This window comes from Seriola aureovittata, chromosome 2, assembly GCF_021018895.1.
Source record: "Seriola aureovittata isolate HTS-2021-v1 ecotype China chromosome 2, ASM2101889v1, whole genome shotgun sequence".
NCBI classification, from domain to species: Eukaryota; Metazoa; Chordata; class Actinopteri; order Carangiformes; family Carangidae; genus Seriola; species Seriola aureovittata.
The window spans coordinates 20,949,941-21,221,446 of NC_079365.1; the positions used below are offsets into that span (position 1 = coordinate 20,949,941).

General features: G+C 39.4%; 12 protein-coding genes across 19 annotated transcripts; 8 read left to right on the plus strand and 4 right to left on the minus strand.

Moving 5' to 3' along the window:
• The first annotated feature begins 13,526 nt into the window (after nucleotides 1-13,526).
• LOC130185767 (rho GTPase-activating protein 40) lies at nucleotides 13,527-39,268 on the plus strand. Of its 6 annotated transcripts, XM_056402432.1 has the most exons (16): nucleotides 13,527-13,722; nucleotides 16,001-16,135; nucleotides 24,508-24,731; nucleotides 25,578-25,798; nucleotides 26,573-26,651; nucleotides 27,637-27,785; nucleotides 29,097-29,262; nucleotides 29,765-29,856; nucleotides 30,219-30,296; nucleotides 31,324-31,483; nucleotides 32,377-32,459; nucleotides 33,682-33,888; nucleotides 34,203-34,346; nucleotides 34,590-34,741; nucleotides 35,313-35,371; nucleotides 36,030-39,268. In XM_056402432.1, exons 3-16 carry the CDS (start codon nucleotides 24,527-24,529, stop codon nucleotides 36,134-36,136), a joined length of 1,902 nt encoding a protein of 633 aa, XP_056258407.1. In that variant the 5' UTR covers nucleotides 13,527-13,722; nucleotides 16,001-16,135; nucleotides 24,508-24,526; the 3' UTR covers nucleotides 36,137-39,268. The 6 variants fall into 6 exon arrangements, with proteins under 6 accessions (XP_056258407.1, XP_056258416.1, XP_056258398.1 ...); XM_056402441.1 differs by lacking the exon at nucleotides 16,001-16,135; XM_056402423.1 differs by lacking the exons at nucleotides 13,527-13,722; nucleotides 16,001-16,135 and adding an exon at nucleotides 18,943-19,675.
• A 22,987-nt stretch (nucleotides 39,269-62,255) lies between these two features.
• On the plus strand, nucleotides 62,256-66,960 carry slc32a1 (solute carrier family 32 member 1). The gene is made up of 2 exons (XM_056386883.1): nucleotides 62,256-63,130; nucleotides 64,338-66,960. The coding sequence occupies exons 1-2, from the start codon at nucleotides 62,738-62,740 to the stop codon at nucleotides 65,523-65,525; spliced, it is 1,581 nt and encodes a 526-aa protein (XP_056242858.1). The 5' UTR covers nucleotides 62,256-62,737; the 3' UTR covers nucleotides 65,526-66,960.
• Nucleotides 66,961-70,255: 3,295 nt separating this feature from the next.
• aurka (aurora kinase A) lies at nucleotides 70,256-80,944 on the minus strand. 2 transcript variants are annotated; one of them, XM_056397603.1, is made up of 10 exons: nucleotides 79,895-80,944; nucleotides 75,633-79,797; nucleotides 75,111-75,170; nucleotides 74,362-74,707; nucleotides 74,197-74,239; nucleotides 73,896-74,087; nucleotides 72,806-72,944; nucleotides 72,523-72,671; nucleotides 71,888-72,062; nucleotides 70,256-70,872 (listed from the first exon to the last, which is right to left on the minus strand). In XM_056397603.1, the coding sequence occupies exons 3-10, from the start codon at nucleotides 75,165-75,167 to the stop codon at nucleotides 70,690-70,692; spliced, it is 1,284 nt and encodes a 427-aa protein (XP_056253578.1). In that variant the 5' UTR covers nucleotides 75,168-75,170; nucleotides 75,633-79,797; nucleotides 79,895-80,944; the 3' UTR covers nucleotides 70,256-70,689. The 2 variants fall into 2 exon arrangements, with proteins under 2 accessions (XP_056253578.1, XP_056253587.1); XM_056397612.1 differs by lacking the exon at nucleotides 79,895-80,944 and having other exon boundaries at nucleotides 75,633-79,832.
• A 3,466-nt stretch (nucleotides 80,945-84,410) lies between these two features.
• On the minus strand, nucleotides 84,411-92,462 carry prelid3b (PRELI domain containing 3). Its single transcript, XM_056397625.1, has 6 exons — nucleotides 91,804-92,462; nucleotides 90,167-90,335; nucleotides 88,528-88,617; nucleotides 87,907-87,977; nucleotides 87,671-87,773; nucleotides 84,411-86,701 (listed from the first exon to the last, which is right to left on the minus strand). Exons 1-6 carry the CDS (start codon nucleotides 91,833-91,835, stop codon nucleotides 86,585-86,587), a joined length of 582 nt encoding a protein of 193 aa, XP_056253600.1. The 5' UTR covers nucleotides 91,836-92,462; the 3' UTR covers nucleotides 84,411-86,584.
• A 1,485-nt stretch (nucleotides 92,463-93,947) lies between these two features.
• Nucleotides 93,948-97,400, minus strand: tubb1 (tubulin, beta 1 class VI). The gene is made up of 4 exons (XM_056364261.1): nucleotides 97,306-97,400; nucleotides 96,154-96,262; nucleotides 95,853-95,963; nucleotides 93,948-95,519 (listed from the first exon to the last, which is right to left on the minus strand). Exons 1-4 carry the CDS (start codon nucleotides 97,381-97,383, stop codon nucleotides 94,369-94,371), a joined length of 1,449 nt encoding a protein of 482 aa, XP_056220236.1. The 5' UTR covers nucleotides 97,384-97,400; the 3' UTR covers nucleotides 93,948-94,368.
• A 6,307-nt stretch (nucleotides 97,401-103,707) lies between these two features.
• Nucleotides 103,708-137,780, plus strand: LOC130177456 (guanine nucleotide-binding protein G(s) subunit alpha-like). The gene is made up of 12 exons (XM_056389227.1): nucleotides 103,708-105,376; nucleotides 107,550-107,622; nucleotides 110,741-110,795; nucleotides 111,319-111,438; nucleotides 118,608-118,705; nucleotides 130,667-130,721; nucleotides 131,850-131,923; nucleotides 132,081-132,139; nucleotides 132,403-132,523; nucleotides 133,175-133,305; nucleotides 133,802-133,869; nucleotides 135,308-137,780. Exons 1-12 carry the CDS (start codon nucleotides 105,238-105,240, stop codon nucleotides 135,452-135,454), a joined length of 1,140 nt encoding a protein of 379 aa, XP_056245202.1. The 5' UTR covers nucleotides 103,708-105,237; the 3' UTR covers nucleotides 135,455-137,780.
• Nucleotides 137,781-140,949: 3,169 nt separating this feature from the next.
• On the plus strand, nucleotides 140,950-158,963 carry ipo9 (importin 9). Its single transcript, XM_056389215.1, has 24 exons — nucleotides 140,950-141,436; nucleotides 144,649-144,710; nucleotides 144,825-144,911; nucleotides 145,024-145,225; nucleotides 146,060-146,148; nucleotides 146,336-146,422; nucleotides 146,744-146,863; nucleotides 147,220-147,320; nucleotides 148,133-148,191; nucleotides 148,371-148,522; nucleotides 148,596-148,694; nucleotides 148,964-149,070; nucleotides 149,410-149,549; nucleotides 149,880-150,042; nucleotides 150,902-151,128; nucleotides 151,453-151,601; nucleotides 152,678-152,806; nucleotides 153,427-153,702; nucleotides 154,693-154,859; nucleotides 155,422-155,555; nucleotides 155,767-155,886; nucleotides 156,205-156,318; nucleotides 156,496-156,572; nucleotides 158,088-158,963. The coding sequence occupies exons 1-24, from the start codon at nucleotides 141,277-141,279 to the stop codon at nucleotides 158,196-158,198; spliced, it is 3,132 nt and encodes a 1,043-aa protein (XP_056245190.1). The 5' UTR covers nucleotides 140,950-141,276; the 3' UTR covers nucleotides 158,199-158,963.
• A 1,448-nt stretch (nucleotides 158,964-160,411) lies between these two features.
• shisa4 (shisa family member 4) lies at nucleotides 160,412-169,164 on the plus strand. The gene is made up of 5 exons (XM_056395693.1): nucleotides 160,412-160,859; nucleotides 163,410-163,587; nucleotides 165,040-165,176; nucleotides 165,388-165,579; nucleotides 165,897-169,164. The coding sequence occupies exons 1-5, from the start codon at nucleotides 160,775-160,777 to the stop codon at nucleotides 165,935-165,937; spliced, it is 633 nt and encodes a 210-aa protein (XP_056251668.1). The 5' UTR covers nucleotides 160,412-160,774; the 3' UTR covers nucleotides 165,938-169,164.
• A 1,141-nt stretch (nucleotides 169,165-170,305) lies between these two features.
• Nucleotides 170,306-175,171, plus strand: lmod1b (leiomodin 1b (smooth muscle)). The gene is made up of 4 exons (XM_056395680.1): nucleotides 170,306-170,436; nucleotides 170,614-170,931; nucleotides 172,213-173,934; nucleotides 174,014-175,171. The coding sequence occupies exons 2-4, from the start codon at nucleotides 170,644-170,646 to the stop codon at nucleotides 174,038-174,040; spliced, it is 2,037 nt and encodes a 678-aa protein (XP_056251655.1). The 5' UTR covers nucleotides 170,306-170,436; nucleotides 170,614-170,643; the 3' UTR covers nucleotides 174,041-175,171.
• A 2,405-nt stretch (nucleotides 175,172-177,576) lies between these two features.
• On the plus strand, nucleotides 177,577-181,617 carry timm17a (translocase of inner mitochondrial membrane 17 homolog A (yeast)). The gene is made up of 6 exons (XM_056385453.1): nucleotides 177,577-177,659; nucleotides 178,472-178,571; nucleotides 178,824-178,887; nucleotides 179,546-179,674; nucleotides 180,415-180,525; nucleotides 180,678-181,617. The coding sequence occupies exons 1-6, from the start codon at nucleotides 177,634-177,636 to the stop codon at nucleotides 180,752-180,754; spliced, it is 507 nt and encodes a 168-aa protein (XP_056241428.1). The 5' UTR covers nucleotides 177,577-177,633; the 3' UTR covers nucleotides 180,755-181,617.
• A 1,408-nt stretch (nucleotides 181,618-183,025) lies between these two features.
• On the plus strand, nucleotides 183,026-206,216 carry LOC130185415 (ras-related protein Rap-1A-like). Of its 2 annotated transcripts, none has more exons than XM_056401889.1 (8): nucleotides 183,026-183,173; nucleotides 190,520-190,608; nucleotides 191,600-191,668; nucleotides 192,182-192,238; nucleotides 193,142-193,282; nucleotides 197,866-198,009; nucleotides 198,183-198,311; nucleotides 205,198-206,216. In XM_056401889.1, exons 2-7 carry the CDS (start codon nucleotides 190,552-190,554, stop codon nucleotides 198,270-198,272), a joined length of 558 nt encoding a protein of 185 aa, XP_056257864.1. In that variant the 5' UTR covers nucleotides 183,026-183,173; nucleotides 190,520-190,551; the 3' UTR covers nucleotides 198,273-198,311; nucleotides 205,198-206,216. The 2 variants fall into 2 exon arrangements, with proteins under 2 accessions (XP_056257864.1, XP_056257873.1); XM_056401898.1 differs by lacking the exon at nucleotides 183,026-183,173 and adding an exon at nucleotides 186,789-186,807.
• Nucleotides 206,217-238,931: 32,715 nt separating this feature from the next.
• On the minus strand, nucleotides 238,932-254,195 carry inka2 (inka box actin regulator 2). Its single transcript, XM_056363401.1, has 2 exons — nucleotides 253,719-254,195; nucleotides 238,932-243,220 (listed from the first exon to the last, which is right to left on the minus strand). Exons 1-2 carry the CDS (start codon nucleotides 253,785-253,787, stop codon nucleotides 241,970-241,972), a joined length of 1,320 nt encoding a protein of 439 aa, XP_056219376.1. The 5' UTR covers nucleotides 253,788-254,195; the 3' UTR covers nucleotides 238,932-241,969.
• Between the last annotated feature and the right edge of the window lie 17,311 nt (nucleotides 254,196-271,506).

Sequence of the window (271,506 nt, forward strand, 5' to 3'; positions counted from 1 at the left end):
GCAGGGAACAGTTTCTAAAGTAGGAGACACTCAAACTTAAAAAAAAAGTTTTGCGTGGATTCAGACTCCAGACACAGTCACAGACTACACTGGATGTCTGCACAGATGGCTGGTCATAAATCTTAGGCTGCAAGCAGACGGTCAACAGATGACAAAGTTTACATCACACGGACCCTCACAACCACATGGACATGAAAACTATAAATTAAGCTTCAATAGTCCTTGTGATCCAAGAAGCAGATCCTGGCAGTCTGCACTGTGTCTGAGCCCGCCCAGACTTAATAAACGCATGTAAAACTTCCTGTTTAAGCTGGAATTGAGTATCTGTGAAGATATACAGTTAGTAAATGTCTCAGTGTAGTTTTACAGACAAGTAGAAACACAGCCACCTGAATACAGTCCTTGCACATTCACCTAAATGCAGCCAAGAGAATAATCCTATTAATGATAGTGTCCACACCCCTGGTCACCCTTAGTCAGTGTGTCAGGTTCTTGTACGCCAATATACCAGCTTGCAGGTATATAGAGGTCCTCACTAAATATGACCTTTGGAAATCCATAGCCCAAATCTGAACTGCATAAATGCATTTTCAAATGAATAGACCCAGTCCCAAAGCGACCCAATACAGTGAGACAGGCTCCAAAAATAGACCTGAAGATAATCAGACCCAAACCAGTAGCAGTCAACCTGAAAAGACCCTAACAGAGAGCAAACACCGATACTAGCAGAAGCTTGATACCACCACCAGCTAATGAGCAGTGAGGGTCAAGAAGAGGGGCAAATTCTGTGTCGTGCCTCATAAAAGACATTTTTTCTCCTACCACACTGGTGGCAAGTTTGCATGAGAATAGAACAAGCCACAAATTAGACAAAATATATGTTGGACCCGACCTGAGTCAGATCATCCAGGTCAGATCTCAGCTACTGGAAATTGATAGGACCCATCTTGCACCACTTGTGTAGCCCATTAACCTGCCTCTGAATTGTAGCCAGATATTTGTTTGGCTGTGCTTTTTTTTATCAGAACTGTGAGCAATCACTGACAACTTGTGTATATCAACATACTTAGCTGATAAAGTTGATTATAATTCTGTGCTGTTCTACATTCATGAAAAAATTTTGCACACTTAAAGACTGGCTTAAATAAATATGGATGTTGCTGCCTCAAGACTATTAAAACAATAGTTTTGGGTAGTAGTTAATGATTCAATGACTAATTCTTTTTTTGTAGCACTAGATTTACTGTTCCAACAAGTCATCCTGATAAAACAATAGTTTTCCACAGACTTTCAATTTAATTTATTATTTAGCAGTATTTTTACTTGTCTTAAAGCTCATGAGGTGTCAGAAATACACAGAAGTTGAACATAAAATTAGTGCCTTATCTGCGCCACCTCTCTGGTGAGACAGTAGACCATGAAAGAGTCTAATGCATATGAAAAATTAACGCAGTCTCTGAGATTTCTCTCCCACTCTTTGGGATTTCCCTTATTTATTTCTGTATCTTTTGTGTCTTCTTTACTTTCTAATTTCCTCTCCTTCTTGTCTTGCAGAGATCTGCCTCTTGGTACATGAGAGTGGTGCTGTTTCATAAAAAAAATTCCTCAAATGCAGCAAAATGTACGAGATTTCACCCACTGACTGATTTGTTGAAAATAAATAATTTATGCCGCAATTGAAAAATTTATAATTAAATGACTCTTTAGGAATGGAGAACACTGAAGATTCAGATTCAAATGTTTTATTTATCTCATTCTCAAACAATATGCATAGTGAAAAAGCAGGGTGGTGCGGTTTTGAGGTTGTGTCAAAAGGCTAGTGTTCAATGAAGAATGTAATTAATAGACAATAATAATTAGAAAAAGAGTATAAATAAGAAGTACAGAAAGAAATAAAAAGGATAAGAATTAAAAAAAAATGATTTGATTTATGTGTTAAAAGTTGTTTTTATAAGTACAAAAAATAAATATGTCACAGGCAAATTATGAAATAATATTTTATACACGTGACAGGCACAAAGGTGTAGAAGTTTCACTGAGGAGAATGTGCTCCACCCTGTCTCCTAGAAATGACTTTATATACTATTTGCAACAGTACGTACACTTGGTATGTTTTGAAAAAAATGCAATCCCACCCAGATTGTATTTACTGATAAAATAATGATTTTCATGTCAGACAAAGCAGAGAATACACAGAGGTTCACCATCCTGATGGCCTGAGCTGTGGTGTACACAGATAAGTCCTGCAGAGGCAGATCCTAGATCAGTTCATGATGCTCCCCCTGTTAAGATGCTTTTCACAGCATCTGAGCAGAAGAAGATCTTCAGGATCCCTGGAGAGACTCTGAGTTTCCTAAGCTGTTTGAAGTAGTAAATATGCTGCCCCACCTGTGTTTTCTCTTTTAAATTATTAATCATTCAATGATTCAGTTATTACTGTTGCCCAGTGGAGAAAAACGCTGTCTACTCTGTGGGCTTCTTGAGATTCCTCAGGGATGGAAGACTTGTGATTGTTAAGAGCTTTCAAGTATCAGCTACAGTCCCTGTGAGTCAAAGCAAAATGACCTAAATATAAAGACATTTCCAAGCTTGAGAGGTAAGAAAAACTGCCACAACATTACAGATCTACAATACTAATAAGAAATGGGAAACATAATGATGATAACATTTTATCAAAATATAACAATATCTAAACTCGACCAAAACACACATATGCACAAATGGTCTTTGATAAAATGGGGGAAATAAAAGTTCTAACATTGAAACACTCTGATCTGAGAATGTGGGTCAGCAGTAATGGTTGATGGAGTAAAGTATTTGTTCATACACCCCCCCCCCCTTTCTCCTCTTAACCCCAATCTTCCTGGTCCCATGGCAGCTGGAAATGGCAGACAGGCTTGAGACTTTGCCCTTTACATATTTCATGGATTTGCACTTGCCCCACTTCTCCCAAGGAGCAGACAGAGGTGGTTTGTGTTGCGTTGGGAGTGGCACCACAAAACAAAGCCCACAAGTAACAAGCTAAGAATGAAGATTGGGTCTTTGCCTGTGTCACTCAAGTTGGCACTTGAGCTTATTTTGGAGCAATTTAACTTTGTAGAGTCTGGAGTGCTTGAAATGATTAATCGGATCATTAAGCACTGCATTTGAAAGTGAGTGTGGAAGTCAGAGGCTTTCCATCACCAGATTTTATGGTTTGAATAAACAGGCAGACAAAGAGACACAATGTTGGTGACTAATGCTCCTCCTGATGGAGCGGTTCAGTAAAGATCATCTTTCTTTGAGTTATGCAATTAAAAAAATCGAAAATTATAAATCAGTCCCACAATAAACGGTACATCTTTCTGGCCTGCATTGATCCACCCCTTCCTTTATGTATCTGTCTCTTTCTTCTCTCTGTGGTGAGGAGTGGATAAGTGCCAAGTAGCTGCCACGAGCAATGAGTCCATGTTGTCAAATCCTGCAATTAAGATATTAGCACATCAGCGAGGATGGAGTATGCTCTTATTATCAACCACTTTCAGCTTTTTTGCAATCGATTGTATATCAATCAGACTGTTATCACAGTGCAATTGAAGCATTCATGCACTGGCCTTTTCTTTTAAGAGCTCTGCGGTTTTTTTTATTTTATTGACCTGTGTCCTGTGGTTAACAACAATGAGTGAACAGAAAGGCCTGTCAACACCAGGATGGGCTTTACACTAAAGATTTTGACGTGGATGTAATTTTTCTCCGCTTTTAGAGCGTACACAATGTCTCTCTGTTTGAAGTAGTTACATGCTTAGCACATATGTGTTCATTTTTAATCATATGGAAGACAGCAGTGGTGGAGCTGTATCTAATTACATTCATTCACATATACTTAATCAAAGACACATTAGTATTGAGTATTTTCAATATTATGGTACTTTTTTACTTCCACTTTGATGCACTTCAGAGGGAAATATTGCATTTTTTAATACATACAATATATCTGACAGCTATTGTTATTAATTACTTTGCAGATACAGCTTTTCATATAAAATGTGATCAGTTTATGAATATGATGAATTGTTATAGATTAAACTGCCTAATAGAATATAAAGTAGTATTAATGAAAATCCAATACTATGATAGATACTATTAGAACACAGGGGGAGCCATCCTTCCCAATGATGAGTACTTTTACTTTTGACACCTTAAGTACATTTTGCTGTTGATGCCACATTTGTTTACTTAAGTAAGATTTTGAATGCTTCTTGTAACTTTAGTGATTTAGTGACATTTACTTAAGTAAAAGATGAGAATGCAGATGTTTACAAAGTTGTCATGAAATGGAGATTCTTAACCTAGCTCATTCATTTCATTTGACGGTGCTGCCTTGCTGAGCCTACAAGTAGTTACTGTACTGTTTTCTCAACTAAAACAATTCTTTTCTGTGATACATGTATTTTAGAGGTAAACTCATTTCAAAAAACAGCAGACTCGCTCTACTATCCTGGTATAATCATTTTCAGTTTCACTGAAGAAAATAAAAGGGTGTCTGCATGGAAAAGAGATGTTGTTTCCATAAACTGGTCCAATTAACTAGTTAAAAACTCTGAAAGCCCGCCAAACTTTGCTTTAAATTATAATGTTTCTCATTAACATTAACTGAATCAAAGCTTAAAAAAAAAAAAAAAAAAACGGTTAAAAAAATTAGAAAACTCTTTCATGTAGAATCCCATCACTCACAGTGACACGCTGACTGTGAAAATTAATTTTCATGCTTTTAAAATTACATTTCAAAATCCCAAATCTATGAATATGCAAATCTGTTTCTTTTCAGAAGTTAAAATGCCAGACACAAGATGTCTCCCAGTTCACTGAGAAGTTGATTCTCAGAGTCTGTGCGCTGGCACATCACACATCGGGCCAAGATTGGCTCCAAATTTGTTGCGATGTTTCCAAAATCTTCTTTTAAAATCAAATTTAAGGTGAGCACTGACAAACCTTCCTCTTTATTTAAGCAGAAACAGCCTTCTGACGTTGAGCTCTGCACGTACATGATTCTACACAGTGAAGGTCAGCCACCTCAATGAAGTGACAATAAGCAAAACACATTTTTGAGTGGAGGGTGGGCTTTAAAATGTCTGCAGATGCTCCAAACTATGCACTTGGAGAGAGAATACTTCATAGAGATGCAAATGTGACAGTTGCAAATGACACATGCGGTCCCTTAGTTCATTCAACTAGCAAATAAGAACACTTTACTGGCATGGAAAATTGAAATATTGTCTTCGGTTGAATTGCCGCTAAGGGGGTCCAAAGGGGAGCGTATCTCCTGCAGACAGAGCCTTTTTCAATAGCAGGCGGACTGGGAGATTTGAATTAACTGTGAAAGCAACAACCTGAAAGTGGAGGAAGATGAATGAAAGAGGAGGTAATTGTATACATCTGATCTCTCACAGACTATCTGCAAAAACCCAGTGATAGAGAGTATGTTTTATTACCTTCATAGAATGTGAGAGAATTTCCATATGTTCAGGTGTGAAAATAAATCTCCATGTTCACTTTACCCACACTGCTCAAACTCTTTTTGCATTAAAGTAGCAAATAATTTTCCCTGCACAGGCTGTATTTTCTACTACTCCACTCAGAAAGAATATATTACATCAGCCCCTGCACTGAAATCCTGAACCCCCTAATGACAGTTTTTGCAGTCTCAAAAATCCAAAAGGGGTAGATTTTTTCTTTTCTTGCAATAGTCCTGCTGTGCAAGCAATTCCTCTGAGAGCTGAAAAGATAGTGTCGTCATTACGGCCCAAGGAAAGAGAATTCACAAACAAGTGTTTCCTGGGAGCACTTACTCTAAGGTTATTTGCATATTGCTGACGTCTCAGTTGCAGGGAGGAATCATGAATATAGAAGATGGAACAAAGCCATATAAGTGGGAAAAAGTGAGCTGACTTTGGCTCTGGACAGTAAGATTTACTTCTGATTATTTTTTAAATTCACTCTAATCTGTTTGATTTGTTATCATTTAGTGATTTATAGTGAATCCACAGTGGCCCTGTAACATTAGAATATGTTTATAGAGAGTTTCTGTTTGATAGTGAAACATTTTAAACACTTTACTTATGTCAAAGCAGCAATACAAAAATGTAATAAAAATACTGTGTCATTCATTCAAAATCATACAAACAGTAATTAAAACTACCAGTATAATCAGCAAAATATTATGATAAAATGTTAAATGATATTAGTAGGAGCTACTTCTGTATATACAGTTAGGTAGCTCATGATTCATGACCAGTGGTTCCCAACCTGGGAGCTGGGCCCCTCCAGTGGGACTAATGATAAATCTGAGGGGTTGTAAGACGATTAATGGGGTGTGAAAAAAGAGGGAGCAATGTTCTGCTATGAAATTCATATTTACTTTATTTTACTCTTGGCACCACTTTTTCATAAGGGGTCACAAGCTCAACAGGTCAGGTATATGAGGGTATTTCTTTATGTAGCTTATCATATGTTTATAAAAGGTAAAATCTGAAAAGTGAGTGCAGTGCAAAGATCAGTGCAGTGGAGTAAAAAGTTCCCTTTAAAATGTAATGGAGTAGAAATAAAGTAAAGTAGCACAAATCAGTAAAGCACAAGAACCTTAAAAACTGTACTTAACTACAGCGGTTGAGTAACTGTACTTAGTTGCTTCAGGCAGCTTATTCAGTCTGCGTCAGTCACTCAGACAGAGCACTGAGCTCCTCTGCATCCTGCCATCGCAGCCAATGATTACAACACATGTCATGCTGAGAGGAACAATATTGCAGCTCTGTAGAAAGACCTGAAGGTCTGAGTGTTCTTTTGGAGGATTTGACAATAAACCAGATTATGCTCTGCCTCCTCTTTGGCAACACACTGACATTCTCTTTCATCTGCATTGGCAATAATAAAACGAATTTCCCCTCTAGTCTTTTTTTTTCTTCTTGGCATTGTGTTGCTGTCCCTCGTGCCAGTGAGTGTGAATGTTTAAAATGTAAATCTAGGCATAGATCGTGACCAAGAACTCTTCACAGTTCTGGCAGTTACTGTATAAAAGTTGGTGTTCTTGTTTTAGAGTGTGCAACAACAACAAAAAAAATGACACAGCAGCTTTCCAAAATTTTGAAAACACCCAGAACAATAACAGCAGAGGGGTGTTTCACTCTCTGCTGGAGGCATGCTTCGCTCTGACTCTGCAGCAGAGCTTCTGTGGGAGGTCCACGGAGGTTTAGGCTGGAGTGCAGACACTGACAGTGCAGTTTTTGTCAAGCTTTGAAAACTCTGTTAACTCCGATAGACCACTGAAATGTGAAGGAAGGATACTTGCTAAAACAGGGGGATACGTAAGATGAAAGGAGGAGTCCCTATGTATTCCCCACTCATAGCAACCAAACTCTTTAAGTTCCCTCAAGCAAAGCAGTTAACTGCTCCAAAAAGCCACATCTCCTGCAACACTCAGCACCTCAGCTATTCCTACAAGCCACAGCTGCACCTAAAAGAAATGTGTTTGTAGTCGAGTCCCTAAGATAGGATTCAGAATTGAGCATTTCACAAATGAATCTGCAGGAGACTCAAGAGTGTAAACTGCTGCACTTAGAGCAAGTAAAGAGCAAACATAGAGAAGCTTTAACACTGAAATCTCTCCAGAATACCGCGCTATTTGAAAGCAAATGTACTAAAAATCACAGCATTCATTTAGATTGAATAATGATTTATGCAGAACCTTGTTATCGCAAAGATTTTTAAGGAATCCTCTCCGGTATTAGTACATTCTGATAACAAAAGAATGAATGCCACTCCCCTTCATTTTACCTCTGATCACTCTCTGCAGCTTTCCCAACAGAAAGCAAAGAGTGTCCTCTAGTGGCTAAATTAGGCAATTACACATACATAAATACATTTTTGATCGTCCCAGAGACTACAAAGAGCTGAGTCTTCTGTAGTAGTACACACATTATGACACAGAGGGGTGCTGGTGTGGTATTACACCATGGTCCCTCCACATCTGAACAACAGAGTGGCACAGAGGTATATTAATGCCCTCTCATACAGTTTCTACTTGCCTTAGCAACAACTGAGCAACAGCCTTTGTAGTGCGGCTGAATATGTGAGATGAGGCTTGGCACTGCAGCACTGCTTTTGACTGCACCATGCTGATTAAATACACACACAGTATGAAGTGAATGCTGAAAATGAACCAGACATTCATAAACATCAGGAACAAGCACACTGATGAGGTTATGAGTTATGAGTCAACCTTTATTGAATCAATTGAATACAAAACGGAGTACATGTTGACACACAGATGTGTACACAGTATATATTGTTGTTTTTATTGTGTACACAAAGCGCCATGGACTGCCACATTTTAAAGTGCACATTGTATCTGTCTCAGGCATTTGTTATTTTTCCTGCAATGGCCAAGGTGAGCATTTATTAATTTGGTATAATAGGGTTTGGATTCAAATGAAATGGTCTAAAACTCGCAAAACATGCAAAAAAACTATCAGTTTGGTGTTTGGTATTTGGTAATATGGTGTCCCTCTTCACATCACTCTACTCACTCATTAAATGTAGTGATACAATTACCAAAAGTAATATCTTTATGCATGGGAAAGTGCACTGCATGGGAGTATAGGAAATGAAGTGGCCACAGGCTGATGGACTATTACAATTTGCATATTATAAAACAAAACTGTGCACAGGTTTTATGTTTGTTTTATCATTTGATATGATTGTAGTTATGTTGTAAAGGAATTAGTATTCTGAGTTATGCATTCTGAGAAATTAGTTATTGCTCTGATCACAGTTTTAAATTATTGTTGTTTGTTTTCAGTTGAACAAGTTGTCATTGTCTTTCTTTTTTATTTTTTTGGTTCTTTTCTCTCTCGTCATTTAATTCCCCCATCAAACGTCATCACAACTCGTGCTGCTGAGCTCACATCCTACCACTCATAGTCTGTTGCCCAGTTCCAATAGGGGTTAATCCCAAAGCAGGATATTGCTACAAATGATGGAGAGCTGGATAAATATAGAAAGTGATTTTAGCCCTGTTTGAATGGTGTCCATTGTCTAGGAATTTATGTAATCACCCCACTCATTTTAAACCTCTTCTTTGTAAACTTACCACTGCCAATATAAATAGACATTGATGAATGCTTCTTAACAATATAATGTAATATTTTACTGCATGAGATTTCTTATTGTTTTCAACAATTGTTGTCATTTTTGCTGCTTGGTGACATTTTCCTGTCATCTGCAGCACACACACTGAAGGAGACTCTGCAACCAGACATGTTAACATCAGTCAGGAAAGACACAATTTGCCTTCTTGCAATATTAATGTGAGACAGGTGCACCAAGCTCCTCATAATGACTGGATGTACTTGGAGGGAAAAAATGCTGCAAAGCATTCACTCAGTCTTTGGCCTTGGTAATGATTAGACTCCATTACAGACCACATAAGCAGAGCAGGTTTCACGTGCTGCTCTGACGTGAGATACAGTGAGCAACACAGCAGATGTCTGGCCCCTTTCCAAGGTTTACAGCTGAGGGCCTTAAGGAACTTAGCAATCCAGCTTAATGCCCACATGTCAGTGTGTAAGCCAAAGAAAAACCTAAGTATCAGCATTTCTTTCTGATCAGTGCAAATGTTTGTGAGTTTCCGTGTTTCTGTCTGACTTAAATGCAACAAGTCTGTTGATAGGCTGTAACTCAGTGGAGGAAATTCGGCCGGGATGAAGGAAGCTAACCTCATCATCGGCACAGATAAGGTTCCTTGCTCCAGATAGAATTTCAATCAGTCGCTTGTCACGGTAGTCATGTGGCCACGCATGCATGAGCAGACACACCCATGTGCGGTTGCAAATATGCATGCCGAAGACATTAAAACACACATTAAAAAAGTTATGTAAAAGGAGTTGGAGTTTTGACATGCAAATACGATCATAAACGAACACACCCACACACACACACCCCCACACACACACACACACACACCACATGTTTTGCACTTTCACATAACTCACACAGTCGTTTTCCTCTGAAAAACTGTGCATCCCCATATTTGGTTATTTTATGTTTTCAGATAAACTGGAGGATTAAATGCTCAATGGTGGGTTCAAACAGCTCACCCACGTCCAAGGCTAATGTGCTTTCTAACAAGAATAAAATGACAGTCATGCTATGAGGCTGTACTGGTGTTATGAGTTAAATGTTATCATGCACACAATGACAATGCTAACATGCTGATCTTTAGCAGGCATAAAGCACAGGCATAGCACTAAACACAAAGTGCAGCTGGGACAGGTGTTCAGTCATAAACAGTATGAGACAAATTTACATTTTGACCTGATCGTGGCACCAGATAAAATTTCACAGGAACAAAGTTAATGCCAGTCATCCCACGGTGGAAAAGAATATCTGAACCAGTGTTCGTGGTAATCCATCCTATAGTTGCTGAGATATTTCACTCAAAACCACAAAAGGTGGCATAAGAGGATAAGTGAGGGGATCACCAGAGTCAGTAGGATTCATCCTCTGGGGGCCAGGAATATCTGTACAAAATTTCATGCAATCCATCATTTGAAATGTTGTTTAGATATTTCAGTCCAGCGGAAAGTGCTGGAACAACACTACCATGTCTAAAAACTCATAAAGTTATCTCATAAAATGCACAAATCTCACAAACTTTAAAACAATGCTCTTGGAAATACATTTCTTTCTACTGGACAGAAACAATATGTAATTCCACAAGAGGTAATAAATGAAGACACAATTGCTAGCACAGTTCTCTTGTGACTCCACACGTGAATTGTGTTCATGATGCTCGTTTAATGGTCAGAATTTCAGGTTGTGCTGCATTATTGTCTCCATGAAAGGCTTTCAGCAGGGAATGCAATCATCAGCAGGCATATTCCCCGTCTCCATGGAAACGCAGAGCAGCCGTAGGTAGGAGGCGTGGGCCAACAGAGTGGGGGCGGGGAGGTTGAGCTGATGTCCAGGACGCGTAGCCTAGCTGAGCCTCATGTGGGTCCCTGAGATGAAACAATGGCAGGAAGAGAGTGGGCTGCTTTACTGGCCCTCTGTGCTCCGTCTCTCTGTCTCATTTTTTCTGTCTCTTTCTGTCTATCTGAGTGTGTTTCTCCCACACAGCCACCCACACATACACACGCTTACACAGACACACACCCCGACACACTGCCCTGAAATGAAACGGACTGTCTGCAAGAAAGCGGTGAGGCCAATGAAAACAAAAACAGGATGCTAGAGAGAATTTATCTGTCCAAGAGGAGTGATCTTTCCTCCTACAAGCTGCAACTAGACAAAATGCAGGGGTGGAGCGAGTGAGTCAGGCTGGGTTTACAGTATGTTAGGAATGGGATAATGACAAATAAATTACTCCTGCTGCATTACTTTGTCTACAGAGAAAATTATTTATTTTTTCCAGAGAGGGTTATGAGAGCTGTCAGAAGGCAGAAGTGAACATGATAGGTTGACTAAGTGTCCAATAGATACTCATATTAACATGGATTAAATGAATAAAGATTAGATTTAAATAATTCAATTTCAATTAGTCATTCGGAGATCCAATCTAATAAAACCAAACAAATGAAAACCAGCGTTTAACCCACACACTAACCGTAGTAAAACAAGACTAAGAGTCTACAGAGGCTGCTATCTATCAGATGTTGAGATATTTCACAGCATAAGTGAAAACTTAGACCCTGGCACTACAGGAAAAGTCAGCGGACCACCAAAATCAATAGAATCCATCCTCTGGGGACCATGAATGCCTGCACTAAATTTCATCTCAATCCGTTGAGTGGGTGTTTAGATATTTTAGTTCGGACCATTGTGGTGGAACCACAGCCTGACTGACATTACCATCCTTGGTGCATGTACCATTTTAAAGTGCTGATAGATTGATGAACATGAGCTTGAAGGTTCATTATTGACTTTGGAAATGGCAGTCTGACGAAAAATTCCTAGCACAAGGTGCACTTACTGGAGTTTTCTGACTTCTGAGTGCATTTTTTGGCTTTCATCAGTGGATGGAGTTAATAATTTCTATCTCCTGGCAAAGGCCATGAAATGTGGCTGAAATTTCCAGTAAGTGGAGTTTGTGCCGATAATTATTTACTCACTCAGATTCAAGTGCCATTCATTTTAAATTTATGACATTTAATCCTGTGTCCAGGGGACATGTCCTGACTCATGCCTTGAAAGTCAGAGGCCAGTGAGCACAGATCCAATTGCCCAATCAGTGATCCATCCTTCGCTCCTCCACTTTTTGAGAGCTCATAGTCACACTAGCTGCCCACTACAATGTCCAATTAAAACCACAGCTACTGTATATACTGTAATTGGTAACAAATTGATGCTTTGAGTCTCCTAAGAACTTTGCTTTTTTGGACCTGCAGTATCTGCATGGATTTATCAAATAACGATGAGGGGTAAATATTTTTGTAAACTGATGTTTTAAATGAGAAAGACCTTATCCCAGCATGGTTAGTATATATTCACACAACCTTCCTGTTATACTATCCGTCGGGCCAGTGTGGTCCTGTATTACTTCTTTGTGGTTTACCTCATACCCCAGAAACTAAAGCTATTAGAAGTCCGGCTGCTCTCCAACTATGTCATTGTATCATTAAATGTTATGCAAATAGTTTCATTTTATAGTAAGACGCTTTAGCCTAGCAGTGAGAGAGTAAAATCTGCCTTTGCTTCAGCCATAAATGCCCTTTATAAAGGCATTGAACTTCAAAATTTACCAGTGTTCAGGCATCAACCGTATAAAATATAGTAGCTACTTAAACTCATCGAAACTGCTGATCTGAGAGAAGTGAGAGGAGAATTAATTATTAGAGGAGAAATATTATTTAACATTACACGCTTATACTAAGTCCAGTCAATTAGTTTGAGAGTGCAATCCTATGATCCTGTGTTTGTATATATTTAGATTGTGACTTTAAGTCTCTAAAGTTTTATTATTCTACTTCTATACTGCAACAACCAAGGGCTATAGTACTTGTTGGACATTAATTTACTTTAATTCTGAAAATAAAACATGATTCTACTGAGGTTTTATTCCATTGCCTGTAATACAGATATCATTTCTCAGGGTAGAGGCCAGAGGAAGATTACTGTCCTAGGCGTAATGAAAACCTAAAAACTGTTCTGTAATGTTGTAAAACCAAAACTCCACATTGTAGGATAATTACAGTATGTTGAGAGAAGATTATACAGACTTTTTAAAATGTGCTACAAACCCTTCATTGCTGATAATCCTAATAACCACTACATATTGATACTGTTGTCAGATTTTTGTGCTGCACCACTGATATTATTATTATTATTATTCCAATGCTGCATAGTGATAAATATTTAAATTACAATGCAATGGTCGCATTTGTGTTTTTGATAACCCTAACCCAATAAAAAACCAAACACAAATAACAGTGTGGTAGTGGGGCCGGGCGTGGTGACGTCAGCCGCAAGGTGAGAAGGATAACGTGGACGGTTAACGGAGGAGGGAAGCCTCTCTCCTCTCACTCATCCACTGGCAGGGCGGGTAGGGCGAGAGCTTCCCTTCTGCCATCTGTTTGTTGTCACCGTGCACAGCTAGACACGTCGATGTTGTTACTGTACCACATGCAAATATCTTCTGTTCACGCTCATTGGCGCCTTCTCTCACCGGGGCTATCGGCGGTGTTTTCTCAGGTAACGACAAACTGGCTCAGTTATTGGATCTCTTTGTTTTCAGTGAGCTAGCTTACATTTGCATCAATGTGTTAGACTTCTCAGGTTAAAACCTCAGCTGTTATTTTGCACTAGATGTTCTGTGTATTTGTAACATAGGCTAGATAATGCAGTTTTGTGCAATTATATGTTTATTGTGTCATTTCTCCGTTTTGCTTTGTGTTTCGCCTCTCCGGTCGAGAAGCGTTTCTGGTTGCTAAGGTGTCAGGACATGTTGCTATGGGCGTTTGTTTCTTGTGCCTGCATGTGCAGCTGCAGCACAGAGCTGTCTGCTGAATGTTAACACCAATCTAGTTGAAAATCAAGTTTTTCAAAAGATGAACTGCAGTTTAGTCCAATAATATTATGCATAATTAACTGTTTTAACAGTCCCCACACTTTGGCCCAACAGTGATACTGATATTTAAGAAAAAATGTAGAGATGTATTGCATCTCATGCAAACATCTTGATGGGGATCCTTTAAATTTGAACATTAACAGTTTGTGACCAAGATACAATTAGTGAGCTCTCACCCAGTCCATGCCCCTCCTGTATTGGCATATTGACTGATAAAAATAGATTAAACTTGTTGCCCAAGTTACACCTGTGTTTCCAAATCAAAACTTAAAGATGGCAGCTAGTTGCAACTTGAGAAACAAGTTAAAAACAGTTGTCATTGTGCAGCTGATGAACAATTTTCTCATCGAGATGGTTAATAAAATATGGAAAATATTGTTATAACTGATACATATTTTTAAACTACCTTTTGGGTTTCTCTTTTGAGTGACACAAACTGGGGCTAGTACTGGGCAGGACATTTTTACAGCTGAATAATAAACATGTAAGTGCTCTCTGACAAACTACTGTTTGTAATGGAGACAGTGTTTCTAAAATTTGAAAAAAAAAGGTGGCACAGCAGCGCAGCAAACTGTGTCAGAGTTTTAATTTTTATCAAAATATCATTGTTGACATGTTTTTGACAAAGGCCTTTCCTTGGAGCATTATCAGAAAACTATATGCTAACCTGTTATACTACTATAACTATAAACTAATATAAGAGAAAAGCGAGGCCGACAGGTCCATTATGCCAAGTTTAAAAGGTAAGAGTCAGTGCAAAGTAGTGCTGTTCTTGTAATCCACTTTTGCTCCATATGGCAAGAGTAGAGAAGGTGATGCAGCTTTCATTGCTTAAGCCTTTTACAGCTCAGGAGGCCAGCTGCTGTGAGCGACTTCACGTGAGGACACATTTGTGTTTGTTTTGATTGACGCAATGTGAAATCTGTTTTCAAAAGAGCAAACATGGACTCACACATAATAAGATAAAATAACTTCAGAAAATAAATAACAGAATGATCTCATTCTGAGTAATGCAGCTGCTGCCATTAGCAAGTTTCTGGAAAGACAGTGTTTGTGAAATTGGTCAGTGGAAGGAATATGGTGAAGCAAGTTATTTTAACCTCATCATTAGGAGAGATATGGTTACATCAGATCATGTTTCAATGACTCTGTCATAGTTGTTATGATCATATGTATAGGGTTTCAAGTTTAAGTCAGACATTGATTTATAGCTCTTCTGTGGAGAGCATGCTCACAGTCTGCTTTATTGCCAGCTTTTCATTCTCAGTAAGTGATAAAATTATGAAGCACTTAAAAGTTCTAGTGAGATTACAGGTCAACAACAGAAGGGCTTGACAGTGATGTATTGTAGGGTCATACAGAAACAGCGAGGAATTAATTGCCATGCATCATATGGTCTTTTTATAGAGTATGAGCTGTTGCCACCAGAGCGAAGGTGGTTATGATCTTTCTAAACTCACCAGGCCTGCGTATCTTTCATACCAGACATAGTCTTTTAAACAAATGTGAAATACAATAACTTCATCTGTGCATGTGTGGAGGCAGCAGTTGACAGCTGGTGTTATAGTGTACGCTGAGCAGTGAGCACTTATGTTGAATGTTATATTTTTTCTCAAACAATTAAATGAAAATTTCCAATAGTCCTCAGTGTGCTAATTTGGTAAAGATTTATGAATTCAGCTTCCTGAGAACAATTTAAGGAAACCATAGTTTGGGTGAAATAATACCATTACCATAGCATTTATAACAGAAAAGGCTGAGGCTGATTTTGCTCCTTTTTTTTTTCTTTTTACATTTTCTTTTAGTGCCCTGCACAGGGACAAGGACATACTTTGAATGATGCATGTTTACATGACCAGATAATTAAAGCTTTCTCCAACTCACTCCCTGTCTGTCCTTCAGAACAAGTTCAGCTACAGCACCCGGATTCATAAATTTGCCAAACTTTGCAGCCATAAATAATGATGAGCAGAAAAATCCACATCACTGTGGGCATGATACAGGAATTTGATTGCTGCAGCACTGTTCTCTCTATGTGTATGTATACAGAAGAAAATCACATGTGCATGATTCATTTTTTCATAAAAATCTTTTCACTGGTTTGTGTGGATTAGTGCTGTGGTCGTTTGATTGTAAACGAACTTGCCTCAGTTGCCTCAAATGAACATTAGCATCACAGTACATATGCCTGCTTTGTTTCTGTGTGCTTTTGTGTTTATACACCAGTGAGCGTTTACAGTACAGTGTGCTGGCATGCTGGTCTTTAATTGTGTGTGGAGCTGTTGGTATGAGTGACGTGCTTCATCATTCTGGCTCTGTGTCACCATTTGATTCTAAGTCAAACCATCTGGAAGTCTGTTGTTGAGCCTGGCCTCAGCCTGGGGCCATTCGCTGTTTTTATCCTAATTTCTAATTCATCCTATTGAACATTGATCAGATTCTCCTATTAGACATTTTTGGGAGTTAATTGTGGTTTTTGCCCATTTTTCTCCATTCTTCCGACCCCCAGTCCTGCAAGTATCTCTTATTCTCCGCTGTCATTATATGCCCTCTTTTCTTTCTCATCTTTTTTCCCTCTCTTGTAGTATACCCTGCTCCATTTTCCTGTCCTCTCATCCCTTCCTCTCCCCTCTGCACAGGCTCTATGCCCTGCTTGCCAAGAGGTGGATGAGTGCTGCACGTGGCTGAGCTAACTGTCACATGACATTTGCAGGGTCACACAGTGACATACCATCACGTTCTCCACTCCTTTTCCTCCAGGCATATCTGGGAGCTAAGGAGGATTGTCAGCGAAGGCGAGAAAAGGGCTTGTCTTGCCAAGAATGACAGTCAGAGGTGATTTGAGAGAAAGGAAAGAAACATTTGAACATTTTGAAGAAGGATGGGGCAAGAGGGGCTTTAGTTTACTGTAAGAGAAATGTATTATACAAAGAGTATGGTTTTACCAGCAGTTTCAGGGGAGGAGTTATCGTGGTTTTACAAAGGAGGTAAATCAAGATAAGAGGGTCGCACACAACATGGGAGACCTCAGAGAGGTCTGGTTGTCATGCTAGTCTAAAACAATGGAGAAAAGAGGAGTAAGTAATAAGTTAGTGTGAGCAGAGGGAGCTGGTGCGGAAAGCAAAATCCCAAGAGGCATCCCTGAGTTCTCCCTAATCTGTGTTGATCAGATTGAAGTGACTGGGAAAACTGCCAAAGAGCTGAGACACAAGCATAGACTATACTGATACCACCAAATACTGTACAACAGAGTGGGGTCAAATTAGATTTTATCCACACCAAATGGAAATGTTAATTGGTTGCGTATTTAGTTATACACTGTGTGACTCGATCCTTTTACAAATTTTTAATTTGAATTGGGAGTATTTTTATGGAGGAACATTTTTGAGAAGATTAACTCCAACAGTGACTGATAGGCACAAAGATGATTTTCATTTCAGTGGGAAGTAAAATTAAGTCGGCGTGTGTTTTCAATTATGTAAATTGTAATGAGGAAGCTTCACTGGGCATACATACAGTATGAAGTGGACACAGGGTACACCTGAACTGAAAAGAACATTACTGAAAAACACACAAAGGACAGTGGATATACTTTGAACACACACACATACAGTATATATAACATATATCACTCTGTACCTCCAAAAAACCTAAAATCATGCTATTAGTGACAAATACATAAGTCAAAGCAGTGGGCGAACCAGTTGTGGGATAAATAAAGTTAATCTAATCTAATCTAATCTAATCCATGACCAATTTTTTGTAGGCTTAATGAAGATACCCATTGTGGGAATTCAATGAGGATTAGTAGTAATTAGTCCTACAATTCTACAGAATAAATAAACACTTACTATACTATTCACATAATTTTTCATCTGTGTGTATAGAGCACAGTGTGCAAGGGCAGCAAATTTGCTCAATGCCCTGGTGGTTTTAAAAGGTTTTTGCTGTGAACAAAGTCTGAGATGTCACATTATCACATGATCTAGCTCACATATGTTCCTAGAAACACTGTATAGATTTCCTTGTATTTAAAGCTTACCTAACACTGCTGTGGTACAAAGTCCAATACTTACTACTGAGCTCTCAAAGCTATCTCTCATAATGAGACAAATTTAGTAAATCTTTACTTTGATGTTGATTTTAACGTCATAATAAAGCCACCAAGTAACAGTTTGTATAACTAAAGAACAGGACAGTCACAGGGCAGAGTGAACTAGGCCCCTGTCTTCTTAGGTGTTAAAAGTTCCCCTTTCATATGGCATATCAAAAGTATTTTTCCTCACACATTTACAGTGTCTGTCAAGTGTTGCCAAAAAAGGCAAGAAGGCACAAGACTAATTTCTTTGTAAAAAGCATTTCATACACAAAAGTGGGTTAATGCATTTTACCTAAGGCACACAAAGGCATACTTACAACAGTACATTTAAAAGTGCAGTTTTAAGTAGGTTATAACTACAATAAATGTTAGTGATTTAATGTTAATAACAGACAGCAGAAAACATGGAATTAAAAGTCATCATTTCAGCAGTTGCAGCAAGACAACTGGCAGTTGGTTTCTATCTATGCATAGCATAATTACTTAACAGTGTGTTTACCCTGGTACAGCTCTTGAAACACACGCAGACTGGTCCCAAATCACATTTATTATCCGGAGGCAGAATTATAGCAAGTCAGATATGAATTTTGCTTTAAACCAGGTCATGCCCAAACATATGTAAGGGAAGACAGACAGAGGACACAGTATTTATTGTGTGTTGTTCATGCCGCCCTATCTCATCAATCCACTGTCCCCTGTGTTCCTCTCTCCTGTAGGCCTGATCCAAAGTCTAAGAGCCACTGTTTTTTCATTCCTCCCTGTCGAACTAACACCTTGCTGCTATTCATTGATATTCAACCAAGCTGTAAATAAGTGACAGTAGACTGGATCATCACTCCAGTTACCGTCGAAAACTGTACAGATTAAAGACCAGAGGTCAAGTTAAAGGGAACATTGCAGATTCTTGCATTTGGGTTTGAGTAAACCAGTAAATGAATGAGTGAACATGATGCCACTAGGATAAAGGATGTTTTCCACTTTTCTTTGTCCCAGTGGGGGAAATGATACAGGCCCTAAGTAACTTTATCCAAACACTTAGTCAAACCATCCAGCCAGCCGTCCAGTCAGTCAGGCACAGTCAGGCATGCAGCTGTCTGCCCTTGTCCATTCAACTCCCAGCTCCAGCCCTGACCATCCTACCAGATTCAGACAATCTCTTCGCTCTGTCTGTGTCTCAGCCCTGGTTAGCTAGTCAACCACTCAGCTTCTCTCCCTCTCCGCCCTCCCATGCAGACCTCCTTTCCTGCCCCAGGATGCAGTGTAGTGACGTGCCTGCCAGCGCACTGAAATTGTCCTTGTCCTAATGTGTTTGTGCACTGAAGAGGTTACAAGGAAGCAGCTTGCCAGGGGCAGGCAGCTGCTGTTTCCTACAGCTCGCGGCAGTATTGGGGGGACAACAGCAGGATGCCGTGGGGAAGAAGTGGCTCTGCGGTCCTGCTGCTGTTGTCGGGCAGAGCCAGCGGGCGCGCCAAGGCCAGGTAGGATCAGGCCTTTGCTGCTGCTGTGGACTCAGGCTCCGCTCGAGCTTGAGGTTCTTGTATGGATTAAGCTACTCTACTGTTTAACTAAACTGGGATTGTTAAAACACAGTTCTTCTATGATTCATAGTCTAACTTGACTGACTGAGATGGACTGAGAAATCTTTGATGGGAAGCTGTCTTTATTGGTTAGTTAGTGCAACAGTTTTATGGTCTAATTGTTGAATTTTTAATATCTCTGTTTTGCTGTTTGGTGCTTTTTTGTGTTTTGAACTACTTGGATTTTCCATATCACATGACAGATCTTACATGCTGTGACAGACCTTGAGAAGAAGCACTTTCTCATGGCTGTATGAGCTAACTGTTGCATTCTCTGCAAGCTAAGAGGCTTGCAGTGGAATTCAGCCACGAGGATTTAACAGTGTGTTGCTTTCAACACAAGCAGCTTTTTCAAGTGGATTACTGTATTCCTTGACCTGAGTTGTTGGTCAGGGTTACTTTGTGTTATTTCCCTTAGTGCTGAGTATAAACATAAGTCAACCGTTTGACATTTTGTCCATTCTTCTCTCAGAGTGGACGCTTTCCTGTTGATTCTCTGCATTAATGGGAAGTCCATTCAACAAGAAACAATCCCAACACCTTGACATTTGCAGTAAAACTTTCTTTAATTGTCTAGCATGGACTAGCATGGAGCATTTGCTTTGTTTTGTAGTTGAGCTTTGGCTAAGAGTATTATTAGCAGGTTTAAAAATAAGACTGCTGTTTTTCCTCTTGATTCTTGAGGCAAAAGAAAGTCAGCAAAAAACATTCTTATTTATAATTTGTCCTCTGAGGATATTTAATACAGAGGTTGATGGCTTTTTGGTCATTTGAGAAGTCATGATTTCAGTTGTTATGAGTCTGGCTCAAGACCTTGAAATCTTTATACTGGGTATATTTTCAGATATAAAGTCATATGATAAACTGCAGAGGTTGAGGTAACTGTTTAGGCTCTTGTAAGCTGCACAACAGGTTTCAGTTGAATTTTCATGGACATACATTCCATAACTTGTTCCATGTAGCTTTTATTAAACACATCAAAAACACACCTGTTTTTAGGCAGGAGTGTGTGAAAATAGTATCAGTAATCGTCACCAAAATGACACGTGTGTCAAACCACTGGCATGTTTTTCTCACTTTTCTCCTCACCTCACCAGGCGTCTGCTTCTGTCTGTTTACATCCTCAGCTGATATATTGGTTGTCATCAGCTCGACAAAAGAGAATGAAGATGAGGCAGTGATTTGCTGAGGGGCTGGGGGGTTAGAGTGCTGCTCACAGGCGATGTTGACAGACCTGTTGCACTTTCTCTGATCGGTTTCTCTCACACTGCTTCATGCTCACATACCCACATACACACACACACACACACACACACACACACACACACACACACACAGACACACACACACCCACACATCATCTCCACACCTGATGGTTATTTATATCAACTGTTTAGTCATGCTCAGGTTGAACTAGGATGTTTGTTACATATTTTTGAATGGCGCAATAGGTGTCTGTCTCCTGCATATAAGGCATGACACCAAAACACTGGCTGTCACATCACTAGTATGTGATAGCTGATGTGAGATTGCCTGTTTGCAATGCAAGCTCAACAACAGAGTTTGAGTAAGAGGAAAACATCTTTATCCTTTGATCCATTTGATTAATTTATTTCTGGACTCGTGCATTAACATTAAAGCAAAGAGGCGATAACATGTCTCGTCTTTCCAACAAAGAATCCTTGATTAATTAGCTCAAGTAGAGTTGTGTGGCTTTCACTAAAAGGACAACAAAGTGCCTGAGGAGCACATGTGAGTGGACACTGAAGTTAGTCAGCTTTTACTCGTGTGGCTCGAGGCGTCATTGTTTATGCCCATTAGACTTAAGCAACACAGAAACAAGGAATTTCAGTTCAAGTATTTTTAAGTGGGGTTTTGAGAAGTGTAGCAGGGAATAGATTCCTGTTAGAACCAAAGAGGAAGTTGATGGCCATCAGGAATGCAGGCAGGGCGTGTCACCTCAGAGTGGCGAGGGAGGGGACAGGTGTAAATGATGTGCCGACGTTCAGAGATTCGTCACTCCCTCTTGCATTCCAGCTCTAGCTCCACTCAGCTCACAAACACGCCACACAGCCTCGAGCCCCAGTAAAGACTTGCAACGTCCCTTCCTGTCACCGCACAGAGAAACCGGAGCAGCGGACAGATTTACATCGCACTCACATGGTGTTCAACCACCAAGACTGGATAAAGCTGGGTTTTGTGCTGGACTGTGATTCCTTTATTCCTTTTGCACGGTGGATATGGGAGGCAGAGAGGAGGTTGTGTGGAGCATGCCCGGGTCCAACATGCAGTTCACACACACCAGATTGAACCGTTTCAGGTTCCGTCCTGTCCGAAGCCCAGTGATGGGCAAGCGTGTGAAGCCATCCTCCCACAGCAAAAAAGCCAGGTATGTGGGATGAGACAGTAGCATTTGAGCTGGACTGGCAAGACCGAAGTCAAAAATGTTTTGATGAAAGCTTGAATGCTGTCAGCTCTTGAACAGAAGTTGTGTAGATGGTACAATGTGTTTTAAAGTCAGAAAATAACCTGACAGTGAACTGCAACATCATAACATAAACATGTCATTCAAAACCATGCAGTTGTGGTTCGTGTACTTTATGACAAAGTCTTGGTTTCCCAAACTTTTTTAGATGTTGACTCTATTTTTATATTGGTCCTAACATTTAAAACATATGATTAAAGTTTTGATTGTATGACAGTTTGCAGAAAAACCTCCATTTGTGAGAGAGAAACAAGGTGAATTTGATTTTGAATTGTGGTAGCCTTTAAAGTGGCTGCTGAGCATGAGCGCTCTGTTGAGTCAGCTGTCTCTGAGGCTTGATGTAGTTTATGCATATGATGACAGACAGGGTATGAGCACATGTTGTGGTTTTGGACAACTGTCTGTCTTTATTATGTCCATATTTCGTATTAAGAATGCATCTATACTGCATTTTTGTATCCAAATACTGACTCCCTACACAAACTCAGAGTATCAACTGATGTTCTGGTCAGATGCTGGATTATATATTTTCTTGGTCATGTTCTGTCATGGTCATATAACTTCTTTTTTTTAGGTTTGTGCAAATTTTAACTGCACTGTTATAAAGGTTGTGTAAAGATTTGCTGATGTTCTCTGATTTATTTTATTGTTAGTAGAATATCTTTGGGTCGTGGTCTGCTGGTTGGACTTAAACCAGCAATTCCAAGAGTTGTGGAGTGATTTTCCTACTGTTTGCTGACATAACACTTCAATGATTGATTGGAAAAATAATTGATAGATCTGTCTTGTCTGGCTAATTAGTAATGTCATCATTGCTGATACCAATGCATTATTTTGGATCTGTGCATAATTTTTTGACATTGCAATCAATGACTCATTTAGTTAAGTAATTTCATGGTCATGTTGAGGGAGGACTTTTCTTTTTTAAACCACTGAAATGTTTGAAGTTTCTCGAATGACATGCGTGATTAAATTGAGTGGCACTCACATTACATAGTATACCACTGTGCTGTATGTTAGAATGTGACCTTACTGGTTTAGAACAGTAAAACAATACTATGACCCATTTTATTTAAACATTTACAAGTTTTACTGTGATAAAAAAGTACTTATAGTTTTATGGGATAGTGTCAGAACTGCATTTTGGTTTAGGATCCAGTCTGTTTTGGTTCACCCAACTGTTGGCAGTTACCATCACATTCACAATTCAGTTGTGTATGAGAAATAGTCCCTGGTGTAGGATGTGACGTAACATAGAAATCAGATTCTGTTTCTTTATTTTCTTTTGCTAATACTTGCTAGTATCTGTTGAAACTCAACCCCCCACCCCACTTTGAGAAACTGGTTTAACACACCAAACACTGATCTGGAACAAACCTGATCTGATCTGACTTCAGCTGACTTGTAATTGATGTGGTCATTCACTGAACGAGGAACATAAGCTCATCGATTCACAGCTGAAAGTATGATTGGTATTTTGGCTCTGATACATCAGGAGCTATCATTTCATTCTCTCTCTTCAATCATGCTGGCACGATGAGCCATCCGCCGTTCCTCAGAAATGGGCTAGTGTTATTCGGTATGTATCTTGAGATATGCTGACTACAAGAATGTGACTGAACTGCACACCGACTGAATGAGTCAGCTGACCACTTCCTGTGCCTGAGATCACTAGGTCACATTTTAGTGCTTGAGGGTGCGAGCTTGTCTGCCAGCTGAGTGTGTCTCATTGTTTGTTAGAGAACAGTATCCTCTGTTGTTGAGTGCTACACAGGAAAAAGCAGACTGTATTTCCCTTGCTTGTGTTTGGAAAGGAAACTGGGAGCAGATGTAGATGAGTTTCTTTTTTTTATTGTTCATTGCATGTTTCATCTTCCACTGGTAGTGTTTTAAATTCATGTGCCTGTTTCAGTTGATAGAGGGGTGTAACCCTCATGAAAACAGAATTCACATCGTTACAGTGACATCTAGTGGATCTACAGGGTACTTTGCCTCCAGGCCACATTTTGCAAGAACAATAGAGACCCCCCTTTGTGTCCGCTCTCGCCGTCTCTCTCCTCACTGCGGCCCTTCCTCCATCCCACTCCTTTTGTTTCTCCATCTCTCTGGACTGTCCTGGCTGATTTATCCTCCACGGAGCACCTCATTCTTCACCATTCCTCCTGTGTTTGTATGTGTCTCAGTGTTTCTGCTCGTTTGTTTGCATGCATGCGTGTGATTTCCTTACGTGTGTGTATGTCTGCACCAGAGATCCCAGCCCCACCGAGATGAGCGTGGAGCCCTGGGCCAGCCCGCAGGACCAGGCAGCCGCTGAACACGCACACAGCACGCACGCGCTTCCCGCCCAGGATCAGGAGCAGCACCCCGACAAACTCTGTCTGGACTCCTTTTGGAGTGAGGTGGAGACCATCCGACAGGGGAGTGGCTACACAGACGTCGACTGCACCAGGAGAGACTCCAGACAATCAGAAGGTAAATACTGCAAATCCTGCGCTGATAGATTAAGAACAGATACAAAGAAGTCATTATTACTTTATATAATAGAATTACAAGCTTTTAATCTGCAGCACAGCTGCTACGGAGATCCACCATGAAATGATGCATTTGCCATGGCAACATATCAGGTTTCTCTCATGCAGCAAAGTAAAGCTCATCACCATGACAACACTATCAAACACTCTGTGTCAGGAAGTGGTGTATATGCAAAAGCCAAATAGCCATTCATGAATGCTGACTCAGTGGGAATGCCGTTTTAGGTTGTCCATTCAAAGGATCTGATTGTGTTAATTCTACCTTTAACAGATCCTTTTGATGTTATGCTAAACAGAGGCACTGATTTAGATGTATTTTTTACGAGTAATTAAACCCTCTGTCTAGATTTTGGTGTGTATGTGTGTTTGTGTCTATGTGTAATCATTGCTCATTATTATTTTGAGAGGGTAAACAATTTTATGTTGTGGCTTATTAACTTTAAACATCTTACTAATGACTGTATTTAGTGACCATAAAGAGCTCTTTGCACCAGCTCTTCATCACTTCAAACTTAGCCTGGTTATAATGTTATGTGTTTACAAAGTGGAGATTAGCAGATCACTAAAACAGGTTGCACCACACAAACTAGTTCTTATGGTCAGAAATTCACACACTAACTGTCAGGTGTAACTGTTGGATAGCTGGTGCATTCATTATATTACATCAAAAATATACTTTAGTGTTGTAACATTCAGTATTTTATCCACTTCTTGTTGCTGTTGTCAGTGTATATTTACATGTGGCCCGTTTGGATCCATTCATGCTTGTTGTCTGTGTGTCTCTTAGAGGGTGAACAGGAGGAGCAGTGGTTGGCTGATGCTGGTTTGTCGACCCTCATCAGCGAGGACAGTGGAGATGTAGAAAACGTGGTGCTGCTGTCCACTCTGACTCGGACCCAGGCCGAGGCCGTCCAGCGTCGACTGGATTCCTATACGCTGTCCCTCCGCAAGAGGAACAAACCGGCGCCGCGCGACGTTCGCGACATCTTCAACTCCCCCATCACTCAGGTTAGGACTTTGAAATACTTTGTTAACTATTTGAATCCCAGAATCCCTGCCAGTGTGAGGGAGGAAACAAAGTCAGACATCCTGGTGGAGGAGGAAAAGCCAGAAAAAGCAATAAAAGGAAAAAAAGGCTAGCCTTCCACGTTTTCAAATGATCTACAAATGAAAGTTAAATTAAGAAGGAAATGTAAGAGGGACTTGTAAATGCAGTTCATAATGCAGAGTAATATGCATACATATAGTATACACATTAAAAATTGTATATGTATTGTACATACACAGACTTGACTTTCCTGGATACACACAAATTCATCAGTTTCGAGGGTTTCAAGTTGCAGTATTACTGTTACACTGTTATACAAGTTTACAGCAACAGAGCGCGTCTGGGTCACAGCTGTAATAAAATGCAATAAAATATAAAATACCCATGGGGACTGTCAGGACTCAGCGAGAGACCTCAAATCATTCCAGTGAATTGTGCTGTCTTGTTCTATGCAGAGGGGTTGACCTGTGACAATAAAGGAAAATCACATGTAAAGGCCATGCTTTGTCCTCCCTGTCTGCCTGAGAAGCCCTGAGAGGGGAATAGGGACAGTGTTTTTCTGATCTATATCAGTCCTTTATCAAAAGAAACACTCTTTGTATCCATGTTCATCTGCTCCATTGACAAAATGAAACACTACTACTATTCCCAGTGATGGAGAAAATATGACAGGGCTGATGGTTTATTAAATTTACAGAAAGTGTTGTATTTGTGTCAATGTTCTCTCTCACCAGACCCTTCTGCCTGAGTCTCAGCATAGTGAAGACCTTGGCCAAAACAGCATGGCTTCAGTTGCCAAAACACCTCTATCAGGTAAGAGCTACACAATATACTTAAAAAATTAAAACTAGAAAGTTACTAAAGGGAATAACACAGAAGTAAAAGTACACTCATAGGCATTCAAGAGCAAGTATGTAGCTCTTTAAAAGTGCTAAAAGCAACAGCTGCAGTTATTTTGATATTCAGACTGAGTCTGGAAGGACTTAAGGACTTCAGCCCATGACCAGGCCTACTACATCTGAATAAAGTAACTGGGAACTTCCATGGCTGTGTCATCTTACAAATTACTCATAGGCTTAACTACACATCAGCTGCCTTATCTTTAAAAATAAACTTTCCTGAAGAAGTCGGGTGAGCAGCAGCTTTGAGGGATTGTCTGTCTGGATCTTTTAATTGGTTCAGATTAATCCCGAGGTAACTCCTGGTCTTTACACACTGCCACTGGAGAAAGTCCCTGTCCACACCGTGCTGAGGTCACTTGACAAATCTCAGTGTTTCATACTGAGAAAAAATTAGCATGAAAAACAGTCCTTTCAGAAAATGCCTCATGCCTGATTTTGTAATGTCCACTGCCGATACTTTAAGAGTGAAAACATACAACAGGTTCAAATCTGGAGACGTGAACCTTATAAACATCTCAGATAGTGTTCTATATAATGACATATATGATGATAACATAACTAAAATCAAAAGGGATGCTACGGATCAATTTTGCCACAATAAATAGTGACAATTGTAGTATTGCTCAACAGTTAAAAGAGCCCGAGTAGACACTTCTGCCAAATATTTTTTTACGATTTTTTTTGTTCCTTGATAAGAGATAAAGCGAGTGTGTGGGTACAAACGTTTCCTCATATTTGTTGACCTTTTTGTTGTGTTTCCTCCTCTTGCTCCCTCATGTAGCATGCATTCAAATTTTATCTTAATTACATCTCTATAGTGGACTTCCTTATATGAACTAAAACATTGGTGTATGTGTGCGTGTTTGTGTGTATTCATGGGTGTGTTTCCTGCTCAGCTGTGACACCAGAGCATCAGCGTGGTGCTCCGAAAGAGGAATTCTTCATCACCGATGTGGCTTACTGCGAACAAGCTGTCATCTTCCTCAAACAGGCCAAACTGCCGCAGAACAACAGCCAACGCAGGAAAGAGGACGGCACTCTGCCTGTAAGCACCCAAACACATTTTAAAATGTTCTTTCAAATGAGGAATTTTGTAAATGTTCCAGTGACATCATGTAGTGGGAAGAGAAGTTCTGCAAATGGGGCATAAAAGGGAAATATTTTTCAGTGCTTCTATTTCCTACGTTCATGTCATTTGGTGGGTGTGAAAGGACACTTGTTTACAGATGAAGAGGAAATAAGAACCACATAGTTTTGGAAAAAGGCAATGGACATTCATGATGAATAATAACCCCTATTAAAAGTTTGGCTTGTGTATCAGGATGGAAATTCATCTTTAGTAAAAGGGGTTTCAAGTTACTGTCAGTAAAAGTCATAACAAAGTTAAGATTAAAAGTATGTACAAGGTGAGAACTCAGTTTTTGAATTTAATTTTAATCCTTTAAAGATATGAAATGCAAAACTAAAAAGTTTTTTTTAATGTCAGAACTACCTTAAACACTGTTTTCTGATGTGTGTTCATCTTCACCTTTTGCTCTGCAGCTCAAGCTGCATCCAAAGCTTCTGGTTTTCACATACTTTAAACGTCTTAGATACAACCTCAGGGTCTTACACTTTCACTTTGCTTCATTTTCAATCAACCTACAATTATTTTAAAAAGGTTTTCTGTGTTTGTGGTTCTGATTATGATAAGCTTCTGTGAAAAATAAAAGTAGTTGCAACTGATAAGGGAAAATCAATCTTAGTAATTCATAGCTTTAGGGCTTGAGACAATACAATACATATACATGGAAGTCCCTGTACATTTCAGTCTGTGTTTGGACCAAAGTGTTTTGGATTTTGGGTCAGACTGAGTTCAAATTACTCACACTCACACATGTTATTGCAAGCCAGTTGTATTCAGCACCACTGTTGGTTTGATAACAGGGTTAAACAGAGTAAAGGAATGAAGGAATTAGCTCAAAACAAAAGGAGAGTTGTTGTGTAACATCAGATTTATTTTCTTATGTCAGGCTGAATATGTTTCTTCAGCTAAAGGGAAGAATTAGTGGGTTTTTAAATGTGTTAACTGTATATGTATTGATACAGTTACCACATTTACTTGAAGACACTTCATGGAGTACTAAGCAAGTGAATGATATAAACTTACGGTATGTACAGTACATACATTGGAATTTGAATGTCGCCATCATTTTTCTTCTACCCCACTCACCTCTGCCTACTACCTCTTCTATTTATTTATTTATTTTTCTTCAAATATTTTTTGTTTTTCTTTACCACTTGATCTCCTCTTTCCTCCTCTCAACTCCAATTCCCCTCTCCTCACTTTTCTCTCCATCCACTCTCACCTCCTCAGCGGGTGATCTGCCCCAAGTGCCGTCTAGGAGTGACTCGTATCCAAGATCTCTCCCACACTGACATGAAGAAGGTGCGTCAGTTGGCTCTCATCGACATGACGGCGCTGTGCGACCTCTTAGAGCTCGAGGTCAAAAGACACAAAACCTGCAAGAGAAAAATCCCAGGTATGACGACATTCAGCGGCACGTGCACACAAGAAAGAAAAACATGTACAGACAATAAAGCTCAGAGACAATAACATTTTAACTATGTGCAATGTTTATTTTGTGTCTGTGATTGTCATACTTTGTCTCTGAGTGTGAGCCACTCAAATCATATCAAAACAATGACTCAAACCAGAACTGAACTGCAGTGGGTCTACAGATACTGTTGATTAGTTGCTCATTATATTGGTTTCAAGAAGACTTACAAACTGAGCATTTTGCTCCAGCCTCTTTACTAAATATTTTATATAGCACCTGTTTCTCTTTAGGAATGTATGATTCATAAATAATCCTTGCAGTTTTTGGTTTGCAGCCATAGTTTGACACACTGCAATTACTGTATGTAGGAACACTCACCTACAGACAATTACACTAGCAATAACTTGGCAGTATGAACGTGTTCACACATGCACGATGCTGTTTTGGCTGATGAACAACTGAATGACACTTGGGTCTTTCACAGAGAGCACACTCTTTGGGGTGCAGCTGGCCACGCTGATGGAGAACGATCAGAAAATGAAGCCCACCACCGCGACTCCTCTCTTCCTGCAGGCGGTGAGAGACCAAAATACATATGACGTCAACAGACCTTTTTTTCTTAACTTACAATAAATAAACTAAGTGTTTGAAGAAGTTAGAACAATGCAAAAACTCTTTTATCACATCTGCTTTCACCCCTGGTGTGACATAAAATGAGTTGTTTTTCTTTTTGCCTTTGTTAAGTTCACATCGTCAGATAGAGCACATAACACGATGTCATTGTCCTCTCAATGTGAAATGCTTTGACCACACCCTGTATGTAGCAGCAGTTACTGAAAATAACCAGCAGAGGTGAGCAAGAGATTCTTATCCAGCCGTGCCTGACTCTCTGCTAATGTCTCTTTCTCGCCTCGCTCTCACTCTCTCTCTCTCTGCAGTTGTTGTCGTTTTTGGAAAAGAAAGGAGTCGATTCGGAGGGGATCCTGCGGGTTCCAGGGTCTCAGTCCAGAATTAAGGTACAAAATCTGGATCTACACTTATGTCTGTTACACAACACTGGCACCAGATTATTTTATCACAGAATTTGCCCTTTTTTCTGTCTGATGTTTAAAGCAAAGCAAAGAAAAAATGTTTCATGACCTAAAGAGCAGGTAAAATATTGACACTGTAAAATGTCAAAAGTGCTGCAATAGCAGAGAGAAAAATCAGCCAGAGTACTGAGTTTAACTACAGGTGACATTTAGAAATACAAGGTCCAATAAGACAAAATCAATAAGGTTTTTTCAACTGCTGCTGCCAGATACCCGTTATGATACTGTATTTAATTCACCACACGTTCAGTAGATGGTGATGCTATTACATCCAAACTACCAGAAGAGGGCGCCATGTAGCACTGAGGGATAAAAACATGTAAGACAAATTGTTCTTACATCAATGTGCTTTCATCAATCATGTAATTGCTAATGGATCATGGATGCGACAGAATTGACCAAATTCCTTTTTTTATCTTTATTTTATGGTGTTGATAGTGAACCAAAGTATTACAATATTATTGTGTATTTAATGTGATTTTACAGGAACAAGCATACAACATGAACCAGTGCCACATACCACAGCATTATAGGCTAAGCTAGTTTTTATTGCCCGTTCCTAGATGAGTCAAATGATAAGAATAAATAACAGGTAACACAAGTTTATAACCAACATAGGTACCAAATGTGCTTACATAGTCTTACATATGCTTGAGGCACAAATAGAGACTAATGGCTCTGCCAGCTAGTTAGTTATGAACTGCAGTTACCTTTTTATATAGCTGCTCCAAAGCCATATCATCTTTGTGAGCAACAAACAACTCTCCAATCAAAGACTGAGGGTGACATAGAGATTCACATAAGCTGTCACTCATCAGTGATGACTTACCCTCAAGATGAGATTTTTTACTGTCTTAATAAATAGACATTTTTAGAAATAAGCAACCATAAAATAATTAAGAACTGTAAATTAGCTAATAACGATCATTTTTAAAAAAATTTCTGTCTGCAGATGCTGCAGCAGAATCTGGAGACCAACTTCTACTCAGGGCAGGTCAGCTGGGACGAAGTGAGTCCAAACGATGCTGCTGCACTGCTGAAGAAGTTCATCCGGGAGCTTCCCGCTCCTTTGCTCACCGCTGAGTACCTCAACACCTTCAGCGCCGTCAGAGGTCAGTGGACACAAGTTGAAGATTTGTGCTGGTTTTACCCTCAGCTTTTAACACCAGCAGCTGTAGCTCCACTTCCCAAATGTAAATGTAGTGCTTCTTAGATTTATACTGTGCAAGGACTGAACGAAATGTATAAAGTGTTGCGTCACATTTACACAACCATTATATTTTAGTCATTGGAAGCTGTTATCCAGAGACACAGGACAAATGTCTGTTTGGATTAAAGCTCTTCCACACCTGTGATTGATCACACAGTACATCAGTATGTAGATGGGTGTGTTGCTGAAGTGACTGCCTGTGTTATGTGTGTGTTTCCATATCAGGCAAGTTGCATATTCACAGTCTGATAACAGTCTGCAGCCCACTTTTCCAGACAGCTCAGCAGGGTTCACATGATAACTACCTGAGTCTCTTTACCATGATGGCAGCACAGCGTGACGCTTGTCTTCTCTGCTTCGGCTCAGAAGTCAACATCAACATGAACAAGTTCATAGACTTTTAAGAAGCCTCTCTACACTGCCACAAATACACACACAGTGTCAGAGAGGAGTGAAAGATCAGCTGTTCTCTCATTAGTTTCACCTTAATAAAACAATGGATTGATATTAATATAATCTGATTGATGACTCACTGATGTGTAGTTTGTGAGGAGACTCAGTGCAATTTGATAAATGACGTGTGACCACTGAGACATAAACTAACAAACTTAATGACCACCTGTCACAATGCCATTAATCTTTAGACATCCCATTACTCTTAGCCAAACACAGAGGAAATGAAGAGTGTGTGTGCGTGTGTATGTGTGTGTGTGTATGTGTGTGTGTGTGTGTGTATGTGTGTGTGTGTGTGTTGGGTGTGACCTGTCTTACCTTTGCTCCTCCCTCCTCTGTCAGACATCACAGAGCTGAAGCAGAAACTCCACATGTTGAACCTGCTCATCCTGCTGCTGCCTGAGCCCAACAGGAACACCCTCAAGGTACAGAACACACACACACACACACACAGACACACACACTTAAACAACACATCTGGAATCGACTGAACACCTACCATTGCTCTCTTCTTATATAATCTCAATCACTGTGTTTTCATGCACTCAGTAATCAGACTCTTTGGTTTCTGGCAGTCGCCTGATTTGTAAAACATCATTTAAACATGAAATGTTTCTGGTTTAAAGAAACATTGGATTTTTTTGCCCACTATATTTATTGGACAGCTATAGCGTTAGTAGTAGTTACTGTATGAATTTAGATTTTATACACTAAACATACAATGAGCTTTTTTGAATATAATTCATTGTTGTAAATTAAAGTACATAGCAAATTATAAAATATTTAAAATGAGCTCCACCATGACTGAATGCATGTAAATCAGAATGTTCCTTGTGCATTAATACATCAGTATTAATAACCAAATAATACATTTTATATTATTATAACACTAGCAGGGGACATTTTTACTTTTGGTACTTTAGGTAATACTTAATACGTGCTGTTTCTGAACTAATATCTTCATGTAACTGATTATTTTTTGGTGTTTGCTACTTTTACTTAAGTAAAGGATGTGACTGTGTCCTTGACAAATTTTGGAGAAAAAATATTTCATGGTGAAGTGTAAAAACACTACAGGAATTTTACAAAATCCATAAATGATTATGAAAATGTTAAATGGGGTTTTTGAACAACAACCTCTGCTGTAAAGCTGTGTTTAGGATTCCTCACCACACCCTTCAGACTCTTCTTAGGGTTGTCAGGAATTGATTCCAGTTTAAGCCTTCGTGAAATACGACAGACCAAAGCACTGTTTCATAACACATATATGCATATACACTGTATTGTGCTGCTCTTAATCCACAGTTTAAACACTCTGCTCTGTTATATAATAAACATGACTCACTTTCACTGACACAAGTGTGCAGTCATCTCTGCTTATAGCATCCAGAAGCATAAAACCCACCTGAACTAATTACTTTGACTCCGGTGGAGGCAGCTGAAACTTACTGTGCATTAACATACTTCTCAGCAGAGGTGTTACAGATGATTCAGTCATTGTGATCATTCACTTCACTCCATTTTGTGCTTGTGTTTAAGTGGCCTTTCTCTCTTTTGAAAGACAATTACAGATCACTGAGTTGAAAGTGAGAGAATGTCTTTTAACTCTATACAAACTATCCGTGTCTCCATCTGTGTGTCCTGCAGGCCCTCCTCGAGTTCCTCAGTAAGGTGGTTTCCAGAGAGAAGAGGAACAGGATGAATCTGTGGGCCGTAGCGACCATCATGGCTCCCAACCTCTTCCTCCATAAGGCCGTCCCCAGCAGACTGACAGAGGGGGCAGAGAAAGGACAGGCGGAGAAGGCAGCTGATGTTATGAGGCTCCTCATCCGCTACCAGGACCTGCTTTGGACGGTAGGTGATGGAGGGTCAGACAACAAGAAACAACAAAAATCCAATAGTTCAATTATTTAGAGGCTTTTCTATATGTACTTTTTTAATATGCTGGTTGGGGAATGAAATATCAGCCAAAGCTTTAATTGAACTTGAAACATCCCTGACTTAAAGAAAGAACAGTTTGACAAAAGAAATTTTTTATCACAAGGTTCCCTTTATTCTGCTTTTCCAGCTGAAAGTTCCATAAAAAAGTAAGAATTTTTGTCAAACTGTAATCAAAATGCACACACATTTGTTGCATAAAAATATAACCATAACCAATTTTTTTTCAGATCCCCAATTTCCTCATGAGCCAGGTGCGTAAGCTGAATGAGAACAGTAACCGGCGTTACCAGTTCTACGATCGCCGCATCAAGAACCTGCTGAGGAAGATCCACACAGACAGCCGGGAAAAACCTGATAAAAACACCTCAGAGGTGAGCACTGCTCTATACACTCTGCTGACTGGACCTCTGGGCAAAAGCAACTGTGGAACCGATAAAAGATTCAGTGTAAATTACCACATCAAATCTCAATTCATGTGGTCATTTTGTCCGTGGAACAAATACAAATGTTGATCCGTGAACAGCAAATAGTGGGTAACTGTCACAGTGGAGTCAGAATAAGAGCCACAGTACACACTTAAAAACATACTACTCTTCCCCTGTTTGTTTCTGAAGCCGTGCCGTACGGTGAAGGTCCAGGTCGGGGATCTGCTGAGCGGCACCATGGAGTTCCAGCTCAACATCAACTCACGAACCTCAGACCTGCTCGCCCAGTTTCACCGCCAGTTCCTCCGCAGCCCTGAAAATGGAAAGGGCAAAATGCGAAGGTATTATATCACAGAGTTTCAAAGAATACATGCTAACCTCCGCCTTCTATTCATTTTAATGCTGTGTGCACTTTTTGTATTTAGTCAGGAGTTTAATTCATTTTACTGTGTTTAAACAAATAAGTACCAAGGCTCAGATTTCATTTAAATGCACAAAGTAAAGTTAGCAGATTATGACTAAAGACTAGTTTGAATCTGACTTCGAAAAAGGCATAGCACAAACTGTATATCAAAACGCAAAGATGCCTTTAACATGAAACCCGAGAACAATAATTGGATGTATCCTGAGAAATATGAAACCAACAAGATGATGTGGGATGAAAAAGGAAAAAAATCATTACGCTTCATTTTCAAAAAAAAAAAACCAAATGATTTCAATCTACTCAAGCAAAAGTCTGATGTCAGCCGGTAACTTCAATGTGCGTAGCTGTCTAGTTTAAGCATTTTGTCAAGTAACAGTGTTGGTTTGTCACCTGATGGATTTTACCTCTAAGAATAAAATATTATGTGTGTGTTATATCTCCTTTATGGAATAACAGACGATGATACATGTGTGTTGTATGTCTCTCAGCAGAAACGGCGCTGTGGCATGTCCAGACTGTGCCCTGTACGAAGTGGGAGGGAATATTGGTAAGTGGAAGCGGCTGCACTGCAGCGCTGACATTTGCGTGTCTTTCTGTTCATTGAACTGATGAGGATAGGAAGGTCTTATGTAATGAACTGTGCGAGCGCCAAAGAGACGAGCAGTGCGTCTGCAGTTATCAGAGCAGACAAATGCTTATTACACACGTGTCTGTGCTCTCACAGGAGAGCTGACACAGTGAACAGTGAAACTTGTTCACTTCAACTTTGTGATGGAAAACTTTTGAATCTGCACATTAGCACCTAGATTACTGACTTATGCAAATTGCATTGATACAAACACAAATCCTGGATTGATACTACAGCTGAAACAAACAGGTAATTCACAGAAACTATTTTGATAATTGGTTTAAATCGGTATTTAAATCCGTAGTTACAGATTCACAATTGTGAATATTTGCTGCTTCTTTCTGTTTTATGTAATTGTAAACTTGAATATTTTGGGGTATTGGACTGATGATTGAATAAAACCAGACATTTGAAGATGTCAAATAATCAACTAATCAGCAGATTAACTGATAGTGAAAATAAATGTTAATTGCAACCCTGATTGATACATAAAATAAGCCCTAAACTTTTTATAACTCACCAGTAAACAATTCCAACCACTAGAGCTTTAAGTCAATTTTTTTGTGTGTGTTTGCAGGTGAGCACTGTCTGGATCCCGACACACATCTCCTGGATTTGTACAACAGTAACCCTGGAGGGGAGTGGGTCATCAAGCTGAAACCCAACGCAAGCAGAGGGCTGTGACATGGAGGCTGTGGACGGATTGAAGGATGGACAGATCTGGGAACAGGTTGCTGAAGATGACAAATGCAGAGCCTAAAAAAAGGATCAAATCCACACAGCCCTCTCTCCACTTCCTGTCCTGCTTAACCTTCGAGCGACATGGGAGAGGGAGACAGATGGAGGAAGCAGAAACACTAAAAATGCAGAATCTGCCAGGAGCAGGGCCTAAAAACTGTCTATGATCAGATGATCACACACACTGCGCTCTTTCTCTTTCTCCTCTAGCTCTCTACATTTTCTTCTCCCTTAACTCCATAATTTCTCTCCGGGCTACGACGCTGAAAGCAAAAAGCTGCTGACGTGACTCATTATTTCCGACAGAGAACCTGCTGCATAGAAAAGAGAGGAGGGAGAGCGGCTGGGCAGTTGGGTTCACCATCTTTTCCTCTCAAACAATCATGTCCAACCATTAGTGAGCAGATGGGGATGCAGAGCACCTCTGGCTATAGAGAGCCCCTCCCCTTTTCTCCGGCCAGTCAGACAGTGTGTTTTTTCCTACTGTGGGATTCATTCATGAGCCGTTTTTAGAAAAGGTGAAACATCATACAGGAGTTTTCTGTGCATATTCTTTGCTAAATTGGTTTCTAATTCTGCACCAGTCGGTAAATGTTAAACATGTTGTTATTTTATACAGAAGAAAACAGCGTTTATTTTTCATTCTTGTCTTTGGAAACAACAGCTGTCGAGATTTTGTGATCGAAACACACGTACAGACTGTTTCTGAATTTAGGAGTCAAATGTTCAACAGTAGAAACCTGCTTATTTAGACTTCTAGAGGAAAATATAATTTTCAAATTCAGTTGGACTTTACACATAACTCCGTGTAATGGTCTCAGCTTTCACTTTCCCTGTCTGCAGAATTTTGTCCTGCACGTGTGTTTGTAAAAAGCCAGTTAGAAACTTGGTTACCTGTATACATGTGTTCTCTAGGAGATTTCTAATCAGGTTTAATTAATCTGCTACCCTGATTACAGAAACCAGTTTTCTTGCTTTAACATTAAAGAAATCAATTTACTGGAGACAGCCGACTGCATACACACTGACTGCAGTAGAAACCCGTCCCACCCCAGCCTAGAATATGGACAGAAAACCTTTGCATCCCAGTTTCTATGAATTACTAATAATAATAAAAACAGCAGTGAGAGAAAATACATTGAAACCCAAAAGCTAGTGGAACAGAAGTCAACCTGGAAATGGAGCAGGAACTTACTTACTGGTGGGGACAATTACTGACTGATCAATCAACTAATCAACTGGCTGATCTTTCTCGCTCACGCTTTCTCTCCCTCTCCTGCCGGCATGTCCACTCTGCAGTGCAGACATTTTGATCACAAAGTAAACAAAGACGGAAGATTCCTCTGTATCGACTCCTTTCATCGTCTGTGCCATTCAAAGAGGGAAAGAGACCCCGGTGAACTGATATCCCCTTTATCTGTGAAACCCTGCGATCTCCTGGGCCTTATAAAAAAAAAAAAAAAAATCCATGGACTTCCAAGGACCCCTGACCTGTACAGAACAGTCCTCAAAGAGACTTTCTGTTTTTTTTTTTATACCAAGGGATTTGGTGTCACAACCTCAAGGACAGTTATTGTACCTCTAAAGGGAGTTGTTAATGACACACAGTGAAGCTGGTCTTCAGTTTTCATTTTTAAACACATGAATGGAGCCAAAAGTGCTGAAGTGACTCCTTGGGTATACTGGGATTATTATTATTTATATGAATGTAATGCCATTGTTGCTTCTGTACTTGATGAGTATTCTGTAGGCTAGAGAGACTTTAGGATAAATGTGGACTTGCTGCACTAAGTGTAACAGTATGTTGTGTTAAGTCGCCCATACTCAGTGTGGGAATTTGCAGTGTTCTTGTACATATATCTTCATGCTCAGTTGTTTTCTTTTTTTCCCGATGGATCTCTTTACATCTGCTTCTCCTGAACAGTACAGTAAGATAGATCTCCTGTGTAGATATTGCTCAGTCATGCACTCTGCTGTGAAGAGGCACTAAAATCACCGCAGTACGAAGGTTTGTTGTGATCGTGCTGCTACTCAAAGTCAGTTAAGTTATTCCAAACACACGCAAGCAGCAAATGAATGTGTTTAACATTTTGTACCGATCATCAGATGTGAATCATTTACTCCTCGCAATCGCAGCCATGTTGGTGCTCCGCGGCCATTTTGTGGGAAGTATCTCGCACACACTCCACTCGATAGACGGAGTAATGACAGCCGGCCCGGCACCAACATCTATCAACACCCTCTGCTCCATCTCTGTCACCTCCCCATAATGGACTATAATGGCAGTGTGGTGCATGCATCTGAAACGCACCGAGGAATCACATTTCTTTGATAAAGGAGAAGGTAATAAATGGCTGTTATAAATTCTGCGGTCCTGGACCTGACGACAGCAGCAGGAGTGTGCATATGTGTGTGTGTGTGTGTGTGTGTGTGCATGTGTGTGATGAGCTTCATTACACAAGTCCAATTGGCCTGTCCCAGGGTCCCAGGCACAGTTCAGTGCCCCGGCACAAAGCGAGCTGATGAAACTGCCTTCTGCTGACAATCAGGAGAACTAGGTCACCTCTGAAGCAGCATCCCAGAGGGCAAGCAGTGTGAGTCCAAACACCCCGAGGAGTAGAGCACATGGACACGTATTGTCTAAACACACGACACACACACACGGACAAACTAAAACAGGGGCCGCGAGTTCACACACTACACCAGTTTACTGTTGACTGTTTGTGTTTGTATATATGTGAATGTGTTTGTGTGTGAGAGAAGGGGTAGATATCTCTGAAACAGTGTTATCTATATACGTAATTACCCAAGACTAAATGATGGACATTTATGAGGGACACTTGTCCCTTGTCTTGATCAAAGTGTGGCTGTGGACCTCTTATTGTCTTCAACAGCGTCCAACTTTTATTGTGGTGAAGAGTTTAGACGTCAGTCAGCAGACATCAGAATGTATATTTATGCCCTTTACACAAGTCGTTGTTTTTAATACTTCTGTGAAAATACCTTAGGCTTTGTTGTAGAGAGAAAACAAATGTTCTTTTTTTATGTCAATAAATGTGAATCTAATGTTGTGCTAAACATGATTTATTTTTTTCAATATGGGGTAATGGGTGTGGTGGAAAGATGGTATCAACAAGAGCACCATTCATCACATCTACAGTTGTATCTGCTCCTGCTTCCCACCACATTCATGCATCCACAGAATGAAGCGAACATACACACATTTGTGAAAACAGAGAAAATCTGTAGTGAAGTATTGGTTTATTCTGCAGAAATAATCAATGGAGAGATTAACCTTGTAATGAGTGTGGGTGGAGAGGCCACTGCTGCTCAGTTCTTTGATTAATCATCGCCATGCTCCTCGAAAAACCATTCGCAACTAACTGCCTCATCAGCTTCGATTATTCAAGGTTCCAGCGGGTCCAAACGGACGACAGGGAAGACAAAAGGAACTAAAACTGATGTATCACATTACATTCATTGCTTTTTTTTATTTCACGAAATGAGAGTTTGGAGATATGGATTTTATATTTTTGGACATGCTCCGTGTGGGGAATTAATTATGGTTGTAAATTAAGCATTAAAATCCAAAATTAGATATTCTTTTATTTGTTTGTTTGAATATAGAATTACAAAATGATTTGTGATGGGATGGATCAGTATCATTACTTAAAGAGGTCATTTTTTTAAAGATGTAATAATCTGCTTTTATTGATCATCTTCAGCATCGTTTCCGGAATGGCCTTCAAATATTCTCCGTCTATAAAAGCAGATATTTGTGTTTTTGTCTGCACTTTCACCTTCATCATACCTCTCAGACTTTCAGTTCAGAGAACATGAATCACTCACATGCCTTTCTGAGTAAATACTGTGTTTGGTTCCTTTTCCAGCCTGATTCACTCATTTCTGACAACAAAAAAATCCCTAAGCAGACCGAACTGCACCCCCCAGACAGAGCAGCAGCAGCATCCACCCTGCCAGACGCAGGCCCCTTTGGCCTGCTGCAGGTCTAAATTACTGTAATCAGAGGATGAATAGCAATCAGCAGCCTTGTACGAGCTGCTGGCAGAACGCCTGACCCCCGGCTCTCTCCACCAATCAGACCGCCGCGTCCCATTCACAGCTAATCACGATGTGCACTCAGAGCTCACCACTTCCCTCACATTTGATGGAGGAAGCACTCCTCTCCTCCTTTTGTCTTTTTGTGTCGGGCTGACCGGAGTCGACCGGATTGATGAGGGATGACGTTGTGAGATGAAGCTCTTTCCTGTGCTTACATGGTGGCAGCCATGGCTTCCCTCCTGGCTCCAGATATAGAGGCTCACCACTGATGAGACACTTTACACAAAAGTAAAGTTTCACATAAAAATTTAGACTATAATTTCTGCTGCTAATGATGTGTTCAAGTGAGGCAGGAAACGGGGGGTGGGGGTGTGTGTGCAATTAATTTAACAGACTTACAGGACTGTACTGAAGTGATCACTCAGAGGCTTGATGACCAGTTCAAACTGGGTATGATTTTACTCCTGTCAAAGTATAACTGAGGCAGGGCCATAACTGTGTTGTCTCTGGTAATGTGGGGACTTTAATGAGCTGAGGAGGACTAATTACAGTAATTTTACACATGGTCGATTCTTGAAGGTAATTCTGATATTTTTAAGCTCAACTTTGATTTTTGGTAAACACCTTTTTTTGTGATCAATTCCTTATTGTGTAAAACAAACTCACAGAACAAAGCAAAATCAAACATACAAAAAACAAAAGAAAAGGATATGACAGATCCAAACTAACTACTACTGAACATCCACACTTTTTGAAAGTTGTTTAATGCTACTTGCCTCAGGGGTTCAGGTGCAAGGGAAACATTTATGAACATGAATAGATAAACCATGTATGTATCCATACACATGTATTTATATAAATACATACAGTGTATTTTTAAAAACATCACAGCTTTTCCTGGTGTTTTTCCAGTAATTCATTCTTTCATTGATGAAGAAAGTAATGAGACTGAATTGTCATTTTGTTTCACTTCACCAATCATGGTTCAATATAACTTCAAGTTCAAGTATGATGTGGAAACTTTAAACCTCCAACAAACAAACACTAAGAAGAATCGACTTTTCAGTGAATCAAGATTCATCTTGTGTCCAGCAGTTATGAAAATTTACATTTTCACAGATTCTGAATTTTTATGTTTTTGTTTGACTATTTTGTTTTTAGTGACACAGATTCAAGGCATCAGGTTTTTAAAAAAAATAACGACACATTCTTAAGTGGCTGAATGAGTTAAAAGGTGTAAAAGTGAACGTGTGAAGGTTGGAAATCACACAGGCCCCTGATCAACTTTCACTTTTGTGAATAACTGATGAGAAAGAAGGGGAAAAAAGGGGGTGATGGAGGGAGAAAAGGAAAAGCTCATCTACCATGAAGGAGGATGTCTCTGTCACATGACTCACCCCCTCCCCCCCATCTTCCTTTCTTACCCTTTGCCCCCCCCCCCCCCCACACACACACTCTTCCCTACCCTCTGCTTGCTGCCAGGGGTGGATCCCAGCATTTATCTCCACCATCCAGCCCTGGTGTCTCCTAGCAACAGAGTATGGATCATTTAACTGCCCCTGCATCCACTGTTTTATTCCTCCAGTTGTTACACAGTATGCCAACTGCAGTTATTTACATTTTCTGTGCTTATTTTCAACACTCAGGCCCCGAAACTACCCAGACTCAGATTGTTGGTGTTTCGTTTTTTGTGTGTGTGTGTGTTTTTTTTTTTTTTTTTAGTACTTGTCTCTCTGGCTTGGAGCACTCAAACCATATCAGTGCCACACTTGAGGCAGACAGACAGGCAGGAGAGGCTGTTCTGTCAGGACGTGTCACTCCAGGATCCAGCAGGTGCACAAAACACACACTAACACGAGCACAAACACACACACACACACACACACAATCAATGGGGGAAGACAGGACTTGGCCCTCGGTCTGAAAGGCCCTCGCAGAATCAATTAGCATTTAAATTAATGAAGCGCGTAATGAAGAGAGCGCTATCTCTCCTGCAGAAAGCCGACAGACAGGCAGAGAGCTGATTGTGAATCTGCATCAGGAAGACACACTGAAAGGAACATCAAAGATATTCAAATATTCGCCCCCCACTCCCCCCCCCCTTTAAGGAAAAGGGCCAAATTAAAAGCAGAGCAGCTTTAAATAAACCTACAATTTGTATGTAGTGTTAATATAATCACATTTCCATATAAAAAGTGCCATTAATAAAACACATAATTAAAGATAAAATGATTGCATGGAAAAGGCCGTCTTTATCTTTCAATATCCATCAGTGCAAATATGCTTAAAGGAGGCTGCTTCCGGTGCAGATAACCCTAACTGATCCATTCACGCTGATGGGAATTTCATTCTCATTTTAACTATTCAGAAAATATTTTTCCATTAAAACACACTATATATACATTTTTAATAAAAACATTTTTTTTTTTAATCAGATGTATAATTAATTAAGTGTAAAAATACATGCTTTAATACCTTTCCTCCACCAGCAACAGTGCCCAACCAAGGCAAGTAGAAGGGTTGTAATGCTTTCATTCAGTCTCTTTTAGGATTAAATATTTTTACCCCCGCAAAAAACTATTGCTGTAAAACCCACACAATACCTAAAAAATGCCTTCTTCGCAGACTTCTCAGAGAAATGTCAGCGGGCTGTATCTACCAACAGACTGTGTTTCTGAAAATGAACTTTAGTTTATGGTTATTTATGCTCCATGGCTTGTAGGTATAAAGTGTTTCTGTATTCGTTACTGGGTGTGGGTTTCTACATGTCCTGGTGCTATTAATATTTTTACATACAGTCTGTGATCAATATTCATACTGTAATCAATACAATAACTTATTTTGTAATTGAGTACATAAGTAAGTGGTTTAAGGTTTAAACTCAACCACACCAAACTGAGTAAAATTCACATCATAAACTGAATTATGAGGAAGACTTCATCATAAGAATATTTATAAAACAACCAGGGGGAACTTTAGAGTTTGGCGTTATCTCACAAACTAGTTTTCACTGGATGCCATTTTGCCAACATTTTCTTAACACTCATGTTTCTTTCAAGAGGGAGTTATCGTTGGTATCAAAAATGACCAATATCTCCAGTTAGGAGGCTGACATGAACCATTTCTCCAACTTGATTGCTTGTTATTACTTTTTAAACGAGACTAGCTCAAAACCTATTATATGACTGGAGCGACCATTGTGCGAAACTGAGGCCATAGTTGAAAACTGTTATGAAACTGATGTCATTGTGTTGTATGTGCCATGTGAAGAGTAACATTTTTAATTTATTTTATCAACAGATAAATTCAGTCAACTGCCTGAAAGTTAAAGGACAAGCATATTTATTTGTTTATTTATTTATTGTTATAATTTTAATTTTAACTGCACTATTTATTGTTGTATTGTTTTTGAGTCTGATAACCTTTTACTTTCTTTTGTTGGAGTGTGAGGCACTGGGTTGTGGCAGAAAAATGCTGTTAGTGTGTTTGTGTCTGCAGTGGCTTTTGTGTTTGTGGCAGGATTCAAACAGCTGATGTTGACGGTAAGCATGCAAACACACACACACACACACACACACACACACACACACAGAAACAGTGACACTTCAGACTGACAGCATGTCTCACACTGAACAAATCTGACTGTATGTTTGCACAAGCTGATTCTTTCACACTTCAAAGAAGAAAAAGAGGGAGGTGTCTGTGTCTCTGTGTGACTGCATGCCTGTGCACACACGCTGACAGCAGCTACTGAGTGGCACATAAACCTTATCGCCTCAACACAGTGACAATAGGGAGCTTTTTTGCCCGGAGCGTTATGTTGCTGCTGTGTCCCTCATTTCAAAAAAACCCACTGAGGACAGGAGGGGGGAGGAGGAGGAGGAGGAGGAGGAGGGCTGTGCTTCCCCTCCTCAACATGACTCATGTTGCCCCCCACACATGCAGCACTGCCATACAGACCCTCACCCCGTTACACATAAACACAAATCAAATGCATCTTCGCTTACAAAAAAAACTGTGTTGCATTATATAAGTTAAAACTTGGTTTCTTTGATTTGTTTTATATTCTGTTCCAGTGTCTTTATTTGTCACCTCTACCCTGACCTACAGGAGAGGAGAGAAAAAAAAAGACAGAAAACAAGAAGAGAGGAAGAAGAAGAAAGAGGAGGAAAGTAGAGGAAACTAAGAAAGGTGCGGGAAGGGAACAAGAAGAGAGGAAGAGAAGGAAGGAGAGGGAGAGAGGACAGGAGAGGGGGAAAGGAAAGGATAGAGATGAAAGGACAAAAGGAAAGGAATTGAAGAAAGGAGAGGTGATGAGGGGAAACAAGGAGAGAGGAATAAACATAAGAGGAGGAAAAGAGAGGGTAGGAGAGGAGACGAAGATGAAAAAGGAAGGAAAGAAGAGAAGAAGAGAAAAGAGAAGAGAAGAAAAGCTGAACGTGCAGCCCTGTCCTTCAGGTGTACCCTCAGATGTCAAACAGCTCCTTTGCACCACAATCGTGACCATGCACACGCAAATCCAACATCCAATGAAGAACCACAAACTCGGCACACACCCACCGACACACCAACGTCATCACCGCATTGTCCCCACTGGTGACTGCTTCACTTTATGCCATGCGTAATGTGGAGAAACACCCGCGCTGCACCACTCCCTCCAGGGGGCTTTTCCTAACCACAGCATGAGGAAGGAGGAGAGAGGGAGAGGGATGTGGGTGGACAGTAGTAATGATGACTGTGGGACGCCGGAGGTTGGCAAGCCAGTCACATATCTATGTGTGTGTGTGTGTGTGTCTCAGTCAGTCAGGGTGGGGGAGACCCCTGCCCCTGTGATCTCAGTGTGTCAGGGGGTGATGATGCTGCTGCTGTGTTGTGACAGAGAGACGGGACGGAGCGCTTCATTCAGCCGCAGACAGACTGAGACATGGGCCGACAGCGGACGTACAGAGAGGGTCACACACAGCTAGACACAGAGATATAGTGAGCAGGGAGAAAACACACTGTCAGCTACAGTGCTTTTTTTTTAATACTTACATTTTAATTCATATTTATTAATAAGTCTGATGATATTCTTTATTTTTTTTTAAATGATCTATAAATCCCACGAAAAGACCAAAAACAACAAGGAATTGATCCTTCTAACAAGTATTTGTGTTTCTCTGAAGTTGATTCTACATGCAACATCCTGATGCTGCATGCTAGTGTCCCAAATGTGTTTTAATCCGCAGCTGAAAATAGCCCACAACAAATACAAAACGGCGTATATCAAATTTCCATTACAGAATTAGGAAAGTTTAGAAAAGCTGTATCATTTAATTATTTTATGTAATTTCATTTTATTCCATTCATGTGTGGAGGCAGTCTTACTCTCCACCATCTTGGCTGTAGAAGGACTATATTGCACGTGCTCTATTAACCCAAAAGACTTTTTGTGCATATGCCCCCAGTGACCAGTTTTCACTGCAATGAATGGGGCACCATCGTAGAACGTCGTATCCAGATTTTAGCCATTCTAGTGGTATTTTTCTACAGCAGGCAATGTCGTTCCACCACTTTAGTCCTGACTCAAATATATCAATATTGGATGGATTGCCATGACATTTTGTACAGACATTCATGGTCCCGAGATAAAGCATTGTACTGCCTTCGATGACCCATTAACTTTTCATCTAAAGCCATCATCAGGTCAGAATTTCAATTTGTCCAGTTCATTGGTTTGAAACACTATTGGCATTCCCATCAGCCTCAGCTGTACTTTGTGTTTTGTGCTAATCAGCAAATGTGAGTATGCTGACACAATAAACTAAGTTTGTCCCTACCACAGGATACGACCTATGAGAGCATACAAGCAGCAGGCATATGGGACCTTCGCCATGGTAACAGTAATAAACATGTGGTTAAGCTTATGTGACTGCTGGTTAGGTTTAGGCAGAACAACTACTTGGTTGGGTTTAAGAAGAGATTGTGGGGGTTAAAATAAGTCATTTGTTAAGATTAGGGGACCTTTGTCGTTATGGTTACAACAATAAACACGTGACTAAGGATATGAAATGGTCATAGTTAAAACATTGACTCTTGGGTATGGCATGAGAAACAAAAAGCGGTAACGTCTGTGTTTGGACGAACTCATTTGTCCACACCATCTTCCTCCTTACATGCGCTTTATCACTCTATATACATCACTTGACTTCCTCCATTGCTCCAGTCATAATTACTACAATCACTACAGGTCGCCTGACAATAGAACGTAACCAAAGGTCGTAACTGTATAAAATGACCGAGGAGGACAGACTCAACTAATATGGTGAACATGGTGGACATTAGTTGACTTTTATTCTTGTAAAACATCCACAATGCAGCTGTTAGAGTGACATCGATCTGCTCATCAAAGTTTAAGCAAGAAAGCAAGTAAGTTTCTTTCCCAAAATGTCAGACAAACTAACACAAACACATAAACACTTGTCAGTTAATAACAAGCCAATATATTTACAATATACTTTAATAAATATTACTTTGTTGTACTACTTTGTTGTCTCTGTCAGAGGTAGAGAAACTGTGTAGTTTGCTCTCCTGTAGATCTCTACTGCGTTACAATACAGCAAGGTGTTCGTATTATTTTGTCCATCCTTTGTTCAATGTGTCTTTGTGAACAGTGAGCACCTGTCAGGAGCTGGTAATGTAGTACCACTTCATGCTGCTAGTCTGCAGTGTTGCCTCAAGCCTTTTCTCAAAGTCAATCATTCTCTCTCTCTCTTTCTTTGTCTCTCTGTCTCTAAGTCTGTCTGTGGACTTGAGACACCATCACACACACACACACACACACACACACACACACACACACACGGTCGCTCCTCCTCTCCTCTTTCTCTCTGCTCTGCCTCCCAATTATTGTGACCATGGCAACTATCTTGGAGTATGGCCTGTGGATACATTCACTATTACCAGGTCACTGCCTTGCAGCCTATCTGTCCCCCCACTGACACACACACACACACACACACACACACACACACACACACACACACACACACACACACTAACACACACACACAACACACACACACACACACACACACACTAACACACAGTCTCCCCACACCCCAGACTCTTTCTAGCTGCTGTCGGCTCCAATCATTGGCCACAGAGGAGGCACAAAGCTTAAAAAAGAGAGGAGAGAAAAATAACCATGGCAACAAATTTGAGGCAATTTCAGTAATAATATGAATTAGACGCCAAGCTGAATTATGTTGGGCAGAAAAGAAAAAGCTCTCAGCTCTGCTTTTGAAGTGAAAGGAATAAGAAATGCTGCATCGCCTGCGTTCAACATTTACAGTTTTACAAACAAAAAGTGAGTTTTAGTCTGTTTTCGAAGAGGTTCTGGTGATCATGTTTTGTTATGGCACTGTTTCTATTTCAATCTGGATGCCACAGTATACTGGCCAAAATAGGACACACACACACACACACACACACACACACACACACACACAGAGTTACTCGTAGAGAATGGATGTCTGAGCATAAATGGCAGCTGGCAAAACAGACTTAGCCAAGCATGAAAATCAACATGAATTCCCACTCGGCTGGAGCTCGATGCCCTGATGTGGCGCTGCCTGCGACCCGTGTCCACGTCCCCAGACACCCCTTCACTCCGTGGAGTGGGGAGCCATGCCACTCCACGAGGTGGAAATAATGTGAGAGGTAGTTCGAGAACAGAACAGATCTCAGATCATCTAAAGTTCAACACAGCAGTATACTGGAGACAATGAGATACACTGAGATAATCTCGGACACGTCAACTGTCAGTTGCAACGTATCATTTTTCAAACTTTTTTTTTTATTTTTTAGGAATTTGATCTTGACTATTTTTGATTACAACACATAATTTCCTCTAAAATCGAACTTTTTTATCAGCAAAGGTCAGCTCGTAATTCAGTTAAATTCATTGTGTGCTGTACTTTGATATTTGAAATCATTTTAAAAAGGTCACAATTTTTCAGTAAATGGAAACTCAAGAACCAACAATATGCACAATATGACATAAACACAGTCCCTAAACAAAATATAATGACAATAGCTGCATGAAAATAGAGACGTTTTACTTTATACAACCCAAAATGTACATGAAATTAAATGTAACTTTTCAGATCTCATGTTTTACTTCTTCACTTGATTGATTTGTTAAGTTTCTAAAAATTGTTGTATTTCCAAATATCTTCACCTATTAAAAATGTATGATCCAAGGTTCTGACCAAATTATAGAAAATGTTTTGTAAAGTGTCATTATATGAACCCAAAAAAAATCAACCACGTCTTCTCAGTTAGGACACAACACATGGTGATATGGGACATGTGCACGTTTCTACATGATGCTGCACGCTTCAACCAGAACTCATTCACTATTTTTTCTGCTCTTTTGTTAAATTATGCAGCTGTGTTTTGGGAGATGGGGTGGGGGGTACTAACTGGAAACACTGATTCCCTTGAGCGAGAATTCTGCCATCATAACACACTTTTCCTCAGTTAGGAGCAGAAGAAAATGACAACAGTTGCGTAATCAGTTCACATCTGTTGCTGGCTGCTACACTGTCCACAAACTGATTGCATGTTCTGTGATTAGATCAAACTGTTACTGTGATTCTTTGAGAGTTAGGTGTCGAGGTATCTGCTGTACTGACTGACTGACTTATAGCATTTTGAAATCATGGCAAAGTGGGTGTTTATGCATGAAAACATTATTCATGCTTGAATATAAATATAAAGTTACACATTACACGCATGGAGAGATTGACCTCCTGTGGAGCCCTGGGGTAAGTATGAGCTATAGCCCTCTATTGACTGCCCAGTCTTTCCGTGCAACATGCAGGTTACAGTGTTTCTGCTTTAAAACACTGCCTGGCTTCAGGTTTGCTGTATGTCAGCGAGCTACAGTAAATACAAGTAAAAAGTTACAGTCTGTGTTAACTAGATTAACTGTGTATTGTAGTAGCTGCTCTGTTTCTATGGTGAAAGGTATCAAGAGCTATGATGCTAACTTTGCTCATTACACAATAATAGGCCCATGTCATGGAAATCTGGAGTGTGTCTTGTAAGAGTGAAATAAGCAAATGAGTCTCCACTGCTACTCTGTGTTTTTGATGATGAAATATTGTATTGGCACACTTTTGAACAGACACACTCAGACAACTGTTATGATATTATATCGTTGTAAACAGTTAATAAAAAAGACACATACACAAACACAGTCTCACCGGTCACCATGAATATTGTACCAGTTGCAGAATATTGTTGCTATCTAAAGTGTAGACAGGAAGTTAAAGGACAAAACAACAGAGTCAGAGCACTTCCTTGGTGCTGAAACTCATGATGTCAATAAGACAGGGCCTGAAGATCAGGTAAAAATGGTGGTAAATTATTGTACCTTACAGGTACAAATAACAAATTTGCAATTATTTACCTGACCTTTACCTGGGACCTTTGATCATATGCTATGTGAAAGCTAAATTGAATAAAAACAGAAAAAAAACTCACTTTCGCACGCACATGGGCGATATTTAAGAAATAGCCAGCTCAATAATGTAAATGCTGCACAAAACATACAGTCAAGCGTTGTGCGCACAGTACTCTCTCAGGCCACAACAAATGTTTCAGTGGGATGAATTTTATATTAGTTTATATCAGTGTTTTTTTTATATCAGAGCTCAGTAGCTATTAGAAGAAAAAGAAATCATAAGAATGGTTCCTGTTTGATGTTTGCACAAAAGGAGAGGGAGTCAGTATAGTCTTAATCCTGGTCCAAGGAAAAGTGTTGTTGTTCTACCTACCAGTGTGCCATTTACACAGAGTGCTGCAAACCACTGCTCCCCTCTGCCATTCACCTCACGCTGCGAGCTGTGCTGCCTTGAAGTCAAAATAATAAAGACAAAAATAAATGGCTCTTTTTAATAGCATCTCACTTCCCTCGCCATCCTTTAAAGTGGCTTTAAATAAAAAATAAAAATAAGTTCTTTTTTTTTGTCCTTAAACAAAATTTCTGTAAGTAGTTTTACAGATTAATGTCAGCCATAGTAGCACTCTGAAGTCCATTTTAGGACCTTAGAAATTTGAAAAAAAAAAAATCAAAGAGGGGCATTTCTTGAGTAAAATCCAGTGTGCAACATCATCTGGAATATGATCATCTTCTTAAAGACAGCCCATAATTTAATGCTGCTGTTCAGCAAATTCAAAATGGAGCATTCAAATTGAGATGGGTCTTTTCACTCCAGAAAACAGCAGCTGTAGGAGGCAGCACTGACAGAAAGTGGAGGATAGGGGTGGGGGTGGGGGGGAGTCAAGGGGGGTGCTATTAATCTCTCCCCTTCATTCACCACTCTACAATGAATTGCAGCTGTGGCTGTAGATAAAAACTGAGCGTTTTTTTTTTTTTTTTTTTCCTTTCTTTCTTCTGGGGTGATTATCTGCAGTCAGGTGCCTGGGTGGAGGTATGATCACAACAGAGCAGAGGGAGAGAGGACACAGCAAGGAGGGTAAAGGAAGATGAGGACATAGGGGGAAGAGTAGAGAGGGAAAGAAAGGGGGAAACGGGAGCACAGAGAGGATGGGAGAAGAAGGTATGGTGGGAGGTATGAGGAGATATCAAAGAGACAATGAGAACATGTGGAAAGGAGGATAATGGGAAAGGACACTGGAGGCAGAAACATTAATGAATGACGATGATAATGAGGACACCTGAAAGAGAAAAATAAAACTACTGAAAGGAAGGGGAGGTCGCTACACTAAGTAGGGCGGCAACTAGCCATTACTTTCATTGTCGATTCATCTGCTGATTGTTTTCTTGATTAATTGTTGAATCGTTTTGGTCCATAAAACAGTGAAATATGTCCATTTCCTCCGGAAGATATCAAATGTACTATAATGCAAACAACTCATCTATTATAAAAAATTTGCCATTTATTTTGTATCAATCAAGCTCCAAAATTAATTTAATAAAAGAGCAGACTATCAAAGCTATTTCATCCTGGTGCACATGAATATAAATAGGTGTAAGAGTTATGCTAGCAGCCACGAGAGGCTGTACTTAGACACAGTGGTGCGTTGAGCTACATGCTAGCTTCACAATGACAGTGCTAACATGCTGATATTACAATATTTACAATGGTCACTGTTTTATTTTGGTGTGTTAGCATGCTAACATTTACCATTCAGCACTGAACACAAACTACATCCGAGCATGGTGGAAGCCATAATCCAAAGTAATGGATAGCTTGATGGTTTCAACCTAATGGTGGCACTAAGAAAAGTCAGGAGATCACCAAAGTCATTAAGATTCATCCTCTGGGGACCAAGAATGTCTGTACAAAATTTCATGGGAATCCATAATATTTCGGTCTGCACCAAAAGGGGTGGGCCGACCAGCCAACTGGGCAACACTGGTCCCATCACCATGCTGCCAAACTACAAACTACACTGACACCGTTGGGAGATACCACTAAACATTACAGGAGCGTACAGAGAGCTGCGATATGAAAATGCAATAAGGCAGCAGTGAGAGTGAGAGGCGGACCGTGCAAGGAGAGAGGAGGGGTGAGGCACAGATACGGAGGTGTTTAATATTGTTTGCTGTTTATCTCGACTAAACAGAAGCGCACAATAGAGATGTTATCTCGCCCACCTAAGGGTGAGAAACATTTCAGATCATGGTGGAAACGTGATAAGCTACATTCAAGATTGAATTAGGGAGAGGTGTGATCTGATAGCTTGACTTCTGTTACTGCAGATATTACCAGAAGAATATTTAGTTGTTTTCATGGGAATGCCCAAGATAGGATGAAGTGAGTGGGTGATGGGCAATATTTTGAACAGCGAATTTAAATGCTATACAAATGTGCTAGAGGATTCAAGCATTGAAATCAATTTTTCAAACATGGACACAACCTTAGAGGCCTGTTTCTATTCTTAAAGACACATCATTGACACTGAAAAGAGATTTTGGGGTAAATGTGAGGGATTTTTAAAAGGCAGATTAGAGAAGTTGTTCAGAGTATATTGTGTGCCTCTCATCAGTTTCTGTGTTGTGTTTTTTTCTCATTCAGCTGATTCAACCACAATCTGGTGTACACTTTTAATTACTAGCTACCATTTTCTAAAGTACATCATCAGTTGTCTGACAGCCACTGGTTTCAGTATGTTGTTGGTGCATTCAGGTGTTTCTGGGAAACTCAGAAACAAGAGAGTTAAAAGTGATCTTCAAACTAGCAACTTTTTAATAGAAGAAACAACAGAGTTAATTTATTCCCTCTCCATGTCTGTGTTTGCGTGCTCTTTTTCTTCTGGGATCGATGTTCCAATAGCTCATGAATATAACACCTCTTGGCAGCCAACACTGAAATCTCTGATCTCAGTTTGTCCTTGAACACAACAGCAAGGAGCTTTGATATCAGTCCCTGCTTGCCTTCACATGAAGATATTAGAACTAAAAAATAAAAAAATAAAGGCCATGACATGTTCACTGTGATGAACTGCCTTCCTAGAGATAATGTAACTTGATACTCATACTATACTGGCATGAGCTTTACTCGATTTGAACTCTTTACACTTTACATATGGAGCCCTTGGAATACAACACAGTTGATCCAAGGATCAAGAGAGGAAAACAAAACAGGTATACTTTCTTTTTTTTTCTTTTTTTTAAATCACAGTTTTCTTTTGTCTCTTTGAATTTGGCCCACAACACTCACATGGTGAATAAACCTAAACCAGTTCTACCACTAACACACTGAAAGGAAGATGTGGGTGCAGACAGGGAGGCTGCTGACAGGACCTGATTTGTGCTTCTGTCAAAACCCAAAGATAGAAGGGGCGAAGAAAAATGAGAGTGGAAATGGAGACGTCCTGCTTTGCATATCACAGGTTGCAGTTATTTTGAGCCCTTGAAACAAAGTAATCACCAACATCAGCCTTTTCTATACATATATCTAACATTCCCCTATGGTCATTTTACCATTAATTTAATCTGGGAGTGGCTGCAATAGGCTTTAACATGTTGGCAACCGAAAGTGAATACAGAAAATGTTGCTGTAATAATCCAGCAGACCTAAGGCCTTGGAATACAGATTCTTCTGAGATGTAGAAATGCCCTGAATATCTGAAAACACGTGGCTGCGTGTGTGTGTGTGTGTGTGTGTGTGTGTGTGTGTGTGTGTGTGTGTGTGTGTGCGTGTGTGTGTTTTCTGCCTGGTCAGCTTGCCCTCTGCAGCTGTGCATGTGTTCTTCAATGTTCTGCTTAAACAGTACAAGAGGGAGATCAGAAAGCAATCAGGGGTGAATTGTAGACACACTGGGAAAGAGCCTGAGGGCCGGTGTCAAGAGGAGTGAGAGAAGTTGAGTATATTGACAGGTTTGTATGAGATGTGTTGCTGCCCTCGGGGACGCTGCTCACTATAGCACAAGTCAGGCAGAAACCAATAGGCAACATTAACCTCTAGGGAAAGTGTATGAAAGATACATTCAAGAGAAAAACGGAAACACAAGTGTGTGGGACATTGATCAGTAGGCTCCTGTTTTGGAAGGTTGTACTAACAATTGGACGAAACAGGAAACTACACAGAGGACCCAGACCTCAAGGGGCCCAAAACCCCCAGGTTTACTCCATAGGCCTATCAATTGGGTCTAAATAATTGTAACAATGGAAAATTTCTGTTGCGTGAATAAAACAAAAATAGTATAAAACAACATAGGCCCATGAACATATTCAAATTGTTTGCTCTGTCAGCTAAAAACAGGTGGGGTACAAAATCAGTGATGTTAAATGACTGATATCAATGACAAGACAGTAAATACAAAGTACATTAAGTCGTTTTGTGGCTCCTATAAATAAAAACGGATGAAATTTGTGTCAGTGATCGAATACACAATCATTTCAGGAGGTGTGTCCTGTGCAAACAGCTTATTGCCACCAATAGTTACATTTAATTGTTAAGCTACCTCTAGCAGCCATAGTAGCCTAATTATGACGAAAGCAAAGGAGGAAGTCAGATGTCAAACTACATAGAGCGACACTGGAAGTAGGTTGGGGCGGTCACAACATTGATGACAAAGGTCCTCTAACCTTAATAAAGTAGGCTCATTATTGTAACCCAAACCATGATCTTTCACTAAACCTTACCACCTAGTTTTTGAGACAAACGTAATCAAACTGCGACTGTTCCGTAAGCCTAATTGCTGTTTAATAATGTAACCATGACGATGAAAGTCTGGTACACCTGTTGCCGTAAGGGCGCTATTTCAGGAGACGCTCCTATGGCTCGCTGCAGGGGGTAGGGACAAGCGGCCCAAATGTCTGTTTAGGTTTTAGGACTTGTTGCATTTCAGAATATTGTTTTCCTCATATTACTTATTGTTCACCTATCGTAGGCTCTCTCTCTTCAAAGCGTCTGAGGAGTGGCCCAGATCAAACTGAAGATTGTAGCGATGCTGCATTTCTGTCTGTCCCATTGCTGTATCGACCTTCTGTCTAAATATAGAGCCAGTCATTGGTCTGGTGTTGCAGAACGATTATAGCTCTTGAAAGACAAAAACACCTTTTGTACCCAGTTCTTCTGTACTTGCGCAATGTCTCGTACATCAGCACAGAAATCAATAGTAACATCTATTCTCCTGGTGTGAGTGTGTTGTGCATTTTTGTGTGTTCCTTCTTGTGGCTGAGCTCATGATAAGTGCTGGAGTATGTTTTTTCCCCCCCTGCTCTTGATTGTGCTGCTGACAATAGCAGTTAATGACAGACCAGAGTGGCTGTGGGGGATGGGACGTTGTGGAGGTAAAAAAAAAAAACATTTTCAAAGGCATACACGCTTTTTATTCATAAACCTGTATGCAACATGGCCAGCGGTTGCCTTTATTAAGCTCAGAGCACTATCCATGAGCGCTGTGCGTTTCAATTAAATCAAAGCTGTTTGAAGGCTTGCCGACATCACAGGGACAGAACAAAAAGCTTTCAGCAGGTTGTGAATGTAGTCAATTGCAAACAAGATGTGCAATTCAATGAATCATTGAGACTGGATGGGGAGAGGAAATGGATGGGTTATACTAATAAAAACAAATGGATGCGTTAGAATAAACAAAGCATCAATGCTAATTTTAAATAGGGATTCCCTGTATTGCCGGGCTATATTTGTTTCATCTCATCTTTTGATTCAGCATCTAGTTAAAAGAAACATAACAAATTTATGCCAGCAGAAGAAACACTTGTTAAGCAAATAAAATGTATTTTTAGAAACATGAAAGCTACTCAATACAAGCAACTCAAGGAGGTTACATTGAGGCTTTTGAAAAGTGTCCTCAAAGATGTTCTTGCTGATATATAGCTGGAATTAATATACTGCTATGTTTTGTCTGATTATACTTAAATATCTAAAGAGTTGCAGTTTTAACTGATTGAAAGACATTTTGATAATGAACATGACCATAACCTGTGAGACAAGTTGAGAAATTCAGCCCCCACCTGAACCCATCTCTGTTCACTGTGGTAAGGTAAACGTTTTATCCTTATATTGTGATATTGTAACCGAAATAATCTAAATCCTAACATATGTGGGTTGAAAACATAATAGGCTAAAACTACATGATACAGCTACACGGCTACAAACTAAGCTTATCAGGAAGGTTGTCCTGGTGACAAACTCCCAGTCACCATATGTCAAGTGCTCCAGGGTGAAACACTGTGAACCCTTCAGCTCACTCAGTCAAAGTGCAGCGTGATTCAAACGTGGGAATCCCTGAGAGCCGACAAGGCTTTCGCTGCTCGCATGACATAAAACTTTAATGAGAACAAAACTATTACACATCAGTTAACCAGCCACTGAGGTCTGCTCCTGTATTGACTTTGCTCAGGGTGACAAGACCACACACACATACGCACGCGCACGCGCACACGCACACGCGCACACACACACACCACATAGTCACACCCTTAACAGTTACACATTTTCACATTATGCAAACACAGACACACACACTGTTGTACAAGTGTTGGGTGAGACAACCACAACCGCACACATATACAACTAAATATGTGTTTAACACACACACACACATACACACACACACACACACACACACACACACACACACACACACACACACACACACACACACACACACACACACACACACACACACACACACACACACACACAAACATCAATAGAAGGAGTTCTTACTACAGTAGATTAGGTGTGATAGATATTGATGATTTTCTATCACCTTAGGATTGATCAATACAGGAGGCATGTTCCTTGCCTACTCACTTACACATTATGTCTGACAATATAGGCCAATAACAACAACTAATATAGGCTAATAATGTTTTAAGTCATTAGTAGACCATTTATTCAATCCATTCATCATTAGCTGTAACTGCATAATGTGGCCTGAGGCAAGTGTCAGATGGACACCAGATACCCCACATCATCTGCAGAAATTCAGCATAACAGAAAAACATGCATGCTATTGATGGCAGAGATTTTTTTTTTTTTTTTGACAGAGTGAAAAATCGATGGCATAGCTTTGTGCCAGCCCCGGGCCTTGCAGGTCCCCACGGACTGGCTCCGTTTATTGTGCTCAAAAAAAGGCAATTACAATGTTAATGTGTCGCAGCAGGAGAGTGAACCTGGGAAGAGGACGTCAAAGGTTGATGGAGAGAGGCAAGTCACCGTGGGTTAACAGCAAAACAGCGTCTGGGGAGCGTTTTATATAAAAGCACACTGGGAGGCAGAGAGGAATGAACCCACCTATGGACACAGATTACACTCTTTTTGTGGCTAAAACAAATCATTTGAGCTACATTTTCTGCCTACAGCAGGGTAGGTCGGGTAGGTCGGTGGGTAGATAGATAGATAGATAGATAGATAGATAGATAGATAGATAGATAGATAGATAGATAGATAGATAGATAGATAGATAGATAGATAGATAGATAGATAGAGTAGAAGAATTTCTCATGCTATTTATCACAGCTCTCAGACAGGAGCCATCATGCAGGACTAATACAAACCCCTCTCTGAGGAAGTCTCTCGGGAGCCCATAATAAGCCATTAAACAGGCGCATTAGGAGTAATGAAAAGGCTCTTAGTGGTTTACCACTGTGGGCCACCTGGATTTCTCTCTGTGGAAGTGGGCGGCGGCTGTGATCGTCTGATGGCTGCAGGACGAGGGGAGGAAAAACAGTGGAGATAAATATGATGATGTTTGCATATCACCCGCTATTTTCAGTTAGACCTTACGAACACGATTCTCTTTGTTCCATTATAAACTTGACCATAGCTGATTATATGTTTAATACGACTTTAAATGGAGGTTTAAGTGAAAGTTTTGTACCTGATTTGCTTTAAACGTTTTTATAAGGCATGGGGTTATTCTTATTTAACCTAATGTCATGTGAAGACGGTAAGAACCAGAAAATCTTAAATTTCTTTAAATCAAACTCAATTGAATTTCATCACTTTGATAAAAATATATGGCTATACCGTTTTTAAACATCTCAACTAGCTTACATGAGTCCAAAGCGTCAGTCATTCTGTGTCAAAGACGTGTCATCTCATTATATCAGAAGCTCAAGTCTTGCCTTTTCGATTTCCTGCTTCAGTGGACACTCCTCTGTTTTGGTAGATTTTCCCTTTACTGCCAAAATCACTGGAACGAATCGGTCAAATCATCAACAACTGAGCAAGTCACACAGCCGATGAAGGCCACGAGATTTGGCTGAAAACAAAAAAAAAAACAAGTTAGTGGAGGATTTTTTTTGTGTGTGTCCAATATCAAAAGAACCTTCAAATGCAATTTAAAAAAAAGAAAAGATTAATGTCGCTTTGATAAGAATAGAAATGTCTTTTTTGGGGTGGATTGTCACGCTATCCATGGTGCTGAAATCAAGAACAGGCTCTGAAGTGTTTGGCTGCAAAACCATTTGCACAAAAGTGTTGAACGCAGACATAACCTAGTCCATAACGAAGGCAGCGCGCTATACCTGCGATTGTGATGCAAATGTTAATGGACTCTGAGGTCCTCTGATTAGCCTGATGTGGGCTAATTTCCCTCCTCTGCAGTCCCCAGAGAGCCCAGAGTGCCTTTTCACTGTCCCTTATTAATCGAGGAGCGTTGGGTGGGATTTTCTGCCTCGCTGGTTTGGCAGATAGACACAGCAGACAGACAATCATGGCTTAAACGACAGGATGAATGCCTCGGTTTTCTGTACTCAGACGTATGACATCTCTTGAGCTGTGAAATCTTCTCAGCATATACGTGATAGTTTGGAGAGTTCGCACCTCTTCTCTCTCTCTCACACACTTGGCTCAATCTGGGTCGTGCGTCAAACGATTCATGTATCTCTCTCTCTCTCTCTCTCTCTCTCTCTCTCTCTCTCTCTCTCTCTCTCTCTCTCTCTCTCTCTCTCTCTCTCTCTCTCTCTCTCTCTCTCTCTCTCTCTCTCTCTCTCTCTCTCTCTCTCTCTCTCTCTCTCTCTCTCTCTCTCTCTCTCTCTCTCTCTCTCTCTCTCTCTCTCTCTCTCTCTCTCTCTCTCTCTCTCTCTCACACAATCATTACCACAGAAAACATTTAATGGATGAGGTAATGATAGCCTACAATGAAGGGCATTGTAGACTTACATAATTGCGGTCAACGATGCCATGGAAACATAAAAGCCAGTTTTTACTGCTTGGTATAGTGTAATATAAGTCTTTGCTTCGCATTGCAGCAGCTGTGAAAATATCAAAAGGTCGTTTCTGAACTTTATTTTTAATTTTCATATGATAACCTATATATAGGTGGTATTCACAAAAAGCAGGTCGCAGTTTCTCCGTGTGTGAGGATCTGTTCTCAAAATACTTTTTTCCCTAGGGGAAATTGCCCCCCAATAATCACGAAAATTAGGCTTTTATTTTTGTAATTCGAGGGAAAGATGGGGGGTTGGATTGGTGTCGGCGGAGGGGAGGTGGCGGTGGGGTGTTACATTGGGCGGAGAACCTTGTGCCAGCTCACCCATGTGTGTAATGTGAAAAAGGAGAGCCGCGGGTGAAATAGTGTGGAGGCAGTGGAGGAGGAGGGGGTGGGGCTGGGGTGTGTGTGTGTGTTGGGGTGGGGGGCACAGGGGGAAATGGATTTGAGGACGCAGTGAGATCACAAAGCCGTTTTTGGATTTTGATGATCGTCCCTGCCTTTTGTTGGTTGGTCGAACATGGAGTGTGTAAAGCCAGACACAAATAAAGAGCTTTGATCGGTCATATCTGTATCGACACAGATGAGGATCCTCCTGGGACACGGTACCCACCACCCCCCACATCCACCACCAACCCATCTCTCCAACGACTCTCAGGATGGGTGATAAACTGCGAAAATCCCTTTGCCCTCTCTACAGATAAAGGTAAACCATGCAGCTCCCACTGTGGTCAAACGTGCAAAATCAGTCATTAATTAATAAATACTGAGTATATATATATATATATATGGAAAGAGTCCAACGCCACTGGAACCTCCAAACGTGTGGGTTCCAGCAGTGTAAGATACCATTTCACAATAATATAGGTCGAAACGACGTGAAGAGGCCTTTCAGGAGGACGTTTAATGTCATGTGTTGTCCTCGTGCACAGGACCGCGTGCACGTGTTGGATTCATCATATGATCACAGTAGGCCCAAATCTTATAGCAAAATCAGTCTGAATACCTACACATTTATGACAAGCAAAACATTTTCCATTCTTCTTCTTACTATTATTATCTGTACAGCGGGTCGTGAGAGGGTCTGCAGCCTGTGTAACCTGCTGGCTGGTGGTGTCAGGGCTGCTCTTTTCATCTTGCTGCAGACTCCATCAGACAGCGCAGAGCGCAGATTAGAGGAGGGCTGCAGCCCGTTGATAACAGCCTCTGTCATTAACTCTTTCATTCAGGGAGGGAGAAAGCAGCCATTTTCGTTCCCACAACCGAACATTAAAACAAACACACACACACCCACTCAAGACGCACGAAGCAGGAGCGATTTGTGTGCCTCGTGCTTTACTATTCAAATGCAGCTGTTTAAATCAAGCTTGAGATCTAACAGATGCTCAGGCCCGGTAGAGCTCGGCCTGCACGCTCCATGTGAACCTGTCGGCGAAATCACCGCATCATAGTGCAGCCTGGTTTCATCCAGGATTCAGCTTCAGATCAAATTCAGTTTAAAAAAAGAGAAAAGAAATCGAAGAATGAGGCAAAAAAAAAGAATCTTTTCTCTTCTGTTCTTTGTCTGCGCTGAAGGATGAAATGCTCTTTTCGGCAACACAGGGGTTAATTGTTCGACTTTCAAAAGTCAGGATTTCTGAAAAAATATTTCTATATAAAATACAGACAGGTGGATGAAGAGGCAGCAACGTCACTAACAGATAGTGACGTCGCTGCATCTTCATCCACATTTAAATCTGTGGCGCAGATCAACACCAGGCCTCTCATTCTCATCTGAATGATACATACAACATCATGTTGTGATAAGAAGTTGGAGATGAAAGTTTACTCTTCTGTTATTCCGCTCCATCACTGCTCTCATCAGGTTACAGTCTATTCTATATTAAAGAAACCAGGTTGAGAGCATTTAATAAGAAATATTGTTTTGTTTTTCTCAGTTGTAAAGCAAATATCCTGGGTGTGTACAGCAACAGGCCGTGTTACAGTAGCCTTTACTGTATGTATGTTAGCTCAGGCTTTTGTAGTGTAGAGATCTAGGCCGCGGCTTTGTATCACGATGAACTCTGATACTGCAGCCTGTGGAAACAGAGAACATGGTGGAGGCAAAGTGCTACTGACAAGACAATGTCAACAAACTGTTTACAGCACTTTAGGCCTCGGTTGCTAAAATCCCTTCATGAAAAAAAGTGTCACTGCAATTAAAGCTTATTATGATTTTTTAACTGAGTCAACAAGGCCAATAAGCGCGATGTTACACTGTGCTACAGCCTGGGTGTTTTTTTTTTATTATTATTTTTTAAAGTTGTTTAGTTTCTATGAAGCAGGTAACTCAAGTCTACTTACTGTATATTTAGGGATTAATTTATTTGATCGGTTAAAAAAAGCTAATGTATTCTTCCAAGGAATGAAAATAAATGCATTCTCACTCCAGACCAAATTAACACATTCTCTGTCAACGTTTCTTTTCAAATTGGCTGGCTTGGATGTTTAATGAACAAATCTCGTATCATATATAGACTAGACTACATTTTTCTCAACGGAAACATCTCCATGGCTCAGGCTGTCACATCATCTTAACAGACAGTCACTGTATGAATGGATGAGTGAATGAATGAGCATCCTGAATGAAAACTTCAGCCTGAAAACGGAGCCGGTGGAATAAAAGTAGATCGAAATTTACGAATCAAATTATAAAAAATAATAATAGGCTACATTGTGCAAAAGTAGGCTACATTTGAAAAAAAAAAAAAAAAAACTATATGCGGCTTCCAACTCTAAATCTTACCATAATTTAGCAAAGACAAAATACACGATTTTTTTTTCTTCATCACCAACAAACCCATCACGTTTTTTTTTTTTAAATCCATGTAATCCCAAACAATTTGGGTTACTATTCTGATGCTCCATGTCCGCTTCTCCTTAAAAAGAATTGAAAATGGCACAAAATTTGATTAAAATAAAAATACAAATCCTAGTTTTTGTTTGTTATTAATCTGGTCCAAAGAGTTGGGATTTTCGGGCGAATTCCAGGCTCCTTTTATACGCGTAAAGTTATGCAAGAACTGAGGCCCCCGGAATGTCATTGGATGTTCGGATGAGATATTATAGATTATGGGTTTGGAAAGGGATGGTGGGGGTACTGCAAGCACCTCCCCTAGAAATGCAGCAAATCTCTCCCGTTTTCTCCTGGTGGGGCACTGGGAGGGCTGGAGACGTGCTTTGCATTGGCAGGCTGATGAGGACACGTGTCTCCTCCCTGCCTCCCCCCCCCCCCCCCCCCCTTCAACCCCCCGGGCTCCACGGTACCGCATTGGCATCAGTAAAGGCACCTGAAAACCGACAACCAACTCCTGGAAACGGTGCCTGCCACCTTATAACCCAAAAGAAAGCGATATTATAGGCCTTACAGAAACCTGTGGCTGGCCCTTCGTCGTGCGTAAAGCTCTTGCGCACACCGCTGAACTGCCTCAGAGACTGAATAGGTGCGCTACTAGTCGAGCATCAGAGCGCAGTGCCAAGATGCAGAAACGGAGCAGCGACGTCTGAAGGTGACATGAACCTGTGGATAATCAAGAGCAGCAGGCGTACACTGAGCCAGAAGTGGAGATAGCAACTGAAAACCACCGGTGTCTTGAAACAAAACTTGCGCTTTTTCCTCGTGGCTTTATCTAATGCAGAGAATCAAGAGCTGCAACCCAAAGTAGCCTCAAATTTCTAGTGACTGAAGGACAAAAACACTAATTACGCTGCAGACATTTGACGGGAGAGGAGCAAAAAATGGCGACGTTAATCAGAAGCAAGCTTTCTAATAAACTGTCAAATGCAGCCACGACTGTGTCCAACAAATCCCAGGCGAAGGTGAGCGGGATGTTCGCCAGGATGGGGTTCCAGGCCGCCACCGACGAGGAGGCTCTGGGCTTCGCCGCCTGCGATGACCTGGACTACGACCACCGGCAAGGCATGCAGATGGACATTTTGTCATCCGATGAGATAGGGGGAGAGGGGAGCGCAGACGGAGGTGCGCTGGAGGGGGACAGCCACTACCAGAGGGACGGCACCGGCCCCCCGCACTCAACCTCAAAGGACGGAGATCCGACGAACGAGTTGTCTGAAGTCAGACCAAAAATCACCGCTTGGGAGGCGGGCTGGAACGTCACGAATGCGATCCAGGTAAAAAGGCACTTCGTGGATTGTGAACGGGCGGTTCCGGTGCTCGGTTCTAATTGGCTGAGCCGCCTCCGGAGCAGCTGTGAAATTCGAGATACACGCACACCTGCGAAGGCATAAAGGGTTCATTAAAATTCGCAACAGGAACTTTGCCAAGTTATTTTTAATAATGGTAAAACAAACATGGCTGCTAAACTATTCAGACTAATTAGGCTATTTGTGGTTGGGATATAGAAGTCTCTTGAACATTCAACTCTTTCTTGGTAAAGTCATATTTTCGTGCATTTTTATATAGGAGCACTGCAGAGATGTTAGAGCAGCCAAGACATTACGATGTGCTGAAAAAGGGAGGTAGTTGGTTCCATGCCCCCCCCCCTTCCTCCCCTTCAACACACACATTCTTTGTCTGTATAGTGATGCATAGTGCCACCGATGCACGTCCCTCATAACTCTTCACCTAATAGGCATTGAATAAATGAAGGAAAATTATATTATGTCCTTTGGGTTTACAGAAAGCCAAAGCTAAATTTTTAACCATCTTGTTGGATTAATTGGGGGGGGGGGGCTCTTTAAAGGCAAATAAATTAATTGCAGCTGAAACATAGGTAGATTAATTGATGTATGAAAATGGGCAAAAATGTATGGAGATAAATGTTTAGCTATCTAACAGGCCTATGTTACAAAGTGCAATGAGTCGCATATGTTAGAATAGATAGATAGATAGAAAATATGTATTTTTTTATATACAACTACAACACGAAGAAACATGTGTGTGATCAGCTATTTGGCCCAGAAATGTAATGAGGTCTAAAGTGATGGCTAAAGTGAGGATCTAGTCCTGAGTGAAATCCGCGTGTGTAGACTATGCGACAAAAAAAAAAAAAAAAAATCCCTAGACACAATCGTTCTGTGCCTTATCACGGCCGCGGTCACGGCAGTCACCATGACGTCAGAGTGTGTCTCCTCCAGCTCGCGGTGACGTCAGAGGCGGGTGGATGCGCTCAAAGCGAAGTGGAAAACCCACAACATGAAAACGGGAGTGAAATCCATTGAAGAGTCAGGCCGACTAAAGTCACAGCCCACATCACACTAACCCAAATAAAAAAATCATTTAGGCCTATATATTCAGAGCAACATTAATGATTCACACTTCATGACTAAACCCAAACTATTTCACAATGTGTTTTTCCCTCATTTTTTATGTTTACAGGGAATGTTTGTTCTTGGGTTGCCCTACGCCATCCTGCACGGAGGATACCTCGGACTCTTTCTCATTATTTTCGCCGCCGTAGTGTGCTGTTACACGGGGAAAATCCTCATTTCCTGTCTGTACGAGGAGGACGAAGACGGGCAGCTCGTCCGTGTGAGGGACTCCTATGTGGACATTGCCAACGCCTGCTGCGCGCCCAGATTCCCGGCTTTAGGTGGCCACGTAGTGAATGTTGCCCAAATCATAGAGCTGGTGATGACTTGCATCCTGTATGTGGTGGTCAGTGGTAATCTCATGTACAACAGCTTCCCCAACATGCCAATTTCCCAGAAGTCGTGGGCCATCATCGCCACCGCCGCACTCCTCCCCTGCGCCTTCCTCAAGAACCTGAAAGCCGTCTCCAAGTTCAGCTTGCTGTGCACGATGGCCCACTTTGTCATCAACGTCCTGGTGATAGCTTACTGCCTATCCAGAGCCAGGGACTGGGCCTGGGAGAAAGTCAAGTTTTACATCGATGTCAAGAAGTTCCCCATCTCCATTGGGATTATCGTTTTCAGCTACACCTCTCAGATCTTCCTGCCGTCTCTGGAGGGGAACATGCAAAGACCGAGCGAGTTCCACTGCATGATGAACTGGACTCACATCGCTGCCTGCATCCTCAAGGGCCTGTTCGCCCTGGTGGCCTACTTGACCTGGGCTGACGAAACCAAGGAGGTCATCACAGACAACCTGCCCCCAACCATCCGAGCTGTCGTCAACCTCTTCCTTGTGGCCAAAGCTTTGCTGTCGTATCCGCTGCCGTTTTTCGCTGCCGTCGAGGTATTAGAGAAAACGTTTTTCCAGGAGGGAGCACGTTCGTACTTTCCAGATTGCTACGGAGGCGATGGACGCCTAAAATCCTGGGGACTCACTCTCCGATGTAGCCTTGTTGTGTTCACTCTGCTCATGGCGATCTATGTGCCACATTTCGCCCTCCTCATGGGTCTCACTGGTAGCCTGACAGGTGCAGGCCTTTGCTTTCTGCTTCCCAGTCTCTTCCACCTCAAGCTTTTATGGAGAAAGCTGCTATGGCACCAGGTTTTCTTTGATGTCGCCATCTTTGTAATAGGAGGTATATGCAGCATTTCTGGTTTCATCCACTCAATGGAGGGGCTCATAGAGGCTTTCAACCATAACGTAGAAGAGTAGATGCAAGTCATTGCTGGAACTAGATGTTAACTGCAAATCCCCATTTAGTGAAAAAAATAATAAATAAATAAAACACACGACTTCCCTGCAAACGCAGCCCCTCTGCTTAATCCATGCGTAAAAAGCGCGCACAAAACACGCAGACATTTTCGCACCCATACAGTCTTGCATCAATTCAGTACAGAATGCGCGCGCACACACGCACACGCGCACACACACACAGACACAGAGAAAGAGAGAGAAACAGAACCGGTGGCAGTGATGGAATCTAATGTAATGCATCAACAACACACTATATGGACAATACATGTTGTATAAATATGCGAACAGAAGTACATTTACATATTTTCCAGTGGAGTGAACGTTTACAATATTGACCTTAAACAAAATTGCAAAAAGGGCAGTTCGTCTTTTCGTCGCTCTTGTGGTGCTTCCCCACATGAGACTTCACTTCATGTAACGCTCGAGTTTGTGATGGACATTCGACAGTATAATGTGATTTACTGATGATTAAGATAAGTTTATTTAAAAAAGACACTAAAGAAAAGAAATGCCACTTTCTTCTAGGTAATTTGCAATACGATAAAGTCAAGTAACACAAAGGCAATAACCAGCAGTAGAAACACATGAATGCGTTTAGAAATATTTAAAAGAATAGCAAAGTTTCGTTAATAAATGAGGAAAATGGACCTTCCCCGAGCAGTTTAAAACACCGGAAATGCAAAATGTCAGATAGTACACAGCAGCTATACAAACTATGCATTGAATGTATGATATTTCAGACACACAAAACATAATGAAACTGGGAAGTGGAAAATTTAAAAAAAGATCATCAAAAATTTCGATTCTTCTGCGTGAAAGTCTTAGGCTAATGCTTTGGTATTTTTCCCCCAAATTTGAAATCAATTTTAATCGGCAATAACAAAATTTACCTCATCTGAAATACACATTTTGGTAAAACGTCCAAGCCCCCACATCCTGGCCCAAATTTCAGCTACAGATAGGGACCCCAAATTGAAATCCTGCACACCCAATTTTAACATAATTCTTTTCATTGCGTTTGAAAATACATGGCCTGTTCTTAAATTAATTTTAAGACTTCTGTCTCGAAAATTCGGTGTATGAAAATTTAAAAAAATAAAAAAGAGAGATCATTAAAGAGGAAAATGTGCATACAGACATTTTTCATTCTGTGCAATCCAATGGGTCCTGTGGAAATGTTATAAAACCGTATGTGTAGTGTGTTATTGTGGTTTCAAAAAGATGGAATGTATATCTCAAAGTCGTTATCATATATCGTGAAATTAATATTAAAGAATAAAGAAATAAGTGAAATTATATTGTAAAAATGTGTGTGGTTTTATGTAAAACGAAAAATGGTCAGAACATGTATTTTTTTTTCTCTATAATAAAAGACAGAAAATGGTGGAGAAAATAGTTGCATATTTATTTTTTTAAATCAAAATTGAGCTTAATTGACACCGTGTCAAGGCTGCAGAGGCCTAGTGGCTTGGTGTTTGTATGAGATGGGAGTGAGGGTCGATACAGGTTTATCTGTCAAATCAGAATCCTATTACAATTTCTACTGTGGTTTTTCTAGCCCTTTGGCCTGTGCTCAGGTTTTGTCTGTAGAGGAATTCAAAGCCATGCGTGTTTTCTACATTTACATTCGTGCATGCTCAAAGAGCACTTGGCCAGATTTTGTGCTGCAGGCATGTATCGGGCCTTATGGGCGACCTGTTCATCCACTGTGTTGATTTTCTCCTCAGACAACATCTGGACGAACCGTTTATTCTCTGACAGGGCTAATCTCCAGCTGCGGAAGCATCAAGTTAGCTGGTGCATATGAATGCGCGGATTTACCTTAAAGCCTGGAGGCCAAGGGACAGTTCACATGCAGCGCAAAATGCAGGAACATATGCTGCAATATTTCTAATGTGATCACGGGACTAACAGCTGAGATGCACAAGCAGAGGCCTCTTGGACAAACGAAAAGGCGGTGAGATAAGTCAACATCTCTTACAAAGATATAACACAGAATTTATCTTATTGGATACGCAAAACACAATAAGTACAACCTATATCTGAAATCCCGCAGCCATTTCACCTTTCTATCAGCCATTAAAAGACAGCCGACTATGTATAGGCATAAAGCAATAGCCTATATGTAAAGCAAAAAAAGGATAACAGCATTACTACATGGAAAAATATAAGCTAAATATGAGCTAAAACAAACTATTTCGGCACAAATAAACAAGTCATGAGATGACTTTCCTCCCATCATCATCTTCAAGGTAGTTTTACTAAGAATTGTAATGCCTGGGGAGCCACCTAGCGGACAGGAGAGGAAATGTTTCAAAGCAGAGAAACATCGCAACAATAGACCTAGACAATACACCATACCGATAACTAATAATTAAAATATTTCCATTCAACTGTGTAAAATATTCGTCCTATCATAACCTCAATAGGCCATTATCGGCCCCCCTGAGGTACATACTTAAGTAATGCTTAATGACTGTATGTTGTATGTATGGGGGCTGATCCAGGATTTTTCTAAATCAGGGGCCATAAAGGGACACATTTTACACAGAGGGCTCAAGCATATATGCCCAGCATCCATGTACAATTCCTGATTCAGTAAGGTGTAGATACATTTCACCAGTAGTTCCTTGTTTGCCATCGGCTCTATAGCTTTGAGCAAAGACAGACATTACTGAATATATTTTTGCAAATTGTTCCTTGTTAAAAAAAATATATAGAAAATATACATAGGACACTTTCTTTTCAAATATCACACAAACAGCAGTAAATGAAAATGTTGGCAGACAGCAAAAATGTATAACTGCAATGTTGTCTGACAAAACCACCATACACAATTTAAAGACAAAGACTGCGCTGTGATTTCAGGTATATTTACTTGTAAATTTATCACTCCGAGAGAAAGTTAAAAGTGACAGAATATCTTTCTTCTTTTGTATCACAGCATCCACAAGTTTTCAACTACTGTACTTTCTCAAAAAGTGATCAGGGCCTTTATTTACCTCAACTGCAGAAGGCGACAGGCCTTTAGGGCAGCCTTGTGTGACAGGCAAGCCTTTATTGCCAATTTGCGCTGTTTGATATGTATAACTGGTCATACCTGTTTTTTAGGAAGAAAGACTTTTTTAGATGCTCCCATCTGCAGTGTTACTACATTACACGTACTACAAAGTCAACACTTACTGTAACTGTTCCAATTGTTCCGATCTGCTAGTTACTTTAGCTTACCGATGGCTTCTCCCACTCCCTCAGGCTCTCTCTTGCTTGGTGTGTCTTATGTGCATTTATTCCTCTGCCTCCTTTTGTAATAGTGGTACATGTAACAAAATTAGTTTATTTGCCATAATGAAGTCAAAGCTCAGTTAATTGGAAGCACTTCTCTGCTTCCCTGAAGCTCCCAAGCAGCTGGGAAACCAGGGCGGCAAGGTGACTGCCTGTAACAAGAGGCGCATTCTTAAGATCACACTTGGCACCCATACATGATCTGGCCATACAACAGCTTTATACCCGTTTGGAAAACTTTAAATCTAGCAACAACTGCACTTAGTTGGCAACACTGCAGGGGGTAAACAATAGTTATAGAACCTATTAGCACCAAATAATTTTGAAAGAGCAGCAACCAATGGGGAAACTCCAACTCAGTCATCTAGCATTCAGCTGTTCAATGGTGGAAATATGATCAGTCAGGGACACTCGTGATTATATCAGCCAACAATGGTGGTAGTGTGCCTTTTTACAGAATAAATAACAGAAGGGCATTGAGACAAGCAAGATTTATCTGTGATCAGACAATCCCACTGGAAGTCTATTCAGACAGTGAGCTGATTGAGGTCCGGCTTTGACAGACAAACCCTATTTGAGCTAATAGGAGTTCTCCCCTCAACTACAGCATGCATCAGACATTCGTAAAACTTATAGTGAAATGTTTTGTTTAGAAACAAAACATGTGGACGCACGTATTACCAGTTGCAGCTATGACCTCGGTCAATAAGGCTTGGTGTGCTAAGACTGGCATAAGAGTTAAAACCTACTTTTTTCCCCCCACCCAGCTAGCGCACTCTGCCCCAGGACCATATTTTGCCATGATCACACACGCGGCAAAAATAATACCAGTCGTACTGTGCTGAACATATTTATTTATCAATTAACATTTATAAACATCAACATTAATACTCTCAAATCTGTAACGTCCTAAATTCAATGATAGTATACTGGCGCCTTCTGCTGGCCGCATTTCACTGAGCTTGATAAAACACAGTACTTTGGAGTTGATGTGAGTATTGATGGCAATCAAGTATCTCACACCAGACATTCAGTGCAAAACCTTTTACCAAGTACTTGACAATTAACTGGAAGCTTGAAATGCACGCAAGACGAACTTAAGACCACACATGTCAACATTCAGACCCATGAGTACTCAGTAGTCATTACTACATTATTACATGAGTACTCAGTACTCATGGGTCAGAACACACCCATCTTTGACCTCTGTCTTAATTTTGATGTCAACTACACACCTGTGAAACTTCTTGGCTGTACCATAAATGGCTGTTTATCACACACATGGGTATTGTTTTCTCACTGTGTGTGTGTGTGTGTGTGTGTGTGTGTGTGTGTGTGTGTGTTCATGGCAAAATGTGGTCCTGGAGACAACTCCTGTAGCAGAAACTACCGGAGATGGTTTTGAGTACTTTGGTAGGTGTTTATACATATGTCTGACTTGTCACCGTGATAGCATTACAACCATGTGAGATACATTCAGGAAACTTTTACAGGTGTGCAGTTGAGATAAAAATGAAGGCTGAGCTTAAGGATGAGTGTGGTCCGATCCAAGTAATGGCATTTTAAAAAAACCTTAATAAAATTTCATAATTAAACAAAAACAGTGAAATATTTACAGGCAATAGAATGCCATTGTAAGACAAGGGAAGTCAAAAGGATAAGAAGAAAAAGATAAAAAATAACCAAGTGGCTCAAAATACCTGCAGATTAGAACATCCACATGAAGTGGTTTGGTGGTCAATATAGTAGTACAAGCAGATTCAAATAATCAGTTGCACACTGGCATTCACGTTCCACAGCAGCCAGTCACTGTAACCCCAATACTCCAATATAATGAGGCTCATTGGCTGGGCTCTTCATTGTTCAGGGTTGTGGGCTTCTTGGTCGAGCACTCGACCACCCAGGGGTGAGACAGGACTCCTTGGATGGGCAGTCTGTGCATGGGGTTGTGCTTCAGCAGCCGGGCAACCAAGTCTTTGGCTCCAGCACTGATATTGGACTGTGCAGGGTAAGTGTACTCCACCTGGACAACAAAGACAAACAGGTGAGGTAAGTGGTGTGGCACGGCCTTACACTCACAACACATAGTGACTGACAAAACAAGTACTTTGAAGACATCACCTTGGGCTCTGGGATATTATGGAGCATTTTTCATTTTTATTCAGTATTTTATAGACTTATTCAATTCAACTACAAATAAAAAGACCTAATACATTTCTATCTTTCAACCTGACTATTGCTGTCGCTTAGATATGTGCGTCCTTTTGTAAATTTTTCCTTTCTCAACCACTTCTCTCCTCTTTTCTGCTGCATTTGCGGTTACTTCAGTGACAGCATCGCGTAGCATTGCATTATTTACAGATGCCTGTAGCACATGGACGCACAATTAAGATAGAAGTAGTAGTCAAGGCAGAGTAGTCGACGTGTAACTATCCTAGGGGCAAATGTGATATAATCGGTGCCATTCCGGACACTTGTGTGTCAAGACAGCACTGGTGTTTAAGATTTTAATAAAACAGGCAAAGGTGTTTTGACACACTGTTGGCTTAAATGCATTAGCCTCCTAAGACCCGAACTCTTGCATGGCGTGCATTTTTAATTTCTCTTTGCTATTTAGGCTGATTGGGACCTGAGAAAAATGATGTCCACATATGAGGACATTAGTTTTAAATTTCGATTACTGAGTGGCAGTATAATATCCTCATATGTGGTCACCAGGCCCTTGTTGAGAAAAAGTTAGTATTGTGGTCTAGAGAACCCAAAATGTGAGGTCCACATATGTGGACGCCAGGTCCTAGGAGGTTAAGGAGCAAATCACTCAGATCCCACAGAAAATTAATAGGGAAAAATTTCACTTTGCAACACAGTGCTCTTCAGTGGGACACCACTGCAGCTCACTTTGGACAAGGTAATGCTAGTGTTGTTTCACTATAACTGTATTTTTCAGACTGTGTAGTAAATACTCATTGAAATTGCATTTAAAAGTTGATAAAACAATATATGCCAGTTGTTGGAGTGTCTAGCTATCCTTGACTTACCCTTGATATCCTCCGGTAGGTGTCCTCATGAGTTTTTGCTTCAAAGGGGGGTTTTCCAACCAGGAACTCATAGCAGAGGACACCCAGGCTCCACAGGTCCACTTTTTCATCATGCGTTTTTCCCTCAATCATCTCTGGAGGCAAGTAGTCCAATGTTCCACACAAAGTTGACCTCCTGAAAAAGGAAAGTGTGACCGATAAAGTAAGGCGCTTTTTCATTCCTGACCTGAGTACTGATAGTCAAGCCAAACAAGTAAATAGACGATCTCCATGGAGGGAGCTGCGTCTAACCTCTCTGAAGTTTATAATGAGGAGAAACAATTGTGGAAAGTCATAATGGACATTGTTTGCAAAATACCAATCTTCCCCAGAATCCTAAGTCATACTCCCAAAGTAACATAAACCGCCCATTTCCTTCATGTACTTTATGTATTGCATAGATGCTTTGAACTACATTTTATGTTTAGCCCATTCTCTAGACCCCCCCCTTTTTTCTCTCTTCTTTCTCTTTCACCTTGTTGAAGTATCTCCTACATAAATTCCAGATTCACTAAAAATACCCAACAGATTCAATACTTAATTAAAACAGTCAAAACCAAAAGGCAACATCTATAAAAAAGGGCATATATGGATACCTGGAGGAGGGCGTGTGAACAGACCAGCCAAAATCTGCAATCTTCAGCTCCCCGTTGGCTCCAAGCAACAGGTTCTCTGGTTTGATGTCCCTGTGGATCACCTTCTTGGAGTGGCAATAGTTGAGGGCATCTGCCAGCTCCATGATGTACTAGTACAGCACATAAGGAATAGAGCATGATGAATCCAAATAAAATTCTGCATGCATGTAAGTTGGTGATGTAAACTGCTCATTTGATGGCAAAGTATACATTTTAAAAAAAGTTCTTAAACTGGCAGACTTACCGTGGCACTTCTGTCCTCAGTAAAATTTCCACACCGCTGCAGCTCACTGTATAGTTCTCCCTTGGGTGCAAACTCAAGGATGAGATACACACGAGACGCGTCATGGAAGTAGCCATAGAGACGCAAGATATTGGGGTGCCTGAAGGACGCCGATGCAGAAGAGTGTTCTGAGAAATTTTGTTGAAATACCCAACCATGGTTTCAAAAGAGCAAACATTGGTAGAACTATACAAACAGTTGCAATGGCTAATGCTTCAGCAGTTGCTTTATACACGAGGTCCACATTCTTAGTTAATTCAATGGATCTATGCAAAATGTAATCACTGAGCAAAACCTTCAAATTTGACTCATCTGTAGTGCTGAAATTTGGATTAATCAGAATTAATCCTGCAGAGACTGACATGACCCAATCAGATTTGAACTCAAGGCAGACAAAACAGAAACATGAACCAAGCATGATTCTGATGGTACACGAATTGACCAGTTACAATACAATAAATATTTAACGACAGTTACCAAGAATCACATTGTGATTCAAGATGGAGCACAACTAGTGATCACAATTGATTTTAAGAGACTTTACACATACAACACCTGTTATACACAAGACCTGTATGACATGAGGGTCTACTAAAGTTGTATTAAACTGGGATAGTTGTTCATCCAAACTGTTGCAGCTTAAATTCCTTGTCATCACATACACACCAAACCAAATTGTTCACACAATTACATTTCAGTTTGGCCAACATGCTTTTCATCACTTTTTTTTTTTTAAAGATGAGTTAGACTATTGTTTACATTGCCAAGCTCTCTAATACGAAGCAGTAGCTGCCGTTATGCTAACCGAGTTACCTTCCAGACCTTTTTCCTCTTCAGCTTAAACCCCACTGATCATTAACTTGGGTTTCACTTATCATGAAGTCAAACCTGTTTAATTTCATTTGATTTGATAACACAGGAATCAGTGGACACTCATCAGCAAACGAAGTGTCAAGCACTTTAAAGTGACATAATTTGGATGACAACTCTATCAAACAACCTCTAATTGGCCCTAATTACAAAATTTGGCACAATCTGAATGATACTTTACCTGAGGTGAGACTGGATCTCTACTTCTCTCCTCAGCTGGTGTTCCACTCCGGCCTTCTCCAGCTGCTTCTTGAAGAGCACCTTCAGGGCCAAGATGAACTTACTTTGTCGCTCTCTGGCCAGGTAGACATTTCCGAATTTGCCTTTTCCCAAGGGTCGACCAATGTCAAAATTTTCCAGGCTCCATCGCTTCCTGTGTGAGCAGAAATGTGCATAGTTACAAACAGTAACAAAATGTATAATCTTACAAAAGATGATCTAATAAAAACATAAGTACACTGAATAACACTTATCAGACATACTTGGATGAAGAAGTGGCTGCAGAATCATTCTTGGCAGGTTTGTCTAACAAAAAAAAAAACAAAAAAAAACAAAACAAAACAAAAAAAAAAAGATATGTTAGAACCAAAACACGGATTACACTCACAATATTGATTAGTTTCATTTCAATTTCATATTTTGCTTACTCTGTGGCTTCTCAAACTTTGCCAATTCTGATGGTGGTTTGGTGTTCTCAGAGTTCACCTTAGCCATGTGTGTCTTTGGCTGGATTTGCTGGGAACCAGGTTTGGGCTGAGGTGCAGGGTTTACATTCTTAGTAGCAGGGTTTACATTCTGATCAGAGGGTTGTGTGGACTTAATGGCAACAGAGACATGAGATACTGGCTTCTGATGGCTCACAGGTCGCTGAATGCGCTGAGGTCCATTTGACACACCCAGGACCCGCTGATGCTGGGTTGGTGTAACTACAGCCATCTGAGTCATCTGTGACTGTTGTAATACAGGAATCCGCTTTGGTCCTTCACTGCTTGACTGTAATCAAAGAAAATCATCAAATACTTAAACTGGCTTTTAAAGTTGTCATTTTTTTAATATCTGAAAGCAACATGAAACCTCCATCTGTTCTCCATTTGATATGGTCCTTTTTGCAGGGTCCACCAAGTTAAACTTAAGACTTAAACCTATTCAATACCACACAGAACACAATTTAACACCCGTTTCAAATTAGTATTTTTATAACTACAGCATATTTTTTCAGTACTTCCTAGCAATATATAACAATTTCCAATGACAAATTAATGTGACCTGGATAAGTGCCAGAAAATGGGCGGATGAATTAACTAATGATAATGATTACAAGTTATTTTCTTGACTTAATAATAATAATAATAATAATAATAATAATCAATAATCTTGATGTAAAATTGCGCATTACCTTCACTTCAGGCCTTTGAAGTTTCATGTCCTTTGTCAGCTTGAGTCTGGCGTCCATATTCTGGTGAAAAGGAAACTCTTGTTAAATTAAGAATCAAACAAATCATAAACAGTTGATGTATGGGAAGGACTAAAACAGGCATGAGACCATAAGATAACATTCAATTAATTTACCTATTTAAGCGCATCTAATTCCCTATGGCTAAATTGGCTCACTGCTAAAACAGATTTGCATTGGTGCTGTCATTACAAAAACTGTGTAACGCTACGTATCACCGATTCTCCCTTTTCTCATCTAGGAAATAATAAAAAGTAACTGTACAAAAACACTTAAAACTAGACACTGTCGTATAAAAAAGACATTAAACGTTAGCTATCTTCTTTGCATAGCTACCGTCCCTAACGTTACTAAGCTAACGTTAGTTCACCGCTAACGTTAGTTCACCGCTAACGTTAGCTTAGTAACGACAGCTAACCTAGATACCCAATGCAACACTCTTGTTAATGAGATAACAATACTTACCTAGAGATATTATTGCAGTGACCGAAAGCAAACACCGTCCGTCAATCTATCCACAATTTAAACGAGCTGAGAACAGCTCTCAAGCAGGTTACGCCAGCTAGCTAGCTAACAGCTACGTCGGGTACGAGAGCTGGTGTTTGTGGCTGCATACATAAAGAATTATTATTCACTGTAACGTTAAGATCACTCCTCTAACCACGCTATCAAGGGAGCAATCCTTTTAGCAGCCGGTTTGAAGTTGTTAAAATAAAAAAAATTGAAAATGAAATGTATATATGGAAAGTCAACAGCTTTAAACGTGGCTGACTAACACTTCCCCTGAACACTGCCTGTTTGATTTCAAACGTCCCTCCGTTGAAAACCTTTAAATAAACCAGTGGTTCTGATTGGCTGAGGGAATGCTGTTTAGTCGGTCCTCATTGGCTGACGACAAATCTTGCCAACGGGTGTAAGCCTCCAACACAGTAGAGGACAGCAGCGAGAGTGGGACGGACGGACGGACGGAGGAGAGGAGACACAATCAACACAACTGAAATCAATATATGTATATTTGTTGTCTGCACCGTTTATTCATGCCGAGTGTATAAATATACTCTAGTGTTTCAATACGCTATACTGTATATATTTTTTCGACATATCGTTTTATCAATGTTGTCTCGGCTTAATCAAAGCCCCTCCTCCTCTATACTTATATCTTATAACTTCCGTCTATTTCTTCTTTGGTGTTTAGTTGCAGCTTGTATCCTTCATGTGGCATTACTGCCATCTTCTGGAGTTAGTTAACCCGTACAGCAGCGGTGTCCAAACTTTTTGCAAAGAGGGCCAGATTTGGTAAGGTGAAAATGTGTGGGGGCCGACCATTCAGCCTGACATTCTTTGAACCATTAACATTAAATACAAATGAACTATTTTATGAAATTTTTATTGCAAATGGCATACTTCATTTTTTTTTCATTTTCAAGTTTTTGCCAAAATCACTCTGCCTTTCATATTTCATATAAGACCACATAAAATGAAGAAAAAGTCTGTCTGGAAAAAAAACTTTTGGGAAGGTGAAACATATCTAGGTTCATCTGAAACATTACATATTATTCACTATTAAATGCTCACTGTAAACTTCTAAATTCAAAACAGTGGTCTGTGCATACTCAAAACTGTGGTTTTGATCATCAAAAAAATCAATTCACTGAGATTTTAGAAATTAATCACCTCAGAGGACTAAACACATATCTTGCCTGCACTAAGGGTGTGTGAAGGGTGATACTTAGATCTCGACTGCAGTATGTAGTCCAGGTCTGGCTCAAAAACAGTGGTTTTGATGCGCAAGACATCACGCAGGTGAGAGTCACTTAGTCTCGTCCTCACGCGGCTCTTGTTAATGTTCATAACCGAGAATGTCTTCTCGCACAAGTACACTACCGTTCAAAAGTTTGGGGTCGACCAGACAATTTTGTGTTTTCCATGAAAACTCACACTTTTATTTATCAAATGAGTTGCAAAATGAATAGAAAATATAGTCAAGACATTGACAAGGTTAGAAATAATGATTTTTATTTGAAATAATAATTTTCTCCTTCAAACTTTGCTTTCATCAAAGAATGCTCCATTTGCAGCAATTACAGCATTGCAGACTTTTGGCATTCTAGCTGTTAATTTGTTGAGGTAATCTGGAGAAATTTCACCCCACGCTTCCAGAAGCCCCTCCCACAAGTTGGATTGGCTTGATGGGCACTTCTTGCGTACCATACGGTCAAGCTGCTCCCACAACAGCTCAATGGGGTTTAGATCTGGTGACTGCGCTGGCCACTCCATTACAGATAGAATACCAGCTGCCTGCTTCTTCCCTAAATAGTTCTTGCATAATTTGGAGGCGTGCTTTGGGTCATTGTCCTGTTGTAGGAGGAAATTGGCTCCAATCATGCGCTGTCCACAGGGTATGGCATGGTGTTGCAAAATGGAGTGATAGCCTTCCTTATTCAAAATCCCTTTTACCTTGTACAAATCTCCCACTTTACCAGCACCAAAGCAACCCCAGACCATCACATTACCTCCAACGTGCTTGACAGATGGCATCAGGCACTCTTCCAGCATCTTTTCAGTTGTTCTGCGTCTCACAAATGTTCTTCTGTGTGATCCAAACACCTAAAACTTCGATTCGTCTGTCCATAACACTTTTTTCCAATCTTCCTCTGTCCAATGTCTGTGTTCTTTTGCCCATATTAATCTTTTACTTTTATTGGCCGGTCTCAGATATGGCTTTTTCTTTGCCACTCTGCCCTGAAGGCCAGCATCCCGGAGTCGCCTCTTCACTGTAGACGTTGACACTGGCGTTTTGCGAGTACCATTTAATGAAGCTGCCAGCTGAGGACCTGTGAGGCGTCTATTTCTCAAACTAGAGACTCTAATGTACTTGTCTTCTTGCTCAGTTGTGCAGCGGGGCGTCCCACTTCTCTTTCTACTCTGGTTAGAGCCTGTTTGTGCTGTTCTCTGAAGGGAGTAGTACAGGAAATCTTCAGTTTCTTGGCAATTTCTCACATGGAATAGCCTTCATTTCTAAGAACAAGAATAGACTGTCGAGTTTCACATGAAAGTTCTCTTTTTCAGGCCATTTTGAGAGTTTAATCGAACCCACAAATGTGATACCCCAGATTCTCAACTAGCTCAAAGGAAGGTCAGTTTTATAGCTTCTCTAACCAGCAAAACTGTTTTCAGCTGTGCTAACATAATTGCACAAGGGTTTTCAAGGGTTTTCTAATCATCCATTAGCCTTCTAACGCAATTAGCAAACACAATGTACCATTAGAACACTGGAGTGATGGTTGCTGGAAATTGGCCTCTATACACCTATGTAGATATTGCATTAAAAACCAGACGTTTGCGGCTAGAATAGTCATTTACCACTGTATGAGTGTATTTCTGATTAGTTTAATGTTATCTTCATTGAAAAAACAGTGCTTTTCTTTCAAAAATAAGGAAATTTCTAAGTGACCCCAAACTTTTGAACGGTAGTGTATGTCGAGCCAAACAAGCTCAGCATTTTCTTAGCAAATGTTCCAATCTCTTGGAACCTGCCTTCATCCAGCTGGCGGTAGAAGTTGACAAGAGGGAGCTGTTGGTGTTGGTGTTGGACTGCTTCGTAATTCAGCGAAAAAATACTCCAATTTCCACTTGTCCTGGAAGCGGCGGCCCTCGCTGTCAACTTTTCTTTTTTTAGTTACAGTCGCCATGTCAGAAATGAAATGGGCTGGGCTGAAAGGATCACACAAGGGTCACGGCGGCGAGAGTGCGGCCACAGGTCTACTGCCATCTTCTGGTGAAATGTAAAATAGCTTTTTTTGTAAACATGTATTTTATACTGTGGTCAACAGTGCTGGCGGGCCGCATATTTTTGATCATGTGCTGTACCACAGCACATGATGTAAAACTCCATTTCACTCATCTTTGTATATATATATATATATATATATATATATATACACTTTTTCGGCTGTAGCCACTGTCCATGACCTCCTCAGCAGCAAACAGACACAGTTCGAGAGCAGCTGGTGAACATAGTGGAGCATTAAGAAGCTAAACAGACAGACTTCCCTCAGGAGTTGGTGGAGACCAAACACAGAGCTAAAAGAGAGGGAACACTGGACTGAGATCATCATGAGACATCAGGTGACACAAACACCACTCCAAATGCAACAAATAAAATATAATAATAATAAATAGTGTCAATTAAAAGTTATAAATGAAGATAGAAAAAGTTGTCCTCCTGTCTTCTCTTCACCTCTTTCCTCCACAGTCTTTCCACCAAGAATCACAGTGTGACACACCTGCGATGTGAATGAGGTCAGTGTCAATCTTTATGGGTTGGCCACACTTGCTACAGATGTATGATGTTGGTATGTCAGTTTTTCCTCCAGGCAGCGCCCCTGCTCTGCCACAGCAGCTTGGGGCCGCCTCCCTCTTCCTGTAGGCTTTGGTCCTGGGTACAGGTAGTGCAGGCAGAGGAGGTGGATGGACAGAAGAGGGGAGTGGCGCTGGAGCGAGGAGAGGACCAACAGCACTGGATGAGGTGCCAGGCTGCTCCTCCGGGACATTGAAGTTTAAGGGCTGTCCTTGTCCCACCTGTACCAAGGACAGACCTTTTGCTGAAGGGAGAGTGTCTGGCCAGCACCTGGAACACACAGACAAACAGACTGTTTTAGGATTTTCAGCTTTCATTAAAAGATAAATCACAGAATCACCAACACAGCTTTATGACAAACTCTTACCACTGAGTCGTCAATTCAATTCAAAGAGCTGGATGTTGGTCGGAGCCATTAACCTCGGGCTGGCCAGCACTGTCTCTCTAATGGCCACATAATCCTTGAGAACAAATGACCACCAAGTCCTCAAGGTAGCTCTGAATGACTTGGCCACTGGGTGAAGACGGTAGAGCTGGTTGCATATGGCCTCCACAAGGCGGCTAACACTGGCCCAGTTTGCAGGGCCTGAGTTCAGTCCAAGAAGACAGCTGAAAGATAATCAGAGAGCAGTGTGTGTTAATATAGATCTGATATTCATTAGAGGAAACTGATATTTGAAGTGAATCACCTCTGGAGACTCCCCTTCCCAAGACAGGAGGTGTTCTTCCCCGTCGCTGCCTCTCCTGGTATCTGGGAGGGAAGACAACTTGCTATCTGTCCTGCTCTGTCTGGCAGGTGGTTTTGGATCAAAAATTAATTTCATGTGTTGGAGCTAATTGTTAGTTTTGTTAAGTTGTAAATTTAATTGATTAATTATGAGCAACTTTGTTCATTTGCTTAACTTGTTTGCTTTATTGAAATTAGATTTTTTTTTTTTTTTAAGTTTTTTATGCCTTTATTGGATAGTATAGTAGAGAGAGACAGGAAACAGGGAGGCATAGAGAGGGGGAATGACACGCAGCAAAGGGCCGTCCGATGCGGGATTCGAACCGAGGCCGACTGCAGCGAGGACTGCAGCGAGGACTGCAGCCCCCACAAATGGGGCGCCCGCTCAGACCACTACGCCACACAACGCCCCTGAAGTTAGATTTTTGATAATATTTTTCAGATGGCATGAACTCTTATTTTGAAAGGAACCATTCTCAAAGAGCAAGTGCATTAAATCCTGATGCTGACAAGTTTGTACCACTAACCCTGGATGAAAAGGTGAATGTTACTGAAAGGCATGCCATACCTCAACCACGAGGCCTAAACAAAGCAGAGAAACACGAATGGATGAGATGTTTTTGAATGTTTGTGAACCAGTTCAAGTTACATCAACTGTTAATCAAAATCAAGCAGGACTGATTGTCAACACTTGCCTTCAGAGCTTGGATACAACAAGGCCAAAATTCTTCTGGCAGAGCATTTTGGAAATGAATACAAAGTTGCAAGTGCCTATATGGAAAAGATTCTTAACTGGACACCTGTTAAAAATGAGGATGTTAAAGCATTACAGTCATTCTCTCTGTTTCTGCGAGGATGTTCAAATCTAACAGAGCAAATGACACAAATGAAAGAGCTGGACTTACCCTCTAACATGAGAGGCATCATCATGAAACTTCCTTACAAGTTAAGGGAAATATGGAGAAATGTTGCTTGTGATCTATTTGAAAAGAATGGTCGGAGAGCAAAGTTTGTTGATCTTGTTACCTTTATTGAAAAGCAAGTCAGAATTGCAACTGATCCACTTTTTGGCAACATTCAAGACTCACAACCCACCAAATCCAAAGCCTCCAAGACCAGCCATTTCATGCAAAGGAACAAGGAAAGCAGTTTTGCTACTGATGTCACCACGATAAAGGAAGGAGACATAACTCAGTGTACAGGAAATAAAATCAAGCCCTCCTCAATTCACTGTTGTCTGTTTTGTTCACAAAGTAGTCACTCACTGGATAACTGCTCTCAGTTTAAAATGAAACTGCATCAGGATAAGATTACTTTCATCAAGGAAAAAGGAATATGTTTTGGTTGCCTGAAAGTAGGCCACACAAGCAAAGACTGTAGGAGTCGATTGGATTGCAATGTGTGTAACAAAAAAACACCCAGGAATTTTCATATCAAGTAGCAGGATAAAGGCACATCCTCCAAACAATCACAACAGTCGTGAGCCCTCCAAGTGTTTCTACTGTAATGTCACAGACCTGTGGCCATATTGGGGCCGGTTCTGAAGATTATTCTATCTTTTCTGTTGTCGCAGTTAAAGTAAAGAGCCACAAAAGTAACAAGTACATGTACAAGTACAGACATATGCTTTTTTGGACCCAGCAAGCTCAGGAACGTTTTGCACGGAGAGCCTGGCAAGAAAATTAAGCTTGAGTTGTAAAAAGACACGTTTTTTGATGAGAACAATGGGACAAAAGAAAATTGTAAATGCTCATATTCTGTCAGGTCTTGAGGTGTCTGGTGTGGACATGAATGATTTCATCCAATTGCCTGATGTTTTGACACAAAGATCTATGCCTGTCTCTCGACCCAATGTCCCTTGACAAGAGGATCTTATTCAGTGGTCTTATCTGAAGGATGTAAAGGCTCATGACATTGATTCAGATGTAGATCTCCAAATTGGAACTGATGCCCCCAAAGTAATGGAGCCTTGGGAGGTAATAAACAGCCAGTATGAAGGACCATATGCAGTAAGAACCAGGGTCGGTTGGTTTCATTAACGGTCCACTTCGCGGCACAAGCAGTAGGAGTAAGAGTGGCTGCCCTGCTGTAACAGCCAACCGAATCTCCATTGAACACCTTCAAGACATGCTGGTTCAACAATATAACCACGATTTTAATGAAAAATCATCTGAGGAGCAGACTTAAATGTCCAGAGAAGATGTTAAGTTCATGAATCTTGTAAGCAGCACAGCAGAAATGATTGAAGGTCATTATTGTATTGACTTACCTTTCCGACAGGAGAATTGTATCCTGCCAAACAATCGCTGTGTTGCAGAACAGCGCCTCCAAAGCCTGAAAAGAAAATTAAACAGGAACAGCACATTTAAGGAGGAATACACAACATTCTTAAGTGACATGATTACTCATGATTATGCTGAGGTTGTGCCTGCTGACCAACTAAAACAAAGTGATGGAAAGGTGTGGTATATTCCCCATCATGGAGTTTATCATCCCAGAAAAGGAAAGCTAAGAGTTGTTTTTGACTGTGGAGCAACATATAAAGGGACATCACTGAACTGCCAACTCTTGCAAGGACCTGATCTGACCAACACTCTCATTGGAGTCCTCATTCGATTTAGGCAAGAGCCTGTTGCAGTAATGGCAGACGTCAAAGCCATGTTTCACCATAAGCACAACAAGCTGTCACAACTGGCCAAAATAACCTCACAGATTGTTTCAAACCCAGATTTGTCCCCACAACCATAGCAAGACATGTATGCACACATGTACATGTCCTAACAGAAGCTGATCTGCAATAAAGCTATACCACTATATACCCATATAGACTAGCATAGCTTGTAAGAACCTTTATGATATACCTTACCTGTTACCTTTTTGAGACTTATTTTGAAAGCAATATGTGAGGCTACATGGGAAAGTGGTCTCAGACTTTTGGCCACCACTGTATATAAACTAACCCTATACTGAGAGATGCTCATTTTTTGTCCATCCCATTTATAAGAATTAGACTTGACAAACTATTAGGAACACTTCTCTGTACACTTAAACATTACCACAATTACAGCCTCTACACTGACCATTAAAATAAACCAACACTTTTCAAACACATTCAGCAAATACTGAACATTATAATTCTCATGAAGGAGGATTTACTGAAAGGCCTGTTCCATTATACTGCATTAGTTTCATCCAGGTTCACCTAATACATATATATGAATTCAAATTAAAAATCAAGGAGACTTACAAATGCTAAAACAAATCAGCCCTTTATTTAAAGTTTACCCAATATACAGCAACGCTTAATAAAATGCATTCCTTTGAACAGAATGGTAATGGGGTTAATGGGGCAGAAATAAGTGACTGCAGATTGCCTTAAAAGGTCCACTGTGTAAGCGTCCAGTATGTCAGATTTTCCTCAACAATCCTTTTCTCATTAGGAATCTGACCCAGCATCTTCCGCCATGTTCCTTATCACCATACCCCAGTATATTCTTTGGACCTGCTCCTGTTAACCTAAATCTTGTCATTATTTCCATTATGTCCATTTTCTCTGACGCATATTTCCTGCAATAAGTACATGCTCTACAGTTTCTGATATCTGGCAGTGATCACATAAACCGGTTGGATTCTTCCCTATAATATCAATTGTAATATGTACTGTGTTTTTTCTATTTCCATCCTGCTTCTCACGATGCTATTTTATCTATTTTGAATGGAATGCAAATCTCCTACTTCCTTGTTTCTTATTTGCAGTTGTGCTTGTTGTTAGCTTTTGACTTTGCCAAAATAAAGATTCTTGAAAAATGAATAAATAAAAAAGTTTTACATTTTTTCAGATTAGGTCAGAACATACTTTTCACTGTTGTATTCATTGGCTTGTTTACACTGGTCATGATTCAACATGATTGAATTTTAATTTAATCTGTTTACTGGCTGTACTCTGACCTTCATGATGACACAAAGGTCAGAGTACAGCCATTGCACAAGGTAATTCAAAATATGCTGAACCTGCAATATTTCCATATATTCATACAGGTGTTACACGAATCATCCCAATTTCCTAAAAAAAGAAACAGTCACAATGGACATGTAGTCATGTACCCATCACCTACATAAACATACTACACATAAAGAAGAACGAATGGCAGAGATCATAATTTAAACAACTTTATTTCTAACTATTCATTTCACACAGCCAGTAACTTAAAAACAGCAATATTTCATTAACTTTGGCCCTTACTTTTGTCAAGGTGAGACTTGGCCTTTAATTTCTAGTTGAAATTACATTACAGAATCTTTTTTGTAATACTTGTCAAGATGAAACTGGATGTCTAGCATTTGGCCACAGTGTGGCAGTATGTGGCTCTTCCATTTCAAACATCAGTCCATCCTGCCAAGTGATCAATGTAAGAAGAATGCATTTGTACTGGCCCACACCTCGGTGTTCATACAGTATGAAGAATAGCTGTTTCAGTGTTTGGACTCTGAAGATATAGAGGAAAAGCAGACCTTCACACACCTTAGTTAACAGTGTCGTATGGAATGCATACATTCGGTGAACATCTCTTGACTGAACCTCCACAGTCATTCAAACCACTATTTTAGCAGAATCATGTGCACTGGATATTTTCACACAGACCACTTTGCTAGTTGAAAACAAAATAACGATCAATTTGAATAAATATCCACTCCATGTTAAATATAGTATAACTCATAACGAATGCAAATTCAAAAAGAGAACATCTAATTTTCAAAATATATTTGATTTTCATTGTAACAGCAACCAAGCGTATTTCATTCTGAGGTATACCTAATTTGAAGAATTACTGGAAAACATCTCCTATTAAACAGGTTAAAATAATTTGTTTCATTTCCATATTCTATAGATGGTGAGACCATTTCTTTTTCAGAGGCACTCGGACAAGTTTAAGTTACAATTTCTAACTAAAGCATGTGATATCACATTTCACAATGGCAAATCCAAGCCACAACTTGCTCCATCAAAACAAACTATTTTTTCTAAATATCCCTGTCATAGGTAGAAAAAAATATATATATATTAATGAAACTTAAGCGTTCACTTTCACCACACTGCTGTCTGTTATAAAGAGAAAGACCTTCTCAAACACACAGTGTACGCACAATTAATCCCTCAAACAGTAATACCAATATATTCACAAATGATCAGATCCCTCAGCAAGTATAGCAGCTTTTCTTCGTTAAAATGTGTTATTCTGTAAGTGCAAATAAAAGTCACTGCAAAGGTCTCAGCCTTTACTCTGAAAGGACATGCTGAGGAACAATTTCTATGTGTATCAGTAAAACTGTTTTGAGTTCAGAAAACAGATTTTTACTATTACGCTTGTTTGTACAACAGTTTTTGAGAAGGTCTTCCACATTAAGTCATGTGAAAAACATAAATATGGCAAGTACCTTGATCCCTTCATTTCACTTAAATACCTTAATAACAATATCAGTTATTAGATCATAACAAAATACAGTTTATATTCAGGCTTGCATATGAACACTGCCTGGTACAGAGTGTCTTGTTATTACTGAGGTCCCACAAGAAAGCATTGTTGGAAAGATAGCTCTTACACAACTAAACCTGTCTGTGAAACATGTCATTAATGTCTCACTGCCAGTGGCTGCGTTAACCCACTGCTTACTCTGACACCTGAAACCACTTCCATGTCACCTTGACACACATTGCACTTGACCCGCCTCGACACAGCATTGTTTTCTGCCATCATATCTTAACAGGAGTAATCCTCGCCATCGCTTCTATACTGTTTATTGCACCGTAACTGTTTTTCTTGTAACTCTTTTGTTGTAAACACAGAGTTCATACCACTGGCACGACTTCCTGGCATTCTGAGGTCTTATGGCAGATGGAAACACAGCTGGCAAAGGTTTTTTTTAAGAGGCTGGACAAAAAGCATTGTGTCCCTTTTGGCACTTTTCGTATGTTTTCAGTTCATCCAATGCCTCAGATACATCTCTGCCAATGCTTCATGTTTCCAAACACACAGATAACAGTGTTGTTCAAAATATGTCCCTGAGTGCTCCACCCATGTTTCCTTCCCAACTGTCTCATCACTGCAGTCCTGCCAAGCAGCATCTCCTGAAAAAGACTTCACAGAATCCCTTTATGATACAGCCTGCTGTTACACATTTATCTAATGTAGATAGTAAAGTATATGAGATGGAGGAGTTAAATAATACAAAAACCCAGAGCACCAAAACAGCATGAGAGGATCATAAAGGGAGGCTGGTTCCACTGCTGTGCAGTTTCTCTCAGATTCTATTGGAAAATAGAAGCGGGTGTCATTTCTCAGTGACCGCAGCAGCCATCGGGCTGCGAATGGTCCCACGTGCTGTGGCTGCTAGCTCCTCAATTTCTGCATTCAGTCGTCTGATTACCCACTCCATGGCTTCACGGCCCTGATCGAGAACAAAAATAAAGCATTAGTCTGTAGGAGGAGATATAAAGAGAATTTCATCAAACTGCATAGAAGGAAGGGCAAGAATTATACTCTATTTTGCCATAGGAAATAGCAGTTATTGCTTCAGAACCCTTCCAACGGGTCCAAAGATAACGGGTAACATGATGATTAAACAGATAAAAGAAGTCAGTGTGCTTCAAATTAAGTCTTTATTGAACATATTCTGAAACTCCCTCCCCCAGACATTTCTGGTGTCAGTACTTTGGAAGCTACATACGATCATTTTTGTAATTTTCAGGACAATCCATTATCATTATCATTTTTTTTATGTACAAACAAATGTAAACTACGAATCCCTTCAAGTAAAGATTGTCCGAAAGTGTGCAACTTGATCCCTTTGAATTGAATTTAAAAACACAACAATACTATTACTTCATAATAACAAAATATAGACTATTTCATTTTTCAAGCTTGTGTACGATGCCTGGTATTGAGTCTGGCTGGACAACACATTATATAAACAATTAGTTTCCAGCATACCTTGGCCTTAAGAAATAAAAATAGATATTTCTGTTACTCAAATAGTTAATTATTTTTGGATTTTCGCTACATTTTGCTTTTTTCTTATGAGATAAAAGGATACTTTTCAGAAAATAAAAGAAAAGAAATATACTTCAAATGAAACAATCTTAAAAGGAAAAGTCACACTTTGGCTGATCTGCTCACAGCTACAATGAAGCCATAACCTGTGATCATCTAAGGGGTCACAAACAAAAAAGGTTGGGAACCACTCAAACAGTTTAAAGCAAGCACTGTTTTATTAGTTAATAGGTAAAAAAATGGTATGGGGCAGAATTATGATAAATTATGTATATAGTTTAACACCTGTTATATGTGTAACTACCTGAAATAGGCCTAACAAATGTTATGGGTCCCACTCAAGATACAGTTTTAAGGGATCTCTTACCTTTCCAGCATTAGCAGAGATGGTGCTGGCCATGACTCCCTCTAGGTAACTGCTTAGACTGACTCCTTTCACAGAGATGATAGCCTCCTGTGTTAGTATTGTTCTAAAAGGAAGGGTTTAAAAAAAAAAAAAAACATGGTCAAAAGTTGCCTTTAACAACCTCACAGCTCTGCGCACTTAAGAAATTTAGGATTAAATCGTTACAATGTTAAAATCCCTAAAAAGTAAAGACTTACTTTTCTGGATCCTCAGGGTGTGGTTTATATGTTAACTTCTCATCCACAGACACCATGTTCGTGAACGTAATCTATGGAGGAAATATTACAAGACACGTATTAGTAAATGTTAAGATATCTATCAGAGAAGTTGGAAAAACACCATTATGAATGTTCCTTGCTGGAAAGTAAGTTGTCGACCTGTGTAACAAGGAGGACTTCATTTCAGAAATGTCTCAAAATGTTCCACACACTCAGTTCACTGTGTATGTTCAATCAAATGGAAGTCACAAAGGTGGATCTAGATGGGATATGGGTGTTTATGGTTGACACATTCAAAATAGAACTTGTTCTGTAAACACCTGAAAAGGTCTGATAAGAATATGTTGCGTGAAAAAATGTCTGTCTTTAATAGTAACATCACACTGTAACTAACTGTGAGACTTATGTCTTCGTGCCAACATTATGTCCTATGGTAGTATCCCATTTCAGCTGCTAGTACATCAAGGTAAGATAGAGTCTTGTTTAGTAATGTGTGTCAGATACATAGTAGGCTATCCCTGGGTGAGATCAAATCCCACACTGAATTTATGCACCCATGAAAACCCAAATACAGGAGAACATTATTTTATAAATACTCACATTTGTGGACTGAAGTTCAAAAGATTTCTCCTTGGGATCCACAACTGAGTGCTCCTGAACATACGTGTATGTTCGTGTGTTGCCAATGATCTGAAGACAAAGAAAGGGACATGCTTTACTACAAAGTTAAGTTAACTGCAAGGACAATTTGCAATTTGTGCTGCCCCTTTCCTTGGAAATTGTACCTTTATTGATTGATTGATTTATTATTCATTTATTTTTGCCTGCTCTGTGGTTGGGCTACCCTAAAAAGTCATTAAGTACACAAAGCTTCACGTCCTGTATACAATAAATACACAGATCATCTGCTGACTTTGGCATACTTTACAAAATCTTACAACTTTGTGTGTAAAAATGTTATTTAATCAGTATTTCCAGGGGAAACACATCAGTACCAGCTCAGATTACATTTGAATTTCATGCAGTAAATCTGAATTTGTCATACTGACACTGAACCCTGAACTACTTTGCTGAATTAATTCACACACTATATATTTAATTCACTGAAACTTTTAATATTAATTTTAATATTGAAATGTGACCTACATTGAAATTAAAGGTTTTGTAATTCACATTCATCTTCTTCAGGCAGATACGTAGTTTAACCTCAGAATATTTTTTATGAACTTTAAAAAAAGTCTCTGTTCCACTATCTTGAGCTTTAAAGTGATTTTCTGTCAATATTTTATCTAATTGTCTTAAGCTGAAAGTACAGAGGTAAACTGATGTCACAGGAAGTTATCTTCACAGCACATCCAGTCCAGACACACACACTGAGGCTCAGGAGTGATTTACTTTGGCACAATCTGATTAAGGGTTATGTTAATATGCTATCAATCACTGGGACAGTCTGGGTCCTAGACTGTCCTTGGAATTAAAGGGGCTATACATAGACAGCAAAGGTCAGTGCTAAAGAACAGCAGCTGATTGCCAGATATTCACATAGGTTAAAACACGACAGTGTAACAGGATATTATCTTTCTCCAGCCTTATCATTGCTGCGCTCAAAAAGTCAAAGAAACGGGGGGAAAGTTCAAATGATATGGTGCAGAAATCCAAGAGCCTCCGTCACTGCTCTGCATTTCAGTGACCTCTAGTTTTAACCGAGCTGACACAGAGATGGAAAGTTACATCACACGCCGTCATGGGTTGTACCTCGGCAATGACAGAAATGGCACTACCGTGTCCTGTACAACACGAGCCATGGCACAAAGCCACACACTTCCCTGGCCAGGCAGCAGTCAGCAACCAGGTCTGCTGCTGATGATACCCCTGGACAGAAATAGCCTTGCAGGTTAAGGTCATGCTCACTGGCTGGAAAGCATTAACCTACCTCCGGTACTAAACTGACTGAGCCTATAACTGGATTCTCATGCTGTGTTTAATAGTCTGACTTTTAAAAAAATTTTAAGTCAATTCATCACCACAACACGAGAAGATTATGTGTTTTGTCATATATGTTATAATACTGATTAAATGACCTTAAAGAGAAGCACCCAGACCATGAGCACAAACTGACATGTTAGGTCATGTGTTTCTCCATTCAGAGTCACATGTCAACATTTTAAGTAGCTGCAGCAAGTTTTTAACTATAATGTCAGACTGCTGACCAGTTCTAATTATGGATTTGGACACTCACAGATTTCACTATAGATGGAAGGCCCCACTCTGTGCTGAGCAGTCTTTTACTGTGGAGGCGTCCCTGTTTGTCAATGCCTCTGTCCAAGACATCCACTCCAATCACACTGGGGTTCATGGGGTTGGGGTACTTCTGCATAGCAGCCTTGGTCACTGTCTCCCAAGGATGGCTGTTGAAGGAAAGACAAAAATCAAAAACAATTTTAACATTGCATTAATAAATCATACAAATACACATTCTGACTAATTGACTATTTGTTTTTTGTCTTTCCAAGGTAAAACATAAAACTCAGTGCCCTACTTTCTTATCTTTTTAACAAATAGCTTTTGTGCAGTGGTGGAATGTAACAGTACATCTACTAAATTACTGCACTGAAGTGCAAATTAGAAGTACTTTTACTCCATTGCATTTATCAGTTATAGCTACTAGTTTCTTTATACATTAAGGCTTTACAAACAAAATATATGATGACTTTATTAGATAGATACTTTGTTGTGGATTGAACTATCCAACAGTATATAAAACAGTTAAAATTACCTAAACCATGACCAACTACAACAGTAATGCATCAGAGTTAATAAACCATTAACATAATATATAATAACATACAGTTTTATGTTGTTGTTTTTTTTTTGTTGTTGTTGCAGAGAGCAGTTTTACTTTTGATATTTATGTATGCTAATAACGTTAAAGTAACATTTTAATACAGAACTTTCAACCATGTTGGAGTATTTTTACATTGTGGTATTGCTACCAGAGCTGAGACAGAAAAATAACTATTCTGGTTTTTTATAGGGGTTTTCAGTCCATTTTCTCAATACGTTTTTCACATGTCATACGCCAGAATCAAAAAAACAATCAACATATTAATAATAAAAATTAAATAATCCTTAGTTGCAAACCTGTTTGCTAAAGTTTTTACTCAAATAAAGATACTTTTCTACCACTGCTTATTTGACATTATTAACGAATTAACCTATACCTAAGGGTACCTACATTTACTTTACTGAAAAAATCTAATTGCTGTAACACAGCGAATTCATATGTAAAAATCTTATCAAGCTCTGCTTCACTGCCCGCAAATCTGATTTTTTTCACATATCTAAATAGATGAACGAAGTGGAACTAAATGTTATTCTGTCTTACTATCAGGCTACGTTTACTTTTAGAATCGCAGCGCTGAAAGGTAAAATAAATACGTAAAAAATAACCAAAAACTCTTTCGAGTGCAAATGCGAGTCGAACGTAGTAGTGGATGGTTGCCAGGGAGACGCACGGGCGATGCCTTGTGACGCAGACAGCCACTGCACAATGTAGGGGAAAGGTCGCGCGCTGGGGGTTGGACCTGACCGCCTGCTTATGCAATTCTACCGCTTTTTTTCTACAACCAGACACTGACAGCACTCGGTTCACCTTTAATGACTGTACGCTATCGGTGCTGGTGCGTACCTTCTAACAATGTGGTATGTATTTTGGAAAAAAAGGCGTCACTATTTCCATAATAAACCATGCGCATGCTGTTCACCGGAATAAAAACGAAGCCAGCTAACCTACTTTACTGCCTGAGCCTGACAGTGAACCTCTGACAGCCGGCAAAAAAAACAAGTTATCTAAGATATCTAAACAGACATACTCACTTGAATATGTGCTCTGATGTCCAGATTTTCATGATTTTAGTGAGGTGACCGGAGCTGGTGATGTCGGAGACAGACGAGTGGATAAACCGGGAGGTAGGCACTGTCACACTGACTGAAACCAGTGAACCACGTTCAAAGACAACCGCAAGTCTCCTCCCACTGTACCGGCACAGTCACATGATTGTATTACGCATTTCCGAGAGTGTGCTACATGCCGCAGGAGTTCACTGACACTGGCAGCAACTGAATGAAAAACCCTTTAAATCAAACACCAGAATTGATGAACGACAACCAAAGATAGAGAATCAAATGATTATCGCTCTGCAACTTAACGTGCAGCACATTTTCTGTTCAGCTTTGCAAACTAATAGGGCATCGTCCATTTAACCTTTGATGTTACACAACTCAGCTCAGTGAAGGTTAAGAGTTGTCCTGTGCAACCTTGGAAGAATGGCAGTAACTGGCCAGTGGTGGAAACTAACCACATACATTTGCATTTTTGCCCCACTGCATTTATTTAAAGCTTTAATTACAAGCTACTCTCCACATTATTATTAATACCAAATATAAGCAGCATTTAACCGATGATGTAACCTATTATTCTACATTGATCTACCCAGCAGTTACCCACATGAAGTAATTAAAATCAGCCTTACTTTTAACAGCTGCAAACAGATAGGCTACACACATTGTTGCATCAATAAGACAGTACTAGCCTATAATATATATTATTCTGAAATGGGACATTCTGCATAATGAGTACTTTTACTTTTAGTAGTTGAGGTATGTTTTGATACTAATACTCATATAACTTTTACATAAAATTGGGTATTTCTACACTGTTGTGTTGGTGCTTTTATTTAATTAAAAGATCTGAGTGCTTCTTCTACCAGTCTTACTGACACTGCAGCATCAACTCAGTAGTCAAATTTTAAGAACACCTTGTGTATGTCTCATTTGAATCTAGTTTGTCTCTGTGGGCTATGTAGGTGTAATATTTGATAGGATTTTTTTTTTATCTCTAGCTATCAGCATTTGCCAGAAGAGAGTATAATTTATGACATAATTTACAGAAACTAGTCTTGATGATTTTCAAGACATTGTCTAGTGTAATGGTTACCAAGCTAGGGGTCAGGACCCCTATGAGGTGTTGCAAGATAAGCTTGAGGGGTTGTGAGATGATAAACATGATAGGAAATCAGGAAAAAAAACATGTCTCTTCTCCAGAAATAATTTTTCAAATTTATAAGCTTAGTTATTTTTACTTATGAATTACTGAAGAATTTTACTTCTTCTGGAAAATCACTCTTTGTTTGAACTGGTCACAATCAGTAAACCTGTGGAAAGTGGTTGCAAAATGACATAGTTTAATTTAAGGGGTGACAAGCAAAAAATGGTCGGTACCTCTGGCCTTATGAATGATTTCTGTTGAGAGAGTGCTGGTTTCCTTATCTCTAGCAATGCTGTTAACCAGGCGCCTCCTGAGCTAAGCATGACAGCTCCTACATAACAATTTATGCCTATTCCCTACACTCGACATACAACTTTACTAATAATGTCTTTCCAGATCAAGAGAAATATGGTTTGTTAACATGCAAATTTTGCGAGTTCATATTAGATTATACACTGCTGCAATGTCCTAAGTCAAGTTAGCAAAGGTCTCGGCTCCTTCTTGGGTAACATTTAGTTCGATATTGACCCCACCTACTTAGGGGTAAAATTGAGTTTTTTTTCCCTCTTCTTGATCCCATTACTATCTTGTAACTTTAAGCAGGTTGTTCTCTGTGGTGCTATACTGCCTTAATCATCATAACCCACATTCATATGTGGGTTACATGCAGTATAATCTTCTTTACCCCTGTATATATATGAGTCTGGTCGACTTTATTGCATATTAGAGGGACATTTCCACATCATGTGTGCTTATCTCAGAGTGCAGACACTCTGGCCAAGTTACGTGTAATCTCTATGTACCAGACTTGTCCCAGTGGGAGGAAACTATGTGACAGCCAAGAATGGTATCACTGTCAATGTCCATCACAGCAAAGTTCAATTAGGTTCAGTTTAACTTCAAATGATAAAACTGAATGAAAAAGGTACATATTTTTGTCATTTTTTCAGTGTTGTAATGAATATACACTCACTTTGGTGTTACTGTTTTTTTATTACCATCATAATTTAGATACAAAACAATCAAATGCAACATTCACTGTAGGTCTGGAAACAACAAACTGGCTGGCTTTTATGGCTGTGGATTCAAGCTGGAGTGCAGCTGGTGTGACATTAAATTTTCCATATATACAAGCAAAAATTATGATTTTCAAATTTTACTACAAAAGAAAAAACTTTAATCTTCAAAAACTAAAATACAAACATAAAAATCATCTGAACAATACATAAAAGACAATAAGCACTACTGTGTAAATATGTCACAGCACATTTATGAAATAAAGGCTATCTAAATCAATAGGCATCAATTCAACTACAAAATAAGAGTCCTTTTCAGACAAACAATCCTACATTTGTTTTTTCTCAAGGTGCCAAACCTGCACACTACACTGTCTTCTACTCATCTACAGTTTCTGTGGTTGTTTCAGTCACTGTTTCCAGTTTAACTTCCGTGCGTGACGCAACCTTTGTTGCCTTTGTCACTGGTGATGAGGGTCCCTCCTCTTCTTCATCCTCTGCTTCCCATTCTAGATCAGCAGTGGCATCTTGATACTGCTGGTACTCTGACACCAGGTCGTTGAGGTTGCTCTCTGCCTCAGTGAACTCCATTTCATCCATACCTTCCCCTGTGTACCAGTGAAGAAAAGCTTTCCGTCGGAACATCAAGGAGAACTGCTCACCCACACGGCGGAATATCTCCTGAATGGCGGTGTTATTGCCGATGAAGGTGGAGGCCATTTTGAGGCCTCTTGGTGGGATGTCGCACACGGCAACCTTGACATTATGTGGGATCCAGTCCACAAAGTAGTTGCTATTTTTTTGCTGGATTGCAAGCATTTGTTCATCTACCTCTTTGGTAGACATCCTGCCACGGAAGACACCTGCAACTGTGAGGTAGCGCCCTCGCCTAGGGTCACACGCTGTCATCATGTTGCGGGAATCAAACATCTGCTGGGTGAGCTCAGGCACTGTGAGGGCTCTATACTGTTGACTGCCACGGGCAGTCAGGGGGGCAAAGCCTGGCATGAAGAAGTGGAGGCGAGGGAAAGGCACCATGTTGACAGCCAGCTTCCTCAGGTCTGCATTGAGCTGTCCGGGGAATCTCAGGGAGGTCGTGACCCCACTCATCGTCAAGGAAACCAAGTGGTTGAGGTCCCCGTAAGTCGGTGTGGTCAGTTTCAGTGTGCGGAAACAGATGTCGTAGAGGGCCTCGTTGTCGATGCAGAAGGTCTCATCTGTGTTCTCCAGGAGTTGGTGGACCGACAGGGTGGCGTTGTACGGCTCCACCACCGTATCAGAGACTTTAGGAGAGGGCATGATACTGAAGGTATTCATGATGCGGTCGGGGTACTCCTCTCGGATCTTGTTGATAATGAGGGTTCCCATTCCGGAGCCGGTGCCACCTCCCAATGAGTGAACCAGCTGGAAGCCCTGCAGGCAATCACAGCTTTCACTCTCGTTCCTCACTCTGTCAATCACCTGCTCCACCAGTTCTGCTCCCTCTGTGTAGTGGCCCTTTGCCCAGTTATTCCCAGCTCCGGAGTTCCCTATAACACCAAAATAAAAGTGTGTAGGTGCATCTAATTCTCTCACTTATCAATAGAATGAATTGAGGGAAACAAACATTATCTATTGCAAATAAGAAAACATAAAATGCAAAAACAAACAAAAGTTGTTCCACTTCTTCACAGATGAAACAAACTATTGCATTAAAACTCTCAATTCTGTATTCCCAAGAAATATTTGTATCATGCATTTGTATCCAGAGCACCAAATATGACAGTACCGCGAGTGTATGTTATTGTAGTTGTATGTTTCCTTTGCCATAACAATAATTAAAATGATTTTAAATTAACCACAAATTTTGTTATTTATCTCACCATGGATGAAATTGTCTGGCCTAAAAAGGGCCCCGATGCGGCTTCCTCTGACACTGTCCATGGTGCCGGGCTCCAGGTCAACAAGCAGGGCTCTGGGCACATATTTTCCACCTGGAAAACCATGGAAATTATTAACAATATGTCTAGAAATTAGACTTAAATGTGTTGGTCACGGTTAAAGTTCAAGAACAAAAAAATAGCACCTGAATTATGACTAATTTGTGGAAAGCTCATCAAACAAAACTAATTATAGATCAGTTTTTAGCTGTAAAATGAGCAGTCGTTATATCCTCTCTTTTACCATGTGCCTCATTGAAGTAGACGTTGAGCCTCTCTTGCTGGAGGTTGCTGTCACCCTCATAGAGGCCTGTTGCATTGATCCCATGTTCTTCACTGATCACTTCCCAAAACTAGAAAGACAAAGTCACAGAAGAATATTATTACTGTCATAATAATAATGCAACTTATTGTGTTTTCTGCAACATGTTACATTTTGAAGTTTAGACACTGAATGAGACTGAGTATTTCCCAACTCTGTCCAGTGTTTCAAACAATAACATTAATACACAGACAGACTTTAGGTCTGATGTGTATCTTCTGCTGTTTTTATACTTTTCACCTTTTACTTTTTTATCTACGTATCTGTTGAGATTTTTGTCCAGTTGTGTGGAAATGTCCTCTAACTTTACTCTTCCATTGATTGTATGACTGGCAAATATATTCTAACACTGACTCTTTCCCAGCACGGCACATTTTAAAATTCATTCCATTTATATAATTTTATGTAACCCTTTGCTGACACACACTGAACTCCCTGATGTGCACGATGATATTTTATTGAACCTTAATTCTTAGAGTACCACAATATCAATAGAACATGTATTACTTTAGCTATAACTGTATTATCTTGTAGTTCCTCTCTCTTGTTTTGTGCTAGCGATGATAAAAAAAAGGTCCCACCCATGCCAGTCTAGCTTTGGCGCTTATCTTTTCTTTTGCTTGACAGGGAACACCCAGTGTCACTCACAACTGGCAACATACAAAGGGCCAGTACATGTCAAAACATGTATCATACTCAAAAGAAAAATGTGATTATATGATATTTTTTTAACCTAATTGCTGTCACTTAAAATGAATATCTATGTTGAATATTTAAGCTCTCATTTTATATCAGCCAGTGTGAGAAAACAGAGTTCATTTTCTTATAAACAGCGACTTTTGTGAGGAACTTTTTCCCCTCACACTTTAATCATCCAGCAGATATACTTTTAGTAGTTTATATTCCAATAGATGTGTCATTAACATTCTTCTCAAAATAACATTGTAAATTTTGATGTGGGCCATGAGCATAGACAGAACTTATCAGAATCTCAAAATTTTCAACAAAGTCAGACCTAATGCATATTATAACTTTAAACAGTGGAGAAGTGCAGAAGGAATTTTATTCTGTTACCTTTGAGCCAATCTGGTTGCCACATTGTCCGATCTGCAGATGTACAATTTCACGCATGATGGCCGGGCTACAGTACATAGAGTAGAGCAGCTGGGGTCTCTGATAGGATACAGTGCTAAAACTGGTCTTATATATAGTACCAGAAATGATGATGTCATCAGGGAGTCACCCCAGCTTTTAGTCTATGAAGGACCCATAATACACTATATAATGTAGAATAATAATAAGTATAATTTATTTTTTTTACATGCAGGAGTTTGCCTTGCTTTTATACTACAGAGAGTTATACTTGAGTTTAATTAAGTTTAGTCCACTATATTGTACAATGCTAACTATTGTCTTCTATCCTGTGTTCTGCTATATTTCTATATGTATCGCTGTATCTGTACATTATATATGATGTCAAAATGCAATAGAATTAATATTTTTGCTTCACAAAACCATAGTTTAAAACTGACAAAGTCATCTGGAAGGTATTATATATAATATATAATACTATAATTAATATTGATATAATATTATAATTCCTATAGTGATTTATGTAACACTACGATGTGAAAGGACTCAATTTATAATATATGAACTATCTGCTATTTCAGAGGAAAACGGTGGTGTTTTATTTTCTCCCCATGCCCTAAACACATCTGTGAGCTGTATGACCTATATGTACAACTGAGCAAAAACAGGATAGAAGTGTTTCAAAGATGAATGGAGACAGAGTGTGTCTCTGGTGAGCATCAGAAAAAACTCACTTTATTAAATACACTGATTACACACGAACACATACATTTCAAGCATGTTGTTCCCATGTCTGACAGGAAACATTGAAAAAAATGTTTTAAAATGATAAAATTGCAGAAACATAAAAAAAAAAAAAGAAACTCAAAATGAAATTGTTCAAAAAATGGTAATATGACACTTTTCTGCCTTTTCACAGCAAGATTTTGATAACATGACCCAAAAATAATACAAAACAATCAGGATTTCCGCTTTAGTTATTAAGTCAGTGTAGGTGTAATAATAATATCATAAAATGGACAGTTGTTAAGAGATTATATATGAGGGATGCTACCATCTACAGGACTGACACAGGCATAACAGGGTATTATTATATCTATGTAGTTGATTTCATTTGTAATTTTAACAGAATGTGTTGAGAATGTGTTTCTCACCATGCTAATGTTGCTAAATCTGTTAGCAGATCCATGAAAGTAAGCAATTATGTTTTGTTTTTGGAGTTGTATGGGTTTTTTGTCTATATTTTTTCCCTCTGTGTATGTACAGAATAATGTACTTAATTATTTAATGTCATATAAAGCTCACAAGGCCACTAGTTAAACCTGACACTGTATTACTGTATAAAGTAATCCAATACTATGATGATTATGCACAGATCATGAGACAACAGGCCTCTGGGTACAGACATGTACAAGGCCCCCCAACTCTCTTACATAGGAGCCCCAGACTGAAGGATGTCTCCTTGTAGTACTTTTGTGTCTTTTTGTGGTTGTACTGTGTCTCTTTAAAGACATTTTGTGTCCTTTGTTGTAGTTTTACATCTCTTTGTGGTTATTTTGTATTGTTTTTTTGTCTCATTGTAGTCATTCTGTGTCTTTCTATAATCATTTTATGCCACTTTGTCTTAGTTTTGCATCTCTTTGTGGTCATTCTCTGTCTCTTTGTGGTTGTTTTGTGTCTCTCTGTCGCTGTAGTGTCTCTTTATGGAACTGGTACTGTCATTTTGTGTCCGTTTATGGTCAATTTCTGTCATTTTGTGCCTCTTTATTGTAGTTTTGCATATCTTTGTGCTCGTTGCGTCTCTTTGCAGTTGCTTGATTGACTTTCGAACAAGAAATGCTAACTCTCCTCAAACACACGCACAGGCCCATTCAGTGATACGGTACATGTATGATGATGATATACGAAAGGAAACTGAAAGCTCTCTATTACTGACACAGACGGGAATGCCTGCTTGTCATATGGTACTGTGGTTAATAAGTATATTTCCATTTTTCATTTTCATTTATTTATTTATTTCATTTTCATCATTTACCAGCCATTGCACCACTGTTCACAGGCAGACCAGTGAAACTGTGTGGGAATTCACCCACAAGTCATTTCTTCTTTTACAGTTTTCTGTTGGGGTTCATTAGAGAGCCACAGTAGCATTTAGTTGTCACTGATGACCTTTATGTGTTTTGCCCTGAGCTTCTTTCCCTTGTCTTTTGACGTGTTTGTGGAGGGAGGTGTTTGACTGTATATGTGTGCGTGTGGCAGTCCGTACAGTACATGTATCTGTGGGTGTATGATTTGTGATGCACACAGTTTGCATGCTTGCGTGTTAGAGCTAAAGGAGGAAAAGCCATTACAAGTTTAAGAAAAAAAACCTTTCAGATCACCATTAGGTGAGTTAAACTGACAGGACATCTGGATTTTATTCTCAATGTTTCTCAAACCGTATTTATCAATTTAAATGATGCTGTAGCTGTTTTCAGAGTTCATGGAAATTCTTCAGTGAATTAAACCCAAATGTTGATATCCACAATGTAAAATTTTGTGTATATTACACATAAAACCAAAGATTTGTAGCACTGAAAGAGATGAAGAGATTTGGTAACATTGTAATTTGGTAATAAGTAAGGTAGAAGTAAACACAAGTAGAAGTAAAGGTGATGGTAATAATATTTTGGTTTTTCATCAGATTAAGGGATTCATAAAAGGTCTAAGGATTATTAGTAAACTGTTGGTCCACCACAAGCCTCCAGAACAGCATCAGTGCTGCTCAGCATACTGTTGATAATGAGTGTCTGGATCTCTGTTGGAGGGACAAACACCATTCCTCCAAAAGATATTCCCTCATTTGGTGTTTTGATAACGTGTTTTGATGAGTAGTGGTCTGAAGTTCTCAGACCACTACTCAATTAAAAACACAAATACAACAAGGTGGTAAAGTAAGAGTGTCATGGCTGTCAGCTCAAGAACAGACCTGATGTCGACCTGCACACATATGCAATAGAGCAGGGGAAGCGTCGGCCAGAGCAGTTGACCCAGGAACAAACTTGAGAATAGGTGAGTGGTCAGCAGGGGTGGTTGACTCAGGAACAGACAGTATGTTGGCAGGAACAACCAACCCAGAGTCGGCTGAGCGTGGATTGTGGTGCAAGGCAGCAGAGGCTCATGGTTGCTGGACTGCTGAGGCTCTGTATCACTGGGCAGCTCGGGAACCTGGGTCTGAGGCTTGGGATGATAGTAGGAACCCTGGGGCTGAGGCTCGGGCTGACTCCTGGAAACCTGGGGCTGCGGCTGCTTGTGGGAATCGCCATCTCTGTGACCTTTCTTAAAGGGGCTCTGACCCTTTCGATACCTCCAAGGAAAGGCTAGTTGAGTTCTGCAGAAAGGAGACTCAGGGTAGGCCTGGGTGCAGTCTGGAGGCTAGGATGCAGTTGGCTAGTATGGTAGAGGCTAGTCGACGGGGATGAGGACTGGAGGTTAGTATGCCAGGGTGCAGACTGGAGGCTGGCAAGCAGGAGGCTAGCCGACCTGGAGGCAGGCTTGAGTGCAAGCTGGGAAGAACGTTGGGAAACAGGCTCGGAGCTAGCTAGTCTGATTCTAGCTGACTGGGAAGCTGGTTTGTGGTTAGAAGGCCAAAGGCTAACCGACTGGGGTGCTGGCTGGGGGGGATTGTCTGCTAGGCCCATACTGGTCAGTTCATGCTGTTGAGAAGTTGAGTATGTGTGGGACCCAAATGTAGACACAAAAGCTGGCTGGTTGAGTTTGAAGATTTATTTAACAAAAGAAAAACACACTCGCTTTAAAGGTGAAAAACCTGGGATCAGGCAGGAACACCACAATGGCAAAATTGTAGAAATAGTTTTAAAACAACTCATATCCACAAACTCCATCTGTAACACAGACAAAAACTAGTTTAGCCTTACCATACATACATGTGAGCAAAATATTTATTCAGATATTCAATTTTATCCAAATTTAATTTTCCAGTTTTCTATTACACTAAATTCAACATCTTTAGGTTATTGACTGTTGGTCAGACAAAACTAGCAATCTACTTGTATTAACTCGGCTTTATGGAATAATGATGGGCATTTTTCATAATTTTATGACATTTTACACTGAAACAATTGATTATTAAAGAAATGATTGTCAGATGTATTGATAATGAGAAAAATTGTTGGTTGCAGCCTTACAGTACTTCTATGATACTACCTTACCACGGTATTTTTTGTGAGTTAATCAATGGACACAGAAAAAAATGGAAGCAGTTTGACGAAACACAGTAAAGAGACTTTTGGGGGCCCTGGAGGTCTGTGGCCTCTGGACAATTTTGAACATTTGGTAATCCACCGTTGACCATGAGGTCTGGTGGGTGAGGCAGTTTCAAAAGTGATGCCACGACCACAGCTGGGACATTTCACCATTCACACATTGAACTATGTATACATCATTTAACCTGAACCCACCATTTGTTTTAGTATTTTTATTGTTGTTATTAAATGTATGTGAAACCATTCCCTGTTGTTGCTTATGTGTATGGATAATTTTTATAATTTAGTCTATGGGTTTTTAGTGTTATTGATTAATGTTTCATGGGTGGATCGGTTAATAATCATTTTGCTTCAAAGAGGGCGCCTCTCCCCTTCTGTACCTCTGCTTCATGACGCTCCGGGCAATCATGTGATTCGACCCTGCATCAAGCCACAGCAAGGAGGGAACCGGAAAGACCGTAATCTTAACTTCAAACTAAAAGCAACACATTTCTCTCGCCGATCAGAAAAGATAAAAGTAAAGATTTTGATTGTTAGTGGATTTGCCTCTTTATTTATTTTTGCCATGAAGTATAAATATCTTTTATATTAAGAAGAACAAAAATCTGAATTATAATAATCTAATGTTAATAATAATGCTGTCTTGATATACAGTGTGCTACTTTGGAGTAAGCTATTTGTATAACAAAGAAAACAAAAACAAAAGCTTTGTGAGAATTATAATTATATCAGTAATTTATGTGATTGTTTTATACTCTTTATAGTTTATAAATAATTTTTTTAAAAAAAGTATTGATGGCACACATTGTATCCACATATTAACCTAATCTACCTTGTACTTATCCAGATGTGTAGAGATTTTACACTTCACTACATTTCAGAGGGAAATATTGTATTTTGTCTCTGCTGCATTTTGCTAGCAGCTCAAGTTACAAGTTACTTTTAGTGTAAGATAAGTGTAAGTTAAGTATTTTTAAAAACTTGATAATCTTATAAAACAATAACACATTTTAGATGACTATGAGTTGTCAGCAATTCCACCAAAAAGACATTTCTCCGTATAACTTATCAGATAGTAGCTTCAACATACATTGCTGTATGTGTGTATGTGTTAACAATCTAATGATGGTATACAGTAGGTTATAATCATAACATTACAGTCACAGGAACTATTTTGCACAAGGCCTTTTAGTTTAATATTTCACATACATTGGGCTGGTAATACAGGGCTAGCTTGTAAGGAAGTCTTATTACATTGCTGTATTACTTTTACTTGAATAAAGAATTGGGGTACTTATTTTGCCACTGTCAGATCAGATGAATGAATCCTACATATTTTCTGAAAAAAAGACTTCTGTGTGTATAACAAATGTGTGTTGTTTTCATAAAATGCAAGATCGATTGACTTATTGATTGACTTACTATGTTTAGCTAGTTTATTGAGTCTCTTTGTTGTCATTTTGTGACTCAGTGACATCAGTTTGCAATCTTAGAAGTTGTTTTGTGGTCATTTTGTGTCTCATGTTGCATCTTTTTGTGGTTTTGTGTGTATTTGAGATTGTTTTGCATCTCTGTGTTTTTTGTGCTCTTCTGTGGCTGTTTTGGATCTCTTTTTGGTCATATTTCTTTTCTTTGCAGCTTTTTGTGCCTCTTCATGGTCATCTTGTGTCTCTGTTGTCATTTTGCACCTCTTTGTAGTTGTTTTCTGGTAGTTTTGCATTTTTTGTGATCTTTTGTATCTCTTAACTGAGCTCTTTGACTTTCAAACATAAATACAAACATAAACATTCACTTCATATAGAGGCTCTGGCCCTGGGGTGCCCTGACCTCATGGGTCCCTGGGCCTGTGCCCAGTAGGGCTGTTCAATAATCCATCCATCTATGCTGATCTGTAAAGCAGAGTGAATTATTCATCAACCATTCCTAAAGCCGTACAGCTTAAACAGCATTTATAAATGGTGCCTCACCAAAAACTGGTAGACTGCATTAGTTTTAGCCAGTTGTACCTAATAAATTGGCAACGGAGTGTGTATTGGGCACGAATCTTTGATTGGTGCTTTATTTTGAAAGTTGCAATCGGAAGACGAGTTTGTCGTCCCGGAAAACTTGACCACCGTTCTTCGTTCCCAGGGTTCCGTGAGAGCCGTTTGCCCCACCCCACCTCTTCAACGCTATCTATCTCAATGTACAATTCTCAGAGAAAAACGGGGGCAAAAATAATTCAGAGTTATTCTGCAAAGAAACGTTTCTCATTTCCCCGACCGGTTGATCGGAGCAGACGCGGCCTCTCGGCGGTAAAGATGAGTGTCTCGCCGCTGGATCAGTGATTGAAAACACCGCGGTATGTTCATGTATCATGCACATGTAACCATAATCTACCATACGGATTCAAAGGGAATACAAAAAGCTGAGAGACTTGACAGCGGGCTGTACCTGCGCCAAACGGGAAAATAACGGAGGATTTCCACGAATATCACCTGGATATTGCGTTATATTCAAGGACATCCAGCTGCCAAAAACCGCCTTTGCTCGCCCGGAGAAGCTTTCCGATGTGAGGAGAAATACAAATTAACGTTACGGAGAGAAAAAGGACGGAGAAGGGGCCTTTTTTTGGGTCTGGTCAAACCCTCCGAAAAGGCAAGCACCAGCATCTGTTGACGGGGAGATGAAATAATTTTGACATCGACTAAAAACAGGATATTATTGATAAGGTTGCTAACAGCCCACCGCTCCACCCTCCAAAAAAAAAAAAAAAACGGTGTATAATGTGACGGATTTGCGATAGAGAAAGAAGCCCCGGTGTAGCCTGATGATTCACATGCCGTCATTTTAAGAGGAAATATTTATTTTTTAATTTTTTTCAACCGCCCTCTCATGTGCTTTGGTTAGGTGGAGAACGTATTGCAAACAACCCCTAAAAATAATAACCTAAAATACATATTTAAAGGGGGGTAAAAAAAAAAAAAGGTCGAGAAAAAATAGGGCTTTGGTTGTGAGTGGAAATGAATTGAATGGCAGTGTGAGATATCTGCCGAAGATGGGCTCCGGAGGAGACGTTTGCTAAGAAAATTAAACATAACAGGGTGAAAATATATACGTTTTTAAAAGAGGCCAGCGTTTGAATCGAAAACACCTTTTACGGAAACAGGACCACCGACGTTCATTCATGTGCATTGCAAGGCTGGAAATTTCACATCCACTCTCATATCAATGTTGATGACTTCATTGCGGATTTACAGTGAAAAACACAGGAATCAAGCGTCTTAGAGGGCGGCATCGTTGTTCTGCTCCTTTCTGACTGATCTCTTGTTGATTAATTGCCAGTAAATAGCCACATCCATCCATACATACTGTGCCAAAGCCTGGTGGGGCCCACCGTCTACTGCCTAACAGGTTTACATCTGATCCATCTGCATCTGGCAACATAAATGTCACCCATTTTGAGCCAGGTGTTCCTCTGCTGGGCCAGTCTAGGAATTTAGGATCCATTGATTTTCTTCTGATCACCACCCTCCCTCCTTCCTCTCTCTCCCTGCACCCAACCACCCAACCACCCAACCACCCAACCAACCAACCAACCAACCAACCAACCAACCAACCACCCAACCACCCTGCCTCCCCCTGAACCTAACACTGGGTTTTTGGGAAGATGGGCTGTCTTGGCAATAGTAAGACCGAAGACCAACGAAATGAGGAGAAGGCACAGAGGGAAGCCAACAAAAAGATAGAGAAGCAGCTCCAAAAAGACAAACAGATATACCGGGCGACTCACCGGCTACTACTATTAGGTAGGTCTTGTGAAATTTATCATTAATATCAGTGTGTGTGTGTGTGTGTGTGTGTGTGTGTGTGTGTGTGTGTTCATTTTAGGCCTGAAGGTCAATTTTTTCCAATTGCTGCACCCACAAAAGCATACAAGTGTATTTTCACCTGTTTATACACATATAAAAACCATTGTTTCAGATTAAACGACAACTTCCTCAGCCTTTACCAGTGAAGCATCAACAAATGATGCAATGACATGAAGTCACTACGCCACCAGTTTGCAGCGTCTTTACACAGGACAGCCGAAAATCAGGCCTTCCTCCTGCATTCATGGGTTATTATGGAGCATGATTACAGAACATGTGAGAGACGGTGGACAGACAGACAGACAGCTGCTCAGGCACCATTCAGAGGACGAGAGGCAACCAATAGGCATTTTTGCATTGTGTCTTTTATCCACACATGTAAACTGCAAAATTTGTGAGGTGGGTGCAGGTTAGACGTCGGATGGCACCTTGAGTTATTTGGGCCAATGGACTTAAATGTGTAATACTGTTTTTCAGACTCACCTTTGCATGGTCCTCTCCACACCAGCCACTCTGGAAATGGATATTCTCTAATCAGCCCTTGAAAACTCTGCCATTTTTTTTTTATTCACAACACTATGTGTAGCTTCATCATCTAGGCCTCCATGTCATGCCACAGTGTATGGATTTAAGGCCAGGGCTAGTATCCTGCTAAGCCTCCTGGAGTACGGAGAGCAAATTAGGATTACTATTAGTATTGCTAGCTTCCCTTGAATGACTGTCCCGTTCTTTCTAATCTGAAATTGATCCTAGATTTGTACACTCACACTTAAGACTCAAAATAGCAGGCCTGTAGCCTAGCTAGCTCCTAGTGTTTGGGCTAGTGGATGTTATGGCCTGGCTCCTTTCATTTTCAGTTTGCACACATTTAGGACTTATTCTCTTCTCCTCTAAACATTGTGTCATACTGGATTTATGGAAAATGACATTTCCTGGATCCTTAAAAGTATTTATGAGGGTTTTGGTCCATCGGTCCTGGATGACATCTCACTTCTGCTCAAAGAAAAAAAACAAACAAAAACACTTAAGACAATATTCAAAGCTGATCTCGTCTGCGAGGAAGGCTGATTGTTCTTCTACTCAACCCCGATGCTGAGAGTTCTTCAGATCCGTCAGTATTTAAGTTGAAGTACCATCGCATCAGTGTAAAAACACTGAGCGCAAAAGTCTTGCATTCAACCAAGTACTGATATACAGAACTTATTATCAGCAAAATGCACTTAAAGTATTAAAAACAAAAAGAAAAAATTACTACAGTGCAGAAGTAGCATTTCACTGCCAAATATAATTGTAGTATATAATATATAACATAAGACATACATTTCTCTTGTGTTTGTGTTTTGCTAAATAATGGACAGTTTTATCTGTTAGGACTGTGAACCTTTGCAACGCATAGACAGCTGGACACTGCTTTTTTTATTTTTTATAGTGGTCATAAGCCAAAAAGGTTAGGAGCCACTGCTTTTAATCTGTAACAGTGCATTGTATATTAGGATCTTATCATGTGTTTTATATCTATATATATATATATATACATAGATATATAGATGTAAAATCTTAATCTGAAAAAAAACTAGAGTCAAATAAATGTAGTGAAGTAGAAGTATAAAGTAGCATGAAATGGTTGAAATCATACTTAGATACAGTACTTGAGTAAATACACATTGTTACGTTCCACCACTCAGAAGAACAGGCAAGCCTCACCCACCGCTTTGATTGGCTCTTTTAAGGTCTCACCATCTTGCTCGGCTCCAGCATTATTGCTTTTGTATTACATAGAGCACTGTGAAGGAACGAGGAGTTTAGATGTGGGACAGTGTGGGTGCTGTGTCGGACAGGACCTCTGTTTTGAGAAACAAAGCCCTGACATTCAAATCACTTGTGGATAAAATCTTAGGCATGAAGTTTGTAGCTCCTCGCCTTCATCTTCTATTTTTCTGATGTTCCACCAAGCCACTAAAATGCTTTTTCCTCCAGGGATCCAGTGACATGTTTTAAACCATCATCCACCATGTTCAGATGGATACTCGCCTTGGGTATTTTTTTTTTTTTTTTTTTAAAGGAGTTTTGTACGATTATAAACATCTTCCTTTCCTCTTTCTGCTTTCAGGAGCCGGTGAATCCGGGAAAAGCACGATAGTCAAACAGATGCGAATATTGCATGTTAATGGCTTCAACGCAGAGTAAGTGTTGGTTTACCTCATTCTGTATCTCCGCACACCTACAGCACATTCAGTTCACTACACACACACACACACACACACGCACACACACACACACACACACACACACACGCTGTTCTGGTTTTGACAGGATCAGGTATGAAAATATTTGTTACATCCTTCATTCAATGTGATGACGTGATTCGGGGGAGGACAATTGATGCTTTCAGAAAATACAAATGATAGGACAAGACCTTTAGTGACGCTGATGCCAAGCAGGTAGAGGCAGTCCATGTCCACTTCCCTCACTAAAAAGTTATTAAGGAAGTTTAAAATGTAAAATTGTCAAAAATGGTTGAGTGATGTCATCAGGACATCAACAAACAACGTGGCTTTTAGAAGACAGAAACACAGTCGAGACAAGTCACAAGATTTAGTCTGTGAAAGAGGCTGGATGGATTCAATATTCACATTGTATTTTGGCACGTATAACTTGTGCATCTTAATCTTTAAACTGTAATTTTACCATCATGCTACATCACACAATAGAGCTGAAATTGTTGATTAAAATAAATAGTTGCCATTGCAGTTATTTTTCATGCAAAAATGTCAATATCCTGTGGTTTCAGCTTCTCACATAGAAGCAGTCACTGTTTTTCAGTGTGTTTATATCAGATCTATTCAGCTGATGTCAAAGTAAATTAAATTTCTTTGGGGTTTGGACAGTTGAGTGGACAAAACAAGGCATATGATGAACTTGTGATGAGCTTCTTTCTTCCCTTTTTTTTTTTTTTTTACCATTTTGTCACAATACAAATTGCTTTTCCTGGTAAAGAATAATAGAGCAGCTTTGGAAATGTTTTTAGTTCTTGTTCAGACAGTAAAACAGAATTTGATCATCTTTTTGTTCTGAAATATGTTTACTTGTGTCCTGGGACAGTTTGGCCAGTGTAATGTCAATTAGCAGCTGTCGTCCTCAGTCAGGAAGTGGAGACATTTTCTTCCTTATTTTTGTAATATGACACTGATATATAATCGTGCTGGTTATTCATAGAAGAATTCACAGTGAATTTGTAGACATGAGGATGTATAACTTGCTTTGCTAGTATATTTATTTTCTTCCATTGGCAGGGAGGAGACGGACACTTGTCATTGTTTTAAGAAACTGAACAATATGGTCCAATAAAGAAAATGAAGTCAAATGTTTTGGACAGATTTTTGTAGTGTTTTGGAGTAAATAGTCAAAGTTGCGTGACGCAAGAAGAATGCATTTATCTGTTTCAGGTTTTCATGGAAACATTGCCCTGGGTGCTTTCAAGCCACCCTTTCTTGTGAATTTCCTAAAACCCAATCCCACCATGTTGATGCAATGGAAACAAAAGTCACATTTTTCTATTCTTAATCGTCTGTTTCCTAGAAAGGGGTTTTGGAGTAGGATCAGGAGGAGTTGGGCATCATCATGTGCTTATTTTTGGGTCATGTCGAACAGATGCTCCTCACAGACACAGACGTTCTGGTGTAATGACAAACCCATAGTCGGCTGTGACTCCCCGGTCGCATTTAGCCTCCGGGGTTTGTTGCTCTCTTTGGGCCAGGGGATTTAACCTTGCTGGGTTTCCCCTCCGGGTGTAGGTCGGTGCCACCAGTCTGTGCAAGGTGCTGGGAGGATGAAGAGGATGAGGGCAGGAGGAGACGATAGGGAGTGACACAGTAAAATAGGAGATGGAAGGAGTTGAGAGTTAAAGTGAGAAGAGATTTGTCATGGCAAGTGGGTGTTCTGTTCTGTTTTGTTATTTTGGTGGGGTGCTAGTTTGTCTTTGTGTCTTTGGTCGTACTGCTGTACGATTAATCAGTTATCAAAATAGTTGCTGATTTATTTATTTTTGCCTATTCTATCAATTAAGTGATGAATCGACTGATCAGGCCAAAAAAAATTATACAAGACTTCCTTCCACATGATTAATGATGATGATTCTTTAAACGTCTTGAGTATCGTCTGAAAGCACCAGTTGTCACATCTAATCCGTTTTCACATGATTGAAATTGAGGTATGAGGTGAGAAATATGGAGATATTTCACTTCGTCAGTGAAACCAAACAAAAACAGACAGTTAAAGATGTTCACTAACAAAGAGAGACTTTTCCATTTAGGAAATCTAAACAGCGTTTCCAAGCTGAAACTTGGTGTTGTCCTCTGCGATATCCTTAGTCAGGCTTACGTTTCGATTACAGCAGCATGCTGTGATGCTGATAGTGTCACTTTTTCGGCAAAGTCACTTTGGACAGAACACATTCATTATCAGAAGATACTCATCTGTGCTTTTCATTTGAAATGTGTGTGGTAGACTTTATGTCCGTCTTCTTTTCACTGCTGCTGAAATGTGAACAAAATATACTGTAACACAACTGTGCTCACATACGGGGCACGTAATGCTTAGTAGCGTGTTGCTCTGAAATATCCTGAGTTGTTTCAGATGAAGAAATCACACCATCCAGGTTCCTGATTGTGTAAACAGCTCTGAGGTTGTTTCATTTGGGGGAATTTCAGTATCAAATCCTGAGTTTCAATAGTCAAACTTGTCTTTTGTCAGGACATTTGAAAGAATTTAACACTTACACTGGCAGCGCTGGTTTCTGAAAGACCTGAGTGACGTCAGACCTTTACTACTGGTTATCAGTGAAGCCCACAGGTTGCATAACCTGAGCGCCATGCTGTGTGGTGATGCTGAAACTCAGTTTGTCTTTACAACAATAAATGGACAAAATAAGGAGCCTATCATTGTATTGGCCAATACTTTGGATTCTGCTTTGTGCTCATGGTAGGTTGAAGTTAAAAATTGCTCAGTTCTGCTGTTCTCATATGGGATCAGCAAGTGCACAAAACTCAGGACTTGCACCTGGTCAGCAAAATAAAGGTATCTGCACCTGCAGCAGCCATAACACTGATGTCTGATATAATTTACCTCCAAGCTGACAAAAAGATGCTGGAGGAGTTTGTGTTACACAGCACATTCCTACTGAACCAACTGCAAAAACAGAAGAAACAAAACATTTCTTTACCATTATTTCTGGAATAATTGGTGTTTTTTTTCAAGCTGTACAGAAATAAAATAACATGAGTTTGTCTTTGTTCTTCACAGGGAGAAAAAACAGAAAATTCATGATATTAAAAACAACATTAAAGAAGCTATAGAGGTAAGAAATTGAACTTTTGACCCATTTTAAATGATAACATCTGATGTTTGAGATTTTTTTTTTTTTTTTTTTTACTGTTTCTAGCACTTATCATGGTAGCAGCTACGATAAAGAGATCTGATAATTTGTGACACTATAAGAGAATAATAAGACAGAAAATCAAGAAAAAAGGAACAATCATGGACCACAACACAACCTGTGTCCTGTGAAAATTAATCAATTATCTATAAAAACTACTTAAAAGCATAAAAGTCAAAGTGGTTATAAATTATCACTGACGTTGTTGGGCAATAAGAGATCTTTGCTTAACAACTGACAGTTTTCAGAATGCTTTTAAAATATCGAGTAATAAACTTTTTCCTTAAAAATGATTATATACAGTAGCGCTGACATGAAGCTGCTCAAGAAACGTAGATGTGGAAGGGCTGATTGTTCACCCTGTTGTACTACAAATGTCTCACTGTCGATAAGTTTTTATATTAATTGTTGTGTCACATTTTCTTCCCCTGTCCTCTCCATGCAGACGATTGTGGCCGCCATGAATACGCTCACACCGCCCTGCCAGTTAGCCTGTCCTGCAAACCAAACCCGAATCGAATATGTCCTGAACCAAGTAAACCAGAAGGATTTTGAGTTTCCTTCGGTAAGTTGCACTTTATTTCTTTGAGATACGTTGGCTCGCTCTGATTTCTATAGCAGTTTGTCTCATTCCTTTTTCAACTCATCAACTCCGATTTAATCTTAACAGCCACTTTAGTCTCATGTCACCTGGAGGTCCATGAAAGTGCTCTGTCATCAAAGTCTTACATTTTATTACCAAAGACAGTTTATAATGAATGGACCAACAGCTGAAGCAAAACTTATTGCACATTTATATGTGATTTCACTAACTGGTGCTGCACTTTGTTCACAGTTTTTGTGTTTAGTGTTTAACCCAGCATCACTGCTGCAGGTCCTTCAATCGGTTATTTTGTATTTAACTTAATCAAAGCTGAAACAATTATTGACAAATATTAATCTGCAGCAATTTTGATAGTAAATTGATTTTTATTATTGATTTCAAAATTATTAGTTTTCACAGCCTTAAATGTGAATATTTGCTGGTTTTGTCATATTTAACTGAAAATGTTTTGGTTTTGGACTGTTGTCAAAATAAGGCATTTAAATATGTAAACTTACAGATTGTGAGGTGCATTTTTCAAAATTTTGGGATATTTATCAACCAAATGAATCATCTGTAGATGAATTGATAGTGCAAATAATTGTTAATTAGCTGCAGCAATAAACTTAATTCTATTTTTTAAAATGAAGTTGCAAATCTTCATAGCAGCCTGGTTTATACAATCCAGCTGATAATGCAAATCAGCTACGTTTATGCAGATTTATTTCATCAATAAATATTTATCAGGTGTTTTATCGTAACATTGGTATAAAAATTTTAATGTAGCTGCTGTACAATGTCTCAGAGCCTGAACTCCAGCCCGCTGAGCAGGTCTCCTGGATAGGTGTGCCGTAGGTGAGTGAGGTACCTCACACAGCAGCCTTTATGCGTCTGCCTGGCGTGTTTGCGCAGTGATTCAGTAATTAGCAGGTGTGCTCCCGCTTGGGAGGCTGTCAATTGAATGAGCCTCTCACCTGAGAGATCCACACCGCCTATTAACACTGATTGTCTGTAATAATCCTAAATGTGTCAAGAGGGACTTGTCCTCCAGAAACACAGAGACTCTGAGGGATTCCCCCTGAGCTGCCGTCTGCTCCCGGCGGCCTGTCAGGCAGCCGCTGCAGGCCCCACTGCTGGACCATATTTATCTATTAATTTACCGACGTCTTCTGGATCATTTTCAGAGTTTAAAACTGATGTTAAGGATCAGCTGATCAAATAAATTTTACCCCGTTTTAGACGGTTAAGCTGAGAGCGTCCTGATAACATCTGCGGGTGATACTGTTCAGCTCTGCAGGGACAGGGGTCTGACCTGGAGCGACAGAATGTGTGTCGTTCCTTTTGGATGTAGTTTTTGAAAATTATGTAAGGAGGTCCTGTGGACTTCACAGTAGTTCAGGTAAAACAGCATGGCCAAAAGACCCAAACTGAAGTTGTACTCCCGCACAACACCATCGTTAAAAGAAGTTATACATCAGTTCGATTAACGAGTCCATTGATCAGCTCTCACAAACGGTAATAAGACTGTCACAAAGCACTGTTAAACTGAGTGCTGTCAGTTCTCAACACAACTTAACGCTGCTCATAAAAATCTGGGGGATAAACTGTTGCATCAGTGATGAAACATTTCAATCGAGCTGAAACAATTTAGTTCATTAATTGATTAGTTGATCAACAAAAATAAATAAATAATTGATTTGTCTTTTAAGGCTTTTTTTTTTTTTTTTTTTTAACAAAAATGCGAAACATTTCCTGGGTCCAGATTGTTACATGTGAGGATTTGCTGCTTTTCTCTGTTTTATATCATTGTATGATTTAATATTTTTGGACAGCCGGTTGGACAAAACAAGACATTTCAGTATATCATGTTGTGCTTTAGGTGACAGGTGTTTTTCACTATTTTCTGACATTTTGTAGACACATGATAAAACAATTAATCGAGAAAATACTCGGCAGATTAATCGATAATGAAAATGAATTATTTGCAGCTCTGTTTTTCTGAAATAAAACATTGCCATTTTTCAGTATGTAAATGAAAGATCATGCATTTGATTTAGTCCTTGAACAAACGTAATGGAGATATTTTTAATCTCTTTCACCTCACATATCATTATAAACTCAGTTTATGTATTTTAAATTCTAGTTAAGATCAAAGGTTTTCAAAGGGGACCTGTTCAAATTTCTAAATTGGTACAAAACTTCTGATATTTCATGTTTTGTTTTGTTTTTTCAAATGAAAAGAAGTTTTAATCGAGCTGTATCTACTGATGTAATATTGTCAAACATAAGTAGAGAATGAAAGAAAGAAAATGTGTAACATTATTTAGGTCGTTAAATATCATTTTAATTGTTTTCTAATATGGGAATTGTTCTGCAGAGGAAGAAGAGCGTTGTGTCTGCCTTGTTTTTTGTTTTTTGTTTTTTACAGTATCTTAGTCTTTAGCAGCTGAATTTCCAGTGAAGTGTGTGTGTATTTGTGTGTAAGCAAAAGGAAGTCTCCTGATGCTGTCTCTGTTACGTCATGGCAAATTTATTATGCGGGCCTATCTCGAGCTGACCCTTCCCTCGGGCTGTCAGGCCGTCACTAGACTTCCACTGAAGACCTGCAGGGTCTCTGTGGAGGGGGAAGACCAGCACTCGCACTTTGATCTCACACTGAGTTTGGTCTCTTTCATGTGTGGTGCGGAGGGTTGGAGCAGGTGCAAACGAGGTGCTAATGCTGTTGAAGTTGCAGAGTCACTGCTGTTATTTGAAACAGTGGCTGGTTACTTGAAGCTAAAGTTTAAAATGAAGTATGAGGCAAAAAGTTTGGCTCTGTCTTAACTGATTCTTCCTGCTGAAGGGAATGGGTGGTTGTTTAGGAAAGAGAGTAGAGTAAAAAACTTTTAGCCTCAGCCTCTCCTCTAACTCCTCCACCATCTCCTCCTCCTCCTCCTCCTCCTCCTCCTCCTCCTCCTCCTCCTCCTCCTCCTCCTCCTCCTCCTCCTCCTCCTCCTCCTCCTCTTCCCGCTCCCCCTCGCCTGGCCTTAGGGCCTACTGGAAACCAGTTGGACTGGTTGACTCTGCCTTCAGCAGGGGAGGAAGAGACAGAGAGAATAAACACAAGGCCTGGATTGAATCTCCGAAGTCTCTTCTTGATTTCCCTTAGAGCTTTGTGTCTAATCAATAATCCTCCTAGTTATTATCCACCAAAAATATTTTTCTCCTAATATATTAATAATAGAATGGACCACATTTTTTTGCAAGTTAAAAAAAAAAAAGAAAAAAGTTTTTATTCCTTTGCAGACTGATTGCTGAGAGGCTCACCTGTCCTGCTCCCACTGCAGTACAGCGAAGACACCCTCTATCCTTAAAGAGGGATCCCTCTTCCAGGCTGTAGATGTTGTGTATATACATACAACACTCTCCTAACCCTTCACATACTGTAGCAGAGCTTCTAAAGTCTTGAATGTCTCTTAGAGTTGGTTGTAGTGAATGTGCGGAGAAATTTTAAAATGCAATTCCTAGTTCCTTGAGATACGTCCAAAATCTCACAATTGCTCAGCATCAAATTGAGGTACTCGCTCTGTGAAGGCGATTTGAACTGCAGATGGAAGACGTCAGCATGAAATAGGACTGGATCAATAAAATATATTTCCTTACAGAAAAAAAGTGTTCGCTCATTATATTCAAGTTAAAAAAAAAAACAAAAAAACAATTTTTTATTTGGATTCTTCAGAACATCCATATATTATAGATCTGCTTGGTGATCTGTGAATATTCATTTAATTGACGACTCCTCTGCGTATTGGTTGAATTGCATTTCCTGTCGTTTTCAGCTGTTTTATCAGTTTCAAACTGACATGACAATCAGCAAGTAAAACACACTCCATGCTTGACTCAGTAAAAAAAACAAAGTGACTCCCTGTGGCACATTTTACATTTAAGAATGAAGAAGTTTTGTAAGTTTTTCTTGGAAACTGATGGATATGGACGTATATATATTTACTTACCACCTATATAATTTCCTTTTTTTTCTTTCTTTTTTTTTCTTTTTTTTATGAACATGAATATAAAAATCAGGTACTTAATAACTGTAGTAGCTTTCCCTTATAATTAGTACCAAGGCCGTTCTGGGAAATATCCTTGTAATTAACAGCGAAATATCAAATAATAAAAAATAAATACCTGTTAATTATGGGACTAAAATAAGGCGTTATCTTTCAACTGTTATCTAAAAAGCTGAGATTTTTTTTTAACCAAAGTTTGACACCAGATCTGTTTAATAAGGTCAGTGTTGGGCCTATACCAATGTGGCATATGGCATCAATGTATCCCTACTTTTATTTAAATAACACAAAAACATGTATCAAATTTGTACAGAGAGTGTGAGAAATTGACAGACTTCTTTTTCTCTGTGAATCCTGGTTAACCGCAAAAAAAAACCCAACAGCCCAATATACAGTAAGTGAAATCATACCACTGATACATCACCTGGTGGAGTCCGCAAAATACATTTTCCTCAACCCAATTCTATAAATGGAATTTAATTCAAATCAAATAAATCACATGATTTCTGCATGCAGGGTGTCTGTGGACAGGCCAGCTTCTCAGATATTTCTTAATTTAAAATTCTGTCACACTCCACGAATTGAATTGGACACGTGGCTATGAATAAACTTTACGAAAGAAAAAGATTTCTTTTTCAAATGAAGCGGTTACAGAGAGAAACCGATGGAAAAGCCTGGAGTTGACCTTGTTGACCTTGTTGACCTCCGCTCTTGAAAATTCATTGTGTTTCTTTATTATTCTGTGGTGAGTCTGGTACTTGATTCCTGATTCCTTCCTCCTTAAGTAGAAAAACAAAAATCACTTTGGTTACACACTGAAATTTGTGTTGATTTTGTTTGATTTATTGACTAGTTAATTAGGTTTGTCAGTCTTTAAAGTCGTGTGTGAAACATTGACCTGTTGTTTTTTGTATCATTGACACTCCTCTGTACTAGTTTTGGCGCTCGACTACTGTGTTCAGTAGATTCATTCAGATTAAATAAAATAGTTTTTCTTGCTGCCTTTTAATTATTAGATAGCAACTGTTAAACTTAACTTGAGCTGCAACTATTGTTTATGTTAATCTGAAATTTTTTTTTTGTTCTTGATTAATTGTTTGAATGTCAGAAACTGTGTGAATGATAACTCCTACAACCCAGGGTGATGTCTTGAAATTGTTTGTTTTGTCTGAATGACATGCCAAAGATATATTAAAATAGCCTATATTATATTAATTATGAAATCGATTTATTAAAATAGTTTCTGATTCATTTTCTCTAGATCAGTTAATCAGCTCATTGTTTCTGTTCAGTTCCCACTTCATGTCACAAAGTCCTGTTTCCATTTTCTTTAGCAGAAACTGTCTGGAAAGTCCCCAGCGCAATTTTCCAGATGTCTGGATATACATCATTGATACACATTCATATATCGACACCCTCTTAAAATAATGGCCTAAGTCATTTTTTCAGGTTTTTCAGGAAACACAAAAAACTCAACAAAAGAGTCACACTTTTGACATAGGCCATTATACAACCGGGGGTAGAATTGCATGTTCCCCTCAACTGAGGATTCAGGCGATTTTACCAGAGGTGGCCAGCATCATGAGGGGGTGATTTAGGCAAAAAAAACATTTTTGTCAAAACATGACTTAGGCCATTATTTTAGGAAGGTGACTATATGGACTTTAAATTTTTAATCTGTTAGTTCATCCATTCTTTCATTCAATAATTCATCCATTCATCCATCCATTTTGTGCTGCTTACCCATGTCCAGACTCTGTTCAATAATTAATTAACAATATTATTAGTTATTGTCATTAATGCTGCAGCTAACGATTATTTTCAGTATAGATTAATGGGTAAAAAAAAAAAAGTCTTGTTTTGTCCGTCTAACATGAAACCGGTATTAGATTGCCTTCTATCTTATTACAGGCAACTACTGTGAAGAATTGACGTATCAGCGTTCCTCCTGTTTGACAACATTGTGTTGTGGTTAATGACAAGCAACACTTGTAGTTTTACATGGAAGCGTCACCTCGTCACATTCATGCATCCGTATCTGTCACTGACATTGGCATTGCTAAATCCTGCTTACCCTCAGCTGAATGAAGTATCTTTTAAGAGTATACAGTTTAACTCTCGGGCTCATAATGGCTTATTTGTGCCCGACCGCGTTGAATGTGACCAACTGAAGATCGTAGTGAGGAGATAGGCCCCTGCGTAGTGACAGCCGAGCCTTGTGTCAGTACAAAGCTCTCCGTTTCTTCATGAACTCGGTGAACTGTTCTGTTTCCTGCCTCTGTCAGAGCCCGCTCATCTGCTGCTCCTCTCCCAGCCGGCCTTAAACTCCCAAACTAAGCTAGGGAATATCACTGCCTCCTTCCATCTGTCTTGAGAAGTTTTCACCCGTCGAGATCCGGACAAGAAATAACGGCCGTAAGCCAGAGATACCAACTAGAGCTCAGCTCTTTCATTTGAAATGGATCATTTACTGCTGCGTGCAGTTTCGTTTATGTTTGATTGTGAACAACTTTTTCAGCGGTATTTTTTCTTCTCTTCCCATCTCCTGTCCTTAGGGCTGCAACCGACGGTTATTTTGATCATCGATTAATGCTTTAATTAAAACTTGAGTAATGCTGGTTGTTTTCATGATTAATTGGTTAATAGTTTTGTTCATAAAATGTCTCATGAAAGTTCCAACATTTGTTCTTGACGTCCTCAAGTGTCTTGTTTTGTCCAACCAGCAGTCTAAAACTCAAATATGTTGAGTTTGCTGTCATGTATGATAAAGAAAATGCATCACATCCTCACATTTAAGAAGTCTGAACCTTAAGGTTATTTAATTGTTGGAATACTTACTAATTAATTTTCTGTTGATTGACTAATGGATCCTCTCTTCTATGGAAAGCCCAGAAAAAGTGAAAGATCAAAATGAGAGTTTTTGGGATGGCACATTCAGACTCACAGCTGTTATTTCTGTTAAAGATTCCTGTTTTACTCGCACATACTCTGCACTTTTGCTCGACCTCTTTTCGTGATATCAAGTCTTTATTTCAGAGCCAGACTTGCAGTTATTTGTAGGTGTGGTATGTTGTTCATCCCGATCTCTCTTTCTCTTTCCAGGAGTTTTATGACCATGCAAAGATCCTCTGGCAGGACGAGGGTGTGCGGGCCTGCTGGGAAAGGTCCAATGAATATCAGCTCATCGACTGTGCACAGTAGTAAGTCTCATTCATTCACCTCGACTTATACACTAGCATTTAAACATATTTTCAACGGGCTCACAAAGGCGTGCTTCCCCTTTCTCTCTTTGGCTGTTGAGTTCACACATCTAAATATGCTCACCACAAATTTAGAGTGCACGCTGTGGGACTGTTTGGGTGTTTGGGTGTTTTGCCATGTGGTTTATGTGAATGCAAGGTGTCAAGGTTCATGAGGTGACAGTGAACGCTAGACATGGACTTCTAATCTTTCTCTAGTTTGGTTCATCAGATGTTCAAATGGGGAATAAAAATTATGTTACTATTTAAAACATAAAGCTGGGAATCTTCAGTGATCGTAAATAGTATTGTAAAAGTATCTTTTAACACCAGAACCAATAATGTGTTAGTGTATCACAATACTTCTCGACTTACCCACCCTGTGGCACATCTGGGAGACATAAATCTATAAAAGTCATGAAAAATATGGAAATATCTTGACAAATATTGAATGGATTGCCATTAGATTTGTTACAGAGGATGTACTGTAACATCTTTTGTGGTCTGAGTTATCATCTAGCGTCATCATTGGGTCAGAATTTCAAACTGTTCAATACTTTGGTTTACTTCTGTTTATCAGCTGTAATTATTTGCAAACGTTAGCATGCTAGCATGCTAAGCTAAGATGGTAGGCCCCGCTTAACATCGGTATGTTAGCATTGTCATTGTGCACATATGAACATTATGACATTATCAGTCAGCTCAAATCACTGCTGGTTTAGCCTCATAGAGCCTGACTAGAGCGGGACTGTAGACTCTTAAACAATGGAGGTCTATGGCACAGAGGAATGACTGTACCAGGCAGTGGTAACACAGGCGATGTTTGATACTTATTAGTAGGATCAGTTTATTGTTGGTGTTCGTTTTGGTCACACATCACAGAGACGAATCCTTTAAGATTTAGTGGTGCTCGTTAGCAGATTGTCCTGGTGTATATTGAGCTGCCCTCTATTGGGTTGCATGCTAGTTAGCGGTCTTGCTAATGACCTCAAGGTTGTGTGTGTATGTTGTATGTTGTTGGTGACACTCAGATTGTGTCCTAGCGCCACTGACTCCTGAATTCTTTCTTTCTTTCTTTCTTTCTTTCTTTCTTGTCCTGTATTTATATTCTTATCCGCCTTTTTATCTCAGTCAGGCCTGCCTCTGTTATAAGGCATGCATTGGTCACATGAAGCCAGGGCTGTTTGAGGGTGGAGGCTTGCTCATTCTCTTCCATGTGTACAGTGTTTTCTGTACAGTATGTGCTGGTGCGTCGACATGCATGTGTGAGGTCGTCGAGTTTTTTTGAACATGTGACTTTATACAGTGCTGGAAGAAGTGCTCAGTGTTTCTACTCAAGACATACTTACATTACCAGAGTGGTTAATACTGATGCATCAAATCATAAGTGACATTTGACTCTTGCAGCTGGTCAGGTTGGAGACAGTCTTAACTACTTTATATTGCAACTAATGCAACTAACGTTTATTTTAATTATCGGTGAATCTGCCAATTGTTTCTTCGATTAATCGTTCAGCCTGAGAAATTTTTGAAAAATAGTGAAAAAAATGCTAATTACAACTTCATAGATCATAAATGTCTTGTTTTGTCCAACCAAAACTCCAAAACCTGAAGATATTCACTCTAGTATCATACATGGCAAAGACAAGCGGCAAATCCTGCTATTTCTGAAGCTGCAACCTGAGAATATGCTGTGAATGACTCCAACAATTAATTTTATCAAAGTAGTTACCAATTCAACCGATCGATTAATCACCTAATAATTTTTGCTCCACTTTATTTAAAGTTCAGTGTTTCCCAACCTGCGGGTTGAGGCCCAACATAAGGCTCACAAGATAAATCTGAGGGGTCATGAGATACTAATGGGAGAGAGAAAAGACAAAGATCTGAAATCTTCAGATTTGAGACACTTCGACCAGTGAATATTGGAATTTTTGCTTTTTGCTTGAAAAATAATATTTGATTATAATTGATTATCAAAATATTTGCTGATTAATAATTGATTGCTAATCAACTAATTGTTGCAATTTTGACCTTTTAGTTCAACAAAACAGAGCTTTAGGAAATGTGGCCGTGAGAAATTCTTCATTGTTTTCTGAAATTTTATAAACCAAATGTTAATCAATTAACAATGGATATACTCTTCAGATTAATCGATAATGGAAATAATTGTTAGCTGCAGTGCTATACTTAAGTAAATGTACTTAGTTACGTTACACTGCTGACTTTGTGTGACCTTGTAGCTTACACTGCATGCATGGCCCCGTGCATGGCCACAGGTGTTAGCTGCTTGCTGTATGTGTCCTGCAGTATGTTTTTGGAGGGAGGGGGTTCATGCTGTCTGTAAGATGATCATGAAAAACCTTACTTGTAAAAAATGAAAAAATGTGATTGTGGACAGACAGTTGCGAGCTAATGGAGAGACAGAACGACTGAAAAACTGAAAGGACTGAAGAGACAGATTGAAATAGAGACAGAGAGGGCTTCCCTGCATTGCGGGATCTCTCCTCTCTTCTCCTCTCCTCTCCTCTCCTCTCCTCTCCTCTCCTCTCCTCTCCTCTCCTCTCCTCTCCTCTCCTCTCCTCTCCTCTCCTCTCCTCTCTCCCACACCCAGCAGCCCCAGTGTTATGGATCAGATGCTGGGCTGGGTGGCCAGACCGGAAGTGCTCCCCTCCCCCCTCTGTGTGCTTATGTAAACGGAGAAGCAGAGAAAGAGAGAGGGGAGAGCTATTTTTAACCCAGGCAGGCTGCAGAAGGAGAAAGAATGAGAGTGTGTGTTAGGAGAGAGGCAACTTCAGCATTATTGATGAAGGTTGTTAGCATTAAATGAAAATGTCAACCCTCGATCAGGGCGGGAAAAGTCAAGGCCACCCCTCTCCCTTTAAAAAAAAAAAACAAACAAATAATATCATCCGATTCATGTCATGATAAAGATTTTAAAAAAGGGGAAGAAGAAGTTGATGGGGCACTGATGCTTTTGTCGTCTTTGACGAGAGGGAAGTCACTGAAGCTTCCCTGAATGTTTTTATGCTCTGTCATACTCCTGTCTGATGGTTTTTTTTTTTTGTTGTTGCTGTTTAAACACCTCCTGACACATTTTATAGTTTTTGTTAGTAAGGACGTTTGTTGTCCTTGATCACATGTGGATGTGTTGAGTTCAGACGCTGCTGGATAGGTTGCTGTAACTGTTGGAAATTCACATAACTAAAGTCCAAACAGTGTGACTGTGTCCCCTAACAGTGTGACAGAGGCAAAGGGTTTGTTTTGTCCCAGAAGACGAGGCCTGTTTGTCAGGTTTCTATGTTTGGATATCTGTATGGATACACGGAGATCCTGAAATATTTGCGCATTCCTCTCAATTGTAAATCACGTCTGAGATCCTGAGAAGAAATCTTTCCTCACAAGGAATCATCTATAGCACATCACTATGAAAATGATTTTAAAAACCTTTAAACATTAAAGACTTGCAGACTTTTGTTTTTGTTTACAAATGAAGACACGCTGCAGATTCGTAGTTGGGAATCAGGATTTCAAAAAAACGCATGCAAGAATTGGTTAATGCATATTTAGCATTAAGAAATTGAATAAATAAAACTGTTGAATAAATCTGTCCTAAAGATGTGTTATATCAAATAAAACATCTGACACGTAAGAACTAAAGAAATGAAATACACCATGTTAGTTAATAACTTCAGTAGGTGCTGGTTGTCAGATTTTGTTACAGGCTAGCTGTTTGCCCCTGTTTCCAGTCTTAGTAAGCTAAGCTAGCCGTCTGCCAGCTGTAGCTTCATATTTGGCATCAATCTTCTCATCGGTCTCTCTGCGAAAAAGCAAACAAAGTACATTTTCCCAAAATACCAAACTATTCCTTTAAATGTGGCATATACAAAGCAAAATAAAGGCAAACACTTGGCCCAAGAGGAACTTGTGAAAAACACATCCAGTAAAAAACGTTGCACATGATTATGTTTTTGCAGACAGTGAACAAAGTTATGTGAAAGAAGCTTGATAACATGCATATGTCCTTTACAGCTTTTGAACTGTTTGCCATAATAAATACAGTGCGAAGTGACACAGTGTTTTTTTGTCTCAAAAAGTGTTGAAATTAGTTTCCTCAAAAAAGGTCGTCTTTCGAGTCTTTCGTTTCATTTACAAAGGTCTTTTTCTTGCTGTAGACAGACATATGTTATAACTTATTTTTAATGTGGCTGTGGGCTGTCAGGAGACTTTACACATCTATAAACTACAAGCAGGACTGATGCGAGAGTGCTTTGTGCGCACGGGAGGCAGTTATTACATATTGTTATAATGATATTACTATTATTATTATTACTGCTAGCCACTGTAGCTAATAAGGTCATTAACTCTTAATTGGCAAATTTCAATTTTAGAAAAAACTTTATTTTGTGTTAATTGGTTAATGTACCCATCAATCAGCCGAGAAGCACTGACAAAAAATGTGATAAACATGTCAATAAAGTCATAATTAATACATAATTATAGATCCTTATTGTCCCCACTGGTGTGAGTGTGAAAAAGTCTTCAAACAGCTTGGTGATCGCTGCAGAAAACCTATAAAGGGGAAGATGCTGTGGAATAAATGGTACGACAAAATCTATAATGGAAGACAAATTCATATCGATGGTATACTGTATATCATCTTATTGTGTTGCCCAACCGTACAGTCGATTAACTCAAAAGTCATTTATCGAGCAACAATGCCAAACATCGATTGGTTTCACCTTCTCAAATATGATTTTTTCCTTTCTCTGTTTTGTTTGGATCCAAAACCCAAAGACACAAACTGTTTTGTCGGTGACTTGTGGAGGATGTTTTGCACTATATGTCGACATTTTATATAGAGTAAAAATTAAGTTATTTGAAATAGTAATATATCATCAATAAGAAAATAACCCTTATTTTGGGGACCAGTTTTACTGTAGTAGCCTACAGGACTTGCCTTACTGGGTTAATGTATGGGGCGAATCCATTTGGTAGCCCCCTCTCTAACCAGCTCTTTAGATAAAACTGAAGTATGTGTCTGTTTTACAGAAACCTGAACCTGAGAGGAGGAACGTGACGGAACGTCTCCATACGTTCTGTATCTGTGTCTGTTTGCGTTATGTGTCGCCTGGCTGTGATATCAGCCGAGCGTTACCGCCGTGTTTATTATCTGTTGATTCTCTGAAATCTTGTCCCTGCGATAATGTGCCGTCATGTGCCGGAGTCCCCCTGATTTACTTCTCCAGCATCCTCTTCCCTCTCCTCTCCCCCTCTCCTTCCTCCCCTCTCTCTCTCTCTCTCTCTCTCTCTCTCTCTCTCTCTCTCTCTCTGTGATATGTAGTGGTGTTTCAGCAGGGACAGAAAATGGCTGGGATTGAGTCTCTGAGTCATCGCAAGGAGTGAGGGAGTGAGGGGAAGAGAGTGAGGGGAGAATAAGGGATGGCGAAGACAGACTGATTTCTTTTGGCGTGGGGGTGGGGGTAGTGTCATCTTATTGTGGTGTTATTCTGAGTATGTTCAGATGTGTTTGAAAAATGTGCAGGTGTGTGCAGGCAGCAGATGTGAAACATGCTGTGACTGTGCTGATGTGTAGCGTGAGTCAGGTACTTTCAAGTGTTTCAGTCAAGCTCATCTGTCTTTAGGAAACTTGCTGCTGCTGCTGCTGCTGCTGCTGCTGCTGCCGCTGCCATCTGACTGTATTGTGATTGTCTGAAAGCTTTGTGTATTCAGTGATTGTGCCGCTCCCAGTGTTCAGCTGCTGTTCAACAGGCCAGTGTTCCCAGTACAAGGTTTACTTTTCTTTCTTTCTCTTTCTCTATTTTGTCCTTTCTTTCCTTTCTGTCTTTGCTTATCTGTTCTTTCTTTCTTTTTTTTATCCTTCTTTTCTATTTCTTTCTTTCTTTCTTTGTCTTTCATATTTTTTGTCTTTCTTACCTTTATTTTCTTTGGTCTCTTTTTTGTTCATTCTTAATCTGTGTGTATTTTTGTCATACGCTTTCCCTTATATTATTTTTATTTTCCCTTAGTCTCTTTCATTCATTTTCTCTTTCTTTCTGACATTGGTTTTGTAATTTTTGGTTAACTCTTCATTTTGTCCTTTTTTGAATTTATTTTCTTTTTTATGTGTGTATTCTTCCCTCTATGCTCTGTCTTTATTGTTTGTCTGCCTGCCTCTTTTTTTTTGCTCTTCCTTTTTCTTTATTTCTCTCTGTATTTTCTCTTAAATTCTTTCATTGGTTCTTGACTCAGTTCTGTTCCTTATTTCTTGTTTCTTTTCTGTTTGGTGCTCTGTTATTTCTTTCTTTCTTTTTGTCTCTTTGTTCTTCTATCTCCTTTTGTCTCGCTTTCATTCTTTCTCTCTGACTTTCATTAAATCTTAGGTCCTTAATTTGTTTATTTATATGTTTAGTCTTTTGTTAATTTTTAACTTCTTTAATTTGTTCTTTGTTCCTATTTTTCTCCCTTTCTCGTCTTCCTCTGCTCTCTCTCTAACCCACTCCATTCCCTGCATTTCTCTCTCCGTATCTCTTTGTTGCTCGCTCTGATTCTCTCCCCCTCTTCTATCGTTCTTTCTTTGGTTCCTTCTCTGACTATCTGTCGTTCTCTCTTTCTGTCTCTCTTCCTTTTCTTTCTCTTTTCTCTCCCTGTCTGTCTCTCCCTCTTTCTGGCCTCACTCCAGTCGCACAAGATTTGGAGCCGATTGTCTATTTATAGCGCCTGTGGTTCTGTCGCCATGACAACCAAGCTGGAGGCCAGGGCGCCAGGGAGCTATTTTTGGAGCAGCGCTGTAATGTCAGACACAGCCTTCTCTCTCTTTTCTTTCCTCTTCTTTCTCTTTCTCCTTCTCTCTCTCTCTCTCTCTCTCTGAATGTGCAGTGTGTGTGTGTGTGTGTGTGTGTGTGTGTGGTGTGTGTGTGTGTGTTTGATTAAGGATCGGCTGGTGAAGCATTTGGTTTGGTAGGCTCACAATGTGAACGTGCAGAGGAGCAGTAATCGCTCTGCTCAGCGGGCCGTGCACGATCTTTTCCCCGTTTTGAGGAAGCGCCAAAACCATTTTCTGATCTGACTCTGTGTTTCAGAGGCTTGTGAAGCTTCAGCTTTTCTCTTGTGCACAGATTGACTTCAGTTTCCTGTAATGACAAATTAAAGTCTTTGCTCTCAGTTTTGCTTGAAAACTGGACTTTGGACCTTGAATTGTCAAGTTTTGCAATTTAGCTTAATGATCCAGCTTTAATGCTGTGTGAACCTAAAGGAAGATTTAGTAAAATGAACTCTTTGTTGCATTTCTTTTACGCATAGGTTTTGTGACACAGTCTTTTCAAGTGTCATCATTGTGAAATAAATGTATTATTTAATTCCATGTTAAGTATCCTTATTAAATAAATATTAGTATTAGAAACATAAGTAGAAAACTGTTTAATTTAATAGTGATTATTCACAGAGTGTAGTGTAAGTTTAAGGTGATACTATATTTGCTTTTTCTATTTTTTTTAACACACACTTGTTGCTTAAATTTATTTACATAACTTGAACAAATTCACTTTTTTATGCTGTTTGACCATTTTTACTGAGGGTTTGACAGAAACATGAAATTACTTTGTAAATGACCGAGGCTTTGTTTTGTCCCCTTCTTTTGAAAGGAGATAATGTGAACATAAAAATGAATTGCTTGTTGAACTTTTGAAAACCTGCTGGACATAAATGGACTTGGACAGATGTGGAAAGAGGCACTTTTTGGGGACGTGATCCTGCTGGCCAGCTTGTGTGTGTGTGTGTGTGTGTGTGTGTGTGTGTGTGTGTGTGTGTGTGTCTGTGTGTGTGTGTGTGTGTGTGTCTGTGTGTGTGTCTGTGTGTGTGTGTGTGTGTGTGTGTGTGTGTGTCTGCTCGGATGCAGGGCCCCTAGATGTTGTGTGTTTGTATCACATTAAACCATAAATCCTAATAGTTATTTACATGTCAAAAAACATACTTAAAAATTGTTGTTGGGTTTGTTGTCAAGGTAAATTGCCTGTTTAATGACCAAACAGTTTTTATGTATTCGTACAAAGTTAATATTAAATTATGATTTGAAAATTTAATCAGAAATGTTAAGGCCAGCAAGTTGGAACTCGCGTATGGTATTTTATGGAGTTTATGATGTTTTTTTCTTTTTTATATCACAGTAAATGAAGCTAATAATTCAGCATATTTTCCAGTCCAGCTGTAAGTGTGTAGCTCAGAGTTGCCTAATCCCGTGTAGAGCTGAAGTTGTATACTAGCTCATAATCTGGGTAATCCTTTGTCCTAATGCTGCTACTTTAACAAGATGAATGCATTATGGGAGTATTATCAGCTTTGTTGGGCCAGTACACCGCTGATGATGCTGCAGCCTCTTGTGTCCTTCAGCACGTGAAGACCTCAGTTAAATTTAGTTACATAAACTGTACATATAAATACTGTTGCTGTTGTAGACCATTCAGTTTTGATCTTTATACTGTGAAGCTGAAATATGCTGCCGTTTGTGGACGTGCTGGAGGTATTTTCAGATCAGCCTCTTCTAGGAAGGAGCTGCAGAGATCATAACAAATAATGAGAAGACGAGGAAGAAAATTGCAAAAGTAGTTTTTGTAGCTTCCTTATTTTTTTTTTTTTACAAAGTGTTTAGAAATTTAAAGTAGAGCACAACTTCATGTGTTTCTTGTGAATTACCAAAAAAGTAAAATCAACCCAGATAAAAAAAACTATATTATAAAATAATATAAAATATATAAATAGATCATTAAAAAAAATGCATATAATGTGTAACTTTTTTGTTATTCGCACATATATGCCCCTCACAATTGTTGAACCTGCAAACCGAAGTAAAATGCAACAAAAAGTTTTTAAAAGAAGCTCTTTATCTTTTCTTGTAAATACTGGGTTATTTTCACTCACCAGACAAGTGTCCTGTGTGTATTTCCAGAGTTTAAGTCAGCCTGTCTGCTACCCCAGAATAACCCTGACAGGTTATACATAACACCGCAGACCTCTCTGTTACTGGGGCAGCCACTATTATTTAGTTCAACTTACTAGGCACGGTTATTATTGGCACTTCTCCTATTAATAGAGAGAACTTCTAAAAATTGAGCAGTGTGCTTGTCCTGGGCGTGTCGACGCCTCAGACCAGAGCTGTAGATAAACAAGAGTTTGGCCTCGGCAGATGTCGGTGGCAGGCATGTTAACTCTATCACCATTGGAGCTATAGCTTTTACATTCTGTCACATCCTGATTATTTATGTTTTTTGGAGCTCAGCGTGGGGATGTTGTGGGAGGATGAAGTTAAACTCTTGCAGGGTCTGAGCTGTGGACACGGGGGCAGAAACGGGCAGCGCAGCTGAACAGTTGTCCACTGAGGGCTCTGGGTGTGCTGGCACAGCAGAGGCGCTGTGGTGTGGGAACAGCTGAGCCGCTCGGCCCCTGCAGAGGGCCGATGGTACCAGACTGGTTGGCTGCTTAATTGCCTCCGTGTGTGTTTTTGTATGAATATCTGTGTCAGTGTGCATTTGTGCGGAGATATGCACATGGGCGTCTCTTTGTTCCCCAAACTGTTTGTCCTTCTCTGTTTCTCTTTCAGTCTCATACCGACGCTCTCTCTCCTCCTCCCTGACTCAGTGTCTCTTTAGTCTGTCTGTTCGTCCGGTACTGTACCTTCTGCAGACCCAGCCCCCTGTTCCTCTCAGTGTGTTACCTGCAGCCCTCCTGTCACATTTCACCCCTGCCTGCCACATTCCTAGTTATCTCAGAGGAGGTTACATACCTTTGCCCCGAGAGGCAGCTGCTAAACAAGCGTCTTGCCTTTCTAGTTGTGAGAATGGCGGGCAGGCGATCAGCCGGCCGTGCAGGTATCAAACAGGATATTTGTACCTTTGTCTATGTTAGCAGCCACTTTAGCAGGCACCCAGACATCACTCTAAAACAGCGGCTCCCAGCCTTTTTAAGCTTGTGAAACTTGACATGGCTTTCCCCAGAAAATTAGTGGAAGTGGGAACTGCTACTCTGATACACCCAGTCTTAGTAGTTGACCATGTTAGCAACCACCTCACTCATTGAGCATGTGGCTTTTGCTGTGTGAATGACGCCTATGCTTGTTTTCCCTGAAACGTCATATTATATTCATAAAAAATTTTAAACTTTTTTCTGGTAGTTGTAGTACTCTTTTTTTCTGGTGAGGTGGCACACCTCCACTATACTACAATATAATACATTATAATACATACTATAAGACTATTTACAACTCCTTGGTTATTGGTTGCATACCTCTACCTGCTGTGACCAGTTAATTTGTCCTTATTCAATTTTATTAATTATCAAAGAAGAATCTAAAAAATATTCAAGCTAAGTGAAATGAATTAAATTTTAATTTATTGTTTAATGCATGATAGTAACACACATGAGGCAAAAGCACTGGCTTTAACAGACTCTCTTCTGCAGGAATTTTCTATGCAAATGTTTAAGGGCAGTAGCAAATCACTGATTGGATAATTCAAATGATATTAACTTGGCAAACGGTATATATCCTTGTGACTGAAGTTTATCATCTGCTGCACACGTCTGTGTTTTTTTTTTTGTTTTGTTTTTTGTAGCAGCTGTAGAAGTCTTGCTTGTGTTGATGATTCCTTCACTGGTAATGCGCTGTTGCTTCAACCTTCAAGACGAATTGTTGTGGGAAAACATGCGGTGCTTGGGCCTGATGGATGCAGGCTAGTGGGACACTTATAATAGTTGCCGCTGTTGCTTCAAGATAATCACCAAATTCCTCCCAGTGTCGCCCCACTCCTCTTTCCACTGCTAGAACGAAACCAGTCCTGTAGTTCTCCCCTACATAATGTTTCTACTATACGTTTGACCGCCGTCAGGAGAGCCGGGATGTTTAAACCTCTGTCTCTTTCTTGTGTGTGTGTGTGTGTGTGTGTGTGTGTGTGTGTGTGTGTGTGTGTGCGAGAGAGGGGGGAAGCCTGTCCAGCAGCTCACATTTGTTCTGTGTTTGCATGTTTAGCGACACAGCGGCCCACATGAGCGAGGAGGAGTGACTCGTCATTTGGTTTTATTCTCTGTTCTCAAACTTCTGCAGCCAGAGACACACAAAAGAGATAATAGTCTTGTTTCCTCGACTGATGCTCATGTAAAAGTATCCGTAGTCCTTTCTTTAGGCCTGTTTTGAGCACTGACTTGTTGCAGCACACGCCTCCAGCAGGTGACACTGATACAGTCATCATGAAAAAATCAGGGCAACCCGCACACCTTGAAAAGCAGCATTAATGTAGGCCAGGTCATGCGAACAATTAACATTAACACGTTTGGGTAGGTGCTCTGCTAATCTGGAGGCACTGTAAGACTGCATACCCACCCACGCACATACACACTGCCACAGCTCAGAGATGCATGCACACACACACACACACGCGCACACACAAACACACCTCTCCTCCTGTGCAAGTACTACTACAGCAGCTCCATTGACGAGGCTTCTCCCGGTCTGACAGAGCAAACGGCTGCTGGTGACTCAGACTGGCTGCCTCAGATCTCACTGTGAATTTAAAACACACGCCCCCTGGTGGCCGTTCAGGGACTGCTTTCCTCCATTTCTCCTGTTTTCACTAATGTACCGGGATGTACTGTAGTGTGTGTGTGTGTGTGTGTGTGTGTGTGTGTGTGTGTGTGTGTTGTGTGTGTGTGTGTTCTGTTTTCACCATGAACACAGCATTATGCTGTCGATTTGTCAGTGTGGCAGCCTTTTTATATTTGCTTTGATTACTAAACATGGAAAATAGAAAAAAGAAATAGACGCGCTTTCCTGCGTTATCGTGAATTTATTATACATTGCTGCTTTATTGTGTTATTAAGTGTGTAATGGGCAGCAGCTGAGATCTAACCAGTTGTATTTCTCTGTTCTTTTTGCAGCTTCTTAGACAGGATCGATGTGGTCAGGCAGAATGACTACACACCCACCGATCAGGTGAGATGTTCAGCACACACACACCTGCATCTCTGCCTACATCTGCACTCTGTAGTCTTAAAACATTACCTTGCTTAAATGTTTAGTAAGATGGACAAAGAACAATTATTAATTTTGTACAAAACTCAGTTTCCAGCTTCTCTGGTGCTTCGTTCTTTCTTATATCACACATTAAACTGTGGAGTTTTGAACTGCAGGTTGAACAAGCTGTTTTAAGGCATCACTTTGGGCTCTTGAAAATTGCCATTTTTTGCAATTTTCTCACGTTGTAACGACTAAACAACAAATTAGAGGAATTGAAGAAAAAAAACTGACAGATTAATTGATTACGAAAACAATTGAACACTTTACTTTAAGTTCTCCTTTCTAGAATTCATAAACGGTACATGAACAGTTTATAAATAGGCTCACTATACACACTATAATGTATTTGTAAGCAGATATATTTGTATTTATTGATGTATTTGTCAACGTGGGGCCCTGTAAGTGCAGGCTGCTGTATAAACAGATAGTGGATGACGATACAGTAAAACACAATTGTAAAAATATGAAACATGCCTTCATAGGAGAAGTTGTAATTGTAGACAGTTATACATCATATCATAGTGTGCTGTAACCTTATAACATAGATGCCATGAATGCTAAATACTTCAGTAAAGTGTTAATGGTTTAGATCTTCAATTAATGCTGCTATGTGCTGATTATTTTCTTACTTCTTTGGTCAATTAATTCTCAGAAGATGGTGGAAAATGCACATCACAGTTTTGCAAAAAATATTCAGTTTCCGATCACACAAGACAAAGAAAAGCAGCAAATCATCACAGCTGAAAAGCAGGAACGAGGCGCTGTTTGGAAAAATGACTTAAACAATTAGTCGATTATCAGCATAGTTGTCTATTAATATAATATAATGAACTGTAATATTCAAAATGATGCAAGTACTATTTATTTGATATTACATCTCTGATTATGTTTAAATGTGACCTAAATTACAGCATGCTCGGTCTATAGATGAACAGTGTTCAGTTTAAACATTTAAATTCACCTCTTAATCACATTTGATATCTGTTGTGTTGTGTTGAGTTTCCTTAACTTACGCTGGTCTGTTGCTCCTCCTGTTTTTTTCAGGACCTGTTGAGATGCAGAGTACTGACATCTGGGATCTTCGAGACAAGATTTCAAATAGACAAAGTCAATTTCCAGTGAGTGAAGATATCGTTTATTTCCCGTACTTTAAGATAAACTGTCCACGACCTTTCAGTATATATTGTCTACACACCTGTTCACTGTTTCAGTAAATGAAGTCCTAACGCTGGTTTTTCGGTGTAAATTAAACTTCGAACTTCCTCTTTCTCACAGTATGTTCGATGTTGGAGGTCAGAGGGATGAACGTAGAAAATGGATCCAGTGTTTTAACGGTAGGATGTTTGTCGTTTGTTGCTTTATTGTACTGATGAAACTTGCTGAAAAATAATCGATGACAGGTAGTTACTGACTCAGGATTTTTCATTGGGGATTTATTTACAGTTTTGTCAGATGCATGTCGAGTTCTTTATTTAAATTACAAAGTAAGATGGGGTGCAGGTGCGTGTATCAGAGTTTTTTGGTTAGTTTCGTTGCTGTGTTAAAACTCCTCTGTTTTGTGTGTGTGTGTGTGTGTGTGTTTTTGTGTGTGATACAGATGTGACAGCTATCATCTTTGTGGTGGCGAGTAGCAGCTACAACATGGTGATCAGAGAAGACAATCAGACCAACAGACTACAGGAAGCCCTCAACCTTTTCAAGAACATCTGGAACAACAGGTCTGCATCTTTTTTCCTCGTTCAATCACACACACAAACATTACCCCATCAATGCATACTCATGAATACTGTGTGTGTGACAGTTGCAGGAAGGTTCCTAGCATCCAACAGTACGTGCTCTCCAGCCATTTTGCATATTTGATTATAAAATGGTTTGAGCTTTGGGGTGGTATTAAGTAAACGTTTAATGGTTTCTAATTCTTCTGCTTGTGCGTTAGATAGTTGTAATGATAAGACCTCATGAATGACGGCTTCCACTGAGATGCACGGTACTAACCTTAGTACAAGCTGCCCCCTTTGTGGGACACGTGATCTTTGCTGCCGATGTAGAAACTGATGCAGCAATAAAAACGGCATCAAGTTTGTGTTTTGTGTCGTTAGTGGTTTTCATTTTTCCACACGGAAATGATTGTCTTTTCAGCACTCAGTATCATCGTTTACAAAAAAGCCAAGTGGATTTTCTGATGTCAGTATTGCACAACATGTGATGAGGAGAGCTATGGTTGCTACTCAGGCAAAGCATATTAATAATGCCACCTGAAAAGTGGGGACTCTCCGACAACAGTCCTGAAACGTTTTTTTTTTTTGGTGCTAAAAGAAAGTCCAAAGAAGAAATCTGGCACTGAAGTCTTTCTTCATTTCCCTCCACAGGTGGCTACGGACCATTTCAGTAATCCTCTTCCTGAACAAACAGGACCTGCTCGCTGAGAAGGTTTTGGCAGGGAAATCTAAAATTGAAGAGTATTTCCCGGAGTTTGCACGCTACACTACACCTGATGACGGTAAGAGGTTGACACTGATATCCGTGTGTGTCACATAACATACATACATGTCCATTTTTCTCTATGTGTAATGGATAGATTCAGTTGGTTCAGTGTAGATGATGAGTCAAGTATTTATCTCTGTCTTAACCACAGTAGAAAACCCATGGACACAGAAAGCTTTCACAGTGGTCTCAAAGGATAATTCTGGTTTGACCTGCCATTATCGCTGTAGTTTTCCTGTGTAACGAGGAATTATGACATTTATTTATTATGACAGTTATGCCATTTGGTGATGCCCAGTTTTGGTTTTACCTTCAAATGAAATGTTTAAGATGATCTGACTAAAACTCAACCTTATTTACAACCTGTCTAATTGTTCGACTGCTTAGGCTTCTTTTAATGAGGTGATGTGTCTGTTCTCCAGTAATTAGTTATTAGAAGCGGTGCTGCAGGATGTTCAATGGCTCGGGGCAAAAGTGATTTAAATGTGACCAGATTTTTTCTTGTCCAACAGCAATACCAGAGCCAGGTGAGGATCCCCGCGTCACAAGGGCAAAGTACTTCATTCGGGATGAGTTTCTGGTATGTACAAAGCTCATGTTTTGTTCAGTTTCTTTGTATATTTCATGTTGTTATAATTTTGCTTGTCTGGTCCTAACATGACATGTGCTGTTTAACGGCTTATTTGCATGACTCTCACTCCACTACATTTCTCTCCTTTATTGGAAAGAGATGTTCCTCCTTTATTTATTTATAACATCAGTTAAGATAAGATGGATGAAGTTTCGCCAGTAAAAAAAAAAAAAACAGTTATTTTAAAGTTTTACTCAACTTTAATTTACTATATGTCAGCAGCACACAGTAAAGTTTAAAAACATTGTTTACAAGAAATCTATTTTTATATTTGAATTAATATTTTTTCCATTATGCCATCTACAGTCCACCATGGACCAATTTCGTATACAATTTTTATACAACATACAATTAGGTTAATCCATGAGCTGAGTGTACTTGTAAGCTTTCACACTTGTTCTGTAAAAACGATAACAGAGGAGCAACAAAAGCAGTTAACAGAAAATCCAAAGCAAAGGACTTCATAGTGTGATCACAGTCTGCCTGGCAAATGTTTTCTTGGATGTGCCGTGTAAAACCACACCAGTGACAGCTCAGCAGCAGAGATGTCACCAAAAGTCAAAATGGAAATCTCACAGATGGCCACCTTAATGTCCCACTCAGTTACAGTGTGAAAATGATCTGTGCCTGAAAGAAATTCTCAATAGATCTCAGCATGTCCTATAACAGTGATTCCCAACTAGGGGTAGGTACGTACGTGTATCTCAGGGGGGACTAATGCATTTGCCAGGGCGTACATGAAAAGATGACTCATTTTATGAAATAAAAATTACAATATGATTAGATAAATATATATCCACATATTGAGTCAGCCGTAACAGCAGAACACTACACCTTGCCATTAAGAATGTGTGAAAACTAGTCACCAAGAGAGCAAAGAAGTCTCAATAATTTGTTAAAAGTAATGGATAATACGTTGAAATTGATCAAAGTAATGGATACATTTTAAGACAGATGGCTAAATGTAATGGTCAGTTACAGTTGTTGTAAAAATTGTCAGCTAAAAGTAACGGATAAATGGCAAATACGCTAAAAATATTGAATCAATGTTTCAACAGCTAAAAGTCCTGGATAGATTTAAGGTAAAGGTAATGGATGAACTTGAAGAAGATCGTTAAAAGTACTGGATAAATGGGGGAAATGCTGTAGTTAGTTAAAAGTGATGGACTCCACATGGTAGTAGTACAAATGCAAACTTGACCATACCGACCTAAACAATATCCACTTTAAAATCCATTAAAAACAACACATTTGGAACTTAACGGGTGGTGTTGATGATGTTTTGGTGAGTTTATCTGACGGGGGTTGTGGGGGTCCATCGGATGAAAGAGGTTGGGAATCACCGTCGTACATCACTGACTTGTCTTGTCTTCTGTGTCTCCTCCAGAGGATCAGCACAGCCAGCGGGGACGGACGGCATTACTGCTACCCCCACTTCACCTGCGCGGTCGACACAGAAAACATCCGCCGCGTCTTCAATGACTGTCGCGACATCATACAGAGGATGCACCTACGGCAGTACGAGCTCTTGTGATGGGCAGCGGCGTCCGGTCTACTTATCTACCTGCCGACCTACCTATCTACCCCCCCACGACCAGTTAGCCAATCACCCCCTCCACTTCCACCAACTTCACCAATCAACCGAGCGAACAAGCGAGCGACTGACCGCCTGCCCTCCCTTCCACCCTGATACAACGTCTCCCGGTAACAATTTCAGAAAAACAGAACAGTGGAACGACGTGTTTTTTTTGTTTTTTGTCTCTTTTTTTTTTTCAAAGGAAACACAGTTAAGGATACACCAACAACAGTTTCATCAACTATTAGCCAGGACTGATTGCTGTACTCAGTTATACTTTGACCCAGGAAAGAGGGTCAAGACTGGAATCCCTCAGTGCAGGCTCTCCTTCCTTTTAGCTCTCTTTCTCTCTCTCAGATATATGAACACACACACTCGCAGGTACATACACGCACACGCACACACACACACACACACACACACACACACACACACACACTACAGCATAAGACATTCAGAAGCCTTAAATAGGTTTTAATGTCTCATATCACAGTCATACACACACATAGACCCTTTCAAAACCGAGTCCTCCTGCTTTCAACAGTTGGCAGAGGCTGGACTGAGTAATGCATCCTGAGAGAGAGGTAGTTTATTCACCACGTGCTGCAGACGAACCAGGAGAAAGAGAAGAAGAGAAAGATGGACATGGAGGGTGGCAAACTGAAACAGAGGAGGGCTGTGAGCCTTTTTTCTTTTTCTTTTTCTTTTTTTTTTGTGCCCGAGGACGGACTAATTGACTAACGGCTGCCTGTGGACGTGAGCGTGACTCGAACATAAGACCACACGGCTCACGTGACCTGCTCTTCAACAAACCAATCGAGGAGGGATGGCAGAAAACAACAAAAACAGAAAAAAAAAAAAAAGAAAAATACCATACAATGCATAAATTCATGCATACCAGTGAACTTCATGCAGTGCAAAAAAATCCAAGCTATATATATATATAGATATTTATATATGTGTGTATATAAATATGTATATATATAAATATAAATATTATATATTCCTGTAATAACACAATTCAACTTTTAAGTTTTTGTTAGTTTTTACCCCATGTTGTGTGTTGGTGTACACTGTGTGTGTGATCTGCCTTTGTGCACCATTTAAACCCCCCCCCCCCTCCTTACCCACACACATACACATATATATACACACACACACACATATACATCCTGGTCCCCCTACCCCCCGCCCCTGCTGCTATTTGACAACTACTCAACATATGGAAAATAAAGGAGAGATTTTATTTAATAAGGAAAAAAAAAACAACGCAAAAGGAAAGCATGAAGTAAAATACATGACTTTACGAGTCTGGATGCAACATTTTTACCTGGGAACACACATACACAGACACACAGACACAGACACACACACACACACGCAGGCACACATGCGCGCCCACACACACACACACACACACACACGCTCCTGCCCTCACCAACCCCCTCCCTCTCCACCACCCCCCCACCCCCCCACCCCCCTTTCATCTTGTTCTCTCACCTCTCCCAATCCCACTTCCTCCCCCTCCCGGCTTTAAGTACGTCTGTCTTTATTTTACTGCTGGACTATTATTCTTGTACAGACTGTAAAATGTATTATTTTGTACAACTTTATTGAAGAAAAAAAAATAACTTGTAGAAGATCCCTGTGCCTTGATCACGACTGTACGTGTAAAAATGAGCTAATATGTAAGTTATGTTTCACTGCGCTGTACAGCTGGACGGGTCTGTCCCACCTCGTCCGTGCTAGCTCACCCCTCCGCTGAGGGCTGGGAGGGAGGGGCATCGGATCGGGGCGGAGGCCTTTCGTCTGTTGCTTAGTTTCCATTTTTTTCCCCCATATTTGTTTGTTCGTTGATTCATTTGTTTTGCTTTGACTCTCCTCTGGTTTATATAATAGGATTTGAAGAAAAAAAAATGAAGAAAAAAAAAAGATAATCAGACACACCACCTTAATGCTGTGTAGTGAAAGAAACTGAACCCTAACACAATTTAATATATATAAAATATATTTCAGATTTTATATTTTATATATATATATGTACTGTACACTTATATCTATCTCCCTTGTGAGCTGTCCCCCAGCTTTCCTTTGCTTTCTGTCAGTAACATCTGCATACATTTTCAGAAGGTGGCGATTCTGGGTGCAGTGGGATGGGTATTAATTTCTTTTTTTTATTTTAGCTTTAACTCTTTTGAAGGAGAGGGAAATATCCAATTGCAAAACATTGCTTGTTTCTACATAAACCAAATTCTTTTTGCTTAAACAAGAAGAAACGGTTGTATTAGTGTTTGGTTCATTCCTAGACTCAGTATACTAGATCCTCTCACCTGAGGTCCACATCACATAAACTCAGTTGCCAGTTTAATAGGTACACCTAGCTAAAACTAATGCAGTCTAATACAAAAGTCCTGCAATAAATTCTTCTTTTATGAAGGTTATAATGTCCAGCAAGAGGTGTTTCTTATACTTTGTCGTCCCTATTTGTCTATCAGTGAGGGTAGACAAAATGTTAGAAAGACCTCTCAGTAAAACAAGGTGCAATTAATGATGATAATAATGTTTATTTATATAGCACATCAAAACTGGAGATTATAAAGTGATGTACAAGGAAAAAGAAATTCCAAATATATATAAAAAATAAATATAATACAAAATCATACAACATACAAATACAACATGGTAGCAAATTATCCAATAGGGTAATAAAGAAGCCTTTTGATAGAAAAATATTTTCATAAGAGATTTTAAAACCTCCAAAGTGATCAAGTTAATTCAACACCTTTCTGAAACAAAACAAAAACTGAACATTGTAACCATCATGAAGGCAGTATGTGCTGCAGGACTGTTGCATTAAACAGCATTAGTTTTAGGTAGGTGTACCTAATAAGCTGACAACTGAGTGTAAACTAATTAGTGTTTCTGACACATATCAGTCTTGAGGAATATTATGGTTTTTTTCCTTGAAACTTTTACCAAAGTCGCATCCTACACAACTCACTTTTCATAGTACATGGAATGTATTTAATTGAGACATACAGAGCCAGTGTCAGAGTCTTGTTCCCTACACAGACTATTTTATTCTTGAAGATCTTTGTCAAAGATACAAATGTGGTCTCTGCCATGGCCTTGCTTTGAAGTAGCCTTATTTTCTCAAGTCTCTCAGAGTCAGATTGTTCCCCGTGGTCTCAAAGACAAAACTGAGATGAGTATTGTAGGTTGTGATACACTAAATGCACCAACCAAGCACAGGTGACATTATCAAAGAATTAAGAAAAAATTAGTATGTTTTCAGTCTGTTTGGCTTTGCAAAGGCCCACAGAGTATAGATGAGGTTGTCGACCAGCTCGATATTCTACACACTATCTTCCAAAACACAGTGACTGGCTTCCCTGTGGGCCTGTTGTCATTAATATACTGCAGTATATGATTATTTGATTTATTTTCAGAGCGATTTGAGTCTCCAGGTTTACATCTGTGGCTTAATCCTTCAAATCTGCAGCAGTGATAATGTGAAAGAAGAGATTACATTCACTGTTTATTTTTATGTCAACACCTCCTCACCTGTGTTCTCCTTAATGCCACACAGGCTGCAGCAGTGAGAGAGTTTTATTTTTAGCTCAAAAACAAGAAAAACCCATTTTTCTATTTTGGCATCAAGTGTTCTCAGTATTTGTTGCTTTTCCATTTCTAATTTTTCCTGTACAAAGACTGAGAGACACAGCAGATACAGGTGCATACATTTTTAGGTAGGAAGGAGTCATAGATTAGCTGAGTTCGTTTGCACATTGGGCTGGTGTGTTTAAGATCTCAAGGACACAAAAGTGTTATTGCAGCTAAACAGCCAGGCCTGTACATGCCTTGTTTATTGTTGATGGCACACAGTGAATTGCAAAAGGAGTAACCTGATGTAATGACTTTCGAAAGACAACAACCTTCTGGATCCAGAAAATTAATAAACCTTAGAAGATGGGAGCTCATCTTAGGAAGAAATTAAACTGGTAAGCATTTGCAGCACACACAGTAAGTTTGACCATCCAGAGAAGTCTTAACCGTCGAGATTCAAGAGGAGTCAAACAGCATGTCACATGCTCATCTCAATTTCATGGAAATCTTGCTGATAGCCCATCTGTTTCCTTGTTGGAGCAACAGGATTATGTGGTGAAGCTGGTAATTCATCCTCTAGTAACATGGTCCAATGCCACTTCCGGGGCTACAGAGTGTGCACACTGACAGTCACGCCTAACAAAGAATCGCACTATAGTTTCACTTTACAGTGGTTTAATGTTATTTGCCTTGCCATCTATGCAAAGTATGAAGAAGTGAAAGGTGTGAAATGAAGGTTCAAGCTCCTCTGAAAGGTCAGGTGAAGCTACACCCATCAACCAGAAGATGCAGAGAGGTTTCACGTTTTCTACTGCAGCTGGCTAGCAACTAGTTAATCTGCATGATATTGCACCACCCACAGGAGTAAAAAGGAGTAGTACAAGGAGTAACTAGGCAGATACTTGCAGCTAAATCCATTTAAGTGCTCTTAAAGGGTAGAAAACTCTGCACCGCTCTCTGTTTTCAAATGTTCACACATGGCCAAAGGCATGGTGACACCTGAGTATTACATCTATATGTGATTGTTGAACACCTCATTCCCACAACATAGGCACAAATATGCTGCTATAACAGTGTCCACTCTTCTGGGAAGGATTTCCACACAATTTTGGAACCTGGCTGCAGGACCTGTCTCCCATTTGGCTACAAAAGCATCATTGAGGTCAGACATTGATGTCAGATGATAAGACCCAGCTCGTAGACTTTGTTCTGGATCATCCCAAATGTGTTGGATTGGGTTGAGGTTAGGCCTCATCATGTTAAACCAGGAAATGCTTCCCCAAACTGATGCTACAAAGTTAGAGACACACTTTTGTGTGGTCGCATAAGGATTTCTCATAATGGAAATCCTCAGACCAAACCATGAAAAACAACACAAGTAAACAAAAGTGTAATGTCCGCACTCATGCCTTTACGTTTTAAACCACAGAGAGCAATGCAGCAGCAGATTTATCTCTCTATTGTCTTTACACAGCTGAATGTGTATACTATACATTTATTATAAGCCCTTTTTTATAAGAATTCAGAATAATGTTTTGCTAGCCTTTCACTCGAACTCAAAACAATGTGTCTCTTACAGCTTTTAAGGTTTTAGCCACAAATTGCTGCATGCATGATATCCTCTGTGGCAGTATCATCCACTTTCTTGGTATTTTATTTATAACTTTATTAGGTATGGAAGCAAATAATGTCCATAAAGACGTGGATTTTACAGGCAGGTGAATACGTCATTTTAAATTTAACCACCATGGCATACTTGATGTTGAAGTTTAAACAACACTGCATTTATAGCATTTAAATGTTTTACTTTGAAAATCATAATCTGATTTACTGTGGTCTCTTTGAAGTTTTCAATTTTCAATCTCAGTTTGAGTGTTGCGTCATTTGAAAAACTTTATAAAACTCAATTAGTATGACGGTAAAGGTTCAGACTACAGTGAAAGACATGCTTTTCCCCCGCTCCACAAGAGGGAGACAAAGTTTAAAAAACAAAGACAAACTAAAAAGAAAAAACACGTGGGCCGAACCGGACGACAAAATGTGCTTCCTCCCGCAAAACCCCGCCTCCACGTTTCCATGCATTGGCGCGCTTCCCCTCTGCTCTCTGCTCCTCCCCGGCTGCTGGTGGTGGTGGACTAACTCTGTAGCGGGCTGCGGGTGAAAACACAGCAGGCATGAGTGCGGCGGGTACTGCGCGGTCCGGTTCGGCGGCCGGCCCGGTCCAGCAGGGATTAAAAGAGGCTCTGATCGAGACGCTGACGGCCATCCTGTCCCCGGTTCAAGAAGTGCGCGCCGCCGCGGAGGAGCAGATCAAAGTGCTGGAAGTGACAGAGGGTGAGTGGTAGCCAGTTTCTAAACGGTAGTTTGAGGGAGTTAACGGTGGTTAGCTACCCGGTGTTCTCACTCATTAACGGCGTGGGCCTCTGTAGACACAAGCGCCAAGCGGACAGCTGTCTGCTGCCTTTATTGTTGCTTATTTTGAATGTGTCGGCCAGGCTGAGAAATAGCTAACAGTCAAAACGTTAACATTAGCCAGGGGACTGCCCCGGCTCCCAATAGCTAACGTTAGGCCGTATTTTCAGAAGTTAGTGATGACTAAGTTAACCTGAAAACTCATTAAAACGTGCTGTTCTTACCCAGGGTCTGAGGTGGTCTCCTTGCCTTCCTCAGCCCGACGTGATCGGACAGGTCGCAGGTAGCCGTGTCACATGGGTATTCATTAGCTAGTGAGTAAGTTATATTAAGGCACATGGGGACTGTGTGGACCCCGGCCTCAACAGCACAGCAACAGGGTGGACACCGGTTTATTCTTCCGACTCAATAAAAACGTGTATGTGACTTAGTAAGTTACGATTTCGGGTCCGTTATTCGTGGGGATATGTGGCCATAATTCTGAAACTATAGCAACGCACGCACCATTCTAGTCTCGAGCACATTAGAAAGAAATAACGTCACTTGAAATGCAGGAATGACAGCAGCAGCTCCTGCACTGTCCTCAGCCAGTAGCCACCCCAACCGTTAATACATCATTTAGAGCGACAGGAAATGAGATATTGAACAACTTCCAGTGGTCCCAAATGTAACCTTAAACCCAAAGCGATTCTTATTAATTTCCACGGTCGCTATGGCAACCGTATAATGTCCGATGATAGATTTTCCCGCGAAGATGCCTTCCAGGGGCTTCTTCCTCGGATCCCGCCTAACAAGCTGCCAGCTTCCTCCATCATCATTGGAGTTGCAACAATTAGTCATTAGTTGATTGATTTAGAGGTTGATCTACAGGAAGATAATAGGAAACTATTTTGATAATTGAATAATAACCCTTGTATAAGCAAAAATGGCAAACATTCTCTGGCCTCAGCCTCTCAAATGTGAGAAAGTTTTGTTTTTGTCATATGATAGTTCATTGGATTGGATATTTGGGGGTTTTTGTCGTTGTTCAGACAAAACAAGCCATCTAAAATCATTACTTTGGACTCTGAGAAAGTCTAACAGGCTTTTTCACTAATTTCAGACATTAGATGAAATTATTAATAGAGAAAATAAGTGAAGCGTTAAAGGATCTTGAAAATGATAATTAGTCTCAGCCCTAATCATCAGCACCATTGGGATGCACACAAGAGAAAGAAAGACAAAGAGCACTACTGCGCTACACAGTTTTTTTTGATCAGTTTTTTCTTTATTGTTACTGGAGGGCAAACCAAAAGTACCCTGAGAGACTCTCAGACATTATGTAGATTTTACAAGCTATACACTACAGAATATAAAGCATTCTTACATTGTATAGTACCATTATCTGTTTATGTACATCACTGCAGTAAAGACCCAAAAGAGCTCCTGCAATCCTCCAAGTTGTGCTGATTGGGTTAAAATAAATTTTCAAGCCTCTTTACAAGCAAGAGTATCTGTTTTATAATTACTTAAAAACAGTGAAAGTATTATGAAGGTCTTCAGTAGCTTGGTGCACAGGAGCATCAAAATGTTAGACCAGAAAAAGATCTTCCCTAAACCACTGCCACAAAGTTAAAAGCACACCTTTTGTCTAAATTACCATTGTGTGTGAAATAAAGTACACTAAAGTATGTGGACAAGAGGTGGCAGTCAGTGACAGTTGGTGTATGTGGACAGAGGTGTCCGTATACGTATTTTGGCTACAACCTGATAATAAAATATAATTGTATAAAAAACAGTGAAAGAGTTATGAAGGTGTCTGAAAGCCCTAAAATGAGTCTAAAGTTATGAGATTTCTTCTATTGAGAAATTAAACCAGTTCAGCACTCTGTCCTCTGGTAGGCAGATAAACAGCTGAATATCCAGTTTTTATTTTGCAGCAACAGAATCTGTCTGCTTTCTTTTGCAATTTATGAATGAATTAAAATATTATCATTAAAGGTCTCAAAATACCTAATGGACTTGGATATTGAAATTGGCAGTATACCCCATGTGAGTAACTGGTGACGGTTGGTGTACAGGGGAAATAATGCCCATAAAAAACCACTGCCTTTTTATTTTGCTAAAGGACTAAAACGTGACAGATGGATACACTACCTAGTGGCTGTAGCTTATACTCCACTAGACTTCCCATTGTCTGTCCAGCGATCCTCATGCCCATGGTGAAAGGCTAATTGTGCAGACTGTCTGTCGACCGTACTGCAGCGTCGCAGCGAGGCTGACCCTTTCAGCTGGCCCCTCTCTAAGGCAGCCGCTCTGCAGGATTGTCAGCATTAACATTGTCTTCTGGCGCCTGATGTCACTCTTACTAAAACCCAGTGAGAGGGACTGAGCTGGTTCAGAGCTGAGGTTGATGCTGAATCTGAACTCTGTTTTTATCTCTCACTCTCTGCATGCCTGCCAGGCCAGGTTCAAACCAGGCTGTTGTTAGCAGCCGTACAGTTACTTGATTTTTACACCACTGATAACCTAAATAAGCAAATCTTGACAGTTGTGGTGGTACCCAGGCTCCTGATAACACCTGGACATTTGAAAAGTTTTGCAATGTCACGTTTGTTTATTGACCCACATCTTTGTAAGAATTCAGCCAATTCGGTGTAGCTTTTCACTTGGCATCACACAGTGTCTTGTTGTTTTTTAATGTCAGTATCTCAGTTCCAAGGAATTAAATAGGGATGTCCTAATTGGATTCCTGGGAAAAAATGAAAAAGCACCCACATATACTTTCTTCTTTAATGTCACAAATGTTCTAAACAACTACAATTATATCAAATACTACTACTGACTTACCTTTATAAAACACAGAATCATCGTTTTGATTGAAGTCACCTTTTATCAGAGACATCTTTGGCAGCAGTTACAGCTTTGAGTTTGTGTGGATCAAATTTGTTTTAAGACAAATTTTTTTCTGTTAATCAGTGTCTGAAAATCCTCAAAAGAGTTTTTTTACCTTCATTTCTTAACTTGATATTTCTTCCTACATCTTATTGCAGTAGGCCACGCTTTGAGCCAGTTGTATGTTCAAAGCTATCTGATTTGTGTTTGCATTAATTAATTAAATTTTTGTCTGCCCTGCTGATACTTTTGTGTTGTAGAGTTTGGCGTCCACCTGGCAGAACTCACAGTTGATCCTCAGGGAGCGCTTGCCATCCGTCAGGTGAGCTGAAAAAAAACCCAAAAACTTTTTTAGAGGAGCTTTGGGACAGACAACACAAACACACATATAAAAAGGCAGTTGCTGATTACATAATTATGCCTGTGACTATTACAGTTAGCATCAGTCATCCTGAAACAGTATGTGGAGACTCACTGGTGTTCCCAATCTGAGAAATTCAGGCCTCCAGAAACCACAGATCAGGTAAACTAATCTTCAACTTAGATGAATTTCTTCTGTCTGTTCTATATTTTAAATTTCTTCCCGAGGGTATCTTTGAGCCACACTTTGTCAAACCCCTGCCGTGTTCCTCCAGGCTAAAGCTGCCATCAGGGAGCTGCTGCCAGGCGGTCTGCGGGAGTCGATCAGCAAAGTCCGCTCCAGTGTTGCATACGCCGTGTCGGCCATCGCCCACTGGGACTGGCCTGAAGCCTGGCCGCAGCTCTTCACCCTGCTGATGGAGATGCTGGTCAGCGGAGATGTCAATGCTGTGCACGGGGCCATGAGGGTCCTCACAGGTGTGTAATAAGCTCCACATACACTAACATACAGATTTTCCGAGTAGGATGTTTTTAAGATGCAGCTGTGATACCAGGTGATTTTTTCCTGAGGGCAGAAGCAGTGTTAATATTGTTGTATTATTATATATTATACTTTTTTTCAGAAATATTTTCAATTTATATGACCTATTTGTTTACATGTAAGCATCCACACATTTATATCTATCTCTATCACATTGAAACTTGATTTGAGTTAATTGCAATGTGCTGCATTCATTACTGATGCACTGATATGATATGTCAGATCTAGTGTTATCTAATGCCATTTAATCTAATCTAATAATCTCTTGTTATAAAATTGAATAAAACTTTCTAGTCCAATATGATACAATTTTTTACAGCCCAAAAACAATGTTGGTGTATTTATATCTATGCTTACAGTTAAGTGACTTTGAATTTATGGTGAATTACACATAGAGGAATCCCAATCAGTTTCACACAGGGATTTGAAATTGAAAAGTAATAAGGAGCCAGTGGTATGGGATTGGTATACAGTAATGTTTACCCAAAGAAAAAGTGGGTTCAGTGCATCCCCATTTATTATATCGTATTTCACAAATAGATGTGTCACTCAAGGGTTTTATGTTAGATTGGGAGTCATACTGTCATTTTGACTGTCATCGCTTTACTTTTTGGGGCAAAGATGTTCTCTTTCTCTTGTTTCACTTTTTGCTCCTTCAAGGATGACAAACACTTTGGATCCTCCCTTTGGAGAAGGAAAATCCGAGAAAACAAACACTTTTTTTCGGTTTCTTTTGTGTATGTATGTAACTGTTTGTCTCACATTTCCAGAGTTTACTCGGGAGGTGACAGATACACAGATGCCGCTGGTGGCTCCAGTCATCCTACCTGAAATGTACAAGATTTTCACCATGGCCGAGGTACTGCTACAGCTCTTACCTTCTCTCGTCACTGAAGGTGTAACGATATGTTGCGGCATGCTATTTGTGATTTAAAAAGAATACAAGGTGACATGGATCAGAGAGCAAAAGCAGAGAACTGCAGTTTATTCTTTGTCCTGGTGAACATGAACTTTGGGTTAATTTTAATGTTCTCTAACTGTCGCAGATTTACAGTATTCGTACCCGCTCCAGAGCAGTGGAGATATTCACCACCTGTGCCAACCTCATCTGTGCTATTGAAGAGCTTGAAAAGGTGAGACAACCACAGCAAGACGTGTGATACTTCTCTTTTAGATACATTAGGTATAATTATATAATAGATTTAGTCTGGATTAATTGTACAATGGAACATTTTTTCCTTTGATTGAACTTCTTTTACCATGGTTCATCCTGTTGATTTGCAGCTGATAAATTATGTTAAGCGATACCTTTCCAAAAAATGACAACAGATGATAGAGTGTTTTTAGATTTGTTTCAGAATCACATTTATATTTGTGTAAAGGAAGTGACATGGATGAGTAACTTGTCAATGCTCTGCAATTAATGTAACTGTACCTCGTGGGTGTTGGTTTAGGGTGCAGCCAAAGCGTTGATCTTCCCTGTGGTGCAGCAGTTCACGGAGGCATTTGTGCAGGCTCTGCAGATGCCTGATGGACCCTCGTCTGACAGCGGTCTTAAGATGGAAGTCCTCAAGGTGAGAGACTGTATAGGCCAAAGGGTCATGAAGAGTTTCTTGTCAGTAGAAACTTGTATATTTAGCATCTAATGAATTGCTGCAGTTTTGTTTTTCAGAATCTGACTGGAAAGTAAACCTTTGTTCAAATATAAATGCACGAAATACGACTTTGTAAATTTGTTAGTCATTGAACTGATTGTGTCTAATTTGTATGAGCTGTAGTGTTATAGTAGTTAAGGTTTACAACTGGTGGTAGTAGACATATCCTTTCAAGAAATAAGCACCTGGGAAGCAAATTGTAATTTGTGCTAAAAAGGAAAATGTGTTGTAGCTAAAATAAGACTTTAAATCTTCATTTGTTCTTCCTCTCCCAGGCAGTGACAGCGTTGGTAAAGAACTTCCCCAAACCCATGGTGTCGTCCATGCAGCAGATATTACCCATTGTGTGGAACACACTGACTGAAAGTGCAGCTTTATATCCTTTACAAAGCCAACTGTGTATTAGCTAGTTCCATGCTGGGTTAATCATCGCTGTGTGCTGAAAACATTGTTGCTTCCATTTTTGGGCTGAAAGAACATAATTTAACTGGAGGATTGACTTCCCTTTTATGCTTTTCCCAAAGAGCTGTTCAACACTTGTTGTGGTTTGTACTTGTGTTCTTGTGGTTACAGAGCATCCTCTCTCAACCACTAATCCACTTCACTGCAGCAGTTACATGGAAGTCACCTGCTTGGTCAGCAAAATCAAAACACTTTCACATGTTTAGAGAAAGACAGTGTTGCAATGGGCCGTGGAAAGTAATGTATTGTATTCAGAGAATAAAATCTGCTTCCCGATATAAATTGTGCGAACATTTTCATCTGATAGATTGCATAAGGATAAGAAGAAAAAGCCTGAAGTTTTTCCGTACCATGGCAGGACATTATGTCATCTTGCTGGAGTGTGTGACTCTTTAGATAATGTTCTTGTGAACGTGATAACTCAAGAACGATATATAGTAGAAAATTCATACCTACACAGAAAGCAGCCCACATTTTTGAAGCACCTTTCTGCATAAATTTACATATTAATGGAGGGAAACTGATTTCCCAGAAATTGTGGTCACTCCTAAACACTTTCAAACAACAAGTTCAAATTCGTATATTGATTCAAATGGAAACTTTTGCATATTAATGAGATTAGAGTTTTTTTTTGTTTTTACTTCTGTTATCATTCTTGATGACAAGAATGGCGGGACATGAAGCAGTCCAAGTGTTTAACTGAGTATTCCTTAACCAGATGTTCACTTATGTAAGAACAGAAGTCAACTACACGGAGGAAGTAGATGACCCGGTAGACTCGGACGGTGAGCAGAATTCACATCATCCCTCCCTTTTTTTGTTTCTACATCTGCTGCTGCACGTAACAAGGGCTAGCAAGTTTGACAGAAGTGATGATGTACTGAGTTTGTTGTAGGGACACTTCTCAACTGTCTTCTGGTGTTGATTGTTTTGTTTTTTTTTTGTTTTTGTTTTTTTTTTACAGGTGAGGTCCTGGGTTTTGAAAATCTTGTGTTCAGCATCTTTGAGTTTGTTCACACGCTGCTGGAGAACAACAAGTTCAAGAGCACAGTGAAGAAAGCCCTGCCCGAACTCATCTACTACATCATCCTGTACATGCAGATCACTGAGGACCAGGTGAGTACAGCATTTGTATTTATGTTGAAACACTGGTGTGAGGCCTGATTGTTTTGCACTGTTGTTTCTTTAGATCAAAGTGTGGACGGCTAACCCCCAGCAGTTTGTAGAGGATGAGGATGATGACACTTTCTCGTACTCTGTCAGGATCTCTGCGCAGGACCTGCTGCTGGTGAGATACTGTTAAAAAAAAAAAAAAAAAAATACAACTGTTACTTTAAACATAGGACAATGCTGCATGAATATGCGATGGACAAAATGTGGCTATTTAAAGCTCAAATTGAAATAACTCTGTGTTAAAGCATGGGGACTGAGCAATGCCCGGCTTTCCTAAGTTCCTAAGTGCAGTGGTTTCATGGCAACTCTTTGCTCACTTTGCGGCGTCTGCTCCGCCCTGACAGTGTGTGTATAATGATGGTAATCTTTGACCTGTGCTTTCAGGCTGTTGCTGCAGAGTTTCAGAATGAGAGCGCAGCGGCGTTGGCAGCGGCGGCGACCAGACACCTCCAGGAGGCAGAACAGGCCAAAAACAGTGGCAATGAGCACTGGTGAGGAGCGACTCTACACTAACACTTCTCTCTTACTCTCTGTCTTTATATGAAAACATCCCAGTGTCTGGTCTTAAAGCTTTGCTGGATCTGAGCCACATTCCTGCTGATTGACGACAATGGGTAAATGAGGAAAAAAAAAACCCTGGAGCTGCCAAGCATGACATGTAGAGACGTACCGGGCCTGTTGAAATGAAAGAAACATTGCTGGCGGTACATCATATAAGCTGCCATTAATTAATGTTAATTCTATGAACTTGATGACAGGCAGTTCACAGTTTGATTCCACCTGTGCTTTTAAGTCAGTAGTAGTTTTGTTGTTACTTTTTTTTAAACTAGGTGGAAGATCCATGAGGCTTGCATGTTGGCTCTCGGTTCAGTCAAAACCATCATCACAGAGAACGTGAAGAACGGTCGTATCCAGTTTGACATGCATGGTTTCCTGGCCAGTGTTATCCTCGCTGACCTCAACCTGGCAGGTGAGCCTGACACTGACCTTTGGAGATTTATAGAAGTGATCGCCAACATAACAGGAAGACCTCTAAAATCTACCACAAGTGCTGACTTTGTGAAGGTTATGAGGATTCTCTCAAAACTGATGATGATTTTTGAGGAACTTAACATAAGTGTTTGTTTCTTGCCCCTGTAAGTGCCACAGTTCCTCATAAAGACCACATTCTTACAATGTAAAATTGCAAATAAAAGTGATAGAATTGTTGCAAAACTGTTTTTCTTGTTTCTTGTTTGGCTTCTCTTTTCACTGCTGTCTCTTGTTGTGGTTTTTTTCTTTTTTCCTTTCTCTTGACCAGCGGCGTCTCCGTTCCTCCTCGGCCGGGCTCTGTGGGCGGCCAGTCGTTTCACAGCAGCCATGTCTCCTGAGCTCATCCAGCAGTTCCTCCAGGCCACCGTCAGTGGGCTCCACGACAGCCAACCGCCCTCCGTCCGCATCTCCGCGGTCAGGGCCATCTGGGGGTGAGCAGATCTCGGGGTTTTTTAACTCTTTTTAGTTGTTAAACTGTGCTGTGGTAATATTTTTGTAATCTAACACAGTCAGTGCGAACATCTTCATCTCACAGCAGACTCGTCATTTGTCATTTTAGCTGGCAACTGTTGATTTTGTCTGCTGAAAATAACAGCTGTCTCTTGCAGATGTTTATCCGTGTTTGTATACCAGATATCTCTATTACTACAGCTCCACACACACGGCTTTAACATCTGGATAAATCTCAAGTTGGGTGGGGCTGCCATAGACGATGACTGCTCACCAACTGTCAATGAGCATGTTGAAGAACGTTTAAGGCTGAAAAATACTGCACAGTTACAACATATTTATTTATTTTATTTTATTTTTTGGGCATTTTTGCCTTTGTTCTGATAGGACAGTGAGAGATAGACAGGAAAGTCAGGGAGAGAGAGAGGATGACATGCAGCAAAGGGCCATGGGACTCGAACCCATGGCCGCTGCGGTTAGGACTGAGCATATGTGGTACGCACTCTACCAGGTGAGCCACGAGGCGCCCTGATAACTACATATTAATGTTTTTGTTTTCTTTATACAAAGGTTATATACGAAGTGTAGATCTATGAACATGTTAATGTTGTTTATAGTAGCTACTGCATCTCGAGGAGACGGTTGACATTTTTTAATCTCACTTGTACCTTATGGAAAAAGCTGTCAGTTTGTTTCAATATGTTTTGTTTCTCAGAAAAACATGTAAACATTTCAAGACTTTGAAAAGCTCACTAAACAATCATCAACATGTAAAAATATTAAGGAGATACTGGATGCTTGTAGACACCCACGTATCCATGTCATTCTCCAATTCTGCAGCTACTGTGATCAGCTGAAGCTGTCGGAGAGCACCCATGTCCTGCAGCCCTTCCTCCCCAGCATCCTCGAGGGTCTGGTCCAACTGGCCGCCCAGTTCAGCTCGGAGGTGCTTACGCTCGTCATGGAGACGCTGTGCATCGTCTGCACCGTCGACCCGGCCTTCACCACCAGCGCCGAGAACAAGATCTGCCCACTCACCATTGCTATTTTCCTTAAATATAACAATGGTACTGACAAAGCTCCTCTAACCACATCCTCTGCCAGGCTGTTTGTGCTCTTGTCTTTTTATATTTTTTTCTCTCTTACTAAATCTGTTGTCTTTTAATGGTTAAACAGAAGATAGATTTTGCAAGATCTGGGACATTTCCCTGTTTGTCTCTAATACGTTGATATGGATTAGCTCGATGCAGTGAGGAGGGGAAAAAAACTTATTTAAGCAACAATCACAAAGTGTTTCTCAGAGAAGACATCAACATGTTAAGTTAAGAGACGCGTAGATTTGATTCGTCTCTTATCTTTTCTCAGGCTGTGTCTCCCCCTCTTCTCCTCAGACCCTGTGGTGGCGTCACTGGCTCAGGACATCTTTAAGGAACTGGCACAGATCGAAGGCTGCCAGGGCCCCATGCAGATGCGTCTTATCCCCACACTGGTCAGCATCATGCAGGCTCCCCCCGACAAGATCCCCTCTGGACTCTGTGCTGTAAGTGGTGCAAAGAGACACCAAGGTTTTCTAAAAGACAAGTAGGAGGCACATTAATGTGTCCATGTTTGTTTCCCCGCCAGCACCAGGCCCTAATGATTCTAAAGTCAGTTGTTATTTCATTCTGTCCTCCCTCTTTGGTCCAGAACAAGATACAACAACAACAACTGGCAAGATTGCCATGATTTTTGTATGTCAAATAATGGCGACCGAGAGGCCCCTGTGGCCCTCTGTTTTGTGCCATTATCAGGTAAAACATTTTCCCTTGACCAACACTTTGGTGCATAACCAAGCTTCTCAAAAGCGAATGGTCAGATTTCAATTAAATTTGCAGCGAATATTCATTGTTACCAGACAATGAATGACAAATTGTTCTCATTTATTGTTTCTCCACCAGCTGCCGTTGTCCTTTGTCCAGCTTCATATCTTTGTTGCACTCCTGACAGTGTCTCCACAAATAACCATTGATCTCCTCTCATAATGCACCAAAAAAAAAAAATGAATCCTAATTTGCAGCTGTTGGCAGACAGTTTATAGTGTGGGCATGTCTTCCATCTGGCACACACACTCAGTTCATTTCAAACTTTACAGTGTGTAGATAGTTTAATAGACTGGACACAGGGCAGGGTGTGTGCTGCTGAAATGACAAACTGGTCATGTTCCACAAGTCACAGTGTGTAAGCAGTCACCTCAGTCATCAAGCCCAGAGCAAAAGACAAATGTAATTACTGTGTAGATATAAACCTGTAATTTATACTGTAATTTTATCATTTATGCTTCTTTTGCACTTGCTCATGCAACAATACAACAATATATTCTATTGTTAACAATAATCTGACTAAATCATTCTCAGTCAGAACTCAGATCAGCAATCAACCACGCAAAAACTGGAATTGATGCGTTCCCAATTTCCTCCTCACCGTTCCCCTTTTTTTTTCCTTCTAATAGTAAACGACTCTGCTCATTGACATTGTTCATCTGAAACCTCAGTTTGTCTGGATGGGACATGTCTGAAAATGTTACAGGACCAAGCCCAAATAATTAGCTCTGCATTGTCCCTTCCTTCTGTACCACAGACGTCCATAGACATCCTGACCACAGTTGTGCGCAACACCAAAGCCCCTCTGTCGGAGATGCTGGTGTGCCAGGCGTTCCCTGTGGTGGCACAGTGCACCTTACGTACTGACGACAACACGATTATGCAGGTGAACCCAGGTTTTTTGTTTTATTCAACCTCACCTTTATTGCATTTGCACATGAACACATTGAATACAGTAGGAGAATGAGGAGAATGATGATGTTGTCCACCAACTCTCATGAGCCACTTATATAATAATAATAATAATAATAATACCCCAATTCATTAAACTTACTGTCTCCACATTTATTTTTATCTGAGGTCTTCACTGGTTTTGGACCCAATCCAAAATGTGGCTGTGGAAAACCCACCTGAACCCGACTGAATTCATTTTCATAAAAAAAGACACAGCCAGACTCAACCTGAGTAGATCAGAGGATAATTTGAGATGATCCAAAATGTGATCTCCCCGAACAGAGAGAGAACACAAACACTGGCAGCAGCATGATACAATATCAGGTGTGGGAGATATTGACCCAGATTTTACTGAATAGAAGTTGGACCCGATGACCCTGTAAAGACCTCTACTTGTTTAAGTAGAGGTCCTGTTTAAAAGAATATAAAAATATAAAGAGCAAACATTGCAAAGTCCAACATCTATGATCTGCATCACCTCTGCCTTTAATGCTACACTCCTCTCACTCTCCTTTTACTCCCACTCTCTCATCACTGTCTTCCCCTCTCCAGAACGGTGGCGAGTGCCTGCGGGCGTACGTCTCTGTCGCCCTGGAGCAGGTCGCCCAGTGGAGGGACGAGCAGGGGAACAGCGGCCTCTGGTACGTCATGCAGGTAGTCAACCAGCTGCTGGACCCCCGGACCTCTGAGTTCACGGCTGCCTTCGTGGGCAGGTTGGTGTCCACTCTGATCTCTCGGGCGGGAACCGAGCTTGGGGAACAGCTGGACCAGATCCTCCGAGCCATTCTGAGCAAGATGCAGCAAGCTGAGACTCTGAGTGTCATGCAGGTAGGAAGGGGAGGATGCAAACTATTACAGGTCATGTGATTATGTAAATACGATTTGGTTGTAAATTACTTGAGTGGCCAACCTGGGGCCTCATTTGTCATGTGAGAGAGAGAAAAAAACTATGCTCTAATAACATGTCATAGCTGAGAACCCCAGATCACTACAGTAATTAATGAAAATCTGTTAAGCTAAGCCGTTCTTTATTTGACACTTCCACAAGTGGCTTATCCAAAGATAAATAAAGATACAGACAATATGGGTGATTGGCAGATCATTCCAGTTACATGATGGTCAAATTAAGATTTGCAGAACACTGGGCACATTACTACTTCTTTAAGTAGTAACAATTCATAGGAATACAAATTTGTTTTAATTTCCTTTTTAATTGTTGTACTTTTTAATAGTTTAAGCATAACTGCAAATATCCCTGTCAATTACGATTTGTGATACTGAAACAGTTCATTATTAATACAGACTAATTCCAATTGAATGTAATTAGCAGATCAGCTGGATCTCATTATATAAAGTCACATGTGCTCAGTGTGCAGTTCTAGAGAAACAGCATGAAATATGACAATTACTCTGAAAGAAATTATCCAAATAAGATGCAAATCTTAAGGAACAATAGTTAGCGATAATAATCCATTATTACATGGCGAACAGTAGTCATACTTGTGTGTAATTTAATCAGCTTGTCCACAATTATGTCTGTGTTCCACTTGGTGTTTGTTGATACGCCTGGTCAGGAGTGGTTAAAAATGTGTTAAGCACATTTTCAAGCACAAGAAATGGTTAAGTTGTATTCTATGCATAGAAATGAGCATCCCCATTGTTAAAGCACTAATGAATGATAGGTGAGACCCTTGGCCTTAATTTTGTTATTTATTTCTGCCAACACTTTACTGTTACAGTTCCCACAGGTGCAGTTACCCCCAACCCTCACTTTTTCTCCCCCCCTGCCCTTTTCTCTCGTCCTCTCCCTCTCTGTAGTCTCTGATCATGGTGTTTGCCCACCTGGTTCACTCCCAGCTGGAGCCTCTGTTGGAGTTCTTATGTAGTCTGCCCGGACCGACGGGGAAACCTGCCCTGGAGTTTGTCATGACAGAGTGGATGAGCAGACAACACCTCTTCTACGGACAGTACGAGGGCAAAGTCAGGTGAGGCAACATTTTCATTAAGAATTTCTTATTCAAATATGATAGTTTTACCAATTTTTATTTAAGAATGAAAACAATTCACTAACATGGGTTTAATCTATAGTCAAGTGACCTTCGTTACACTTGCTGTACACTGCAACTAATTCATTTTTCTTCTTTTGGTCTTTGCACCCAGTGAAATGTATCCACACACAAATTAAAACAGCATTTATAAAGACAAAGAAATGTACAGTCATAACATTCATTGTGCGCAGGTGGCACAAGTGTTGCAGCCACTATTATTATCTGTGCCTGTAGATGGCGACATCAACATTTTTATATTTGCTGCTGTTACTTTTCCTGGAACTGAGGCTCTACAATACTAGTTAAGCCTGCGTTTTAGGTGTTTTGCATTAATGGCACTGTGGTTGTCACAGTTTTGTTTTTGTTTTTTTGTTTTTAATCATTAATTTCTTCTAGTATAGCTCTTCAACAGAGCTGCAACTGAAATGTCTCAAATGAGATGTAATACAAGGATTCTCAATTTTTGATCTGATTTTTTTTTTTTTTTTTTTCCCTGTAGCACGGTGGCGCTCTGTAAGCTGCTGCAGCACGGCCTCAACACCGACGACAAACGTCTCCAGGACATTGTGGTGAAGGGAGAGGAGATCTACAGCCCAGATGACGGCATCCGCACAAGATCCAAATCTGCCAAAAGTAAGGCACCAAACGAACTTGAGTTGTTACTTAACTTGACTACTTCGTTCTATATTGTAAAAACGCAGCTTCTGACTGGTGAGATAGTTGCGTGTGTAAATGACTGTGAATACTTAATAAATATATTTTTAAAGCGGTTTCAACAATCCCAATACATCCACGGAGTGATGTTAGGAGGTTTACCACGTTCACTTTGATGTCTCCTCCACAGACCCAGAGCGGTGGACCAACATTCCTTTGCTAGTAAAGATCTTTAAACTGATCATCAATGAGCTGTCGACAGTAGTGGAGGCGAACGCCAGCAGGGCAAACGCAGCAGACTGGAGCCAAGGTGAGGACAAATAGTACAAATGCTTCCGTTACACTCATTCAGCTGATGTTTTTCCAGTTAGTCAGACTTGAGATGTTTCCGCAGTGGGACAGATTCTCTGTGACACATCTGGGACTATTTCTTACAGTTACAGGTGATGTGATTAAAGGGTGCAACTGATTTGCTAGAAAATAGTTGCAGTGAATTTTGTCACATTTGGCAGATGACTTTGAATTGTATTAAAAAAATTAATAAATAAATAAAAAAGCTCAGTCCCATGTCTGCAACCTAAAGAATAGGACAGCAGACACTTGAGTCACCAGCTGTTTCTTGTTTCAGATTCCAGCGGCATGTGGGAGGAGCAGGAGGAGGAACAGGGGGAGGATGATGATGAGGAAGATGAAGGGCTTGCAGGGCAGCTGCTTTCTGATCTCATTGCCTCCAACAAATACGGTACGAGTATCTCCCCTGCGCATCAGCTATTCCTGTATTTTGTTTTCATTTCAACTTTCATGAATATATACCTGTTTCCTTGTTTCTTATACTTTGTTTCAGGTTACCATTGTTTTCCTCATATCCCTGTGTTTTTTCTTTTCTTATTTCTTTTTTCTTTTTTAATTTTTCTGGCAGATGATGATTATTACGAGGATGATGAGGAGGACGATCCAGATGCCTTGAAAGACCCCATATACCAGATTGATCTGCAGGTACATTCTCTAAACTTTTGATTTCACACATCTTTATCTCAAATATGACCATTGTTGGTACAGAAAGGTGGATTTATAAGTCGGGAGACTCTCGCCCGTCTGGAGGATCTGTGTTCAGGCACTGCAGGGATACTCTGTATGTGAGCTGTAACTGTTCCCATCATAACACCATGCTGCTGATTGTTTTCAGTAATTATAATGATGATTGTTATCATTAATATTGTAGTATTACTAATAAGTTTTGTAGCGCATGAAAGGTCTTCTCAATGTGACCGTGTCGGCTCTCTGGGAAGAACCTGTCATTGCTGCAAGACGCAACCATCGTCACTGGTCTAAGAGTTCTTTCTCTTCTAGAACGTCAAATCAGATCAGAAGATGCTTCAATTATGATGGAGCTTTAGGGTACAATTGTGCCCGCCTTGGCGGATTATTACATTGAAGCACGCAACTTGCCATCCCAACTGCTGATGAACAACTGTTATTTAATCATGCAATATTATTTTCCAGGACATTCCTAAATATCTTGGTGAACAAAAGGTAAACTGTCAAAGAGCTTAGGAGCAAAAAGACAATTGAGTAAACACTGCCCGCAAGAGAGGGAATGGATTCCCAGAGATATCAAGGCACAAACTGCAAGTAGAGAACGTAGGAGCCTTAATTATAGGGATGGGATTTGATTAGATTTTATTGATACCAGTGGCATTATCAATTCTGCTTATCGGGCAATTCTTTAGAGATTCCCTTTATGATTGGGGCCTATGCAGATTTTTGCCACACAGTCACACCTGACAGCTTTTGCTCTACAATATAAACATAAGCCTATAGACTATGGCTGCAGCATGATCATTGATTTTATTAAAATAATCCCACAATTCACTTTCAGGCTGTTTTTCTTTTCTTTTCTCTTTTCTTTTCGTGACCAGAAGCAAAGCTCCACTTCATCCTCTCATCAAAGTTGCATACATTGACACCCGCTTTAACAAAAGGGGGAGGCGGAGCCCTTGTGTAGTTTGCGGAGCCTTGCGCAACTCTGAAAAACGTACAGAAAAACAACAAAAGAAATTGCAAAGCTTGGGGCGTATTAGTAATGTAAATATACACTCAGTGGTCACTTTATTACGTACGTCTGTATAATCTAATGCAATCCAACACAACAACTCTGTCATAAATTCTACCTTTACAAAGCTTATAAAGTTCACTTTTTGTTGATGTTGTTGGAAACTAAATGTTTTTTTACTTAGGATTTAAATATTACAAGGACATCTGATCGAATGTAGTCCAGTACAAGAGCATCACGACATCATTGTTCATTTATTTACCACGCCTGTGAGTGTCAATAAAAACTGAACATTATAGGCATCAGAAAGGTAGACTTGATGGCAGAGCAGCTGTATTGGATGAGTGTATATACATGTTTAATTGATTTTTCTTGAAGCACTACAGTATAAACGATTCAATGAACCTCCAAAGTGTCAAAGTGAAAACCCCTGACCCGTGTAATGTGTCTTTTCCCAGGCTTACCTGACAGACTTCCTGACACAGTTCGCCCAGCAGCCCTGTTACAGTATGTTCTCAGGTCACCTCAACAACGCCGAGAGACAAACCCTGCAGTCTATAGGTCTCTAGCCCCACCCCAATCTGTCTGCCGCTCCAAGACATCATGTTCCATCTACAATGCCCTGAAACTCTCCTCAATTGCCCCATCACTTACGCTCTTATGATGAATTTACAACCTAGCAAAAGAAAAGAAGAAAAAATTTTGGGATGTTGGTCCTGGCAGAGGGAGAGGACGGGGTGCACTTACGCATAACTCTTCAGTTCTCCACACTTGTGCTGGGATGAAGAACTTTGCAGATGTTAAAGTGAGGAAGATGAAGAGGTGAAAGACTGCACAGAAGGTCAGAGGACTCGCCTTTCTGGAGTAATTTCAAACTGGACAAGAGGATTGGAAAAAAGAGCTTTGAGGCTTCACAGTCGGACAGGTGAACCATGAAATATGAGTGGACTATTTTGCCATGTCCTGTTTGTAACTTAGCCTGTTATTTTTGTGTTTCTGTATAAACAAAGTGAAATGCAACATGAAAAACACTTCCAAGAGACTTTACATTGATTGAAGGAAAGTTAAACAAAAAACAAAAAACAAACATCCCGATCTTTGGAGAGGGAGAGAAACGTTGGCGGCCTTATAGTCCAACGTAAAACGTTGACTGTTTCTGACAGGAAATGAAAAGCTCTTAGACCAGCTATCATGTCCCGGGGTACGGTGGGTATTTGGTAATTCACACTGTTGCCATGGTGATTCACAGCCCTGTCATTTCCTTGTACCCATTGAAATTTGGGATCAAGAAATTTCTAAATAAAAGTCCTGAATGGACAACATTTCCAGATTGAGTTCCAGACTCCTTTCTTGTCTCCCTGACCTCAGAAAAATATGTCATAGTGTTTTATTTTTTATTTATATAGCAAATAAAGAAGCTGTACAGTCAGTATGTTCTTGACACTGAAAAAGCATATGACATGCTGTGAAAGGAAGAGTTATTAAATTCTTCACTATATATGAAGCTGGGATAGGAGGAAGAATGGGAGTTAGTATAAAAGGACCATTGTCCTGTGGAAGGCATGATTAACACCTGAATGTGTGACTGATTGAATCATTCTTGTCAGGAGTTGGCAACTGTTCTTTTATTTGCCTAATGGTATATAAAGCAAGACACTGAAAGTCCTTTCAGACAACAACCATGCTATGGTCTTTTCTCCATGTGTCATGAATGAAAGAGATTTGATTCATCACATCAAGTATGTAATTCTTCAGAGAACTAGCAACTCTCAATATTAAAGCAGAATTTATTTTACAAGGTCAAGACAGGTGAGCGTTGGAAGTGAGCTACCTGAGGAACTTGAGGGCTGATGGCAACCTCCAGGGGAGTGTTATTATCCCTTTCCTTTTTAACATTTTAGTAAATGAAATATTGAGCAAAGTGGGAAAAGAACGTAGTCTTTCATTATCTTCAGATGATGGAGCCATCTGGAAGCGAGGAAGGAACCTCTCATATTTTCAACCAAATTCAAAGAGGTCTGGATACGGTGATTGAGTGGGCCAATGACTGGGGCTTTAAAATTTCCACATATTGATATTTTGATATAAAAAGAAATTGGCAAATCAAGTTTTTCAGAATGTGGTTAGATGAAAGGATGACATGGAAAGTTGAGAGGGTTTTACTTAAGTGTGAAAAAATACATGTTCATAGGTAATAATATGAGAGTAAACCTGGCGCTTTTGTGGCCCCTGAGAAGTATCACATTTTGCCTTTCGATAATCCTACATTGAATATAACCCTGACCCTAATTTGCTATAAACAACATCAGACCCATAGACTGTATAAAGTAAAGCTGCAACTATCAATTATTTTCACGATTAATGAAATGAAATGTCAAAAAATAGTGAAGAAATGCCAATCATGATTTTGCAGGATCCAAAATGATGTTTCGAATGCATTGTTTTGTCTTACCAAAAGTCTAATATATGACAAAGGGACGCCTACCTTTTGTGATGCTGGAACTTTTGAATGTGTAGCATTTTTTTTCCATTTCTTTTCATGGGAAATGGCTAAAGTGATTAATCAACTATTAAAATAGATGCAGATTATTTTTCTGTAGATTGATTCATCAATTCTTTGACTGATTGTTCTGGCTCTATTAAAGAGTGTATATATGCATATATCTGTAGATATAGACTGTATCCTTTCAATCTATGGTCACACCTAAATCAATTTCTTGAAAATATTAGATATAGGCTAATATTGTGTTTTTAAATGGTTTTAATTGTTTCATTTCAATTTTACATATCATCGTGTTGCCTGCATCTTTTTTGCACAAGTGTATTATCACAAATCTTGAAACACAGCTACTGCATTGGTCCTTCACGCCCACAAAACTAGCCCTCGCAGAAACGATAGCAGTTATTTCCGACGTTTCAGGCAGTCCGTGAACGCGGCACCCTGCTCATCCCGGCTGAACGGCGTCACAGCCGCGATGTGTCATTTCGACGGATAAATTGCCGACCATCAAACCCGTCCCGTCTCCTGTGCTGTTCCAGTGCCAGGATAATGACTGAGAACGACCGTTAGCCTGAATACTCTCGTTCGTTTACACCGATGAGAACAACTGCTCTTTAATTTGTTATCGCTGGGTTGATATTCAGGATGGGGATGGTCTTTCCAACGGGCAACATGTCCCTCATCTCGGTGACTTTGGCGCTGCTCGCCATCGTCCTCAGCACTTCTCAGGGTAAGATTGCGGCTCTTCATCCAGGCCGCGCCGCTAGCCGACGGCGGATGGTTTAACGGTAGATTCCTGCTAACGTTTTTCTTCTGTCTGCACGGCCGTTGTTGTAGTTCTCTCAGCCGTGAACAAGCAGTCGCTGCTGGTGCCCTGTATCATCTTACAGGCTCGCAGCAGCCAACATGATCTCGTGCTGCTTTCTGGCTGTTTACTTGTGAACCTCGATGTTTATTTAAGGCCTGGGCAACTGTAACAAACTGCTCAGTGCCCGACCACGTTTAGCATCCACTGGTTCAGTCTTCCGTGATCTAGTCTTACTGGTTTTTGTGTATTTGTTAAGTTAAATTGTTTGCTGTTTTTTTTTTTTCACTTTTTTCACAAATATTTAGCGTTAAGTTAGCTTTTCTGTTAAAGATACTATGCTAGAGCTGCAAAAAAAATAGTCGATTAATCAAGTGGTCAATCACAAAAACAAGAATCGGCAATAACTTTGATAGAAGAGTGATCATTACAATCATTGTTCTGAGAAAAAAATGCCAAGTTTTTGCAAAACCGGCAAATATTTCCAGCCTATTTCTCAAATATTAAGATCTTGTGCATATCTTTGTCATATAGCAATGTGAATATCTTTGTGTTTTGGACTGTTGGTTGGACAAAGCTTTGGGGAATGTGGTACATTATAGTGAGAAATTTACTGTAGCTGGCAAAAAAATGATTTGAGAAAAAAAATCATCAGAATAATCATTAATGAAAATAATCATTCAATCACTAATAAGTACTATTTTTTATTTGTTTTTAAGGAATGCAAAGGTTCCTTTCTTTTCCAACACATTAGGCTACGTTTGCTCAATAGCTCAGGTTTAATAATTCTTGCCTTATATATCACTGTCAAAAATAATTTGTATAGCACCTTTTGTACGGGGGGGGGGGCAGTTCAGAGTGTGACATGTAACTGACAAGCCCATAATAACTAGGGCGGCTTCATTAATCTGACGATAATGTTCTCGATTAATTGATTAATCATTTAGTATATAAAATGTCAGAAAGAGTGCAAAATATCCCTTTCTAGTTTCTCAGAGCTCAAGATGATATCTTCAGATGTCATTGTCTTTGTCCAACCAACAGTAATAAAATAATATTGTAACACTAGTTTAAATCTAATTTTATATTGTGTGCAAAGTTGCCAGTTTATTCAGTACACCTTGCTAAAACTAATGCAGCTTGTGGTACATCTGTATTACGTTATGCATAGAGGTGTTTCTATTATTTAGTACCCTCACTGATAAGAATGGAGTGGACAGAATAATAGAAACACTTGTCAATATAATTTTTCTTGATGCCAGCATTTCAAAGTCCTTGTCCAAAATTAGCTTTAAGTTTATATCAATTTTGGCTTACCACTCTACTGCACGCATCCTCTAATGTAGTTTCCATTGTTTAGTTGAAAAACGTAAATACTTCGTTCAATAAGGAAGACCAGGTTAAATGTGTTGTTTTACTTACAAAAGGGTTTTACTCAGATTTTATGGTCCAAGATACTTTATGATATGTGTCAGGCTTCAGAAAACCCGTGTTGAATGTACAAGGCCGGTGTGACTTTTAGCAGCTTGCACGCGTGGCTGTTGTGACCAAGCTGTAATTTGGTGTTGCCTTAAATTATACATTGTGGAAAACTTAATCATACATAACCTTTTCAATTCAATCATGGGCTTATGTGTTTATTCTTATGCAAGATAGTTTATGTCTCTCCGTTGGTATATGTGAGCCATTATCTTCCAAGCTTAGAGACCACAAACTGAGATTTGAGTGTTATTCCTCCACTTCTTGGCTTTTGAAAATGGTTGGTCATGTGTGCAGGAGTTGATTCAATTTTCTTTATAGTGACAAAAAATATTTCAAGCAAAATCCAAGCAAAAATGCCAAACATATGATGGTTCCAGGTTCTTTAATGTGAGAATTTGCTTTGTCTCCTTGTATTAAATCATAGTAAATTGAATAGGTTGGAGTTCTGGACTGTTGGTTGGACAAAACAAGAGTTATTGACATCATTTTGGGTTGTGGGAAACTCTAAACTCTATTTTCTGACGTTTTATAGGCCAGATGATTAATCGATTTAATAAAAAGTTAAAATGATAATGAAAATAATTGTTACTTGCAGTCCTATGATTAATAAATCGTCTCCTCTACCGTTTCAGACAAACAAATCTTAAATCTTCTGGTTACCTTACTTGAGCTCTGATCAGTTTTCAACCTCTGCCACAGGGAAGCGTTGAATAATGTATTATGACTGTGTTTGGCCTGGAATAAGAAAGACGTAGAGAAAGAAGAACCAGTACAAGTTTGAAATAAATATTTATTTTCTCCTGAAGGCAGGACAAAGCCGGATCTGTAAGTGAACATTCAGGAGTTTTCTCACTTTAAAACCGTGTGATAAAACGGAAACAACAGCATGTCGCTCCAACTGAGAGATGGGAAGTAAGGACTATTCTTTCTCTCTGCTTCCTTCTTTTCTTTACGCTTTCTGATCATCACCCCCTTGTTGCTCTTGCTTTGCAGTCAGTGGGAACGAGGACTGTTTGTGGTATGTGGATAAAAACGGCACCTGGCACAATGGCTTCGACTGCCCTCTCATCACGTTCTGCTGTGGGAACTGCCACCGGCGCTACTGCTGCCTGGACGCCTTCAAGATGATCACAGAGAGGGAGCAGAAACGATGCATGCTCTTCCAGTTCAGGTGGGGTCAGCAGCAGCAGCTGGGTTTTCATTTAATGACATATTTATAAATTTACTCGACACCAAGAGTCAGTGTTTGTGTTCACAAATCAAGGCAGGATCACGTGTCCTTCGTTTCTTGAAAGCAGACAGATACTTTGTTGTTCTTCAGGAGGTTATTTGTTGCCACAGTCTCTGCCCTGCAAGATAAGATATATATGAACATATATCCATGCTCACAAAGTATACAGTATACTGAAAATAATGATTCATTAAAGCCACCGCTGGCCCATAGAACAAACAATACAGAGGTACAGAGAAGATAAAAAGAACAGTACACATCATATGCTGTGCAGTCTTACATAGTGGGTAGTAAGGCCTGAAAATAGTTACAACTTTGTTCCCTCTCATTGAGGTCAACTCCAATCAAGCTGTAGACACAATAAAGCAAACAGGATGCACCTGACATCAATTTGTGCCACAGCAAAGGGTTTGAATAGAGATTTCAGTTTTTCATTTTTAATAAATTTGCAAAACATTTCCCAAAACATGTTTTTACTTTTTCATTATGAGTTATCGAGTGTGGATTGATGATCTACAACTCAATTAAGTGTGCAAGAAGGGAAGACTTTCCAAAGCCACTGTATGCACCATACCTCCAGTAGATAGTAATATAAAGGGTACTGAAACATAATCACAAAGTAAGTGAGGAGAAGGAAGTTGCAATTAATTATTAAATACAAAAACCTATATGTGAACATGAAACAGTTATATTAATTCATGTAGGGTAATGATAATATGTGTGCGTGGAGACTTAAGTTGGGAGAAAAATAGACTAGAATATAGAATATATGTAGAAAATATCGTCCACCATCACCATGCATTTTTCCAGCTATTCCTACTAAAAGTCTGACGTGTAGACTCTGAAACTGGCCTGTTCCTTATGTCCCATTGGCTGCATTTGACTAAATGACCCTGCTTTGGTCCCCGAAGTGAAATATCTTCTCATTAGTCTTTCAATCACATCAGCTACCTGTGCGTTCAGTGGTGTTTAATGCCCCCCACGAGGGATCGTGTTAATGCTGGACTAAGCAAGGTTGTACCTGAGAGGCTGCAACATGGCAGTTTTCCTCCTACCGCACTGGAAACCATCCATCACTTTCCAGTAGCGAGCAGGCAACTTACAGCTTATTAAGCCCAGTGGGAGATCAGATCAGTGGGTGGCAGAGGCTGTGATGAAATGGGGGGCTTTGTTGCTTTACCACGAGGTGATGGAATCTGGTAGAGAAACAAAGAGATGAAGGGTGTACGTCATTAACTGAGATATGATTTCCGTGTGTCTGAATCACATCGCAGCCACCGCTACTTTAATCCTCTCTAAAGTGAGCTGTAATTATCAAGATAGATGAGGAGGAACAACGTGAGCCTAGATGATAAAAGTAAGTGCTTTACTCTCTTCTTCCTCTCTTCTCAGCCCCACCACTTTAGCCGGCATTGCCTCCTCCATCCTGCTGTTTGTGGCCATCATTGCCACCATGGTGTGCTGCTTCATGTGCTCTTGCTGTTACCTCTACCAGAGGAGGCAGCAGCGGGGCAGGACACCTTATGATGGTAAGACACTTTGTGTCAAAGTCAAGTGGAGTCAAATTTTACTTATAATGTTGTACATTGTTAAGCCGCTTGAGGCAGATTTGTGTTTTTGAGATACGCCCTCTGTCCGTAGACCCTAGTTTCAAGTCCACTCTTCGTGTCCATGCTTTTTCAGCCGATGTTAAGTTCATGGTTTTCCTTCACCGTAGTCTGTATGTTTTCAAACCCATAGCCCAGCAGATCCCAATGGCCAGCTACCCACTGGAGCCCATGTACGATGCTTATGGAAAACCACTGGGCCCCTCTGAGTATCCGCATGCAGGTTATCCAATGGCGCCCCAGTACCCTGGCATGCCCCCCCAGTATCCAGTGATGCAGCCTGGACCGTATCCACCACACCCGATGGATCCTGCGTACAGCCAGGGTGAGATTAGCATCATTGCTTCAGAGAGGAGATAGAGAAGGTTATAAAGCCTCCTGACCATGATATGATGTCCACATTTTGTTGGCCATCATTTATCATTTGCTGTTTTGCTGAGCTCCCTGAACCTTCAAAGAAAAAATAAAGATAAAAAAATTCAACAGGATTTTGATTTTTAATCTGGACAGAAAATTGTAGCAGAACCATTGTACCAGAAAATTGTACCATAGTTAAAAGTTGCCTTGAAGAAATTACTTTTGCAGGTGATTCTATGAAGACCTGACTTTGTTTTGGTTTTTTTTGTTTTTTTCTTGTTTCAGCCCCTCCACCTTACTCTCCACCTCAGTATCCTGGTCATTGATGGGCTCGTCTACACACACACACACACACGCACGCACGCACGCACACACACACACGCACACACACACACAGCGGGGAGACAACAGCAGCTGAGAGACATGACTGTTTCGAAAGAAGACGGCAGCAACACTCTCGCACACTCAAACACAAACACACTCAAATAAACACTACAGCTCGACTAGCAGTGGTTTGCCTGTGAAGTAGAAGGAGCCACTTTAAGGTTTTTTTTTTTTCTCCATTGTTTATTTACAACGTTGTCCTACTTTACGTAGTATTTACGTTAATCAAATTCTGTTCTGCAACCTGACGCCTGATTGCTCTGGGCCAGTTTCACAGAGGGCGTCACGCCATTCCCCCGAAAGTGAGGAGGTGTCCGGCTGGCGTCTCAACTGTGTGCTGCCACCTCTGCTCTCTCACACGCTCACCTCAGTGGCAGGGTGTTACGTAAAGGCAGGGCTCATTACATTCCAGAAGAGGGTTAAAAAAGGGATTTACAACAAAGATAATGCACTCCCTTTTTATGTGTTAAAGGGGAAAAATGCTGTTAAATGTTAAATTTTAACGGATTGATAAACTGCCTAAGACGACATTCCAGGTCATCTGATCCACATTCTCCAAATATGATTACATGATGTCTTTATATCTGTATCTGTTTTGTAATGTGGTAGAGGCGAATGTGAAAAACAAATTGGAAATATGGGACGCATGATTGATTAAACAGGTGACATGTTTGGGTTAAAGGCAGATACTGATACTGCCTTAAGTTTGCTCGGATGACCTAATGGATTTCATGGTACTCCTAATCCTGCGTAAAACGCTTTTAGTCACCTGTTAGTTTCAACTTTGTCTCTTCTTGACTAATTACATCATGGTAATATATTAGCTGCATTGTTCTAATGTAACATCTCAACATCAGCATGCTACCCGGTCAAAGTTACCTGTCCCCTCCTGCTTTTTTTCTCATTTTGAATGAATTAGAAATGAGTTTTAAGATTAATCCCATAATGCCAGGTAGGATGTTTTGTGGCAATTCTTGTTTATTTTCTTCTAACATATCAGGTCAGTGGAGCTGCAGGTCATGCTGCTTGATAAAGCAAAATGTTCCTGCCTTACAATAATTAACCATGAAAAAAAAAACAAGAGATTAAATATTTAAATACATATTTTGTAAATCTGTTCTTCAGCTGAATATTTTATGATAATGTAACAAGTTATTTTAAAACAATGTATTGTTATTGTAACATAAGATATGATGTTTTGGCATTTTGGCATCTTTCCATTTGGTATTTATTATCATTGAGGTTACCTTTTACTGTGAATGGGTTCTCACCTTTTGGACTAAGCTACAAAGCCAAAAATCACTACTGTTGAAAAAGCAGATTTTGTTAACCACCTCTCTTTAAAGGTTTGACATTTTGGGTGATGTGCTTATTTTCGCTCTTGCTCGGAGTTAGAAGAGACGACTGATATTTTACATAGGTAAAAGTAGCAATACCACAATGTAGAAATACTCAGTTACAAAGGTCCTACATTCAAAATTTTACTTGAGTAGAAGTACAAATGTATTGGCAGTAAACCTGTAATTGTAACTATTGTATGTGCTGCTGGGTAGCTTAATTTATAATACAGCATGGTTTGCTTGTTGATTATGTTTTGTATTAATGTGAATATGCAAAGCAGGAGCTAGAGCTATCAAATAAGTATAGCGTCATATATTGCTGAAAGTACAGTATTTCCCCTGAAGTTAAGTAAAGTACAAGTACATCAAAACTGTACTTAAGTACCATTCTTCCCATTCTGCAACATGGCAGAATGGGAAGAATGGGGGAAAAACACCTGTTCTTCCGACTTGCTATCAGAAGATTTCATTGCTATCAGAATTTCCCAATTATTCCAACATGCAATTAAAGGTTGGGGACTAACTTTACTGTTTTTTCTGACCCGGCTGCTTATAATTACGGTTTAAACAATATAACCTGAATGCACCGGCTGCAAGGAAATGGTTTGTTTCCCAGTCAAAAAATAGTCTGGCACATAAAGCTATATAATATGCGTAACTGTCATTTATGTACTTTACATTGGGGTTGGGGGGAACTAAGAGGTGGATTTTGTTACCCTCAGAAAGAGCCATCTGTTTCCAGTTTCATTCTAAGATCTGTTCAGAGAATTCACATAATAGATTTATTTACCATTTAAAAACATGTGTTCTGTTTAATCACACATTTGATTAAGTGATTACATGAGAATAGTAAAAGGAAATGCCTCGTGTTTAGCAAATGTATTTGGTGGTAATCAAAATATATTCAGAAGTAGCCTATATAATGCATTCACCTCATAAATCGTGACATATTTCTCTCCTGTACATGATAGTACAATAGCAGCTTTTAACAATAAAAAAGTATCGGCCCTGGTTTTAACTTGGCATCAGATCAAAACCAAATTTTGTGATAAAACCCAGCTTTATGGTTCGGGCGTGAGAAAGCAGATGGGTGCATTTCCCAAAATGTCAAACTATTCTTTCAAATATTCTCTTACAGATTTGGGCTCCAGTGAGGTCAGGGCCTGGAACCTGTGAAATTAATTTATCTGTAATTGGGTCTAGTTTAGCATTTTGGTGCAGACGAAAACAGCCCTGTGCTCTTGTAAGATGTATGAACTGTAAAACACGACGTCTCTAGCATGTGTCGTATATTTAACTGACTACTAATACGTGATGCCTGGATTATCTTTATTTAGGTGTAATGTATCTCAACCTGAAAGCCAAATGAGGCACATATTTAAAAAAAACAAAAACAAAACACTGTTATATCATGCTGATTAGAGAAGCCTGGGCTTTCTCAAACTTTTCCTTGAGACTTGTTTCACCTCTAAACCATGCAATGAATCAGACAACAGTTATTCCCGCTAGTTTACAGCATAAATTCAGTGGCGACGTCCATGTGTACAGATCTGTTGAGCCTCTGTAAAGCACAAAGAAAACACTGGAGTTCTCTTTGTAAGATGCTTTACATGTAGTTTGACCTAACATTTGCTCAATGATGTTTTTGTTTATTTGTGCTTCTAAACCAACTCCATGAGTGTGTTTAATGAAACTGACATCAGTTGGCAAAGTAACTTGTCTAGATATGGCTTTTTGTCTGTCGTCATATGGATGGTATGACATTGTAATATAAAGTCAGTGAAAAGTTTTTATTTCTATTAACATAAAATTTAACTTTGGAATGTAAATGCAACAGTCTGCTGTGTCCTTTATTATATTTTTACAGGAATTCGTTTCCAAGATATATTATTATATAACATTTAAATAGGGGAATAGTGTGTGTTTACATCATTTTGACCACTAGATGTCCATATTAACTTCAAATCGATGTTATATGTCTTCAGATGTTTGGCAGATTTGATTTATTTCAGTCATTTCATCACAAGCAAGATCCGAAACATCCATTCATATACAAAAGAAAAGTGTGCCCCGAAAAACACTGATTGTTATTAACATAATTTGTCATTTGCATATTTGTATTCAAGTGTGCACAAAATGTAATTGTATAGTTTGATTTACAGCTGTGACACATATTTAGCAAGTTATATTACATATATTTATATTACTCGATCTCAATCAGAATGTATTTATTATTAATTTAGATTGAAACTTTCAATTTACTTTGTTCTGACAAACAATTGAATTATTTTCTAAACTTACAAAGTGCGCTACACATTTTCACTACTACAGCTGTTCCATAAATTCACATAATTAACCATTTGTTTTTCTTAAACATGCATGCCCCCCTCATTCCTCTCATACTGACTCTCATTTTAAACAACTTTTGGATACTCAGGTAGTAATTGGTTTTTTGACCTGATATGTGGTTTGTCCTGCACAGCCTCCAAATTCTAGAGCCTGTAATTTAATAAAAAACAGTGGGATATTTCCATTTCATTTTACTCCACATATTGAACAGAGCGTGTGAATCTAACACATAATTCATCCCCCTAAATCACGGGCTTTCTGGTGTTTTATAGAGCTCCTGCAAAAACAAAATTATATTTTTACCTGGAACTGTTTTCCAAAGATTTAGGATTATGTTGTTTTTTTGTTTTGTTTTTTTATCACAAAACAACGAATTAGGAAAGTTCCTAAAAGAAACAGGGATGCTTCTCATTATGGCAGATTAACTAATGTGACATTCACAGCTGTTCAAATTTATTATTACTAGGGAAATAATCAGGAACTGGTCTCAATATAAACATGAACTGTGTAATAGAAAGTCTCTGTTACTCTGCTCTGGCATCTATGTAAACTTCAGCCCTTCCCATTACCTTTAAAGGAGTGTGTACTCTGAACTAAATATGGACATGCACTTTCACAGGATTTCGAAGAATGTCCAGCCTCACAGTCCACTTTGATGATGCGAGCCTCTTGCAGTTCGTCACTGGTACCCCTCAGTGCAACACTGAGTCTAGCCTCTTTGCACCAGGATTGATGCCTCTGGTGGCTTTTTGGTGAGCGGGACGCAGCAGGACAGCAGGACATCAGCTTTGGCCTATGAGAATATGTGACTTCTCCCCATAGGAGAGAAATTACACGACAATCTGATTTTAAATAAAGGGATTTACTGTACTAACACCATCAGCACCTCCAAAGAAACCAAATTTCTCTGTTCTTCTCCACGGGTGTAGCCTTTACCCCTGATTTTTTTGTAGGCAACCATGTCCAGGAGAAAGGTGAGAGGCCTGACCCGTACGGGCCGCCAGGTCAGCGAGGACCCAGACCTGGACAACCTGCTGTCCACCCTCTCCCCTGAGGAAGTGGAGGAGCTGGAGAAGACCATGATGAAAGTGCCTGACATCAAACCAGAGGATGGCAAGATCATCGTCCAAGGGGAGAGCCAAGCTGCGCAGCCACCTACGAGCAACAAAGTCCGGGACGCTAAACTGGACAGCAAACGGGACAGTGACACTAAAGGGAGGCTCAGTCAGAGGGAACTGTCTCTTGAGGTTTGTGGATGCTTAAATTGATTCCTTATCTGCTTTAGTGGCAACTTGTTTTGGGTTTTACATGAAAGAAACACCTATAAGTGATTTGTGGTGAATTTAATGATTTCTATGAAGATATATTACACTCTTCAGGTGTTTATATTTGAGCTCCTTCCTGTAGTTTTCAGTAGAAATAACCTGAAAATTGGGGCGGTTAGAAGGCTTTATAAAATCCAACAACAATGTATGACTGATGGATTACCGTATTACATAACATCCAGTGTCCCAAGGTATTCTAATGATAGCTTTCATGTGCTATTTTTCATTTAGCTTGAAGCAAATCGCCAAGTGGACCTCATGCACCCTGAGTCCAGTCCATCAGCTCATAAATAGTGGTCCCCAGAGTTGGCTTCTGTGCCAGGAAAAATATTGTTTTCCCCTCTGAGGCATGCTTACATCCATTTCACATTATTAATGCTCTCCTCACAAGCAGAGAAACAGCCTCAGAAAACACATGAAACCATCTCTATTATTCCCATGTCAAGCTATAAAAGTTTTTTTTTAACACAAAGAGCCCTCCCCGGTTGAGTGTCACAAAGCCAGACTTCTAGCAGTTTCTGTGTTTAAAGGAGAGGCACTTCAGTCGATGGAGCGGCGGCCCTGCGGAGCTTCTTAATCCCGGCCTGATGGAATTCCTTGGTTGATTGCTCCTACACTCACTGCCTTTTAAGGATACATCTGCCAGGGCTGCGGCCTCGCACAGCAAAACAGATGGAGACTCACAAATCAAACACTTAGCAAGCTACTCGCTGCAAAATGTATCCCTGCACTATAAAAATGGTTCCTTGTCCTTTTGCTGACTGTAAACACACATGCCATATTGTGCCAGGGAGAATGTGAGTGTTTACATGAGCAGATGGCTGGAGGAGCTGTTTTACAGTAAAGAAATACTGTATTTACACAAGTATTTGCATGGTTAGGTGTTATGTCATACTATACATGCTATGCAGTATCTACTGTCTAACAACAAGCTCTGTACTGTAAAACGAATAAATTATTTGAATTATCAGATTTTGAAGGTGTCTTTTAATTTTGTAAAAAGACAGTCTAGTTTTGTATTTTATATGATTTAATTTGGTGTAGGGCACTACATCCTTTGACACACTCCTGCACAAGCAAGTTGGTTTGGAATAATCCTATAATTGTTTGTTTTTGGTGTTGACATACATTTAATTGCTTTACTGTCTAACCCAATTTAAAATCCTCTCTCACATCGCACTCCTAATATTTGCACTCCTGCAGGCTGAGCTGAAGAAGGAGAGCCGGAAGCAGGAATACCTGAGGAAGATGGGCCTGAGCCAGGAGGGGAACGACGACAACAAAGTAGGGTTACGAAGACAAGCTAGTTTCGCAAGCGAAAGAGATACCAAGGTGGAAGACAGAAACAGAAAAGCTCCTGAAAGTACAAAAGAGGAGCGAAGTAGGCTTTCCAGTAGGTTCAGGAAGCAGGAGACCAAAGACAGTGACGCGAAAGAGGAGGCTAGTGAGAAAGAGAAATGTGAAGACAACAGGCTAAGAGACAGAAGAGAAAACAGAGAGAGCACAGGGAGCAAAACAAAGGATATGATCTCTAAGTTACAGGATAAGAAGGAAGACAGCAGAGAGAAGGAGAAGAAAGAAGACTGCAGGAGAAGAGATGACAGCAAAACCAAAGACATTATCTCAAAGCTACGAGAAAAAAGTGAAAAGGAAGTGGGCAAAGAAAAGGAGAGGGAGAGAAAATCTGAGGGTTTCAGGACCCAAGGGCTTGTCTCTAAAATGTTGGAGAAGCAGAGCAAGGTGCAAGAAAGCCAGGAGAGTAAATCAGAAGAAAAGAAGCCAAAAGCAGAGGAGAAAAAAGCTGAAGATAAAAACAAACCTGATGTCAAACTTGCACGACAGCCGTCTGAAAAGGGTGAGGTGAAGGTGAAACATGACAAGGCAGAAAAAAGAACAGATAGAGAAGAGCTGGTCAACCACAGCGACCACGTGAAAGAAAAGGAGAAGGTGATTAGCACAGAGAAGAAAACAGAGGAGAAAAAGGAAAAAGATGTCAGTAAAGTAAAAGTTAAAAAAGCTGAGGAAAGTGAGAAACTTGGCAACTGTGTTGCCAAAACCACCCCGAACAGCAAGGCGAAGGAGGAAGAGGGGGATGAAGAGTCAAGCATGTTTGATGAGCTGATGGAGTTGGTTCGAAGCAACAACCCCTCCCTCACTGAGCTCAATGTCAACAACTCAGAGGTGATCAAGACAAAAACACTTATCGAGTTTGCAGAAGCTTTGCAGCGCAACACCCACATTAAAACATTTGCTTTGGCTAACTGCCGGGCAGATGACCATGTGGCTTACGCCATCGCTGGTACAATACGCAGCAACAAGACTATCACCTGCATCAACGTTGACTCCAACCATCTCACGGGCAAGGGCATCCTGTCTCTTATCCAGGCGCTGCAACACAACTCCACACTGACTGAGCTTCACTTTCAAAACCAGCGCCATGTCTGTGGTGGGAAGACTGAGATGGAAATGACCAAAATTCTGAAAGAAAACACCACCCTGCTCAAACTGGGCTACCACTTCGAGTTAGCTGGGCCCAGAATGACCACGACGAACATACTGAGTCGCAACATGGATCGGCAGAGACAGAAGCGCCTGCAGGAGCAGAAGCAGGCCCAGGCCAACGGGGAGAAGAAGGGGACATTGGAGGTGCCCAAGACTGGAGGTGGAGGATATCGGAGAAGCTCACCCAAAGCTTCCCCCAAACCTTCTCCCATACCCTCACCTATGCCTTCACCCAAGCTGACACCTAAAAGAGGAGCTGGAGGCCCACCACCACCTCCACCTCCACCTGGGGGTGGACCTCCACCTCCTCCTATGCTGGAGGTAAACAACCTGAGGAACTCTCTGACTCCAGGTGGTAGTAAGAACTCAAGGGACCAACTGCTTGCCTCGATCAGAGGGAGCAATATCAAACAGCTGAAGAAGGTGCGTATGGTGGGTTCATGGAAAGGGTAGCTCAGCCACAGTACATCCAGACTTACTTACATTTTATATTTCCCCACAGGTACCGGTGCCAAAGTGGTTGCAGTAACATTTCCTGTTGGAATATAAAGTGAGAAAGAAGAGAGAGGAAGAACCGACATCAAGGAGTCTTTCAAGGAGATGAACTCTACATTCACCCCGGCTGCAGTTGAAGAGCTGTGCTGTGGGACAGATGGAGGAAGTGAAACATGAGATGCCCATCGGTTGGATGAAAAGCCCTCACTATGAGTTCTCCCCTCAAAACACTGGACCAAAAGGACTCTGTGGAGAATGAGTGATGCAGGGCTCTCTATTAGCCGACTGCAGAGAGTGCCATGAGTTTGTGGTTGTTTCTCCTTAGTTCATATTGACGCTTTGCTGGTTATTTGCACTAGATTATATAAAGCCCATCATATAACATGTTGGCTTGTGTATGCATCTGAATGTGAGTGTGGTGGGAGTGTGCGTTGAGCTTAATAAGAGATTCAAATAACTCTATAAAATTCTAATATACAAAAGTTTATCAATGATATAGTGGACATTAATTTGACCATTTATTTATTTGTGGAGAGGGAAGCCACCTTATACTTGTCACTTGTAAATCTGTTCAAACTGGGAATTCTGAAATGGCGGAAATATCAGGGAATTAACAAACATGGCGGCCTGACTTAAGAAAACCTGGTTAAGAAAAAAAAGGTCAAGGTGGTCCTTGATTGTGTGTCTCATTGCCAAATCTCAAGACATCTCAGGCAGGGTTTTAACGGATTGGAAAGCAGCCCAGTGGAATCCTGGTGCATGACGAAAGAGTTTAAGCATGGAAATAATTACATAATGTATTTTTATCAGGAAGTGCAAATGGCTGTCCTTCAGTATCTGATGTTATATTTTGTACAGAATCATTCTAGCGTGGGTGTTTGAATACCTTACATACCTTTTTATGTAATACATCTACATGTCTTAACCTTTGGGGATTTGGTAAACCATTACTGGCTTATATCAACACTCCTGTTGATTTACGTCGTACTTTTAAGTGAATGTCATTTCTAAAGGAAGTTAATGTGATAAACAAAAATCAGAGTGGCACTAATACTGTATGTGTCCTGTGTAATGAAGGTTTCTCTGCCATATTTGATTACACATGCCTTTCTTACAGAGCCTGTATGTCTTCAATAAAAGATTCTGGTACATCTGCAATGACAAATCACAAGTGTAATGTTATGCCTGGCTGATATCATTAAGAGGAATATGTTCAGTATATGCAAAATGAAATTAATTGACTTTTTGCAATATTTTTCATTATCATAAATCAAGGTATGTATGTATTAACATCTGTTGAGCTCTCCTTCATTTAAATTGGTTTGTGGTCTACATGAAGTTGCACACTGTATTTCCATATGTACACTATGTACATTCAACCTCAGATCTAGGTGTTGCTAGGAAAGGAGATACACAAGATATACAAAACCATGTATAGATATGGACACAGCTATCAACCGACCTGCAGCATAAACCATGTCTCTAACTGGATTTAAAGGGCTTGCGCTCCTGTAATTACTGCATGTGAATTCTGACAGAGTTACGTAAGTTAATTTTATGAACTTCTCCATCATTATAAACATATTTACATGTCAGTATCTCAGCAACCACCAATAAAAATGTTTAGAGAATCTGTTGCTGTTTCCATAACATGCTTGAAGCTGCAGGGAAACAGTGGGAGTTGTCTAGTGTCTATTCACCAGCTGGTGAGGCAGCCATCATCCTGGGTGTTCAGAGGAAAAGAGGAGAACAGCAACAGCAGCAGCTACAGGCCAGTTTATGTCTATCGCTCTGCCTCAGCCTCAAATGCCTATATTTGGTCATTTTTCAATGAAGGCTTGCTCTGCAAGTCATTCCTTTCTCGTTCCTAATAATGGGCAGCAGGCCAGTGGTCCGTTTCTCGGCTGTAGCTGCTCCCCTGACCAACAGCACTGATCTCGGAGGAAAAAGAGGAGAAGGAATGAAAATGTTGAGATAACTGGTTGGTCAGTGAAAAGGGGGTGGGAGAAGAACATGGTCATCACTTGTGTTCAGAAAATAACTCAGTCGACATTATAATGTAGGACATTTTTTGTTTGGTGTTTACAGCAGGTATGCAGTATACTGGCAATCTGTAAACACCTTAATCTGATTTTAAACAAATTATTTTAGGAATATTCAACATGTAAGAAGAGTAATAGGTAAAATAATGAGGTCTTGAATCTAGATATTGACACACAAGATCAGGCAATAAAGTAGGACTGGCCTTTAAACCCTTACTATGTGGCTTTACATTGTGCTTTAATTGTGCATATTCACAACCAATTCACAATTAATTGTCACACAAAGAACCTGGGTCTTTTGTAGTCTCTGTGGATCTGAATGTTCTGTTGAAGTTGCTCATGTTGCCCTTTTGGTAATCCAGCCTTGCTCTGCAGAAACCAAAGCAGCTCATATAGCTGGATGTTGGTCTGAGCCTTCAACCTCAGGCTGACCAGCACTGTCTCTCTAATGGCCATGAAGTTTTTGAGGATGAGGAACTACCAAGTCTTTATAGTCCCTCTGGGCCATGTGCCCACTGAGTGAGGACGGCAGAGCTCGCTGCAAATGGCCTCCACCAGGTGGCTCACACTGGGCCAGTTTACAGGGCGAAGTTCAGTCCAAGAAGACAGTTGAAAGATAATCATCAGTGAGCAGTGTGAGTTAATATAGATCTGACATTCATTAGAGGAAATTGTGATATCTGAAGTGAATCTTACCTCTGGAGACTCTTCTTCCCAGGACTGGAAATGTTCTTCCTCTTCGCTGCCTTGAACTGTCCCCTGGGCTGCCTCTCCAGGTATCTGGGAGACAACTCACCATTTGTCCTGCTCTGGCAGGTGTTGGCAGGAGCTTGGAAGTTCTTGGCACTAGCTTTAGGAAAAAGTTTTTGGATCAAAAAGTTACATTGATTCGTGCTGTCATTTTTGGATATGTTTGAGTTTCATTTTTCCAAATGAAAGTAAAAAGGTTTGTTTTTTTATTCGCATGATGAGAACAATATTAGCTCATGTCACAAAATGTATAAATAAAGACATTTATTTTGAAAGGTCTGGTTTCTGGTAGTTATTCTAACGTTATTTCAATGTTTCAAATTCAATCATAGGCCCCTTTCAGATAATGGGTGAATAAGTGTTGATTCAGTGTCAGTCATGATTGAAAATCTGACGTAATACAACGTAATACATAACGAGCGCTTTCAATTTGGTTTCAATGTCAGGTATCAACGTAGATTCAATATTACTGCCTGACATCTATTAAATGTTGTTTCAATCTGATTTTGCAATCTGCGGTTTGTTTTAGAGCACACAAACACTGTACAGACCTGTCACCTGCCCAGCACGGTGTTGATACCTTTGCTGAGAGTGAGCTGCGCTCAATGAAACACACAATCACCAAAGTGTTTCTCTTAACTAATTTTGATTTTAGCTACACGTATAATACTTGTCTGTAGGATCAGTTCATTGTTGGTTTTAGGCTTTTTACGTGATTTGTTGACAATAAAAAAGTATATATATAACCATATTCATTTTCTTTAACACAGCACGTGACGTTGTTACGTCAGGTTATCGATAAGCGTTACGTCAGAGGGAACAGCAAAAGAACAAAATGGAGGAATATGCTAGAGAACCATGGTGAGTCCTAAAAACAGAAAAAACATTACCTTTCGGTCGCATTTTGCAAGGTCCAGTCCCTTCTTTTGTTTGAAGTGGATACCATGTTAAGTGTGTATAATTATTTTTATGGTACAAAATGTGGCTTACTCAAAACACTTCATATCCGGCTAGTTAGCTGACGTTAGCAGGAATGCTAATTTTACATTGATCTGCACTAGCAGTGTGTACGTTCTTGAGACCGCAGTTGCTAAATCACGTTGTTAGTGACCTTGTCGGTGTTTCAGTTCACTAACTCATATGTCATTACATTTCAAGAAATAATTTATGTACAATGTGATAGGGGACCTACGGTGAATGTGAAGCACCTCAGTAATAATTTTAGCTGTTTTAAAAGAAGTGAGATAAGGATATTGCCTTAGCATATGTAAGCTAGTTAAGTTAGCGACCTGAGAGCTATCTGTTGGGGCAGCATGAACATTGCACAACATTTGGAGAAATCCCACCTATTGAGAATTCAAAATTACACGTGTCTATGTCGATTTAACATGCTGTGTTTTTTGAACTGGGAATGTAGTGACATGTTTATAGCTATGTTCTCGTATCATGTAGTATACGTATCAGTCCTGGATCAGTGACAATGTTGCTGTCGGTGACACCAGAACAGGTTGTTTATCATACTTTGCCATATCACAACTGTTTTTATAGTTGTGATATGGGAGACAAAGTAATTATCAGACAAAATATGACAACTTCAGTGACTGTTTTTGTATGAATATTATCTGACAGTGAACTGGTTAGCTGGTTGGTTAATGGCTGTGTTATTCTTTTAGCCCCTGGAGGATTGTGGACGATTGTGGGGGAGCTTTCACCATGGGAGCAATTGGAGGAGGAATATTCCAGGCAGTAAAAGGTTTCAGAAATGCACCCTCAGTAAGTTCAGCCATGCAGCTTAAGACTTTACCTTACTGTATTGCCTCAGTCAAATGCAACAATGTTTTTCTTGTATAGATCACTCCTATACATATTTTGTGCAACACTTCAAGGTTACCTGATTTTGCCATGTTTCACATAAATATAATTAAGAACTCTGGCATTTTCACATCAGTAAGAAATGTTAGGTAAATGTTTCCTGAGTAGACATGGAAGTTCCATTGATCCCTGTTCTTTGTTGCTCTCTTGTAGGGGATGAGCCACAGAATGAGAGGTAGCTTGACTGCCATCAAGACCAGAGCCCCACAGCTTGGAGGTAAGAACAAATGCTAAATTTAAATATCATCTGCCTCTAAGTAATATTTTATCTTTAGTATCAAATACTCTCTTTAGGCTGGAAAGGTTACTTTGCCCTCCTTTGAGAAGAACTGGAGCTGTAGTCAGCTTTGACTCGTGTTGTTTACGATGCTTATAGTGCTTACAATTCCAGTGTTGTTAAGTCTTTTTCTGGGATCAATTATTTATTGTATACATAAGGACATACAAAACACAACGCAAAATAAGATATACCTGGAGAGATCAAACAGTTGAGGCAAGAAACCAATAGTTGATAAGTTGATCATGGCAGGAAAAATCCTCCTCAGAAACTTCTCAGACCACTGCTGCATAATCCATTTTCCCATGCCATCTGTATACTAAGTATGCTGCAAATCATCATTTCATCAGAACATGGCTAAATATACTGCTTTTGGAGCCCTTGTTGAAACTCAGACATAAACTGTATGGGAATTTTTTTTTCTTTGGTCCATTAAAATCCTTTCTAACTGCCAAAATAGATACAAATCTTAGTTGTCTGTCATTCATTTTTGAGAAGTGTTGGTGAGGATCTGATACCAAAAGAATACACTTTGTGTCAACAAAACCTAACAAAGCGCAAAGCATATCGTAACAATTTTTTTTTTTTTGTGTTGCAGGTAGCTTTGCAGTATGGGGAGGCCTCTTCTCCATGATTGACTGTGGTTTAGTAAAAGTGCGAGGGAAGGAAGATCCCTGGAACTCAATAACAAGTGGGGCCATGACAGGAGCTATCCTCGCTGCAAGAAGTGAGTAAGCTTAGAGGAAGCTGGCAGTTGAAAGTCAACAGAAAGCACATAGATGCCTCATACAAATGGCAAACAGTGAAGCTGCAACTCAGTAATTGGTATACAATGAACTCACCTTCTCAGAGAGGCAGTGTGACTTTCCAAAACTGTCTGATACCAGTGGAGAAATTGGAACTTTAAAGCTGGTCAAAGTCTTAGTTTTGCAAACTACAATCCTAAGTTCAGGAATTAGGTCAAAACAACTAGACGTGGTTCTGAACTTGTGTTGTCAAGTGTTGTATCTGTGCTCTATGTGTGATCTCATATGTCCACATTTAAACTAAGTTTTAACTCTGTTCACCTTTTGCTACCCACTTCGCTTTTTCGCCTGATTCGATCTCTTCCCAGGACTGTGAGGGCATTTACAGATCAGGCTTGATTGACATCTGACCTCAGTCACCTTGTCTTATTTCTAGCAGAGCCCCACTTAACTTTAACCTAAGCAGAGGTTTAATTAAGCAGAATAAAGGAAAACACCTTAATGGTTGTGCATGGTTTTTAAATTATCTTATACTGCAAATGTCATGAAGAACAGCATTTTTATTTTTTATTATTACCTTTATTTAAAAACAAAATAATGAAAATTGAACAATGATGGACCTTTTCACGTAAAATCTCAACTTCCAAGTTGAATCTGAAGATTTATGGGAGCTGTGGACATGAGTTGTACTAATGCATCATTATGTCCTGTTCCTCTGTAGATGGACCAGTAGCCATGGTAGGATCTGCAGCCATGGGAGGTATTTTGCTGGCATTGATAGAGGGCGCTGGAATCTTGCTCACTAGGTTTGCCTCTTCACAGTTCCCAACCGGTGAGTGGTGCTTCCAATATTGGATGTTTGTGTCATAGAACTAACTGATTGAGTAAATGAAGATTAAAGGTTATTGCCACTTTATTAACAGCTGTTAGGCCTTTAATTGGCTGTTATCGCACTCTGAGGTTTACCTTTTTTTTTCTCTCCAGGGCCTCAGTTTGCAGAGGAACCTGCCCCTGCTCCCATGCCCACCCCTTCCTTTGGAGACTACAGACAATATCAGTGAGAGGACTCCCCATGTCTTTATCCACTAGGCCTTTTTGAATTCCTTGCTGAAGTTACAAAGAAGAAATGGGGATGTAGAATACCACACATCAAAATAGAAGCTGCACCCGATTTTATGGACTGTGTCAGAAGTGAAGGACAAAATACAACTTCATTTTCCTACTCTCAAGAGCCATGTACAGATCTGCCTTTTGCCATTCTCAGCCTTGTCGTGTGCATCTGTTTCACCCAACATTTGTTAAATACAGAGATGTGGTGGGATTTATTGTTTGATGTTCATGGGCTTGTGGGGATGAGGTGTGTTTTTCTATTTTGTTCATATAAAGTATATATACTGCATGTAGCCCAACAAGGGAATTCAGGACAGACCAGCTCTGGATAATGTTGAATCTCGCAAAAACACATGTCACACATGGAACGTAATAAATTATACTTATATATAAGTATAATACTTATGTGTATATACAGTAAAAACTTTCTGCTTGTATTCAGTCATGTTAGTCTTTATTTGCCTTAAATATGTCACCTGCTTGTGCTGGCCACTGTCACTTGGCTGGCTCTTTTATTTGGTTTTATTCAGAGTTATGAAGGCAAACATCTATCAAATACAATTCTATTCCTGGAATATTAGTTTGTTTGAAAGTGATTTATTTATTTTAGATTGTAAAGAGTTGTGCCAGATTGTTGTATTCTATCAGACATTGCTTTTGCATTCAACACAGAGGTGTGGAAAAGGCTGCTAATGACAAAGGATGGCAAAGACAGTACAAATAAATGGAGAAACTCGAGCAAGGGATTGACGCATATACTGTATTAAATCTGTATGACACATTGTATTATGGTACAATAAAAAATAAGTTGTAAGATCTGTCTTGTAGCCTTATGAATACAGTTATCCTATTAGTTCTGGTCTGGATTGTGAAAAATATAGATTAAGGATGAGAGTGGGTTTAGTTTTTCTTTTTTTATTACTGTACTTCTTCCACTATTGCCCAGTGTCTGGGCAGGATTGTTTATTCCCCGCTAGAGGGAGCTCCTCCCAAAGATATCCAGACCAGTGCTGCTCTCCTTACCTGCCCAAATCTGTGTAACTGACTCTTTTAGGACACATAAGGGAGCAGTTTTCACTCACATTCTTGTAACTATGTGTCACACACCTGTTATCTGTTTGACGCCAGCTTGGTGTAGGTACAGGTGAAGGACACTGGATAAATAGGGGCCTGGGGAAGGGCCAATGATGCAGCATCTACATTTTCAGTTCAGGGTTAGGGATTGTTCATTCATGGCAGTTCTATAGACGAACATATGTCATGTAATAATAATAATTTCCAGCCTGGCTACATACGGACTTGAGCATTAGAAGAAAAAAACAAGTCTTGAGTTTTAACCTAAAAAGACATTTCCAGAAGATCTTATACTTGCCACACACCTTGGATATCCAATTATTAGGCCTAGAACTAGACTAACCATTAAGAGACTTTATTGATCAATCTGACTATAGTTATCTTGATTAATGGAAGTAATTGTTTGAGTTTAAAATGACGTCACAGTTTCCCGATTGACAATCCCATCTTGATATTTAAATGACCTGTTTTGTCCAGCCCACACTCCAAAACCCAAAAATATTCAGTGTGCTATCACAGAAGAATTAGAAGACCAGCAAATATTCACATTTGAGAATTTTTTTGGATGTTTTTACTGTAAAAAGAACTTAAACAATCAAAATTGTTTAATTTTATTTTCAGTTGAGGATTGACACACATATAGTGCTGTTTTGAGTATGGCAGCAAGATGTAACAGTGATAACAATAATAATCCAACGCCTGTCCAGGCATACCTATATAAACATATACACATAAAGGGTGAAAAAGCTTACACACGTATGAAAAAAGGGTGAAAAAGCCATAATATCTGCCCTCCTTACAAATTTGTCTCTTTTTCATATCTGACCTTTAGTGCAGATGTATTAGTCTATTTGTTTTTGCAGCCATATGGATAATTACACATTTGTGTTTTCATATGCCATATCTATATACTATATGAGGTTTTATCTACATAGAGAATACATGTTTGTAGGCTCAATTCATTGGTGGGTTTAGTCTTTTGATGGGATTTGTCGACAGTAAGAGACATACGGAATGTCACTAGACTTAAGCTTTGAATATAAGTCCTGGAAGAAATGTGCAGCTGATTAGACATGTATCACCTACAATGAATAAAAACAGTCTGCGTGTGTGTATCTCTATTGACACTCATCATTACTGTGCAGCCCGTTATCATGCAAATGGTGCGGGACGGGTGGCCCATGTGTCATGCCCTTTTAAGAAAAATGAGAAATAGTGGGGAGTGACGTCTCTTCGCACAGAGGCCGGAGGCAAACTGACACTTGCGGAGCGGCGAGAGACAGCGAGCGAGAAACGGTGAGTGCAAATACCAAACTTTACCAGCTGCTAAACGCCGTCAAATAACTCATTTACCTGGGCGCAAGTAGCGTCGACACTTGGGGGACAATAAGCAGATACGGTAGAGTGCGCAGGGTGTGTTTTATTTGTCGGATAAATGAGAAGAATTGTCCGCAAGTACAAAACGGGAGTGTGCACTCCCATTTTAGTCAAGGCCAGGCGGAAGGGCAGGTAGCGTTAGCAATCAGTTGCCTTTCCCGAGCGAATAACACCGGAATGCGGGTTGATTTAAAGCCTGCCAAGCCCGTTGGATATTTGAGCTGTAAAACGCGTTTGATTGCTGCGTATTCCTGACAGCCTAGCTATGTTTTGATCATACGCCGAGGACAGGAATGTGTCGGCTAGCTAGCTTGCTTGCTAACGAGCCGTAGCTAGCGGTTTATGAAGTGTCGGCCCGTCGCAGGCAGTTAAAGCTAGCTAGTTAGCGGCATTTTGCTAACAAGCTTGATAACGGGACTCAGAGTAGATGCTGGTATGTAACTGGATTGTTTATGGACAGATGCTGGCCTCAGTGGCCGGGATTATAGCTTATGGTATTTTAAGGATTTATCTGTAAGCGGGTTTATGATTTGAACTGATTTTGATTAATTTTAGGGAAGCTACGTTTGTAATAATCACACATCTAACGAGTGTTGGTTGGTGGCTCTCTGGTGTAGTCAGAGCCACAGATTGCAGGGACTTAGCATGACCTGGAGTGATAAACATATGCTACTGCTGTAAGCAAATTAGGTAGATTCACAGTGAGATAACCTTAGAGCTCAAATGATTTTCTCTCGTCTGGGTCCAAGCTTTTTTTGCAGCCTGTTGCAGGTTTTATCTGCTGCAGAGGAGAGTGGTGAGAAACAGGAAAGGTGTGTACTCATCATCCTTGAACTACTTGATTGATAATAGAATATTCTAACAGGGCATCTGCAGATTTTGAAAAGTCTTAAAAACACTGTATTTAGCTTCCCCAGAAGAAGGTCATAGAAAATGTGAGAGAGTCTTGAATATTTTCTGTTGCCTCATATTGGCAGTAATGTTGGTCACAAATTGTCTTTGAATCCAATTTCAGGGTGTAGGGAGGCATTACACACCTTTTAAAACAAAAAGTAGGATTCTTGTGATAATGGATTGTTCACAATTTTTCCTTTTTTTTTTGTTGTGGAGTTTCCTGTAGAAAAAACTACCACAACTGCCTACAGGAGCTAAAAAAAACTTCTTGGCCATATTGTTGATAATTGTTTTCCATCATATCTTCACACTGGGGATGGTATGGTCATGAAACATACATTAGATATGTTCTACGTGGTGTTAAAGATGGTCTTAAAAAGTTTAGAATTTATTTTGGTGAATCGCACAGAAACCATCCCCAACTGCTGTGTGAAATAGACATTTCTGCAAGGAGGTTAAGTATCTCAAAGGCGCTGTTTTACACTCTGTGTTGATAGGTACGATACTTCTGCCTCATCCTGTGCCCCCGAATCTCTTCATAACTAAAAATTTTGATAATGATATACAAGCTATTAAAACCTCTTCCCCCTTGTTCAATACAAGCCTGTTGTCTGGAGTCTTGAACAGGAACAGAGACTGGAAGACGCTATTTTAGTAGGCTGCTACTCCTTTTCCATCCTATCAGCATGAAGCCGCCTTGTGCTGTGGAAAGAGGATGTGGTTACAGGTCAAGGCCCCAGTGACACATATGCATTTGGCTGATGGTGTTTGTCAGTTACAGATCTTTGTCATAATTAAGTCACAGCAAAGTTTTCTGAGCCTAGCTGCAGTTTTTCTCTGACTCATGGGGTCATTCAAGGTTGTGGTGGGCCTGAAAGGAGACATAAGGAAAATGCAACTATATAATGGTAACATTTGGTTCTTTAATTTTTAATTTTTTTTTTTAATTTTAGGTTAGATCTAGTTGTGCAGTAAGTTTAAAAACCATCTTCAGAGAGATGAACAAATGTCTGTATTCCCTAGGTAGATATTAGACACATCTCTATTACTCAGAAGGCTTGATTTCCTGAGGCCAGTTAATGTAGGGTTAGTGCCCTAACCCTAACCCATCTATCACACATGAAGATCAGCTTTTAAAAAGTAACAATACAGTACTTGGCCCCTGTGAAAATGTACCATTTCTATTTCTTTTTTAAGCTTTGCTACTAGCATTTGTGTTTTATCATCTTTTATAGGCCCATAGGTTCCTAATTTCCTAGGAAGTTTCCTGAGAAGAACTATGTAATTTGGGACAAATTTCAGGTAAATTAGAGACAGTTCAATTGTTATACTTCCAATTAGTCACTTCCAATTAACTGCTAAACTAGCAAGTCTTTTAGGGCACAGCATGTCAGCTGAACATGCAAAAATGTGCATTTTGACCGCAGGTAATCATGTAGTTGAACATGAAGAGCAACATGAAGCTTTATTTTACAGGTCCATTATTTCCCAATAAATTCTTGAGAGTTTCCAGGGAACAACCATGTAGTTTGAGTTCAGTTTCAGTCTCTGTAATTGGTACCAAACTCAACTGTTTTTAATTTATTATTGACTTCAAGATGAATTTCTGTGAAACAAATGTAAACCCCAGTGAATATTTATTACTAATTTTTGCAAGGAAGCTCACCTGCAAAATTCTGGAGATTGTTCCAGCTTAGCGTTTAGAAATAACTGAAAGTGTACCAACTGAACGCTCTTTACTTTACCTCTAATTAATACAAAGGAAAGCCTTCCAAAGAAATCTTATTTGGAATAAGCTGGAATGTACAGACCTGTAAAATAGGCATTACCAAGTTTCAAGTAATTACCTAAAATGCATAATAAATTAAATAGAATGAATATTAAAATCATTTTAACTTGGGTTTAAGTGGAAAAGTAGTTTTGAAAGAAATTGCTCTGGAAATCCACACTTATTTCCAGGAAGTGATTAAGAAATTATCAGGATATTAGTTGGAAATAAGTTAGCTTTAAAACAAAGTCAGTTCTTCATCTTCTTTACTTAAACCCTTTCTTTGACAGGTTGTCTGCTCTCAGTAGCGTCTTGGTTATTCCCCTAAACTTTGTGGGTTTCTTATGCTAAGCTTGCTGTGAACAGTAGATGTGAACTGTGGTTGTGGTGAAGGTAATGAGTAACCAGGAGCTTATCAACATCAAAACACACTCCATCAGAACAGTTATTAGCTCACGCTGTTTTTTCCTTCCCTTAAACCTAAAGGAGATACTTTTTTTTTTTTTTTTTTTTTTACAGTGTAGATGCCATAATTGTCATGTGGGTCAACAAGCAAGCAAAAAAGATCCAACAAGAGTTGGTATCATGCTGCTAGCTTAACCAGCGGATGTGTGCATTTTTACCATCCGCACAGGGTAGAAGATAGAGAGGGCAGCTGTCAATCATACTGCCTGCTGAGTCAGTTGCTGTGACAGCTTCTTTGCTGTCGGATTAGCCTCGCTAGAACAGGAAATAGTGGATGCTGTGTGTTGTAGTTTAGCTGTGTAGCCTCCTGCTCTCAGATTGAGTTTTGTAGTTGATGCAGACTCACATTCGCTGCATATTCTTGCTAGCAGCACCACCTCATCCAGTTTCCAGCCATAGATGGATACATACCTTTGGTTGTAGAGGGTGAGTGATGCAGTGATGTCATGGTGGAGCATGTTTTCTGTGGCATGTGGCCTTCCCTCTCTCCTTATTTGCTGGGGTTACTACGAGAGCAGAGGACCGGCCATGATGTGTTTGTTTTGTTGGGAATGACAGTGTGTAGTCGAGGGCAGTGGAAATGGCGAAACGTTTGGTGTTAAAGGGAGATGTCCTTAAATGGCCTTGAGTGTGTGTGTGCCCGCGTGAGCTTTGTGAGTGTGTAGGCAGTTGGATGAGAGAGTGCAGCGTTTATTGTAGTTCCCTGGTATGAAAATTTGTATGCAGAATAGGTGTCAGAGCAAGAGCATCCTAATCAGTCACATCCCTGGTTCTGTTTTTGCCTTTTGTAGAAAAGGCTGCAGCCATGAGCGGATAGCTCGAAAAGAAAGGAGTTAAGGGAGATGGGTGTCGTTCACTAATTGAATATTAAGCAGAGTTTGTTTTGAGTCTTGATCAATAATGTTATTTAGTTTGTGGAAGGTGGTGTGTCTTGCAGGGATCAAGCACAACCACATTTCTTTTTTGAGAGCATGAATTAAGACACTAGAGCTTAGAAAGTTTGTCCTTTACTCCTACTCGCGCTCGGTTATACATACTTACAACCTTGCCTTTACAAGGGGTTTAAAGCTCAATGAAGCGTTTCAGCTTCAAAACTTGATCGTCTTTACTTCCAGGCAAAAGTTGTTTCATCTTTAAATGACCTGCCAAGCCTCATGTAGTATTATAACATACATATAAATAAAAAAAACCCAGGTGGATGACACAGTTACAGTAGGGAGATTTTTTGAACTACTAACCAAATCACCACTGGCAACGTTGCTAAAAAGATGGGTCGTATTAGGCTGTTAAACTAATCGTTTTCATGTTAGACTTAAAAAATAAAGATTTTTCATTTAAACTAAAATGCTTAGCTGGCCTTTTTTTTTTTTTTTTTTTGCTGTGCTAAGCACTTTCAGTTACATAAGGAGAAAAATTATCTTAGTTCTCTTTTTAGTAAAGTTTTTGGTTACGAAACTTGTGTACATGTCAGTAATATTCAACCAAAAGCTCATCCTCAGTATCCACATAGTGTATAAACCCTACAAACACAGTGCATACAATGGGCTCATATTCAATTTAGGTATTAAAAAGAACACGTATATGTATTTTTTATTTTGAGATATTTAAAAAGGAAAACAATTTAATTATATGTGACTTCAGGTGACTTCCTCGAATGTCTTTGTTTTGTCTACTGTTTGAGAAGCTGGAAACGGGATTTTGGGAGTTTGTGCTGTTGAGCGTGTAACCGAACAACTTTTTGATAAAATGCAGATAGACATTAAACAGATCTACCTATTAAAAAAATTCTACGTACTTTATTGGCCAAAAATTTAAACATTGGTGTGTTTTATGTGTCTCATTTTTGGCTCATCCCTCAAGGAATGAATTTAAAGATGGTACATTTGGAGGAGCAGATGTCCTTTTATAACAACCTTTTGAAGCAGTCACATACTGTAATAATCTAACAGCCACTTACAGAGTGGGCTCCTGACGTCATCTGTCTTAGCAGGGGTCAGTCCACAGTGTCCATACAAGAAACATGATGTGCAGATAGCTGACAAGTGAGGCCTAGCCTAAATCGAAGTCTGACATTGTCTGCATGACATTGTATATGGTGACACTGTGCATGCACTTGACTCTGCACTTGAATGTTTACATGAGAGTGCAGCAGAGACTGTTTGCATAGCACTTGTGCAGCCCTGTTCTTTTTCTTCTCCCTCCAATGGCTCCTCCCTAATCGTGCAAGGAGAACTTCTTTGTGTGTAGAGGATTAGTGAATATGAATTATTCACAGTCAGGGCTTCATATCCCACATGGTCACTGCTTGTGATTGAAGTTGGAGGTCCTTAGTCCTTTGTCCACCTCCCCTGAGTATTTCGATGGAGTGTGCTGTAAAAAGAACAGTGTAGGAGGGGATCATCTGCTTCCCACAGTGGCTGGCGATTAGCTTTTGATGGTTTGCAAAAAGGGTTGATTATCAAGCGAAGCTATATCGTCTTCTTTGGGACCTGATTTTAACATAAGCCACTTTCTGATTTTCAACACGGTCATGATGCCAACAAGCTGCACTTTTCAACCAGTAAGCCACAAGTATTAGTCTCTTGTTTTCAGGACCAAGGTTCATTAAAGCATAAGCTGTTAGTTCTCTGGTGTGTACAGTACAGAAACACAGTGTTAAAGAATTTCATTTTTTCCAGAGAGAAAGTGTGGAAATGGCACAGGCAGAGATCAAGCTTGTAACAATTATCGGAAAATTTGGATGGCAATATCAGCACCATTTAGTTGGATAATTGATTAGTCGATCGACAGAGAAATATCCAATTCATCCAGCAAAATATCTGGTTTCAACTTCTCCATTGTGATAAGTTTATATCATTGTAAACTAAATATCTTTGGGTTTTAGACTATTGGTCAGACAAAGCAAGACATTTAAAGATGTTACCTTGGAGTCCTTGTCATTGGCATTTTTTCACTTCTTTGTTAGACCAAATGATTAATTGATTGATAAATTATTCTCCATATTAAATCATCATATTAATAATCGTTAGCTCTTAGTCTCATCTAACTTGAGTGTGTGATGTGATTTGATTTTTAAACTATTACCATTGTGATCTGCTTTACTTTCAGTGCAGGTTGAAAAAATATCTCTAATTCAGCAGAATTGCAAAATTCATTGTATTTACAAGAAAAGAGTAATGTCAACAGAAGTTCTAAAACTGTCCAGGTGAAACCATGTATATCCAAAACTAATTATTGTGACTTTTTCATATCAATTGAAGGAAAAGTGTTGTTCGATGAGTTTAGAGAATTTCTTCTGTCTATTAGCCAAATAAAACATTTTAAACCCTTTGGATTATTAGGATTGTCTTAGAGCTCAAATGTTTGTAGTTAAAATCAGTCGTTTAAATAGTCGTTAGCCATAGACCTTTTACAGAATTATAATTTGATATGAAGTCAGGTCAGTAGACGAAGAACCAGAAATCCAACTCTTCATCCAGCTACAACTAAACTTTAGAGAGGCAGCCTCTGTTGCCCAGCTTGTAGTGACCCAGTTGGCTAACTCAACTGACTTTACGCCACAATGTGTGCCAATGATTCAAAGCCTGCATGTCTCTTAAAGGGATATTTCAGTGATTTAATAATTTCCTCCCCATTGCAGTTTCCTCTTCCCTCAGCTGTTTTCTGTCATTAGTGAAAACGACTGACACCATATTGCTGTTTTAAAATACCAAAAATATGTCAATGACTCAAAATCTGACAGCAGGGTGTGTTTTGGTGTGTGTAGGCCAGATGATTGTGTCATTAGGATGAATATCTGCCAGATCCATGTATCATCTCCCCTTCAGTTCCCCCTGCACTCATACACCTCACAGCTGGTTTGTGTTAGAGAGGGGTCACATACCCTTCACCTCCTCCACCCTGAAGCAGCTCCACTTATGGGTGTTCCCTCTATTGTTGTGCTCCGTCTTGTCCATAACCTCCAGGAATGACTAGAATCCTTCCTTACTAGAGAGGAAAAATTCAGAGACCAGACTGGGAAAATTCCTTTGTTTTGCTTGAAAAGAAGTAGAACTTGTTTTTAGTTTCGTTTCACTTTTTCTCACAACTTTCTCATTTTGTTTGTCCCATTTTGCTTCTCCCTGTTTGTCCACTACAGACTGTTGGGCTGTCCAGTGAAGCAATCCCGCCATGCGTGAATACAAGCTAGTGGTGTTAGGCTCTGGAGGTGTGGGCAAGTCCGCTCTGGTGAGTATCCAGACTCCTGACCCCCTTCCTGTCTCCCTCTGTCTCTGACTCCTGTGCAGTGTGTTTCCTAAAGACTTTGTAGGACTCTCTCAGATAGCTGTCAGTGAAACAGCAAGACATTTTGCTCGCTTTTGGAGAAAAGTATGTGGTAAAAGAAGGTAAGGCAAATCAGGGTGGGTTTTTTTTTGTTTTTGTTTTTTTCTCTTATAGGAAGCCACAAGAGAACAGACGAAAGTGTCCTTTTCCTGATTTTCTACTTGTGTTTCCTGACAAGAGTTCACGCCTACTGTCTTTTTGACCAGTTTTATGTAGTTCTTTTTAAAAAAACTAGGTATGTCTGCTGCAGCCTTGTTGATTTGTATCCGTAGTTCTCATCCATCTGTTAGTTTCTAGATGGTGTAATTGTGAACCAGTTTACTGTGATATAATTTAAATCCAAATTCCATAAAGGCAGATTAAATATATTAATCAATTTTCACTTCTTTTTTTTTTTTTTTTTTGCATGGGTTTGATGAAGAGCAGACACAAAATGTCGAACTCGTATGTATTTTATTGGCAAGGTTGTCAGGAGAACATGCATGTCTGTGAAATGTTATATGCCCAGCTTATCCAACTTCAACCAGGTGTCAAAGTCGGATTAATCCCTCGAACTGGCAGGCTGACATGTTTAGACCTTAAGACGTTATCAGGTGAACTCAGTCTACCCCGAATGTAAACCTGCCACTAAGCGCAGTGCTTTATATAGCTCAGTCCAAACTTTTCATTTGCAATATAGTCACACATGTCAATAAAATGAATGTACTGTGGTTTTAGTTTAATTCTGTCTGCTGCTCATCACCGTGATGAACATCGTCAATCTAGATGTCCGAGTTTTTATAATAAGCCAGAAGACATGGCACTCTGGCCATATTTGCCACTCCTGACATTTTGTTTTTGTGCCCGGAAGGTGACATTGATCTGATGTCGGCTTGTTCTGTGTCTTCTCTTGCAGACAGTTCAGTTTGTACAGGGAATCTTTGTGGAAAAATATGACCCTACAATAGAAGACTCATACAGAAAGGTGAGTGTCCCGTGAGGGGGAAGTGGGAGAGGCAGTGAGCGCTTGCTTGGAATGAGCTGATTGTTAGCAGCTGCTCTGCAAGTTCACGTCATGATATTGTGCTCTTGTTTTTTGTCATGTAACTCCTTTCATTTTCTCAATTCCTCTCTCTCTCTCTCTCTCTCTCTCTCTCTCTCTCTCTCTCTCTCTCTCTCTCTCTCTCTCTCTCTCTCTCTCTCTCTCTCTCTCTCTCTCTCTCTCTCTCTCTCTCTCTCTCTCTCTCTCTCTCTCTCTCTCTCTCTCTCTCTCTCTCTCTCTCTCTCTCCTGATTTTCCTTCATTTTCTTTCCTCCTGCTTTACATTTTTTTTATTCTTTCTTGCTTTCCCTTTTCTGCTGTGGGTTAATTGTCTCTCTTTGTACTTATTGTATGCAGGAATTTAAACATGGAATATAATGTGCCCAGTGACCTAAAATTAAGTTTTACATTATCTCATTCTGTTGCCATGTTTCTTTTTTTCCCTTTTTATTTACAGCAAGTGGAGGTAGACGGGCAGCAATGTATGCTTGAAATTCTCGACACAGCAGGCACAGTAAGTGAACTCCTTGCCATTAAAAGCTCTGTCAATATCCAGCTTTTCTGTATATCCGGAATGAGTCACTGTATTGAACGCTGACATTGTAGGTTATGGGAAACTCTCTGTCTTCCAGAACAGTAATTTATTTTGAGCAAAAACAGGGCTGGTGAAGATAAATGACATTTGATGGGATGTAAACGCATGGAAGGGAGGTAAAAGTACAAAGTTGCAAAGATTCTGCTGGTGAATAAATCAGCAGAAATTGCGTTAAAAGATTTTCATTTGCTGAGAAGCCATCAAGTCACAACCTTACAATTTTCCCCCACATATTGCAACCTCAAAGTAACACAGTATGGTGTGTTTTCTGGAAGAATGTGAGTAAGGTACTTGCCTATGGTATACCCAATGCTATAAGTAGGTTGCCATCATGTTGATGGTGGACAAGCAACAAGTGGAGGTCAATGGGTGCTTGACAGAGGTCAAACTTGACAGAGATCCAACAATTGTACTGCACTGTGTCCTTTCTGCGTCGACCAGGGCTGTAACTAATCATCATATTTCCTCCAATAATCATTGATGTATAAAATATCCGCAGATAATTTTAAAAATGCATGTTGTGTGTGACAAACCGGCCAAAACCCATACATATTTTTAGTTTACTATGAAGAAAGACAAGGAAAGCGAATCCTCACATTGCAGTAAACATCAAATGTTTCACACTTTGACTTGAAAAGCAACTGACTCATTTTTTGACTCAAACATCCGCTATACAGTGCATCTCGGAGCAGTTCACACCGGTGTGACTTTCTGTTAAATGCAACAGACTTTTACAATAAATCTTTAACAGGATATAAAATGCCAGAAGGCATATGACAGAGATCATGCCCGTTCTTTCTCTTCATTTTTTCCGCTGTGTAGGAGCAGTTCACAGCAATGAGGGACTTGTACATGAAGAACGGCCAAGGCTTTGCCCTGGTATACTCCATCACAGCACAGTCCACCTTCAACGACCTCCAGGACCTGAGAGAACAGATTCTACGAGTAAAGGACACAGAGGATGTAAGTATACAGTGTGCACACCGAGGCTTACAAGCATGTTTATAGCAACTCTTCCACATTTCTTCACAGAACCTTTTCTCATTTTATTTTATTCTATATAATGTCTCAATATGTTGTAGTCACCAGATTCAGTGGAAGATAGTACAGATAAGTAAGCGCCCCACTTTCATGTTCTCAGCCACCTACATTGTTCAGGGATGTGATCATGCTGTTGCTATGGATACCATTCAACAGTTTAATCACTGCATCTTATGCCAGTAATTACAAATTTGTATTACCTCGACTTAATGCTCTTGGTGTCATGATGTGGGTTCTGTGTTGTCTGTGGAGTGCAAACAATGAGAAAGCACTTAGTGGAACTTGTGTACTGAATGTAGCCTAGCATTAGCTAATGCTACCATCATGGAGGTCCCTGTGGTTTGTTTACCTCATCTGTGTTTAACATGGAATCACAACACTGGTCCCAACTTAGCTAAGAGTCCAGTAAATAGTTGGGAAATTTATCTAACTTGGAGATGTTAAACCCATAGTTTTTGCTGTATGTGAATACAATGTGGTACAGTGCAAATAAGGATGTCTCATCTAATTGTTTTCCTGCTTTGCTTTATTTGTCAGCAACACATTTCCATGTTTTTGTATCTCTGGTAAATTGTGAGGCTGTTGGAGTGAGTAAACCCTCCAACCCCTTTCTGGTGGGGCAGTGCGTCAGCAGAATCTAAGATGCCCTTTTTTGGTGATCTCTGGAGGGAATGAATGTTACCATAACCCTCTCTCGCTCACTCTTTCCTCCCCTCTCTTGCTCTCTGTTCCCCGTCAACCATCTATGAAGCTCCTTTGCAGCCTGGTGCAGAAGTTTTTCACCACTCTTTTCTGTCCCATCTTTTTATCGGTCCTTCCCTTGTTCCCCTTCCTCTATATCAGTGCCAGTGTGCTCTGCTTTTTTTTATTTATTTATTTATTTTTTGTACTTGCCTTTTCAGTGCCTGTTGCTCTGTATTTCCCCCCTCTTCTCTATGGCCTGCCTTGTGGTCTTACTGTGGTCTGGCACTCTGTGCTGGTGATTGGACTGTCAGGGATGATGTGCAAGGAAAGCCTCAGCTCATCAAAAACACACTGGATCGTGAGGCTGTGGTACTTCATTAGAGCCTCCGTGGTTAGGGAGCTGAGGTTAGCCTCAGGCTAACAGATGGATTGCAGGATCAGTGGCTCCTCAACATGCAAGAAAACAGTTGATGTCCCTTTTCTTCTCTAACTGTTCCCTCTTAATATATCCCCGGTTTAAACAGTTGTGCTTATCTGGCAATTATGTCCACTCTGTCAGCTATCAGTCCAGTGGTGGTTTAAGCCTTTACCTATGATGGCAGTGACATCTGTTTATCTTTCTTTGCCCCTTGCAGGAATGCACGACCGAAGGAAATGCTTAACTTTTTTTCATCCAAGAGGACAGATTTCTTATTCATTGAAAGCTTTCAAGCTATTGCAGAGCTAAAGCAGACACTCTAGTTGCTGCTACAGCTGTTCTCATTCTCAGCTCTGCCACGCACCATTTACTGCAAAGCTGGCAAAATGTACAGACGCACCTAATGTTGCCAAGCTCAATTAAAACAGCCTTTTAATGACTGTACATTGAACACAGTAGGGCCAAATTCCGTCTCCTTAAATAAGTCGTTAGGAGTCAAGAATAAAGTAGTCACCAGTGTATTAAAAGCTCACTTCCCTTCACTTCCTTCCACAGTTCTTATGTAAGAGAGGTCTTATGACTTTTCCGGGCCATGTCCGTCTCTGCTTGTCTGACTAGGATGGTACAAATAACTGACTCCATGCTTGTGACTCACCACGCCATTTGGAGCGACTGGCTCCATTCATTTAAACTACTCTATACTGTCCTGTTCTGTGTTCCCCGCAAGCCAATCTCTAGCATGCCATTGTGGGCGGGATAGGACCTGTCTGTAGCATGTTAACAGCGTATGAACAGATTCTCTGTGGACTGTGTGGATTCTTCAAGTAGGCTAATGCTGCCTCGTGTGCTGCTGACACTGAGCATTTTTTCTTCCCTGCATACCTTCATCCTTCCATCCCGCTCTCCATCCTTTTCATCCCAGCTTGGCTCAAAGTTTGTGTTAGGAGGGCATACCACTGCTTCTCCCAGGACCCCTGGGAGAAATGTCATTCAGCAGTCCAGTGCGAAGGCTTGTTTGGATATCAAACATCAAGCAGCAACCTCCGTGGGGTTAATCTAAACATCGTAGTTTCCTGTCGTCTGCCCCACAGCCCAGAGAGAGCAAGAGAGGGAAAAGAAAAGAAGGACCCCGGAATATTCATCCTATACCTTCAAAAAGTAGTCGGAGGAATGTGGGCATACCGCTGTCAAATACGACCTCTTAACAGTCCCCCAGACTTGTGGGTGGGAAAAGGTCTGAAGTATGAGCAAGTTAGCACATGTCAGGATACTACCATATTACGTACAAATATCCAGTTTTTTCCAGAGCCACAAGACACGTCTGGGGGCAGTTTCTGGTTCAGAAGAGGGTAGTGAAGACAGGATTTCCCATGCATAGATTTATTTGTTGCAGGCCCACCACAAATAGATTTCTCCAGCTGATAAGTTATTGGCGCCTGTTGTGCTGCATGCAAAGTTTTCCACTCGTTGATTATGTCTGTTAATTGCTAAGCTTCACCACCAACATGAATATCCTGTGAACCTTTGGAAAAATTTGTGCTCAAAGTTGAGTCTTGTGGCTTTGTCTGTTGTCCCAAGGTTTTACAGTGGGATTGTATTATAGAGCCTTGTTTAAATGTGAAATGTGAATACGAAACAAACGCGCGCACAAACAAACAGTCTGACACTATCATGTAATTCCAGGGAGCAACCAGAGCATGGAATCCAACTGAAATGTTCGAAAACATTCAGGAAGGAAAGCGATGTTATCCCGGCTGGGCGGGGCTGCCATGGCTTCCTCCGGGCCAGCGTGCTCCCTAGATAGCCGGTCAGGAAACAGCAGGCAGGATGAGACGCATCCCGACACCCTGACTGCCCCAGCGCTGCCCAGTGTGACAGTTAGGGCTGAAGTTTTGCCCAGAATATTCTCTCTTCCTCAGAGAGTTTTTGTTTTTTTGACCTTGGTTGTTAAAACATCTGGCTGAGTGCACAAAAGCAGAAGTGTTGGGTATTTGGGAGATTCCAAAACCAGCTGGACTTCATGTCAGCAGTTGTGTTTTCAGTTTTAGTTGGAAAGGATTTCCTCTTTACAGCAACAAAACAAAAATAACCTACCTTCCTTGTTCATTCATATTGATTCTTTAATCTCTTGTTGTGTAACCCAAATGATTTTCTTTGCCTTCCCAGAGGGATGGATTGATTTTCTTGATCGTCTTTGCGACCCTCCCACATTCAGGCTTCAGATTGAAATGAATAGGCTACATATTAATTAGGTTTTCTCTTTTGTACTTTGAGATTGAACAAGTAATTTAGTTTCCTTTATGTGAAAAGTTGTCCTGATATTGATCTTTCCACCTCCCAGGCCTAGTTGAAATGTTCTCCCTTTGCACTGAACCTTCACAAACTTTAATGTTGCCAGTGTCATTGTTACACTTCGGGGGTAGGCTGTATGAAGGAATTTTTCGAACATACTGATGTGACTAAAATTAGGTCTGTTTAGAGTCATTGTGATGGTTTCAGTGACGTTTGATTAATTTCATATGTGCGAGTGCAGGAGGTGATTGCTTCATGATGAATGGTACAGCACTGAACTCGCACTCTTTTTTTTTTTTTTTTTTTTTTTTTTATTCTCTCTCCTGCCTTTTTCGGCTGCAGAAGATGCTTTGTTTACAGCACAGCAGGCACTGCAACGCCAGTTTATTCAAGTCTGCTTCCATCAGTTTGTATTGTATTTTGTCTTTATACACCACCTTCTTTGCAGCATCCAAGCGTTATGTGGCCATTCCACTCTATTTTTTATGCACTGCTTCAAAATGCACATGGATTTTTATTTAAAGAAAATATTCATATTCAAATAATATTGAAATATTCATAGTTGTATCTAATAAGTATGATTTTGGAATTCACACTGAAGCTTAGATATTGTATCGGCACTAGTACCAAAAACATTAAAATTGCTACTTTGCTGTAACTCCCTGTCTCACTCACCTTGTTTTCATCACGTGAATTCCCTCCTCTATTTCATGTTCACTTTCCGCCCCTGCTTTTCTTTATTATCCTTTCTATCATCTCACGCCTCATTTTCCTCTTTTACCACATATTCCTCTCTACTTGCCTTCTCCTTCTTTCCCTCCCTTTACTCTATTTATTTTTGTAGACGTACTTAAGCACCGATGGACTTAGCACTCAAAATAAATGTCACACGTGTGTTTGATTAACATTTTTTCATTCAAATGCTGTTTTTCTTCTTCAGGTACTGATAATTTAGTATTTATTGCTGTAATCATTTTGCCTCAATGTTGTAAATATTTAACACGTTCTATTTCAGTTGCATTTATGAAGCAAGTCTATTTTATTTTTATAAGACAAAATTACAAATTTGGCTCAGGGGGATTAACTCGTACTTTCTCTTATTTGTCTTCAGGTGCCGATGATCCTGGTGGGGAACAAGTGCGACTTGGAGGATGAGCGTGTGGTGGGAAAGGAGCAGGGCCAGAACCTGGCCAGACAGTGGAACCACTGTGCCTTTTTAGAGTCCTCTGCTAAGTCAAAGATCAACGTCCTCGATGTGAGTACACACAAAAACAAACCACTGGTGACCCTGCACTGTAAACAGCCAGTCCTCAGACACCTGCCTAAATACTACATTGATTAAAGGAATTGTTTAATTGGTGGTGACTCTAATTGCAGTTGTATTTGGTGTCGTGTATCATTTCTCTTTTTGTCTGGTGTCTCTCCTAGATCTTCTATGACCTGGTCAGACAGATAAATAGGAAAACGCCAGTGGAAAAGAAGAAGGCGAAAAAGAAATCCAACTGTGTCCTGCTTTAAAGACCCCCCCTTCCAGCCCCTGCAGCAGCTCTGAGCCAGGTGTGTGTTTGTCACATAAAACACATAACGTTAGTCATAAATACTCAAGTAGCTGCTATATTCATGAGGTCATGATGCGTAGACGGGCTGTCAGGTTAATTACTTTCATGTAATAGCCCTGTTTTTCCTGTGTCATCTTAGCTACAGGCAGACAAACTCATAATAGAAACTGATGAATGATAAACTACAACTGATGAACGCAGCATCATCTAAGTCAGACAGCATGCTGAAGTCAGATTTGTTTGCTCACAGGGTATCCGTGCATCCTTAAGTCTTAAAAGATTTTGAATTAGATTTTTTTTTTAATTTAAGGCTATGAAATGTCTTATAGTCTTTTACATTCTGAAAAACCTTTTCACCTGTTGAAATTAAGAAGCAGTTGTCCTTCATCCTGATCAGATCAGTTTTATAACCTTCTGGATGTTTGGCATTGTTGAGCAGCCACCTGCCCTCCTGATGTGATGATGATGATTCTAAGCACTTAAAGAAATTGGAGAAACCTTTGGAGATGCATTTCAGAGTGATAGCCCCCCCTCCAGGCAGCTGGGGGTGCAACAGATGCTGTAGGTGGTGGGAATCAAGAGGGCAACAAATAAAGTTTCTGTAGTGGAAAGAAAGCTGACCTTAACTTAACAGGGTCAGTTTATTCCAAATAAACTCGCCTCATAGTCGCACCTGACCTGACCTGGACTCATTTAACTGGAGCCAGTATATGCTAGAAGCGTTGTTTGTGTAGTTTTTCAAGTGCAACTGACTGATGGTGAGGCGGTGTAATACTTCTATAGTCCTTTTCTGACGAAGAACTATTCCTACTATTACTCAGAACATCTTGTTCACAGTTTGTGTGTGTTGGATGTGTCTTAACTGCAGTCATCCTTTGACAACAAGTATTATTTCTGTGATACTAATGACAGATTCAGCAAATGTTTTGGGCAGGCTAACAAGTGCTTTCATTAGCTTTTTTCAATCTTTTTTTTTTTTTTTTTTTTTACTGTTAAATGAATAAGTCACTATATGATGGTTGTATTTAAATAAGAACCTCAGAAAACCGTTGCAGCTGGTTTTGTCCTAGGAAATCCGTCTGTCATCAGGTTGTTTCCCAGAAATAAGAACCGCTTCTTCTTTTCTTTTTTTTAATATTTTTCTCACAAAATATATATATATTTTTTTACAATTTGGCAGGATGCTGGTAAAGAGGATGTCTGAAAACAGTCACGCTCAGTAAACCAGACTGCTGATTCCTGTTAACCCCGCCTAAACAGAATTAGTTTATTGATTTTTTGATCGACCCTTAGTGATATTTACTGTATGATTTTGTAACAATGGAATTTTTTTTTTTCCTTTTTACTGTAATTGTAAGGAAATTTTTGTTTTGATTTAACAATCATGTGTGTGTGTGTGTGTGTGTGTGTGTGTGTGTGTGTGTGTGTTATTTTAGCTGGAGGTGGGCAATGTGAACAAGATCTTCTGTCACAGAACCTCTATTTTTATATTAGAATCCTATTATGTTTTGCAATACAGTAAATCTGCCAAAACTACCACAAAGAAGTCATGCTTATTGATTTGCAGCTCTGCCAGTAATGACCTTTTAACAGCGAAAGATAATAAAGGCACAGCTGCCTTTGTATGAACACTGTAGAAGAATCTCTGCAGGGTTATATATAACATATAAATAGATATATAATAATATAAACCCATATTGCCAACTTCTAATTTAAACTCCTAGCATTATGGGTCAGAGTTCATGTTCACTAAGAGCTCCTGATAAGATTTAACCCCAGTTAAACAATCCCTCAGTGATTTAGGAAGTCAAAGTAAAGAATGTTTTGACTCTAATGTGGAAAATTTCCCTTAGAGGATGCGTTTAGGTTCAGTCACTTGAGGAAATCTTGTGAGATCTTATGATGTGCATCCACCCTCACATGGCGATTACTGAGTTGGGCCTCAGTCTTTCCAAACATTCAAGGTTGTGAAGTCTAAAGGGTTCAGTATGCTTGAAACTTACTTGGTTGTTTTGTTGGTGGCGGTGGTGTTTATAGCTGTCTCCCATGGCCACACTCAAAGTCAGGAGGAAAAGTCTGTTGAATCACAATACTTCCTCAAAATCTATTCAACAACTTAACGTGCTTCTGTAGTCCCACTGTGATGAATCATTCAAATGGGGATAATAGAAGACACTTTTGGACTCTCTTCTTGATGATGCAATCATTATGTTGCACTCATGTGTTCATGCAAAAAGTGACAGAAGTAGTTGTGACAGACGGCTTGAGAGAGAAGTTTAAACACTGACTTACTTTTGCACCTTCACACACTTGGCCAGTGCTTGTGTAAAGTGGCTCTATGATTGTTGGGTTGTCTTTTCTTTTCCAAAATTGTAACTACGGCCTCAACACTTCTTTTGTGATACTTGGCCTGTTTGTTAACGATACAGAAGCTTCTCCGGAGACCGTTGCAGCCTAAATTTTTTGGCTGCATTCTGTTTGACCACCATTTCAGTTGGTGGGTGAGAATAATGGACAGCAGGATGGCAGAATGAGTAGGGAAGACTCTGACCTTCAACTGAAGGACTTCAGTACAAGCTGTCGTTGCTGTGGGTGTAAATCATCCTGAAGCGTCCTTGAGCAAGATGCTGTCACTTTACCATGGTTAGGGATCCTGTCCTGTAGCTGATCCTTGTCTTTGAGTGGACAAATAATGTCTTTACATGGATCAGCACATTTCCTTCAATAAGTTAGGTGTCATATAAGGTTCACATGGGGGCTGATTATATCCTCATGTAAACCTCTTCTTCTAACTCTCATATTGTTTTATAGGGGAGTTTTGAAGAGAAACCATTGCCCCACTTTAGTCGTCCCTTAAAATCAGCATCCACACAGCATGCAGGACGGCTGATATGAAAACAGATGAATAATAGATTCCATACTAGTCTGTGTGATCTTTGCGCAATGTGCTATCAATAGAATGGAGAGTAAAAGTGCAAAATGTCAAAGCTAATTATGTGCAAGAAAAAAGAGCATAAACAATTTAGTAGCACCGAAGGTTAGTGCACAAGACTGAAAAATATGCAGATGTGATATAAAAAGTGTATTTTGGCTCAGTAGTAGGACCTCTGTCTTGTGTAGAAATGAAAAAGGGTGTAGCTGAACAACCTACAGTTTACAAGTTTATTTTCTATTGTTTTGGTCTTTGTGAAGTTTCTCATTGGGCCTAACAATGCCTGTTAACACATTTTGGTTAACAGTGTTGTCAGGACAAGGCCTCAGTGCCACCAAACCAGCAAAGCACAGCCAGCTGCAGAGATTTTACATCTACCTTGTTCAGTTACTTTTAACTTGCATTGTAGGGGGAAATAAAACTTTGATATTGCCGATAACACCGGATTAGTGAAACAGACAGTACCATTGTGCCCAGCCCAGACATCAGGGTCGCTAAGCCACCCACCGCGTTCCTCGTCTGAATCCATCTGTGTTGGGCAGTTAGAGGTCCAGAGTGTGTGAGAGTGGGGCCTCTGTCAGCAGGCCCCGGGGCGGTGTCTGTCCCCACTGCCCCCGTTCACACGCTGGCCAGCCCAATGAACCAACACTAATGGGATTACAGCCCCACTGTTCCACTGCTCACAACACACTACCTCACTTTACACTGCAAGAGAGAGAGAGCGGGCTTACAGTGCCAGCCTCGGACGGGGCAGAGAGAGAAAGTTACTGGGACATTTCACTCTGTGGCCCTTTCCCAGTTTGATGACCTCATGGACTCTCTGTCTCTGATTTTACTGTATGCACTGGGGACAGAAATCGGCAGGGAGCTTCTGGCATGATACTATAATGATTGTTGAGGTGCTGAAAGTTAGTTTTTCAAGGAGTCAAAAAAGAAATAATGTGTCTTTAAAGATTGAAAGGTTTACAATGTGTTTCAGAAAAACTCTGGACAGGCATTTTAAGCCTGGTTTCAGATTCTTTTGGGCAGATAAAGCAAATTCTTTTTCCCCTCAGTTTAATTCAGCACAGTGTTGAGTCAGATGAACCCACATGTTGTTTTATCACCGCGATACAAGACTTTGCCATTAGAGTTTATAGACTTGGTAATTGAGCTCTGGGCTGTCTTTTAAACTTTGAAATCTAGAAGTTAAAGTGAATGTTTCTCCAGCTGAGAATTTTGTATGCAACTCTCTAACAGACTTGACGGTGGGCCTTTTTCACGGCAGACATTTTGACCTGTGACAATAGCAAAAGCACAGGAATAACACTACTTAACACTATAATAGCATGGCCCTGGATCTGGAAAACCTAAATGGAATACAGCCATCATTTATCTCATTGAACACCTGTGCTTTTCCTACTATGACAAGTTAAAATGTCTGCAGGGAAAAAGGTCTGTTGGTTCACCCATAGTAAACTCCACCCCTGCACCCTGAGATCAGTCAAAAGCATTTCCTGCCCAGTTGGATGCCCCATAAATGACTGGAGAACCTGCCACTCAAGGAGCCAGCTGGGCTTGGATTTGCAGGATTATGCATATGCTCACTTCTATTTAGCCTGTGCTTCACCCTCAGACGTTGCTATCGGTAAAAACTTGTTAGGGACTTGATAAGACAACACCAACCTGCTCACGAGTGGCTCTCGACATCCAACCACACAAACCTTGTTTTGATTACCAAGTTAAAAGCAGAACTGTTGTGTCAAGCTGAGCAAAGAGGGGACCAACAGCAGCTGCACTAATACCACGTTCATGTCATGTGGGGAGGAAGGTAATGATGGGAAAGATTCCCATGTTTATTACTTGTTGAGCGCTCACATCTTTGCACAATAGCTGTCTTATTCACTAAAACAAAACAAAATAGAAAAGACACACGTGTTAGCTATATTTATTTAAAGAGTGTCCTACCACCTAGCAAGCAAATTGTTTAGTGTTCAGTGTAGCTCTGTATTGAATTAATTGAGTTAAATTGACTTGTTGGCACTTTATTTGGTGGCAGGCAATTACGGTAACTCTGATGTGATGTGAATACGGCATGAGCACAGAATGAGCTGATAGCAGGAGGTGCTACTGTGTGAGCAGGCTGCAATAAAGTGATAAATGTGGAGGACCATAACAGAGCCAGACAGACATCTTCCACCATTGCTCCTGTACCCTTGTTATGCATCCCAGGAGGAGCTCGGCAGACTGCCTCATACGTGTTTTTGGAAAGTATCAGGGTGGGATCCCTGGACTGTGAGCCACGGCAGCTGGTCAGAAGTTATGAGCAAAATAAAGCAAAGTTCACTCAGAGCTTCCTTAAACTTCCATTTGTCCTGAAAGTGTCTCTGGAGAAAAGGGATTAGTTGTAAATGGACAGGGCTTCTTCGTCCCTCTGGGCTCTCTTATTCACTGCTGGCCTCAATTCCTATTCTAAGGCCTAGATTTTAAGAGGCAGTAGGTGATGCAAATGAGAAACCAGCATTCAAAATGAAATCTACATTTTTACAGTCTTTTCAGATGGAGAGAATATGTGATGTGTTTTTCAACACCCTGGGTTGTGTAAAACCTCTAAGAACTGCCAGTGATTTAGAGGGATCTTTTGGCAAAGATGGGATATAATATTCTTAATGATGTTTTCATTAGTGTATAATATGAAACTAAGAATCATTGTGGTTTTTTTTATCGTAGACAACTTCACATCCACATAGGGAGTGTATCCTCTTCCACGGAGCCATGTTGCACCGTCATGTTTCTACAGTAGCCCAGAAAAGACAAACCGAACACTGGCTCTGGAGAGGGTCGTGTTGGTGTTTTTACATTACCTAAAGGCCACTGTAGGTTCTCCTGCATGCTTAGAAAGGAAGGGGTGAGGTCAGGGGCTGGCTATCTGCAACCTCACCACTAGATGCCACTAAGTCCTACACAGAATGAGTGGTCCTGAACTTGACTTGAAAGTCATAAAAGCTTAAGAGTTGGTATAAAAAATGATAGTTTAAATCTAACATTTAAGCAATTTTTAGTGCTGACTGCAAGGTGTGTATGAGCAGGTGGTGCAGCACTGAACATAAGTGCAATGATTAAAACTATCCATCTTCATTGTGCCCAATGCTTCAGTATGCAAGTTTTCCTCTTGAAAATGCAAGAACAAAGCTTACATAAGCCCTCTTAAATAATTTTGAAGCTGAGACCAAGTCTAGACACTTGGAAATAAACATCTGCTGCAAGACACTCTGTTGGTAGATGCGGTACATCATATGAATCATGAAATAAGAATTGTTATTACATTTACCTCTCATTGAAGACCAAATTTTTCTTTTTTCTCTTTTTTTTCAGCAGTTTGATAAATATGGGCCCAGATTTCTCTTCTCTCCTCCAACTTTTTCCTCCTATTCATAGGATTGAGAAAACAGATGTAATAGAGCTTAACACTTGAATCGGGATATTATTGAAATTGCAACATGGCCAAGTGCAATATCCAAAATTGCAGGAGCAATGGCAATTGCAATTTTTTTTGATAAAGGTAAAATGTGTCATACATAGCATACATGAAGCATTGTGGTGCTACAGAGATATCCCAGCCTACAAATCATGTCCTCCAGATGTAAGGAAACATGCGTGTTATAAGACCCTACAAATATTACATCATAATCATCATTTTTATGTCTTTCAATAAAAATCAAATGCAAAAAAGCCAATTCCAACTGAAATCGTCACTCATATTGCAATCTCAATATCTGCCAAAATAATTGCAATGTGAAGTTTTTTTTTGGGGGGGGGCATGTCATTCACTCCTCAGATGTAATGTTATTGAACAGCCAGCAGAGGGCAGTGAGAGCTAACAGATGGTGTTCAGGACATCGTGAGGGTTGAGCCTGTGTCTGATCATTGATGATGCATGAAGTGAAGACTAAACCACTGTGCTGTTTTGCAGAAATGCTGTAATGAAGAACTGTTGCCCTGATTGGAACGTGCCAGCATTCCAACAGCCCCGACCCCCCCCCCTCCCTCCATCAGCCATAAACGGTGAATCAGCTGACTGAACTGCTCCTATCAAAGATGAGGATGATCTACACGAGAGAGAGAGAATAAAGAGAGAGAAAGACAGTAAGAGAGAGAGAGAGAAGACTCTGGTCTCTCACCTCCAAGGACCTTCCTCTGTGTCTCAGTTTCAGTGTGAACCCTGAACGGACAGTCTCCATTTCTGCACCACCAAACAAAAACACCACAAACTGATGATAATGAAAGTAGAAAAAAAAAGTGTCCATGAGCCGCCTAAATGGCCAGAGAGCAGCCCCTTATTTTCATTTCTTTGACAGTTTAACAAAAGGAAGATAACAGCGTTTAAGAAGGAAAACAAAGTTAGAACTTGGATTCAGTATTTTTCATCTTTTTCAATATCAATATTGTATTTGAAAGACATGGAAGTTGACCTCTTTAGTTGTATGATTATAAATATTCTTCAAAAATGAGCATGAAAAAAATGCATCAGTTATTAAGTGTAGATGTTTTCAAGTGAAATCAAGTGGAAAAGTGAGACATTTTTTATAGCCATACACCTATTCTCCATGCCTGTCAAGTCAGTGATGATAGATCAAGGTCTATAATATGTATTATTATTTTTATTTTTTATTTTTTTTTCTTTGTTCGCCCTGTTGTTCATGGACTTCTCTTCTGCAAATATCTCTCTTTGATGTGACTTAATTTTATACTCAGTCACTGGGATTTCATAGCTCCCATAATATATTCTAATGCCATTTTTTGCATAATAATGCTTCAGAAAAAAATGGGCCTTTTATAGAAGAAATATGGGGAAAAATAAGGATTGATTTCTATGTCTCTTGAAGCTGAAATATATTATACTAAACCAACTCTAATAATGCTTCTTGTGTTTTTCTGTCAATGATGTTCCAGCTTTTATGGATTATTAAAGTACATTTTAGTACATTTTCATTATATTGGTCAATGTATTTTTGTGAATTAAACTTTTATCCAAAGTGGATTTGACTGATTTGAGAGGAGTGAAATTAAAAGGTGTTTTTAAAGGCTTGGAAAATGTACAGATAACAAAAATAGAAATCGCATGGGACGTTTTGTTTGCTCTAGTTAATTGCGTATTGATTCTTTACTTTTACAGACCACTAGGAGTCAGTATATGAAAAGAAATGATTTACACATCAATTGTCTAGTGTCACAGTGTATGGAGTCAAAGCCTGAACAGTAGGTGACATAATATGGCTTAATGGGTCAATCATTCGTAGTGAATAGGGAGCACACAGTTTATCGTTTTAATGATAATACTACTTTACACAAAACATTATGGATAGGAAGAGGAAAGGATCGTGTGTGTGTATGTGTGTGTGTGTGTGTGTGGGCGGGCGTGGGCGTGTGTGGGCCGTAACCCCACAGTGTCTGAGCCCCCACTGCTTGGATTAATTCTAGTTTCTCACCTGAAAGACAGGATTTTCTGTTCTGTAATCTTCTCACACCAAGTTCCAGTGTGAAGGGAAGAGCAGGGATTTAAAAATCAGAATATATGAAAGGTTAAAGAGCACATTGAATAAACGTAACATGATTTTTGTATCGTGAAATAAAATAGTTTTTTCTTTAATATTTACATATGGAAATTTCAGGTTGCACCAAAGGTATATTACCTTTGGTGCAACCTGAAAAGCAGTGACTTATGCATAACGTGCATGCTTAAAATAATGCTTTCTATAAACTTTTATTACATAACTTGAAAAGCCTAAGCTTGTGTTTTCATCCCAGGAGATGCAAATGTGATTACAGTTAGGTTTAAAGCAAGACTATGTAACTTTTGAACGGAGAACGACCACGATCTTCCTCTTGCAAATGAAACGTTGAGGTCATAAGCAGTAAAACACTCATTCACTGCTGTACACTCTTTGCTGTACGAGCCTTACTTGGTCTGGTATGACCAGTCGCTCATACTGGTTAGTCTCGCTTTAAAGATTATCTTTTTTATTTATTGATCAATGGGTGCCGTAACTGCTTGTTAGGGTTAGTCTATTAGAGCATATATTATTGATTATATAATTTCATATTGCAATATTGATATACAGTATATGATGTACACTGATAAATCGGCCAGGTCTATATGTCAGCTAATATTAGCTAGCTGCAGAATCAGATATCACTTGTTTTATCCAACTAACAGTCTAAAACCAGAAGATATTAAATTCACAATCACATAAGATGAAGAAAAACAGCAGAACCTCACGTTACAAGTTGAAACTAGTGAATGTTTGGTATTCTTGCGTGAAAAATGACTTAGTTGATCATCGTTATAGTTGATAAATCATCTAACATATAGTATGTTTTCTGGCAAATCAACTGAGAAACTTTATAGATTTAAACAAATGCCAATGTTTTATTATATCATTATATGAATATTAAAGGGATGGCTACCTCGGTGTATATGGCATGGTACATTTATATCAAATCATGTCATATATTGTCCTTCTGCGTGTTGTATCACATGGCAACCCCATGAGCAAAAGCACATCTGCAAGTTTTATGAACCCTTGTTTTGTTTTTTTTTTCTAGTGGAGGAAAAAAAAAATGCTGCGTCATCTAAGCTCCTTATGTCTGCGAGGGGGATGTGTCAAGCAGAAGAGGATGCTTAATGTCTGCTGGTGAGGACGGTGGAGAAGGGATTAGAACGTGTGACTCACTTCTTGTTCTTGTTTTTGACTCTTATCACCTACACTGCAGCCTTGATCGGGCCCTTAATCCCTTTAGCGGTTGAGAGGCGCAGTGATACCAAAACACGTTTGCATTCATCAGCCTCCCTGTGAAATAATGCCTGCTGTCATCCTCCAGACTCCCCCGGTCTGACGTTCCTTCAGATCGTCTACGTCCCCTCGGAAAAAGTGGGAAGACGGTTTAGGTACCAGGTGGGCTTGAGTCAGATCAAAGCGCTCACTTACAAAATATGATCCTCACTAGTGTACAGCTTTGAGAACTTGTTTAAAACACGGTATCATAAGCTTAATATTTTACATCATACACTGTGAGTTACACAATAAGGCCAAAGGTTTATGGACATTCTTGTGTGTGCTTACGCTCTGGTGCTGTTTGTCATGGTTTAGACAAGACCCCTTAGTTCCAGTTAGTAATAGTGACGTTTCAACTTTGTAGGTAGTTTGGTGGATGAACTGGAAGAAGACTGGAGACAGTTATAGCAGCAGATTGATAGCTTACATGTTTAACAATCACATATGAAATATCTCAACAACTATTAATTGGATCGTCATGATATTTGGTACAGTCATTCATGCGCTCCAGAGCAGGGGCAGAGCCAGAAACTGTGAACACTCGGGGCTTTGGCCCAACGTCAGCATATATTCAGGGGACATGCTCCCCCAGGGAATTTTTTTCCCCCATTTCACAGCAGTTACAATCATCCAGAGCCTGCATCATATTTTGAATCTAATTGTTCTCTGTCTCCATCATTCTGAAACCACAACACAACAAATTTTGACAATGAGTAATTTTCACTGCTGCCACATAAAAAGAGGCAAAAATTGTCTCATGTTACTATTTTGAATTTACATGACATAGGTGGGGAATGAATTTGGCATAAACCGCATCACTTACTTTGAAAACTATTGTTGTTACACTATGCTGGAGCAGAGCTCATAGATTTAACGTTTAGATGACGAATCTACATTTAAATCCAGACCATAATAATATGTGCTGCTCTAACTGAGCAGACACAGATCCACAAGCAGGCCAAGTAAATGTCTTCACGACTCTGAACTGAATATTAGGCCAACAGAAGAACATTTACTCTCATGATATTAAATCTCTTTAAGGAATAGCGTCGTAGGATAAACAACATGGACATGTACTGCAATTTTACTGTACAGTATTTTATTTGATCTACTCCTGATCACTCTGTTCTCACTTCCTCCTCTTTTCTTCTTCTTTCAATCTATCAGCTCCACTCATCCATCCCTTGAAATGTCCTCCACTCAAAGAAAATATAAAACAAAAAGAGTTTTAATATTTCAGATCATAAACTGAAGATGTAAAAAATATTAAATGCATATCCACCTCTGCTCTCCTTTCTTCCTCTTTTCTTCAATTCTGTCACACATTTTCATCTCCTGTCCTATGGAGGTCGATTTGTCTCAGTCTTATTTGTGTGTGTATTATGTGTAATCTGTTACTATAAAATACCTTCGACAAATACAAAAAATACATTTGTAACCTCACAAAAATATCTTGCAAATATAAAATGGATCTGCAGATACTATCCGCAAATAATACTGCATTTTCTTATTAATCATCTTGACTCTGCTGGGCTGAAGAGCAGCAGGAGAACAGGTGTGCTAACTGGGCAGCTCACACAGGTGCCTTGAGTGTTCTTTGTTCTGCGTCCTGAGCTTATTCTCTGTTTGTCCTTCAGCTGAGCTGGTTCCCTCTGTCATTTCCTCTTTGTTCCTAAGTGCGTTGAGTGAGTTTAGTTTATTATGTTTCCTCAAGTCATGTTCGTTTTGTTAAGTAGTGCATCTAATCTCTTTGGTTTGTTCTCACATGGTTATATATATGTATATGAATATATATATATATATATATATATGACTGACTGGAAGCAAAAGATATGACTGTCGTAAGTGTTGGTTGTTGTTGTGCGCCTCTGTTTCATATTGGCACTGACTGTAATGTGTCCACTTGAAAACCTGTTTGAGAGTAGTAAATCTACTGACTTTGTTTTGTTGTACTGTATTGTTGGTATTTGTGCTGACTGGTTTTACATTAAACACTGTGGATTTGTGTACTTTTTCTGTCTTCTGAATGGCTAAACGGGGATGTTTCCAGTTGATGGGGGGTGGGGTGGGGTATGTATGAAACCCTCTTCTGTGTTTGCTAAGTGTTATGTTTTTTTGAAGTGTGTCCCCTGAATTACCATAAGGATGCCGTAAAGTGTTGGTTGTTGTTGGAAACTCTTTTGGGGTCACACGTGGAGCACAGAAAAAAGAAAAGTGTGGCTATAGTGTTTATTTTACTCCGTCTCCATGTCTTTTTTGGTTAATTGCAATCCACGATCTTAATCACGATCTGCATTCTGTTTCCACTCGCTTTGACACTTTTTTCAGATGTTTGTCTCCTCGTCGCCATTGTAGAGCCACAATGCTGTTTACGAAATGTGTCACAACTAATTTGACTTTCTGCTCAGTTAATATGGAGTATTCATTTGAACAGCAATGTTATTTATTCCTGAGGTGCCATATGTAAGTGTTTTAATTAGAAAGTTCAGTCGCTGCTAACCAGCTAGCTCTGGCTCACTGCGCCTCTTTGTCTTCTCTTGCAGCAGGTCTCTGGTCCAACAGAAGGACTGTAACTTCACCGTCTTGGACTGCAGCTGGTGACAATCTTTTGTTCTTTTCATAGACAGATTAGTTTGACTTAAAGTCCGTCTTTCACTTAAAGGGAAACTTTTTAAAATCTTTCCAGGATTCCTGAAACTGATGGGAGCTTCCTGCATAACACCTGACTGAGTTGATTATAGTAAGTAAATTAATTTCAAGTAAAAAACTTACTCAATACTGTATTGTGAAGAGCTCCCTAAAAAGTCCTGGTTTTCCCTGCAATGGAAAGTTTATTTTGTGTAGTATAATTGTGTTTTCATAGGGATGCCACCTTATGGTCCAGCAAGAAATGGTCAGTCATGGGCATGACTACACCCCACATCTGTATGGCTAGATCAAAAGGATTTTGAACTTAAGTGATGTTCACTAATAATTCCAAATGTAGTTATAAATCAGTCAAAAAGGAAAGTAATTTTGTTTAATACAATTATCATTGTGTTTTTATAGGGATAGCAGAGTCCAACTTAGGCTGGTACCACTCCTTATGGTCTCCCACAACCAGCAATAAATGGTAAGTCATGCGCATGACTCCACCCCAAACATATAAAAGCTGAAATTAGGGTCAAAATGATTTTGAGCTTGTAAAGTGATGTTCACAAGAAATTCCAATGTTTGTAGTTGTAAATCAACATTTGTAAACCTATAAAATAAATCTGCATGAGAAATTGAAGTTTGTGTGTGTGAAAATATAGTGCTTGCGTCGGAGACATTTGTATTTGTTAAAAAAAAAAAATTCCCCAGTATAGTACTAATAGCTCCATTGATTTGCCAGTCCAGTCAGAAAGATGAGAGGAAATGACAATGACCAACAAATGTACGAGGTGGCCTGTGATCAGAGGCGTCCTTACATTTGCCTAACTAAAAACCTCACTATGCCCCTTCCTGGCATTAAATCACATATGGTGGTACATTACAATGAAAACATCAGTGTACTATCTGATAAAACTCGAAGCTCAAAAGCTAAATTACATCTCCAACACTGAGATGAGACAGTGAAAGACTCTTAGAGATAACAATACTACTAACAATAAACTAGGAAGGGTGAATTCTTAAAGAGGGACTCAAAACAACAGCAAGCTTTTATCCACTCAATGTCCCTGAACCCATTATAAAAGATTATATATTTATTCAGTAATGTCATCCCTCCGTCTCCCACCCCTTCAAACACACACACACACACACACACACACACACACACACACACACACACACACACACACACACACACACACACACACACACACACACACACACACACACACACCCTTTCCCTCCTCTCCTCTCTCTCCAGATCAATTAACAGATTAGTGGTTGTGTGGAATAGATTGAAGGCCCAGGCCAGGATATCATCTGTGTCTAATGCATTTTCAGGAGAGGTAGTGAACATGATCTTCACTGTCAGGGGAGTATTGACAGTTTGGAGTGCAAGGTTACATTCACCCTCTAAGGATACATTGTCTGCCATTTCCTGTCTGTAATATATTTATTTCGATGACGTACACCAATGCTGCATTGATGCTCAGTTAATTCTCTAATATACCATATATTAATGCCAGTATTCCTCTTTTTGTAGCTGAGATTTCAGAGTTATACTCTATTTCACAAGAAGGCACACATATGAGGCTACACAAAATGTTTCATAAGTTTAGAAGTTTACAAGCAAGTTTAATATACATTTGAGTAATTTACCCAAATTAATGAGAATGAGTAAGGACTTTTCTGTGCAAGGCGTTACTTTAAACTTGTGTAGGCATCTTCTGGGTTACATTTTTAAAATCAGTTTATTAACACAGACTGCCCTGTCACAAAATACCTTGTTTTTTCCACCCACCCATTGTTGAATGTATAATTTTTCTATTGGCACAGATAGTCTGCTGGGCCGTGATTGCGGTGGCACGGTTTTGTAATTAAAATGAAGGGCTTTAGCTCTCTTTAACAGTAGCAGCTAATTGAAAATGGTGATGATGTTTTTCCCCTCTGGTATTCCTTTATGTTTGCATAAGGAATATAGGCAATTTGTTCACAGCAGATTCCACCTGTATTTACACAGGCAGCCAAACAGAGCAGTCTGTGTCTTTGTTTATACACACACACATACACACATACACACACACACACACACACACAAACACACACACACACACACACACACACACAGATGTTATTTCACATACCACTACTTATTATTTATTGTATTGTGTCTTTTCATTTGTTGTTCATGTGTAACTTTTTTGCTCTATCGAAAGATGCACACTTCAGAAAGAAAGAGAAGAAAGGGTTTGGTTGTAATTAATGGCTTTGTTAATGGTTACACAAATAGTCTTTAGGGAAATATGCTCATTTGCTTTCTTGGTGAGAGTTGGATGAGAAGATGAAAACCACTTTTATATCTGTAAAGTAAGCTACTGCCAGCTGCTATTATCTTACTTTATTTCAAAGACTGGAACCAGGGCTATGGTGGTGATTGTCACTTGACAAGGGCTTTGGTTGTTGTTGCGTTTACAAGAGGTTATAATACCCCCACTAAGCAGCGCTACGTCTTCAAGGCAGACTGGAGGTGAGTGACTCGCAAAGATTTGCCAGGGCTAGCTGGTTAGCGTGCTAAATTCAGAAGAAAAAAAGACATGATACAGAAAAGAGTTAATATTGGTGTTGTGTTGATTTTGAATCTCTTGGCAAGTGAAGGAATTAAGTTTGATAACATCCATTTAAAGTTTGCTAATGTTAGCTACTAGCCACACCATGGACCATGTGTAAGTCTCCAACTACAAACCCCCCCAGTTTGTTGAATTAAGAAATTATGTATTTTATTGCTTATGAATTCAGCTTTACATATGAAAGATGAAGTGTACATTATTTATTCTTTCAGATGAGTCGGACTTACTTTAATAAGTGAAATCTGGTCCAGATGCCCTGCAGTCCACTGGAGGGTCCTGATAAGAAATCAGAGCTAAACAGAAAAGTGTGAAGCCAGAGGAGGATAAACACCAGCCACCAGCTCAAAGATACATTAAATAAAGATATTGGTGACAAATCCACTAAAATGTGGCACAGTACACAATGATACCTGGTCTTTTTGATATCACAATATTTCAAAGATTTCACCTCTCTTTGTCTGGTAAAGAAAGCTCCTTGTATGGCTTCCTGATTCATGACCTGTACAGTTTGTGATGACAGGAGAACACTGAAAAATCAATGGCAATGTGTTTAAGAACCAAAGCGGCAGCCGCTCTTCGGGGACCTTCCTGTGTCTGTTGGCTTGAGTTCCAGTCAATTACTCTTTGGTGATAACATCTCAGCAAATCCGTGTCTGACTGGAGATCGAGCTTAATGCCTCTGACTGTGAATGACAAATGGCTCACATCATCTCACCTTGGAGCCTTCGTGAAGTGGTTTCATCACGCTCATGAGACAAAAATAAAAAGATGCAGATGCTAAACAGGTTGTAGCCTGTTTGTTTTAAGCATAGCATCTACACAGGAGAAAAAAAAAAAAAAACTAAACATATTCAACCCAGGACAAGACTGAGAGAGGCATGGTCGTAGCTCTGTGAGGCTGTTTGACAGTTACCAGCAGCTCTTGCTCAGTGATCTTTCTTCTTTTTCATTAAATTAGAGCAGTTAATAACAAAAGATCACAGATTGATTGTGTACTATAACAGTAAGGACACTGCATGATCTCATTATTTATTCATCCATAACTGAATTTTTGTAACCAGATCCTCTGCTTTTTTCTTCCACTGTGATGTTTTTTTAATCGCTCATCCTCCTTTCTCGTCTGCAATGTCCTGATTTCTATTGTCAGGTAAAACCCACTCAGTTTTTTTTTTCTGCCATATTTGCAGTTGGAGCATCTTTTTAGTTTTCATTGCAAATCATATTTGAATTCTTTTTCCTGGAAAATGAGAGGCTGATGTTTTTCATTCCAGCAGCTAAGCGTATGTCCCCTAACTCATCCACTGAAAATGTCAATAGCTCATTAGAGGAGGCCGTCCTCTCTCCTTGTCTCTCTCGGTCTGCCATGGGCTTTTTTCATTATTACCTCATTCTCCCCCCTGTGCACCAGCTCCCACATGTCTGCAGCACCATGAGTGTGTGTGTGTGTGTGTGTGTGTGTGTGTGTGTGTGTGTGTGTGTAAGAGTGTTGACGTATCTGTGTGTTCGTGTCTATGTGCCTAGTCATTAGAGAGGAGGTGATGGCGGCTGTGGTGTTAGTGATGTTTCAATATCAATTCTCTCCAAGGCCCGACTCTGCTGCTCCCCCTCTTTGCTAATCTAACCTCGTCCTCGCCCCCTGTGATAAAGTAGCAGGTCATTGGCCTCTATAGATATTCATGGTGCTGGTGAGGAGACTTAATGTATATTCTCTGTCACCACATTCACCCAAGGATTTAATCAGCAGTGGTTTTCTTTTCTTTTTCATTCTTTTTGAATTGTTTTTCACAAATGTGAGTGCCCTTATTAGTCAGTGGGAAGAATATCTAATAGTAGTGTTATTTATATATTTACTTGTTTTTTGTGTAATTTTTAAATTTTTTTTTAATCTTAGATATTCTTTATTTTATTTTGAGGTTTTAAGGCGGGGGATGGTGATGATGGTGGAGTAAGGTGGTTAGGAAATGTCACCAAGGAGGAGAAGGCATTGATAAAATTGGAGACAGACAATACCATGTATGTGGTTATACTATATCGTCTTGCTGCATCTGTGCAGTGTTCATCTTTGAAGGATGTAAATGGGTAATGTGTGTGGTTTCTTTGAAACACAGTTTAGGTTATTTATTTGCACTGATAACAAAACACTAAAAAACACATCCACAATATACAAGATTCACAAATTGTTTCACAAATAAAAATAGTCACCAAATGTCATGTTGAATCCCATCAAGGCTAAAAACTATGCATGCACACATTTCCATGTCCTGGTTCCATGTTTGGTCTTGCACAATACATGTAACCAGCCGGCCAATGTGTGTGCTTTGACCCTGGGTTGATTCTCAAAGACAGAAACACAGTCTTCATGAAGCAGCTGCGGACATCCGGCCAATTTGCACACGCAGAAACCGAGCACAGAGTCTGCCTGTCAGTACATATTTTACATGCTAGTCATGTAGTCTTTCTTCATTCAACCAAAAATTGAAGTGACACATGCCACAGTGACAGCAGAACAGAGTACATAGTCTCTGTGCTATAATCCACCTTGAACTGGAGTCAGGGCTGCAGAGAACACTGCCATTGATCTAAAACCCCAACAAAGGAGCAGAGGGTCGCTTATATTATCACCTGGGCTTGAATTATAAAGATACTGAAGCATTTTTCCTCATGAGTGAAACCATTAAGGACACACATACACATACACTGTGGCAAATAGAGCTCTTGTCTGGTGATGAAACCCTTTCCCTCTCTTCTGGGTGGCTCGTGGAGGAGAGGTTCACCCCTCCACGGTGTGATGGCCACTTTCCGCCTGCAGTTACGTTTATGGGCCGACATTGAAGGGGAAAAAACGTCAGGGACAATGGAAAAACAAAGGTGGGGGTTGGGGGGGACGGGTTTCCGCAAGTGTGGAGATGCAGCTTGGAGCATGAAATCAGAGCCACTGGAGATGGCTGCTCTCTCATTGAATCCTGCTCTCCTGTTCTGCTGACTTGGGGGTTTGTGGCTGTAATGAATATCTTGCCTGGGATTGTGGAGGCTTCCCTGGGCTGCTCTGTATTCAGCTGCAGCTCAACACAAGGTAGACTCTATGGCTCTACGGGTGGATGGTTGGACCCTTGATGAAATTCATTGCTTGTGTGAAAGAGGTTTTATTGTGCGCTGGCTGGGTTTCATAATCTGCTCTTGGTGCACAGTTGAGATAAATCATCCCGCAGAAAATCATTCGGAGGTATAATTGCTTACGCATCCAGTCCTCACCTGGGCTTTGCCATTTAGTTACACTGTGCCTTTGGTGAAATGAGAAGAAAAACACCAGCAAATGTGTAATAAGGTGAAAAAACATAATGAGACGTTTGTCCTTCAGGGCGTAAAAAGGTTGCTTTTCAAAACTGAATGTCTTTTTGAAAATATTCCTCAATGAGATGCTCTCTTTTATCACCAACACTCATTAATGCCTTCTGATTATTTTCAGTCAATGCTTTAGCTTTTTGCTGCCGAGACCCACCATGTATTCCAATTTCCAGTTGTGCTAATGTTATTAAAATAGTAAATTAAACCTTCACTAACTGCTATAGTTGGTTTGGAGGGCTAAAAAAAGACAAACAAAACATGAGCAAAAATGTAAATAACGTGTTGGTCTGCTGTACAATGTAAGCTGCTAATGTTAGCATGTCTGGCTAACTAGCAGTAGTACCCCCAAGTTGTACTACCAAGTCCAAGGAGTATTTAATTGAATATTATTTTATAGGATTACATTTAGAAAAAGGAAACAATGCAGACAGTAAGGAAACAGAGTCAAAGTCTCATTACTTCAAAAAAAAAAAAAAAATCAGTGCGGAATAGTGTTAAACAACTGAATTTCACAACAAATCAAACTGACAATAAAACAATAAAACAAAGATGATGTTTTTTTTTTTTCTTCCCATAATCTGACTGGGGAAATCCATTTATACAAAATCCATCGCTGGACTCTTGAGTCTCTGCCAGAGTGGGAGGAAGAGGAGGTTTCGGCCAACTGGCTTCTCATCACAGAGCTTCTTCATCATCACCACTCCTCCACACACATGTGCAAGGACACACATGGACACATGCACACAATAACGAGAATGCCGCCTCCTCGTCCCCATGTGGTTCTCTACTACACAACCCGAGATGAATGAACTGAGCATGGAGCTGCTTATTGGAGCATGATTACACACTCAAGGACCCACAGCTAAATATCACCCAGATGAACAGCCATTTCCCCACAACAATAGCTAATTGAACACAGTACCCTGCTTCTCAAAGACTGTGTCGGGGGGCTAGTGAAGAGCTGCAGGTTCATATTTCTTTCAAATAGGACTCTTAAGATCTGAGCATCCACAGCTGCTGCCTGAGTTAAGTGGCCTGAGTGGCGCTAATTTCCTGCAGTATAACAAAGGCTGGATAAAATGCTGCTGATTCATCACAAGTGGCAACAATTTTGATCGATGATCCTGTCAGATCACAAGGATACACACATGCACACGCACACAAGTTACAAATTACACAATTCACACGAGTGAATAACCCTGGTTAATTACCATAAACACACTGTGAGTCAACCCAAAATCATGTTTCTATACAACTAAACTACAACAGCAAATGTGCTTTGTATAAAACTTAATTGCAACAGGGTTGTGTTTTTTTATAAACATAATGGGGATATGTTGTATGTTTGTGTATTTGGCAAGTGACAAATATGATGATATTGAACATATCAGTAAAATGTTCACCAACATATCTCATCTTGCAGAACAATATCCCCAGTCTCTGGTATGACAGACGTGCACCTTGTACACCTGTCATCCATCTCAACCACCCCCGGGCGACTCCAGCCAGCAATTATGTTTCCTACAAAACGCAATTGCTGATGCAATTTAGTTGTATAGAAATGTAATTCCTAGGGAGACAGTGTTGTGTGAGCAGATGCTGAAATGAAAATGTGGCCACAATGATGATGCATGTGTGTAGAGGGTGAAAAAACAATGGCCTCTTGAAGATCACTACGGGCCAAGACATGCCAGCTGTACGACATAAATACAGCACATTAGCGTATATAAGAGAGCTGCTTTCTGGATGCATCCAAATGGCAATGTTGGGTAGATTGGTCAGTCCACTGCTTTGGTTCAGACTGAAATAGCTCAATAACTATGGAATGGATTGCTATGAAATATTGTACAGACATTAATAATGTGAGCGTGAGCAGCGCTGTGCCTAACAGTGGCTGTAGATCTTAGTCCCGTTAAATGTGGGTTGAAATGATTGTATTCCACCTCCTATTGGTCACAGGACACAAATAGAAAGCCATGTTTTCACAATAGTAAGATCCAGCAGAAATTAAAAATGTGACAAGTTACTTATGATTTTTTTTTGTGATTACTTTTTTGTTTGCACGATAAATGAATGTGTTAAAACTGGTTTATTTAACTTCTTTAGCTTCTTAATTTATTGGCAGAGATAAAACAGAACACTGAGCAGTATTTATAATCTAAGTTTATTTCCACTTTGTACAAAAAAAAAGGTACACAGGGTTTTATGGAAGAACATTTAACATTTCTCCACAGCTCCATTCTGAGTAAGTGAGCCAGAGGCAGTTTCACTAAATCACTGCCCATATCAGGAGTCTGGTTATGTAGCAATTTAATCACAGCACTAGTAAATTTTATGAAGTTAATAAAATTTCAGATATTGTTGATTTATGGGGGGAAATTATATTTAATTTCTTGAGAACATGGCAATGATGGGATCTCAAAACCTGCCCAAGTAATCTCTTGTCTGTGTCACTGGACTCCATCAACCAAAGCTTGAACCTCTGCAAACATATTATTGTGAAGATATTTCTTGTTGCAAACGATGTGACCCTTTAATGTGCAGACTTATTGTAAGTAGAATTTGAATCAAAGCAGCACGTAAATAGTTTTGATTGTTTACATGAAGACCACTTGTTTCTAAAGGTCTAATGCATCAGATATGTTGCTTACACTCTACAGGGAACACGTAAAATCCCAGTCTCAGAAATCACCAAAGAAAACAACCAAATCCTCTCTGACACAACAAACATTAGCCATGATAAGCTTCACAGCTGAAGTACTTGTTGCAGAGCTGTTGCAGTGGATTGCATAACGCGGGAGTTGCTGTTATTATATCCCGCTGTCCCACTGTAGCTCAGTTACTAATGGGAATACAGCTTTGATATCAGAGCCCAGCATGTCGTCTGAATGTTTGGACACATCGCATCGAGGTGTAGCAAATCTGCTTCCATGGAGTCAACCTGGCAACATCAGGCCCCCTCTCTGAGTGTGTAATAACTCTGGAGATCCCTGCTGTTTAGTGTGTGTTGTGTGTGTGTGTGTGTGTGTGTGTGTGTGAGAGAGAGACAGACAGAGAGACAGTGAGGTGCTAAATGCCACTGAAAAATTCAGTTCTGATACACGTGTGTATCGCTATACAAAGGCGGTGTGCACTCATGCACTGATGAGTGTGTTGTGTGTTAAGTTTAACATCTAGAAACTGCTAAATCAACTAATAGCATACAGAACAGCTAAGATAGATAGATAGATAGATAGATAGATAGATAGATAGATAGATAGATAGATAGATAGATAGATAGATAGATAGATACATAGATAGATAGATAGATGTGGGTTCAGGTGAGCTTGCTGCTCCTTCTGGGTGGCTTGAAGGACGATACTGGCTGGTTTGAGCCTCCAGGGCCTCCTGTCAATCTGTCGACTCCCATCACATCTTTATCTTAATAATGATGAGATACGGGTGCTGTGCGGGCTGAGGTCCTCTGATGCATTCATTCATTCTGGCAGGCAGACTTCGACTTCTGCACGCACATACACACCTGGGCACACGTACAGAAGCAATAACGTGTGGCATTGTAGCGCAGTGCCCTCTTGTACTGTTGCTCTCTCTATGATGTTTTATATATTTAGACATTTTCATTTTTTGAAAAGCTTTAATTGGTTGAAAACTGACCTTGGGGAAACATATTATGAACACAAGGTCCGGTCACTCAGCTATTCCTGGAGCTTTTCATTGTATCCTATGGCCTTCTTCAGGAAAGGAGCACGTTCCATTAACTTAAAATAGCATTGAATTTGCATTGAATAACTACATACATGCATTGTTGAGATGTTTAGATGTTACAGTAGTTTTAGTACCTCTTTTTAAAAAAAAAAGTATTTTAAATCTTCTTAACTCCTTATTTTTAATGTATTTCCATGCCTATGAAAACTTTGATTTGCCTTGTGTCTGAATGGTGCTATATAAATAAACTTGCCTTATGATGGTGCTCAATCAGAACTTATTATCGTACATGAGTGTCTGAATTAAATTCCATGGCAACCCATCCGGATTAGCTGTGTAGATCTTCTGTACTAACCAGCATCCATAGCATAACTTAAAAATCTGATCATAACAATGATAGTTTGCATGTAAACACACTCTCACACCAAAATACTAAAACAGCATCAAAGCTAAAACAGCTCATTCATAACTTCTATCTTGTTTTGGGATGAACTTTATAACTTTGAAAAACACTCTCAAGCAAAACAATTGCAGACTGTACAACCGTGTGCACATGAAGCTGACAGCGAGATTCACTTAACAAAATAAAATCACGAAACAAATGCTGCTGCTTGTTAGACGATACTGGGGTTTTGTTAACAGTGAGGACGTGCTCTGGGCAATTCTAATGGGACACACACATTTTCTGGTTCAGACATTGCAGCTGTAAAGAAAGCTCATTTGGATGTCAAAGCACAAAGCGGCTCTGGCTCCGCTGGGGGAAATCCCTGATTAGTGGCTGTGTTGTCTGGTTTCATGAGAGTGGGTTGTTAATGTTAACAAATGTAAATTGGCTGCAGTGGTCATGAGGGGGAAACTTGATTTCTTTCCTTGTTTGGATTTTTTTTTTTTTTGTAGTGGGCCAGATGAGCATATGAATGCTTCTTTGCCTTTCAGTGCGTGCACGTGTCTCTGCCGAAGACGCACTGATGTTTAAAACTGTGTCATCTGGTACGATCATCAGAGCACAGCGAAATGCCTTAAGGACCATCACCAACATCACCACCAAGAGAGATTAAACTCACTACTTGAAAGAAAGCAATGCACCGTCCAGTTCCTCTTAAAAAGAAAATTGAGTCTTTGCCTGAATTACCACTTTTGTTTGGCATTTGCCTCGTTAAAGACTAATACAAGTGAACTTGAAAGAGGTTTGGATGAAAAACAAAGAGCAGCACAGACCCCTCATCATTTTCTCTGAGCCTCTGGGCTTTGAGTTTATGGCCTGAGTTCCTGCTTTGTAAATAAACACCAAACATCCGCTGCTCTGCTTTACTTCACCAGAGGGAAAATTTCAGCGTGTGTGTTCAGTGAACGTGAATCTGTGCTTGTACATCTGCACGCGAGTAAAGTTTGGGACTATTTGTGGGTCTGATTAATAATTTAGTTGATGTATGCATCTATTAGTCTGTTTGTGTTGTTTGTGTGCATATAAGCATTTTGGGTTTGCTTTGTGTGTTTGCGTGTGTGTGGTTTCCTTGTAGAATAATGGAAGTAATTTTACAGACAGGCACCAAAATACATTCAATGGATCCATTTTTAAAAGGACTTGTCATGTTTAACACTTCCTGTCCCTCCTTTTCAAAACAAGATATGTTAATAGCAACAATTACATCTGTCAGTGTCCTATTATTATTCACATATACTGTATGCTCTTGCTAAGTAATTGTTTTTGGACTGAAAATGACAAAATGACACAACATTTATGCAAGAGTGTGTGCACAACAGGGAGCACTCTGCGTGAGGAACAATGTGTGTGTCTGTCATTCATTTTACAACGTTGCAGCTCAGCTACAGCTGTGAGCAAGACGACAGGCTCCATTTAATTCAGACACAGAGGCTGGAGGAGCTTTGTAAGGGGGAGGGGAGGGAGCAGCCACGGGGTATTTTACACACTGTCACATGTCCTCTCTGCACTTTGCGCTGCCATCGCCTTTCTCTCCTCCAGTGTTGTTGGAGACATGATGAGCATTGAGAGAGCCCCATCTGCCGCAGCATCCAAAAAGAACACACAAATGGTATCAGACAGCTTTATCAATGACGAATCAGGTATTTATAAAAAACACAGCAAGGTGTGAGGAAGGATAACAAACAGACGCATCATCAATCATAGAGTAGGATGGCATTGTCTCCAGCGCTCAGGTGCCATTTTTACTAGATGTTAGACAATAAGAGGTTGACAATGGGGAGTACTCAGATCCTTTACTACAGGAAAAGTAAAAGATATCAAATATAAAACATACTCCATCACAAGTAAAAGCCCTTCATTCAAAATAGTATTATATTGGTCCTTTTCATACCATATTATTATTATAATAATTAGTAGTAGTATTAGAAGTAGTGTATCTTGCTTTATTCTTTCTGATGTCTTGACACATAAGAGATGTTGAAATGTTGCAGCTGTTCAGCATGTAACAGATTTTTAAGACGGCAACTAATACTTTCATTAATGATTAATCTACTGATCATTTTATTAATTAAATGTTTAGTCTATAAAATGTGAGTAAAAATGTCCATCACTGTGTGCTCCTTTGTACAAGTGGCCACGTGAAATTGCTTCCAACATCAAAACATATTCAGTGTACTGTGATACTAAACAGAGCAAACACCAAATTCTCACATTTGAGAAGCTGGAACCACGAAAAACTCAAGAAAATGACTTAAATGATGACTAATGGACTAATTGCTCAAGCTCAACTACATAATATACTATCGGTTAGTTCAAGCTATAGTAATGTATCATAGTTAAGTAACCACAGACTATAGTTGTCAAATTAAACATACGGTAGTTGGGTAAAAAACATGACACTTGCCTCTGAAATGTATTGGAACAAAAGTATAACATGGCCTGGCTGAAATTGAAGTACTTTGTTTTTCCCTTACATGAGGTTAACAAGGGAATGGGCTCTTTGTGAAGCAACTACTGTATGTGTGAGTAATGTGTTAAAAACACAACGTAAATATGAATGCACTCCAGTGTTGACTCTGGGAACAGATGGATAGATGATTTGAGCCGGTAAATGTCCGTCAACAGCAACACTGTGACGCTCTGTCTGCTGCACACAAGCTCAACTGTGTTGTCATGTGGCCCCGAGGAGCAACTGGTTAATTAAACCAGTAGGACAGTCTGTAACACTACGAGTCCCTGGGGGCGAGCTGACTTCACTGACACACACACACACACACACACACACACACACACACTGACACGCACAGGCATTCAGAGAACACACACACACGCACGCGCACACTCGGGGCATCTCAGGTCAGGTGAGGCTTAAATATTTATTTTTTAACTCACAAAGGGATGCAGACAAAAACCTTAAAGCTTAAATGTACAGGGAAAAGGACACCTGAGAGGGGTTTTTAACTGTGAAATCTTAGCGTTTATCTCCATTAAGACTCCCTTGTGCTCAGGAGAAATAAAAATGCCTGTGAGGCATCTTTATCTGATAATAGATGTGCTTCATGATTGCCCACTGCTGCTATTTTTAGCTCTTTTAGAGTCTTGGTGCAGCAAAAAATTTCCTCCTTAAAATGAGGTAACCATTACAATTTGAAAATTAAACAAAATAAGACATTTACTACTGAACTTTTCTTCAGTTGCTGTGTCCCAGTTCAGAGACTGCATCCTTTGGAAGATGCATTTGAAGACCGATTGCATCACAGCGGCACGACTAGGCTGTCCCATTTCGAAGGCTCCTTCAAATGTGGCTGACAAATGCGGCCTTTGCAGCAACGAAGGCCCCAACAGGTGGATCCTTCGTGGCTCTACCTGTCCCCAAGGTTCATTGCTTAATAAAGTCACTGCCCTCAGTTCAGCATGAGAGGATGAAGAAGTAGCGCTGATCAGAGGGCATATTCTAACCTCTTGTCTTCTAAACACAACAATGGCTGAAGCTCTTGGAAAGTAAACAGCTGTTCATTTTAATGTTGGCTATGGAGCAATAGCAAAAACTTATATTGAATTTGAATCATGAAACTAAGGAACTTCCAGTGAAGCTTAACTACAGATAAGCATGCAATGTAGTAATTGCAATTCGGAGTCATGAAGAATTGAATTATGAATTTTTATCAGTCTTTCTATGAGACTCTAGTGGATGTTTACATCTGTTTATGAAATATTATTCACTTACCTGCTACATCATTTCCCAGTTATTTCTTAAATACTCAAATATAAACTATATGGAATTAATGATAGCAACTTTCAACCAGAAAGTTTCATAAAATAAAGTGTTAATGAAATTTATTAATTTTATTCTGTCATGAACCAAAGTTTTAGACAAATGACATTTTTGACCTGATGATGGCTCTGAACGAGTTTGTGAATGGCTCACTAAAGTTATTACAGTTACATTTTGAATTTTGCAATGTGATTTAATTTATATGTGGCATTCAGCATTGAGCTTGCCATCATGTAGCTCCATGCTAGTGGCAACTACACACACAGCACTTTACATTTCACATATTTAATTAAATTGCGCTACAAGCAAGGACACATATTTCCTGACTCACTTTCTTGTGTAAAGAGGGCAACAGAAGCCTGCAGGTTTTTTTTTTTAAAAAAAGGGCTTGTGATGGAGATTTATATACCAACTGGCAAACACCGAGGCAGTGTATGAATGAGTAATACTCTCCCATGCTGAATACCACTGTGGTGCCTTTGAGCAAGTCACACAACAGTGCAGCACTGTGATGTTGCTGGGCAGCTACCATCGGCGAATGTTTGTAACTGACCTTAATTTTTTCTGTGGTTTCATTTGATTTCTGCGTCATTGCTGTTTTTCACCATCTGTGGCACAATGAAGCTCATATGACTCTCCTGATGTAGAAGATTGTAGGCAGATGGATTAACTAATTCCTTGGTTTGCTTTTAGAGATCCAGCAATCCCTATTGATCGAAAGACTGGTGCTGCAAACATACTGAATGGGCTTTTCACACCATTCACCATAGACTTTTCACTGTCTGGATGTCAGAGGTCAAAAGCATAAATCACTGTGTTGTACTCAAGCATGAAGTCCATTTTGTACAGCAACAGTATCTGCATGGGTCTGGGGATGGCAAAGTCACAGACATTCATGGTACATGATGAATCCTTCTGACTTAGCCCCTTGTGTTTCACTTCATGACCATAGACCTGCAAAACTAATGACCCATCTAACCCTGTCCACAAAACATTACATTTATTGGGCTCTGACCCTAACTTCCATAAGTTTTGAAAGACACGTATTGCTGACCAGATTCATTTCTATCAACATCATGGGGAAATGTTAAATAACAAGTAATATTAACATTTAGTATTGTTGATATGAAATGTATCAGAGAAATATTCACTGACAACATATTTCTCTTTTTTTTCAATAATATCCACTCGTGCATTAAAATGTTAACTCGCAGCCATTTAGCAAAAGTTAGCATGTGAGCATGAACTAAGATGGCAAATATAGTAAGTATAAACATTAGCATGTTTACATTGTACAGTGGGAGCGTATTAGCACGCTGGTGTTAGCATTCAGCTCAAAGCAATGCTGTGCCTGAGCACAGCATCACAGACTCATGGAGCATGTAGACTCTTGATCTTGTTACTTACCCAACTTACTGCGCTGCTTGGCAATGTTGATTAATTGTTCAACTATTCTATATAGTAACAGACATTTAGGTTAAAATGAAGACACATTAAGTTTAAAAGTGAAATATTTGTTTGTCAAAAAAATATTCTGAGTTAGCTTTATGTGAGCCACAGTCTAGAAAGATGAAAAAGACAGTGGGTCACGGCTAATTCACCCACTTAGAACTGTTTGGATAATCCTGTCACTGTTGCAGTGTGTTGGACGGCCAGAGTGTCCAGCAGCTACAGCAGTGACAGAAATACAAATATTTCTGGGCCCAAGTTGAAAGATTCACGCATCTGAGGAACACAACATGCTTTATAGCTCCGATGACACAGAAAAGGAGACCGTGACACAGAAAAAAAGCCAGCAGAGATTGTAGCCTAATGGGTTAGTGTTCCAGTAGTGTGCCTTTCTGCACCAGGAGATGATGTGATGTAAGGCTACACAACAGCGGCTGCTTTCAGCCAGCAGTGTCATCGTGCCCTGGTCTGCCTTCATATCGCTCATGCACTGACAGAGTCTCCTTGCATATTCATGTGCTGAGGGAAAAGGATTTTGTTGCTCTGAGAAACTAGTAAAAGTCAGCTGTTAAATGTTTAATGGCCACTGCTGTGCTGAACTTTCAGGATGAAAGACGGTGAGATGAAGAGATGAACGAAGGGCAGGATGGAAGAGGCTGAAGAAAGGAACATGATGGAAGTTTCTCCAGAGGATTGTTTTGCAGAGGTCTCCAGAGGTCGCACAGCACCACCACAAATATACACACAAAGAAATGCATGGAAAAATAAGGGTTCACATCTGACTAAATCTAAATTTGACAAGCTTCAATGTAGTATGTTTATTTTCATTTTAGCCTGGATGGAAAATTGGGGCTGCAGAAGAAAAGTAAATGAATCCATCAAGCATTTAAAATTTTAAACTTATGTCTTGGTACAACTTGGAACGCCAAAGTGCAAAGTTTTCTGGAGCAAACATCGAAGGAGAAAGGATGTTAAACTTCTGAGACAAACTTGTGATTCTGGATCATATAATAAACAGAAGCATTTGGTTCTGACCTCAAGTGAGCAGCCATTATGGTTATCTAGGTCAACAGGATGTACGACTGTGGATGTACACACATTAGCTGCTGTCTGAATCAAAACCATGACTTTAAAATTATAGGATGGTGCCAAGCCACTAAGTTATCTGGAACACAAGCTTTTTCGAAACCTCTTTCACTGGAAAAATTGTAAAGTATGATGCCATGAATTATATACAGGAGGCTATTCTAAAGTCAGATGTCTTAGTCAGTACTTGCCTAAATATAAATACATAGATGAGGAAGTATTCTGGTTTACCGTCTGCAGTATGATGTAATAGTTGCTTTTAAACTACAAGAAGACATTATGACAGTGCAGACCTCAACAAGCTGCAGAATCTGCAACAGTTTATGTTTTTTTCATTTCTCATGTGGGTTTGACTTTGTTTCAGAGTAGCACTTAAATGCAGTGTTGACCAGCCAATTTGGACATCACAAAATATTCGGTTTCACCATACGGACATGAAGTCAGAGTGATGGTTATGCTCCCAAACCCCTAAAATGATTAAGTTCCCATAAGCAGGTCAAAACTAAAAACCTAAAACATCATGGATTTCCATTCTGCTGTTTTAACCAAAGACCTTTACAAACAAAGGAGAAACATCAGAAAAACATAACCTTACTTTAATTCTATGAGTGAAGTTGCATTCACTGACAAGAAAATATGGCTTTGCATTGAATTTACTGAAGTTATTGTGTTGGGTTTTACTTCTCATTTCTCATCTCAGGCAGTTTTTCCAATAATAGGCCAATAATGTTTCACTCTATTAATGTTTATATATAATGTTTATTCTATGTAAGTAGCCCTTTGACCCCAGCCCTGCTCCAAACAGTACAAACAAACATCTGCATGTAAAGATGCAGTTCCTCTCACCACAACTCTACAGGGATATTTCATCTGTCCTCCCCAGCTGTATCCTTCTCTTACTTTAGTCTCAGCTTCACCACACTGGGTTTGTTCTGGATCGAATCGATGTGCCCTCTAATCGCCAGGCCGCAACAGCTGCACCGGCTCTGGGCAGGGCCGTGCCATGCCGAGCTGCTCCACAGGGGTTAAAGTTGAAACCCACATCTTTCATTTGGGATATATCTGGGGGAGTTAATCACAGAGTTGAGAGAAGCTGAGGTAAACTGAGGGCCATTCATTACCATGCTCTCTGCACACATGCACTGAGTGGTTGTTAAGACTAGAAAAGCACTAAATGAATGCAGTCCATTTACCATTTACATTTTTACACACACGCATAGGTGCTGAAAAATATATGTGCACACTTGCATAGTCAGATTTTAAAATGTTTTATTTAGACCCATTAGTTTCATTAATGTTCATGAGATTTAGAAGAGGTTAAAGCTTTATACAAACAATGACACATTCACATGCTTCACCTTCCACTTTTCATCAGGCTTCCTCAGTGCTGTTGTTGTTCCTCAGGGTCAGTAGTGAATGTCTCATTGCATCCTCCTCCTCCTTCTCCTCTTCCTCCTCATATTCAGATTTTAAATAAAGGGCAGAGATGCTTCCCCCCCTTTTCCTCACTCTCCTTTTTCACCTTTGCTTCTGCTTACTCTCCTCACAGAGAAAGAGGACTACAGCAGGCTGGAAGCGATGGTCAAAAAGCAACACCCAGGTGTGTCACAAAAACCGGGTTCACAGCATTACTATCGCAAATTGTTTCTCACCCTCTGAACTGATGCAACACAGGGGTTGTGTTTGCAATATGCCTTATTATCCCCAGACCATCTGCACTGTTTTTTTTTTTCTGAGTGCAGCAAGGGCTTGAGAGGATGTTGCATAAATTTAAGCCATTTTTTAACAATCACACACCCACACTGGGTTAGAGTGCTGTGGGTAACTAATGTGTGTTGCTGCTAATTGTGGTTTAAAGCTGCTGATAATCCACGTCATTACTGCATGGACATCAATCGTTAATTTTCGAATACATTTCATTACCAGCTGATAGATTTTGGAGACAATACGACCCTTGAGCTGGCCCAGGGAAATTGGATATTTTAACAACACTCAGTGTATTTAAATGTGACTACTTTTATGCCAGATACAGCAGTTACACTGGCTCTCTACCGTGACTCTCTCCCTCTCTTACCTGACAATTCTCCACATCTCTTTATTTTTTTGTGCAGTTGTGGCCACGTCGCCTCTCTGTCTTCCCCTGTAAGCAATCAGCTTCACTTCAGCTAATGTGTTTCCAAAACTCTTTCCTCCTCCTGCACTAAGTTGATTTTTATGTCCAGATTCAAACCAGTATTTAAGTTTGAAATATATTTGGGTGATTCATGGAACATCTTTTCTTGTCTATGTTTTCACTGGTGACACAAATAGCCCTAGTTCCAAGCTTGTAAGCCGACTTTGTCTAGACAGTACATTCGTATAAAACTGAACTGTAACAGCAAATACATTTCGTAGGAAACCTAATCAGCTGAATTATGTTCAGAGACTTTTACAGAGATTTTTTTTAAAACTTTTTTAAACCTTTCAGCCAATCATAATTGAAAATTGTCAGTGGCCATGGTGTAACAAAAAGTGATATACACAGAGGACAGTACTTACCCAATTTACCCATTACTGATACCCATTTTATTCCTGGCAGTTGGAAGAAGGCTTTAAGCTACAATGGAGACCTTTATTTGGGTAAATAAAATTCTAACTAACTCTTGGCAGGAAAGCGAATAAGTTTCCCATAAAGCCAAAACTGTGCTGGAGATTGTTGACCTCAGTTTTCTAAAACTCTGGTTATGGCCTGGGTTTTCAATGTTTTCAGTTTTATCACTTTTTAATCACAAGATGAATTATTCATTGTAAAAGTCAACAAAACTCTGTCATCACCCTGGTCTCCTTTTTCCCCTGGTTCTCAATAGTGTTTAAAAGTACAGTTTTGGTATTTTAGAGCTTTTAGGTTCTGGTGGCTACAGAGCAGATCATGAAACATGAAACATAGATTTTAGTGTAATTGAGACCCTTGAAATGTTATAATGTTTTATAATAACTCTTTAAAATGCCCCTGTTCTCATTTGAAGTAATACAATCTCTATCTTTGTGTTTCCATTATCAGCATATTTATAAGCTTATGGTTCCCAGACAACATAAAAAAAACTTTCTAAATTTCACTGATGTGTATTCATCACGCTTCTGCTTCAGCATTAAATATGTGGAATTACTCTGTGGGAATATAAAAGACATTTTTATCAAACTTTGCAGTTTCCACTAAGCCGTTCTAATTTAGTACATCGTCATTTGCATGAAAATATGTGGATGTAATAGACCCAGAACTTGACACGGCAATGCTCGCACTCTCACTTCAGCAGAAGAGGGTTGATACTCTAAGCCCGGTTTTACTTTCTATTCATTGTCAAGTGTGGAGGAATAGATGTGCTCAGAGTTAGCAGCAGGCTACCCGTGACATTTCAGCTGTGACTATCAGCGTTCATCAGATGGCAACCGAGACATTTTGTGTGTTTCGTTTTGACTCGAGGCAGTTGTGTTACCAAGTACAACGGTCTGTCACAGAGATGCAGAACAGAGGAGATAGTGAAGGAAGGATGCAAAGGAGGAATCAAAAGGAAAAGTAGACAGGACGGAGTAACTGTGGAAGGAAACTGGAGGGGGTGGAGATAAAGAAGAAGAAGATGAAGTGTTAGAGAGGGTTGCAGGAGAAAGTAAAAGACGGGTGGTGAAGGAAACGAGGTGTGGGAACGGGTCAGCTGCAGGGCTTTAAAAGCATGGAAAAGGTAAGTAAAAAAGGAGAAGAGTAGGTTATCTTGTCTCAGGGTACTTTTTTTTTCATTATTTAACCAAGTAAGACTCTAGTTCATTCTTCCACCTCTATGAATTATTAACACTACTTTTGGCACAGGATAAGATGGCACAGAGACAGAAAAAAAAGCTGAATCAAAAGGTCAGGATCTGGGTCACCGGAATCAAACTGCTTAGTCACACTGATGGTGAGAAATATACTTCAGGGAGACTAAATATTGAGACATACAGTATAATGAACCACAGCTCAGTAAGACCTGTTCTTAAATACCCAAAAAGTGTATTCTGCCTGCTGTCTATAACACACACTTTCCACTGACTTTCATCATCTGTTGCTCTTGCTCACTCAGACATCATTCGGACACCTATAGGATCACCAAGGACTCCATCAAGAACCTCTTCCCCGTGCTCCTCCCTCTCCGTTCCTCACCCCTCTCTCTGAGAAGATTCAGTGATGCAGAACCAATGTTCCAGCATGCATGATGAGGAGGACTTTTGGACTTTGTGGGCCACACATCACGGTGGATAGGCTGCGGCGGCGGTTGCGGTGGTGATACCAGACAGAATTGGGGCCACGATTAGTGAGTCCATCCCTCGAGGCCACATGCTGGGTAAGGAGGAGAGGATGGAGGGCAATGAAAAGCAAAGCAGTAAGAAGAACAATGTTTTGCTAGTTCCACTAAGTTGGAGACAGAGTATGTTCATATGCCACTAATCTGCATTAGTAAATTAAAATTTAAAGGCAAAAGATAATGCGAGTGCAGAGGCTGTGTATGCATTTAGGCAGAAACTAGAGGGTGGTGGTGATGCAGGTGGATGGACGTAGCTACAAGCTACATACCAGAAATAACATCAATATTTCTTTTGTTGACTGATAAACAATCAATCCATTACAATTATATAAAATAGTGAAAAGCTGCAAAACCTCACATTTAAGAGGCTAGAACCATCAAATGTTTGTCATCAAAGTTATCAAAACTGTTTATCAATTGTCTGTCAATCGACTAATTGATTAATCATCAAATCCTTTCATGTTGCCTCTTCCTTCCAGAGGACCGTGTTCACTTCCTGTCTCATACTGTAAGTCAGAGCAAACTTCCAGTAAGTTGCAATGATCACTGTCTTTCTGTAACTCAGGCTGACTGGTTTTAGTTTGTCATGTCAGTGTTTCCTGACTACTACCTGCTGCAACATAAATCCAACGCACCCCTTGATCTCAAGGCAGGTACTTAAACTGTCAGTGCCCCGCCCACTGTTTGGCCCTGTTTAACCTGCATGCTGCACTGCAGTAACACCTGCTGCTGATGAAGCTTTTAACAGGAAGCTAACCTGCTAACATTTTCATAATGTGGCCTCAGGATTAGGTTGTGCAGGAATAATTGTTTGCTTTGATCACTGCTGCTGCTCCTGCTGCTGCTGCTGCCATTCGGCTGCTTGTTTGTAGCATTAATTGTTGCCTCTTGAAGCCTGAAGAGGAGTTTTCCTGTCCTGCTGTCTGCCCTGGACCACTGTGGATCACTGCTTCACATCACCAAGGTAAGAACTGGCATCTTGTGCAGACATGCATGTCTTCAGCTGGTGTTGTGAGCTTGGTTATTCACAGTTACTGTGTGAGGCTGCTAAAGCTGATGTCTTGGTTTCTCTTGGCTGCTCTTGTGTTGCTTGTTTGATGACATGTGAAGTGTTTTGCTTCTGTACTAATTGTGGTTTACCTCTTTGTAGTAGCTTAGCTCATTCATCTTCTGGTTTGTTATTTACAATAAGTTATGATGCTTTCATCCTGTTGATTGTTGAAATATGTTTGTGTGTCATGAGTGTTATGGGCTGACTTGTTGGCTGATGTTGAGTTGGCCAGGTTCTTTTCTACAGTCATGAGACACTGAACATAGTTTTAGTTTTTTAATTCTTTCTTTACACATTTAATATTAAGCCAAGCATGGGAGAGATGTATTAAGTCATAGGTAGCGGCAGCTTGCTTTCCTGTTTTGATAAGCACATGTGAAAAACTGAACTGCAGTTAAAGCTGGTTTTTAAATGCATATCCAGCTTTAAGCTTATTATCCATAAAGCCCTGATCTGCATGGATATCTCCCAAAACTCATTTGACATTTCAGTCACATATCTGATCACAAAATTTGTTACAGGCAGAATGTAAAAAAAAAAGAAAAATCAAACTCACCGGATGCTAGGGAATCATCTTAGGGAGGTAAAAGCTGGATAAAACTAGGTCAGGTTGGTTATAAAAGTAACAAAAACTTGACTGTAGTGGTGGAAGAAGTATTCATATTCTTTAAGTACTTGAGTAAAAGTACAGTAAGTCTTATCAGGAAATGTGCTTAAAGAATCAAATGTAAAAGTACTGGTTCTGCTGTAAAAACGGGCCCTGTGACTAAAATATTAATATATTTGATATCTTAACAGCTGTGTAAGCAGTAGTTTACTGTTGTAGCTGGTTGAGTTTGTACTAGTTAATCTACCTAAGATACAGTTTGGTAGATTTGCCCATGGAAGAAATAACAAATAAATTCTATGTAGACCCTAAAGTTGATACATTTTCTGCTATAAAGCCAAAGGCTCATCTGGTGCTGTATATCAGGAACACTGCTGGGTCTATTTATCACTTTCAGTTCAGTATATTCCTTACAATGTTTGGAGGTGTTTGGTGGAAGAATGGCCATCTATCTGTCCGTCCATCCATTATCAAATTTCTTGTAAAAAGTAAACCTCAACCGTACAACCCAATAAAGAAAATCCATACAGCAGATGTTGTTATTGATACATCTGGGGAGGCCGCGCTTCCTCTTCCTCGCGCTGCCGTCAGCTTCAGCCTGGAAATACATTAACAGGGGAAGTGATGTTCAACTGGAAGCATCTCTCGCTCCTACACTATGCATTCCTGTCCTGAAAACGCTCCTCTGGCATAGAGACAGACGTGTAGGAAGATGTGGGGAGACAGCAGAGACAGTCTGGTTAGTTGGTTTTGGAGAGACTGTTTTAAATGTTGGACAGCAGAGATCGATTTAAGAGCAAATGGTTGAAAAGAACAGACGTTGAGAACGTTGGGTTTTATTTTTATTTTTTTTTATTAAGATGCCCCAGTAACAGACACAAAAAATGGCTGTAGATGATGACTTACGTTGAGTAACAGGATGCAGCGTTAAATAACTGTCTGTGGGTGTGAGTCAGAACCAGAGATTTGTGTTTAATCTGGATTAATGATGACGAAGAGCCGCGATTGGCCCACAGTGTATGATTTAATGAAAGCTGGGAAGAGGCAGACCCCCCGGGGCGGTGTGTGTGTGTGTGTGTGTGTGTGTGGCTGTGCAGGAATGACAGGAATAGAGGGAGAGGGGGAAATTAATAGAGCAAAAGGTGGAGGTAGGAGGGATTGGGTCTGCACATGTGTGTGCATCTGTGTGTGTGTTTGTGTCGGTATTTAAAAAGAGTGTGAGTGCAAACAGCTATTTCATGAGAGCAACACCCTGCAGAGATAAGACCGGCTAAGTACAAGGCTCAATTATTCACTGTTTGAAGGGTTTAAGAGAATTGCAGGGGATTGGAGGGGCTTCATGAAAACTGATGCTTTTGTTGTTGGGGGGGTGGTGAAGTCTAAACAACGGCCGCTGGGCCATTAGCAGGGGTCACCTCTAATCTGAGTGTATGTCGGTCATGTTGGTGGTGGAAGAGTCTCTCCCTCTGACTGGCAGGAGGAAACCAGCTCCTGTTTAATGATGACAACCAATCTGACGCTCTTGAAGGAAAAGGGTTTCATGCTGCGGCTCTGCTGGCGCTCGGATCTGAAGCTGTTGCTGTGAGATGATCTCCTAAATTATTGCTGAGGATCGGTGAAAGGAAACAGCATTTAATGATACGTTGTGAAGTTGTCAGTGTGGGAGGCAGCAGGCTTCATGCTGCTTGTGCTGACTGAAATAGGGTAAACAGAAACAAATTAGTGGCCATCTTTTCCCACATTGCCACTGTGACTAATGTGAAATTAGATGGTAGATATAAAGGGCTGCACATAAAGATAGTTTTATTATTGGTTCATCTTCTGATTATTGGACAAAACTGTGGAGACTAATTTTCTGTCCCACCAGCCCTATTATTTTATCACTGAAGAGCAATTTGATACTGTTTTTATTGGCCAAAAGAATTAACCATGAATCATAATACATTGTTGCTCAACTATGAGGATGAATCTTCATCTCTAATTAAGTTTTGATAGTATTTTCTTAAAAGATAAAAAACAGGAAAACTACCAACATGACGCATTTGCATTCACTCATTTGGCAGACGCTTTTATCCAAAGCAACTTGGAACAATCCTCAAGCTTCAGTTCAGTAGGAGACCTTGGAGTGATCACTAAGTACTAAATCTATTCATGAAGACAAATTCCAACAAGGTCGGGTAAAGAGTAGGTAAGAGGAAGTTGGGCATGTTAGGGTATTAGAGCTGTTGCTGGTGCTCTCGGAAGAGATGAGTCTTCAAGAGATTCTTGGAGATACAGAGGCCCAGATGCCCCTGCTCTGATAGCATTTGGTAGCTTGTTTCACACATCGTTTCCAATTCCTATTGATTGATCTGAATATTATATTTGATATGAATTTCCTCTACTAATGTTTACTGTGATAACTAACATAAATTGTAAAAAAGGTAACTATATACTATAGTTTTAGTTCTACTTCCAATTTTATTTTCACTACTGATTATTCCACTGATGATTTTCTCGGTTTATTTGTCTATAAAATGTCAAAAAAAAAAAAAGTCAAATTTTAATCACAATTTTCTATAGACTGAGGTGACGTGTTCATATTCGGTGATTTGTCTGACCAAAGGTCCAAAAACCAAACATTCAGTTTACGATCACATGTGACGAAGAAAACTGGGAAATTCTAACATTACAGAAGCTGAAACCAGTGATTGTCATTATTTCTTACAAAATTACTTAAATGATCAAAAGTTTTGTCAATTCATTTACTGTTTATCAACTAAACAATGAATCCACCAATTGTTTCCGCACTAGATTAAATCCCAACTGCATATTCAGCACCAGGATCAAACCGTTTCTGATTTCACCCCCCAGGAAGATTATGGGCAGGACACAGCAGGAGCCGGAGAGCCAACAGCCCTGAAACAACAGCACTTCTGCCAGTCTGTGGTGGAGTTAAACTCTAGAGCAACATCAGACTGCATTTGTACAAATACACGTTGAATTCCTCAGATGCACAAAAGACTGGCAGGCAGCAAAGAGATCAAAGTGTGGAAACATTCCTGTGTATTAGGTTCAACTGTCAGAGCACCTAAAGACATCAATCACGGCTTCAGAGGAGGGTGGTCTGCGGGGAGCTTCATGTTGCAGTCTGGCCAAAAAAAATAGGTGCTGCGTTGTGTCAGGTTGAAATATTCAGCACTGCTGGGAATGGTCTTTTAACACAAGTCCCATGTTCAGAAACGTTTCCCACTGATGGAGAACATGAGAGAACAGTCTTGGTGCACGTACGAGGGGCAACATGCAAACATACTATAGGTCTACTGTACTTACATTACCGCTTATTAAATGTGTTAGTTAACACGGCAAAATCATCATTCAAATCCTCGAGAATTTTCCCAGAAAATAGTGAAAAATGCCCCTTTAATCATTTCCCACAATTCAAGGAGATGTTTTAAAAATTCTTGTTTTATTATGGCCATCAGTTAAAAAACCTCAAATATATTCAGTTTACTCTCATATCAAATTTTCAAATTTAAGAAGCTGGAACCATCAAATGTTTGCCCTTTGTTTGGCTGGAGAAATTTAGTAAAATAATTAATTGGTTCGTCAGTTGACAGAAAATGATTTGACCAAATAACAGTGGGACACATTTTCGGTTGCATAAATAAATGTTATTTATCAATCTCGGATGAATAGGCTCACTATTAAACTGATTCAGTTATATGTCCCAGTCCCAGTATGTTTCACTATATACACTTATTTTTCCACATGATACTGTAACTGTGCACAGACTGTTCCGCTGGAAATCCGTTTTCACTCAAGTCTTTGTTGCATGGCTTGTACTTTTATGTTGAGTTATTTACAGAAATATGTATCATTAACACCTTAACAAGTTCGTATAACCTACTTGGCAAGAGGACATTTAGAGTCAACATCTGTACAAACAGGTTGCTATTTTCTGTATTTTAAATCTGTATTCATCTACAAAAACAAATATGCATCTGTTTATCACTTCCTTAAATTCTTATACTTGAATTTTATGAGTGAACACATTGAACATGTTTAACTGTACAAGAAAAATGAGCATATGTTCATAAACACATGGAACATAGTGATCAACCTTTTGAAGTGTTTTTGTTGTGTAATGCTGTGCCCCTTTCACCTCATTGCCACCCCGGTTTAATAGTGTTTAATACAGCATCGTTGCGTGCCTGTGAAGTTCCACTTTACATGCATTAGCAGAACAAGAGAGTGTGAGACTTATCTTGTACGATAAGCATTGCACTGCAAAGCAGCCAGATGTTAAATCCCAAATAATTCGCCCTAGATTTTAACTCTTGCATTTATCTCTCTGCCAAATCTGGCTCTGCTTTGTGGCTTCAAGATGTAGTCTTTCATTTCCAGAAGTGGGGGTGTTTATGTGCTAGTACAAATGACCTATGGTTTTGCAAGCTTTAGCATGTGTGAGTGTGTATATGAAGACGTCTCGTGTTTCTTGTGGGAACTCCTTGCAGAAAGCCGCACTGAGTGACGATTCTGGGCTTTCAGTTGCTGACGATTATAAAAAGTGAAACGTGAGCGCATTCCTCAGGGCCAAGGTAGAGCTGTGTGGCTACACAGCTGAGGGCTCATTGAAAGATGAGCGCTTAGCAGGAAATTAGCCTACAGTTGGATCCAGAGGGGTCACAAAGACACAGATGCACACACATAAATGCATGGACTGCACAGGCGTCCCCTTTCTCTATGCACTTCCCCCCACTCATAAAATGATCTCCTTTTTTTTTATCATCACATTAGTCCCATCATTGTGTCCAGGCAATAAGTCACAGTTGACTGCTGAATCCTATCAGGACCAGGCCTTTGTGCTCAGTCCTACTATGATTCTAAGCTGAGCAGTCTCTGACTTGAAAAGTTGTACAACTGTGCTGCGCTCAGGCATTGCGTGCCCCAGATTTGGGGTGGGAGTGGTATTGTGAGGCTGTGAGAGAGCGACAGCTGACTAGCTGGGTCCTGAGAGGAGGAGGAGGGAGAGAGGAGGAGGAGGAGGAGGGGGTGGGGGGGTCAAGTTAGTCAGCGTCCACTGTTGGGATCCCAGGGGAAACTGAGCCAGAAGAGAAGGGACTACAGTTGCAGCTGTTGTTGCTCAGACACACACACACACACACACACACACACACACACACACACACACACACACACACACACACACACACACACACACACACACACACACACACACACACACACACACACACACACAGATTATTCTTAGCTCATTGCGAAATGAACCTGTTGTCTTTTTTGACCTAGAGTCCTCCCGGACCTGTTAATACGGTGTTATGTAAAGTTATAAAATAAGAGTATTGACAAATTGTATTTTACTGTGGAGAAAACTGTTGCACTTCACTTTCATAGACATGACACATTAACAGAGGGAAGTGATGGCATTTCCTTCAGGAATTAGAGCTTCAACTAACATTTACAAAAGAAAAAGATTAATGTGTAATGTGATTTTTTTTTTTTTTTTATTCATTTTTTTATTAACTTATTAATCATATAATAAAATGTCAGAAAATAGTGAAAGTGCCAGTATAATTTCCCTGAGCCCCGGCAACATCTTCTAATGGCTTTTTTTTTTTTTTTTTTTTTCCCAAATAAACCGTCTAAAGTCAACACTTTATTATAAAAATAGGATTAATGGTTTCATCACTGTTGGAGCCAGAGAATATGATGTTGGAGAGTGATTTCTACACTACAGCAGAGAGATTTTATAAAAGACTTGGACCTCTGCAGAAGGTATTACTTGCTTTACTTGGACAAAGTGCTCTGGGACAGAAAGATGAGCTGATTGATGTGGTCTGATGTGTGTCTCATAAAAAGCGTCTCAGGGATTGAGTGTCATGAAGTGCCTGTGATGAACTGCAGGGCTACAGAGTTCACATTGCTTTTGTTTATTTATTGAAGACACTGATGGAGTTGTGGTACAGATTTAGAATCAATTTAGTGCACAGTTGATGCACAGGCAGTGAGTTTCTTGCCGGCTTTGCCCTCAATGAACCTGTTAGTCATGCAGCAGCACTTTACTGTAGTCAGGATGCGGAGCAGAGAAACAAATCACACTAAGAGCTACGAGCTGAAAGCAAAGGCTTGATGCTGGGGTCTGATATTTTTCTTTTCTATATCGACCATTGTGATATTCAATATTTCGTTATTATGTGCTGCACCAGATTAGATAACCAACATAGGCTATAATGTATTAGTTGGTGAGCTTCTCCTCTTTCTTAGTCTTTATGCTAAGCTAACTGCCTGCTAGTGGTATCAATCTTGCTAAGGAAGTGATTAAGTGTATTTCCAAAAATATCAAACAATTCCTTTTAAATCATAGCACAGCATTTACGAAAAACGTATTGTGATCACATCGTATTTTATTAAATTCCAAAATGAATGATTCCAAGCAAACGGTAACTGAATTGGGTTTTTTTGTTTCACACTTGTGATGAGCTTCGCCAGATGTTGTGAAAAATATAACACTGTTGACTGCATTGAACATTTTGTTATGTGATATTGCATATATCAAGAGAATATTTTAATTGATATTGTGATATTGATTTCAACCATATTTAGCCAGATGCCGTTTACCAGATGCTTGCTGGAAGGTTATAGCTCCACATTAGAATAACTAACAAGTTGTTTCACATACCAAGTAACATATTAACCAATTCATGCACGAAACTGAAGTCAAGACACAGTGACATTTCTTTCTGAAAACAGATTTAATTTACAAAGAGTCAGTGACAGTTTTACAGTGCACATGACACAGAATCACTACTGAAGGTTCGCAGAACCCCGATGAAAAATATCAACAGTGCTGAAAATTACACTTAGACAACTGTAAATAGGAAGAAATAAATGTTACATTTACATACACGTACTCTGTGATATGACATCTCAGACTGTAGACCGTCTGTGTGTGTGTGTGTGTGTGTGTGTGTTGGACCCTCTGTGTGTGTGTGTGTGTGTGTGTGTGTGTGTGTGGTACGTATTGACCTGAATACTGAGACAACACCATATGGATCGGGCGGCCAAGACACTCAAAAGACCTAAGGCCTAATCCCTGCTGGCTAAGTTGATTGGTCTGGTATCACATTTAAAACTGAGTGAAATTGACAGTTTTTTTTTTAAACAATAAGTTAGAGTATCAGATTGTCGCTGCATAACAGTGATCCACTATAAAAACGAACAAGTGTTTTGTGTCAGAGCGGGCAGTGTCATCTGTAATCCTGAGGGAATCCTGATATTTCTATGAATTTGTGAAGGAAGCTGTAGTTTGTTCTTGTCTGCTGTGATGCTGCTTGAAATGACAAACACTGTAATGGTTTATTGTGATAAAAGAGAATAGATACTGTAGGTTAAAGATTGACTCATCAATTTTATGGTTTAAGTACAAGTGTGGTAGCTTTGTTTACATGTGATGGTAAGAACTGTAATATTACTGTTACATATTTATCTGTGTGCAGAGTCATGAAAATCATGCGGTGGGATATCAGAGTAAATGTCTGTTATTGCTTCAGTTTGCTTGATGGCAAATATGTACAATGATCTGTACATTTATTCTGTCAACTTGATCCCGTCTGATAGAGATTATGGGTCTTTACCTCCACTCTCTTCACTGTCTTGTCACTGCAATGTGTTCACCTTTGTATATACACTATGTGACACAATCATCATAATTCAGTTCGCTTTGGGATTAACTGGGCCGTTTTGCATCTTCTCCGAGCTTGTGGTGAACAAGCTTTACATAACGTCCGGGTACCAGATGGCAGTCAGTCAGTCAGTCAGTCGGTACTCGTGCTTGGCTGTGCCATCTTTACCCCCTCCTCTCTCTCTCTCTCTCTCTCTCTCCCTGCTTAACAACCCAGGAGGGCTGACAGTTGACTCAACATGTGCCATGTCTACATGGCAGAGAGAAAAACAAGTTTCTAACATGAGAGCAAGCACAACATCGCTGATCACGAGGGACAGATCTCAAAGTTTAATGTGCCCTCTTTTGGACTAGTCATGCGCTGTATTGCTGTTAATTATTACTAGATGAAATGCGATGAGGAGGCTTGTCTAAACTGTATATAAATCCCATTTAAATGTGGCAGTGTCTCAGAGTTTCCTCCTGTGTTGCATTCATTCCCTGAGCGAGGTGAATGAGGCCGATGGGTTCAATTAAACCTGAGTTTCCGGTGTTGGAAACAAAAGGGAGCTTATGACTGTGTTTAGTGGCAGTGCATTCGATAACAGCTGTTTGTAGCATCACTTATAAAAACGGTAACCATGCAATCCAACAGTTGGCATTTCTATTCATAGATGCAAAGAAGTGAGATATGAGAGTATGTCCTGTAGCATAGAGGTGAAAAAGCCTGTGCATGTTTTTTATAAAGAGCTGCAATGGTGGTGACATTCTGAGAAATGTGTCCTTATTTTTTTTTTCTTTTATTTTCTTTTTTTAAGTACCGTCTTTTAAGACAACCAGAGAAACCAGTCATACATGCATACACGCATAAAGACATTGGAATAATACAAAAACCTGCAGCATAAATCCTCAAAAAAACTCTCTCTTTAACTATGTCTCAGACACTCTCCAGCACACACTCACAAGCCCAGACACACACGGCAAACAAGGTTTCGGTTTCTAGGATTGTCAGACAAAATATTGCCCTGATAATCTCTCAGTCGCAGGAGAATCGCGTTGCGGGTGTATCGGTTCATTTTTGGAAGATAACTGTATCCGAGCCTCTCAGTCATTCGTTCGTGCATTCATTCATTCACTCCCCTCCAAATCCCCCAGCACCTGTCACTCACTCAGTCTGGCATCACTGGCGGGCTGTTGGCCTGAGACTCACTGTCAGACCCACACAGCTGTGTTGTAGTCAAACAAGGGCTGCATTTTCTCCAGACCAGTCTCTGGCTGTCTCCTGTCTAAATAAATCCCTGCAAATGGTTGCTGGTGGAACTGGGGGAAGGTTTGCTGATGGTGCTGGTGGTTCCTTTCTGCTTCAGATAGACAGGGCCTGCCTTTGCCCTGCTGTCCATTTGCCCAGAACGGCAGGTAGAAGCTGCCCTTTGAGCTTTTAGGAACCAGTTTCTTGGGCCTTTTGAAGAGGTCGCCCTCTGGCAGCTCAGGAGCCATCCAACCGGGCCTCTCCTTGAGCAGCTTGTCCCTGTCGGGCCGGACGCTGCGCAGGAACTTCTTGAAGATGTTTGTGGTCAGCGAGAACTTCCTGCAGATCTCCTGTGAGCGGCTGAGACGGAGAGGGTGAGCTGGGGTGTCCGGTCTGTCCACTCCTCCATCTGCCATCCTCTCCTCTCTCCTCTTCCTCCTCTCCTCTTCTTCCACCTCCTCCCTCTCTACCTCGGGCAGGTCCAGCCAGTTGCCCACTAGGTCGGCGAAGACGTTGTCGCCCAGTACCAAGGGTTGACGGTTGCGGCTGCGACTCATGAGTGAAGAGGTCCAGTCGCTTGCGTCATCTGTGCTGTCCTGGGAGTAGTCGCTGTCCAGTGAAGGACCCTCTCTGGAGAGGCTGTACAGGATGCCAGGCAGGTCCACCACCTGAGCATGATGGGGAGCCTGCGCCTGAGGGTAGGGCTCCGGTGGAGGGTTTCCCACCATTGGTCCATAGAAGTCCACCTGAGGGGCGGTGTATCCTGACCACCTCCTGGGTATTGACTCAAGGTCGTTCTCACTTCTTGCAGTTCTTGAGGTCCCTTCGCTCTCACTCTCCAGACTGGACGCCGAGGAAGACGAGGTTCTCAGGCTGCTTCTGTTTCGAGATGGGCTGTTGTCATCTCGGCTGAAAGTGTTTCTACTCGCCAAAGACGGCTGTGGACTTGACATTGGGCTCGGACTGGGCTCCACTGGCAGGATTTGGTTAAAGCAGGACCCGTGATCCTTTTCTGAAGCTGAAGCTGCTGCAGCTGCTGATGCGTCCGGAGGAGCTGACGTAGCAGGATGTGGGATCCCTCGGTTAATGGGCCGACCTGAAATGTCAAGGTTTTCTAGCGCTGTCTGAACCTGAAGGAGCTTGAGTTCCTGGAGGGCTCCCATCATTGAATTCATCTGAGCGTGGAGGCCATCCCCGGCTTCTTTCATAGACAGCTGCAGGGAGACAGAGAGAACAATAAAGAGATGAAGATGAGTCAGAAATCAGCAAATGTCCAGTTCGGCTTAAAGGCAACATAATTTCATTCATTTCACTCTTGCAGCTCCCATCTCATCCATCAAAGACTGATTTCCTCACTGTCCCCTCCTCTTGTTCATCATTTATCTCAGCACCAGCACAAATCCAAATTACACACCATCAACTGACGGTATCAGAAGCATTAAATATATCTATCACATCACAATAATAGACCTGCTTTTTGTCTCTGTGTCGGTGAGACTTTGTGCTCTTCTCTTGTGCGTTTCAGGCTGCGCACCTTGTTTGATTATGGGTCATGTGACCTAGTTTTGGATGACAGGCCTGGGTCCCATATGGCCTGCGTATGAGAGAGGATCCAACCCATGACAGCTGTACAACAGACAAGCTTGCTGTTTTTTTTTTTCTTCCCCACTCTTCTACTCGTTCTATTTCAGTTTCTCTTTTTGTATCCTTCCACTTTTGTATTATCTCATATTTGCTTTCTCCTCCGAGCTCTTTGTCTTCACTCTTACTTCCTTCTGTGCAGCAGTAATCACACACTCTGCTTTTATCTTCCTCCTGCTCCTCCTCTCTCTTTCCGCTCTCATCTCTTTAAGAGCCTGTGTCATGTGACCTGACTAACCGTCTTCTCCTGAGGGCAGAAGGAAAGCCCAGAGGCAGCATCCTGACCTGTGTCTTAACTTGCAGGCCTGAATCATTGCCAACGTGACCCAGACTTTGACTCTGCTCTCTTGAAACAAGTTTATCTTCTATCATGCACACATTGGCAAAGGTAGCGACTGATTCATGATTTTTAAATAACAGTGGAGACGAGAGAAAGCATGTCAGGAATTAAAAAAAAACGTGAGTGTGTTGGAAAAGGTTGATGAGAAACTTCATGAAGCACACCCACAGCAGACTGCAATGTGTTTTCCAAATACATCAAACTGACAGTCAGGATCGGTTACACCACAGCACCTAAGTGATAACTGTCAACTAAACATGAATGCATTTTAATGCAAACAAAATTTGCTTCTATTGCGAGAACAGCTATTTGATTTGAGTTCTATAGCAATAAATAACCTCTGGAAAAAAAACAATAAAAACATGTCTTTCAACTGACAGGAACTCCAGCTCATTCTATTAAACAAATATATGATAAAAACCCACCCCTTACCTTCTACAGTCACAAAGCAGTAGGTATAGATATCCCTGTCTGTCTCTCTGTTGTTGTTAGTCTGCACCTCTGCCAGCCTGTCACTGTCTCTCACCTTTCAAACGGATCAGTCTGACTGCCCCTATATGTATCTCTCTCCAATGGGGGGACACAGCTGGGTGTGACAGCCAATCAGCACTGCCCGTCTAGACTGTAATCCCCAAATGGTGGGGGGTGGGATGGTGGGAGGTGGGTTGGGGGGTGTCACTCAGGCGAAAAGGGACTGAACAATGACGGGGAGATAGTGAGAGGGGGCGGTGAGAGTCATCCGGATGAGTAGGGATGGAGGGGGAAGAGGGTTGATGGCGGGGAGGGGGGGTCCCTCACCATATGTTTAGATGTCGAAGAGAAAACTGTTGATGGATTCAATTATGAATGACACCATAAGAACATAGGAGGGGGGTAGGTGTAACAGGCTGTGATACTTAATCTTGGGGGAGCAGTGACTGTGTTGACCCCCCGGGTGGGAAAAGTAGCTGTGTAGAACAACTGGCAGTATAGCATCATAAACAAGGACTACTAAAAGCACCGTGAGAGCAGGAAGTGTTGTTGGAGAATAGGCATATACTGGGAAAACAGGCAAATGTAATGAATAACAATACAATACATAAATACCCCCCCCCCCCCCCCCCCATATTGACTTCTATAGTTAGATGTTGACTTTTCAACGAGTCAGGACCCATGTGGCTCGAACAGTGGCCCCTTTAGTCTGTTGGTTGGTCCAACATTTTTGGTGCAGACAGAAATTTCTCATGATATGTTGAACAATCATTCCTGTTCCCCAGAGGATGAATTTTACGCTTACGTTTTCACATACAATCATCATTGAGTCAAAATTTTTAGTTTGTCCCATAAATATATCTAAAAAATTAATGATATTCCCATCAGCCTCAGCTGTAGTTTGTGTTTACGAATATCTAGCTAAGGTTAACATGCTAACACAGTGAACTACGATGGTGAGCATGGTAAATATTAAACCCACTAAACATTGGCATGTTAGCATTGTTGTTGAGAGTGTGTTAGCATGTTACCATATAGCCTAAAGTACAACCTAACAGAACCATTAGCAACCCTTTAGACTTATAGTCTTGTTCTAAAATAAATAACTTTGCAAAACTTTTAGAACAGTGACACTTTCTTATATACTAGGGCCACAACCAATTTTAATCATGGATTATTTTCTTGGATTAGATTTAATCTATAAAATGTCCCCATCACAATGAATCATAACCCAAGGTGAGGCATTGAGAAAAGCAGAAAATCTTTTATTGTGAAAGGCTGGCACCACAGAATGTTTGGCAATCTTCCTTGATAAATTACTTAATTGATCATCTAAATTGTTGATGATTAATTATCTGTTAACTCACTGTTTCAGCGCTATATAGCCAAAGGCCATTTTTACTGTAAGTATCTTGAAATCTTTCCAATACCATGCATCATTAACATTAAACCTCTGGGTTAAAACACTTTGCTCATCACTAACATATGGCTGAATAGGTGCATGGGGGCGTTGGTAGCCTCTAAGATCAGATAATAAACCCATCAGTGCACATGCTGGGAACAAAAGCCTCTGAGCTTCCCCTTGGCTCGCTAAATTAGGCAGTGAAGGTTCATGTAATTAGCACAATCAGGTTGTCTCTTGTCTTTGTGCCTTCCACATATGGCTGACTTCATTAGCTATAATTGGCTGTGTCCTGGGAGAGGCTGGGAAAGAGCGCATAATTATGGTTTACTTTCCTGCACATCAAAGGTCAACAAGTCTGAAGACAAGATGAGTGTGGATTTGTGTTTTTGTCGTTACATCTTCGGAGGGAGACGTGTGGCTTCAGTAAAGTTTGTGCAGGGATCAGCTGAGGGATTACCGCACTCTGCGCTGCTGCTGAAATCTGTACCACTTATATGTATTAAATTTGTTTTTGAAATATTATCTCCTAAGCAGACCATTTTCATGCATTCTGAAAGGCCGCACCTGTTTGCACATGCTAACCAAAAACACCCTAATTTAGCACTCACATGCAACTTTTCCATTATCCCCAAAACACAGGCATTCCTCCTGGTTATTTAAAACACGCTGAGTTGTTTACCGGCATTTCTATTCTAAGGCAACATTAATAATTCATATTGCGCCCTGGGGAACAAACAGAGGAACAGTAGTAAACTAGAGCCTATTATTCCACCTTAACCATGCCAACTAACTCCAGGCACTCCACGACTGCCATTTCAAGGCTGAACTTTGTGGCCCAAATATGTCAGCCTTTTCAACCTTCATTCTGCCTTCTACTCAGGATGCTGAAAGTGACTTTTAAATAACGTCCCGCGGCAGTTCCTGGTTGAGACACAGATGTTGTTCATCCTGAGATGTCTCACTTTTACAATGTGTGAATCAGCTGAGGGCTTCGTTAGGACAAAGACACAGAGGATGCAGACCGGATGGGACCCACACAAGCACCTTAAGGTCTTAACCAGAAGAAAAGGAGATGAGAAAAAAGAAATGTCTGTCTAATCTAATTTAATAAGAGAACTGGGATGAAACTGGGGCTGCAGGGAATTGCTGTACTGCCCAGAAAGACTGGCATCATTAACCCAGCCTTGTGAAGTTTACTTAAATCTTCTTTTTGAACCAAAGCCTCCAAGTGTTCCAGCCATTTAATCCATCAAGCGTGTATATCTATAAAAAAGATGGTTTTAAAAAAAGCTAGCCAAGTGAAAATCTGCTGAATGAATGAAAGGAAGACAAACAAGGACTGCCCAGATTCTGCCCTTTCAACCCCCCGCCCACTTCCTCTTCTTCTTCTTCTGGCTGCAGTGATGCCAGCCAACCAGACATAATTGCCAATTAAGTGCTGAATGCTTCAAAGTTAAAGAACAATGGCTGGCAGTCTTGAATTAATACTGAATGGAGGCTTATTAAAGAGTTCTGGCCATTTTAATTAAAAAAAAAAAAAAAAAAGATTCAGTCGATTAGTAATTCTTTATTTTACATCCTCATGTCATGATCCATCTAGTGTGAAGATGCGTCCAGAGGCCATTCAATATGCATGCAAGTGAATTAAATACCACAAAGTATAAATAAATCAATGCTTCTCCTCTGCTGTCTGTTGAGATCGAGCTCTCCTCCTTCACTTATGTTGGGAAAAATATCCACTGTGCAAACACACTGAGCTCACAAATCCACACACATGTCCAGACGTGCCTCTCTTCAATGAAGTCATTGTGTGTGTTTTTAAGGCATGGATGTGTGTGCATGCATGTTGCGCTCACTCATATACATTAACTGGATTATTAGGTGGAAAATAAAAGCACAAACAAAAATGAAAAACAAGCCACTGCTCTGTTCTGGCGGTAAACTACAGGCTATTCACTGTTGTTGTTTATTTGTTATTGGCTGGAGGGAGGGAGGAAATGGTGAGACCAAGGTTATCAGACCCAAAAGGTCTTCCTGTTTAGAAGGAGCTGGCCAGCAGCAGCAACAGCTATGGTGTACTCCACCCTCCCTCCACCCCTAATTAAAAATGAATGGTGGGCTGTATGGGTCAAGGACAGGACTGGGGGTCTCTGTCCGGGGGGATACAGAGAAGGTCTCTGTGACTTAACTGCTGGACACGCCACAGACCGCTGTGGACAACCCTGGGGTCATGATCGAGGGGGCAATAAAGCTGTGCAGCATTCACTGAAAGAAATGAATTACTGTGCACACAGCAATGAATGCCTCTTTGATGGGGAAAAAAAAGCTTATATGGTGACTCTGTTTGGTCCCAGTGTCCTCTGGGTCACGTTCAGTGGAAGAAGAAGTGTGAAAACCTCTTGTATTTGGTCATGTCAAAGTTGTTGTAAAGTCTTTTGTAATTTTGTACTTATATTATTTAATATGCTGCTTGCACTGACTGTAGTTTGAATATGCCTCTCATGTATTTTAACTATATAACGGATCCTCACAGAAAATGGGATTCGGTCCATCCAAATTTCCAAAAACATTTTCTCACCAACGCCTTATGAAATGTTTTTTTTATTTTTTTAGATTTTGAAACCCTATCGCCAGACAAGACTGAAATTAGTATTACTGAGAATGAGGAAAAAAAATCAAGTTACAGTTAATTAAAAAAGCAAAAGTAATTATGATGGAACACAAACTCTGGCTTTTAGCATATAAGTCTGAAGACCTACATCCACCTCCACACTCTTACTTTCAAGCTCATTACATAAAGGGCACACTATGTCTTCCACTTGTACTGAGCATTGGTGTCCGACATAAATTTTGAGGTGCAAAATGTCCAATATGGATTTAAGTCCGAGGAATCTCTTGAGAAATGCTGTCCCCTGGTCACTCTGGATAATCCACAGACCTCGAAGTGACCAGTTTTTGCTGGAAGTACTTTCTACCATAGAAATAGTTATATAAAAACTCATGTCAGTGATGCCTGTGCATTGCCCAGAGTAATGAGGACACTGTAAGAGGTGATGCTGTTGCATGCAGAGACAAGTATCTGAAAAACCTGGCAAATAGAATCCAAAACTATCTGCAAGAAGAAAGTGGAAATGGGACCTTGGGTGAACTGTCTCTTTAAAACCAAAAATATTTTAACCAAATCTATCACTGTTTCTATGGACGTGCTGCCCAGCAAAGACTCCCTGATGGCCTTTTGAGAGATGGGAGGTGGTTTAATTGCTTATTTCCTGCAAGAGCTCATTTATGCCATCAAGAAAATGATGCTGCCGTGGGAGATGCAGGATGATTAGGATCCACATCATCATCTTTGGCAGATGATATTTGGAAGACAGTCTGGGACCCAATCTGTTGTCTTCCCGGCTGTAAATCCTCTCTGGAGGCAATAATCGTTAGATAAATGTTTGATAACGCAGCAGTTGACGTCAGCACCTTGTGTGTGGGCAGTGAAAGTGCTAGGCCAATTCTCCAGCCCACAGTTGTAACATCAAGTGTGACGTTAATTTTGCAGATACGCCCCCTTCTTAATCTAACATCATAAAGAGTGTAAAATTCACAGAAGCATTTTCATGAAGAAAATGTGTGCGATTGCTGTAAGCTGTCATGAGGAATGGGCTCGAGTTCAGTGTTATATTTGTAGTGAATGAGCCTGCAGCAGCTTTAGCACATTATATTATAGCACACTCATGAATGTGGAAAGTTATGTACAGTTGTTCAGAGTGGAATACAGAGCATTTTGGAATTTGAATGTTGTACTGTATGCAGGTGATGTGGTATAAATATAATGGAAGCAAATGCGCCTCCATAGATTTTAAAGCTGCACCCATCAATATTTTATTCTAACAGTGGATCAAATGACTAGGCGTCATGTGAAAGAGGTGCATGCTTGTAGTGATGAACCCACAGAATTATCATTCAAATCCACTCTGCTCTACCTAGTGTTGTATTGTCTTTCAGCCCGTTGCTTTGGTTTTACGGCCCGTGGCTTTATTGTTGTGGTTCACTCTCACCGTCGTCTCATTGATTGTTTCCAGTCACATCTTGAAGCTGTTTTGATAAACAAATCTTGGATTAACCTACTGTAAGCTGCCTGACCCACGCCAAACAAGACAAAGTTCATGACTAAAGTTAGTGGAGACCAAAACGGAGATAAAAGGAGAGTGAATACTGAACTTACATTCGTCAGGTGGCCAGAAAAACGACTCCAAATTAATGCTAACATTTGCTATGTGTTTGCTGGGTGTGTAAATAGACATCTGTATGATAACATGTTCACCACAACAACTTTATGCAACAATAATTTGGTAATATTCTCTCTTTTCATTATTAAATTTTAAACATGTCCAGCTTCTTTTTGCGGCGGACAAACCAAAAATGTTAAAACGAAATGTAATTTGAAGGCCCAAAAGATACGACGACAGTGGACAGCACCATATTGATCTACACCTCAGTGAAAGCAATACCCATGAGAAATAATTCACATATTTTTCTCCCAGTGAAGGCAAACAGAGGAGAGGAGCTATGGGATTTGATTTTAGACCAGAGGGGTCACATCTAGTTACAGCAGCAGATTTAACCACTCTGCTGTTTCTAGGAACAATATCTCCGAAATAAATCTGCACTTTGTTGTCCGAGGCAATGATTTCATTTTTCCATTCTGTGAGCCATGATTTAACAGGTCATGTGTGTGGTGCCTTAATGAAAAAGAGCCTTTGTATAAGGTTTGTGGTTCTAAAATCAAACACAATGATCACCCACGCAAAACCCCACAGCTGCCACTAAGAGTTGGGCCAATTTTAGCCGAGGGGAAGGAAGGGCAGGTTGGAGAACAGGAGCCATGAGGGAGGCACAAAACAAACGAGCTTAAAGTTAAACCACTACACTGCTTTGTGTTGTGTACAGGTTTCTAACCCAACGCCCCTAAAGGTAACAAAGAATATTCAACGTTACGAGCTCTTCACATACTATAAGTTTGGCACTTTTGTGTATTTTTCTCAGATTCCCTGACCTCATGTTTGCCGGCTTACGGTGAATTCCAAGGTGACAGACATGTTTGAAACTTGCCTCGGGTGTGAGAGGGATAAAGGAGTGTGATGCATGTGAAATCAGCTTCAGAGGTGATGATATCAAAAGCTCTGATTTATGCTTTAGTGTCTGGGATGACGCTGTTAAGCAGGTGTGAACCCAACATTTAAGGAAGATGAGTCAAAAGCATGTCAGTGTTTGTATCTCCGACTTACAAGCTGGCAGGAAGGACTCTTTTTCTGTCTGTTGGATTGATGAGTCATGCATGAGATTCAAAATATTTCATTGTTGCCATCATACACAAGCCTCTGGATTTCTGTGGAGTCTTGAAGTGCTTTTGAAATGAACAAATGGAAGCTAACAGCCTGTTGGCAAACACTGTTTTCTTTTAAACATAAGTAAAAAAAAACCGGAAAGTGATGATACATTCCTCACTTGAAAACTAATCTGGCAGGTTTGAGTTTAAGTGTCACTGCTGTGTTGGATGTGGTCAGCAGTAACGACAAATAGCCCCACGATCTGGTCAGGTCGAGGGTCAAATGTTCAAGTGTGACCTGACACTACCACACACAGAGTGAACCCCCCCCCCCCACTAACACAGTGTTCACACGTTCGTATGGCACTCCTTTTTTCTTTTAGAGCTGATGGTGCACTGGGATTTTAATGGTGTCTGCTGTGGGGCATTGAGTTTACAGTTGTAATTTACGTGACTTTTACACAGGCTTGAATGCCACACTCACATTTCAGTAATACTACAGACAGTACAACACATTACAGGACAATACCAGCTTAGGTTGCTTTCAGTTTTTCAGATACAAGAGTTGACACTTCGCCTGGTTTCACTTATTCACTTCCACCTAAATAGAATTACTGCAGATTTTTTGACATTGGCTGGATGGATTTGTCACTCACTACTGATTGGTTAAATCAAAATAACAACCCTTCCCAGCAGAAAACGGATAACACAAACATATGTCAGACTATATATAATAAAGAAGTAAAATGAAATGGTAGTTTAGTGAGATTATTGGGATGTTTGAAACTGGCTTGTAGTCATCACACTGAATATCGAGACAAGAGTCCAGAGTTGCAGAAGCCTATACTGTATGATGAACGATCAAATCAATCATTATAATGCACAATAATGTAACTGTGAAATAAATAAATGCAGACTTGATATTGAGTGTGATGTATCACACAACTCAAGCAATGTTCAAGAGTCTACTAATTGATTTTCAAACAGTAAAGCAATGAATGGAAACCAGTGGATGCCGGGGGGGGGGGGCGCACTCAAATCTCTAAAACACAGCAGCATGGACTGATCTGTGGTTCAAGGTTTATGTAGCGAATTTCTAGAAAATGGTCCAAGATATGCACAAGAACTCATATGATCCTTTTTAAAACGACATCACAGTCTTTGAAGCACAGTTACAAGTGATACTGAAGAGCTCCTCGACTCAGCCTCGCAGCTGCAAGTCGGTTGTTAGATGTTTGTGATCTGCGTGTTGCAGATGGAGCCGGTTTACCACTCTCCAGTGAGCACTGGACGAGAATCTGTCACAGTGGAAAGAAAAGTGACAGCCTTGGCATAGACACCTCTCGTTTTTCTGAACAACAGATTGCATCCCACATGGTCCTGTGCAGGAGGGGGACTGCCTTGGCTTTTTAACCGGCATCTGCTCTCCGTTCTCCTGTTTTGATCCCCGGCATGGCACGGCACTTTTTTCTATTATGTTACCAAACTGCGATATGGCAGCTATAACGCAACATGTCCTCCTGGCATCAACGTCTATACTCCCCTAAAATCTCATGTGCCACTTCACAGACGTGCGGCTAATTTGGAGCCGTGAATCAAGAAGTCACAGAGCAGATCATGTTGCAAAACATGCAGCCATGCGAGGCTTTTCTGTGGGCCAGTGGCTGGAAGGAAAGAAAAGAAAAAATCTGTGTCTGCTTTGAAGATGATTCCAATTGAAATCTGTGCCAGTTAAGGCTCCTTTTTGAAAATTGGTCTACACTGTGTCCCTGCCAAATGATTGTGATGGTGCAGCTTATACACATTTGCTTTTACATTTCAAAGAAGGGGGTGAGAAATGGCAGCCCAAAGTTGCTACCATCAATCAAATGTGTTTATTAGAGGAGAGGAGATGTGAACACATTAAATAAGGGAGACTGACAAATTCATTTAGGGCATGATAATGTGATGAAACTCTGTGACTGCCAGTTTCACTCACTCCGCTGTGAGAGCCAGACCTCACAGCAGTCTATTGCAAAACATGATTACATTAAAAACAGCAGATAAAAATATTCAGTGAATCTACTATTTCTTTAGCTACAACCACCAGACTAAAAAAAAACAAAGCTTATGAGAAGAAGGAGAAGACTGTCTTGAGCTCATTTAGCTTAAAACATCTGTCCCAGATGCGTGGACAGAGGAGGAGGAGGATGTGTACACATGCCTCTGGTCTGCTCAAAGCTTTCAGCCTACACAAATTAATGCGATTTAGAAAAAAAAAAGCCAAAAAACCCCCCAAAAAACTAACTAAAAATAACACCTGCACCTTCAGCTGAAACAGTGACAGTCAGGAATACAGAAGTCAGGACATAGAAAAAGCAAAGAAGGTGACATATTGGGTTTTATTATGATAATCTGTAATTTATGGTTTAATGTATATTTTTGTCTGCCTGCCTATTACAAACGCTGCATGTTTACAATAGATAAAATAATGAATAATGAATGAAGTAGCCCAGTGCTGATCGCAATAATAGAAGTAGATACAACGGAACCTACCAGTTCTTGCTTCAGTCGCCTCAGACACGCATCCATATTTTTGCTCTCTGGTTTGGAGAGCTGTTCCATTTTTTTTTTTTTTCCTTTTCCTTTTTGTAAATACAAGAATCTCAGATGGAGCGTCGTCGCTCGAGCATGACTATGAAAGCTTTCTCCCGGGTAGAGACATTAAAACTGCGCTCTGCTGGAGAGCTGGGAGAAACAATTTGCGATTTGGAGATGCGCAAATCCTGCTGAGGAATGCGCGCGCGGCTCGTAATGACGTGAATCCTGTATTAAAAAGAAGAAGAAGAAGAAGAAGGAAAAAAAAAAAACCAACTCCTGATGACGAAAATGTGTTTACTCCAAAAAATGATAATGAGGTCCTTCTTGTGGCTGCGTCAGGAGACTCAGTCTATGCCTGTGTGGGTCTCTCTCTCTTTCTCTTTCTCTCTGTCCCTCTCTCTCTCTGTCTCGCTCTGTGTCCAGCCCGTTTTTCCCCGTCTCTGCTATTTTCTCATTCAAGACGCGCGCTTACGTTGCCCATCCAATTTCCTCCAATGAGGGAGCCTCTCAGGACAGGCTAAATCTCATTCAAACGAGGGATGCATCATTTATTATGTAGGAGTAGATTTGTCCACAGCAGCTTCTAATGATTTCTCCGAGATTGGAAAAGAGAGTCTGCAACATCTGGAAATGTTTGAGTCGAGGCTGAAAGATCACATAGTTCAGGCTGTTCAAAGAACATGAAAAATGAAATGTCTCTATTCCATAACTTACAGACTAATAGAACAGATCCTGCAACAACTGTTGCAGCACAAGACTGAAGTAGGAAGTTTAAGGAGGATGTGTCTAAAAGAAAGCATATGTGTCATGAAACGAGCAGTATAGGGACAGTTTCCTGGCCACCATCACTGAGGTCAGAGAGGAAACACCTGAGCCACAGGCTTTTGTTGTGTGACCTGGATATAATACTGTGTTAGCAAGGGAAGGAAGAGGTGCATATACAAGGCTGACAATCTGGAAGTTGTTTATCAGTGCCTCCCTCAGAATATATATCTGACATATCTCAGTGGTTGCACAGGCAGTATATAAAACATTCAATGCATCTCCGGCAATCTGAAGATGTCAAGGAAACTAAATGAGGTCTGTTTTTAGAAATGGGCTTGTTTGTTTTTTTTTTAGTTTACATTAAGGAAAATATGATCTTATTTTAGTCTGTGGTGTATGTCTTTACATGAGGATGCACATTTGGGCTGGGTATTGAACTGACATATCAGCGCTAATATAGAAAGCATTTAAAAATATATTGCACACATTAGATCAGGGAGATTATACAGTATGTGTACAGTCCATTGGATACTGTATAGCGCACCTCATGCATAATAAAATCAAAATCCAGTCAGTCTGTCCAGGTCCTCACTGCTTGTCCAGGGAAGACCTCTAGAAGACAGTCAGGAAAAACTTGGTGCCCTCTGACCTGCTTCTGTCATCTGGAAGTTTTTTAATATCAGGCCTGATGTTGGGTGATTTTTCCCAGATGGATGGATGAATGCTAAGAGAGGAGGAAGTGGATCCATTTCAGATTCCAAAAGCAATGAAACAGGGCTAATGAATAAATCATCTGAGCAGAGAGAGAGAGAGAGTTATTCTTTTTATCTTTTCTAAATATTCAGAGTCTGGGTATGATAATTGTTTTCTGATGAGTTCATGCAGCATATTTAACTGTTTGTGTTCAGTGCAGATTAACAATTTTTTTTCATGACTATGATTGTTGTATGAAAAAAAAATCCTTCCTGCCCTTTTTGAACTATGAGCTTTCTCCTCAGGTAGACAGTGTACACTAGTAGACCAAAAATGTGAAGAGCTAATCCTTCTTGCCAAATGCTGTTATGATATTGAACTAATTAACTAACTTCTGCAGGAACACAGGTGACAAATAGTCAGTTGTTTCTTTAAGTGTCTGTTTTGTGTCTGCTCCTCTTACTGCTTTGAAGTGGGCGGTTTTCTGCTGGAGAAAAGTGGTGTCATATACGGCCATGCACCAATCAGGATTTAGCAACATTTGAATCTGACAACAATTGGTGCGTTGTTACCTGATGTCAGTCAGGTCTGATCTGATAACTTTTGTCAAACTCTTGAACTTTTACTCCATTTGTTGCATGCTGAATTTGGTCATTAGAATCACAAATTTATTCATGTGTGCATTATGAAAATTACTGCAGAAACTAAGTGTACACTAAATATTTACAGACACAAACATCTTAGATCAGTCAAGTTTTAAACCAGCTCCCCAGCAGAGAGAGGGCGCACTGCTCTCAGCAGGCGGCTTCATGATTCGGAACAATTTCATCCCAAATGTGACCCCGACCGGCAGCTGCTTCTTGTGCATGTGTCTGCTTCCTCCCAGCTGTCAGCAAAAACACACACTGGATAAGGAAATGTCTCCTCAGATCAGTCAGCGCTGTAATGCAGGCAGCACATGCAGCAGCAGAAACTGTCCATCTATTCATCACTGCAGACAGAAAGTTATTATAATCCTTTCACTGACTCACTGACTGTTATGACTTGTTTGGTTATCCTGAAGTTTTTTGTGTTCAAGCCAGGAATGAATCAAAGCACCAAGCAAAGACAAAACATAATTGCCCCTACCATCCCTGTGGTGTTAAAACTTTGTATCATAGATATTATTACACACACATACATTGCCTGTGTTTTAGTTGTAAACAGAAACTGCTACAGGTCCCTCCTGTCTGAGGAAAAAAAGAGATTAAACCAAGTATGAAGCTAAAATGTGTTGCAGGTTTGATTTGGGTGTTTTACCCTCCGAAAACTGAGTGCATCACTTCACATTTATGAACCAGAGGTTTGGGGAGCAATGAATTTACTGGTTTTTGAGTCCAATGATAGAAAAGATGATGTTACCACAAAGCAATAAATACACCAGCCCATGTCAGTCAGTCAGTGTGAAGTGGAGTTATCTCCTTGTGCTATATTACTTCTCTTCACTGTAGCAGTGAGAATAATTAGATGTGATGTAATGCTTTCATGTTTAGGAGGAAACAGGAGCAGGCGCTGTGATGACGCAGTGTCTGCCAGTTAGTGTAATAACTATCATCTCTAAACTGTTGAATATGTAATAAAACCACATCAGTGCTCTGACCTTACAGGTGATATAATGAAGCCGCATCTGTTACTTCACAGAGGGGCTGATGGGAAGAACAAGAGGAATACAGTAGCTTTATTGATCCAGTTATTAGTTAGTTGATTAGTTATTAGTTCGTTATTACTCAGTACTTGTTATTACATGATTAGTCAAAGTCAAGTTAAATCCCTTGTGAGGTGGCAGTTTTATGTATGTATTTATTACCAGAGTTTATTATCAATTTTTGGTGAATGATTAAGTCATTTTGAAGCTAAAATGCCAAATATCCACTGATTCCAGCTCCTCACATGTAAATATTTGCTGGTTTACTCATGGTCTTCTATGTTAGAAAATTAAATATCTTGAACAGGACAGTCTTCATTTCCAAGAAGTTGCGACAGGCAATTATAATGATTATGTGACATTTTAAAAGACCAATTAATCAAAATGATCAAAATGACATTACTGTTCTTCTTTCACGCCATTACAATTATCTTCTCAGTAGAATTGGTAATTGCATAAAGACATGATGAGATGGTGTGAAGGACATACATGGTACAAGTGTATATCTGTATTATTGGCAAAAATGTCTTTTTACAGCACGTCCAATTTAAACAGACTTAATAGTCTTTAGCTACTGGAGATGTTATACTGCCATCTAAAGTCCAGGATGTGTCACCACAGGAGTAATAAGTGGTTAAAAGTAGATTTTCTGAGAGTTCCTGGTAATCTTATAGTTTTAAGGCGCTGAACTGTCTCCATTTCAAATCCGGCTAATGTCCTTAGTTGCATCTCTCTTCTCACATTACCTGTCACATCTTTACTGTCAATTCTCAAATAAAGGCATAAAAACTTTTATTCCCAAAGCGTTATGACACATCGTGGTAGCAGTTTGGTGAGCAAGGGAATTTCAGGATTGTTTCATCTGTAATACATTTTCATACACAGGGAGACATGAGGTTTTGAGTCATGAAACATCAGTCAAATTGTAGCTTTTATAATAAAAACGGTAATAATAATATTTATTTTTAGAGCACCTTTCAAAACTTAAGTTACAGGGAGCTAAGATAAAAAGAAAAAGCCAATTCCAGTGGTGCAAGATAAAAGGTTTGGTCTCAACATGGGTAGGAACAACAACAACCGTCCCTCTAAAACAAAGAGATGGGTTTTTTAATGCCGTCAGCCTAAAAGTTTATTAAAATATAAGATCTGATATTATATTCAGGAATGCCCATATACAAATGTAATGTGTGTGTATATATAATATATGTATGTATATGTGTGTATATGTGTTGAATTTCCAAATATGAAATATATGAACATATGAAGGAAAATCATATATGTATAGCTTATACGTAGAGATATGAAAACTGTTAGAAAATGGAAAATATTAATATATATATCTAGCTAATCGAAACATGAGTATTTCTGTTTATATTGTATGTCATTATATATTCATGTTACATATGTGTATGTATGTATGTGTGTATGTATATATATATATATATATATATATATATATATATATGCCGTCACAATATAGAAAGGAATAAAACGTCATAGTATAGTGAGGCATATTAACTCATAAAAATTACATAATGCCTTACTATACTAAGACGTTTTTATGACTTTTTATGCCTTACTATACTATAACCTTTAATGCCTTACTATGCTCTGACCTCTAATGCCTTACTATACTGCGACGTTTTTACGACTTTTTATGCCTTCTTATTCTATGATGTTTTCATGCCTTTTGTGCCTTACTACACTATGACGTTTTTATGACATTTCATACCTTACTATACTATGACGTTTTTATGCCATCCTATACTATGACATTTATATGACTTTTTATGCCTTACTATACTATGACGTTTTTATGACATTTCATACCTTCAAAAAAAAGTCATGAAAAAGTCATAGTATAGTAAGGCATAAAAAGTTATACTATATTAAGGCATAAAAGGTCATACTATAGAAAGGCATAAAAAGTCATAAAAACGACAGTATAGGAAGGCATGAAAAGTCATAAAAACGACATAGTATAGTAAGGCATAAAAAGTCATAACAATTCATAGTATAGTAAGGCATAATAAGTCATAAAAATGACATAGTATAGTAAGGCATAAAAAGTCATAAAAACGTCATAGTATAGTAAGCCATAAAAAGTCATAAAAACGACAAAGTATAGTAAGGCATAAAAAGTCATAAAAACGTCATAGTATAGTAAGGCATAAAAAGTCATACTATAATAAGGCATAAAAAGTCATAAAAAGTCATACTATAGTAAGGCATAAAAAGTCCTAAAAACGACATAGTATAGTAAGGCATAAAAAGTCATAGTATAGTAAGGCATAAAAAGTTATAAAAACGAAGTAGTATAGTAATGCATGAAAAGTCATAAAAATTCATAGTATAGTAAGGCATTAAAACTCATAGTATAGTAAGGCATAAAAAGACATAAAAATGTCATAGTATAGTAAGGCATAAAAAGTAATAAAAATGTCATTGTACAGTAAGGCATAAAAAGTCATAAAAACGTCATAGTATAGTGAGGCATAAAAAGTCATAAAAACGACATAGTATAGTAAGGCATAAAAAGTCATAGTATAGTAAGGCATAAAAAGTCATAAAACGACGTAGTATAGTAATGCATGAAAAGTCATAAAAATTCATAGTATAGTAAGGCATGAAAAGTCATAGTATAGTAAGGCATAAAAAGACATAAAAATTTCATAGTATAGTAAGGCATAAAAAGTTATAGTATTATAAGGCATAAAAAGTCATAAAAACGTCATAGTATAGTAAGCCATAAAAACGTCATAGTATAGTAAGGCATAAAAAGTCATGTATAATAAGGCATAAAAAGTCATAAAAACAACATAGTATAGTAAGGCATAAAAAGTAATAGTATAGTAAGGCATAAAAAGTCATAAAAACGTCATAGTATAGTAAGGCATAAAAAGTCATAAAAACGACATAGTATAGTAAGGCATAAAAAGTCATAGTATAGTATGGCATAAAAAGTCATAAAAACGACGTAGTATAGTAATGCATGAAAAGTCATAAAAATTCACAGTATAGTAAGGCATAAAAAGTCATAAAAATTTCATAGTATAGTAAGGCATAAAAAGTCATAAAAACGTCATAGTATAGTAAGGCATAAAAAGTTATACTATATTAAGGCATAAAAGGTCATACTATAGAAAGGCATAAAAAGTCATAAAAACGACAGTATAGGAAGGCATGAAAAGTCATAAAAACGACATAGTATAGTAAGGCATAAAAAGTCATAACAATTCATAGTATAGTAAGGCATAATAAGTCATAAAAATGACATAGTATAGTAAGGCATAAAAAGTCATAAAAACGTCATAGTATAGTAAGCCATAAAAAGTCATAAAAACGACAAAGTATAGTAAGGCATAAAAAGTCATAAAAACGTCATAGTATAGTAAGGCATAAAAAGTCATACTATAATAAGGCATAAAAAGTCATAAAAAGTCATACTATAGTAAGGCATAAAAAGTCCTAAAAACGACATAGTATAGTAAGGCATAAAATGTCATAGTATAGTAAGGCATAAAAAGTCATAGTATAGTAAGGCATAAAAAGTCATAAAAACGAAGTAGTATAGTAATGCATGAAAAGTCATAAAAATTCATAGTATAGTAAGGCATTAAAACTCATAGTATAGTAAGGCATAAAAAGACATAAAAATGTCATAGTATAGTAAGGCATAAAAAGTAATAAAAATGTCATTGTACAGTAAGGCATAAAAAGTCATAAAAAGTCATAGTATAGTGAGGCATAAAAAGTCATAAAAACGACATAGTATAGTAAGGCATAAAAAGTCATAGTATAGTAAGGCATAAAAAGTCATAAAAACGACGTAGTATAGTAATGCATGAAAAGTCATAAAAATTCATAGTATAGTAAGGCATGAAAAGTCATAGTATAGTAAGGCATAAAAAGACATAAAAATTCATAGTATAGTAAGGCATAAAAAGTTATAGTATATAAGGCATAAAAAGTCCTAAAAACGACATAGTATAGTAAGCCATAAAAACGTCATAGTATAGTAAGGCATAAAAAGTCATGTATAATAAGGCATAAAAAGTCATAAAAACAACATAGTATAGTAAGGCATAAAAAGTAATAGTATAGTAAGGCATAAAAAGTCATAAAAACGTCATAGTATAGTAAGGCATAAAAAGTCATAAAAACGACATAGTATAGTAAGGCATAAAAAGTCATAGTATAGTATGGCATAAAAAGTCATAAAAACGACGTAGTATAGTAATGCATGAAAAGTCATAAAAATTCACAGTATAGTAAGGCATAAAAAGTCATAAAAATTTCATAGTATAGTAAGGCATAAAAAGTCATAAAAACGTCATAGTATAGTAAGGCATAAAAAGTTATAGTATAATAAGGCATAAAAAGTCATAAAAATTTCATAGTATAGTAAGGCATAAAAAGTCATAAAAACGTCATAGTATAGTAAGGCATAAAAAGTTATAGTATAATAAGGCATAAAAAGTCATAAAAAGGTCATAGTACAGTAAGGCATAAAAAGTCATAAAAACGACATAGTATAGTAAGGCATAAAAAGTTATAGTATAATAAGGCATAAAAAGTCATAAAAACTTCATAGTATAGCAAGGCATAAAAAGTCATAAAAACAACATAGTATAGTCAGGCATAAAAAGTCATAGTATAGTAAGGTATAAAAAGTCATAAAAACATCATAGTATAGTAAAGCATAAAAAGTCATAAAAAGTCATAGTATAGTAAGGCATAAAAAGTCATAAAAACGTCATAGTATAGTAAGGCATAAAAATGTCAGTATAGTAAGGCATAAAAAGTCATAAAAAGTCATACTATAATAAGGCATAAAAAGTCATAAAAATGTCACAGTATAGTAAGGCATAAAAAGTCCTAAAAACGACATAGTATAGTAAGGCATAAAAACGTCATAGTATAGTAAGGCATAAAAAGTCATGTATAATAAGGCATAAAAAGTCATAAAAACGACATAGTATAGTAAGGCATAAAAACGTCATAGTATAGTAAGGCATAAAAAGTCAAAGTATAATAAGGCATAAAAAGTCATAAAAACTTCATAGTACAGTAAGGCATAAAAAGTCATAAAAACGACATAGCACAGTAAGGCATAAAAAGTCATAAAAGCGTCATAGTATAGTAAGGCATAAAAGGTCATAGTATAGTAAGGCATAAAAAGTCCTAAAAACGACATAATATAGTAAGGCATAAAAGGTCATAGTATAGTAAGGCATAAAAAGTCATAAAAACATCATAGTATAGTAAGGCATAAAAAGTCATAGTATAGTAAGGTATAAAAAGTCATAAAAACGATGTAGTATAGTAATGCATGAAAAGTCACAAAAATTCATAGTATAGTAAGGCATAAAAAGTCATAAAAACGTCATAGTATAGTAAGGCATAAAAAGTCATAGTATAGTAAGGCATAAAAAGACATAAAAATGTCATAGTATAGTAAGGCATAAAAAGTCATAAAAATGTCATAGTACAGTAAGGCATAAAAAGTCATAAAAACGTCATAGTATAGTAAGGCATAAAAAGTCATAAAAACGTCATAGTATAGTAAGGCATAAAAAGTCATAGTATAATAAGGCATAAAAAGTCATAAAAACGTCATAGTATAGTAAGGCATGAAAAGTCATAAAAACAACATAGTATAGTCAGGCATAAAAAGTCATAGTATAGTAAGGCATAAAAAGTCATAAAAACGTCATAGTATAGTAAGGCATAAAACGTCTTAAAAACGACATAGTATAGTAAGGCATAAAAAGTCCTAAAAACGACATAGTATAGTAAGGCATAAAAGGTCATAGTATAGTAAGGCATAAAAAGTCATAAAAATGTCATAGTATAGTAAGGCATAAAAAGTCATAAAAACGTCATAGTATAGTAAGGCATAAAAGGTCATAGTATAGTAAGGCATAAAAAGTCATAAAAATGTCATGGTATAATAAGGCATAAAAAGTCATAAAAACGTCATAGTATAGTAAGGCATAAAAAGTCCTAAAAACGACATAGTATAGTAAGGCATAAAAGGTCATAGTATAGTAAGGCATAAAAAGTCATAAAAACGTCATAGTATAGTAAGCCATAAAAACGTCATAGTATAGTAAAGCATAAAAAGTCATAAAAAGTCATAGTATAGAGTAAGGCATAAAAAGACATAAAAATGTCTTAGTACAGTAAGGCATAAAAAGTCATAAAAACGTCATAGTATAGTAAGGCATAAAAAGTCATAAAAAGTCATACTATAATAAGGCATAAAAAGTCATAAAAATGTCACAGTATAGTAAGGCATAAAAAGTCCTAAAAACGACATAGTATAGTAAAGCATAAAAACGTCATAGTATAGTAAGGCATAAAAAGTCATGTATAATAAGGCATAAAAAGTCATAAAAACGACATAGTATAGTAAGGCATAAAAACGTCATAGTATAGTAAGGCATAAAAAGTCAAAGTATAATAAGGCATAAAAAGTCATAAAAACTTCATAGTACAGTAAGGCATAAAAAGTCATAAAAACGACATAGCACAGTAAGGCATAAAAAGTCATAAAAGCGTCATAGTATAGTAGGCATAAAAAGTCATAGTATAGTAAGGCATAAAAAGACATAAAAATGTCATAGTATAGTAAGGCATAAAAAGTCATAAAAATGTCATAGTACAGTAAGGCATAAAAAGTCATAAAAACGTCATAGTATAGTAAGGCATAAAAGGTCATAGTATAGTAAGGCATAAAAAGTCATAAAAATGTCATAGTATAGTAAAGCAGAAAAAGTCATAGTATAGTAAGGCATAAAAAGTCATAAAGACATAAGTATAGTAAGGCATAAAAAGTCATGTATAATAAGGCATAAAAAGTCATAAAAACGTCATGTATAGTAAGGCATAAAAAGTCCTAAAAACGACATAGTATATTAAGGCATAAAAGGTCATAGTATAGTAAGGCATAAAAAGTCCTAAAAACGACATAATATAGTAAGGCATAAAAGGTCATAGTATAGTAAGGCATAAAAAGTCCTAAAAACGACATAATATAGTAAGGCATAAAAGGTCATAGTATAGTAAGGCATAAAAAGTCATAAAAACGACATAGTATAGTAAGGCATAAAAACGTCATAGTATAGTAAGGCATAAAAAGTCATGTATAATAAGACATAAAAAGTCATAAAAACGACATAGTACAGTAAGGCATAAAAAGTCATAAAAACGACATAGTATAGTAAGGCATAAAAAGTCATAGTATAATAAGGCATAAAAAGTCATAAAAACTTCATAGTATAATAAGGCATAAAAAGTCATAAAAACTTCATAGTATAGTAAGGCATAAAAAGTCATAAAAACAACATAGTATAGTCAGGCATAAAAAGTCATAGTATAGTAAGGCATAAAAAGTCATAAATACATCATAGTATAGTAAAGCATAAAAAGTCATAAAAACGTCATAGTATAGTAAGGCATAAAAAGTCATAAAAACGACATAGTATAGTAAGGTATAAAAAGTCGTAAAAACGTCATAGTATAGTAAGGCATAAAAGGTCATGTATAATAAGGCATAAAAAGTCATAAAAACGACATAGTATAGTAAGGCATAAAAAGTCCTAAAAATGACATAGTATAGTAAGGCATAAAAAGTCATAATATAATAAGTCATAAAAAGTCATAAAAACGTCATAGTATAGTAAGGCATAAAAAGTCATAAAAATGTCACAGTATAGTAAGGCATAAAAAGTCATAAAAACGTTATAGTATAGTAAGGCATAAAAAGTCATAAAAATGTCATAGTATAGTAAGGCATAAAAAGTCATAAAAACGTTATAGTATAGTAAGGCATAAAAAGTCATAAAAATGTCATAGTATAGTAAGGCATAAAAAGTCATAATATAATAAGTCATAAAGAGTCATAAAAACGTCATAGTATAGTAAGGCATAAAAAGTCATAATAACGACATAGTATAGTAAGGCATAAAAGGTCATAGTATAGTAAGGCATAAAAAGTCATAAAAACGTCATAGTATAGTAAGGCATAAAAAGTCATAAAAACGACATAGTATAGTAAGGCATAAAAAGTCATAAAAACAACATAGTATAGTAAGGCATAAAAAGTCATAAAAACGACATAGCATAATCAGGCATAAAAAGTCATAGTATAGTAAGGCATAAAAAGTCATAAAAACGTCATAGTATAGTAAGGCATAAAAAGTCATAAAAACAACATAGTATAATCAGGCATAAAAAGTCATAGTATAGTAAGGCATAAAAAGTCATAAAAACGACATAGTATAGTAAGGCATAAAAGGTCATAGTATAGTAAGGCATAAAAAGTCATAAAAACATCAAAGTTTAGTAAGGTATAAAAAGTCATAAAAACGACATAGTATAGTAAGGCATAAAAAGTCATAGTATAGTAAGGCATAAAAAGTCATAAAAACGTCATGTATAGTAAGGCATAGAAAGTCATAAAAAGTCATAAAAACGTCATAGTATAGTAAGGCATAAAAAGTCATAAAAACGACATAGTATAGTAAGACATAAAAAGTCATAGTATAGTAAGGCATAAAAAGTCATAAAAACGTCATAGTATAGTAAGGCATAAAAACGTCTTAAAAACGACATAGTATAGTAAGGCATAAAAAGTCATAAAAAGTCATAAAAATATCAAAGTTTAGTAAGGTATAAAAAGTCATAAAAACGACATAGTATAGTAAGGCACAAAAATGTCATAGTATAGTAAGGCATAGAAAGTCATAAAAAGTCATAAAAATGTCATAGTATAGTAAGGCATAAAAAGTCATAAAAACGTTATAGTATAGTAAGGCATAAAAAGTCATAAAAACGTCATAGTATAGTAAGGCATAAAAAGTCATAGTATAATAAGGCATAAAAACGTCATAAAAACGTCATAGTATAGTAAGGCATAAAAAGTCATAAAAACGACATAGTAAAGTAAGGCATAAAAAGTCATAGTATAGTAAGGCATAAAAAGTCCTAAAAACGACATAATATAGTAAGGCATAAAAGGTCATGTATAATAAGGCATAAAAAGTCCTAAAAACGACATAATATAGTAAGGCATAAAAGGTCATAGTATAGTAAGGCATAAAAAGTCATAAAAACGACATAGTATAGTAAGGCATAAAAACGTCATAGTATAGTAAGGCATAAAAAGTCCTAAAAATGACATAGTATAGTAAAGCATAAAAAGTCATAAAAAACGTCATAGTACAGTAAGGCATAAAAAGTCCTAAAAACGACATAATATAGTAAGGCATAGAAAGTCATAAAAAGTCATAGTATAATAAGGCATAAAAAGTCATAAAAACTTCATAGTATAATAAGGCATAAAAAGTCATAAAAACGACATAGTAAAGTAAGGCATAAAAAGTTATAAAAACGTCATAAAAACGACATAGTATAGTAAGACATAAAAAGTCATAGTATAGTAAGGCATAAAAATCATAAAAACGTCATAGTATAGTAAAGCATAAAAAGTCATAAAAACGTCATAGTATAGTAAGGCATAAAAAGTCATAAAAACGACATAGTATAGTAAGGTATAAAAAGTCGTAAAAACGTCATAGTATAGTAAGGCATAAAAGGTCATTGTATAGTAAGGCATAAAAAGTCATAAAAACGACATAGTATAGTAAGGCATAAAAAGTCCTAAAAACGACATAGTATAGTAAGCATAAAAAGTCATAATATAATAAGTCATAAAAAGTCATAAAAAGTCATAAAAACGTCATAGTATATAAGGCATAAAAAGTCCTAAAAATGACATAGTATAGTAAGGCATAAAAAGTCAAAAAACGTCATAGTATAGTAAGGCATAAAAAGTCATAAAAATGTCATAGTATAGTAAGGCATAAAAAGTCATAAAAAACGTATAGTATAGTAAGGCATAAAAAGTCATAAAAATGTCATAGTATAGTAAGGCATATAAAAGTCATAATATAATAAGTCATAAAGAGTCATAAAAACGTCATAGTATAGTAAGGCATAAAAAGTCATAATAACGACATAGTATAGTAAGGCATAAAAGGTCATAGTATAGTAAGGCATAAAAAGTCATAAAAACGTCATAGTAAGTAAGGCATAAAAAGTCATAAAAACGACATAGTATAGTAAGGCATAAAAAGTCATAAAAACAACATAGTATAGTAAGGCATAAAAATCATAAAAACGTCATAGGCATAAAAAGTCATAAAAAGACATAGTATAGTAAGGCATAAAAAGTCATAAAAACGTCATAGTAAAGTAAGGCATAAAAAGTCATAAAAACGACATAGTATAATAAGGCATAAAAACGTCATAGGCATAAAAAGTCATAAAAAGTCATAGTAATAGTAAGGCATAAAAAGTCATAAAAACAACATAGTATAGTAAGGCATAAAAAGTCATAGTATAGTAAGGCAATAAAAAGTCATAAAAACGTCATAGTATAGTAAGGTATAAAAAGTCATAAAAACGACATAGTATAGTAAGGCACAAAAATGTCATAGTACAGTAAGGCATAAAAGGTCATAGTATAGTAAGGCATAAAAACGTCATAGTATAGTAAGCATAAAAAGTCATAAAAACGTCATAGTAATAGTAAGGCATATAAAAGTCATAAAAAGTCATAAAAACGACATAGTATAGTAAGGCATAAAAAGTCATAGTAATAGTAAGGCATATAAAAGTCATAAAAACGTCATAAAAACGTTATAGTATAGTAAGGCATAAAAAGACATAAAAAGTCATAAAAACTACATAGTATAGTAAGGCATAAAAGGTCATAAAAATATCAAAGTTTAGTAAGGTATAAAAAGTCATAAAAACGACATAGTATAGTAAGGCACAAAAATGTCATAGTATAGTAAGGCATAAAAAGTCATAAAAATGTCATAGTATAGTAAGGCATAAAAAGTCATAAAAACGTTATAGTATAGTAAGGCATAAAAAGTCATCAAAACGTCATAGTATAGTAAGGCATAAAAAGTCATAGTATAATAAGGCATAAAAAGTCATAAAAACGTCATAGTATAGTAAGGCATAAAAAGTCATAGTATAATAAGACATAAAAAGTCATAAAAACGTCATAGGCATAAAAAGTCATAAAAACGTCATAGTATAGTAAGGCACAAAAAGTCAAAAACGTCATAGTATAGTAAGGCATAAAAACGTCATAAAAACGATACAGTATAGTAAGGCATAAAAAGTCATAGTATAGTAAGGCACAGAAAGTCATAAAAGGGCTTAGTATAGTAAGCCATAAAAAGTCATAAAAACAACATAGTATAGTAAGGCATAAAAAGTCATAGAATAGTAAGACATAAAAGTCATAAAAACTACATAGTATAGTAAAGCAGAAAAAGTCATAGTATAGTAAGGCATAAAAAGTCATAAAGACATAAGTATAGTAAGGCATAAAAAGTCACAAAAACGTCATAGTACAGTAAGGCATAAAAAGTCACAAAAACAACATAGTATAGTAAGGCATAAAAGGTCATAGTATAGTAAGGCATAAAAAGTCATAAAAACGACATAGTATAGTAAGGCATAAAAAGTCATAAAAACGACATAGTATAATCAGGCATAAAAAGTCATAGTATAGAAAGGCATAAAAAGTCATAAAAACGTCATAGTATAGTAAGGCATAAAAAGTCATAAAAACAACATAGTATAATCAGGCATAAAAAGTCATAGTATAGTAAGGCATAAAAAGTCATAGTATAGTAAGGCATAAAAAGTCATAAAAACGACATAGTATAGTAAGGCATGAAAAGTCATAAAAAGTCATAAAAACGTCATAGTATAGTAAGGCTTAAAAAGTCATAATAACGACATAGTATAGTAAGGCATAAAAAGTCATAGTATAGTAAGGCATAAAAAGTCATAAAAACGTCATAGTATAGTAAGGCATAAAACGTCTTAAAAACGTTATAGTATAGTAAGGCATAAAAAGTCATAAAAATGTCATAGTATAGTAAGGCATAAAAAGTCATAATATAATAAGTCATAAAGAGTCATAAAAACGTCATAGTATAGTAAGGCATAAAAAGTCATAATAACGACATAGTATAGTAAGGCATAAAAGGTCATAGTATAGTAAGGCATAAAAAGTCATAAAAACGTCATAGTATAGTAAGGCATAAAAAGTCATAAAAACAACATAGTATAGTAAGGCATAAAAAGTCATAAAAACGACATAGTATAATCAGGCATAAAAAGTCATAGTATAGTAAGGCATAAAAAGTCATTAAAACGTCATAGTATAGTAAGGCATAAAAAGTCATAAAAACAACATAGTATAATCAGGCATAAAAAGTCATAGTATAGTAAGGCATAAAAAGTCATAAAAACGACATAGTATAGTAAGGCATAAAAGGTCATAGTATAGTAAGGCATAAAAAGTCATAAAAATGTCATAGTATAGTAAGGCATGAAAAGTCATAAAAACGTCATAGTATAGTAAGGCTTAAAAAGTCATAATAACGACATAGTATAGTAAGGCATAAAAAGTCATAGTATAGTAAGGCATAAAAAGTCATAAAAACGTCATAGTATAGTAAGGCATAAAACGTCTTAAAAACGACATAGTATAGTAAGGCATAAAAGGTCATAGTATAGTAAGGCATAAAAAGTCATAAAAATATCAAAGTTTAGTAAGGTATAAAAAGTCATAAAAACGACATAGTATAGTAAGGCACAAAAATGTCATAGTATAGTAAGGCATAAAAAGTTATAAAAATGTCATAGTATAGTAAGGCATAAAAAGTCATAAAAACGTCATAGTATAGTAAGGCATAAAAAGACATAGTATAATAAGGCATAAAAAGTCATAAAAACAACATAGTATAATCAGGCATAAAAAGTCATAGTATAATAAGGCATAAAAACGTCATAAAAACTTCATAGGCATAAAAAGTCATAAAAACGTCATAGTATAGTAAGGCATAAAAAGTCATAAAAACATCATAGTATAGTAAGGCATAAAAACGTCATAAAAACGATACAGTATAGTAAGGCATAGAAAGTCATAAAAACGACATAGTAAAGTAAGGCACAAAAAGTCAAAAACGTCATAGTATAGTAAGGCATAAAAACGTCATAAAAACGATACAGTATATTAAGGCATAAAAAGTCATAGTATAGTAAGGCACAGAAAGTCATAAAAGGGCTTAGTATAGTAAGCCATAAAAAGTCATAAAAACAACATAGTATAGTAAGGCATAAAAAGTCATAGTATAGTAAGACATAAAAGTCATAAAAACTACATAGTATAGTAAAGCAGAAAAAGTCATAATAACGACATAGTATAGTAAGGCATAAAAAGTCATAGTATAGTAAGGCATAAAAAGTCATAAAAACGTCATAGTATAGTAAGGCATAAAAAGTCATAAAAACGTCATAGTATAGTAAGGCATAAAAAGTCATAAAAACAACATAGTATAGTAAGGCATAAAAAGTCATAAAAACGACATAGTATAATCAGGCATAAAAAGTCATAGTATAGTAAGGCATAAAAAGTCATAAAAACGTCATAGTATAGTAAGGCATAAAAAGTCATAAAAACAACATAGTATAATCAGGCATAAAAAGTCATAGTATAGTAAGGCATAAAAAGTCATAAAAACGACATAGTATAGTAAGGCATAAAAGGTCATAGTATAGTAAGGCATAAAAAGTCATAAAAACATCAAAGTTTAGTAAGGTATAAAAAGTCATAAAAACGACATAGTATAGTAAGGCACAAAAATGTCATAGTATAGTAAGGCATAAAAAGTCATAAAAACGTCATAGTACAGTAAGGCATAAAAAGTCACAAAAACAACATAGTATAGTAAGTCATAAAAAGTCATAAAAACGACATAGTATAATCAGGCATAAAAAGTCATAGTATAGTAAGGCATAAAAAGTCATAAAAACGTCATAGTATAGTAAGGCATAAAAAGTCATAAAAACAACATAGTATAATCAGGCATAAAAAGTCATAGTATAGTAAGGCATAAAAAGTCATAAAAACGTCATAGTATAGTAATGCATAAAACGTCTTAAAAACGACATAGTATAGTAAGGCATAAAAGGTCATAGTATAGTAAGGCATAAAAATTCATAAAAATATCAAAGTTTAGTAAGGTATAAAAAGTCATAAAAACGACATAGTATAGTAAGGCACAAAAATGTCATAGTATAGTAAGGCATAAAAAGTTATAAAAACGTCATAGTATAGTAAGGCATAAAAAGTCATAGTATAATAAGGCATAAAAACGTCATAAAAACTTCATAGGCATAAAAAGTCATAAAAACGTCATAGTATAGTAAGGCATAAAAAGTCATAAAAACATCATAGTATAGTAAGGCATAAAAACGTCATAAAAACGATACAGTATAGTAAGGCATAGAAAGTCATAAAAACGACATAGTAAAGTAAGGCACAAAAAGTCAAAAACGTCATAGTATAGTAAGGCATAAAAACGTCATAAAAACGATACAGTATAGTAAGGCATAAAAAGTCATAGTATAGTAAGGCACAGAAAGTCATAAAAGGGCTTAGTATAGTAAGCCATAAAAAGTCATAAAAACAACATAGTATAGTAAGGCATAAAAAGTCAT

What these genes read in the sequence shown, in the direction of transcription:
- LOC130185767 (XM_056402406.1), top strand. Translation starts at nt 22,015, where the DNA reads ATGGGAGGCAGAGAGGAGGTTGTGTGGAGCATGCCCGGGTCCAACATG. An exon ending in TCAACTCCCCCATCACTCAG is followed by an intron (nt 25,799 to 26,572) that starts GTTAGGACTTTG and finishes CTCTCTCACCAG; the next exon opens with ACCCTTCTGCCTGAGTCTCA. An exon ending in ACCAGGACCTGCTTTGGACG is followed by an intron (nt 33,889 to 34,202) that starts GTAGGTGATGGA and finishes ATTTTTTTTCAG; the next exon opens with ATCCCCAATTTCCTCATGAG.
- slc32a1 (XM_056386883.1), top strand. Translation starts at nt 62,738, where the DNA reads ATGGCGACGTTAATCAGAAGCAAGCTTTCTAATAAACTGTCAAATGCA. An exon ending in ACGTCACGAATGCGATCCAG is followed by an intron (nt 63,131 to 64,337) that starts GTAAAAAGGCAC and finishes TTATGTTTACAG; the next exon opens with GGAATGTTTGTTCTTGGGTT.
- aurka (XM_056397603.1), bottom strand. Translation starts at nt 75,167, where the DNA reads ATGGACGCCAGACTCAAGCTGACAAAGGACATGAAACTTCAAAGGCCT. An exon ending in GTTCACACGCCCTCCTCCAG is followed by an intron (nt 72,063 to 72,522) that starts GTATCCATATAT and finishes TTCCTTTTTCAG; the next exon opens with GAGGTCAACTTTGTGTGGAA. An exon ending in CCTACCGGAGGATATCAAGG is followed by an intron (nt 70,873 to 71,887) that starts GTAAGTCAAGGA and finishes TTTGTTGTCCAG; the next exon opens with GTGGAGTACACTTACCCTGC.
- prelid3b (XM_056397625.1), bottom strand. Translation starts at nt 91,835, where the DNA reads ATGAAAATCTGGACATCAGAGCACATATTCAA. An exon ending in TTCCATCTATAGTGAAATCT is followed by an intron (nt 88,618 to 90,166) that starts GTGAGTGTCCAA and finishes CTTTGTCTTCAG; the next exon opens with ATCATTGGCAACACACGAAC. An exon ending in TTGAACTTCAGTCCACAAAT is followed by an intron (nt 87,978 to 88,527) that starts GTGAGTATTTAT and finishes TTTCCTCCATAG; the next exon opens with ATTACGTTCACGAACATGGT.
- tubb1 (XM_056364261.1), bottom strand. Translation starts at nt 97,383, where the DNA reads ATGTACTGTAGCCCGGCCATCATGCGTGAAATTGTACATCTGCAGATC. An exon ending in CTACTTCAATGAGGCACATG is followed by an intron (nt 95,964 to 96,153) that starts GTAAAAGAGAGG and finishes ATGGTTTTCCAG; the next exon opens with GTGGAAAATATGTGCCCAGA. An exon ending in GCCAGACAATTTCATCCATG is followed by an intron (nt 95,520 to 95,852) that starts GTGAGATAAATA and finishes TTGGTGTTATAG; the next exon opens with GGAACTCCGGAGCTGGGAAT.
- LOC130177456 (XM_056389227.1), top strand. Translation starts at nt 105,238, where the DNA reads ATGGGCTGTCTTGGCAATAGTAAGACCGAAGACCAACGAAATGAGGAG. An exon ending in GTTAATGGCTTCAACGCAGA is followed by an intron (nt 107,623 to 110,740) that starts GTAAGTGTTGGT and finishes TGTTCTTCACAG; the next exon opens with GGAGAAAAAACAGAAAATTC. An exon ending in ACATTAAAGAAGCTATAGAG is followed by an intron (nt 110,796 to 111,318) that starts GTAAGAAATTGA and finishes CTCTCCATGCAG; the next exon opens with ACGATTGTGGCCGCCATGAA.
- ipo9 (XM_056389215.1), top strand. Translation starts at nt 141,277, where the DNA reads ATGAGTGCGGCGGGTACTGCGCGGTCCGGTTCGGCGGCCGGCCCGGTC. An exon ending in GGCCATGAGGGTCCTCACAG is followed by an intron (nt 145,226 to 146,059) that starts GTGTGTAATAAG and finishes TCACATTTCCAG; the next exon opens with AGTTTACTCGGGAGGTGACA. An exon ending in TATACCAGATTGATCTGCAG is followed by an intron (nt 156,573 to 158,087) that starts GTACATTCTCTA and finishes GTCTTTTCCCAG; the next exon opens with GCTTACCTGACAGACTTCCT.
- shisa4 (XM_056395693.1), top strand. Translation starts at nt 160,775, where the DNA reads ATGGGGATGGTCTTTCCAACGGGCAACATGTCCCTCATCTCGGTGACT. An exon ending in CGTCCTCAGCACTTCTCAGG is followed by an intron (nt 160,860 to 163,409) that starts GTAAGATTGCGG and finishes CTTGCTTTGCAG; the next exon opens with TCAGTGGGAACGAGGACTGT. An exon ending in GGATCCTGCGTACAGCCAGG is followed by an intron (nt 165,580 to 165,896) that starts GTGAGATTAGCA and finishes TTCTTGTTTCAG; the next exon opens with CCCCTCCACCTTACTCTCCA.
- lmod1b (XM_056395680.1), top strand. Translation starts at nt 170,644, where the DNA reads ATGTCCAGGAGAAAGGTGAGAGGCCTGACCCGTACGGGCCGCCAGGTC. An exon ending in AGAGGGAACTGTCTCTTGAG is followed by an intron (nt 170,932 to 172,212) that starts GTTTGTGGATGC and finishes GCACTCCTGCAG; the next exon opens with GCTGAGCTGAAGAAGGAGAG. An exon ending in ATATCAAACAGCTGAAGAAG is followed by an intron (nt 173,935 to 174,013) that starts GTGCGTATGGTG and finishes ATTTCCCCACAG; the next exon opens with GTACCGGTGCCAAAGTGGTT.
- timm17a (XM_056385453.1), top strand. Translation starts at nt 177,634, where the DNA reads ATGGAGGAATATGCTAGAGAACCATG. An exon ending in CAGAGCCCCACAGCTTGGAG is followed by an intron (nt 178,888 to 179,545) that starts GTAAGAACAAAT and finishes TTTGTGTTGCAG; the next exon opens with GTAGCTTTGCAGTATGGGGA. An exon ending in CTCTTCACAGTTCCCAACCG is followed by an intron (nt 180,526 to 180,677) that starts GTGAGTGGTGCT and finishes TTTTCTCTCCAG; the next exon opens with GGCCTCAGTTTGCAGAGGAA.
- LOC130185415 (XM_056401889.1), top strand. Translation starts at nt 190,552, where the DNA reads ATGCGTGAATACAAGCTAGTGGTGTTAGGCTCTGGAGGTGTGGGCAAG. An exon ending in GTGTGGGCAAGTCCGCTCTG is followed by an intron (nt 190,609 to 191,599) that starts GTGAGTATCCAG and finishes CTTCTCTTGCAG; the next exon opens with ACAGTTCAGTTTGTACAGGG. An exon ending in GAGTAAAGGACACAGAGGAT is followed by an intron (nt 193,283 to 197,865) that starts GTAAGTATACAG and finishes ATTTGTCTTCAG; the next exon opens with GTGCCGATGATCCTGGTGGG.
- inka2 (XM_056363401.1), bottom strand. Translation starts at nt 253,787, where the DNA reads ATGGAACAGCTCTCCAAACCAGAGAGCAAAAATATGGATGCGTGTCTG. An exon ending in GGCGACTGAAGCAAGAACTG is followed by an intron (nt 243,221 to 253,718) that starts GTAGGTTCCGTT and finishes GTCTCCCTGCAG; the next exon opens with CTGTCTATGAAAGAAGCCGG.